We start from the raw sequence: 288,358 nt of genomic DNA, 5'->3' as shown, positions 1-288,358 counted from the left end.
GTATGACACCTCTGGCATCGAAAAAAACTATCAGCATCGTCTTTGTTTTGGTCTTCTGTCGCCGCGCCTTTCTCGACGCCGGAGAGCTTGTGGACCGCCATTCGGCGCTCTGCCTCTTTGTTTGAGGATCGTATTGAAAACACCATGTTTCGTCTTCAGCAATGATGCTGTCGACGAATGCAGCATCCTTCTCTGCCTCGGAGAGCAAATCAGTGCTCACTGATGCCCGCGTGTCCTTCTGGTCCTGTGTGAGAGAGTGCGGCACAAGTCTGGCATTCAGCTTTCGTTTCCCCAAGCTCTCGCGAAAAACTTGGGGGCATGTTGTCTAATGTCGAGAGCATCTGATAGCATGCGGGCTGTAATAATGCGGTCTTGCTGTACGATTTCCCTGATCCGAGCCACGTTATTTTCATTCGGTGAGGTTGAAGGACGCCCCTGCCTTGTGTCGTCTTCCACCGACGTTCTCCCCGAAACGAACCTCTTGCGCCGCTCGAAAACTCGCGTCCGTGATAATGTTGTAAAGAAACAAGGAAACAGAGAATCATTACAAATGTCTCGTTCTCGTAAGCATCGCGAAGGAATACGTCTGTGTGGCTGTCTTGCCAAGCTTCACACAGAATTTTATGTTTACACGCTGTTTGAGGTCGACGTCCATCTCTCCACATTCACTCACAGTAGAATGCGCGCACGAATGCGCGCACGCTCGTCCCTGTCTACTTCTATGTCCGTGTGTTTTTGTTGCGCCCCTGTGTCCTCCTGAAAAGATATGAACCAACACGCCCAAATACAAGTACTTCTGACTAGTGACAACGAACTTTTCTACATGTAGTGCCATCTAGCGGCTGCCACAGCAAATAACATAAATAGCTCCGGTTAGCCCGAAAAGATGGCTCTACACCTACACACCAACATTTGTTCTGGAGAATCATTTCTAGAGAAGAAAATAAATCAGTCTCGAAACTTTACGGACTAAGGAAGGTCGTGCAGTATATTGAACTCCAATTTCGCCGTTCATTCGACTAATGGTACTGCGTGGGGTGCCCCTGCAAGTGGCGCTTCCCCTAACGCCGCCCTTCGGTCACTTTTCGCTCGCGGAGACGGGTCGGCTGTAAGGCCTTGGATACCACCCGCTGGAAGCGCTAGCGCCAGGAAACCGCGTGGCGAGGGGTAGGCGCGGTTGGCTTGATGTGTCCTTCAATCTTTTCTACACATTTTCCACGCTACATTTCTGTCATGCGATGAAGCCAATCTAACTAAAGCCCAAAAGCGACTCTCGCCTGGCTTGCTTCAGTCGATTCGCTGCCGAAAGCTTTGCGGAAATCAACTGTACCTTTATTTTAATGGGCGATTATTTTATTTATAGCGTACTAGTTACAGGATTAGATACCTTATGGTCGGCAGTTGTTCTGGAGAACCGTTTGCGGCGGATTCGATCCGAAACAGTTTAGCCCTACCAGCGCCTAGCGAGCAGTTCACTGCCTGCATGCTGGCGGGCAGCCTGGCGTCACTAGCTTTGGTGCAATGCACTCCTGCTTCTAGGCTCGGGATATGGTTTTCTTTTGCCATTTTTATATATCGAATTATCGATATATCGAACTATTCGATCCCTTTCGAGTTCGAAATATCCGAGATCGACTGAATTCTTTTCGGAGCCATGATCACTCTGCTCCGGTGGCGCATCTTGGTGCTGAGGCTTGACTACATAACCAAAAAAAACAACAACAACAACAACAAGCTTCGAAAAAAGATGCGAACATCGTCATAACGCACACTTTAATAAAAAGAATTACTTATTGAACACTGACATGGCTTAGGTTGGGTGGTGCTTCATGGGCTTGCAACCTTGCGTTCCGAGCCTGGGGAACTACACTCCTCAATTTTAATGCCCATGCACACATTTTGCTCAAGTGATCGATTCACAACATTAGGGAGCTAGATGTTGTACTGAGTGATTTTAGAAAATCATTTGATCGTGTCGTAAGCTCTGTGCGATATCCGCATTACCTGTGAAGTAGTAAAATTAATGTGTTATCTTACAGGCTGTACGCCATACTTAGAAATGAACGGTTGGAAATCAAAATGACTAAACAAAGGGTACCATGCAGTAAAGCAGACGATGGTGTGTTGTACACTACAGCACGTGCACAGAGCGGCCAAATATAACTTAATACTTCTCTAAATAACATTGTCAGATGGTGCGAACCATGAAGAACTAAAATCAACGCCAAGAAAACTTCTTTTATCAGAGTTACACGTAAAAAGGTGCCTATCGATTTTTCTTGCAGTTTACCAGGCCCCTTACTTAATGATGGTAAAGTATTTAGGAGTCATATTTACCCATAAACTAAGCTTGGACATTCGTATAAAACGTTCGAACAGCTTGGATTTCTTCGCAAAAAACTGTCACCAACTCCTCCTCATGGAAACCTTAAAGCATATAACATCCTCGTTGGACCTATAGTTGAGTACGGCAGCATCTTTTAGACCCTCATAAATTGTACTTTATCATAAACTAGAGAAAAAATCAAAATAAGGCTCGGCGTTTCATTTTTTCTAGGTACTAACGCAATGACAGTGCAACTACTCTACGTGCTCAAGGGCATATTTCTAGATTTGCTTGCCGGCGATGGACGTCTTCCTTGAAATTTTTTTTTCTACTTTATAACAGCGTAATCGAAATTGATAAAAGGAGTAAATTAAGGCTCATTTTCATCGTTCAGGGCGTATTAATCACGAAAAGTACGTCAGGTCGATTTAAGCCCGATGCGACGCGTACAAGCTGTATTTTTTTTTCTTTTGTATTAGAAGTGTGGAACCGTCTGCCTCGTCAATTGATGGCCGACATCTCTCTCGAACTCTTCCTGGAAAACGTATAATCTTTTCTTGAAAAGACAAAATATCCAATAAAAAATTGCTGTGATGATTCAAGTTATTTTTAGAGTGCCTTTCGACTAACATGTTCAGTTTATTGCATCCCTTCTTGGTTTTTCTTCCTAGTGTTTTTGATGCGACAAATGAATTATATATCGCAGCGCGCATTTCCGTTGATATTAGACGCTTATGTTGTATTTTTGTGTTTTTACCCTCCTTGTTACCATCCACTGTGCGTATGTCCTTCCTTCTCCTATGTTAGACCCGATTTAATATTTATTCTGTAATTGCCCACTTTTCTTGCCCACCCCTGTAGGGGCCTGTTTCAGGCTTGCAGTAGCCTTAAGTAAAAATAAAATAAAGGAACTGAATTTCATTTTCCCCACTTCCAACTTCTCTCTTGGATATTCATGTGTTAAATGCGTCCACATGGCACTGTGAAGCAAAATGAATGGTTGTTTTGGAGGCTATTCGCGTCCGTTCCATCTCCCGCGAAGCTCTCGCACTTTTTTTTTATTTGCCCATCGAAAGTTGGGGAATAGAGGTAGTCACAAAAGCATTCACCATTCTCATGTTCAGCTGCTATTGATCCGCTGGGATTCTGAACCTAGAGTACACGTCGTAAATGTGGCCAAGAATGCCCAACCGTAGATTCTTTTTGAGCTTAAATGACCAGCGCACTGTGGTAATCTCGGAGTCGCCTGTTTATAGTTATGTCTGTATTACATTCACCGACACACTTTACGCACTGAAAGGAAATATTTTGTCACTACCGTGTAATTTTCACCTTTATTAACTGGGAGTGCACCCTGAATGAAAATAGCGAGAGGAAGTGATGCTCTTCGTCGTGTTTTTTCCGGGTCCCAGAATCGCCATCGTCGTGGGGTAGAGCACGGTTTTTTGTCTGCATTAATTTTTTTTTTTTCACTTTTCCTCGAGTGGAGTCCGCGCTTTTCCACGTTCTCACACGCTTTCTCAGTAAAGTGAGAGCACGAGCACACAGAGCTGCGACCCTACGCCCCTCTGCACGCACTGCCATTCATGCGCATCATCCTTCATCTCGGCGCAGCAGACGTGACGCCGACTAATCGCGTTCGGACGCTGCAAGACACGCCGGAGGGCAAGCAACACGCAAGCACTGTCGCTAACAACACGCGCCTCCGGCGGCACGTGAAGGAAAGCAGAAAGCGAAAGTAAAAGACAATAAGAAAGGGAGGAGAAGAGGAGACGCACGCCGACAGAGTCTACTCCCATACACCCACGGCCCGCGATGCTGACCCAGAATTCCGGCAGAGAGTTGCGGCGCTCGCGGACTCGCCTTGTCCCTGAGCCGCAAAGCGAGCGAGCGCACCCCTGCTCCTCCTCCCCCCACGACGAGCCACCGCACGAACCATAATGAACAAGCGAGGCCCTGCCTCCGGACTTGTATTCTTCGCTCGCAGCATCCTTTTCTCGCGTCCACCGAGCCCGTGTCCTTCACGCACGCAGGCGGCGAGACCAATTTTGCGCGGAGGATCACTACGGCGCGAGAAAGACGAGCCGTCTTCTCCTCGACTGCGCCGGGGTCCCCGCCGGCGTGGCCCGAAACGTCGCGCCTTTTCCGGACGGCGCTTGCGGATGCGCGCGCTCTGGGCGGCCGAGGTCGCGAGTCTACCGCGTCGCGCAGCCTCCCTCCCCCTGGGAGGATGCCAGCGTTGTCTCGTCTTGCCAGGAAGAAGGAAGGCGCGAAGTTGGAAGCCAGGGAGGGGGAGTGGGCAGGTATGCTTGACCTTTGAACCGACGCAGCAGCGCCGTTTTTTTTTTGTTTCTTTTAGGAGCGGAGACGTTGGTGCTGCGGTTGAGTCATGGCGCGATGCTCTGCGTGTGTCAGCTGTTTCCTAATTAAGTCACCTTATGCGTTGATGACAAAGTTGAGGCGGAAAGCGTCGCTTTCCCGCTTCTATCAAAGCCCTAAGTGGATGCACTTCACGAGCAAGTTGTGGCCGCTATGCCGTTTCAGTTGGTTTATGATTTATTGGATGTGCGAAATAAAGTAACGAAGCGACGAAAGAAGTTACATTGACGGTGATATTAATTTTGGCAAGGCGCAGACGCAGCATACCTGGACTACGTACGGAGAAGCGATGGAGAAAAAGCAAGCAGGGGGAAAACATGGGGCGACCTCCGTCTTGTCTGGCCGGCTGCTTGAAATGCGCTCAACGATGTAGCCTTCTTACCCGGGCAAAGCGCCGCGAGCCAGGTGTCATCGATAAGATGAAGAATGTGTTGCTCACCATGAACGTTGGCAGTACTTGGCTCGCGGCATGCGCAGCAGTTCTTTGGAGCAAAACAACCGCAGACCGTGAAGTATACCCGTTTTCTTTTTTTTTTTTTGCAGCGTTAGACTTATAAGAGACTTCTGGAGAATCTGTCATTGGCGTCGCCAGTGTTTCACGTCATACCAGGTTAGTCAAAAAAAATATTGTATTTTATGGCATGGCATATGGGGTTTGACGTCCTTAAGCATTACAGGGGCTATGAGGAGCGCCCTACCGGACGGCTGCAGATAAATTTCGGCCACCTTGAATTCTTAATTTGCACTGATATCGCACTGTACACGGACGCCTTGCATTTCGCCTCCACCGAAATGCGGCCGCAGCGGCCAGGATCGGACAACTGTCCTTCGGATCTGCATCCGAACGCTCTAACCAGTGAGCCACCGCTGTTGGTACAAGGGACGCATACAGCTGGGAAGTGGGACTAAAAGATGACGTGAGCGAAAATGCTGTAGCCATTCTGTCGTTCACATAATAAGTGGGGTGCTTTGGTATCTCCGAAATAAAAATCGAGATCTGCTCTAACATCAAAGCTTCGATACGTATTTCACCTCTCGTAACTTGGACGACTGGTTAGATTGCGCACCATGCCCCGTGCTCGACACACAACCGGTGCCTGTGCTCCATGCTGGTGTCAACCTTGAAGACCTCACCTGCGTGGAAAGCTAACCCTCATCCTTTTCTCTTCCTCGTGGTCATGCTACATCATCGCGTTCTGCTCACAGGTATTCGGAAGAGGCCCTTGAATTGAATTGGATGTTGGGGAAAGGAAATGGCGCAGTATCTGTCTCGCATATTGGCGGACACCTGAACCGCTCCGAAAGGAAAGGGATAAAGGAGGGACTGAGAGAAGAAAGGAAGAAAGAGGTGCCGTAGTGGAGGGTTCCGGAATAATTTCGACCACCTGGGGATCTTTTATGTGCACTGACATCGCACAGCACACGGGCGCCTTTGTGGTTCTCCCCCATCGAAACGCGGCCGCCGCGGTCGGGTTCGCACCCGGGTACTCCGGATCAGTAGCCGAGCGCACTAACCACTGAGCCACCGTGGCGGGTCCTGAAAGACTGAAATTGAAGACCGATGCAGGGCGGTGGCACGGCAGGTCGTAGGTAGCGTTTAATTTCTTGACTATCGCCCAAAATAGCCGTTGTGATTGGAGTAGTGCCCGTTTCTTCAGCCAACAATGCCGCGACCCCGGCGGGTGTGGTCCGACTCTACTTGAAAGAGAATGCCTGCTTACGCTGCAAGCCAGCGCATGGCATGTTGCAATTCGCGGGCATTGCAGACCGAGGAAGTGGTGTGCGGTAACGCTGCAGCGGGAAAGGCAAACGAGGGTAGAGACAGCGATGAGGCTGAGGAGGGTATAGGCTCACGAAGCAAAATAAAAGAAATGAGGTTCACCAAACAACTTTCATTGAGGCCTTTCGTGCAGGTCTTCTTTTTTATTTCTGTGGCATTTGGCTTCGTCCTCTTTTGTCTGTAGTTTCGGGGGCTTGTGTCCGAGCGACCGAGCGCGGCCCGGGTACCCGCTGACCCGTCTGGCTGCGGAGACGAATGAACGGGTTTGAGGAGCCGGCAGTGGCCCCGGAGCGCACCGCTTCCTCGTACGACGGTGCACCCTTCTCTGCCCTTTCCTCCTTTCCTTCTTCCGTTCTGACTTCGGGTCTGCGACTTGCGTTTTCTATCCTAGTTTTGCGGGGCATCGAAGGATTTGCAGGTTTGACGGCTGAAGAAAAATATTGTTAGTAAGGATTGCTTTGGCTGTATCTTTCGGCGGAGGATATAAGCGCGAAAGTGAAAGCAAGTGACAGAGATACTTGTGTGAAAATGTCATTCACACAATGTACATGCCCCACACAGGAATTCCTTATGAAAAATAACATTGTGTTCATTTATTTATTTATTTTCGCGTTGTAATCAGTCAATATATGTAACGCTAACTAATGCAGAAAAGCCCTCCCCCCCCACCCCCCCCCCCCCCGAATGGCTGTTTTAAGAGTAACACCGTCTTAATAAAAATTTCCGACGGCACTTAAGATTATTTACGCGCTTTCAATGCGAAAAAATTGTATTTATTCCTTTTTATTTTCTTTTTTTTTTGCTTTTCTCTTCTAATGGCACACCTACTCGTTAGCATACAGTTGTAAGGCAACACACATACTAGGATCACCTTTGTTCGCCCAGAAGCAACGCGGTTTTGCTGCGTATGGGTTGCGTGCTGCAGGCTTCGAAATCTGAAAGTCCTGGGTTTTATTACCAGCACATTCGGCAGAAATTTCATTTTTCTTCGACACCGCCGGGACGTCATCTTAGATTTTCGGGGCTACTGCTGATGGTCAACGCCGACAACGCCGTGTTTCGTTGCCGATGGGCCATATAGTGCTTTCGCATTAGGAATTTCTGGACGCCGACGCAATGCCCAGCCTGGTTTGGCGATAGCACAAGGATCTCGCCGGTCACGCCACGTACGACCTAGCGCTACCACGCATGTCTCACTCTCGAGTCGGAACTGATTAGCCGTGATGTTTCACGGCTCGTCGTTTGAATTTGGCGCGCGCGGATAGTTCGCAGTGCGCCCACGAGGCCCCCGAGGCCGCCACCACGCCTGATAAATTTCTTGGTGAGCCGAAGAACTCCTTGAGCTATCGTTCAAAATTGTTTAACTCGTGAATGAGGATGTGCTGCCTCTGTAATACAAGAAAGAAATGGCGGAAATTTGAACAGGCCATGCTTACATACCCGAAACATCGCAGAAATTAAAAAAAGGGACCTGCATAAGTGCATTGCTGGGTTATTGATTTTGTTCAGTCAGCTCACTTCAGTAGTGGGAGTTGTTTTTGAGAGTTTGTGAGAAGGCACAGTGGTAATCATTTGTTTCGATGAAGGTAGCTCGAGAAATCTGTTATGCATGCGAGTGCCCTCTCTCCGGCAGCTCAATTACAGGATCGTTCATAAATCCGCCCCTGTGCAGTGCAGGTGGATAGTGCAGCATAATCGCTACGCTACAGCCCACCCTCAGTGCGCGTCATAATGACCATGAACTAGTTTATTCCTAATTCAACGAAGGCCATCCGACAAGTCTCGTCGCGACATGGAACGTTCAGATAATTTTTTTTTATTGTCTAGGAAAGCGCATATTTCTATATTCAAAATACATTACCTTACCACAGCTTCTTACCTCCAATCAGCATCTGAAGTGTCAATTCCTCACCGCCGCTATCGGAGCAAAGCAAAGATGTTTTCCAAGGGCGACGCGTGCTGGCTGCATCTAACTGAAACAAAATTCAAATCTCTGCTCACGTGAGAATGAAATACGCCAGGTGCAAATGGTAATCCGTAAGCAGGATGTAAAAATATTCGCAGAATGTTCGGCGGAGTGCTCTTACACCGATCCTTACACGGAAGAGATGCCTTGCCGTGTCGCGTCCGAGGGAGATTACAGATTTTCAAGGATCCAAAGAGTCGCATCGTGCTGACACGCGTCCGCATGGCTGTGAGCTGATTCGGCCCCTGAATGCGTACGCAAGCACTCGAACTGCGCTCGGCCTCGCGGGGCCAAAATTACGGCGGCGCGTTAATCCCGCGGCCAGTGGAGCCGCAAGGACGGCTAATGGCGGCCGATTATCCTTATTATGAGCAGTGATCCCGTCCTGAAATGCGCGTGCCTCTACGGGACGACTGGAAGAGGGGGAGGGGGTTCTAGAAGTGATCCCCGCGTGCCCGGCGGACGCCCCTGCGCCGCGGACACTCGCTACACACGCGCCTTTCGCAACGTTTGCCGATGTAGATCGGCAGATGTGCAACGCACGGCACGCCGGCCCGGGCTTCTACTGCTAGTATGGCGGGAATTATGCATGGCTTCAAGTTCGGCCGAGCCAGCCTAAGACACGAGCTAGTCTATGTGTGTGTGTGCTTGTAAGTTTCGGGAACCATCTACTCCGCTTATCGAGCTCGATCTCATCGAGATATCGAAACCCACCAGCGGCCACTAGCAACTGCGAAGCGGCCATTGCATGCGCAGCCGCCGGACATGTTCTTGAACTGATCGATAAAAGTAAATAAAACAGGGTAAATAGATTAACGGCCGGAAAGGAGAAGGAGTGGGGTGAATGGTTAAATGAAAGGTGAGCGGAGAAACCCGTTCAACGACGGATTGAGATGCGACTCCGGTGCGGGAGTGTGGGGCGTTTATTCTTTATTTCGTGTTTTCAATTTTTTCGTAGCCGGCAGGGAGCCCCTCGGGCTTTAAGTGCGGTGCACGATGAGAGACCTTTACGCAGGGTCAATAGGCGAGCTGCCGCTGAAAACTGGAAGCGGCGCGAGAACGCGTGTAGAGAAGAAGAAAAATGAAATTGGGAATTTGTTGAGCTAGAAAGGTGGCATGTAGGCCAGGGTTTTGAGAATGAACGACTTCAACGGCGGTGGACACGTGTGCCGCGAATCGCCACAGGAAGCGGGAATCGCCGGCGCACCGGGCGCATAGAGTGAGCAAGAACCATGCATCTCTAAAATGCTGCAACCGAAAAGAGCATTTCTTTTTTTTTTCACGAACTACTGTAATATAACTTGTAGGGGATGTCGGTGAGGTCAGGTGGCGCTGACGATAGTGCTTCATCGCTTCTGTGTGGATTTGAAGTTGCACCACTATCAACGCCGTCGTCACCATGTTTGTACTCCAAGGGCATAAATTGAGAAAGTGCGTTGATAATGGGAGAGTTGGTCAGTCATTATCAAGAAATGAATCAACAACATGATCAACCCTTTGTTGAACAAGGTCGTAAACCTTATCGTAGTTCCTGCGCTACGATGTCACTGTAAACAAGCAAATAAAATAAAATATGCAATACTGGAAGCACGGAACAAAACACTGGTAACTGTGGCACTCCAATCGACAGAGCAATGCAAACATTGCATGGGATACACAGAGCATGCATGTACCGCGGAAAACGAGCCCCGAATGAAAATTCACCACGTACAAAGGCTTATTTATTCTCTCAAGTGTCCGGCAAAAAGAGAAACCTTCTATTGCGAATAGCACGCATTTATAACACATGTGCGTTTGCTACACTCCCAAACTCTTACTAAATGACAGCGGTATGCACTGTATACTGCGGGCAAGTTTTTCGATAGCGCTCCTGGAAGAGCTCAAAAGGGCTCTTGGCAGTGTAGAAAAAGCTCCCCCCGATGCCGTCCACCGAATCCTGCCATGCAAAAAAAATGCTTCATGTAACCCATGCCGGACACAGTGTACGTATTTCTACGTCAACTGAGCGGCTGTCCATCTTTTTATCGAAGCATTAAATGTTTATTGCTTAAATAATATTTAGCAAGAGCTCCGTAGGTACAAAAATGCATTCGGGACTTCTCACCGGGACGTTGACTGGTAAGACAAAGTGATTGTCTCGGTCAGCCTGATACAAACGAATTCTTTGATGCTATTATCGATCGGAATTTCTGATCAGATTCTGACGCAGAATTTAGATTAGGCGCCATATGGGGTTATTGCGAACAGATCCTCACCAGCACTTCGTAGATGCAGGGCCGAAGGTATCTTCGTTGCATGCATGAAATTGTACGAACTTCGTCCAATGTATGTTGAGTCTCAATTTAAAGAACTTTCGTGAGATGTAATAAGCAATTCACTGTGAAAACGCACCTTGCCAGTTGTGCATTTTTCTTCAACGCAAAATAAGCAAGTGCAAGTATATGCACCTGCAAAACTATTTGAAAAGTTGACCCCATTCTGACATGAGTAAGTATTCCTTCGCGGCCGAATGTGCGACGTTGTGAGAGGAATCACAACCACCATACGAGAAAATCGCAGAAGACGATGCGTGGAAAAGACGACCTCATTGTTTTCAGTTTACACCTGTGCACACAAATTAGAAGTCTGTATACATATTTAAGTAGCGAACGGAAATAAAATTTATGACCACGGAAGAACAAAAAAGGGCGCAGTCTTATCAGCTGAGATTAAAACAACTGTGACTGACAAGCTTTTATAGGGTTTTTTTCTTCGAAGCAGCATAACGTATTAACAATCGCTCTGGTCTTGCTGACCTAATTTTCCATTTTCGTCATTCACTCGTTGCACAAAGGCTTCCTTACCTAGTGTCATTGACTCTTAATTCCGTTCAAAGTGCGTCGACTGTCTACCGCTCGGTTTTACACACAGGCCGTTTTCACAACGCCAGACAGCGATTTCTTCCTCGTCTTATCTATTCCTTTAATCGGCCGCTGAAAGCAGAGATTTTGATATTTTTTCGAGATTTTAGAGTCGTGCAACGTAACTGCGGCGCGTAGTGACTCGCGCATAAGTTCGGCATCAGTTTTATTACTGGACAAAGAAAGCAGGTCATTAGGAATTCGTAGGCTGTGCCTTATCACGATCTATTCACGTTTTCACGAGCTATAATCACGTATCGCGGCTTCTCGCCTCTCCTCTTTTTTTTCATTTGTCTCAAGAATACATCCTCATCATATCATGTGTTGTCTCAACTTTTTTGACACATGCTGAATAGACGCCCACAGGCTCACCAACGAGAGGTGTACGTGTTTCGCAATATTCCTTTCTGGCTCAGATGAGGTTGCCACCATCGACGAACAAGCGCGAGCTTTGCGTGAAATTTCCAAAAGAAGAGCAATCCTACCGGGGCTGACCCCCGAAGCTGTCCACCCTAACGTCCCCATATTGGATGAAATGAGGCGCCTCATACAGGATGCGAAAATCGCCAACAGAGCTTTCAGAAAAACTTCGTACTTGAAGAAAAATTCAGCCTCGCCCGCACATTGAGCACGGGTACCCCTTGTGTAGGGGGTCCTCTGCCAACTAATGGATGGAAATTTTGCGCACATAACAAACATGGTCAAAAATGGGGACACGCGCCTGTGTGTCCCCTTTATTGTCCATGTTTGTAATGTGCGCGTAGTTTCCATCCGTAGTGAACAACCAGCTCGCCCAAAACGCAACGATGCTTTACCAACTAACCTGACCGGGTCGGCTAACAAATGGTAGGGCGTGGCCAGATTGAACTTAAACTCGGAGCGGAAACGGTGTTAGTGCAGTGTGTTTAGGCGAATCCCCAAAGATGGAGTAGAGTTGAAATAGGGGAGTAATAACTCATTAGCATCTACCCAAACGCACCATTATATATGGCTGGCTACAAAGTAAACTTCATAGCTTCCCTGTGTAGCCACAGGGCTGCGCTTGAGTGGATGCTAATAAATTTTAATTACCCCCTTATTTCAAACCTACATCGCTTTCGCGGAATTCCTTAAACGCATTGAACATAATCAACAGGTTTAAGCACACCGTTTTTTTTCTCCGAATCTCGAGCCATAGAATCGTGAGAAACGGTTGGGCAGGAGAGGGGAAGCAGAGGTTTAATTCTGCGCGTTTTTTTTTTTGTCGAATGCAGCTGTAAAACTATTGTAGGCGATTATAGGTAGGGATGAATTAAAGGCAGGATGCTTTGTTACTGCTTTGATAGGCTGTTAAATAAAGAAAAGCTAAGAAACACTTGGATAAAACTCTTCGTATACCACGCAGTCCATTTTTCTTCTCCTTCAATCGTCTTCCTCCTTAAAGTTGTCCAACAACTTCGTACTTTCCGCTGCGCGAGCTCGCCACGCTTCGCTAACACAATGGGGAAGGGCAAGGGAGCGTGCTGTTCCGTGATTTCCTTAAACGGACTTTAACGTGGTGAAGAGAAGACTACTGGATCCGAGGTCGCGTTAAAAACGCATTTAAAATGTCCAAAGCTTAAGGAGCGCTCCTTCTATGATAAATGCACTCTGCGTGCCGCCCTCCCGCAACAAACCCGTTGCTCCGCCGTTATGCGCACTTATCGCGTCACAAATCAATACAACGTCGGCGCGTTCTCGCACTTCGTTTGCTCGGATTTTTTTTATTTACTTTATGCTTGCCGTTAGCTTCTCTTAAGCCTTTAACAACGCGGCTAAGCCGCTCAGAGCTCGCGACCGAGGCGGAAAGTCAAAGTCGTGACGAAGGGATGCAACCCTGCTGCGCTGGCGAGCACAATGCGATATAAAGTGCGAGTGCGGGCAGTGGGCGATTAGAAACCGCGCAGACAGCGATCGCGCGGTGAGAAAAACTAATTGCTTCATGGCAGTGAAGTTTACAGCACCTTATCTATAAAACAAAATAATAAATCCACCACCGGAATATCAGGTTGCCTGATACGAAAGTCGATATCGAGCTCTTGGTTTCAACTGCTTCGTGTGTGGTCAGCCTTCTTTTCATAACGCTTAGGTTTTAAATGACCGAAGGTTTCGGCGACGAGGCAAATGTTTCAATGTTGCTCAAGGTTGTTCCTGCTCTCGTGCGTTACAGATAACGAGCGCAATGTGACACTGATCTCCGCCTGTGGTGTACGAGGTGTTCGCTAGGCTGCATGCTTATCGAAAACTGAGGCTTCTTCAGTAAAACAGATAGTTGAGCGAGTTGGTACATACTTGAACAAAAACAGCTCAGGAACAGGTCCCGTCTTCTTTCTTCCCTTACAAAAATTTCTTTAGACAGTCTAGAGGCTGTTCATTGAGTTCTGTCTATAAAGTCTGTAGATTCTCTATAGACTGACCTTAGAGAACTGTCTATAGGCAATACAAATCCTATAGAAAGTCTATAGATAATCTATAGGTTTATGGCCATACACTTTTAGTAGACTTTTGTCTATAGACTATGAGTAGACAAAACGAAATATCTATTGGAAGGCACTACAGTCTATAAGGAGTCTATAGACTGTCTATAGACCATTTTTGTGAGGGTTGTCCCTGTTCCTGCGCTGTTTTTGTTCAAGGTTCCTTCTTCCTTTATCTATGCTTCAATTAAAGGTAAGAAAGATGAGAAAAATTACCGGGGGCACTTAAAGAACTTAGGTGCGAGTAGTGCAGAATCGTTCCAATTCTGTTCCAATTCCAGGCTACAAACGGGAAGTTGGCGGAGGCTGCAAACGGGAATATTCTTTAACCTACATATACTTAGCAAGATGTATCCTACACAGTATAGGAATACATGCCCGTGGTGCGGGGCAACCCCCACGCTTTACCATATAACCTGGGAATGTAAGCGAAACTACACGTTCCGCCAACACATAACCCCGAGTGCGGGGCAGTGGGAGAGCCTGCTCACCAGCTGCGAGCTCGCCGCCCAAAGGGCAATGGTGCAGCACGCAAGCGAAGCAGCGCGACTCAGTGGAGCCCTGGACTAGGGGCCCAACCCTGCTTTGAAGGTCAACAGTCTGCAGCGATGCAGACGAAGACCGAACGCTAAACCCTTAATGGACCAAATAAAGTTTTTCTCTCTCTCTCTCCAATTCCATTCGAATTTCATTGCAATTCTCTTTTATTACAATTCTATTCTGTTTTTACTCTGTCTATGATATTCATTTTTAATTGGTGCAGTTGTAAGTACTAGTCACTTCGCATTTTCCAGCCTGTGATGACATCACATCCTTCCCACCAATGGTGAATTTTGTAACGCCGCCACTTCTTCGTGTCGACCAGGCAGCTAATGCTTTCGCATTCATAATTTATTCATTTATTCATCTGCCTACGTTTAACCCTGAGGGCATTACACTAGATAATTTTTTTTTACAAAAAAGTTACATATGATCATGCGAAACAAAGGTAGAATCGTCAAGGAAAAAAAAATGTCAGAGCATGGCAAATCGTTAAGGTAAAGGAGAAAAGAGTAAAATGAAACGCTGCAGCAAGAATATGCTATTGGAAGGTAAGAAAACAGATCAATATGAGTAAAAATTCAGCTAATATATAACGAAGGAATCTTGCCATTTATACTTGCACGATCAATGAGAGCTTGTGATTTCAGCGTAATAAAGTACAGCCTCATGACCGCAGAAATAGGGAGAAATAGTCCTCGTTCACATTCTGCACTGTGTTTCAGCTAGGCAGGCTTCTCTGCAGTAAGTACGGAACGCATTTAATTTGAGGGAAAGCATTATGGTGTGCACGAGCACGATGTCATCGCTTAAATAATCTCTATTAATCCTCAAATATAATGCGGTTTCTTGATCCAAGAAACAAGAACGAGTACGTAAAGCTGCGAGGACACCGTTTACAATCCTACACTAAGCAGTGGCAGCAGCCTCGATGTCGTGCTTAGCTTGATTCTCGCCCGTAATTATCGACTGTCTTCATCCTCAGTGCCAGTCATGAAACGTGACGACGTCACACAGAAGCACCGTTTTTCGATGGCTATTACGTGGGTTTTTACAGCTCTTCTGGCTTTTGTCATGGGTCCTGCCTTTTCTTGTTGCTGATGTGTTTGTCGTCGTCATAGTTGCTCGTTGCTGCCGATGCTGACATCGGTCATAGCTCTTCTATCGGGAGGGTGGTTTGGTTTAGGGGGGGGGGGGGGGGGAGGTATTAACGTCCTAAAGCGACTCAGGCTATGAAGGACGCCGTAGTGAAGGGCTCCGGGAATATCGACCACATGAGGTTCTTCAAAGTGCATTGACATCGCCCAATACACTGGCCTCTAGAATTTCGCCGCCATCGAAATTCGACCGCCGCGACCGAAATCTATCGGAAGGGCCGCGGGTCTCATAGCGCAGCTAAGCCAAAAAAAAAAAGCTTAACGAAGATAAAAAAATTGGCAGTGGCTTAACTCGGCTATGCCACGATATACGTAGCGAAAGCTAAGGCATAGCTTGGTTAGCCTTGGTTAATCTTGATTGCAAGTCCAGGTTAGTCTGGTTGTCTGGCTAGTTGTTTTCACGTGGTTCGTCAAGCGGTTGGTCACGTGACCAGTCACGTGGTTGGTCGCGTGGTGCGGTGCGACTACGGTGGGAATGCGAGCACGGCGAAACTGCGAGTTCGTAGCCAATGTAGCTTTCGCTACAAAAGAAAAAAAATGTTAAAAGCCACTCTCCATTCTTTTGATGGACCAGTATTCCACCAGCATTCCACGCCGGTACCAGACGGCGTTTTGTTGCTTCAAGCGTCTAACTGTCGTAGCCCTGTGCGAACCCAAGTGCATCCGGCAAGTAATCAGTGATGGCGTCAGGTGGGATTTTCCCACAACCTACCAAAATGTTCTGCAGCGCTTTGTCCGCTGCACCAAGCGCTAGCGACGATTTCTTCTTGGCCGCCTCTGCTCACTCCGATGCCTCAGCCCGCCGCACCAGGCCATGGACCTTTGCTGCTGACGGCCCGTTGGGGCACCGCTGGTCTGGCCCCGTAATTCAGACCGCAGGGGGGCGGCACGGGTCACAGAGGGGCCGCGTACATTTCGTCCATCGCGGTGCACAGATAGTGTGTAGATAGTGCATATACGAGTGGGCGCAGATACACATCATGCGCCCGCACCTGGCGGGCCGTATGGGCATCCGGAAAACGCGAGAAGCGCTGCTCGAAGAGGAATTTTGATACAGCCTCCTGCACCGCAAACATGGACCATCCTATTTCAACCTTAATGTCTTCCACAGCTACGTGCTTCAATGATGGTGATGCCGGTGATTATTATAATAATTATGATGATTTTATTGCGGCATTATAGGTCAGGATCTTTCTTTAAGCGTGTACCTTTTCTAGAAATTTTCTAAGCAACGTAATGGCGCAAGCAAAAAGACTTCACGACTCCAAGAATCCTCATGCAGCTAAATATCACGGATAACCCATAACGAAACTGGCAAAAAGCAATCTGATGCTGGCTGGGCGCCTCTTCTTTGGGGTCAAGAGGCTGTCGGTGATTGTATCCTTTTCTTGTTTTCTTATTTTTTGAAGTTTTCATTCGACTTCAGTGCTGTTCATTTATATTTCTAATTCGGCATCATGCGGTACTGAGGGTGTTATATTGAGTTCAGGTTAGTTTTTTCAACCCACTGTCGAGCTAAGACCGTCATTTTCTTCGGGTATCTAAATGTTTTCGGACGGGTGTCTACAGCTAGATTCATTTCCTCTTAGACAAACCCGCCTTAACCCGAAGTTGTTTGTGACAGGTGGGTCATGTGAAACGCATGGGCAGAACATCTTTACAGCATGCCCGATTCAAAAAGCGCCGTTAATACGACTGTTGAGTTATCATCCTTGAGAATCTTGCAGGCTCTAGCTCCATCAGATGCATGTCTTAAAAACAATCTCTGTTTTTTCTTCTAGTGCATGACGTGAAATCGGAAGAAGTTGCTTTCCGGTTTCGATGAATGGACTGGAAAGCAAAACGCTAGAGAAAAAGGAACAAGCCAAAGGTTTCGTAACGGGCACCACCGGTTTTCTCATTTGCCATCGAAAGCTGACGTCGGACGACTCCATTCACGGACCACAGATTTCGCTTCGCCGCTCCTCGGGTTTGCGGAAACCGCAGAGCGCCGCGGCGGGCGGCTTGTGAAAGACAAGGCGCAGACTCGCAAAGCGGAAGTTTCCCGGCGCGAGATGGATCCGTACTTAGCACGCGCACGTGCGGCCCGCCGCAGAAAGCGCGCGCACAGCTGAGCGCGTCGCGCGCGCGCTGGGATTGTCAGGAGGCAAAGTGGGACGGCGACCTTCTTCGACGCGTCATGCAGGGAGACGCCGACGCAAGACGGTTCCGCCGCAGAAGACTTCACAGAAGAGTTGCGTGCAGGCCGAACGAAGCGGGCGGGAGCGTTGCAACTCGAAGAGGGAATTAGAAGCGGTGCTCGCTTCAACGTCCATCCGACCATGGAACCCTCGTTGTCCAAAGACAAGATCTTTTTTTGGTTCCTCTGGCATGCGAGGGCACATCCTTGTTGATACACATGCCTCTTTCTTAAGAACCAAGTGTTACGTTTAGCAAACAAACCCTGTTGCGTGAAACTTCCTTCGCATTCCACCAGAAGTTCCATGAGCGAACTGAGTCGCAGCTGAGGCTAGGAAATTCTGTAAACGTCATCCTGAGGAGGAAATAGTTTGAAGACTAGAGCAGTGCTTTTGATGGCCCTGACTGAAGACACTTGCAAAACACAGAGGAATTACAATAGGTAACGTAAGGATGTCATGCAGCATTCACGCTCTCAACAGAGGGAGTTAATAGTGAGAGTTACTTTTATTTTTCACTCAGTTGGTAATACTGCAGTCTAACTTGCCTTTATGCACTTTCATCACAAGCATTCTTTTGTGCTCACAAACATTTTCATATGCGTCGTTACCATGCACTTTTCATGTCATCTACGCTTTACAGTAAAGTCTCCTATATTTCGTCCTTTATCCCTATTCATCTAGTTGTTTCAAAAGAGAAGCACTCAGTAATTTTGCCGGAGAAGCCGGCCTACTCCCAGCCGGGTTACCGCGAATATGAACTGCAAGATATGATCAATTAGTTAGACAGGGAGAGCAGAACGGTGGGTCTAAAATTAACATGCAGAAAACCAAAGTAATGTTCAACAGTCTAGCAAGTGTACTACAGTTAACAATTGGTAGCGAAGTACTGGAAGTGGTAAGGAAATACGTCTACTTAAGGCATGTAGTGGCCGCTGATCCGGATCATGAGAGGGAAATAACTAGAAGAATAAGAATTGTGTGGAGGGCATATGGCAGGTTCTCTCAGATCATGAATGGCAATCTACCAATATCCTTCAAGAGAAAATTATACAACACTTGTATCTTATGGGTACTCACATATGGAGCAGGAACGTGGAAGCTAGCGAGAACTGTTCAGCTAAGTAAAGGACAACGCAGCGAGCCGTGGAAAGAAAAGTGTTAGGTATAACGTTAAGAGACCGGAAGCGGGTAGAGTGGGTGAGGGGAATAATGCGGGTTAGTGACATCCTAGACGAAATCAAGAGGAAGAAATGGGCTTGGGCAGGGCATGTACTTCGAAGGCAAAATAACCGCTGGTCCTTAAGGGTAACGGAGTGGATTCCAAGAGAAGGCAAGCGTATCAGGGATTGGCAGAAAGTTAGGTGGGTGTATGACATTAAGAAGTTTGCGGGGATACGGTGCGGACAGCGGGCAAAGGACAGGGTTAATTGGAGAGACATGGGAGAGGCCTTTGCCCTGCAGTGGACGTAGTCAGGTTGATGGTGATGATGAATGTTTTTCCGACGGAAGCTATGTCCTTGGTGTCTTGATTAGGCACGGCTTGTTACTAAGGCGGCTCTTCGAACTGTATTGTATTAAATAACTTACGCGTAGCAATAAAAAACTCTACAGCACGTTGTGGCCAAGCCACTTTTCTTCTTTATTTTATTGGGGGACAAGAAGCAGCAATTATATATGATAGTGGGACCACTGAATGCTTCGGCGAGCAAATCAGTGGCTGTCGTCAGCTCCCGAGTGGCAACAAGGAAAAGTTATGTTCCTTTGGTAACCACAACTTCAGTGGCCTTTCTAAACTGAATATTAAAAACGAGACACCGTGGCGTGGCTCCACCGAGAGGAGCATGAGTCTCGATAGTGCAACGCCTGCCTTCTTGCTTGTGAAGTACCGACAAACTCATTAGGAGGTCCGCTGAGATCGTCAATTCCCCACAGCGCACACTACAGACACGAACAGAAAGATACACACCACTAAGCGCTGTGGTGTGTTTCTTTGTGCCCGTGCCTTTTGTGCGCGCCGTGGGGAATTGAAGCATGTACAGCCAACTAGCCCAGCAGTTCGTCACTGAGAGCGCTTTCGCTGCATCAAAAATGTGCGCGAGCAGCGACTGTTGAATCGTGCTGGAAGGTTCTCGCTATATCGCATAGGCAAAATTATAACATTACGTTGAGCAAAGCGAAATCTGTAACAAGATGGAAACCTGGCAATACAAAGTGTACAGCACTCTTCTCGCGACGCGTACTGAACGGAGCGTCTGCTCCGTTGCACGGAATTGCGAGGCACTCAGCCGCAGGGCACGGGGCGAAAGGGTGATGCGGAACTCGCGGGTCCGAGGTTCAACTCGATTACTCAAAGGTCGCCCCTCGTGCCACTGGTTACTGAGCACGCAGTTTCGCTTTCTACGTGTACTGTTTGCTCTGTTATTTTCGCTCTCTCGCTCACGCGGCACGACATCCGTGACACACAAATACGATACCCAAAAGTCCCCCTCCTTCCACCCTTTGCCTGTTCTTGCAGACCCCCCGCGTCTCACATCACCGAGAGTTCATCCGAGGCTCGCTGGCGCTGACAGTCGAAGAACCGGAGTGCCGATTCGCAAAAGCAGGGTTACGACGGCCGTGCGAGCCTATCTTTCCTCGCGTCTACAACCCTCGGCACAGACATGCATGACTCACATGCTGCTAACAGAAGCAAAAACTGAAACACGCCAATGGGAGTCAGGTTTTCAGTCAAGCTGCATATATGTCTGGAGCCCGGATTTGATAGCGCTTGTATTTCAAGAGACCTTGCACCGCTCGAGGGCGTGTGGTCATTACGCCATCTGTCAAAGTGCAATTACGCGAAGCAACAGCGCCCTTTCCCGGAGGCGCCAACGAGCGCCCTACTCGAGCGCTAGGCTGCAGCGGAAACGCCGCGGAATATTCAGAGGAAATAAGCCGTCGTATTAACTTCGTGTGGCATCCGCCTTTTAACGCTTTCACCCGGACCACGGGTTGGCATTTGCTTAATTCTACGCACATGAAATATTTTCAACGTTTCCGCGTGTAATGTCTTCGAGGTGAATCTGAGGCTAATTTTCAACGTTGGAAGAAGCACATATGAGCCGCTATGAAGAAACAGCAGCGCTTCTGAAGCGATAGGCACACTAGCGCGTGCCATGAAAGCGCATATTGCGTTGCCAATCCGCGCTCAGGAAGGTTGATGCTGACAAATCACCGCGATCCCTGCGGTCAGCATGATGCGCACGTGCGCCATCTCTTTAGCAGGCTGACGACGATTGCGCCTCGAGCCACGCGCATGAACCAGCAACGCGCGCGAGGCTGGTCGCCTGCTGGGCGCACGCGACAATTAAAGCGCACATTGGTGCACGTGCGCTCTCGTAATCGACGTGCCTGCATCGGAGATGCGCAATCGTCGCCCCCCGGTAATCGACGTGCGACGCGGCGGAGCTTCTCACGCATTCCTGCGGTTGACCTCCCCCTTCCTTCCACCTCGATTCCGTGACTCCTTGCCCTGCTGCAACTTCCCCGCCAATGATGCGATAATTACTTTGGCGTACACTCGCAACTGTACGGTCCGAGGTGGAGGAAGCGCGGCTCGGAACGAGCGTAGCGGTTATTCAATTCCCTCGCTTCGGGTGAACGTTTGGCCGTGGGGTTCGAAATCTCGGCCGTAGAAGAAGCGGCGTTCTTTGCTAAAGGAGGTGCGCACGCGTGAATCGTAATCGACGTTTGCCGTGATCGCAGTCTTCTTTGAAATGTGCACTTAAAAGCTTGCTTGAGTCTTGAATCTTATGTAATTAGAACTTTTACGAGTAAAGTGCAATCGTTCAGGTTCACTAGTGTACTCAAGTGGTATCGATTTTTCAGGTTAAAACGCATAGCGCTCACTTTGCTCTTCAACAGTGTCCATGCGGTGAAAGGCTGCCATTTGGTTCCTAGGCTGTGTTATGTTCAGCGTCTCGCTGTCAGATTTACTTTTCCCGATTATCGTAAGCCCTCCTGCACCACTAACATGCTTAACAAGCTAAAATTCGAACCCCTGCATGTGTGACGACCGATCATCAGACTAAACAGAAGCGTACTAGTCTTTAGTCGGCATCCTTCCTTGTCCTATTATAACATCAACCATTTCAGGAATTTTAGTCACCTCATCTTTAGGACGATATCTACACGGATCCGACATGGAGTGCCCTCTATATGTATAGGATTTTATTACCAGCAGTAAAGGAGAGACTTTTTTCCTTACAGTCTTAGCAGCCTCTTTTATACCCTCATGTACTAAAGATTCTTTATTGAATATATCAACACAATAGATTTACTACGTGATAATTGCTTTTTTTTTCAAAATCACTTAGGTGCACGAGGCTAAAGTATTTCATAACAGTACGACCCTACTTTACCCTACAACAGTTTTTTCAAAAATCGTTTTTTTTCCTCACACGACTGAGCAGTAGATTCTGTATTGTTGAATGCTGAAATATGAACAAATTTCAAGGCTTGTTGTTGATACATGGTATTGCTCTCCTGCTTGATCAGCGCTACCTGCATGCAGTACTTTAAAATGAATAAAAAGGTAAACGTGGAGAAAAGGCCCTCCTTTTCGGTGCATCCCAATGATTACGCACCGAGAACACCTTCCAATACGACAGGGTAGATTATGAGCTTGACGGCGCAGAAATACGTAGACCTCACAACATTAGGCAACTTCATGGCCCGGAAATACTATACCGCCCTACACGTAGTAGCTTGCGATGTAACCTGGTGGTATGAACGGTTCATTATTGGTTCAAAATAACTGTGTGCGTTTCATTCTAATTACAACCGCACTCCAAGCATAGCTACACTGAAATCTAGACTTTCTCTTCCTTTGCTGTCACTTCGTCGCGAAGTGTCTCGTATCGCTTTGCTTCACAAATTGCACCATCTCCCCATACTGCGCCGTATCCCACAGCCATTTTTTGTCTCCCATCGTACTTATCAGCCTCATAGAGTCAGCTTTGATTCTTGCAATACCAAATATTTTTCTCATTCATTTTTGCCGCGTACCTCACGAGACTGGAATCACCTTTCCGCCGATATTGCCGACCTTAATAATTACGAGATGTTCCGCAAAGCCATAGCTAACATTGTATACTCAGGTGTAATTTAAATTTGTCTCTCTGCTGTATTTATTTCAAATTTTATTCTTGTTTTTTCCACTCCCCCTCTGTAATTCCTCTGGCCCTGAGGGGTACAACAAAGAAACAAATAAATAAATAAATAAATAAATAAATCAACAAACAAATCTTCATACAAATAAATGTTCAAATCAATCTTCAAATAAATAAATAAATAAATAAACAAACAAACCAATTAATAAATAAACAAACAAATGAATAAAAAAATAAATAAATATATAAATAAATAAATAAATAAATAAATAAATAAATAAATAAATAAATAAATAAATTATGCATACTGCGTAGAATTTCGCGTTAGGCTCTTGTTAGTCGCGCCTCGCACGAAACGTGGGGGTTGAGAATAGCATATGAAATCGCCAGTTATTAAAGCAACATGTGCGTGTTCATTTTATTTACAGTTACATTTAGGCAAACAGGAACCAACAGTTTACGATGCATCGAACTCGTACCAGGCATAACGTTCATTTGAAACTTGCAGCCTTCGGATAGAGTGGAGCCTCCCGAGTTGCTTCTCATAGGCATCCCAAGAAAGTAGGTTGCATTTTCATATTCATGTAATGATTCTGTTATTAACATATGACACTCTGTATACCATCCTGATGCTGCTGTCAAGTCATTGTAGGGTGCGTCGACCCCTGTCAAGCCTTCTCTCTGGCTTTTTGTCGACGCACCCTACATCCTCAAGATGTTGAATAAATTGAAAATTGAATTGAATTGAATTACAATAAACATTTAACTCTGGCGCCTCCTTTACCTCACGTGGTGGTTACATTGGTTTCAGTCGAGTGTTTTCGAGAGATGGCTCTATGTCAGGCACGCCGTCTTCGGTCGACCACGCTAGGCGCCGCTTTCGTGAGCTGCACGTAGGTGCTCATGAGCGCGTCCTTAACCCGCGATCGCCCTCTTTTCTTAGGTGGCAAGCACCGTTTGTGTTATGCAGTCACACGGCTGGAACCTAATGAAAGCCAAATAGCGATGCATTAAATTCGTGAGGGCCAGCTGCACTCCTGCTTCTTTTTGCTTTCTCCTTTGTGTTTACGCAGCCCATGCAAGCGGTCCCTCCAGCCACGCCGTTCATCAGCGGAACGCAATTAATGAAACACCCTTGGAGGATCCACTGTAACGCACGAGCTGTACTTGAATGCAGTCGCGTCGTTATATGCCTCCAGGGCCAGGAGAGCAGCGCCTTGGCTGTGTTCGCATCCAATTCCAAAGGGGTTATTTACACCTTCTGCCATGAGCCGAGCATATGGGCCGTATTTTACGGTCCTGCAAGCGCAGGGGTGCTCACCCTTCATTTCTTGTTGCTCATGCTATTTAATCGTTCGCATCAATTATGATAATCTCTCAGATCACAGCCGGCAAAATGGAATTATTTGTTCCTTTTATTTCTTTTTGGCAAGAACGAAACTAACGGATGCCGAGTGTCTGCTGAGTACCTTGTGCACCTCCCCCCCAGGCGCTAACATATGCTTTGAATTTTGGACAGCTGCTCATTTATTAGAGCTCACTGTTAGCGGACGTTAGGCTGCTTCCCTTTGGATGTAATAGCGGACATGAAGGACACAGGAGAACCCGTGCTCTCCCGATCGCTTCTTCTTTTTTCCATCTTTCAGCGGAAAAAGAACAGGTTCTGCGGAATTTACCGCTGTTCTCTCTTTTCTCCGAGAAAGCGTGGGCAGAAGAAAAATTTGGTCACGAGTGGGATTCGAACCCCCGACTGCGTGAACAGATCGGTATCGCTTGCCGCTACTGTAGGCCAGAGCCATTCGCCTCGCATGTTAAACTGCCAGCCTCATGCACTGTATTTTGGATATCGTCGACTTTTCATAAACTTTCATCCGCTTCCAAGCGCAAGGGAACGCGAGTAGTTGCCCCCCCCCCCCCCCTTGATTTTGATTTTGTGTCCCTCTTTATGCAAACGTTCTTATCAGTACCATAGTGGCACCGCAAGAGTTAGCATAACTTCCTTCGTGTTTTAACCCCCTCTCCTTCCCCCCTCTAACGGCTTGTTTCCCTTGCACTCATAATCAGCCTACTCTTTATTCAGTCATTACCAGTGCGCTAGGATGCGCTGGAGACCCTAAATGCGTCTTGTTTCATTTTCAGCTTGTGTTAGATGTTTGCTTTCTCTTGAGTTTGCTATAATTCGCCGCGGAAAGGTGAATTCTATAATCCGAGTTACTGCTTTAAAATGCAATAGCCACCATCAATGAAGTTAAAACTAACACCGAATTAACCCCTTATGTAATACCCCCTAATTATTGATATTTAAGGTAATAAAGTGATGTGATGTGATGCTACCATTAGGCTGCGGTGCCATAATTACGGCAAGGTGGCGGCAATAAGCAGCGCTAAAAAAATATGCTTCTGTCCTTCAAAAGCCAGCTCTTCAATTAGGCAAGAGTAAATTGCTCAAGAGCTTTTTGATGCTTATGAAATCTTAGAGTGAGCGGCACAAAAACGACGTCACAATGATGGGGCAATAGAATATTGCTAATAAGGAACAAGTACAGGTGGAAAAGAAGGAGCAAATTACAGATAACAATGCGTATCATTCTATTGTATTGCAGAGTATTAGTATTTATAAGCATTGTATTGCTTTCTTTGTATTGTGTTTATCTTGTTCTCCCCTCCTCCTCCCTATCTTGGTGTAATGTCACTATAGAGGCACTGAATGGGCAAATAAATTACGGTGAGGTATGCACAGTGCTGTAGTAACGAGATACAAGAGCAAGGGCGCATGACGAGCTTCAAGCTTGTTGGGCTAGCTATTGAAACATAATAAGGCTCATTACGTTTCACCAGCTAGCCAACATCGCTACCACAGAACGCGCTGTTGCCCGGATGCAAGACGGTTCTCCGGCTCTCGCTGTGGATAACGAGCTGTCGGACGGCACAGAAACTTCCCTTGAGTGCGCATACAACGTGTTGGTACTGGAAAATGTTTCGTTCAATCACCTCACTTACTCGTCTCCTTCAGACTGCCCGCATCGGCTCGGATTTGTCAACAAACCGCGGTCAGCTACCTGCGTGTTCATATTTATTCAACGTCTAACGCTATTTTCGGACCCCATAACTTGTTGTCGAACTGCAGATTAAAAGCGGGGCAATGCCTGAAAGCTTGCTTTTTAGGGCTCGATATATATAGTTTTGCTGAATGGAGGATTATTTGTTCACAGCTATTAAGAACGTTCACCGCTCGGCACTGTGCACGAGACTAACAACCGAATGTGCGCATGCGTGCTATCGCCGGCCGATTGCCCAGATATTTACTTTATCATCCGTTAACATTCCGGCTTCCAAAGGAGGAATATCGATATTGCTCAAAGGCCCCTTAAGAAGATCGGCGACGTTCGACTGTGCTCGCTTGATAAGTGAAACTGAGAACAGCTCCGGAGTTCAGCACCCGCAGATGTAACCAGCCGGAATAAGCTGAAATATGCGAAGTCCCTGTCATGATAAATTTCATCGCTGCCCCTACATTCCTTATCGTACTTTTGTAGACCTTTGCATCGGGCGAGAGAATTGTCGAAACGCCTCCTCTGAGCACTGTTGCAAACGCTTCGTTGCCGCTTCCAACGTGCTAGCGCCAAGTACGCAAGACAGATTAGTGAGCACTATGCCGACGCCCAGGAAGCACTTATTGCAACGGTTTAAAAATGCACCCTTTATTCGACGTATTGCATCAGTGTTTGTCGAAGGTGAGAAAGGTCACAGGCTTGTACACACTGACCTTCTCACAATGAAATATGAACGTGTCCGCACTAATTAATATAGACAAGGTGCTATTAATACAAGTACTCCGAAAATAACGCGGCAACATTAAAATGGCGCAATATATTACTGCTGCGAAAATATCACCAGCTCCTTCTGGAATTCCAGGCGCCGTGGTGGCTCAGTGGTTATGGCACTCAGCTGCTGACTCAAAAGACGCGGGTTCGATCCCGGGCGCGGCGGTCGATTTTCGATGGAGGCGAAATTCTAGAGGCCCGTGTACAGTGCGATGTCAGTGCACGTTAAAGAGCCCCAGGTGGTCGAAATTTCCGGAGCCCTTCACTACAGGGTCCTTCATGGCCTGAGTCGCTTTTGGACGTTAAACCCCCTAATAATCAAATAATCAGACCTTCTGGAATTCCAGCAGGCACTGCTGGCGCTGAAATAAACTGGCGCGTGGGATTTGTGATATGCTTATTTTTTTTCGTACAACACATTAACCTTGTGTTCTCCCTGAAAGTAGCTTGAACTCGCAAGACAGCTCCTCGAAAAACGGCCGCTTGTGTTGCGAAGTGTCGCGACACAAGCCGCCATTAGCGCGGCTATTTTTCCGACACCAGGAATATTATGGTTTATGATTTATGGGGGTTTAACTTGCGACTCAGGCTATGAGGGACGCCAGTGTGAAGGGCTCCGGTAATTTCGACCACCTGCGGTCGTGCACTGACATCACACAATACATAGGCCTCTAGAATTTCGTATCCATCAAAATGCGACCGCCGCGGTCGGGATCGAACCCGCGTCTTTCGGGTCAGCAACCGAGCGCCATAACCACTGAGCCACCGCGGCGGCTACAGGAATGTTAGCTTCACATTTTAATTCCACAATAATCATGACATCCATATTTCAGCCGGGTTGTTTACGAATCACTTGACGTTCGTACACAAGTTGCGCAGCAGCGTTTAGCACTGAGCGCCGATACTGCTAACGACGGCTCCGAAGGCCAGAAGTGGCGGCCGTCCTAGTGGCGCCACCGGTCGTGGGCTTAAATCTGCCCAGAAAGCCATATCCGCTGGTGTACAGTCGGGGACAAAAGTCTCAGGACCGCGCGTTCCTCAAACGAAGCCGATAGCTCTACTATTAGCCGGCGGCTAGAGGCCACATTTGTGAAGATGAAAGAACAAAATTTTGACTTTTACCTCCAGAAGTGTCTTCTCCAGAAACCGGCTAACAGCAGAGTTATCGGCTTCGTTTGAGGAACACGTGGTCCAGAGACCTTTGTCCTTGACTGTACATGCTTAATGATGCGACGCTGACACACTGGGTGGGGCCTTTTTATCCGGATGTGCAACACTTCTCTCAATCCACGCACTACAGCGTCACTGCTCTTCCAAATTACTCACACCTCTGTTACAAAGAAGCGCAGTGCGCATGTATAGGCCTTTCAACCGACTGAAAAGTTTCTATCCAGTGCCATAGCTCAAAATTAGACAGTTTTCTGACCGGCCAATATGCACCTTCCCACAAGGAATTCGGAATATATAAGCTTTCCTGCAAGAAAGGGCATATTTGAGTTCTCGTAATTCGCTTCAAAACGGCGTGCCTAGCACCGCTGCTTATCCGAAACAAGAATGTTAACCTCCCTGTTTTCTCGGTCTTCTCAAGGGCTGCTGACGGCAGCTATCCATGCAGTTTCATATTTAAAATTTCCTCCATCTGACAGTGCAGTAAGACAACGTAAGACATATGATACATGATGTAGAGATAAAACACGTAAGGCTGCTCTACAGTTGGTTACAAAATTTTCTGAACCGCGTGCTCCTTAAACGAAACCAAGCATTCTATTAGCCTCCAGCTGGAGACTGCACTTGTGGAGCTGGAAGAACAGGAGTTTGACTTTCACCTCCACCGTGTGGTCTCCAGCCGGCGGTTGATAATAGAGCTATCGCTTCGTTTACGGTGCACGCGGTCCCGAAACTTTTGGTCCCCGACTGTACCAACCGGCTACAGTGACAATCCAATTTATGCGTACAGTCACCGACCACTTACACGGGGTCCGTTGACGTAAGGTGAGCATGGGGCCATGGGTACACAGTCATGAATATGCGTTTAAAGCGGACACCACTGACTGTCAACCAAGTGAAACAATCTTCATCTTCTTTTTTTTCAGGTCTGCGAATATGCGAATGATATGAGGTGCAACTGCAACAAGATCAAGTCGGTCATGTGGAGCTTGGCAGATATGCGACTTTTCTATGCTAAGGCGAGACTGACGCAGTAGCTATTCAGAATTCGCCTATCTCATCTGCACCGAACCAGCTGCATGGTTTACATTCTTACAGTTCGTTATTGTTTTCTGCGTAGATTTCGAGATAAAGAAAACGACGAAGGTTATACTACACCCAGTTGATAGCGAATGACATCTTTCTTCGTCAGCATTCATTTTATTTTCGTCCACAAAAAGATTTATCTGAAAAACTCTCTGTGCTCCCCAATTCTTGGCCAATCCCTCTGTGTGGGCATGCGTCATTGTGTGAGGGTAACAACAACGTCCAAAGCGGTTTCTGTGTTCAATTATAGTCTTCATATGGGTTCTTCCTATATCAAACTGGCCTCGCGTGAGTAGACATAAGCAAACTAGCTCTGTTGAAACGCCTCTCCCAGACACGAACATCTGTCTGTTAGCGCACATCGGTAAATATTGCTTTAAATTCGTCTGCTCCTGTAAATCTTTGTGTCGCGTCTAAAATTTCTGTTCTCCTGCAGCACAGTGGCAATCTTGGGCTACTTAAACCACAGTGACGCATTTGGTATCTTATGTACTTTGCCTTCGGTGGGCGAAGGTCTCATTTTTACAAGACTCCGCACATTCCAGCGTTAACCGGTGTTAGAGGGATGCAGACTGTCAACGAAGAGTTCTGTTACTGCTGAGTACTGCCGATACCACGTTCACTGCGTGCCTGCGTGTCCGGTAACAAGAATCGATTCTTACTGTAAAGAATGAGGCGCATTCTAATTCCTGCGCTCTCAAGCGACAAAATCAGCGCTGTGAGTAACCGTCTCGACGCAAGGGCAAAAACACCTTGCAGTGATTTCGACTGGTACTCTTCGCGCCTCGGGGAACAAAAACGCCGCTCGCGGTAGTACACGCCAGTGAAAACTGCTCTACCCTTAGCGCCATCTGCACTCCCATCACAGAACTGTTGCGTTCTTGGGATGATTACGGAAAGAATTTCTCTAGCCTACGTCTTCAGGGCACCAATAACAGTGACAGCAGGTAGTGCAAGCCCTGATACCAGTAGAGTCAGTGACTCCAGTTTACACTTTTGAAGAGTGTACTCCCGAGTCTAATTGAAGTAAGCACAAGCACCACTGTAAAATGAGTTTATTACGTACACGCAGCGACTGGCACCGTAACAGCGACACGCAATGCGCGCCACCTGGTTTGCGCGGCGCCAAGTGCATCTTACGCACTTCTTGGCTCGTGCGCGTGGTGGGTCTCCGTTGTTGGCGGAACAGGACTGGAATTCTCGCGGCAAGTTACAAATATAACGGCGCGACAGCTTTTCATTCCCTGTACTGAGGTAAACGTTGGCCGCATGAAAGTACAAATGTTATTCTGGGCGGGAACGATAGCGGTCATTAGACAAACTCTCAAGGGGTTATTATACCTTCTAAGAGAATCGCGATTTCTCCATGCTTCCAGTATGCTTCACACGAATGACAACTTTTACATCAAGCTGTTTTGAACACCGTGGTCTTCATAAAGGAATGAGAAGCAAGGTCCTGAGTGCAGACGAAAATATTTCCTGGCTCTTGCCATACCTTCCAAAGGTTGTTAAATAATCCGCCTTTGTGCAACTCCATTCCAATCTTTCCGGTCGCAATATTTATATTCATTGATTTATTTACGTACCCCGACATAATTAAGCGGGCAGTACGTAGCGGGAGGCGGAAACGAAATCTTGCGAGCTGTAACACGCACTATCTGTACACGCGGAATTCACCGCAGTCAATAACCAGCCCAGATGTAAAAAAAAAATGCTTTGAAAATAAATATGCTACCATGACGGAAAGAAACTGCTCCTCAATCTACAGCTCACGTGTAAAAGCACTCCGAGAATAAATATTGCATCACAACGACAAAACAGTTGTTAATATGGCAACGTTTGAGTGGCGTTAAGAAAGGATGAGTGGTCAGTGATCGAAGCTACCTCTCTGGGCAAGTTGTTCAGACCTGAAATGGCAAGGAGTGGTGAATATTTAACCAACTAGCCGAAGAAAAGACGATTCTGAATATTTAAATTTCGTGCGTGCAAAGGTCGCGTTAGTCTTGAAAGTATGATCCAAATGTAATGATATATAGAATGCCGAACTAAAAAAAAGTTTCCCGGGAGGAAGAGGACCCAATTTACAGTTTATGCATAAAAAACAGGCGCGCATTCCGTCGTCTGGTGTGAAGGGTAATAAATTTAAACGGCGTTTCAAGCTTGCGACGCTAGACAGGTATGAGTAGCCGCATGCGACGAATTTGACTGCTTTGTTTTATCGTGATTCAACTTAATCCGTCAAATATTGTTGATTGGGATGCCGAATGATGATGCGTACTCCAGTTGAGATCGTACTAGCGTACGTGGTGTCACCAAGAAGTTTAGTTTCGGTGTTAGCTTGGTGGAGAGTTTTTTTTTTTTCTTAAGGAGACCAAGGGCCCTATAGGGTTTATTGATAATATAATGAATGTGGGTGTTCCTTTCTAGGTCCGACGTTTCTCACACTCCGATTTATAGTGTAGATATAGTATTTATAGTGCAGGATATGTTTTCAGTGGTGTTAATATTGGTTTAACAAAAAAACAGTACCATTACCGAAATTGCTAGATAACAAATTGCTAGATAAGTCTAAACCAGTAGGCTCACACAATGGAGAAAATTGCAGCCTGCCACAGGGATTACGGTGGACAAATTCTTCGTGATATATTCCCACGTTTGTTAAATAACTATATAAATAGGGGTATCGCATTACTAACCGGAACCTTTCTGATTTCATTCCCATGTTCATCAGCTGACTCTTTTATTTCACATGGTGTTTTATCCGTTGGATTAAGGCAGAGTGATAAAGTGCATTTTAAGTTGAATGTGTGTATCACCTGATACGTTCCCATCTTTGTTTTTTGTTTTTTTTTTTTGCCACCTGGTGGAGCTAGTCTTAACACATTGTTTCTTATGCTATTCTTAGCTGCTATCAGTGCAAGCTAAATGGGGCCAAGGACACCTCAAGCTGTCTTTCGAAGGCCTGTTCTTTGGCTCCTTTTTCACTGTATAGTGAGAAAAAATGAATGAATGAATGAATGAATGAATGAATGAATGAATGAATGAATGAATGAATGAATGAATGAATGAATGAATGAATCGGATATGTCGACCTGGCGTTTTCAGGTGAATGTTAGTGCTTTTGCTTTGCTAGCATTCGTATTCTTTATCCACTTGGTGCACCAGCCTGAAGCATTATTTATATCTTCATGCAACACGTCGTAGTCATGGGAATCTTTAATGCAACGGTAAATAACACGGTCGTGTGCGAATAGCTTGATGCGATTTTAAAGGTTTTATTAGTGCACGGAAGGAAAGAACCGGCCCAGTTACAGAGACCTGCGCTACGCCAGACTTGACAGGTACTGGAGTGGAGATGCACTTATCAGTCACTACAGATTGAACACGGATAGATAAAAAAAAATTATCCAGGTATTGACTGCGGTTGAAAAATTAGTACATTTCAGCATGTAGGTTCTTCTATTGTGTGAGACGCGATCAAATGATTTGGTAAAATCATTGAAAGTGTCAACGAGAGGCAAATGTGAGTGAACGGTCTCATTTAGATACGTTAAGTCAAATAGCTGTGTCTCACATGAGCGCCCAGGCTGAAAACCGTGCTGATTAAGAAAAATGAGGTGCAAGGTGACAATATATGTCATGATATTGAATGAAAGAATGAATGAATGAATGAATGAATGAATGAATGAATGAATGAATGAATGAATGAATGAATGAATGAATGAAACCTTTATTAGACGGGAGGGATGGCTCTCAATATTCCAGAGAATTACCTGTCGATTAAGGCTGTTGAAACAGCTCATTCATAAGTGATGCTGATATTGTTTTGGTTAGTTTCAGTAGGTCTAATGAGATTCTATCGGGTCCAGGGCATTAATTCATAGGCAGACAGTCACTAGCCCACTGAACCTCATGGCATGAAATTGTTATATCGTTTATGAAATGTTCATATGTGCAGTGCGATGAACCAGTTCCTCATATAGAATCTTTGTGAGTGAAAACCGGGCTCAAAAAAGGTTTTGAATTGATCCGCCATCACAGATACAGCAAGCGGTGTGTCATCCGAAGCAAGAAACGAAAGAACATCGGTGATATGGGGATTTAAATTCTTCCAAAACTCCTCCAGATGTGATCGAACTGTATTTGAAATGTAATCATTGTAAAAAAAATTCCTTTATTTCTTTTTTCAAGCATAGAGAGCATGCATGGTCAGAGATCCCTCAAATCGTTGTGTGTTTTTGCAGATGTCACGTCTGTATAATATTTATTTCTACAGATACTGCATTTTATTTTGGTCTTAAACAACAGGGAACGATCACAAGGCGCAATATTTAGCACAGGAACTCATACGGTTTTCTATTTAGTTGGTCTACTAGTTTTGTTTGACTGTCGTTTATTAAACCGATGCAAGTATAGGAAGACGAAAAATCACTCAGCATTGACATTAGCTTTTCCACGTCTGCTCTGTTGTAAACAAATATTTGTTTGCCCAAGCGGTAACATTTTTTAACTTCAAGGGCGAAGATGTAACGCACAGCTCGGTGATAACTAATATGTGTAATAACGTTGTACATCACGTATTCAGGATGGGTCGTCTAACACAACCTTATCAAGAAATTTCCTTGTACCTACGCAGACTGTTGTGGCGGAAAGAAAAGTGCTTGAATAGAAAAGGCGAGCAGTGTCAGAAAGGGCTGCCAGTCGAAGACCCACGTGCTCAGCGGCGCGACGTAGAAAAAAAGAAGGCAAACAGCCGCCGATTTTTTTTTTCAACCGAGGAGACAGACACCTCGTTAAATGTAGCAGCTGAATTCACTGTGCGAGGCGTGCGGTTCCGGGGCAAGCCACGTGGGTGCCCGCACATTTTCACCTAGCGCTTCCTGTACAGTGAAGTGCATTCCTCAAGTAACCGAACCTTTATTTTTTGTTAAATACCAGCATGATTTCGCATCGAGCAGGCGATGCAGACGTGAGTAGCTCATCAATAGGAGCGTGGCTAGCATACTGATCATCCGGATTCCATCCAGTCCTCGACAATTTGAGAACCAGGCGGAGGTGGCTTTGATGCACGGAAAAGAAAGATTCTTCACGCATGTGGGGAGTGAGAAACAACGTAGCCACAAATGCCCGAATGCAGAGAGAAAAGTGTGCCTTTTCTCTCAGCTCGGTTGTACTAATACTTAAATAAAAACTATGCATGCCCTCTGAAAGCCGGAATTCCTCTCTTGAGTGGCTGAGGAGAGCTGCTTGTCTTCAGAAACGTCAAACAGTCGGCTGTATGCCTCATCTGAAGGATCGGGGAAGTTTAGTTGAAGGACACCTATTGCACTACTCGAGGACCACCTCTTATTGCTTAAACGGGCGTCAAATAGATTACACTGCTATAGCGCTCAACTTACCCGCCAGCCAAAGCTTAGGTCTTCGCGCCACAAGTCCGAGAGCCGTCATTTCTAAAGTCATATAACTGTGTGAACATCAAAATGGCCGGAAGACTCCGCTAAGAGCTGCCAGTGACTGGCACACAGTTATTTCTGGGGAATATCTTCTGGGCGCGTCACTGCTGCGTTATTGTCGCCGTAGAGCTATCCATTCACGTTGTCTTCCGCACTAGATACTGCGGGAATTAATACACTCAATAATAAGAGTGAGGCTCTTTTTCAACTGTGACATGAGCGGTAACAATGATATCCGCAAGAGGAAAACAAGGGACACGTACAACTTATGTATAAGCTTGTGTTTCGCTTCTGCTGCACATTTTTTTTTTTTGTCACTGGCGTCTGCACGAAAAGAGATAGAATGGGAAATACGGCGACAGGCGTCCGCTGAAGAACACCAGTGTTGCGAATGGCAGTGTCTCCCTGTTCTAAAGGTGGGCGAGCGATGTGGGCAAGGATTCGGTGAGCGCAAGTGCGACACGTCTCTTCCGAAAGGAAGGCGATGTGAGTTATCAGGAACGTTTCCTCCAAGCAAAGCCCTGTTCGCAGCTGGCTGGTACGCATGCTCGTTTCGGAAAGATTGGGCTTCAGAGACTTTGCAATACCTGTTCGAAGATCTGCCAATATCGCGTTTTCCCCGTCAGAGTTCTCCAACAGCTCTTGCGTGCAGCTTGTCCTTCATGACGCCTACAAAAAAGCACGCTAGTGGATGTATTGGCCGCACTGTCGCAGGCGTCCCTTACTTTAAACAGCTCCTTTCATGATAGCTGTGTTGCACTGGGCGACAAGGCACCGTTATTAATCCCTCCTTTATTTTTCTTCCATGTAGGAACAAATGAAAGGAGAGGGATAGGCGAATGGTTGTACGTGAAAACCGAGGTCTGAATTTACTTCATTTCTTTTTTCAACTTATTGCTGTTCAGAGAGAGAGAGGGTTAATATAAATGAATAAATTCACACTTTACCTGTAACAGCAGTATGCTATAGTCAGATACAACTCAAGAAAGAAGCGGCAGATGCACTTCAAAGGGGGCCCTCTAGCCATGGCGTCGATTGATTTTTGTGACACGGCGGTTAACCCGATTAAGCCAAGGTTAACCCCCTTCCATCTGCCTTCCATTCAGCAGGTGAAAGGGGATTTACCGCGATGCCATGAGAATAGGCCGACGCCATTGGCTGGAGGGCTTTCTTCGAGGGGCATTTGCCGCTTTGTTCCTGAGTTGTATGCGACTATAGTGCTGTCATGAACATGACCCGTAGCATCAAGCTGTGGTGAAGAACACAAGCAGATAATTAATTGAAAAATGACCTTTTTATTCTGCGGCTTGGTGACAGAATGGGTCGTTGTAAAAACCTTAAAAACCGCACATATGGCAAAGTTTTATGATGGCAGAAGAGGCTTGAAATAATCGCTTAAATAACGCAACAAGCTCATTTCTTCGTATCTGAAGAGAACACAGATGAGAGGGCCCTGAACTTATTTGATGAATGACTATACACAACAGTCGCCAATATGATGCTGAAGCTCACACAGAAAGCAGTATTTATAAATTACGAACTCGTGAATTTACAGCTTTTTTTTTCTAAGTGACTGAAGCAATGGAAGCTGTTTCTCATTTTGTCACATCTATAAATACAATAACGAAAAGAGCACAGACTTAGTAGCGAAGTATGACTTGAGCTTGGCGAGAAGACATGACATTTGCGTGAAAATGTGAAAGTGTTTGCAGACACCGTAAGCTATTATCGAACACCACATGCCTAATACTGCTTGCGTTATGTATGCATGAGTGGTTACGAAGAGCAATAATAAAACCTGTATGCTTGTTTCATACACGCAAACAAAACTCAGCCGCAGCAACATCTTTACATATCATACACACCCTCATTTGAACTCCTGCTTGCTCATTTCACTACGTGCGGTTTGATGTGTGATGGAGCTGCACAGTTCTTTATAGCACCGACATCATCATCCGGGGGCTGAGCGAAACGAAAATGTCAAGCGTATCGCATCCAGTAAATTGAACTGCCACTGTTAAAGTAAATGCCCTGTAAGTGTTTACTTGCGTGGGGTGGTTGAAGCCGTGCATCCAGAGCTCCTGTGCAATGTGAGCGGTGCAAAACAGTCGCAGAACTATAAACGCGGACTAACTGCCGTCTTTTTACGCAAGGGTGTATTGAAATCATCAGAAATAAGGTCCCAGCAGCTTGTCAGACAGCTGCAGATTGTTGAATGTCAGGGAGTTGTAGCAAATTTCGCATTATTTAGGTGTTAAAACGTTCCTGCCCATCATCATCATCATCAGCCTGACTTTGTCCTGCAGTAGGCGTGTCAGGCTGATGATGATGATGATGATGATGATGGTGGGTAGGAAATTTCTAACCTCTAAATAATGCGAAATTTGCTACAACTTCCTGACATTCAACAATCTGCAGCTGTCTAACAAGCTGTTGGGGAAGGCTCTTTGTTTTTCCAGTATGAGAACGCCCAGAATATGAACCTTCAAATTATATGACAGCCTATGAACTAAAGTATTCACTAACAACCTTGCTCTGTGAACAGCCCGTGACGCATTGAACCATTCATGCAAATGCTCAGATATATACTACTTTTTAATCTTGAGCCTTGCAATCGCGCATCGTGCTGTCATAACTCAGGTTAACGTGCCTTAAAGATCAATTTATGTAAAGGCATCAGGACAACATGCTAAACTGACATGTAGAGTCAGTTCACCGCTGCGCATCACAGAAACGCCAGGCGCATATCTCGTATCAAGATGGCGATCTGAATCCATGCGGCAAACCTTGCGGGCCGTTACGCTAACTGCAAAGCACTGTCACAAGTGGGCGCCTCTTGAATGGCAGTGGCTACTTAACCAATAACAAGAGTTCCTACACGCAAGCGGTCGTGAACTAAGTGAACTCTAAGGGCAAGGCCACGGCGAACACCATTAGCTCTTCTTGACGCTCTGGTCCACAGTGTCCAGAACAGGCACGTCTACGCCGTCGCCTAACCCTGGCGACGGCGACGTCTTCACTGGTGATCCTTGAGACGGAGTCCTTGGAGTGGGCGGAGGGTGAGGCATCCTGTTCTCGACGCGCATCTTGACGCTTGCCGGGTCCAAGTTGTCCGTGCCCTGCTCGTTCGTGTGCACGGTGGCCCGAAAGCCGTCCTTGTCGGCCACGTAATGGACCGTGCGCTTGCGGCCGTCCACGTCTTCGACGACGTAGTAGCCGGTGACGCGGCCCGTGTCGTCTTTGCTCTCGTGCCGCGTCACGTGGCTGCCCAGGCCGTCGTATGATGAGTAACCGAACGAGTACGGGTTCACCCGCTGCGGCTCGCCGTCCTGCGAGTAAGGCAACGAAAGTTGCGAGGCACTGACACAAACAGATTATGTTCTGAATAGGGGCCTGCCACAGGCAGGACGGAATTAAGAGTGATCGGAGGCCACGCAACCGGTTGCAAGAGCCACCAACTTTAAGTATCTCTCCGCAAACATATGAAAAACAAAAACGCTATACTTCAACCAGCGCATAAATGTGAGAAATAATTCACAGCAGAGCAATTTGCAGGAAAACATGGATTACACTGTCGGCAGCATTTACACAAAGTAGTAAGCTGAGGAGAGTACTGCGCTGTAAATGCCCTCTTGTAGCAAACCATTTTGATTGGTTTTATTGTCTACATGTACGTCTCTGCGCTGACATGTACGTCTGCGCTGACTCTGCGCTGACAGTGTAGCAGAGCCCTCTTTTGCTGGTCCATGTGGATTTGGGTAAATGGAGAAAAACCGCGCCGCTGAGTGACGGTAAGTTTGTCGGGAAAACTAGTGGCACACACTGATCATGTTTATGTAGGGTAGGTCACATCACACAGTTCTTGTTCGTACCTCTTCCCTGTCACCTTCTTCGGCAGATCCTGCTGAATTCGCACCTCGGCGCAACAGCTCCTGACCAGAGATGGCCTTGTCGGCCTTCGTCTGAGAATCTTGAACGAAAGCCTGCAATGTGTGGGGAGGGTAAAACCATCACTAGCACCTACTTTACAAGAAATGTCACACAAACAGAACCAAAAGGGGGAGGGGTGCAAAAAAAACAGCAGTGACAGCGGTACCGCCCTGCACACAATGCCATTTCAGAAGCCATTATTTTGATTTTTCATTTTATTTCATTATCACAAGATTAAAGAGGGCGCAATAACGCATGCGCCCGCATTGATTGCGTCTGCATTTATACCAGCTTCAGATCGCCAAAATCGGGCAGACAAAGCAATAATGCTTTGTTTCTAACGGCGTTCGCCTTTTCTTTAGCGCATAAAGTACTGAAATCCTGCCGGAACGAACTTCAATAGAGTCACAGATAACCCGCAACAGACAAGGCCGCTATGTGGAGTCAAGTGTACGGTTGAGTGCAAAACAAAAACGATGAATTTAAGACCTCCGCTGCCACAACAACATTCTCTTCTGTACCTCAAGTTGCATTTTGTCTCTTTTTAGCCCCTTTTCCGGGAAACTTATTGCAATCGTCGTCTTCTCTTTCTCTCAGGCGCCTTTGATTTCCTTCTTTTGAGCCCTTAAAGATTCGCACTGTCAATATTAAGTGCGCTCGCTGTTTCAGTTTCGGCTACAGCTTTTTGTGACTTCCGTCTGCGCGGCAGCTTCATTAGTTAGCATCTGGAGAAAGAACCACGGTTCTTGGGCCACGCGCGCACCCCTTAGGAGGTGGAAGAAGTGCGGGTTGGCTGCTGCGGCGAGCGGGGGCTCGCGCCACGCGGAGCAGACGTTCGATCACGGGCAGCGGCTCGCACGGTTCCTGGTCAGCGTCTCCCGCCGCCCGATCCGCCCAGCTTCCACCTCCGGCCGCCCCGGGGCCCGCCAGCCGTCACCATGCCCGAGGAGGAGGACGACGGAAAGAAGGACGACAAGAAGGGCGGCAAGGACGACAAGAAGGGCGCAAAGGAGGACAAGAAGGGCGGCAAGGACGACAAGAAGGGCGGCAAGGACGACAAGAAGGGCAAGGGAAAGGACTCCAAGAGCCCCAAAAGCCCCAGCAAGGGATCCAAGCAAGGGTCACCCAAGGCTGAAGCGGCTCCCGAGGAAAAATCCGAGAAGTCCAGGAAGAGTGAGGCCTCCGAGAAGACCGACGCCTCCGAGGCGTCCGTAGAGTCCAAGAAGAGCGTCACGTCTTGCCAGAAGAAAGGCAAGAAGGTTCCCTACAAGGCGCCGGAGCCGTCGGAGACTATGCTCAAGGCCATGGCCGAAACCGGACCCGTGTACGCCGAGAGGTACTTCAACGACGAGTACGAAGACGATGACGAGGCTCGGAACTACGTCGAAGTGCAGGTGTACGAGCGACGCCCATCCGAGATGAACTTGCCGCCACCGCCGCCGCCGCCGCGACCCAGCAGCCGAGGCCAGGTGCGCCAGCGAACTCACACCTACTATGCGAGCCCCCCGCCTCGTCCGCCTCCTCCGCCGGCGGTGCGCCGGATCGAACGGCAGCTCAGCCAGACCCAGACGCAGGAAATGTACTACGAAGGCGGCAGTCTGTCGCAGAGCCAGGAGCAGCTTTACTACGAGTACGAAGACCAAGGGCCGCCCCCGGGCCCGTCACATGCTTCCAGGCGTAGTTCTCATCGAATGACTGGCATGGGCGGAATGGGAGGAATGGGCGGAATGTGTGGCATGGGTGGAATGAGTGGCAGCATGTCTCATCTGACCACACGACAATCGAGCATGCCACACGCGAACAACCAGCAGCCGCAAGTCACTGCTGTGATCCTCGACCTGCGCGGCAACACGGGATCACCACCACCGCAACAGCTCGACAACACGCAGGCCTACGCCTGCGCTCGCATGCGCTCGAGAGACCGACTGTGAACTGGAGCGGCAGCTGTAACGGCGGTCCCGGGTGCCGTAACACTTGCGGCAGGACACGTGTCCGGCGGTCCCACCCCTGGCGCAGCAGCAGCTGGAGACCACGGAGTACAAGCGGGCGTTCATGAAAAAGCTGATCTTTCAGGATCCGCACGGCGCCTCGGTCGCTGTCTCGATCCACTTCCTTCCCGCAACAGCTGATGTGCGGATGCAAACATTCCTATAATGACATGCTGCGCATTAAAATTGTCTGTGGTCCTCCATGAACATGTGTGTTGTTCAATTGCTCCTTCGATGCTGCGCTGAATGGGGCAGCGTCAGGTGCCGCAGAGGGGAAGTAAGAGTGGGTTGCACAGCTGCACCAGTTTGTTACGGTTCATACTGATTTAATTTTAGAACAGCGCAAAGGACGAACGGAAAGTAGAAGCAACATACTGGACAAGAGCTTCTGAGATTGTTAATATAGGAAAAGCAACAGTCATGCACCAGTGAATGTGGTCATCAGGACATTTGTCTGCAGGGCAAAGGCCTCTCCCGTATCTTTCCATCTTAAGGAACGAAACGGCGCAACTAAAACGAAGGACAAGAAAAATAGATGCAGGGAGACGCGCTGTCCTTCGTTTCTTGTCCGTTTTAGTTGCGCTGTTTCGTTCCTTAAGATGCAATACCAACTCGCCCACTATGCTATGTTGCTACATATCTTTCCAGTCAAACTAATTAATCTCATCCGCCCACATAAATTTCTGCCGCCCCCTGCTACGCTTGCCTCACCTTGGAATGCAATCCATTAAATTTAACGAATGCTGTTCCGGAAATAATTTTCCATTAAATGCGCCATGCTTCAGAGTGTGAATGCTACTTGTTTGGACATAACATGGCTATGCGGCACAGCGGCAAGACGGGAGGAAGCATTTGCAGTCGCCTCTACACTGACAGCCAGGCCAGCTATAAAATGCTTAGCTGCGTGCGATGACTCCGGAACACCTCATAGATAGTAGCACACTCCATCTACTATGCAATATTCATTTCCCTTTTATTAGCTGTTGTCCCTGTTAGATTGGCACATTTGCACAGTAGGGGATTGGACAGGATGCCTTGCACAGTCAAATAGTTGTGAAAAATTGACTCATTTAAGGCAGTCAGTTTTCTTTAGTCACGATCGTTTCACCGTTGCACATCGGCACTTCTGACTCTCGTTATCGCTTCTTCTTTTTCTGTAGGCGATCTATTACATATGTTCTTCTTCCTCTTCATTCTCTTCTTTTGTGCTCGCTGCTTTCACGCCCGTCGCATGCACAGGACCGTTTGCAATCATTTAGTTGGGAGTGTGCACGCCTTTCATTTTTTCGAAGGGAGAAAAAAAAATTAATTCAGAGGAGCGGCGCGGTCTACTTCACGTGTTGAGTGCAGTCTGAGTGAACGTTTGTACGATTACTAAAGGTGATTGTGCTTATTCGCGACGATGAGAACAACAAAGACAGGACGTTTTGTAGAACCTGAGGCCAACAACAACAAAACGACAGATGCAAGGCTGGTTCGCGACACTGTCCATGTTTCGTCGACAATTTTTTACCTGCCCAGGTACGATTTGCTCGCTGTCACCTCTGCTGATATGTAACCAGAAACAAGCGGCCGTTTCTCTAACCTCCGCCACTTCTCCTTTTTCAGCAGAGGTGTTCTTCATAGGTCATAGCGCCAGCTTGGGCTAAGCTAGCATAGTTCTGTACTCCTAACGTACGGAAGCATCACTCTTCGCGCAGCCTCAGGAATGCTTCCTCGAACAAAAGTTTACTTTGGAATGGTATCGCCGCTAATGCTGCAGCTTTTGTTCATTTAGCGCTTTTTTCTTGTAGTTCAAGTCTTCCCTTTTGTCACTGTTGTGCCTGCTGGGCATGTGTTTGTAACAATCTCTCGTCTGTTCTTTGTGAACTCCTTGGCCAGCTGGCTCTTTTCATCTGCCTTCCAATTCTTGGCCTTTCCTCCAGTTTTTGTTGGTGCCTTTGCCATGAACGACAACAACGATAAACAACAACAAAAGGAGCAACAGCAGCAACGATACAGGGCAAGTTGTCAAGGAATGAAATACGCAATGAGGCGCTTTGCAAGGTGTTTAATCAATAGCCGCATGTAACACGGTACTATGGTTAAGTCACGGTAGCAGATGCATTTCATCAGTAACCATGCAGGTTTTCAGTAGCTAAGATATAGCAAGACTTCTCATCACAAACCATGTATGCTTAGTTCTGCTTTCGTCGTTGCGATGTAATATCATTTATTTTTGCGTTGGAACCGAGCTTCGCCTTAATTATGTATATACCTGGCAAAAATAACACCTTAATGTTGTCGATAATTACGTGGAAGGCATCCGAAGTGTAATACCTGGATATTCCTTGGGTCCTGGTCAGCTACTGCGCCGCCCGTGACTGCAGTTCCTCGGACCGGTACCCTCTTAACACTCAGAAGAACAGGCCGTGGCGCCTGAAAAAATGCAGCGTTATTAGCATTTAAAGCAGCATGAGTTGGTCACATGTGAACACAAGGCATAATTCTGCATCTGCGACTGCACAGGACGCTGCGTGTGATCGCGTGATTACTGCATGTTCAATGCACGCGCCTGGAATTGAAAGTGAGGGTGAAATAGTGTGCAGTATTCGGAAAAGAAATGTCTAGATCTGACAGCGCGTATTGTAGGAATTTCGGAGGTTATGCTCTGTCAGCAAAGTTATAAATCCCTAAGTGTCTTCTTGCAGTAGTTCTATCGACTTGTGTTCACGTTCTTTTGAGGTAGAGAAATGTGTTTTATGGCACGCTACACTAAGCATGCATGCCCCTATTTGCCTGACTTCCTTCAGTACTCCTTACGAAGCTTTGATCAGTCGTGCCACAAACACGATTATAATTGAGTCTTTTCTTTTCCAGAGGGCGGTGACGGACATGTGCGGTATAACGCCATGTTCTGGTGCCCCGCCGACCCCGCACGCTTGTCCGCAGTTTGCAGGACCCAAGTAAGCGTAAGTTGCACCCACCATTCGCGCACTAGACCGCGTGTGGTGTCTTCCTGCACGTTACTCCATTCGCCCTCTCTTTACGCGCCACCTCCATCCTTCCCTCATGGCGTGGTTGAAGTGCACACTGTAATGAGCGAAAGCTGCCACGTCTGCCATCTGCGCTTAACCTCTAAGTCCTCCCGCTCCTTTTGTTATTGGTTCCTTAAGACTCAATGGTACTCGGGCACTTTCAAGATCGAAGCGCACCTTTAGATTAGAGCGCTGGATGTATTTGGAAGAGGAATATGTCCTACATATTTCAATATGTATATAGTGCTGGTACTTCTACACCTACAAAATGCACTAGGTGCAGCGGAATGGTACAGACGCTGTCTCTAGTGTTACTGTGCCAACCGTGGTTTTATTTTGGGTATTTCTGACAAAGGCAAGTCGTGTATTGTAGCTCAGAGACAGTTTTCTCTCGCGCACGTTAGCTGCGTTAAGAAAGCAGTTTTTTTTAAGGGGGGGTGTGGGGCGAGTTTAGGGAACGCGGCGGAGAAAAAAAAACACCAGGTTACTTGGCGGGCGGACGTCGAAATGCGCGAGATAACAGGGTCAATATTGCAAAGTAAAGCGGAACAGCACCCGAAAAGTTTCGTAGACACTTTTCCTTTTATTCGATTCCTGCCACGCTGAAGCACGTTAGCTTAAATTAATACAAAGTCCTCTGCTGCGGAGTGCCTCGCAGAATAAAACATCGCTTTGGCAGGTAAAAGCTCTAACAACATTGTCCTTTGAAGCGCGTGAAAAATCGCCGATTTCCTTTTTTCTTGTCAATAACTGGCGGGGGCTCAGTGGGCTTACTAAACGTTAGATGTCTTGAGTGGACAAAAAAGAAAAGACGGCTTTTAAGTCGAAAGCCCAGGACTTCACTTTTATCAGCCGACAAGACAGCAGCGAGAAAGAACGTATCAAGATATATCATCTGCTCACCTGTACTGGCTGACGCACGGGCCCAGTCTGAGGGATCAAGGCTGCTGGGAATTCCGCAACGCCATCGATAGCTCCACTAGGCCCATTCTCTTGTGGCTGCTGCCTTCTAAGCTCTTCCGGCGCACCAGCAAAGCCACCTTGTCGGCCACTGTCCAAGTTGCCGTCAAAAGGAGCACTTGTTACGGTCAAGATACCCGGTCGCAGAGGTTGCGCCCCTGACTGACGAGCTGAATCGAAACCCTGCGGCCTCCTTTGTGCGACCCTTTGTCTGGCAATCTCCAATGGCTTGCGTGAGTCCACGAAATTGAAAGGACCCGATACGCCAATGGGTGCCCCCCTGTCAAGTTCATCACCTATTTGTCCGTTGCCTGCAAGAAGTGGCTTTCGCAGTAGGCTACCGGGTTCCAGCCCTTGAACGCTTTGCGGCGCTTCCGGTGCGAGCCGGGCCTCAACACTCTTCCCAGTCACGTCAGATGGGCTTTTAAACGGTTTCCTTCTGACGACGTTAAGAGGAGGACGATTGGGCACTAACGTCGGCTTCTTTGTGTCAAAGAACGTGAATGGGGCCGGTGGCGCTATGTTCTCGTCTGGGAACTTCACTTTACCCGCAGGCGAGGTGGGTGTGAGAGACCCAGGAGCCAATGCGTCGGGCCCTTGCGATACAATTTGCCCCTGGAGGTCTTGCGTTCCATCTTCTCTTCCAGTGGTTAAACCTTGTACTGGTGTCTTCACAGCCCCTTGCCCAAGCCTCCTAGAGTCGACAAAAGCAAATCTTGGTGGTGCGCCTCCAACGTCGCCAAATGTTCCGGCGCCAGTATCTTTTCGCTGACCAGGTTGGCCAAATCCGCCCGCAGGATGTTCCAGCCGAGACGCATCTTGGCTTTGAGGGGAAGTAAACGACAGGGGATCGCCGAAGCCGCTTGTGGGGCTATCTGGGCCGTCAGGAGGAGAAAGCACGGCTTTTCTGTGCAGTGGTGGCGGAGGGAACACGACGTGGCCTTGCGGCTGTGGCTGAATTCGAGTTTGTGTTCTAAATGGACGTTGAGAAGGCACCAGAGGGTTTTGATTCCTCACTCCGCTCAATCTCTGACCAAAGCGAATGGTCTGCTGTGGTGGCGCGAAGGCTGGCTGCCCAAAAGGTTGGAAGTTTCTCCTGAACGGGTCTTGGATGCCTCTGAGATCGTTCACACCACGTTGGGGAATATTTTGAAAGGTTAATAAGTTTCCGTCTTGAGGCGGTGGCACGGGAGATGGAAACGTACCAGCCTTGCCTGTACTTGGTCCTCCAATGCCTTGTGCCAGACCGGGACCTGGAAACACTCCGAAGTTCCTTGGAGACACACCGTTGTTGCCAAATGCTCGTCGACCTTCAATCGGGCTTTCGGCACCAAGTTCAGGAGTGGATGACCTACCTGGAACGCCAGCTTCGTCAGCGCCAGGGGAAAGTTTGTTTCGTGTCACTTCAACGGTTCCTTCCAGTGTGCCTGGATTAGGTTGGTTTCGGTCAATGAGCACCGGGATCACTTTCCTGTCTCCGTCGAGGAACGGGCGCTGGAAGTTCTTGCCATCCCGATCCACTTTTTCTGCTGCACCAGGGGATGGAAGAACACCAGAAAACGGATTTCTGTAATTCAAGAATTCTTCATCAGCGTCGATGGGTGCTTCGTTATTCTTGCCGTCAGGTTCCGCAGCGCCACCTGCATCCCCTCCGAGTGGTTTCGGCTTCTTTATGCAACCAGGCTTTCTCGGATCCGAGAACCTGGGATCGTCGTCATCGCAGAGCAAGTCGCGGTGTTCTGGAACTATTGGCTCGTGGACCACTGGTTTCCTCTCGTTTTCCCCGGCAGCTTCATTGCCCTTCTTATTGATGTCTGAATCCTTTTCGTAAAACGGCAAAAGCTCTTCCAGGAAATCAAGGCCGCCACCAGCCTTTCCAGACACTGCTCCTGACGGCTTCTGTTTTGGTCTCAGCTCGAGCAGGTCGGGCCGTTCGTCTCTAATCAGGCCTTCGAACGCACCCCCGAAGTCCTCTTCGGGGCCTTTGGGTTCACCCAGACGTCTGGGAAACGTCGGCTGCGGGGGCGCTTCACTGAACAGGACCCGATTCACGTTACCTCTGATAGGCAACGGAGGCCTAGGCACGAGCCTGTTGGCAGACAGCGGTGTTCTCTGAACGCTGCCGGGGAACCTCGACGGCTGCAACGGGCCACGAAACTCGAGATTTTCTGGCGGCGCCAATGACCCAGGCCCAGCGCTACCGTTGAACCTGTGGACTTGCGGACCGTGCGGACCGTAGCGGATAATTTCCATGCCAATCAAGGAAGGAGGGTGAAGGGGAGGCTGGCCCACAGGTCTGCCAAGCGTGTCGGCAGGGGTGCGGTCAAAGACACGATTGGCGAAGTGGTTTCGCGGGTTCGGGACGCTGCCCACGTTCGCTATTGCGGGTACCGGTGGCGTGCCGGGTAGGTATGGCGTGAGAGACTGCTGAGGTGTTCTGTCGAACTGGTCCTGCTGTCCGGTCGCTGGGTACGGACCGCCGGAAGGAAACCTGTTCCGGTAGGGGCGGCCCGTCGAGAAACCGCCCGGTCTCTGTCCTCCGAAGCTAGAAGGCTGCTGGGGAAATCCCGAACCACCGATTCGCTGTGGGTCCGCCGTGTCAAACGGTGTGGTGCGGCTGCCTGGTCCAGAAAGGTCTTGCGGCACGAAGACGGGTTCTGGGTGACCACTCTGCATCAGGGAAAGCAACCAAGAAAACAAAATAATTTTGAGGTTTAGTTTCGACTGTGCCTGTTTTTAAGCGCCAGCATTAAAATACTTGTGTATATAATTGTTTAGATGCATGAAACGAAACAGTGCGAGAATCTTCACTGAAGTGCAACAGTTTCCGCTGACAAATTCAGAACTACCGGCTCACTGTTCCGCATGGAACTACCGTCCTAAGAAGAGAAGGCAGAGCAAGGGAGAAAAAGAAAATAAGGACAGGCAGGGAGGATAACGTGATGAGTATCTGCCATACTCAAGCTTGAAGGCCCTCAGGTTGCGCTTCGTTTACCGTGCGTGTAAATATAAACACAATGTTTTTGTTTATTTCCAACCGATCGAAATTTGTACTCAGTGGTTAGAAAAAATTAATGGGTCCATATCTCCGCATACAACGAGCAATAATGTAGTTGTAAATATCACCGAAGCTATATTAAATATATACTGTCTTCTTTTAGTGCCATTAATGTCGTTTCGAAGAAAGCAAGATGTTTAACAAAAAAAAAATGCCTGCTACTGTGTGTGTGTGTCAGTATGGCTATATATAGAAACCGCCAGTCGCTCGACCACAAACGTAGCCAGGGAGATGCAGCTTCCGTTTCGGGGAATAATAATAATAATAATAATAATAATAATAATAATAATAATAATAATAATAATAATAATAATAATAATAATATTGGTTTGGGGGAAAGGGAATGGCGCAGTATCTGTCTCATATATATCGTTGGACACCTGAACCGCGCCGTAAGGGAAGGGATAAATGAGGGAGTGAAAGAAGAAAGGAAGAGAGGGGCGCCGTAGTGGAGGGCTCCGGAATAATTTCGACCACCTGGGGATCTTTAACGTGCACTGACGTCGCACAGCACACGGGCGCCTATTTTCAGTTTTCAATTTTTTAAACTGTGCCGTGTCACGAACAGAATGCCTCTTTTAATTAGATTCGGGAATATCAATTAAAAATGTTGAAAAAGTAAGCGTACCTCGATGGGGCGGGGCTTGTACGGCCTGAACGGATCGTCGCGTCGGGTGCCTCCGAACGCAGGGCGTCGGAAAGGTCCTCGCGGCACGTTGCCACGGTTGCCCTGGAAACGCCTGTCCGGACCCTGGAACCGCTGGGTGCCCGGCTGGAAGGAGACCGATTCAATTTTCCCGTTGTCCGCCCGTATGGCGTAAGTTCCCGGCTGCTGGCCGCCAGAGGGACTCACGGGAGCGGGCGGCCTTTGGTCCTCGTTTCTGAAGAGGAACGGCCGCCGAGGATCGTTCGGAGCGAAGCCGTCCTCGTTGCTGGAGTCCTGAGGAGTAAAGAAAAAGGTGCGTCCAACTAAATTGAGCCGTTAGGCTTTGGCAGTGATCTAGCGATTTAGTATTTTAATCCGGAGTTCATCTTGCTGATTCTGTTGCTTTTCGCCCCGGCTGCGATCGAGATACGGAAGCTGTGTTTCAGTAAGAGACCGAGAGCGGGAATAAGGCACAGAAGCACGTGAGGGAGAGTGCGGTTAACCAGAACTCTCTATGGCCTACCGTATGGTATAGCGGCAGGTCAAAGAGAAAGCAGAAGCAGGAAAGTAACAAAAAAAAGATGCCGCCACCATCTGGAAGACGGTGAAGTAACGAGCGTTATCTGCCGACATCTTAGATTAATTAGCGATGTCATCAGTTAATTGCCATTATTGGCCGACATCTTGGATTTATAAGTAACGTCACCAATCAATCACCAACTTGATATATCGGTGACGTCACCAATCAATATACCAATTCGATATACTAATGACGTCACCAATGAATCACCAGTTCGGTTGCTATATCGCTTTACTATGGAGGCCGCCGTCTTTAATTCCTCGGACTTAAAAAATTTCAAGCCGAAGGGAGGTGGTAGCAGACCCTAAGAAATCGAGAAACGTGATGAGTAAGTGCTAACGCTCTAAAAAGGTATAATTACTATTAACATGCCCCTGAGCGCAGCCGACCACTACTGCGGGCCGCTTAGTTAAGCGGAACTATCACTAGTAATCATTCACTAATTTTATCAGTGCTCCGTTTTGGAATATTAATTTCAACGCGCTGGTCAAAACCGTGAAAACCACGATGAACACGCAGCGCACCCATAGCATTGTGGTGAAACACCGGCATCAGCGTCCAAGATGATGAACTCTACTTGGTCTCAGTTTCGCTCGACTAGAAAAATGCTTTGTCCTTTTATCCACGGCAACACTTGGTGTGTAGTTCTCCTATCACTGCTTCCACGCGTTCATTTCAGACATATCTTTGCAGTTAAAGCAATCTTGACAGCGCCTTGATGTTTGTTGGTAGCACACATCATGCTGCAAATTGTAAGCATCGATCGAGAAACTCTTACGAAAATTAGAAAGCGCTGTTCTTAAATTCATCAACGTTTCAATTGAATGCCGTCCTCAATTAGGTTTGACAGTTGTAAATCAGTGGTTACTTTACTATCCAACAGGCAACACATTTCGTTCGGCATGCCACAAGTTGTTCAAGGCTTCCTTGCTAGTTGTCTAGGTGTAGCTCTAGTTCATTGCCCCGTGGCCTTGTCGTTGCACGCCTGTTCTGCGCTTGCGCGTCTCAGGACAATATTGCGCTCGCATTTGTAGTGAGGCAATCCAAGCAGCTCACATTTATATATCTTTTGATGCAGTATATTGCGCTGAACTCAGGTCACGTTTTTTGGCCGAATAAAGTAGATGTACTCATATACTTACGCCACTGTCTCCGCCGTCAATAGCTGCTCCAGTGCCGCCCTGTGCCCCCGGTGGCGGGCCTTGGCTTCCAACAAAGCCACCTGGGTTGAAAATGACACGCAAATGGCACCTTCAGCAAAAGGAACGATAGAATAATTTTTTTTCAAAGCTATACAGCCATAGCTCACTAACAAAATGTTATACATCTACGTGTGCTACAACGCTAAATGTTTGTAATGTGTAAGAGGTATCGCACTCCGTTCACCGCTTACAGAGAATTCTGCTATTTCAAAATTCAAATGTCATAAACTTAACTGTTGTACTCTATGGGCTTCACCGCAATAAACTTAAAAAATTCCATCAGGGAAGAATATGAATCAATGTTGTTGAAGTTTTGGAATATTCACGGTCCATTGAGATACCTCTGCACACAAATATTTAATAGCCGCACTCGCTCGTACAGAGAACTGGAAGACATACCGGGAATTCTATATCTCAGGGAGCTGACTTTTCGTTACCCTTCAAGAGAAATGTGCAGATGTCTGTTCTGATTACGTGCTAGGCCGTTTGATGTTTACTCTATATAACACCCGTCTTTGAAAGTCAGGATGGCCTTTTGTTAAAACACTAGTGCCGTCGGTCCAAATAAGTTTAATTGAATATTTTAACGCGATAACGCGAAGGGTTCCGTTCAGCGGAAAACCTGACGGCGTCGGCGGCGACGGCGGCGTACGCGAAAAATCCCCGGAGCAACCTTGGTCTCACAAGCCCCACCGGTGGTTGCCACCTCCTGGGGCAGTGGCGAATCACTGAACCGCCGCACCACAGCGCCAGGAGTGATATGAGGACACCCAGCTATCTATCAATGTAAAGTAGAGAATGACAAGTTCAGCATATATGAAACCCATTAACGCTATCGCGTGATGCCCTGAACGCGGAGCTTTTAAATACCTCCTTCAGTTTTAACGCCACAGTGTTAAGGATCCCGTGTCGCAGAAAGAAGGCGTCTTTGGCCGTGAGCGAAAATTGCGCGAAAAATCCCCAGAGAAGAAACCTAAGAGGCAGGTGGGCCAACTAGGTCACGCCACCTCGTGACGCCATCACAACCAGCCGCCGGATTGTGTGCAAACTGGCCACCGTGGCAGGCGGCAGTTAGATTAATGACTGGTCGCGAGAGGTTGCTCGGGAAGAACAACTTGGGTCTTATAAGCCCCACCGGTGGCAGCACCCGCCATCGCAGCTAGAGCAGTGGCGCGTCGCTTAGCCGCTGCACCGCTGCGCCCGGAATTATGAGCACGCTGATTAGGAATTTGGTCAGAAATCAAAATAATATAGCGCGGAATACGGGAACAAAATACCGTAGGCTGACAAAGAACCAGCAAAGAACTGAAAATCTATAAAAATGTGCGAAATAAATTAAGCATCCGCTTTAGATTGCTAGGCAAAGTGGCTCTAGGCATCGCCCCGATTAAACGTGGATGACAGTAAAATCCATCCGTTCATTTTTCTCGTGTCTTAGGTCTGACTGGGTAACATTCTCAACGGACAGGAGGAGAATGCGACAGTTTCCGCTCTCGATATAGTACGCATTTAGCGCCCCAGAAAGCCCCCCTTGACGAATGTCCCTGTAAACGGTGGCGCCTTCATTCAACGCATTCTGGACGTCTTCCGCTGCACTGAGGCATTATCACACGCTGCTTCCTTCGCAGCACTCACGCACTCCATCCGCTTTAGCTCCCATCTGTGAGTGATTTAGAGTGTCGAAAATGTCGGTCGACGCCTGAAATCATTGCTGCGTTTTTTTATCGCCGGCTTGGTTGTGTTTCCGACTCCTGTATCGACGCACATCCGGAGCGAACGCAGCGTGAACAACAAAAGCCGCTGACTGAGTTCTGCGATAACCGACGTCAAGGACATCCTCCTCACTGCGTCTCCTGCATACGGGGGCTCGTACGCTGAGAAAACTGCCTTTCGTCGCATAGCTCTAGGAATATAAACCCATTCCGAGACAGCAGAAGACCCAGAGCAAACCGTGTATTGGCATTCGACGCGTTATTAAGTCGCTGCCATGTAACAACAGCAGGTGTAGACTGGAAGCCCAACGGCAGCAGCATTGATAAATGTTACGAGAACTGGACGTTGCTCTCTTGTGCACATATGCGCATTAATGTGCTCGCACAGCGAACGCTACACCCGAAGGTATCGATGTTTATAACTTTTAATAAACATGAGTGAACAGCCGTTCCGGCCATAACACTCGCTTTCACAACCCATGTTGAAATAGCACTAACCTCCCGTAACATGTTTGGCATATGTCACAGTGGAGGGGGGGGGGGGGGGGGGTGGATTGTACGCGGTATTATACGCGCTACTTTTGTGATAAGAAGGCTTACGGTCGCAATACATGTGGTATAATACATCTAACAAAGAGCAATCTATACGCTTATAGGCACTGCGATCAAGGGGAGGTAAATCCTCACCTGGGACAAATGGTTGTCCAGGTGTATCGTAGCGATTTCCCGCGGGTCCACCGCCTCCGAATTGATCCAGAGGTGCTCCAGCGGGACTGCCACCGGGTCCGAAGCGCGGACCTCCGAAGGGGCCTCTGCTGCCAAATGATGGTCTAGTTCCCCCAGAGACTCCACTAGGGACTCCTGGCGTACCGGGAAACGCTGGCCGACTCGCTCCGGGGAAGCCTGGCCGGGAGCCGTAGTCAACTCGTCCAGGGAACTTTGAAGAACCTTGAGTGACGCGTGTGAACAGCGGTGCTCCGAGGCCGGGAGGCTGATACTGTGGCCCACGATGCCCTACCCCGTACTCATCCCGGAAGGCACCTGTGCCTTCGGGGCCATATTTGTGTGGACCGTATGGCTGTGATCCTAAACCTTGCCCGCGTGGAGCAGCTGGCGACCCGGGAAAGGTAGTCTTTAAACCAGGACCTGGTATTCCAGAGCCACGATCCGCTGAGAATGAGTATCCATCGCCATGTCCAGTCTGATCAAGCGCTTGAGGACCTCCAGCGTTCCCTTTAGACGCCAGCTGGGAGGGTGAAAAGATGCCTCCGGACGAACCTGCGGGTATCCTAAATGACCCGTCGTACGAAGGGCGGGAGGGCCCGTATGTGTCTTTAGACGGAACGTAGTTGACGTGGGGACGAGGTCTCGACGCCGGAGCGCTTCCAGGACGCCCTGGAACACGGGTCACCTGGACGGGGCCCACGGGCACGATGCCGGCGGGTGGAAGACCCGTGTGGATGCCCACCGGCGGGCTCGGGACGTCGGTGTCCGACTCGAAACCTGGACGTCCCGGATAGACCTGATTCCCGTCGACCGGCTTGTCCAGAGTCAAAATCCGTGATGTGAGCAGCTCAGATCCTGGGGGTCGTCTGGACGCATTTGGCCGGTAGCGGTCAGGGAGCACGTACCCAGGAGGCAGGTCGGTCGTCGTTTCGGGAGTTTGGTTCTGAGCGCACAAAAAAAAGGGGGGGGGGGGGGGTGTTGAAGATGAATCTTCGCGCACTACTGGTCCTCTCTTAGAGGTTTCGTCGTGACCTTTTTTAAACAGCTGTTAGATCTATGCGACTTAGCTGCACTAATCGCTCCTGACTTTCCATAGAGCCGCTTTTTTTATTACAAATTAGCAATGTGCTGTTGACTAACGTATTTGTATCGTCAAATATTGTCGAGATCGAAATGCTTAAAAATGTCTCGTGCATGTTTCTTTATTACTTATGTATATAACTGTCTTTAGAAGAACGTCAGTTTGGGCTAGATGGTGCATTATTTGAGACAGAAATGGTAATAGCGCTGCAATTAGACGTACACAAGAAAGACTGACACAGGACATGCGCTAACTTCATCTGATTTTATTCACTGCAAAGCCAGCAAATATATGGAAAATTCAAGGCATGCGCAAACAACATCTACAAACAGGCATCAACAAAACCGTTCAAGATATGATATCTCATTCTTGAAAAGGCGAACCGAGGTATCACTCACGCAATCTACTCCCCTCTTTCTAATGTGGAATGCTTCCAGAAGCTCCCTCGCCTTCGTATCTCCACTCCTGCCCAGAATCTTTATCTCCCGAAGCCGTGGCTCACACTTCTTGCATTGCTGGCATCTTTTTTGCCCCGGCCCATGTTCTGCCGCACGATTACAAACGAAGCACTCCGCGCAATGCTGTGAAAGATGCGCACCTCCTAGATTTGTAAGCGATCTTGCGTGCTCAGCCGCGCGGTCATTAACGCACCGCCCCGTTTGGCCCACGTAGGCTTTTCCGCAGGTCAGTGGTATTTCATACACTACACCTGTGCAGCACTTCACGTACTGCTTGCCATGCTTTTTGTTGCAGGAGCTCTTTTTATCGCTCCCAATGCGCGCGCATAGCTGGCCAAGCTTTCGTGGGGCAGAAAACACGACCGGCACGCCATGTCGCTTTGCCACTTTTTTCACATTGTGCGCGACCCTGTGCACATAAGGCATAACTTCTGGTCTCACCGACTGTTTGTTCGGCTCAGTCGCCTTGTGAAACAACGCACACTTGACTTTTCTTAGGAGGGCTTCAGCAACTGCTGTGATAACAGTGATAACCCCTGCTGTGATAACCCCTCGAGCCCAGAAGGAGCTTTTGCCTTACACATCAGCACACTCAAAAACTGTAAAACGCGCCATTGCTCGCCTCTGCCTTGAGTCGGCTCTCGTGAAGTCGTGTCACCATGCTATGCAGATGAGTTTTGACACTTAAGTTGATCGGTTGGTTTCGGCGGGGTTCCCATGCACGGTTATCACAGCAGTTGCTGAAGCCCTCCTAAGAAAAGTCAAGTGTGCGTTGTTTCACAAGGCGACTGAGCCGAACAAACAGTCGGTGAGACCAGAAGTTGTGCCTTATGTGCACAGGGTCGCGCACAATGTGAAAAAAAGTGGCAAAGCGACATGGCGTGCCGGTCGTGTTTTCTGCCCCACGAAAGCTTGGCCAGCTATGCGCGCGCATTGGGAGCGATAAAAAGAGCTCCTGCAACAAAAAGCATGGCAAGCAGTACGTGAAGTGCCGCACAGGTGTGGTGTATGAAATACCACTGACCTGCGGAAAAGCCTACGTGGGCCAAACGGGGCGGTGCGTTAATGACCGCGCGGCTGAGCACGCAAGATCGCTTACAAATCTAGGAGGTGCGCATCTTTCACAGCATTGCGCGGAGTGCTTCGTTTGTAATCGTGCGGCAGAACATGGGCCGGGGCAAAAAAAGATGCCAGCAATGCAAGAAGTGTGAGCCACGGCTTCGGGAGATAAAGATTCTGGGCAGGAGTGGAGATACGAAGGCGAGGGAGCTTCTGGAAGCATTCCACATTAGGAAGAGGGGAGTAGATTGCGTGAGTGATACCTCGGTTCGCCTTTTCAAGAATGAGATATATCTTGAACGGTTTTGTTGATGCCTGTTGTGTAGATGTTGTTTGCGCATGCCTTGAATTTTCTATATATTTGCTGGCTTTGCAGTGAATAAAATCAGATGAAGTTAGCGCATGTCCTGTGTCAGTCTTTCTTGTGTACGTCTAATTGCAGCGCTATTACCATTTCTGTCTCAAATATATAACTGTCGCTCTCTTCAAAGTTCCTGAACAAAGCTAAAAGGAACGCCGGTCCGTTATGCTGATGGAAACTAACATTTATGACTGGATTACCATGCACGTGCCATGTACATCTTCACCCTAAAGCTTTGTGGTGAGGTTATCCATAGCACGCGCGTGATAATCTGGTCATGAATCATACACACACGGCCTGTGCGTGTTTCGCAATGCCTCTATAACGGCGTCGTACATGTGCGGAGTGGACTATGTGTGTGCATGACTACACGCGTTTCATGTTTGACGTTTGCACTAGTAAGCGAAGGCATTTGTATCGCACATATCAATTCGTCAAGCTTCGCTCTGCCGATCTGGTATTCATGCGCAAGGCGACAGCAAAACTGCACTTGTCACCTGAGAAGTGAGGAATGCACATGCATAAAGCTGAAGTGTGGCACAGAGGGGATTGCTGCTGTCAAGTGCGACTTTTAAAAGTTTGATGCGGAACTCTCTCGGGTTGCACTTTCTTCCGCCCCATTCACTAACGGCATGACTCGCTGATCCCAAGGTAAGTAAAATATAATACCAGCAGCACACAATCTCTCATCTGCATAGCAACCTAAATATCAGTTCGACAAAAGCGTGGTTAAACAACCAACCATGAAGCACAGAGTAGAAGGGGAGAAGTGGTCGTAAATGTTCAAGCTCTTAAAAAGGGAAGCATGGTCATTTGTGCAAGCGTGCAAAAAAAAATAGATAAGAAACATGCAATAGCCCACAAGAAACAAACCGTATGACATCAAAAAAGTGTAATTTCAGTCACCAGAAACTCGTTTAGCAGAAACCTGCGGGGAGCATCATTCGATATTTACTCCCCAGGACACGGCCTGAAAGCATGCTTGCATCACGGAGTTGTTGCGCTTGCTTAGTTATGTTTCTCACCAGGGGGCAACAGAGTTTCGCCACTCAAGCAGACGCGAAAGCGCAGAGCCCGTACGACTGAACGGTGGCTGACCTCACGCGCGTTGACACTCCCCAAGCAAACAAAGTACTAAAGCCCATCGCGATAAGTGAGTTGTCTCCGAAACCCGGAGAGGAGTGGCGCTTCACGGCGCCAGACACACACTCCAGCCATGAACTACTTCTCCAGAATCCAGGATTTACCCCGATACCGCGCGCACAGAACCGCCGACTGACGGACAACCTGCAGCGCGCCACGCCGAAGAGGCATAATCACCTTTCAAAGCGCGGCGTATGCGTTTAACATACGCTCACATATCCTTCAAGGCGCGTCGTGCCGCAGCGAAATGCTCGCGTGTGCGCGCGAAGACACACAAACATACTCAGGCATGCATATTAAGCGAGAAGAAAGCCCACTCACGGTCGTGCCGCCGGCAGCCGGTGACGTGGTCTTGACGGGCCTCGTGGTGGCAGCGTTGGGCAAGGGTGCGTCCGCCGTGCCCCCTCCGCCCTCCGAGGCCGTGGACACGATGGTGACGTCGGCCGGGTTGGACGTCTTGGTGCCCGGCTCGTTGGTCTCGATGTGGGCGCGGAAGCCGTTGTGGTCGGCCTCGTAGAAGACCCGCCTCAGCAGCCCTTCCCGGGTGAAGATGGTGTACGAGCCGACGACGCGGCCGCTGCCGTCGGCCGACTCCTGGCGCGTGTGGCCTCCGCCGTCCTCGCCGTACGCCTCGTACTTGAAGCCGTACGGCATGGGCGAGTTGATGCTCTCGCGGAGGTCCTCATGCGTGGGCTGCCCGCGGGTGACACAGTTCGTTCTGTTATAGTTAGTCATACCTTCACTCCTGATTAGGAGCTAGTACAGGAATAGATAGTTAGAAAAACAGTGAAAAAAAAGCATTGACACTAACTCAGGAATTTGTACAGCCGGAGTCCGCCATTTAAGCCGGTTATGACACTGATATGTATTCGAGTAGAAGATAAAGAACCTTGTAGTTTATCTGAAAATTTGCTAAGTGGCTGCTATGCAATGATATAGTCAGGTAACAGGAAAGAACTAAAGCTTACACTCTCATTTCGAACAGGCGCCATTATGTGCACACCCCCGTCATGTCCTTCCCAGCCGCGTAGTAGAGCTTTCAAGGCATCCATCACGCTGTAAACTTCAGTAAGGCGTCGACTCTTGTCCTAGCCTTTCAGGGTCCATTGCTCTTCAAGAGTGTCGTGAGAGCTCCGCTATGCGGCCTAAAAGCAGACCATGTGGCCAGAAGAATTTTGAACAAGACTACATGCTGTGATGACGCCGTGACATTTCTTTGGTTCTAATTTCAAAGTATATTGAGGTAGCAATTTTCACCTTGAGGCTAATGATTTAGAGACAATTATTAATTAGTTGCATGACGTTGACCGTTCCTGACAGTGCGAAGAGAAAATGGCCGAACCGCGCTTGTCGCGATTGGCGATACGTTCCGGAAGGACGGCTAATGGAAACTGCGGAATTGTGAACGACATCGGGCAACCTGGCATTCGTAAATAATTTCGTGCATTCCTGTAGGTAGGTACCCCAGTATTGCAGTTTCATGTATCTCTGTTCATGTATTCATGTACTCAGTGACTACGGCCAGCTAAAAGGCTTAGCCATGCCCTGCTTTCCTGGACATGCTAGATATCAACTATTGGCGTCATCTGTCGGCTGCCAGCAGCGAATACCGCGTAACTCTGAGGGGGCATTTTAAACTTGTAATTTTTAGAAAACTTGAGAGTCCCTATAGATTCTGTCTGTGCAAACGTGGTAATTGTCGTGGCCGACTCTTCCTCCTCGCTGCAAAATATAACCTATAATGTGCCGCCTGCGCTCACAGCAACTATTTCCGGCCGCCATAGAAAATAAATGGGAAGTACCGAACAATCGAAATTCCCGCGGTGAGTCTGAGTGTTCAGCGCCACGCTGCACGTGGTGGCAGCCATGCAAACTAGAAGCGTTTGTCCAGAAAACGTTCACGCGGCGTACTTCCTGCTGTTGGCCGTACTGGGCCAACAAAAAAATAAAGCACTATGCTTTGCCGTCATTGGAAACGCAGAACAAACGGAATGTAATGCGTTACGTATAGGAAAACGAACGGATGGCAACAATAATGAAGCTACATCATCAATGAGCCCGATGCCCCCGTTTTTAAGCGCAACGCTATGCGTTTCCAAGAAGCAAGGATGTGACGGATCTTTTACCTACAACATATGAAGTGTCCAAGAAATTAAATAGAACGGTATACAGACGTGTCCGCACACACGCACAAATGAAGTAGTAGCTGACCTTGGAATTCCAGAGTTCTCGCACCATTCCAGTCCTCGAAACTAAGACGTGCACCGACGTTTCCTCGGCCCGATTATAAATGTGCTCTCAGTTTTAAATCTTTGGCGGACGTAGAAAATCGCGCACGGAAGGCAGCTTGGCGCAACATCGTGTTTGTGATTTGTTTTCTTTCTAAACATGGAACTGCGCGAACGCAGCGTTTTCGCCTTTCACCCTTTCAGTGCGCCGCTTATACCGTGTCATTGAAAACCGTGATAACAAGATAATTAACCAATAATCATAGCACAGTGAGCGGCAACCCCGGTGATTACCGGGACAGAAACTACAGAGCCCCCAAACACACTTTCCTCCTCTATTGCACGCCGCGTAATCACGCAGACAGGAAGCACATTTTTCTCTGGACTCAGGGGATGTCCCAAATCTCGGAATCGGCTTTTACTATCCACTGTAGCCGACGGCGCATCGTTCTCGCCGGCGCACTCGTAGTTCAGCGCAGAGTTTCAGAGTGGGAAGCGAGATAGGAGAGGCCAGGAAAGCATTCGGTTAATCGCTGCAATGCCCGCGAGAAACACCACGCTCGAAGCGCTTCGACGGCGAACCGGAATGAAGCCAACTGCAGCCACATTTAGTCCAGGCCTTCCCTTGCGAGTCTGTTTTCACTCCGCTTCTTCCAGAGTACTCGCCGTCTTCAAATAAACGCGCAAAACTGGGTCTCGCCTCACCTGCGCCCTGCTATTCACGGCTGGGACACAAGGTAGCAAGTTAACTGCGCCTCAGAAGTTCCCCGTCACGAGAGAGATTGCGTGCGGGGATTAATTTTGCACTAATTAGGGAATAATCAAAGCGCCTGCTGACCCTTTCGCTCGTCGCCTTACCACGCTTATACACATGCTCCGTAGATAGTGTAAACCGTACGTGTGAGCGTGTGCTTGACTTTTACGATGTGCCGGTTGACTGTATTCAGGCCTCTATGCAGACAAGCCGGTGAGTAATGTTGATCCGGGTCATTCAGGGAAAACACCAGACGGAGCGGGTCACGGGAGGTGATGAGAGCGAGACCGACAATGTCGAGAGCGCACCTGGGCGTGAAACTGAGGAAATCAGGTGTGGCATGGCTGTTTATAGTTTCCTGCGCCGCACTCGTTCGCTATTGTCACGCCATACAGTCCTCTGTCTCCGCACCCCTTCTCCCAGGTAGACAAGCAGGGCTTCCTCATTAATCAACCGTGAGGCGCTTCTGCACACACGTCCCAGCGGCCCGCCAACTGCGCTGCCTGCCGTATTCTCGCCGCATTAATTGAATGTCACCGTATAGACGCACGGGTGTCGATCAAGTCGCTCGGCGCCAATGTCAAGAGGTCGGAACAGAAACTCTCGGAGCGAGACAGCGTGCACGGGCACAGATGCGAGCGTGAAAAAAGAAAGAAAGTGACTGCGGCGCCGGTGCTTTGACCCGAGCGACGACGCCGTCTCCCGCGACCTCGACCGAGCGGCAGCGCTAGCAGAACGCGCGAAAAAGAAAATGAAAGAGGGAGACAGAAAGGAAAGAAAAAAGGAAGGAAAACGTGGGAGCGCGAGAAAAGTGGCTCTCATGGCGGGAACACCGAACGCGGAACGGGAACGGCCGCGAATTAGCCTCGCTGGCAGGCGTGTGTGTATGTATACATATACAGGGTCGTGCAGGGCGCGCTCCGGAGTGGTGTGCCTGGCGGAAGCGAGGTGTACGCGGGAACAAGGACGGCAGCGCCCCCTAGGTGGAACTAGGAGCAAGGCCTCTCTTGCCAGTGCACAGAACAGGAAGAAGAAACGAGACTCGCGAAGCGACCTGCAAATAAAGCCCCCTCCGGCATGCCAGCAACGCGCAGGGCGACGCGCCTCGAGACAAAAGGACGACAATGAGCCGATGTGTGTCGTCCTGTACGCTGCATCCGTCCGCGGAACGGCTCGAAAGTGCTGCGAGTCTGGGAGAATATGACGCCGGCGCTCCGGGGGTCCGCCACTTGGCGAAAGATAATGAGCCGCCGTGGCTCGCTTTTTTAAGCATGCCATATGTTAATTCTAGCCTGCCTCGTTTTATTCGCCAGTGCAATGAAGGCAGTACGAGCGCTGGGTGTCATACATACGCAGAAGCCACTCTGATAAAGAAATTACGCTTCATGATTCAGTTGTACGGCATGCTTACAACCAATCTGCCGTCGTCACCACAGCCTGCTGTAGAAACGTCCTCGTCAGTTTTGTACGCGTTTCCCATGGGTTCCGGAGTCAAGCTTCGACTGGGTGGAGGCAGGAGTTTAGCGAATAAGTTCATGAGTCCTGACCTACAATTGAAGGCTAATGTCGAATAAATCTGCCAGCGCAAGATAATTTGCTGACGCAGAATGGCGTCACATTCGGACACGCCGTCAAAATGTCGATGCACACCGAGGCGTTTGCTCTTTCGCTTTGAGCTCGCCGCATACGCGATAATCTTTATGAAAGTTTCGCCCTAGTTCACAGGCTAGCTCGTCTCCGTCGCCGGATTTCACTTTCATCACCTCTGATCGACGTTTAACATGCGCCGTGAAGCTCAGACCGGCTAAGGGATCCGGAAGGAATATGGCCCGTTCGATTGATTTACCCTCCCCAAACAACCGCCTGAAGTATTGAATGCTTCACGCAGGCCGACCCTTCGATCGGGGGCTCGGCACGAATAGAGGCAGATGAGTACGGGTTCACCCGACCCGTCCTCTTCAATAAGTATGCGCGTCGTGTATGGACGCGTGTATGAACCCTTGCCGACGCTGAAGGCAGACGCCGCAGACCGCCTCTAATAACTGGGACGCGCAGTGCGGCGAACGTCCAAAGCGCCACAGCACGCCCTTCTCTTCTCCATCGGCCTCCTCCCAACCGATTCCCTGAGGGCGCCGAAGAAGCGACATTGACCTGCCGCGTGTTGCACACAGCGGAGAAGCGCGTTGCTCACGATGTTGCCTTGGGAGACGAGTTTTTGCGACTGGCGCGCACCACAGCGGCAGAGCCGCGCACTTCCCGTGGGAAGATCATTGTTCGCTCGATGAAGATTGCACACTCGGCGAAGAGCGGAGTGTGAGAGCTTCTCCAGCTGCCGGACATCGCAGTGCGGTATTCCAGTTCTATAATCGATTAACTTTTAACGGCTGCACAGCGAACGCTTCGGGGCTAGCTAGCAGAACGCGATAGCCATCGGCCATCAATTAGACGAACATATACGTCGCCGAACAATTACGCTGCGCGAAGGCTCGGTAATAAAGTGCTTGTCCGTTCGCTCATTGTGGTAGCAAATCGCGGTCGTTTCTGTTTGACTTCAACTGCTGTTCGTAGGGCGAACAGCGCGACTGACTTCACTTCTGTTGAGGCCCCTGCGATGTGGCTGTGGCTCGTCTGCGCAGATCAAGCGAAGTGGAAGTCTCGACCTCCGTGCACACGACGTCTCGTGTGGGCGGCCTGCGGTCGCGGCCGTTACATTTCACCTTCGCATAGTCTTTTTGAAGCCATTCTTCTTAGTGCGATGTGAGCACTTAAATGAACGTAATTACAATTCCTGACCGGTACAAACAATTTCAAAATGATTAACCATTCAATGGGCACTGCTGCTCAGCATTGTTACCAGTATATTCACCGTCAGTCTCATAAGGAGTCTTATTTGTCTTACCTTTCCAGTTTCTTATCAGGCACACCAACTGTGTAGGGCTCTAAAAGATTTTTTGCAGCTAAATTGAAGCGTCTTTTATTCTGGTATGAATAATATATTGCCAATTACTGCCATGTAAGCACATTTGACAACCATAAGAGCGCACCTATGCTTTCTAGGAACTTTCATCATTAAGCGTCATTCTCGGCAAGAAGCTCCCCTGTGTTCAACTCGAATATTGTTGCTGTTTTGAAAGCACTGCAGTCAGTAAGAGAGGTAATTTCCCGGCGTCATCTCTGCAACTACCCTTCGGCGAGTTTCGGTCTTGAGAAACGCCGCCGAAGTCCGCGCGAGGCAGTGACTCACCCTGAACGAAAACGAAATGACGCGTAGCATCCAGCCGCCCGTACGGAGGCGCTCGCTGCAGTGAGTGAAATGCAGCGAGACCGAAGGCAGTCAGACGCGCCGGCGAAATCTACTCGCGACCGGGTGAGTGGCCGGTACATCAAGCCGTTCGTCCTGATGGCGCCCGCCGGCAAACAGCGCGGAATTGCATCCGAGAGGCGCAGCCTGCCCCAACAGTCCCTTAATTGAGCCCTCGCGTGAGATGCGCGTTGCGCGTTTCGTTCCGGTGCGGCGGCGTCTGCAGTCACGGGCGTGCGGGTGGGGGTCAGTCACACCTGCTAAGTGTAGTGCCTCCGAAGTTTACGAGCAGACAGAGAACCTGTTGCTTTCAACGGGCGAAATCCGCTCAAGGCGGTGACAGGGATCACTTTAGCCGCCGGTGCTATGAAAGTCACCGCCCATTATATCCAAAGGCAATGACCTGTACTGTTTTTCTTCGGATATATAACCCCCCCCCCCTCTTCTTATTAAAGACATGAAAGTGAACTGATGACATACCCTGAATATGAAACTCGTTCCCAACCAGCAGTACTTTAATAACCTAGATTCTTTTAGAGAGAAGACCAAGAAGAAAAAGAAAGTATGACAAAAGCGTTCCTGTGGTATAGAAGCGACATGTTCGACTATAGAGAGCGGGACATGGTTTGGTGTACCTTAATCTTCTAACGCTTATTAAAGCAGGGCGCCGTTGCAGTATATCGGTGCCTAGGATGCGTTCGAACCCATATTGTCCAGCTCATCAACAAGCCACCGCAAAACGCCGAAAAAAAAAAGTCTGCACACTATCCCCACCTGCCGCGGCTGCTCAATAGTTCAGAAGCGCTCGTCTACTGATCCGGAGTTACCCGGGTTCGAAGCCGACCGCGACGGCCGCGTTTCGATGGAGGCGAAACGCAAAAGGCGACCGTGTGCTGCGCGATGTCAGTGCACGTTGAAGATCCCCAGGTGGTCGAAATTATTCCGGAGCCCTCCACTACGGCACCTCTTTAAATCGTTCTTCTTTCACTCTTTCCTTCCTATCTTCTCTTAAGGCGCGGTTCAGGTGTCCGCCGATATGTGAGACAGATACTGCGCCATTTCGCTTACTCAAAAAAAGAAAAAACCACACTATCCCCCTCAAGGCGGAATGTTGTAGTGCTCATAAATGACGCCAAGTGTATACCTGGGCATCATGTGTGTTATGACGCGAATGGAGGCCTCGTGATATCAAGAACTCACCTGCGTGACGGGTTCCGAGAATCCAACCGAGAGCAGAGCCGCCAGCATGAGGAGCTGCGGCGCTCGAGCCGCCTGTGAAGATAGAAAAAGCGCACGTGTGTAAACTTTCCATGCGAATGTTACGCAGCTCTGCCACCGTTCCCCCAAAAAACGAAGTGCGCTCACGTGATTACACGTATTAGAACACAATGACAGGCACTAGTGGGGCTCTGTAAACCAGCGAAACCATGATGCGCGAAGCATTTGACAGTGTTACGCTCTGGCACATGTTACGAGGTCGTGCAGCGTCGCGTAAAAGTGGACGTTCCACTTCATGACCTAGACCCCACAATATTTGGAATGACCTAATAAAGACGCGAGCAAGAGCTTTTAGATCCCCTACTTTTATTCCAAGTCCCTTGCCGGAGACTTTGGGCCTTTCTTTACTAGAATTAATTCACTCCTTCACATGAAATCCCGTTCAGCTGTTTTCATCTCTCTTTTCCCGCGAGGCTTGCTCTGTAATATCCGACAGTCGACCTTCTTTTTTTTAACTCCATATCAACTCAGGATGCGAGCAAGTGAAACAAAGGTATTCGCAAGACTGGCGATAGTGTGCTGTGTGTGTACAAAAGACAAACTGTCTTCTGTGAACAGTTTTTGAGCTCAAGGAGGCGTAAACTAAGAAGGCGATCAGGCTGGCTTAGTAACGTGAAACAATTTAATTATATCGCTTATTATTTCAGCGGAAGATGTTGCACAAGATTTACTCGAAGGAGGGCAGTTCCGACCACATACTAAAAACCCCAAATGAGCAACTAACCAAGAATTAGGAAGCAATATTGCAAAGTGAAATGATCCGGGATTAACCCAACTAAAACTCTGTGCGGCGCGTAAGTCATCCCTGTGGGGTTTCGTGCGTAGCCTTACCATGTTATTCTTCGCTATAAGAAACAAAAGAAAAAATGCACCTGTTATACGCACAGAGCTCTTCTTTACAGTGAGCGAAGGTGACCGCAAGGTATCTCGTTCGTATCTTAACACATCATTGTTTGCTATCAGTAGCACCACTTCCAACATGCCTAGTTTTTACGCTTACCCAAGAATTGCCATCGTTATCGAAGGTGACCGCAAAGAAAAACAATTTAGTGAGAATTTTAATCGTAGCTACCATAATCGTGTCAATCCCAGTATCCGCGAACGCGTCCAGATGCGCTATAGATGAGCGCAACCATTTCCCTCCTCCAACAGGGGGATAAATTGCCTCAAGTTGCGCACCCCTATATCCGGCGCATCGCACGCCCACGTCATTGAGGCGCGGTTTTTGAAGCGCCTACTGACTACGACGACGTGAAGGGCTTGGGAGAACACGCGGCGTGTGTGTGACGGGCAAACAGTGCCCCACTCCTTCGACGCATGCGCACGTCAGAACCTCTCCGTCCAATTCGGGGCGCGGCGACGCATATCGTGCCGCGAGAGGCGTCGGTCTGGCAGCGATTGGCAACCGCTGCGCGCCGCGCCAACAAATTTAGACTGGCACGCGTGTAGCTGTCCGCCCGCGTCTCGGCGCGAAGATAGGTCTGGGATGACCGCATCGCCCGTTTCACTCGTCGATGTGGAGTGAGGCGCGTGCCAGCGTGGGATCGAAGGGGACAAGAAAAACCAAGCAAATCGGGCAGGGCCGATTCTGGCTCGAGCGTTGCTACCGACGGGAAGTTATGTAGCGGGTTGAAAATTAACCGGTTTGACTTTACGTTAGTTGCACGTAACACACAACTTAAACACACACGCTAACGCACGCACGCACAGCTGCACACAAAAACGTGTGTGTATGTGTCGTCTTCCTCGTGGCATGTGTCTGTTTCCGCTAAATTTTTTTGCAGGGTCGATATGCACCCTTCCGTAAGTGTTGCGAATGCGCGTGAAGGGCAGTTTAGTCTGTCACACTCGCGTATATTCTGCTGCGCTGGGCGAAATATCCAGCAACTACGCATGAAACGTGCAACTACTGCAACGTTCCCATCTGCCGTTAAGTACAACCACTGCGGACAAAAATATATTCGCAAAACTCTGCGGTCAGGAAAATGAGTCGCACAAGTTAACTGAAATCTGGGCTGATTAGTGCTCGCCACACACGATTGTGATCGCAAGAGGACAATGACAGAGAACGGAAGACGGCAAACGTGCTTTTGTAGCCCTTGTGCTGCCTTTCTTTCTTCGTCGTCGTCCTTTTGCGCTAACAATCATGTTTGGCGACAAATCAGCTGTCAAATGTGCACCTGCCGTGAAAACGTTCATTCTTAGTGCTCCCTAAGCCAATGCACATCGTACTCACTGCTGCTCAGATATGCATTGATGCGAATAAGAGCCCCGCTAACAAAAAAAAAAAAAGGAACGGTGGCTTCTGAGTGTCAGGTAGTGGAGGTTGCGTTAAGAAGCAAGCGGGGTTAGCCTCACATTGATGACGTCGGCAACTGCTGCGCCTGCGTCGCGTAGCCGCGTCAGAAACAAAAACTTCCCAGCTCTGATTACGCTGGAATGGCAACGTCGCCCGCGCGACTTTGAGCCCTTCATCGACCGGCGACGACCTCCCAACTGGACAGCTTTCAAGTTGCACAGTAAATGAGCTCCGCGGTCCGTAAGAAGAAGCAATTAGAACTCGTTTATGACTTCCCATACATACAACCGCTACGCAAGAAAAGAGCAGGAAGAATTCGCTGGCAGCTCTTCGGGAAATGACGGCTGCGTGCATGTACACGGCCATCTGTCGGCCCAGCCCAAAAGCTGGTTTGCGGCGTTAATACACGCCGCTCTTTTTTTTTCCCCTCCGTGTTACAACAGCGACGGCTTCAGAAAGCGCCGTGCGGAGAGCTGCTTGTATGCAGGAAATGCGAGAATGTCGCTTTGCTGGACCAACTAAAGCCGCAGCTCGGAAACCGTCGGCTCGCTCGGTATTTACAGTGCGGCAGACTACGGTCCCTGTTATTTCGTTGCCTCTACGGCGCGTGCCTGCGCGGTGTGCAGAGATAAGACCGTTCCCGGTGACAAGACAAATCGATTACAAAGACGGCGGCCAGCGGAAAGCGATCAGATTAGCTGTCCTTCTGGTCGCTGTTAAAAATACGACCGGCTGGTATGCGAACCAGTTTGCATCGGACGCCGAAGTTGTCGTACGCATTAAGGTAGGGTGCAAGGACGCTAGAAGCATTTAATGCATGCAAAACAAAAACGAATAGCGCGAATTGCACTAAGGAAAAAAGGAGGAAGGAAAAGCAGGACGTCTGGTCAGCGCCGCGCTCGGTAGCAAAGCTAGAAAACGTTTCGGCAGTGCCTGAGGTATAACCGATTGAGGTGAGATTCAAGAACGCTCCCGTATGCCGATATCTCTGTGCTCGTCAAAAGCAGCCTGGAAGGTCGAAATCATTCCGCAACCTTTCACTACGGCGTGTCTGATGCCCCGGGTATAGCTCTGCCATAAAATCTATAAATTAATGATATTATTATCACTACCGGTATTAACGCGATAGCGTTGAGGTTTTTGCTCTGCAGAAACTCCAGTGTCGCCGGCGGTGGCGTTGTGAGCAAAAAAGCAGGTGGTCCACCTCCCACCTGAGTCACGTGACCATATGACGACATTATAACCTGCCTATACCGTGGCTGGTGGCAGTGAAGTTAATGATTGGTCGCGATAGATTGCTCTGGAATAGCAACCTGGGTCTCACAAGCCACACCAGTCGCTATGTTCTAAACAGCCCCCGGCCGGGGCTGTGGCGCTTCTCTTAACTGATGCACCACTGCGCCAGGAGTGGTATGAGGCCTCCCAACGATGTATGAATGTAGAGAAAGACTGATTCCGCATGTACTCACATTGACCCATTAACGCTATCGCGTCATACCCTTAAGGCGGAGCTTAAGTGTCCCGCCCAGTTTTTATTATCCCTGTTTTTAGAAATGTCTTCTTCAAATGTAATTCAGCCGCACCACTTCACCCCTCAGCGGGCAACCCCATGTTTTTAAATTAGCTCGATTTTAACTTGCAATAAGGAGCCGTATAGGAATAGGATCGATTTCGACAAGTTGCTAACGCGCCTTAACTTGAATTCTGCGCTATATGCTTTTTCTACAGCATTGTCGTGTGGCTACTGCCATCCGTCGTTACTCCGTCGTTATTATCCGTCGTTAATCAATTAACAGCGTCAGTAGCGATGTGAATTAAGCCGGGCTTGAAGAGATAAGAGTGGCAGCACACTCCCTGTTACAAAGATGCTGCTCATATTCACTGGAGAAACGATATGCTGTGCAAAAACATTGTCATCAAAAATGTTTCAAAGCTGTTGAACGACGCGTTTCAAACATGAGACGACCGCCATTTGGCTTAAACGCGGCGTGTTGTATCGCGAGGTGGACTGATATGCCACGCCGCTGACCTGAGGCCTCGGACTTCACTGAATGTTAGTCAACAAAGCGCTGAAACACGAGGCAAACAACACTGGCACTGAACAACAACTAGTAATGCATTGCGCGCATAAGAGGTTACGCACTGACTACGTAGAAGTAGAAAGTTAGATGAAAAAAAAAAACGGAATGAATACGAAAACACGCGAAAGAAAAAGAAAAAGCTCCGAGCTCCTTCAGGTTCCAGATAATAAGTTAAAAAAAGTTTATTGAAAAGCCTTCTCTGGCTTTTAGGAGGAACCCTAGTCCAGGACCCCTACGGAGATAATTCAGATAACAATGCGCGCGTGCTCGCAGCTGGCCATTCGAACGGACTCCCTTATCCATAAGGTATACGGACGAAACGCTGACGCTTATATCGCCTGCGGCATGCACGGCATGCACTTCATATATTTCGTGATTGCACTGCACCCTGTTATTTGGAGGAGTTTCCACTTATGTCAGATGTTTTCTCGGTTGTACGTCAGCTGCGGCACTGTCCGATTTGCGTTCCTGCGTGAAGTTTGATTAGTGCTGTTAACGTGCGTCAATACATCTTGGGCAATCTTCAGATACCTCTCCTGTCAACCCCTCTGATGGGATCAACAGACGCTGTTCTATATTTTTCTCACATGTTTGCTGATTTGCACGCTCAGGATGCCCACAGACGACGGCCAGGCGTTTTAAGCCGTTGCCTGCTTCGCCGCAAAAAGAATGTAATGGAGCACTGTGATCGACTCATGCTGAAAGTGACGGCTGAAGCGGAATGCTTAACCATTCACTCCATCTAACCTGTGTTTTGTGCATTGTTCTCACAGCCAATTCATCCGCATCAAACAGCACTTCAAGAGCCAAGTTGCGATTTGACGGAGATCAAAGAGAAAAAGGAGAGGTACAGGTATATCATGCTGCAGTTATACATTTCACTAATAAAAAAGATCGACTCCACAGCTTCCTTTTAATGGATGCTCAGCTGGGGTTGAATTTTTTCGCCTTCCGTCGCACACGTCTGCCACTCAACACATTGCAGCTTTTATCTGCAGGCCTCAAAGGGGAGTCTTTGTGCCGAAACGCGCTTTCACGAGGGCGACGAAGTTCTGAGACATTGCGCGAGGGAGGCGATTATTCTGCTGCCACCGCGAATGCACTGGAGTTCTCTTGCCGCGTACACCCCTCCTCCTAGGTCGCGCGCACCTTGTCAGAGATGTGTCGTAATTTGTCCGGAAGCATGCTCACGAGGCCGAATAACGGCTCTCTGAATGCGAGGCCGCATCGCGAGAAAGGGGCGCGCTCTCTCCGTGTAACAGGTCAACCCAGTGCGCGGTTTGATCGCGGTACTTCCGACATAAGTCCGGGTGGCCCGCTTATGCACGCGCGTGCGTCCCGGTGGACCCAAAGGGCGCATTTGAAGCCGTGACCCTTGCGCGTGGGGTGAACCGAGAACCATCATCCACCATGGGCGCCACCGATGCCATGGCTGCCGTTAGTGGCCTGCGAGCTGAAGTACCGAGCTTTCTGTGGAGGAGGATATCAGTCCTTGGCGTCTTTGAGAACGTCCGGCAAGAAAAAAAGTAAGCAAAAAGTAAGCAGAAGCAGGTTAGGCTCTGCACGCCACGTGGGCGCGCGTGCCGAGACTGTAAATTCTCGTCGAGATGACGTCGGCAAGTGCGCATATACTCCGCGTCGCGAACTACCGCGCAGCGCCGTGGAAGCTATGGGCTGGCGTCAGCTGCTCAGCGGCCGGATGCATACTGCTCAAGGGCAGTTTATGACTGCGCGGCTCCTTCGCTTGTGTTTCTATCGCTGTCTACCTTGATTGGCCAGCGCGTGGAAAACCGTCAATCGCGAGTCATTCTTGCATGTATGACTTGAGCTACGCACAAACGTTAGTGCAAAATAAGAGGCATTCACAAGAAAGGGGGACAGTTGTGAATGTCTCTTATTTTGCTTGCGCTAACGTTTGTACGTAGAGCTACGCCCAGCAACAAGTGTTACATGAATTGAGCCGCTGCCTGTTAACTCATCCTGTATGAGTTCCAAAAGGCTGCATGCTTTTACCGGCGCGGAGTCGTTCTGTCTCCGCCGGAGGAGTCATTTACGCAGATACAGTTTTATTCCGCTCGTTGAATACCTTTCACGGATGACTTAATGGCTCCTTTTCCCGGGGAGTCGCAAGGCGACGCCACAACTTTCAAGCATGCCGAGCTGGACGACGCCGGTTTTCCAGTCATTATTTATTTATTTATTTATTTATTTATTTATTTATTTATTTATTTATTTATTTATTTCAGAATACTGTCAATCCCGATTGGGTTTGACAGTATGATGGCTTTCGTACTGCCACGCGCTCCTGTTCCCTCAAGGCCCGATAAATCCATGCTCAATAACGAAGGTTATGATTAAGAAGTTGAGGACAAGGATCGCTAATAAAACAATAGTGGCAGACGTTACTTTCTATTAGGTTCGAAACATACAATGTAGGCACAAGGGGAAAAGGCCTGAACAGGTTTGGAACTCTCCGCTGTGACTCGGGCGTTATGGCGTTCGGTCGCGAGATCTAATTGAGACAGCGGCGACCGCATTTCGATGAAGGCTATATGCAAAACCACCTGTGCGCTGTGCGGTGATAAAGCAGCTAAACCCTTTGTTGCCCAAATTATGAAAGAATAAAAAAAATAACTTCACATTGTGCTAGCTAATGTACCAGCATTAAAAACCCAATATTTAGCGCCGCTGAAATGTGAGAAATTTTCACGTCGCCAATTAGCAACAACTAGCATTTGTTCCACTTTGCGCGGTTTGTCCGAGTTGCTTGAAGGACCAAAACGAAGGTGTCTCATCGACTCGAAGGTCCAGGGACACTAAACAATTTTTATCCAACAAATGTCATCCTATTTTTCTCCGCAGCACATCTCAAAAAATGAGATGACTGACTGTCGGACGCTGGCTGGAAAAACACATTCACAACTGTTTTTTTTTTTCACGCACCCTGCTCACACTGGCGCGAAGCATTTTGACAGCAGCGTGCTGATGTGAAATCAATAAATGTGTGAGAGCTCCATGTAGCAATTAGTGCACGACGTGCAAACGGTATGTCGCCATTTCACTATAGTGAGCTGCAAGGAGTTCAAAAGAGCCGCAGGTGGTCAAATTTAATCCGGATCCCTCCACTGCGGCGTCCCTCACAGTCGACGCGCAGCATCAATTCATTAAACCCCCAACCATACCTTGCCATGAACAGGCTCACACCAGCCATCGAATAGAGCACAGGACAAACTACAGCAGCTACAGACAATCGCAGTCCTTCAAGCACAGCTACACTGACAACGCAGGGGATTACCCGAGCTATTCAAGTGCATAATTTATGCGGCCATTTATTCGGTGAGCTCACCAAACGACCATCTTGCTTTGTTTCGCGCACATTACTCTCCGAAAACTAGCGCCACGAGCAGCAGAATGCTGGGAACGCAAAATTGCTAATGAGCGACAATTGTGAATACATTCTTGCGCCGACGCCCGACCTCCAGACATCCTGCGCGCCGTGACCTCCCAACGTTGGAAGTATGGGAACTAGAATCTATCGCATTCGCAAGCTTGTACCGACTTGTGTGCTACTCTTAGGACAGTCGTCGGCTTGTTACTATACTGTAATCATTGACAAACGATATTTTTCTCCGCGGTCGTATATGGGATAGCTCCGACGACGCGAAAGACGGCGCTGGCGTGCGTTCTCAGCGCCGAACGGACGCAAGAACCATGCTGAGAAGAGGCGATTGGGAAATCCTCTGCGCGCCTTATCTAATTCCGGTCTTGCATCGCGCGCCGTTAGCCGCTCGCCCTTGCCACCAAGGTCGCGCAAGGCAAACCGGACATCGGCTTTGCAGTGAGCCGTCAGTGCCAACTTTTTCTTGAAGTATATGCGATTCTTCTGCGTTGTGCTTTGAATTATTGAATTAACAAACGCACGAAGCCAGGATTGCTTCGTCGTGGGGCCAAATTTGGTATTCACAAGATATTTCTTTGCTTGCTTTTTGTTTTCATGATGAGTTTGATGGTTTTGGCAGAGCCCTCATTTTATTATTTGGTTCCTGTGGCGCAGGAGTGTTTAAAACCCAAGATTTCTGCAAAATATCGGCGATAAAGGCAAATGCATTCCAGAACACGAAGCTCTAAACGAAAGTTTGAGCGGCAAGCTGGGGCTAAAAGAACGCTCCATTGCGTTTCGGCGAAGTTTAGCGCAGTACTAAAAGTCTTTTTATAACCTATTAGAGTTCGATCCCGGCCGCTGCGGTCCAACTTCGATTGAGGCAAAATTCTAAAGGCCCGTGTGCTTTTGTGGTATTATGGTGTATGGGCGGGTTATGTTCTATGGATGTTTAACGACCCAAAGTGACTCAGGCTATGAGGTACGCCGTAGTGGAGGGCTGCGGGAATTTCGAGTATATGGGGTTCTTAAACGTGCATTGACATCGCACAGTACACGAGCCTTTAGAATTTCGCCTCCATCGAAATTCGACCGCCGCGGAAAGACCATATATGTATCATTGATGTTCGCTGCAGTGTTTGAACGAAAAGCGAAGGAAACTAAACAAAGTTATCCGATGAAAAGTAGCCTCAGGCTTAAAGACCGCCAGCAGCACTTGCAGCTGTATACCCGTTGGTGCAACCTACGATTCGCACGAACTAAAGAAACCGGAACGGATTGGTGCGCGCAATAAATGTAAGTATAGGGGTTCATTCTGACATTCGCCCATCCCAGAGAATCAGGCACTGATATAGGAGTTGGACGACCGCGCCATCTATTTCACAACACATACGCATAGACGCATTAAAAAAAAAAAAGGCAGCGCTACGGCTACGTTGCTTGCTTGCTGTTGTTTACAGGAAGAATGAAAGGGAAAGTGCACGGGCCTGCCCACTGGCTCAAACCGAACCACTATCGCTGCCACGTGCTGAAAGTAAGCAGGAGAGTTGAAAGATAGGAGTGCAAAGATTGAAAGAAAAGACGCACTGAAAGACACAGCTGAATTCACACTAGATACGCTCAGATATACAGCGGCTACACGACGCAAGCAACCACTGGTTGCACACACAAAATCAAGGAGGCCGTATCTGTAAGATACGCAGTCGGTGCCGGGTTCGACGAAGCGTACAAATACGCGGCGACTCCGTGTCACGGGCGACCGCCGGCGTGTACTGCTACGTGCTACGCTCAGCCAAGCCGGACAACCTTGAGAGTTGGCCGCGAAAGAGAGAAGGAACAAAAACGTAATACTGTATATACGACGTTCCCCGCGAGCTTGTCTTCTTCGTCGGCGGCGGCCCCCAACCTTGGCAGGGTTATTCTTTTCCTTGGCTTCGCAGGAGCCTACGTAAGCCATCCAGAGAAGCAGCCATCTACCCCCATCGCGCACATTTATATACCCGCACAATAACAAGCACTCCTCCATTCGCCTCCGCTCAAGTTTGGTTTCGTTTGCGCCAGGGTGGCGATTGCGTGTCGCGATGGGCACCGAGTCATCGAGGATGCTGGTGGGAGGAATCCGCTTCGAGAGTGGGAGACAAAAACAAGCAAAGGAGAAACACAGGCGTAGGCCGCGAGCATCCGCCCGTCTAGACGCCGCGACGCGAAGGATTCGCCCGCCAAAGCGGAGCAGTATAGTGGCCGCCTATAAAGAGTGGGGCAGTAGAAGCAGAGGCGTCAGCAGCATGCACGCTCTGAGCCGGGCTGCCTATGCGCGGTTATAGTTATGATTGATGAGAACCAATCGAACGCGCCGGAGCCCCGCGATGCGAACACCTGCGCCCGCGAGCGGCAAGGGACGGAAAATGAGTTGCGCAAGATGCGGGTGGGGAAAGTCCCGCAGTTCCACTCGGCGCCGCAAATTCAACGAGGGATCGAAGCGTGAGAGTTGCTCAGGCGGTGCCGTCGCAGATGTGCGACGAGGCGCTCGAGAACGGGCGCGAAGGCGTCAGGTGAGATTAGACTAAGCTGTGAACGCGCACGCCTACCGCGCACGCTCCGCATCAAAGTAGCTGACAAGAGGAGGAGAGAAAGAATTCCAGGGGGTAATTACGGTCTGCCGGTGATAGTGATGGAAGAGTTCAGAGCTCGGACTCGAGAATGCAGAAGAAACGAATGGCGATCCTTAGCGATTTTTTTTCTATCAACCCGTTCACGCTGGTGCGAAGGGGTCTTGTCGGATGTGGCCACAGGTGAGGCATTAAAGAGCTCTTAAGCCTTTCCCGCTGAAGTTGCGAAGTTATCTGAGTATACGAGTGGCAGAGCCACAGTTCACGGACTAGCTTGTGCATAAGAAAGTTTCGTGATCTTCACCTTTGGATTTTTACATTGGCCAACGCAAGTTATTTCGGCTTTGTGAATGCTGCCTTGAAGTCAGTCCTATTACCCTCGAATTCTGACCACTTCAGCGTCATACATAGGTTGCTTGTTGCGCAGACCATGTCTCCAGCATATAATGCAAGTGGCGCCGGCAACAAAACTGGCAAGACCCTCTCTTCTCTATCGCGCATGCGTGCGAAAAATTTCCTGTCGTTCTCGTTTCCACACCGCCGCTATACTGTCGGATGACGCGCGTATACGTGCATGCATTTCTTAGTAAACAGGACGGAATGAAAAGCCGGAACTTCCTCCGCGAAAGATGCACCGAGCGTGTGCGACAGTGACTTCGCACTCAAGCCAAGCGTTAAAGCACGTGCGGCTACGTTTACACGCTTGGCTGGGGAGCGCCAGACGCTTAGCCTTGACGCGTGAAGAAACGATCAGCAACCCTCGCTCTCGAAACGTCGCGCCGAGAACGCTGCCTTATTTTTTCTTCGCTAGAGGCGGCGTGAAAGCGACTCCATTCCCTGCCGTCTCGAATCTCTTACGACAAAAAAGAGCGCGAACGCGGGTCCCCCATCGCGGGACACGTAATTCGGACGCTGCATTTTTTACTGTTTCTCGAATTTCCGCCCCGGAACGTCGCTCGCTGCGCTGAGTGGAATGGTAATCGTGTGATGGTAGAAGCGGCTCAGTGTTCTCGCCGCTTTTAAAATTACTCACGTTCCTGCGTCGGGAAAAACAACAACACGTAAGCGGCGCACAGGATTAGCTTTCGCCTCCGTCGCATTACGCGAGGATTCTTCCGCGCCAATTCGCGCTTCTTCTCGGGTGCTTCTTTTCTTTTTTTATCAATGCGTCGCTTTCCGCTTGCCTCGAAACTAGGTTAGCGTAACGCTGCCACACGTGACGATGCAAGGCCGCTTTGTACGGGCGCACACAGAAGGACATTATGCGCCCCCCGTCGATCCCCTGCCAGCCGTCCGATGTTCGCTGTCGATCTGCTGTACATTCTAACCTATTTTGTTGTTGTTTTTCAGCATTAACATTTAATCGTTCCTTAATACGCGAACAATAATCACTTTATGATAATAATTTCTGTTAGGACCGAGAATTTCATTTTTCTCTAAACGGGCCAAGTTTGGCCGAACTGATCTTAACTGCTACTCGATCCCGTGCTGCTCACCGAGAAACTTCCGGGCTCCTAGCTTGCCCTACTCCGGACCCCTCCTCATTTCACCTCGACTTCTCTCTGTGAGCCCACTTTCCAGTTCACATGAGCCACATAGCTCGCATGGTCCACATAACTAATAGGGCAGGACAGCCCGTATTCCGCCACACGGCCCACAAGGTCCAAGTGCTACACGTAGCCCGCATGGTCCGTGTAGGCAAATGGCCGACATACTGTGCATGGTCCATGCCCACTTCGATCACCATATCAATTACGGCAAATTCTCGATAACCAAGATTCTTAGTGAACAGACAGCGGACTTGGATCATATTCATTGGTTATAAGGTGGATTCACACGACGGATCAAGTCGCGGACTAACAGATGACGTCACATCACGGGACCATCTGCGTGCTTAAAGCATTCACACGACGGATGAAAACAGCAGATTTGAAAGCGATAAAGCGTCCTCCTTTTACCGTCCTCGTTGTCCGCGGACACGAGTTGGTCGGTCTCAATCCGTGGCATCAAGCCACGTGATGCTCGGTTCAACCTCGATATCTGCGATTCTGTCCCTTGTTTGGATCCACCTTTAGGGCGGGCAATGCGTAGTACGGGTTATGAGTGGCGCTCACGTCTTACGACAAGCCATAAACACCGCAAAGTGGCCCCTCATGAGACTGTCACTGTGAAACGAGTTTTCACCTTTGTATGTTTCTACATTGATATGGGCACTGTGGGGTATGAGGGACGGCGTAGAAACCCGCGCGGCACTGAATTTTTAGAACCCCTCGCGCCATGTGATGAAGTGTACGAACGCCGCAGCGGGAGTAATTCAGCGGCTATACATGGCTTTCCTCTGCAAACCACGAACCCAACCATTCACGTCAGAACCTAGGGGCTGCATTTCTGTACTTGCCAAATGCACGAAAGAAAGGCCGCGTGCTCAGATTTTATTGCCGATTAAAAAACGTCCTAGATCACTGAAATCAGTCGCGATCCTTCCAGCGCCTCACAGCCCGGATGTCAAGTTCGGCGCGTAAAGTTACGTGTTTAAAAGCGTATCTAAGTATACTGGGTCTCGTCTGCGTTTCGCCTCGCCCAAGGGCGTCCCGTGTCGGGACCCAGAATCGAACCTGCAGCCACGCTCTGGGCAGAAAATACCGCGAACAGCATCAAGCGAAGGCGTGCACAAGAAACGTGTTCCAGAGAACGAGCCTCCGTCGCGGGAGGCAGTATACGCGAGATCGTATCACTTTGACGGGGCGTCTAAATAAACAGCTCGCGGTTGGTGGCAAGTGCGCCGGGGTTCAGAGGAAGGCGGCGCCTCTTGAAGCCTCTAAATCAACGGGACCGCGGAGAGACGACGAGCGACCTATTTGACATTTTGACAAGACGGCGCTACAGGCAAAGCAACCCCCCGCCCTCACTCATTCCCTGGGATAGACTGGACACCGACGATCGCTGCCACCACAGGGCATAGACTCATGGCAGGGGAGAAGACGAAGTGCGGGTCTTCCTGTCGGAACAGGTTTGTGCAACACTTCGGAGCCGAAGACCTCCCCCAGTGATCGCGCGGTGTTTCTTGCACCCCTGTCCGTACAGCTTTCTCTTGACTTTCTCTTCGAAGTTCGACCCATAGCGCCGCGAAGCAGCGGGAACCGGTGGAGACGATATGCGGACAGTGACGCATATTTGCGGCGAGGGCCCTTATTTTTAGTTTCTTTTTCCCCCACTTGATGGCATCCAAGGTCGCGAGCGTAAAGCCGATGCGATGGGAAAAGCGAATGCCGAGTTGAGCGATGAGCTGCGCAGAAGCGGCGGCGGACCTTGGCTTCAGCGGCGAAGACTGCTCGCCAATGTGGACGCACAGAGATTATGCACGGCTGCGAGAGACAAAACGAGCAGTAGAGTTAGTTACGTATTGGTCTTTAATAGAGACGTAAATATTCATAAATAACTTGCAAGCGTATTCGGCCTACTCTTCTGCTGGTAGGTGTCCTACTCTTCTCTCTCTCTCTCTCTCTCTCTCTCTCTCTCTCTCTTTGCGTGCGCGGTCTCTCTTTTTTTCTTGCTTGCATCGGAAGTGACCGAATAGACTCGCGGTGCATTTTTTGTGGACGAGATTAAAATGAAATGACCATGATAACTAAATCAAGCACCAGCTTCCTGTTCCATCCTAAGTGGTGGAACTAGCGATAAAGAGGGGAAAGCATATTTACTTCTTCTAACATTAGTATCTCAATAAAGGCCTAAATGCCGTCAGCTGCTACAGGATCGCCTAGAAGAATTATATGGGTGCGGTTTTCAATCTGAGAGTGGCGCGCCCTGTAACATGTGTGTCTCCTGTGTGTCAACCTAGCTGTGTCCTTTCTTCGTAGTCACTGCAAAGCGCAATCGAACCTAATGAGCATAATATGCCGACTGTTCTCGTTTACAGACTTAGTAAAAGTAGCGCCTTCGGCAGTGAGGGAAGCCACAGCGCAAGACTTCGCCCCGCTGGGCCTTTCAAACGTGCATTGACTTTCCAGGCATGGAGGTGGCAACATTTTGCTTCCAATGAAGTGTGACCGCTTCGACCGGGTATGGGGTAGCCGTTAGGGTGTCCTTCTTTGCAGTTTACGAAGTACCTTGTATATAGCTAGCTACCCCGTTCGTTTTAGTAAACGATACTAACGCGTCAGCGGAGGCGGCAGCCTATTACGTCGCCTTGTGTTTTCTGTTGTCGTTTTGCCGAGCGTAAAAACAAACCCTGCCGAAAAAGGAAAGATTCCTGCTGATGAGTTGGCGCAAATTTTGTGGCGCAAAATATCGAAACGCTAACATGAAGGAAAAAAAAAGCGACGAAGCAATAACTGAAAAGAATGCAAAAAATGTTCTTTTTTTCTTGCTATGTAAACAGCACTAGTGACACAGTGCGAAAACGGCGGCGTCTCTCTGCTTCTTCGGCCACCCTCCTGAAGGCACCCACCTTTGTCCACCCTACCGAATAATTGTATCTGTGTGAAGCTTCGGTTTAAAGTGAAAGCATTCTCTAGAGTAAAAGCATCAAAGTAATCATCGTGGGTATATACAAATGTTATAGCACAATTGTGGCGTCAAATGTCTGATCGTCCGGTATTTTTTTCTTTCTCCTGGGAGACATTATCACTCAACCACGAAGCAGAAGAAGAACGCAATGTCATCGGTCTCGCCCTGACCGCCGCCGAGTCCCAAGGGATTCCGGCCGACGGTTAGGGGAATGAAGGGGGGTTTAGGCTAAAGCGTTCTCCCCCGTCATTTTTGGCGGGTGCGAATTAAAGTTATCTCTCTGTCTCTCTCCCTCTCTTCTGGTTCGCGCTCCCACATTTTTCTCTAGTGGGACTTACCAAACAGCCCAAAAGTGTGCTTTGCCAGTTCTTCCCAAACGGAGAGCAGTATGTCAGTGCTGTTTCAACGCCGACTAAATTCCGTCCTTCAATAAAGAGCTTCTCCCCCATTCTCTTGCTGCCACTAAACTTTGGCGATGATGGAAAAAGATTCGTGCTCTGAGAAAGCTTCAGGACACTTCAGTATTGCCAAAGGAAATCTGCTGCGAGGCGTTCACGCGGAAAAAGAATTATTGCACTCGTGCGGGTAACGGAAAATTCGTAGAAGCAGCCCAGAAAACTGGACACGGAGGAAAACACAAAATTCTGCCGACGCTAACTGCAAGTTAATTTGGTTTCAAGGCGCGTGAAACATTGTCAAGCCAGACATAGCGGAAACGTGTAACCCTTGGCAACGTGTGGAAGAGGTAAATCTCGGATAACGCCACTGCAAGGAAGAACGAGTATTGAATTTTGATAGGGTAAAAGAAGAATTGTAGAGAGGCATGACACAATGTTGGCTGCGGGATGAGCACACGCTCTTCGCTAAACTGACAGAGTGGAAGGCAGGGTCACTAATGAGTATAGGCTCACGGATGCCACGAAGGAAGCTCGATTGCCTGGTGTTAAAAAGTATTCTCATTACAGTGAAACGCAAACTATGACTGCTAAACAGGATGCAATTTTCCCACGCGTCCTTCTTTCGTTTAGCAAAGCCATAGCGCGTGAATGCGCAAACGTAAAAATCATTGCTCCAGGTGAGAAAACAAGGTTACACAATACTGCGTGCGGAGCTATAACAGGTCCTTCTCTATGACCGTGAATTAAAGTGGGTAAAGTAAGAACAGAGTCAGAGAAATAACACTGGGAAGCTGGATCATCCGAGTCAACTTTGTGCCCAAAACTTTCTTTTTTACTCTGAGTTCATCTTGTGCCCAGATTATGCATTCTGTATACCTCAGCCTTGAAACCACAAAACATCCCGATAGACGTACACAGCTTGTATACGAGTATAGAGTACGAAGGCGATTGTAAGCTATCGTCGAGCCCAACTGTAAGTTTGAAATCTCCGAAATTTACCATCCTTAGCCCACATCTTTATGTCGCATCTGAAACATCCCTAGGACACAAAGGTAAGGTTGAGCAACGCCCCTTTTTTGTACACATTTTGTGAAGCAATTTGTTCGCAAAGCTATCATTTTTACGCCGAACAAATTTATTTATCTATTTATTTATTGAGCACACCCCTAATGGCCTTCCTTCGAGGGTATTACATGGGGACGGGGGGGGGGGGGGGGGGGGTCAGTGTAAAAACGTGTACAAGGAACATCATTAACAAGCAAAAAAACTATAATCTTGCTAGGTATAACGTGGAAAAATAATTAAGCACCAGAGAGTAGGTAAAAGAGCAGGCGATAAAAAGAATCTGATACAAATTATAGGTTTAACGAAAAAGATTAGGCATACCGGAAATGAAAAATACTGCTGTGTACGTATTAGGCACGAAAAGAACAGAAGTAATCGCAAAAGTAGAGCAACTGGAAAAAGAGGAAACATTCAAAAATTTCGAACATTTCAAACAAGTCAAATGCCAACGTATACAGCTGCGGATGAGAGCGAGAAATGTGGAGGCGTTAGATTCAATGGCTATGTGCGCTGCTAAACTGTTCCATTCTCAGATAGTGCGTGGTATGAATAACTTCGCAAATGCAGATTAACGACACGCGATGCGTTTAACTTTGTGCGGATGGTCGAGCCGCGGAAAGAAGGCTGATGGTGATTGGAAAAAATCGTGGTGAAGCGAAGGATGGTGATACAGTTTATGGAAAAGTGCTAGTCGTGATAGTTTATGGCGGTAAGATTGGTTGGTTTTTGGCCGAGAGCCAACTTTGACCACATTTTGTATCTCTGTCGAGAATTCCAACCACCATCTCGCTGGAACCTCACGGACAAAGAGGGTTGGGAGATCGCGGTCTCCATCTCCGAACCAGCCTCACAAAGGCGGCTGGTAGAGTGGGCTGGACAGGTCGCCGCACGTCATGGACTGTTGGCCACCCCCCGGGATCAAGAGCCAGACCAACCCTAGGCAGTGACTCATTCATTAGGCTCATCAATAAAGTTTTCACCTACCTACCTTGTGGGAAGGAAATGGCGCGGTATCTGTCTCGTATATCGTTGGACACCTGAACCGCGCCGTAAGGGAATGGTATAAAGGAGGGAGTGAAAAAAAGATGCCGTAGTGGAGGGCTACGGAACAATTTCGACCACCTGGGTATCTTTAACGTGCACTGACATCGCACAGCACACGGGCGACTTAGCGTTTTACCTCCATAAAAACGCAGCCGCCGCGGTCGGGTTCTAACCCGGGAACTCCGGATCAGTAGCCGAGCGCTGTAACCACTGAGCCACCGCGGCGGGTAAAAGACAAGTCTTCTAATTAGGAGCGATTTTTTAAGGCATTGACGCTGGTAGTATATGAGTAGTCTGAAAAAATGAAAACGCGCAGCACGGCTCTGCAAGGACTCAATGTTAGCTATGAGATAGGCTTGATCAGGATCCCAGATGGCTGATGCATATTCAGTCTTAGGACGAATGAGAGTGATTAATGCGAGTGTTTTCAGGTGCGCGGGAGCCAGTCTGAGGTTATGCTTTAGTATGCCGAGGAAGCGGTTGGCGGTTGCTAAAGTTAGATTAATGTGCTTATAAGCCATGTTCAGTCTGATTGCAGGTGAACTCCGAGGTACTTGTAAGTGGTTGAAAGTTGGACAGATATGTTATTTACGAAATAAGTTGTGGAACTGCGAGTAAAAGACAAAACCTCAGTTTTAGAAGTATTAAGTAGCATAAGCCAAAATGTGCACCATGCGGTTACCGCATCCAGGTCAGTTTGCAAATATTGTTGGCCAGTGATAGAAACAATATTACGGTATATTACGCGGTCATCGGCAAAGAGCATAACTCGAGAAGACACAGTGTTAGGTAAATTATTAATATATTGTTACGTGACGGCTGCCCACTTTGTCGTCTTCTAGTCCGTGACAATATATTAAAAAATACGAATTTCGAAGAGTGAGAAACTTATTTTCTTCCGAAAGCTAAAAGCAGCGGCTTGAAAACCAACAATCACGATCACTGTCACCGAGATGATCTGATAGATAGATATTATGGCATCCCCTTCAAATCGCATTGGTGGCGAGTGCAACCTTGCCTAGTAAATTGAAGTAGCTATTTTATTGATTTCGTACTTTTGATTTTCAAAAGAGCCACCCAGCTTAAGGCTTCGAAAGCCTGTTTGTAGCACGCGGGTTCAACACCCGAAAGCTTCGCGGGCTGTGAGAAAGGCCGCGGTGGAAGGCTCTGGATTAATTTCGATTCCCTGGGGTTCTTTAACGTGCGGGAGTCTGTTCGCGTAAAGTCCGAAGACGCCTGCAGAAATTAGCCTGAACGCTCGAGGTGGAAAACCGGTGTCACAAGTACGAGCCACTGCCTTCGCTGCGTGGTTGCGCCGGAAGTTGCGATAACCCTTTCCCCGCCATAGTTTAGCCCGAAAACACCCACTACAAGAAACGGTCATTCGCCAGCAACGCGTTCTTGCTATCCTCTTTCTTTGCTCCCAAAACCACAATGGGCACGTTTCCAAAAAGAGAAAAGACCGCCGTCACGCTTCCTTTCGCGTTATAATAGCTGCAAATCTACAGGACGCATGAGAGATTTAGGCGTTGTTTTTTTTTTTTTTTGCGGGCGCTTTTGCTCGCAAACTGGTTTAGGCCATTCCTCTGCCTGTACAGGTGGAAACAAAAGGAATTGCATGGCCATCGGACGGAAGGTGTGAGACAATTTAGAAAGGTTTAATTTATACTTTTATAACCTGTCCCCTACTTTAGTGTGAAGATCGACGGGATTGACTCAGGGCGAGAACGACCGGAATCCCTGTAAACCCCACCCTGTGTGCGATAGTTCCCTTGATGCAGCAATCACAGGCTGAGAAAGGGAAGGGTTTGCGTCTGTGAAAAAAACCCAGCTGATTTAAGTTACAGCCTTCGACATCTGTGGCTGAAAAAAGACACGGTGTGTGCTTGTCTCGAATGAGTCACAATTTATATAAACATGTGCGGCCGTTTCATTGCATGAATAGGCTAATGTTTAATCCTGTTACAACAAAAGAGAAAGGCGAAAGTCAGAAAGCTTAAAGACCATAACGGAGCGTGTTGCGCGCGCTTTAACGAGAAGAAAAGAGCCCTTGCAAATTTCAGCTGGCACTATAATGCAGTAACCTCAGCGTTAAATATTGGCATGTAATGTCATGAACACCTCCTTTTGACATTAGAGGCAAGCATCGCTTTTGGGTCTTTTGAATTTTGTGCCAATGAGTAATTTAATGTGTCGAGACTCTGCAATTTAAGAAATGTACTGCTTTATGCGAAGTGGCAGTAGGGCTACTCCAACCTGTTCTCTTTCAACAGGCATAGACGAGCAGAAATTCAAGGCAGCGGTTTTAGGCAAGCAGAAACACAAGTTTCTGCCAAGGCTTGGAGACCACGTTTTGCACTGAAATAAATGTTCCCGGTAGTTTTTAATTGGTGGTTTGTCCCAGAAACTGTAGGCGAAATGTGTGCACCCTTTCGTCACTGACAATATATATTAAACTGCGGCTGGACTACAAAGAAAGGTGGATGCTATGAAATTCAATAAAGGAGAGATGGACTTTAATCACTTGGTAACGCCTACTTTGTCGTAATTTACACCTGAAGTCCTCAATAACTTTGAACAGGGCATCGTACTCGTAAGTTTACACTGGAGGCGACGTAGTGTCTTCTTGGACTATGGTAATCTCTAAATCTGACGATTTTTTCTCATTTCGCGTAGTAGCCGCCGCGGTGGCTTAGTGGTTATGGCGCTCGGCTGCTGGCCCGAAAGACGCGGGTTCGATCCCAGCCGCGGCGGTCGAATTTCGATGGAGGCGAAATTCTAGAGGCCCGTGTGCTGTGCGATGTCAGTGCACGTTAAAGAGCCCCAGGTGGCCGAAATTTCCGGAGCCCTTCACTACGGCGTCCCTCATAGCCGCAGTCGCTTTGGGACGTTAAACCCCCATAAACCACGCTTTGGGACGTTAAACCCCCATAAACCAAACTAAACTAAACCATTTCGCGTAGTCAACTTAGCTGACTCCTCCACCTCTCTCCTTTAAAGGAGCGGTGTTGTTTAATCCAATTTCCACCTGTGTGCAACCACGTACACGATATTTCTGCAGTCATGGAATACTCACCCTTGACGGCAATGCTAGACTGGGCGTCGAGGACATGGCGAGCCTCCTGGTATCCGTGAAACTTCTCGCCTGACACCACAGGCTGCCTTCGACGCAGAACGGTAGACAACTAACGCCGAACCCCGGTCCGAAGCATAGAGCAGGAGCGCGTTGTGCTTGCCGTAGTCGTCGGCGCCGAAATGCCTTCTCGTCGGAGAGGCGAAGTCAATAAACAACGAGCTCTGAGAGCGCGCACACGCGCGTGCCTGATGTCCGGGAGCAAGGGAGCAACGAAGAAGCGACCACGCGCGTCGACTCACACACGCGATGAGCGCGCGCGCCTGCCCGCACCACCACCAACCACTCTCACTACTACCGGCGACGGCAACACGCTCGGCGGCAGCGCCTGCTCCCGGATGACCAAAGGCAGCGGCAACGCCGAGGAAGTTCCTCCCCGCACTGCCCTTTATACACGTACCGCAGACGACTCTCGTCTTCGCTAGCCGAGGAGCGGGAACGGGGGAGGGGGACGTGCGCTTCTGCGCCACCCTCTCTCTTTTCTCCTGCGTCACACGCGCGCACACCTCGCCTTAGCAGCGGCGTCTTCTGTTCAATAGGCGAGGCTCACCTCAAACCCCAAGCGCGTGTCTTCGTCCACGGCGAGGGCCGCGAAGTTGTGTCGAAGAGAAAGCCGTAGGCGCGTCTCTCCCTCACGCCATCTCCTTCCTCCTCTTCCTCTACAGGTTCGATCAGGCACAATCTGGTCCTTCTTGCAAGAAGCCATCCCGCTGCCACTACCGACCATCAATCTAAAGCGACAAATAGACCCGCCAGACCGGTGCATCCAATACCATATCGGGACACACGGCGGGGTAAACAAAGACGACGCGCCTCACTCTCGCTCTGCAGTCTATAGGATCGGCTTCGCCGAATCACCACGTGCCCCGCCGTGCCCCGAACTCGGCCTGAGGCGGCGGCGGCGGCTGCAGCGTTGGCTGCTACGCGGTAGCCGGCGGACATCCTTTAAAAGCATCCGCTGGAAACGCCGCTCGCCTGCTTCGTTTGATGAGGGCAGTGGCGTCGCGAGCGCAAGGAGGGAGACGGCGTTGCCGTTCGTGTGACTGGGACGCGGACGGCATGCGCAGGTCAAAGGGCGGCCGTCTAGACTCTAGAAGGGTTAGCACTTCGTGGTGCGTTCAGCAACGCCGCATCATCATCCGCGCTGTTTGTGCAAAGACAGGCACGTCGGCAGCCGGTGCTGGATCTTCAATCATGTCGGTGGCGGCGAAGGATTTTGCTGCAGGAAGCGTTAATGCAAACTACTGTACGAACACACTGCGCGAGACCGTGGTGGTGACATTGAGCTGTTGAGGTGTCTGTCACTGCACGCTTATGCCGCGCTGGTCATCCTTGATGAGGTGAGAAGCTGAGAAGCTCTCTCGGGTGTCCGGTGGAACGAGGAGACGTCAGCTGGCCGTCTCCGGAAGGCCGCCGGCTTTCGTACGCCGACCAGTCGCAACGAATAAACCGAAAGGAAAACCGGTGGCTGTCGCTAAGACAACGGCTAAAAGCGCGCTGAGTTGAAGATAGTAACTTAGGACATCAGTAAACTGTCATCTTTGTTTTCTTGTATTTATCGGGCACCAAGAAACCGTGTAAGCACATGCAATAAGTGAACTTTCAGACAAGATCGTGCCACAGAAATGCAACGCACAGGCAACACATTCGACTTGATTGATTTAAAATACCTTAAAAGCAGTTCCGCCATTTGACCACACCCTTAAGTCATTCATACTAATGGCTCAACTATAGTGATTAGAATTAAGGTATCTTCGCTACGTTTTATTTCACGGGGTGTTTGTAAGAGTAAAATAATAATCCTGAAATCACTTCGCCAGTAGGATCTCCAAACAGAATGCAACCCACAAGCAACAGACGCGTCATATGTGAATGACAAACCTCTGTAAGAGTATCGCGCAAACGCTCTTTGACGGACATTGTATCGTCATTCGCGGCACACCTCCAACAACGGAACCGAGCAGGATCAAGAAGTCGTGACGCGGGACAACATCCTGCAGCCAGGAATGTTCGCCTTATTCACCGTTTATCTTACGTCAGCTGTCATTCTTCGACGGTATCCTCTTCGGAGAAAGTTCTCCGCTCAGAGAACAGGTTTATTTACATTTAGTTCGGCTTTGTGTTGCAGGCTGTAGATGATCCTGAGAGGCACCAAACTCTTCCCACCCCGTGCAAAGGGCTGGGGAAGGCCAACGAGCGGGTACTCCTGCGCCTGCTCACTAACACGATGCTGTGCCCGGCAACTCTAAAGCATTTCGATCCTCAATTCGACGGGCGGTGCTCACACTGTGGGGAGGTGTCTGACACGCTACCACATGGTGTGGGCCTGCCAGCAGAAGCCATCTCTACCCCCCTATCCCAAACCCCACCCGAGAGGACCGGGAGGCGACCCTGTCCGGCTGCTGCACCCTCGAGGCCCAAAGGGCCTTAACGCAGCGCGTCCGGGCTGCGGCAACCGCCAATGGGGTGCCTGACTAGGCATCCCACCTAGTGGTTGTAAGGGCGTGACCCTTCAGGTCACGACCTCCGACACCTTTCTCTATCATTAATAAAGGTTTTCATCACCCCCACCACCTGAAGACGCATAAAGTCAACAGGGACAAAGAAGGCTTATGTAAGCGAAGAAACCGATGTCTCTTGCCCTCTTTTGGGCTGTTTTCAGAATCACAATTATGAGCCGACCAGCCTAAATCGAAGGTATTAACTGTGTTACAGGGCCACAGCCGAGGGCGCTGCTCAAGGATCAGAGCAATCCCCCGAATTTTTAATTCCTGCTATTTTTTTTTTAAATCTGCTCTACATATAGAAAGAAAATCTAATGGTCGATGAACGTAACAGGTTTGAGCCTATAGGTTTCATGTGTCAAAATTCGGCCGTCATCCTTTGTGTCATGTAATCACTTATTGCATGTATGCATTACCCACTTTCCCATTTTGATCCACTCGTGTCCGCTCATTTTTGTCTGTCTATCTGAGCTGGCTAACAGAGGGAGTGAACAACAATTAATACTCTAACCGGGACAGCAACAACAAAAGCAGCATCCACGTCTTTAAAGCACACCCTGCGTACGCGGCCTCAAAGGTAGGAGGAAAGATTACCCATGCTACCTAAGTGAGCTTGGGAAAAAGAGGAACATAGTAAGCTTGGCTGATAGAATGCATAAACCTGTATAAACTTCTGTGAGAGAAACACATCGAAAAGCTTCCCTACTGCCTAATCTCCTGCATAATCCGGCACAATCTTTCACGATTATCGTATGAAAAGTAATGTGCTGGAAGTTACTAAGCATTTAGCTGTAAGCGAACGCGTTACACTTACAAGGTACTTCGAAGAGTATGGTACTGGTGGCCATGATAAACTGGTTGCTGCCATGTATTATTCTGGGTGGTGCGACAAAACGAAAACGTGTGGAGGGCTTTGATTCTTTCACATCTTGAGTAGGTCAGGATGTTTACCACAGTGCTAATTGGTATCACGGCGTTTATTGGTTAATTGCAATTACTATTTGTTAGAAGAGAGCTTGTGTAGACGTCACTTTTCAGATTAACACAAATTATGGTACGTCCTATTAGTGGAGTCTCTTTTTTGTAAAACAAACTTCGACTGCGTGATTACAGGCACAGCAGTAAAATCTACCAAAGCTAGTCACACTCTTACATCGAGTTTGTGAGTCAAAACCACTATCAAAATGTACGACGTTATACTACACCCTCCAAATAAAGTTTACGCATTCATTGAGCCTTTCAACTCCCGTGCTATGTTCAGCACTTCATTTGACGAAAACTTTGTCCACTTTCTTATCAGTCATGAAGTATATGTGTTAAAAAACACGTAATATGTGGTGTCTCCAGTAAAGTTTGCTTTATTAGGATCACGGCGAAGAGAAGCTGTGTGGCTTTGAGATCACAAGGACACTAAACAAATTCCATAGTTATTTTCGTACACCCCACCCTTCTTCATGATCCCCCCAACCACACCAGCAAGGCAAAACAGTACCCTGAACGAAATTCCTGGCAACGCCACCACCCCGTTACAACTGGTTTAGGTACAAACGGCTCAAAGGCCAGCCAACGTAAGGGAAGCGAAGAAGGCTACGCGGCATCTTTCCTGGCTCCTTATCGAGAGCGGAGAATTGTAATTCGCTGCCGCGATACCGACGACGTGCGCAGTGAGACGGCGGCCGGCTGTGTTGGGGCGCGGAAACGATTCTATTAGTGGATCCTACCACCGGTGGGCCGTTTTTTCCTCCCAAATTGTTGCGGCCTGCTCACGACCATTGACCCCCCAGTCGGGGCTGCTATTCTGAAGAGGCCAGCCCCGAAGGGTTCCTCGCTTTTTACCCTCTTTCTCTCTCCCTATCCCTTGTCTTGCGCCAGCGTATACAAGTTCAAGCGCACGCGAGCTCTCCGATTGCTTTTCTAGCACTCCCAGCAGCGCAATAAGGAGATGGCTGCGCAGACGTTCCGCGAAGGCGGTTGCACATTCGACTGTGTCCCATGGAAGCCGTGTCAGTCCGTTCTGCGGCGAAAAGCGGGGTATCCCGGCGAATCTGCATGCGCCTACGCCTTTTCACTCTCGGGAACAAGCAAAGTATATACACAATGCGCACATGGCTATCTCCCTGAACTCCATTCAGACTGGATTTTTTCCATTTCTAGGAAGATCAAGACACTTGGAGCGTGGGAAGCTTTTACTGTTGTGGCGACTTTATTATGCGGCTGGTGAGCAATACTGTGTTTCATTATTCCGTACCAGGGGTACCAAAGAATATATTTTTTATTCTCAGACAGAACGACAGGGTAGTGACGCATATGGAACATTTTTTCTTTTCTTTTTTCTTCCAACGTGTAGTTGATAACGCCGATTTTAAAACATGCCAGTTCTAGTTCAGTGCTGACAAGAAGATATGTAGCTTATCACGCAGACCTGAGGTTCAGTGGTGATTTCGTTGCACGCTAGGGGATTCCAGGTGTGAGATGAGGTTCCGAGTTTAGCCAAACATGAAAAAAAATCTTCAGGCAAACAGACGTATAACTTCATCATCCGCATAGAAGACTGCATGTGAATGAGATTTGAACCCTCTGCGAATTACTCGACACGCCCAACGTCACCGTCTGCAGCGAAGCGTAGATGCAGTGAATACGCGAACAGCAAACGCTAACAACGCGGAGATTAATTTGAGCAAAGAAACAAACTGAAACCATTCACATTATCAGAGACGCATCTGTCGCAGGTTTTAGCCACTTTTTTTTTGTAACACATTTCGTTAAACCTCCAGTACCAAGCTGGCTCCTCCCCACGCCGGAAGTTTGAGTGTCTTAGCCACGTCAGCCTTTTGCTATGGCGGCGGAAGTGGCGCTGACAACTCTGCACATCAAGTCAGATTTAGTCATAAGAGTTGTGTTTTTAAACAAGACGGCAAGGAAGGAAATGCGTATAGGCCCAACAGACACAAACAAGCTAAACAGGTCACAATCTAACCAAGGCAGCTAGCTGCTGGTTAACCGCTCATCTGACGACGCGTTCCAAGTCATGCGTGTTCGCTGTATACGTTCCCGCTATCTTCAGCTCTTCTTCTACAACCATTTAAATACGCTATCTCGCTGTAAAAACCTAATGCAAAGGACGACTGCTATACGGCGAGAAAGCAGCCCCGCTGAGCCCCGTAGCGTTTCTATATATACGTTCGGTCAGCCTCGGAGACACTTTAGCGGCAGTGGGCGAGGCATGAAGGGAATCCCGTTCACGTCGCCAGCGACACCCTCGCAAGGCCCGCTCGCCCGCGCCGTTTCGTCACGCGCATCTCGTATTCCGGTCAGAGGCATGTCAACAAGGCGCGGTCGGACCGTCGGTCGGTCGTTCGCGTTTCGTCATCTATACTCACGCTGTATTTGTTTTCGACCGGTGAAGTCACGTTTGAGGGCGCGCCGCTCTGACGCTGATAGCGCTTGCGCCTAACCAAGAAAGAAAAAACAGCAGGGGTGGGGTTGTCTCCAACCGCCAGTTCTCGAGAGCTCTTTGGAAAAGATCGCGATTTCTGCGGGACGAGATTTGAAGCTGGAGCCCGTGTCCATAAACTCCCGTCACTCAGGATTTCGCAGAAACTTCTTGCTCGACCGCGCGGTACCCTTATTATAGACTCTTGGCACGGCAGTTTTCGTGGGATTATTTGAGCCCTACAATATATTCTTGCGTTTTCTCGGAGCAAGATTTTAGACCTTTCGGGATGTTATTTATGGCTGGTGAAAGTGCTACTTGGAAAGATACCTTGATAGGTCGTCCTGCTATGAATGGATGTAACAATCTTCTTATTTGCGCTCGTTTGAAAGAAAAACAAGCTTTTGCGACTTGGCGTCTAATCAAGACTTCGGCCACACCCTGCAGCCTATGAGCACACTAAAAAGGCGCTACCCATAAAAACTCCAAGAGCAGATGAAGGACGGTGTGATTTCCCCAACAATAAATTGTGCAGGTTCGCGCTGTCTTCCAATAAAATATATTAAACTGGGTATACAAAATTGACCTGCTCGTAATTTTTATTGATATGATATGCTTTGGGCCACTTTTGCGCAAGAATAAGTTAAGCCTGTTATTGCTTGTTAACGTCAAGCTGGCGCCGTGCGGCATTCTCGAAGCGTGTAGTTAGCTAAAAAAATTGGTGAAAATCACGCTTCCCCTCTTCGGCGTACCTTACGTACCTTCGGCATACCTTCAGTTAGCTAAAAAAAAAAAAGTTGGAGCACCTTCGGAGTACCTTCAGTGAGTGCCTTTCATATTCCGCTCGTAGCATGATTATGTAAGCGCTATGAGATTTTACTCTGGCTTTCTGTCAACTACACATTCATTGAAAAAAAAAAAAGTCTGGCACCAAGCCCATTTCATTGGACGCGGAGGAAAAGAAAAAAAGCCCTTTCCTCTGCCTCTACAACTCGAAAGCCAAACCAGTTCGTACTTTCCTTGTTTATTTCATCAAACTGCTACAGCGCAAACCACTGCTCATGCGTAGAATAGGCAGCGTAAACCTGCTAAATTTATTCCCCACTCTCCCGTGGGCGCTGGCGTCGTGGGTCATGCCCGATGAGGCAAACCAATGTCGAGATCGATTGCGTTGTCTGTGTTACTGGTTTGGCAACTAACGAATGGCCAGCAGTGCCGGATCGCAGTCTGCGTTCAGCCCTCTGCGAGCGTTGTCGGCTCAAGATAATGTAAACGAGTACTCGGAGCTGATGCTGGCTGGCACAGCGATGACGGTGCGTCGATGAATAATCGCCACTCTGCTGCCAGCTGTATCGTATTAAGCGAGTAAATGTGCCCAGTACACGTAATGTACGTTCATTAACGAAGGTGATAGTTGTAGTCTGTAAGACGTTCTTTTAAATTCAGCGATGACGGTCGCACAGAGTCTTCGGGTACTAACTTCATATAAAAGAAAACACCAACTTCTCGTTTGGAGCTAAATTTAGCTCAGCTTCGCATTGAACTCGAAAACTCATTAACGGGGTCATGCGTTAGAGGAGAACTGCTATTCTTCCCTCCTATGCTTGAGAACGAATTGGCGATTGCATGCTGATACAATTTCCCACACTGGAGACTTTTAGCGCAGCGGACACGTATACTAGCGTATACCGGTTTACCGAGTGCGCCGGCTGCACATGCGCAGTGGATATTGCCTCGGCCTGTACGCAATACACGTATATACTTATATATAAGGTCATACTTTATTTACGGTATTCATGGAATATGAGACAGTCGTGAAGGTGTCGCCTCGGCTGGGGTTTAAAAATTATGGGACAGCAAATGCAAACAGAAAAGAAATCACCGCCACATTTACGGACCACTGACTCAGGAAGATCGTAAACCAGGACTCAGGAAGGTCATAAAAAAATAGAAAGCATCTGACTAAGAAGATCCTCGAGGCAAAGACGCGTGTTTTACGTGACTCGCTTAGTTTCCGTGTTTTCACGAGCTTTTTCCAGCAGTATTCACACTAGAAGCATTAATGACAGCCTCCCAGCGTAGGAGGCATTTGGGCGAGGAAGGAAACCGCGATAGGCGTGGGCTATAGATGAACGGACACTGTGCTGGCAGACAGAGACATTCCTTCCTCCTACGGCGTTATGATCGCTTTCCTCCGGGGACGCTCTTCACGAACGCCCGTGCCTATTCAATGTGTCTAGTCCCGGCTCGAACAAAACGCGTCGCTAGCGCCACCTGGTCCAGCTATACCTGGTGTATGATGAAAATCGTACGCGTTACGCGTGTTAGAATAGTCTTTTCAAACGTCGGTTACGGTGGCTCCAGGGCATTGCGTGTGCCATGAACGGCAGGCGGAAGCGATGAACAGGAAAAGTGTTGCTCAGCATTCGCAACTCCCCCCCCCCCCCCCTCCCTCTCTGTTTCGCTGCCCAAATTTTAGCTCCTTTTTTTCTTTTCCTTTCCAAATATAACGCGTGTGTCGTCGAAAGTCGAAAGGAGAGCTGCACCTTTATGTGCATGACTGGCATTACTCTTCCAGCGTCTCATAAAGCAAAACAAAATGTGAGGACACGTCTATTTCAGAACTGCCGGGCCGAACGCTGTGGCCATGGAGAGTTGGCATGAGACAAGTAGACAAAGGTAACGCACTCAAACCGCGCACTTTAGCTAAAGGTTAACGAGGCAGTAAAACGTGTCCTAACGCCGCTCGGAGCCTCCTCCGCCGAAGGTTCTTTAACTCATCCTAGTTCACTTCAATGACGTCTCCTTGCTTCAAGCCGTCAGAAAGTGCAGACGTGTTCCGTCCGATGTGACGACTTGTATTCGCCACGTGAGGGCGCGAGGCTCTTCGCAAACTGCCGTATAAAACAGCAGGTTACGTTTTTGCGGGTTAAGCCTCCAAACCAGTTCGGAATGAAACGGTACACAAGAGGCAACAAGGATGCAAGATCAATCACCCCCTGTCGTCCTTCGCTGTTCGCCTTAGAAAGCGAAAGGACGGTTTATTGCAGCGAGCTGCAGCATGCCGGATGGCGGAACGACCGCGAATTAGCGGTTGGTATTGAATGCAACGCGGGTCAGGGGGCAGCAATTAACGGAGGACGCCGCATGAAAAGCACTTCCGCGTATAGTGTTACGACTTTCCCACAGTGTGCACGTAACGGTATAATCCACGTGCAAATACGAGAATGCAAGGCCCGCCGGACAATCGGCGAGGTCCCGATCGAACCTTGTTGTGAGCAGCTCGAGTTAGAGCAGAACGTGTCTGTCGGAACGTGTAACCCGTAGTTTACTGCGGCTAGTATGATAGTATGAGGCGCAGTCAGTCTCGAGACGCCCCTCGAAGCTAGTCTGGGATGTTCTTATCTATGCTTTTATCTCGTGACGCTATGGGGCGGTCCTGCAAGCAAGATGAACTGCGGTTGCCAAAGGGAAATCAAAGAAAGAAGCGCAATCTTCTGCATGTCGGCACCGAAAGGCTCTCCGGGTAGTTTCAAGTGCACTATTACAAACGCTAGTCACTCCGACGGCAACAAAAAGGGACGAAGTCTAAAGCACGTGGCTCAAGGTTCAAGGTAAAGCTCTCGGCTTAGTTGCGTGCCAATCAGACGATCTCTAAAGAGTACCTTAATGCACATCACGTTCTCTGGTGCGGCTTTTTATTTTTTATTTTGCAGGAAAAAAGCGGGAGGGGTGAGAGAGAGAAAACAGCCATGGGAGGAAGATTGTGTAGCTCAGCTCTCGACGGTATTTTTCTTTAAAAGCCTGTCAGACTCGCGAGACTTGACAATAAAAAGAAAAAGGAAGCAGCCATACACTACAGGCTAATCAAGTTCGACTTTGGCCGCGTTAACGGAAACCCTACGTCTTCAGCTAGACTAGATAGCACAGCAGTCTGTCTTCTATAGCTTCGTGCTTTCAGTAAGCCCGTGGACGGTAGTGTAGCCTTCGTAGGTTGCCTTCATTTTCGGAAGAACATTAATTAAAAAAAATAACATACATGACTGAGATGTGGTTACCGTCTACCAGCTGGCAGGCTAACAATGTAATGTCAGGCAAGAGTGCCGCTCCAGTGGACCATCCATGCCAAAATTGCATCCGTCTGCCGGACTATAACCGGCGTACACGCAACTTGGCACCGACTGCACCTTCGGATGGTTTCGTAACCCTTCGGATTCCTCTCGTACCTTGAAAAGACGAATCACGTTAGAAACTGCCGCCACTTTCAGCGCCGACCTTCCTTGACTGGCGGCACTCTTCGTGCCGTCGTTAGGGCGTCAAGCGTCAGCCGCCGCGCAAGGTAATAAGCCTCATCCTCGGAGAGAAACGCACGCCAGTCTCGCGCTCTCGGACGAAAAGGGGAGAAAGCACGTGGTTTCCGAGCTTCCGCGACTCTCGTCTCCGCAGCCAGCAGCCGCTCACAATGGCCTGTCCTTGCTAATCGGCACCAGCGCAGGGGGCGCTTCTTACGGCGAAGCCTTTGTATGGCTTGCGTCAGCAAAAAGTAATAGCGCGCAGTGACAGCAGCCACAACATTAAGCGTAACGTGAGGGCATGCTTACCTGAGCGGCTCTTGAGCAGCCCATCACTTGTTTCTCCGCAACGGAAGCAGCTGTAGCCGGCACCAGATGCGGCGCCCCCAGAGAGTCTCGATCTAAGCGACGTCGGCGAATCGACTAACGTCCGCAGGCCGCCGGTTGCAGCACACAGCAGCCGCGGTCATCCGCAGTCGACACTCCCCCTTCGGAACTCCTATCGCGCAGACTGGCTACGGCAGCAGAGAACTCGTATCAAGCAGTAGCAGGCAGTAGTCTTGCGGGCAGCAACGAAAACGACGGCGCCGTCTGAGCGCGCGTGCAGCCGCCGCTCGTTGAGCATCGGGAATTCCCAAACCTGCTTTCTCTCGCTGCCTGCTGCTTCTGCTTCGTGATGCTTGCCGGAATACATCAAAAGGCAAAGGGCTGCCTGCTGCTGCTCGCTCCCGGCGGTCGGTGGCTCCCCCCTCGAGCATCGCTTTCCTTTTGCTCTTCATTTGTGTTTCATCCGGTGGGATGTGTAAGGGGGGGGGGGGGGGGGGGGGGGGGTGAAGGTGTTTTGTTTATGCTCTGCTTCCCTCAGTTCCCGACTGTTCACCCTTCTGGGAAGAGGAACGGCGACTCACGGTGTGCGGCCGCTGTTCAGCCTACCGCGTCACCCCCCCTTCCCTCTATTTTATTTTTCCTGCTGGCTGTGTCGTGTCTCGGGGAGGGACGTAGCGGGGGATGCTACGGAGTCATTCGCTCAATTGATCCTACATGCTCATTAGACGTGCTTACGTGAGCGTGCGCCTCGTACGCACCTCCTTCCAAGTGGAACGAAGACAAAGGGGAGGGAGAGGTACATACATTCATGGGTGTGGAAGTGGAAGCGCCTTGCAGCCGTCTCGTGCAAGTGCTGACTTTTGCACTCTCTATAGGCCCGTCGGCCTGCGCTTGTTCTCTCCTCTTCCTTCGTCCCCGTGCTCGCAGTCTCCGTTGGCGGGGTTGTTTACATCCACCCGGCTATTATAGAAGGGGAGCGCATTCTTCGACGCTGATTTGTCTGACGTCGCCTAACCCGCTATTACAGTTTTAAGGGTCAAAGGGTTTTCCTTCCTCTGCCTTCGAGTGGAACTTGTTGCGAAGGTGTGAAGGGTCTACTGGAAGCATCTTTCCGCTATTACTCTTTTGCGGCGCGTTACGAAAGGGTTTCTCCGTTCCCACCCGCTACAGCAGCCCCCTCTACTCAATGCAACCGCTAAAAATCTGCGAGCAATGTCGGAAAACACGCGGAGGAATGCCAGGGAATCTGAGAGGCTAACATGGGGGCGTCACTGTAGAACTATGCATCTGACCCTTAGCCTCGGCATGTGCTGCGCTGTCAGAAAGAGGAACGTGCAATGAAGCTCGCGTGACTTCCGAGACGATGTTTCCTCCCGCTTAGCAGGAATGCTGTTCGCCATTCACCGGATGAAGTATGTTGGCAGCGGCGATGCAATAAGGCCAGCGAAGCACAGAAACCAAACCTGGCTGTTGCAAAAAAAAAAAAAATCTTCTAAAGAAATAAAAAGTTAGTACGCTCGCGAATCAAATTCATTTTATTGTTTTGCACTGAAGGTCATTAAAGGGCGTTGTCAGCCACTCTATAACTTTGTATGAGAGCCATGTACGACATAAGTAATCAAAACAAGCAATTATAAGAAAGTATTCTCGAAGCCTTCATCTGCAGTTTACGTTAGGTAAATCAGCTTCTTCATCTGACTCACGCCAATGGCATACGGAGGCTGGAGAACGCGGAAAACACAGAGGGAAAGGCATGGTCAAAGGCATGGTCATCTTTCTTCGCAGTTCGCGGTAAAAAAAAAAAAAAAAGCACACACATGCCTTTTGTTTTTCTTCTGCTAATGCACTTAGTCGTCGACAACAATTGAAGTTTCGCGGTCCCATCAGCGTCAGGAAAGGCGATAATCCGCAGAAAATACGCTAAAAATAAATAAATAAAGACGACATAAAGACTGCCTACACTCTGTCGGGCTCTTTTCACTACAGGCACCCGGATGAAACGATGAGATGTGGCAATTTTCCAATGACCAAATGCATTCGCTTTGCATAATCTGATTGTGTGCATCTTGACTCAAGGATGCGCCCCTGTGGAGAGAGAGTCGCCATTCAGCGATGCCAAATGTCTCGGTGACCTTGATCATGTGGCCACACCCCTAAGGCGACTGGCGACTCAAGTCCCCCAACAAACACTGCCCCAAACACGTGCATATGTCCCATTAGGGATTCGTGCTTCTGACAGCCACTCGTGGCATATACCATTGCGCTCAAGTTATCACGTTGCAGTCGCTCATTCAAGCTGGGCAGTGATCTCATAGTGAGACGTGCGATGCAAGCATCACGAGTTAAAGTAAGACGCTGTATGGCCACAGGGCGAAGCAATTTGGCCGAACGTAGAAACATTGTCTATTGGCTGTTTTTGCTTCTTTTTCTCTGAAAATGGCAATATTGAAGTTAAACAAACAGAAGCGCTCTTCATCATTTCATATGTTACATCAGTACTCGCCGATGCACCTTAGTACGCACTTAATAGCGGCATTTTATATTCTCGCCTTTTTTTTTTTTACCTTTTCCGTACCGCTCTCCTTCCGTCTTTATCTCCTAAAATTACTTTTCCCACGCAGAGTAGCATGCCCACGATTTTTAAACGCTGGCTAAATTCTCTGTTTTTCATTAAAGGGTTTCTCTCTCTCTCTCTCTCTCTCTCTCTCTCATCTCTTCTCTCTCTCTCTCTCTCTCTCTCTCTCTCTCTCTCTCTCTCTCTCTCTCTCTCTCTCTCTCTCGGATTATTTGCGCAAGTTTGTCATCTCCGATTTGCAGCCATCATACTGATATCTATCTGAAACATTCGTTCGACTGAGCAATAATAATAATAATAATTGGTTTTTTTGGGGGGTATGGAAATGACGCAGTATCTGTCTCATATATCGTTGGACACCTGAACCGCGCCGTAAGGGAAGGGATCAAGGAGGGAGTGAAAGAAGAAAGGAAGAGAGAAGCGCCGTAAGTGGAGGGCTCTGGAATAATTTCGACCACCTGGGGATCTTTAACGTGCACTGACATCGCAAAGCACATGGGCGCCTTAGCGTTTTGCCTCCATAAAAACGCAGCCGTCGCGGTCGGGTTCGAACCCGGGAACTCCGGATCAGTAGTCCAGCGCCCTAACCACTGAGCCACCGCGGCGGGTAATGTAATGACTGAGCAAAAACCAGGAAAGCGTGCTAGATCGAGCAGCTATGTTAACATATCTGTAGCACCGCGGTAACCCACTAGACACCATGCCAGCGCTATGCCAGCCTGTCGATTAATCAGTTGCGCTACGGAGCCCGACGCAATGAGCTCAGTTTTATTCGTGAGAGCCGTACAATATGTTCGGGTAGAGAAACGAACCGTTGGGTTAGTGGGTAACTCTTCCTTACATTCACACAGCGCGACAGCGTGCGCGGACAACAGGGAGACACCACAAAGTGTTTTGTGGACAGGGGTCAGACACCCTCTTAAAGTGCTTCGTGGTGTCATCCTGCTGTTCGTGCGCATTGCCGCGCTGTGTGAATGTTAGGGTAGTACACATTACCTACAATAAATTCGATAGTGTACACGAAAGGTGATCAAATAATATTCCATTAAAGGCTGAAATGATACAAGAGGGGTTAGAGTACTATCGGATGCACTCTAACAAGCTCTTAGTAAAGCAGCAGTTTGAGGAAATCAACGTCATTATAAGGACTTTCTTTGCGTACTCATAATACTGAGGCCTCAAGTACCATTATATATGCATTGTGGCGTGCCGTAGGAACATAGCTTACATTACAATTTTTTTAAAAGCCGCCGGCTCTGGAGCACAGCTGATACGTTATTTTCAAGTTCGGGCGTGATGCGTAATTATTATCACGTTTGTTTGTCAATGTTATTGTTTTCATTTAATAAAAGTTACTACAATGCCAAATTATTGAACAATAAAGAATAAACTTACGGGCACTAACAAAAGGATGGGCACTTGAAACAGCATTCCATATCTTGCCTTCCTACCGTGCCTCGTTATAGTCCAAGAGCTGCGGGTGTCCGGGGGGTTGAACAAAGATACTTATGGTGTGAAGCTAATGATGGCCTTGAACATCATTAGGCGAACGAGTACAGCAGATTCTGTGAAGTAGACCGCCTTCAGAATTCTGAGAAGCACTAGCATCATCTCAAGGGGCGCCTCGCCCTAGGAATTTTCCCGGCCCTTCTGTGTCGTCATTATCATTACCTTGTTGCTAGGCCGAAATATAGTTACGCACCTGGCTTGCGTGTACAGGCCAGAATGTCCTGAGCCATGTACCTCGTACGCAGCCACATAGTTTATCGTCGAAATTATGTTGATAAATTATGCTTACTGATAACAAGATGAGAAAATCGTCTAATCGTCGGTGTTACCTTGGTAGCCTGTGATAAATGTGTGTGCACCGCGCGCTAACACGTCATAGCGTCAGGAGGCTTGACCTTTCGCTGGTCGGGGATGGCTGTACCCGTTGAGACAGAGTACAAAATAGTGGTAAGAAGGGTGCTGTGCTTGGTGTTATTTGACGTAACATGCCGCTGCTCAGCCGTTAAAAACTATCACACGCGTCAGTTTAGTCTCTTGATGTGCTCATTATTGGGCTTAGGTTGCCCATCCCACCTTTTCGCTCTGTTGCTGTTAGTGCGCACTGAATGACATAACAGCTTACACAAAAGGCTAAGAATTAGCAGAACAAGAAAGAGATAAGGAAAAAAAAAGCATCCAGGAAAGAGAAAAATAAATGAAGAAGGAAGGAAGAGAAAGCAAGAGAGAGAAGGAAAGAATGAGAGATGCAAAGAAAGAGAGAGAAAAGGAAAGAGAAGGAAAGAAAGGGGGGGGGGGGAAAAAAAGAAAGAGAAGGAAAGATGGTTTGATTTATGGGGGGTTAAACGTCCCAAAGTGACTCAGGCTATGAGGGACATCGTAGTGAAGGGCTCCGGAAATTTCGACCACCTGGGGTTCTTTTACGTGCACTGACATCGCATAGTACACGGGCCTCTGGCATTTCACCTCCATCGAAATTCGACCGCCGCGGCCGGGATAATAATAATAATAATAATAATAATAATTGGTTTTTTGGGGGAAAGGAAATGGCGCAGTATCTGTCTCATATATCGTTGGACACCTGAACCGCGCCGTAAGGGAGGGATAAAGGAGGGAGTGAAAGAAGAAAGGAAGAAGGAGGTGCCGTAGTGGAGGGCTCCGGAATAATTTCGACCACCTAGGGATCTTTAACGTGCACTGACATCGCACAGCACACGGGCGCCTTAGCGTTTTTCCTCCATAAAAACGCAGCCGCCACGGTCGGGTTCGAACCCGGGAACTCCGGATCAGTAGTCGAGCGCCCTAACCACTGAGCCACCGCGGCGGGGCACGGCGGGATCGAACCCGCGTCTTTCGGGACTTCAGCCGAGCGCCATAACCACTGAGCGACCGCGACGGCAGAGAAGGAAAGAGAAAGAAGTATTTGAAAAAAAAAGAGAAGGAAATAGAGGAAAAAGGAAGGAAGGAAGGAAGGAAGGAAGGAAGGAAGGAAGGAAGGAAGGAGAGAAGGAAAGTAAAAAAGGAAGAAAGGAAGAAAGAAGGAAGGGAGGGAATAAAGAGAGAGAGAAAGGCAGAAAAAGAGAAAGGAAGAGAGACAGAAAAAGAAAAAGGGAAAGAAGAAAGGAAGAAGAACGAAGGAACGAAAGAAAAAGAAGGCAAGAAACAAAAATAGCAGGAAAGATGGAAGGAAAGAAAGGAAGAAAGAGAGAGAAAAAGTAAGAAAGGAAGAAGGAAAGAAAGAAAGAAAAAGGAAATAAAAAGAAAGGAAGGTGTTCAATCACATGGAGGCATTTTCTTTGTGGGGCCGGAGCACCAAGCGCCGATCATGAAAGTCGCCTCCGACCAGAAATTACGGCGCATCTGATAAAGCTGACCGCGTTTCACTCACTCGTCTGAGGCACGAGACAAAAAATCTTGACAGCAACAGTCGTGGTGTTTTTTTATTCCAAACGTGCCACTGTTGCGCGAACAAAGAGAGAAAGGTTCCGAGATGAAAACGACGGGCCGGATAACACGCGTGACTTTGCAATTGTTATCAGCATTCTGTCGGAGAGACGTCGCATGGACGGCCCGGCCACGTCGAGTTGGCGGCTCCGACGATGCGTCGAAGATGCGTTTGCGTGCAACTCGGCGGCTGGGGGCGAAAGCAGCGCGGCCTCCAGTGTGTCTGACCCCACCCTTGCGAAACCATAATGCGTCCTGTTGCTGCCCTGGCTCGGAGGGAGCAATTATGGGGCTTTCTCGGCGCGAACAACGTTGGAGACAAAGGAAAAGAAAAAAATCAACAATAAGCAATAAAACCCATCGCCCACCTACATTTTACATTTCTGGGTATAATTTTCGAAAACAAACTTGTGTAAGAGCAGCCTGACCACCTTTTGTGTTCTTTTATTTTGCTGGAAGAAGCAGAAAAGCTCATCGCCATCGTGACTTCCATAGTGATCTCCACGCTAGCACAATGGGAAAGGTCGGAGACCCTGCTGTGCTGGCCAGATTGGAAGAAAAGAGAAAAGAAAATACGCTAGGCCGGGGAAGTTGTGTCACGACCAACAGATAGGCCATCGTTATGCAAAGCATGAACTAACGCGATGAGAAAACTAGCATTCCGGAGCACTGCACGCACACAGTGCTTTGCTGTGGCGATCTCTGTGGCGAGATAACAAGCGATACTAAACTCGGTGCGGTCTGGCAACCCTGTTGCTAGGGGGTGCATGTACCAGAAAAACGCAGGGGCTCATTGCTGCACCAGCGACGACGGTGCGGTGCCGAGCGGCATTACGTCATTGGCTCATTAGCTCTTTTTGTTTTGTTTACTATTTTCACCATTAACACGAGACACATTAAGTTAACAAAAGAGAGTGCTGCAAATGACGTAGAATTGTACGATGCAAGAGGTATATATTTTTATGAGCGCAAAGTAATAAGTAAAAACATTTTAACCTTCTCGGTTTTTCTGTTCTGAATTAGTGTGCGAGTAAAAGGCGCCTTCCGAGGAGCATCGGGGGAGGACGAAAAGACTGGAAGTATACATTTTCGGCCTTAAGTAAATATGAATATTAACAAGATAAATAACGAAAACGAATTTTTATGCCAAGAACAAAGCCATCTCATGGCCATGGATCACCAAGGAAAAGGTTGAATATATACGCAGTACTTTTACTTAAAAATAAATAAATAAAAAAATACCAAAGTGAAAACGAGCACTTGCTTGCAGTGGTCGGCATCAAAGTGCTCAAGCGCTTGAAGTCTCTCCTCGGATTCCTTAGACAGCTACAAACAGCCCAGAAGGCCGAAAGGCTCACAGAACCCGAGAAGGAACGCCAGAGTATGCGGATGTGGTACAGACCTCCCTAGTTGATGTACACGCTTGAGTGAACGAGCGAGGAAAGCCGCACAAAGGCACCCATTGACCGAGACAAGGCAAAACCCGCGCCGGAAGCGGCCCTCGCTCAGTGCGAGCATACCAGTAAAAACTTCGCAGCGCCGTCAAGAAGTCGACGGCCGCGTGCTTGCCTGAATCCCCCAGACCTTGGATGTGGTGAAGCGACTCGCATATTGTCTGTACCACCATCCGCTCCCTTGACACGGCTGCGTAAGCCATGAGAAAGCCTGTGGCGCTTACAGCGTGGGAGCCGAGAACAGCAGCCAGCGTTTCTTGGTCAAGACCAAGAAGCGAAGATGAGTCAGCGTAGGCAAAGACATAGCAAACAATGACTAGATTCCTTAAATAGTTTTTGCTTGTTCGAAAAGGAGAACAAACAAAGAACTTAAACCCCTCATTTCAGTTGCCTTCAAGGAGCGTCGGTCGCTGGACGATTAGCATAATATTTATGTTGATGAAGGTTGAAAACGTAAATTACAAATAGCAGTCAGTGCGAGCCATTCTCACAAATCAAAGGCAGAGAACGGAAGGAACGAAGGAAGAAAAGGAAAATGTGTTTAACCAGACTGAGTGTTGCGAAACAATGAACGGTGCTTTTTTGTCTCGAGCACCCATTTGGCACATCCCATGAGCGCCAAATAAGTTTCTGATGCGTGCGGAGAAAGCAAATGGTGACTGAGTAATGTTCTAACGCCAAAAACACTTGGATAGTACTCACAAGTACGTCCGGTTAAACGGACGTTGTTTCGCTTTAGATTGTAATAGGAAAGAATACATGTTGATCAAACCGCCTTACAGCACATTTTGGCGGTTAGTTACGCGGCAGTCACGCCAAATCAACTTTCAGAAGGCAAAATCAAGTCCCAAGTGGCCTGTCCCCTGGACAACCATCCGCACATTCATGCAATTGTGCGCATGTAGTCGAAGATGATCTGGTTGCTCTTTCTTGTCCTAGTGCACGGAAGGTGTAAGCACAATGAGAACAGCGTGGAATAAATGACCGCCTCGTCCCCTTCGTGAAGTGAATATAGGAAAGCGCTTGCTTTCCGCTCCCCTATGCCGCGCGTACGCCGGCGCAACCGCGCGGCGCTCTTGCGTGCCAGTTCGACGGCATCGTAAACGTATCGTAAACTTCGCAACGAGTACTCGTACGCCCGCCTCTGTGAATCGCCTCCGGCTGAATGAAAGTGAAACAGTAAAAAAAAATCTAACGGAAAGCGGTGACAAAGGCGTATAACTGGCAGCATTCTTGTCTTGGGTCGTGAAGCTTGTGGGTTTGGGCTAGTTGGGAATCTATGTGTCACACAAAGCGCGCAGAAAATGCAAAGATGAGTGAAGAGACAAGCGGTAGCTTGTACGCCTTTGCCGATTCTGCGTTTATTCATCAGCTCAGTCTTCAGTCCTCGGATGCCTAAGCAAACAAACTGTTGTTAGTTTCGCATAACTTAAAGCTACGTTATTGCTAAACAAAGAGTCCACCGGCGCTGTCTGCCTTTTTTGCACCATAAACCCCGTTGAACGTTGTCGTACGAATGCACTGGGTATTTGGTTTTTACAACCACGCCCTTCTGCCTGTTTTCTTTGGGCTGGCTGTCAATCAAGTGAAACTCTCCCTCACAATACAAACCTCCGCCCTCAGCATAACAGCGTTAGGCGAGTTCGACTCCAACTTTTTTATGCATATATACATATCTTCCTTTTGGATAAATGCCGTCCCTGCCCAAGTCACGACAATCGCCCAGGATCCTCAGCACTGCCAAGGGCTCGGCCGCATTGCACTGGGTTCTCGCTTTCGAACGACGAAAGGGCACTCGCAGGCGCTTTAAGGGCGCCATCCCGTCTCGCAAGGGAGTGTCCACCCAGGGGGGCGCCCGAACATTCAGCCGAACCTCCATCTTTTTCGCATAAAAAGAACCAGCCGGCGCTTCAGGCCCATCCGTCCACAACAGTCCCTCCCCGTGCATGGGCGGCCCCGCTTGCTGACTCGCGGGCTCACTTGCTGGCTGGCATGTGTTCAGGTTCGGGAAGCGCCGCCAGCGCTCGTTCGAAACGAGACGGCGGGAGTGGCGGCTGCGAGATACATGCGGGACGAACCGTCGAAAGGCCGCGCATGTTCCCCGGCCGCGTCACTGCATCGAAAAAGCGCGCGCTGGCGGCAGACGCACGCGCACGGATTCCTGGAGCGCCGGCCGGTCGCTCGTTGCGAGCACGCCGACGCACCGGTAGCTGGAGACGTCCCCCACCGTCCAGCGATTGACAGCGGTAGTAGCGGCTGCTTCAGTGGCATGGTTCGCCGTCGTTTATCGGGCCGTGACTGCACACGCGAGTTACGCAAACGGCAAGGCCGGCCGCTCGGACGTGTAACTGTAACGAGACGCGCGTGCGAACCGTGTTGCTCTCCGGTAGCAGCCGCCCACTGCACTCGTTGTTCTTTTTCCCGTTTATTGCTTCCTGCAGCTCACTTGTCAGCCCGGAACGCGGGACGTCGGACGGGCGGCTAAAAATGCCTCGGACAAGACACCGGCCTGGCGCGGACGAAAGCGGGTGACCTCCTGCGCCTCGCGTATAGGCCGCATTCCCGCTGTAACGATTGCGTCGATTGCGTTCCGATGACGTGGACACACACGGACGGCCGTTCAGACGCGGACAATGGCAGCGAGCAATTATTTGAGGAGGACATGCAACGCGAAGATTCCGAGTTCTTTGTTCTCATCGCCTTTGTTCTTTGTGTGTTGTTGGCATGTGAGATTACGTGCGATTCTGAACTGGTCACGATGGAGTTCGCATTGCGAACCGCACAGCTTGTCAAGGAAACGCGGACTTGATCGAAGCAGCGATCTCGGTTGTTGTGATAGGTTTATTGGCCGCATTGAGAAAGAGGGGGTGATTTATTTCGAGCGCACTGGGAGGCGAGGGAAAAGTGGCAGAGTGCGTGCACACGTGAGCGGTTCGCCCGGAAGGCAAGAGTAAGATTGCAGCCCCATGGCGGGCTTTTGCCTCGTAAGCGATGCGGCAAGGACATTAAGAACCGGGTTCCAGGTACAGTCGGGGACAAAAGTATCTCGACTGCGTGCTCTTTAAAAGAAACCGATAACTCTATTATTAGGCGATCCCACTGGCGATCCCACTTGTGGAGATAAAAGAAAAGAATTTTCACTTTCATTTCCACAAGCGCGGCTTCCAGCCACCGGCTAGGGACAGTGCAATCGGCTTCGTTTACCGAGCATGTGGTCCAGAGACTTTTGTTACTGACTGTACATTTGTGTTGCAAGTTTATGGAATATGATTCTGAGATAGAAATTTAACTCCTTTTCATTCCAGGTACATTGCTCGAGATTTAATTGTGCACAGTGTAATCCACCCGCTCAGATTTGAGCTGCATGCATCTATTGTAAAGTGCATGCAAAGGTGCCGATGAAATTAATCCAAAAGCTTTTGAATGCAGGGGTACACGCAAAGACCCTTTTTCAGTTTCTTTTATGCTCCTTTACTATCGTACTTTCGTTACTGTGTAATTCTGGTAAATGATCTCATTGCCTGAAAATCTCAGGATGATTTAGAACGCCCGTATTCGAAGAGTCTGCGGGAGAACGGGCTTTACCCGATCGTTTAAAATAGTGTACCCGATTGTTCGGCAAGTGAGCCAGAATTCGTAAGCTTAATGGTCACTCGAGATTAATCATGAGCGTCTGCATACAATTACGGGATACAGACGAGCTTCTGAATATCAGAGAAGCTTATCTGCTCGCCCCAAGAACTCCCGCATGAGTAAACCGAGCTTCCAGAATTCAAGCGCAACGAAGACAGCACACAGAAAGGAGAACGACGGTACATGGTCTCGGGAGTCCCGAGCGTGTATTCTAATCGAACACAAGGCCAAGATGCAGTCAAGACCGAGACCGGAAAGTGACCTGACCATCACTACCGAAGCACTGCGCGCCCTCATGAAGGAACAGGTGCCGCGCAACCAATGTCCTGAGACTACTGCTGATTCAGCACTAGACCTGCACGATCCGGTCCCCGTCCAGACGAGCGAGGTATTGCAATACTGAAACACTCTTACAGACACCATTCTTGTGCAGCCCTTGCACACGCCAGCTGCATGAAATGCACTGCAGGTTCTAGATGTGTTCAATCTGGTCCTCTCTGCTCTTCAGTAGTGGGCAGAAGAGGGACATTGGGTGTGCAGTACCTGCTTTGTCGCTGCGGGTGTGCGTAGCTTCGGTGGAGATAGCCGAGGCGCGCCTGTGGCAACCGTCCCAGCTTAGCCAGCCATATGACTCCCGTCCTTTTGGGTGGCACGTAGAGATGGAGGGCGAGTTTCAGAATCATCTGGACTATTTTTCCCAATGGCCAATGCACCCTTATATGACCTTCGGCGAGGCTGACGACGTCGTCGCACCTTAGCGGCGGCCTCTCTCTGTGTGGAATTGTCTCGTAATTTTTTTAACCACCATTCGTTCCCTAATCAGGCGGGGACAGTCCTTCGAGGCAGCATCACGAGGACCGGGCAGTTGGTGGAGTTTAGGACTGATGGTTTATGGTTTATGGGGGTTTAACGTCCCAAAACGACTCAGGCGATGAGGGACGCCGTAGTGAAGGGCTCCGGAAATTTCGACCACCTGGGGTTCTTTTACGTGCACTGACATCGCATAGCGCACGGGCCTCTAGAACTTCGCCTCCATCGAAATTCGACCGCCGCGGCCGGGATCGAACCCGCATCTTTCGGGCCGGCCGCCGAGCGCCCATAACCACTCAGCCTCTGCGGCGGCGACTTTAGGACTGTTGGCCCTTCAAATGTCACCGCTGTGTGACTCAGAACGCCGAGGGTACATGATGTAGAAATTATACACTACTCAGGCGCCTGATCTTTAACCATTTCCGTCACTGGAGAGGTTTTGGGACGAAGGGGCCAATTGTGTGCCGGAAGTGCCCACCTTCACGTACACTGGAATGCAGTCCTCTTGAAAAGTCAGCTTAATGCGCTTTGTCCTACCAAGGCGCCGAGCTTGCAGCATTGCAACGCCGTTATTAGCTAGTCGGATAAAAAGAAAATCATAGGACGATCAGACATCTGATGTGACAATGCTCCGAAAGCAGTTGTATTTAGCCTTGATGGTTACTTTGATGCATTTACACTAATGAATGCTATTACATCGATTTGCCAGATAAGGTGACGTCCGTGCTTCAAAAAGGACCCAAGTTCGGCATTGAGCCAAAAGTGCCGCCGCATGAACTGGTAGCCGTAAATTGGCGTATCGCAAGGAAGGTCAATCCAGAAGAGCAAGAAATGTGCCTTCTGGAGGGCGTTGACTGTCTTCATAAATCTTGTTACCCGAGGCCTGCGCAACGCATGGAAATGTCAGTTGGAGCCATTGTGTCATACTTTAGCAATAATTCACTGACATTCCTTCAAGCAGATAAGGAGGGCGGTTTTGTAGCTATGACTGATTACTTCTCGATAAGAGCATGCTGACGTAATTAAGAATTGTTCACTTATCCCTGTGAAGTCTACACAAGTAAAAAGCCGCGCAGCGGCAATGTGTGAACGTCTGGGTTTGGTCAGCCTTGCTAAAGAAATTGACAAAAGCAAAAATAAAGCGGTGAGCGTGTTCTTTGCGGTTAAAGCGCAAACAGCAAGGCTTCCCATTCAGAACGATAGTTACAGAAAGGGTTCGTGGCGGAAGCAGATTAGTCTTTTCTTGTTGAAGCATTTGAACAAACTAGAAATAGGAGATCCGGTTCTAATAAAAAGATCCGAAGAAGTTTGTGAATTTCTGAAATCTGAAGTTGAGGCTAGGTGTGCCTTTTCTGTGGATGTTGTTGTTTTATATTATTCTGTACCCCACGCTGCCTTCTTCACTGCAGTCAGGGAATGTATTGAAAGAAATGATCCTGTTTCTTTCCAGAACTCTGCCGGTATTTCTATTGATGATTTTTTAACTGTTTTAAAGTTTTACCTGGAGTCCACTTTTATAACATTTGACCGGCGGTATTTTCTGCAGAAAGCGGGCATTTGTATTGGATCGTGTGTCGCGCCGGTATTATGTAACACCTTTCTTTCACAAATGTACCAAGTCCTTCATCAGGTTTTGCCAGCTAACAAAGTTTTTGAAGTTTTTAGATACGTGGACGATTTTTTGATTATTTTAACCAAGGACGCAAGCTTGAATTTTGCTGAAGCTGCAGACGATGTTTTATATCTTTTTAGACAACATGAAAACGGCTTATATTTGACATGTTAACTGCCTGTGGACAATTTTTTTTACAGTTTTTAGATCTTACGATTGAGCTCTGTACGGATCATGTGTGTTGGGCTTACGCTCTGCGAGCAAGAAAAGGGCTTCTGCCATTTTACTCCTCGCATTCCAAGTTTGTGAAAAGAAGCATTGCTTCACTGTGTCTTGAGTCTGCACTAAGGAAGTCATGCGTTCAGATGATGCGACCAGGTTTTGACAACCAACTGGCCAGGCTGGCTTCAGCCGGTTTCCCTGGTTCGCTCGTGACAGGGGTCGCCGAAAGCCTGTTGCAGAAGATGAAGTCGAGGGCAGTGAGACCTGGGGCAGAAATCCCTCGAGAAGAAGTAAGACCTGTGGCGGTGCCGTATGAACACAAGTTGGCCTACGACCTGAAATAGTTTGTGAGCAGGCATTGGGTCCCGCTCGTCTTCACAGCCCACCTGAAGCTCGGAAGTGTTTGCTCTCGAGTGGAAAAAAGAAAGCAAAAAGAAAAAGAAAGGGGAGGGGTGGAGTTGGGAGGTGGCTGGAGGATGGTGCTTCTGGAAGGTAGCGGGCTTCCCACTGCGCCTTTGAATTCGATTTCGCCGTAGCAGCATCAGACAATCATGAGTGGAATAAGTGCCGGTGTCCGGTGTTTTCTGAGGCCTCCGAGAACCACCTTCCGCAGTTAGTAGGTGGCAAAGTGGAGAGAGAAAAATCCAGGGAGAGGCCAGAAGCTGGCGGCCACGGAAAGAACTCAGAGGGTGGCTACCGTGGGCGGAGGAGGTTGTGACGCTGGCGGAGGTTGGCTTGGGAACAACCCGGCTGATGGTATCGTGGAAGGTGGAGGGAGGAGGAAAGTGAGCTTAGAAGAGGAACAGAGACAGCAGAGCGGCAGGCGCGCGCCGGGTGCCATATTCAAGTGAAGTGGTTGCACGCCAGCCACCTCCAGATCAGCGTGTCGATGGATAAAGGAGGTCAGACATGGAATAGAGGACCAAGTGTGCTAGTAAAGTGTGAAGGGATAGGAGAAGACTAATTGTGCAATTCAGGTAGATGTAAAAAAAGTGTGCGATGTGTCGTGTCACACAAATGCGAATTAAGGGCTACTGCTACGCATTTCGGTCGGACAGGCGCACAGATCGCCTGTAGTTTTTTTTTCATTTCGGTACTGCCCTGTGCTTAAAGTGGGTGGAGGCCGTGTGAAGGGTGGACGTAGGTGGGTTGGTTTAGGGCGACGCAGAGCTGGTTGAGGGGATCGATAGCGCTCCTAGAGGGTGAGGTGAGCGGGGGTTGGATGGGGCGGTGGATCGTGGGTAGAGGTGGGTGGGGTCTAGGGGAGGGCGATGGGGAGGTGACTGGTGGGTGGTGCTTCTGGACTACGGTGTAGGTGGAGGATGGAGACTCCTCGCTTTGGCTGGTGGCTTTACTTCAACAGACACCTGATTTTCGGGGGGGGGGGGGGGGGAGAGTAGCACTGCTTTCGCAGTAAATGCGACCAGGTCGGAATCGCACGTGGCTATGCCGACGTCGTAAATGACGCCAGTCGTAATGCAGGGAGCGAACGCTCATTCCGCCGAGCTTTTTGATGCTGCTCAAACTTCCAAGCGCGTTCCGCACCTTGACATAACGGCGACGACATTCCCATAGCGATTCAACCTCATTCACTCTCTTCCCTTTCCCTCAGTGCAGGGCAGCCAAGCGGAACGCCTGTCTTGTTGGCCTCTCTACCTTTCCTCTACCCCCCTGTCCATCGTTTGAGGAAGAGTGTTGTGTGCGTGCTTAGTGAGATCGCCAGTTCGTGCCTTTTTCTTCGCGAAAACGAACCAATTTGCAATTCACTCAATCTACGAAAAGAAGTCCACAGGGACACTTAATTTCATTTTGTGTTGGCAATGAGGTAGCCTTAGCAGCTGATGATGCATTTGCCGGAAGTGATGTCAGTTTCCTCCAGCCCATGGAAGTGACGTCATCTGCATTCAGCCAGTTGAAAGGCTCCGCTCCGAGGACGTCGCTTCCCTCCAGCCAATGGGCGAATTTTATGACCGGTCAGGCATTTTGGTGTCATGGTGCCAAAACACTCTGGTTTGGGTCGACCCGTGCTTAGACTGAGTTCCGTGAGCTTTCATATTCTGCTACAATCTCGGGACACATTTGAAATGGCCCCATTTCACGCAGTAACTCATGCCCAAGAGGCACGGTAGAGGTGCTGAACTCGCTAGCGATGTCCTCTAAGGACACCATGAATGGCAGAAGCACTCGAAAGGTTCGGCAGAAACACTCGAAAGCGTCACATTCAGACGAACATAACTTGAATTTGTATATTCTTTCAAAATAACAATTTTTAACAGCAATCCTCTGCACATTGCGGACGCACCTCGTATACTAGGTAGGCGTTCACCGCAGATACCTGTGGTTAACGACGTCATTAACTTCCTACTTCGAGGAAACACGTTCTCGGCTGTGCGTGTTGCGGCCCTTGCGTGACGAAGCGCATGTCTTTTGGACGCTCTTCGTCGTTAGCATTCGCGGTCCATTTGTTATAGCCACGTTCATGACTATTTCATCAGCGCTTTTCTCTGTGTTCTGTTTCCTCCATACCATTAACACGATACCCATTTTTTCTTTTGTTGTTTTAAACCGCTAGAGGGTCCGAACTATCCTCGATCACAGGGGTGTATCTACGGGATCGCCACATTCCAAGCTCAACACTTCAGTGTGCATTACCTCTCGCTGCACACGTCGTGAATGTCGAAAAAGGGACGGAAGGGGGTGGGGGGGGGGGGGAGGTGAAAATGTGAAAATGCCTTTACTGCGGCGACAGCCGTTACTGGGACCCCACACCGAATGGTCGTGTAACTCAAGCCCATTGTAGTAGTTGTTGTGGGAAGCCGCAAATCAAGGCAAGCCCAGCCAAGAAGGAGAGACGAAACACAAGACAGAATTCAAACCGAGAGAGAGAGAGAGAGAGAGAGGAAGCAGAAGGTGAATAAAAGAAGAGATCGAATGAAGGAAAGAACAGAAAGAAGAGAAGAGAAGAAGCGGGAGGAAATGAAGGGACACCCCGGTTCTCGTCGAATGTTTCAAAAAAGCCGTACCCTTGTTTATCCAGTGTTTTTGCGTCATGAATGCTTGGCTGCTTCCTATTAAGATGTCCAGGTATTGCACATGACGTCTGGAGACCGAAGGGTGATGTATTTTCCTGGCGCAAGGGCAGATCCATCCAAAAACGCCAAAAGCAAGACCTAAGCACGAAAAGCAGGCGCCAGGTCAACAACTACTAATTGGTAACAGTTCGCAAGAGTTGGCTACATTAATAGGTAGCATTACGAACATTTTATACACTTTGGCATCAAGCATCGAAGCAACGTGAACCGCACTGTGTAAACAAGACGGGAGGGATCCAGTAAGCTCACACCTAAAAGCGCGGCATATGTAACGCACATCTCGAAAGCTATCTGCCTCACAAACACTGCCGAGAGCACATGAAAGGGCTGCCAACGTTCCGTGCGTTTCAAGATTCAGCTCGAAAAGCACACACAACCCTACGCCGGTAAGAAATGCGACGCGGATGAGGTGCTTTGCACGCACGATACTGAGTCCCCGTCTGCGCACAAATGCGGAGAAATTCTTGCACAACGCCCGCAGCGGAGGCAGCCACGGCGGTGAGTCCGCCTTAAATTGCAAATAATGGCCAACAGACGCAGACTCCCGGAGGAAGAGAAGAAAAAGAAAATGTTGCGAAACCTACACTTTCGATAAGCGCTGCGTGCACGACGTGACGAGGTCGAACCTCATCTCTACCTAGCGCCTGCATGCGCGATTGAGCATAGGCGGCTTCGGGTCAACGGTCACCTCGCCGCGAAGAAAAGACGAGGCGGCAACGAAGGCGCAGCCAAGCACACCCCAGGCGCCGCCACTTCTCTGTACGCGCAGATGGTTATCCAACGAACGTGGATACGACTACGTCATTCTCTATGCAAACCACGCTTATTTTATTTTTCTGTTTTTTTTTCCTAGTTAATTCTACGCTCCTGACTGCACTTAGTTCCCCGCAGTTCGTTATTGCAAATGGCGACAACGAAAACCACAGGTGTGCTGTATGGAATTGGCATCAACGTAAAAATACAAACTTTAGCGCTATTTCATCGAAGCGACATTGACCGAATTCGACGCGGGAAGCTTGCTCTCGTGAGGAGCGAAACCTTAAAAAAAATTTCGGTGGCACCGTCACGGATCGCGCAGTTCATGCCGTGACAAGAAGGGCACTCGACAACAGGTGCTGAAGGACGTTCGAAACCGGAATAAATGGAACGAATAACCTGCACCCACGAAGTCACAGGTGCTACGTTCTATACGCCTGCCCATAGCGTGTCGTACATATTAACACACACGTGTAATCGTGTATGCGTACTCCCGTGGCTTTGCCAGCCCCGCCTCCGCAATCTAAAAATCTGCGACGACGTCATAGCGACGCACCTAAGTAGAAAATATGCACACTTTCCGGGCCAAGAGGGCAGAAGACGCGCCTCTGTTTGTTGTTTACTTTTCTACTTTCACGTTTAGAGATGTTGAATTTTTTTCCCCCTCTCGTTCTTCGTAACAGCGCGCCGCAGGAAGCGACCGCAGAAATCGGTCAGGCACGGCCGTCCCTCACTTTCGGAATCAACTCCGCGGGTGCGGCGCGTTTTCTCTTCCTTCCCGGACGAGGAGGAGGTGCGGAGAAGAGCGCCAAGTCGCGAAATAGAGACAAGTGGCACGAACACGGCTTTGTCGACCGACTCCCACGGGAAACGACAAGTTCACGACCCTGCACGGGCGAACCCGCCTTCGCGCTCTGCAAGCGAGAGGTACGCGAGCCCTCGGAGGGCATGGATGCCAGGAGAAGGGAGAAAATATAGACAAACATGGAAGAGGGCGGATTCCTGCCGGTTCGACTTCGAACAACACGTAGTATTTACAGACGTGACCGATCGGCCCCGAAGGCAACACGAACACCAAACACTATACGGTGTGCTATGGATCTCCTAGAGCCTTATAGCGAGGAGTGTGGCCTCAGCTTCGGAGCGTCAAAGGCTACGCGGTACATTCATCACAGCCAGGTCACCTGACCGACCAACTAGGTGCGCTGCAGAGGGCGTCTTTGTCTGCGTGGCGTTACCGGAAGGTTCGTCTGGCGCAGGCCGTAGCGGGCGGCTATCAGGTCGAGCGGCTTTTCATCGACAGGGCCTCGACAACCGTGCACACACGCAGACACGCGTCGGTACAAGGCGGCGGGGCTCAATCCTGCAAATGGGCCACGAATTGCCGGCTGCCTGTCTCTCCCGGCTTCGACAGGGCGAGGCGCGTTTCCGGAATCAATCGCAGTGCGCCGCCTGCGCCGCCAGCCTCCATAGATTCTGCCGCTGGTCGTAGCAGCGAAGCTTTAGTTGCCAGTGGCACAGCCGTGTCTCCGACAAGAAGAAGCGTTGCCTGCTAAACAGAATACGCGCGGCCGGTGCCCGGGCCAGCCGCAAATAAGTGCTCGTTCCCGTAAGGGCAAGTATCTTCCCAGCTGGCAGGGCATCGTGACCTCTGGTGACCTTCTCTCGTCGTCGACGGCGCAGCGAGCGATCCGAAGGCGGAAGACTCGGCCCGGTTCTCTCTCCACATACGTTCGAATAAGGCGACCCGTACCACTTTAGCAGCGAGCTTCTTCTATCCAGAGGTTTCTGCCCGCCATCTTTCTTCTGGCGCGCCGAGGGAATTCATCAGCGGCACGGGCCTCCCTTCACCGCCGCCGTCTCTCGTACAGGCGCCACAAGGGTGCCTGGAATGGGGTGAAACCTTCAGCGAGGGTTGTGACGGCCTTGGCCGATTTCCGCGTTTTAGGGTCTCCTCCTGAGCGCATTTCTCTGTCTGTATGGGAGCCATGTGTCAGTGGGGAGGATCGTTGAGCGTAAATAACGGAGCCAGCCGCCGGCTATGGCTCGTAACCGGAAGCTACTGTGCCCGGGCGCAGTGACCATAAGCGCCTCTTCCATCATTTTCAAGGCTGGGATCATCGCGATGCCCTTTATAATTCCGCTCGGGCGCCCGGCACGGGCGGTCGTGACGTGCCAGGTTTTTGTTGGTGATCTTTATTTCTTTCTGTCCTCTCACGAGTCCGCTTTCTCTAAGCAATCATACTGACCGTGTGAACTCCTGTCGGATACGGCAGGGGCACCTGCTGTGAATTCGTGACACTTGTGTTACTGTGGCTTTTACAGAGCACAAAGAACACTCAATTGAAAAACAAAAAACAAAAACGGAGGCGTTGTCAGGGACGCTAGGTGCAGAGTCTTTGTTGACGGTGAAAGATCTTGATTAGAGCTCAAGGAAAGTATTTGAAGTGGAACCTAGCCGATTACCATTGTCCTAGTGACGTTATTGGCAGCTCCCACGCATTTAGTAGGCACGCGGAGAAATAATTCAATGGACCAGCGTTTATCCAGGGGCATTTAAGCACTTCATTTCTTAGGCCTTGTTGAAATGAAAAAAAATTGTCCTTCACGTGTTTCTTCCATGCAACCGGAAGAGCGGCGTCAGCTACAGTTTAGCCCCTCAGAAAAAAAAAAATAAAGGTCCAGTCTATGACTAGCCTTACGTTAATATCCTTCTTTCTCTTAGATAAAACAAGGAAGCTGGGCTCCGGCCGCTAGTCGCAAGGCTGTCAGTACAAGAAGCAACGTCTAGTTAAATCATCTACCGACGGAACTTCCAAAACATCAGTATCTGGTCCTGCGTAAAGAAATGCGTGGGCTACTTGAGCGGACCACACTGAAGAGCTAATTTACGTCAGGAGCGCATAGGCCCGTCTTCTAGTTTTCCTTCCCACCATGGCCAAAGCATACGAGAGCGAACAGTTTTCAATCGTGCCGTGCAAATGTACATGGTAGCCACTGGTTGCAGAGAGTTTCAACGCGATAGCGTCAAGGACCCCTTGTCGCAGAAAAGCCAGCGTCGGAATCGTTGGCTGTGAGCGCAAAATACAGGAAAAATCCCCAGAGAAGCAACCTAGATGGCAGGCGGACCACCTAGGTGTCGTGACCTTGTGACACTGTAGCGCCACCACATGGACTGGCGCTTTGAAAAGGGAAGACGTGCCAGGCACGCACCGGTTAGAACGTTGAAGGCGGAGTGGCAGACCGGACGTGTTGCTCGCTGACCGTCGCCGCTCATAGGGACTCGAGCCATCGGCAATAAATGTAGGGCCGCATCTAGCGCCCACAACACAACCACAACCAGCCCACCGGATTTTGAGCAAACTGCCCACCGTGGTAGGTGGCAATTAATGATTAGCCGCGAGAGGTTGCTTGGAAAGAGCAATCTGGACCTCGCAAGCCCCACCGGTGGCAGCACGCCATGACAGGGCAGTGGCGCATCGCTAAACCGCTGCACCACTGCGCCAGGAGTGGTGTGAGGACTGTCAAGGATATATGCATATAGAGAATGACAAATTTCGCATATATGGGCATTCACAGTGTTGCTCTGGCGGGAGACCCATTCACCAAGATTGTTTGTGCCGATATACGACATTCCGGACTCACCAAGCTTCTCTCATGTCACCCTGCTTTTTGCAGTCACTAGAAGGAACAAAAATAATTTACGGGCGTTCACACGACCTGATGTGACAAATTTGAGTTAGCAGTACTGTTTTCACATCCCGCTTCTACACTGATCTCCATCCCATTGCGCCTTTGAATCGGGTGGGTGGGTGAGGGGTGGAGGCGTCAGACACACGGACAACGGACATACTGCCAACGCAGTAAAAAAAAAGGGAGAGGGGGAGAGTATAAATCCACCAGGCACACATCCTTACGCACTATAGTGTAAAGCGCGTGCAGCGAACTATACGTCTACCTACGGGCTCAACCAGATAGTACGGCGGTCCAATGTTAAAGGAACGGTGTTAGTCCAATGTTTTCTCTAAACATGGGACCAACACCATTTTCACTTCGAGTTGTAGATCAGTACGCTCTCACCTAACCATATGCTAGCTGTCTCGGTTAGCTGAGTTGGTAGAGCGACTTCTTCGGTGAGGCGGTGGCCCCGGGTTCGAGCCCCGTACCAAGACGAATTTTTCTTAAGCTGCGAAGTTTCTGTCAGAGTTGTACTGCTTACCTTTGTAGCTGTATGGCTGCGCTTGGGTGGATGCTAATGAGTAACTATACTCCCTTATTAGGTAGTACGGTCTAACCGTAAAGTGAAGGAGAGATCTTCTTTGTAAGCGGCTACCTCCAGTTCCTTTAATTGTACATTCCCTTTCACCAAGCTCCTCACGTGAGCGCCCGCCTGCGGTTCCTCTGAAAACGAAATCTTCGTTTAAGCTTATTCTTTCGCGCTCATGCACCCGTGGCGTCCTGATAGCGCCGCATAGCTTCGCTAACCTTGAGTACAGCGCCGCCTTACAGGAAAACTAAAGTCAATGTCACAGCAGCTGCAAAGCAAAAACGTTGTCTTTTTCTTCTTTACCACCGAGCGAAGCGACGGTCACTCTCAAACTCGCGCGTGACGCGTGGGTCGCGCACGTTTTACGAGCGAAGCCCGTTGACTGACTGAAAGCAAAAGTGTCCGTGGCGGTCGAAGGACATGCCCCGTTCATCTGATAGCGGGCTCCCGATGACTTCCGTGTCGTGTACGCGTGCTAATCACCGTGAGCATGCACACGAGCGGCCAGAACGCGCGGTTTCCCACTGCGCTGTCCAGTGCCGCCGGAACGTGAGTGGCTGTCCCGAGCGGCGAAGACCACTGAGGCGATCGGTGACATTGAGGGCCCAAGGTACCGATCACGAACGCGCCTGTATGCCCACGGGGGTCCCATAAAAAGAAGCATCCGTATTAGGACTATTAGAGGGGTATTAGAGCAGTGTTTGGCGAAGGGACTGACCCTGAATGACTGCGTGAGGCCACGCGAGGGGAAAACGAGTTATTCCAACGGGTCTAGGAACTCGTTGAAAGCCGGGGAAACAATAGAAGCTCTTTCAGTGAACAACGCATTGGCAATCCCTTCGCAGTGCGTATTCACGTAATGGATTTCTCGTTTAACTGGGTTCATCTTTGAAGTCGCCAAGTGCGTTTCTCGTGACTCGTTGCTTTTTTTAACCTCATCAAATAACAATGATAAAAAACAGTAATTTAGTTTGATTTGCGCAACAAAGCTGTCACTATATTTTCACGCTAAGATGACTGCCAGTTTGAGCTATTGCCTGGCGGACACTAGGCGTCCACCTGATTTGGTAGCCCTAAATTAAAATGCCTTGTGTGCCATCGGTGCCTATGATTTCCTGTCAAGGTTAAATATAGGCGAGGTTACGGCACGGTTCGTCGCATAGCATGTTCGTTAATGGATCAGAATGGTCGCTGATGGAAAACAGCAGCTGCATACGTTTGTTCGGATCGAAGAGGCTCACCACTGTCATCATTCTACCAAGACTACTTGTGGGAAAAATTTTAGCCTTGACCCAGCCAAGGTCGGAGTAAGCGCCCGACCTCAGATAGACAGCGAACACTATAATCTCAATTGCAGACTGTGGGAGTTTAGATAGGGTGTTGAAGTGGTAGCGGAGAAGGCACGAGGCTGTCATATTTCTTTAGGTTTATTTGCTACAGCACTCTAGTAACCACGACAAGCTGTTTGCATACGATAAGTTCGCAAAGACGCTTGTAATAAAGTACATGCTGCAGCAACGTTTCTATAGCAGTCGTGTTTGGTTCGTTTGCTTCCATTGATAAACATTGTTCAGGGCTTCAGTAGGCCAGGGGCTGATTGCAAGCTGGATTATGCTGACCTGAGGCGCGCAGATCATTCCTGTCGTTACGAGCGGGCAACGAGTGTTCGATTTGCTGTGACGAGCCGTCGCGCTATTCATTAGCTTCGAGCTCCACTTGTAAGCGCGGGATTATTTCTGTAATATTTACTGCTTCTTTGATATCGGCGCTTTCCGTTCGCGTAGTACATATTCATGTTGAGTGACGACCTGCACATGCATTTCACCAAGCAGCATAAATAACATCGAAAAATGTCCGGTCGGTGATCACCCAAGACGCATACTACGAGCAGGCAGGCATGCAGGTAGGCGGCATAGACTCAGCGAGCGCCCCCCTCGTTTCCCGCATTAGTCATGCGCGTGTGTGCGCCGAGCTTGAAGACATGGCCGCCCGCCCACTCGGAAAAGAGCGCCGCTCTTGGGGCAGAGAGAATGGGCCTTGCACTAATGGCGTCCGTGTCAGCGAGATGCTCACTTCCGGTTAAGGCAGGTGACGTACTTACGCCGAGATCCGCCTGAGCAGAGCGCGCTTTGTGGATGCCTCTCGCCGCGCTTTAAGGCCGTTCGTCTGCTTGGCCGAGACCCAACTCGTGCGTGAGGGCGTTCCTCGTCAGGCCGCGCGCACGAGGAACAAAAAAATAGGGACGAAATAAAGGAAACGTCGAAGCGTAGAGCAGCGGGCAATTAGTTTCATGCTTCCGTAACCGCGTTACACGCGGCCCATCATCGCGCAGTTTGCGTTCGTGTATACGTGGGCGAGATTGACGCCTTTGGTTCCTTTTTTTTTTCCTTTTATGACGCGCTGATTGCCGATTTTCGCTACGCGAGAGAGCCGATCGAAGGCCCCACTTAGATTCCTGCCACTGGTATTTACTCGCGAACATTAATCACCTGTCACCACCGCACCGCGAGTTGTGGTCGGTGCTGGCGCGTGGTTATCGATGTTTAGATAGTAAAGGAGCGTGCCAGAAACGCCCGCGGGAGGTATTCAAACTTGGTGCATTGCAAGAAAGTTCGGTTGTCTAAAGCTGACACGAGCCAGCCATTTCGGCATGTTCACAAATTGCCGCGTGTTCTAGCGAAGTCAAACGCGGAGCGCAATTAAGTTCGTAGGACGCGCTTGCATGCTACGTTGGATCCTTAGATCAAAGAGCACTGTTGTGTCCGCGTACATGATTGCGGCTACCTGTCTGCAGCTGCTGTAGTTTCCCTGCAAGCTTACTTTTGCTGTCGCCTATATTTAAGGCTTAACGTCTCTTATTACATGTAGATTCCAAGTAGCAAACACCATAAGGAGATCCAAGAAGGCCAAGAAAACATCAGACATTTGCGAAACTAGGAACTTTAGCTAGGGTTTCATACCAGCCAGATACGATATAGTGTTAAGCAATCATGCCGGAGGCGCTGTCCTTTGAAAGCGGTAGAGCAAAAACTAGTATTTGCAGTGTAGTAGCTCCAGCATCGGTAGACATATCATTTCGCCATTTGCAGGTTGCATGGTTCTTTCCCGTTTTTTTTCTCGTTTGAGGAATACGCACTTTGCACCGAGTGTGCCCTATAGAGCAAAGGACTATCGAGCCTTGCCGCGCAGATGACTGAGTTCAATCAGTTTTAAATTGTGTGCTGCGCGGACAGATTGAGGCGTTGCGCATCTCGGGAGCTCTGCGATTCCTGTAGTATTGTGCTGCCTGACATTCGATCGTACGTCACATCAGAGCTCTCAATTTGCCGCACTCTCGGCGCTCGTTTCTGAAAGCCAGCATCGGCGATTCGCGCCTGTCGCAGAGGGCTTCGCCGCCTAGCGGCGTATGCGCTCACCATTTCGAAGCCATTAAAGTTTCACTGACTCTTTTCCCACAGCCGCTGTCACCGCAGCGATAGCGTACGCTGTGCAATCACCGGCAATTGAACGGTGCACCCAAATGAGAAGGTCACGCCTACAACTTTGCCCACAGCGCTTCGAGCGACCGCATCGGCAGTCAGCGGTGGTCCAGACAGCGGCGGCGGCAGGAGCAGACGACCCCGCAACGTGTGTTTTTTCCTGGGGATGTTGCGCCGTCAACATTAATTGAACGTAAACGCAGCCATGACTTAGAAAACGCGGGCCGGCTGCCTGAAAAGCAATTAGGCCTGCGCGCGCCGACGACGCGAAGACCGCTGGTCCCCCTGCCATCAGCTCCCAGCGCTCTTCGCCGTCCGGCTGAGCGGAAAGGACTTGTCTGACCTCAAAGACCTCCGCAGCCGCAGCGGTCGAAAGCGCGGTCATCAAAAGGTTCTGCGCGTCTCCACACACTGGCAGGCCATTGTGCGCGAGCGGCCGTGTGTCCCTCTGCGGTTTGTATGCTGCTTGAGAAAACGCCTGGACAAACATTGCGCTTCTGCCGTTGTGCCCGCGACGGCGTGAAGTTTCTTTAATTTCTATCTCAAGGTGACGATGCGTTCACGACAAAAAAGATGACGGCAGGGGAAGGGTATGTAGAGCTCGTCTCTGCATGTGTACCTTTGCGGCCGTAACCGCGGAAGAGAAACGTCTTTCCTGCGATGTTTAGTGAGGGGACAATAATCGGTCGTTGCATTGACCTGAATACTGAAACCCGGTAATTCGAGAACCAAACCTACGAATCCCGTCACGATTAAAAAAGAACGGACTCGCTTTCCAAGCTAACGTAATGGATTGTTTTAGGATTTTGCAGCAAGATCTGCTCCAAGCGGGTCAAAATGCGTGCAGTGCGGTGGACATGACTGCAGTGCGCTGTGCCATGCCAGCGCACATTAAATTAACGAAGGCAGTCGAAATTAATCCGGAGCACTCACTGCAGAAACGGCCGTAGCGATGAGTCGACAAGATGGGGCGTTTCCTCACGTTTGCTGTCGCCACTCTGATAAGGCTTTGACAACCAATATTTATTTTTTCAATTTTGCCAGCAGCTCGCTGCGTGCGAGATTGTTGCTTAGCGCATCAAGCCCAAGAATGGGAACACCATTCCGGGGACATTCTCGGACAACCTTCCCTTCTAGCAAGAATAGGCACGGTGAAAGCAAAATATATCGCCGCCAGCGACACACTGTTTGCGGGTGCTCCCACGTCCTGGACACTTTTGACCCCGATAGTGCCGCCGCGCCCGCACTTACCACGAACGCTCCAACGCGAGGCTTGCTCTGACGTCAGAGCCTCTGAGCGCTGGCCGCTGGTTCTGGCATAGTTTCTTACTATTAACTATAGGCAAAGCTGGCGGCGCTGTACCTGAACCTCCATGGACGCGCAAAGCATCATGGGGCGATGAGCTACTTCGTGTGGGACAGTAGGTTTTTTTCAGGAACACAGAGTGGCGTTACTCAGTTATGCCATTCCGTATCTACGGCGCGCTCCGCGCGCAGACGACCTCGGCGTAAAAGTAGTGTGCAAAAGCCATAGTAGCGAAAACGCAACAGCACACGACGCCAATAAAAGGTTTTTGTTTTCCGATACGGTGTGGAAAAACCTTTTAAAATGTTGAAGCGACAACAGTTTTTTCAAAAACATATATATTTTTTTTAAATGCGCCTGTTAAGCGCGAAATATTGGCATTTGTGGTCTGCAATGCTTGGCCAATAGGAGAGCAAGCCTCGCTTATTTTGAGCAAACGTTGCGTTTACATGCTTTTCTGCTCGTTTGCTACGATTTGTAGACAGAATATTGAATGATGCATTCTTAATTATCGAACAACGTTTGTTTTTTCATTATTTTTGGGGCAAAAGTTGTTGTGCAGTCGGTAGCTCTCCGCCCCATGATGCTTAGAGCGCCCATGGTGGTACAGGTGGTCTCTAGGAAGCTCCATGCAAACTCCCATAGGCGGGGCGCCAGCTTTCCCTCTGGTTAATAGTAAGAAACTCTATGGGTTCTGGTTAATAGTAAGAAACTCTATGGGTTCTGAGGTCATGCTAGTGTGGCTGCCGGGTACCCGCTGTCATCAGCCGTCGCAAACGCAATGGGCAGCACGGTATCGGACTCAGCGGCCGGAGCGCGGCAGCTGTGACGTCAGTGCCAGCCACGTGCTAGAGCGTTCGTGCTCAGTCTGCGGGCGGCATTCCATCATTTTCTATAAGTCTTTTCAGTTTTCAGTTAGTCTCAGCAGATGGAATCTGTACTGCAACAGAATTCGGAGGGCTTGGAAAAAAGGGTGAGTTACTCAGTGCTCGTGTTCATCAGGAAAAGCTAGACGGGAACAACCCGTTAAGTAGCTCTTGCCCAAGTAGTGCTTGCCCAAGAGCTATATTCCTACCTGGCTGTATTAATCTGCAGAGTAGAGAAGGCCAAACAAAAAATGTAAAAATAAAAGAGCTTCTCCGGTAAAGTGGAATTGGTGCGCAACGATGGAAACAGTACATCACGTCATGTCGAACTTTTCTTTTACTCCATACCCCTTGCTTTTATAGGAAATGCGAGGATGACGGGCAGCTAAGTTCTGACAAAAGCAAGTGAACGAGAATTGGGTAAATCGCGGGTCAATAAACTTTACGTAATTGCAATAGCCCAGGTTGTTCGCTAACTGTACACCCCGTCGTTTTTATAATTATGATTCACCCAACATAGCGGTACATTAAAATAGGAGACGATACATGCACAGAAAATCTTACTATGGATGAGAATAAAGGCACAAATTTTAAACCCAGTACACAATAACGTCGCAGCTGCATATTATGTTTTGTATATGAAAAATCCATGCTTCCAGATCCCGTACAAACTATGACTCCTGAGTACTGCAGCGAATAATCTCCAACACACTAAACACTTGCCTAAATTGCTTGATTTAAAACTGCGAAATACATCAGCTGCTAAGTGGCATAAAGATCAGTACAGTGTGGTTTGCTATCTGTCCTATGCTGAGTGTGTTCCTCGCACCTTTATAATTTTTGGGCTGCGTACACACTGTAACTTTATACGCTCAGCCACCATTCCGCTCTAATAATAATAATAATAATAATAATAATAATAATAATAATAATAATAATAATAATAATAATAATAATAATAATAATAATAATAATAATAATAATAATAATAATAATAATAACAATAATAATAATAATAATAATAATAATAATAATAATAATAATAATAATAATAATAATAATAATAATTGTTTTTTGGGGGAAGGAATGCAGCCGCCGCGGTCAGGTTCTAACCCGGGAAAGCGTAATTTATAACGCACATTTCTGTCTACACTAAACTACTGCCATCTAATCTGGTCAACTACATCTAAGGAAAACATAGGGAAACTTAAAATCTGCCAGAAACCTGCCTTGCGTGCAATGTGTAATATTTCATTTCATGCGCATACTTCTGATTACTTTCATCACTTTAAACTTCTTCCCATAGAATCCATCTATCTTTTTCGTCTCGCGTCTACATATCGCTCGTCCGTATTGGCGTGTAATCGCAGCTTCCTGGACTTAATAAATCTTAGACCCCACATTTTCTTCTACAATGCTCCTCGAAATGACTCATGGGTTGTGCCTTTCTGTCGTACAGATTATGGTCGCCAGTCCATTTCTTATCACGCAGCTGTTCTTTTAAATAACCTTGCGGCCATCGATGTCTGCCGGGAAAAGATGTCCAAACGAGCAGTTTATGCACATTTTCTTACAGCTAACGCCTGATAAAATTTTGTATGCTTGTGTTTGTACTTTTCGGTGTTCTTGATGTTTGTTACTTGTTGCTTATTTTATTGTATCCTGTGTTTTTGACTGCCATGAAGTGCTCTGTACTGCTGCAGATTCTTTTTCTGATTGGTGTTGAAAGGTTCTTTTATAGGCATTCTGTTTAAGCTGAAGTGTATTTAACGAAATCTGTTTCTAACTAACTTTTTGAAGCTAAATGTGTATTTTTTTTCAAACTGCTGCCGAATTGTGCATGAGGGTGCCGTGCTTCGTCAAGCCGCAATCATGCGGCTTTTACCCGCCACCCCCTCTTTCTCCTTGAGAGAGAAAATAAAGATTTGAATTGAACTCCGGATCAGTAGCCGAGCGCCCTAACCACTGAGCCACCGAGGCGGGTCCATTAATACCGCTCTACATATGTCTATTTTTTCTCTGCTAGTTCTGTAGATTTACAGGATTGCTTTTGTCATGGACGCCTTTTTGTGCTTCTTTAAGGGAGGGCAGGCTTTCGTCAAGCATTGAATAACACTCTTACCCTTCCCTTCCTCTGCCTACGGTGTAAGGTGCTTTAAACCGAACTCAATACAGCAAAGAAGCTGCACGATACCGTATAGAGGCAACTTTGCTTATTCGTTGCTTTTATTTGTCAGTTTGCGAGTAAAACACTGTGTTGAAAAATGACCCTCGCTAAACAATAGAGTTACGCGAGGTGAAAACAATTTCTCGCGACCTTACAACACGCCGCAAAGCCTTTACCCAATTTTTTTGTTGTTGTTGTTTCTATTGAGCTTTTCCGCTGCCTTTCAAAGCAGGCTGTGCAAGCCTAATCTACGTCGGGCGGCATGAGCTCACAGTTAGGCAAGGCTGCGAAGAGAGAAGCCGGAGATAAGCTGTACGTCGTCCGGTCAGGCCGGATTCCACCTCGCACTGGTCCGATACTCGCGCTGCAAGCCTTGCGAAGGGTGCTGCTGAGGTTGCTTCCGTTTCTGCTGGCGGTGCGGTCTGGCGTCGATTCAGCCGCGGCGGTTGCCGTCTGGTTTCAGGGTGTCAGACTGAGACTGGTTGATGGTTTTTGTGAACAATAACAAGGTGCCTTAGCGCGATTAACGAGCTGCAAAGAAAGCAGGAAAAGTTCGTTTCTTTTTCGCTCGCTTCGACACGTGCTGCCCCGCACGCTGCTTCCTTGCGTCTTTCGCTGCTAAAACCACAGAAAGGAAGCGCACGGTTAACGAAAACACGCGCGTAGTGCTTACTGTAGTTGGAGTTGCTGTAGTTGTGTTTCGTGCACTTCGCTTCCGGTGCACGCGTAGGCGCAGTATTTTGATGTCACTGAAAAAAAATACAGAAAAGAAGAGCAATGCACGAAGCGGAACCTAAGAAAACACAAGCTCAGAAAACACTGGAGCCCGGAATTGAGAGGGAAAGAGACGATAATGGCGCCCAAGTTTTCAGAAAAACAGTAGAAGTAAGTTTGTTCCTGCAGTTTTTCTACTTCTCGCTCCGTGCAGGGTCCAATCTTACTGAGTGTTATAGAAGTAATTCTAATTAATTTGTTAATTGGCACCAGTTCCGGCAAAGGTCGTGGAGCACCGTAAGAACTGGTAATATGTTCGTCCTTCTGTGTTACGCGCCCGGACGTTTCTCTTATATGGTCAAGAATCAGTCTTTGGCATCAACTAGAATTCTGATATATACCAGGGAATACTCATGGACTGGAGTAATTAGCCATGCACGTTCAGACGAGTAGTAGCTGCCGTTGAGACTCCACTTCGTAAATGTTCCATTTGTACAAGGAATCACGATATTCCTTTCAGAGACGTCATGTAGTGTTTAAATAGGCCTCCAAACGGGCTTCTTCGCCTGCTGCATGGTGCTGCTTGGGAGACGCATGTTTGTGTGTACTGTTACAAGTTCAACGAACTGAGCCATGAGTCATTAAAAAGCTAATGTGTTAACGACCTGCGAATCTTCTTGGAATATCCCGCCGAAAAAGATTTTTTAATTGCAATAACTTGCCGCATATTCTGCTAGCATTTGAAATGATGACGTGATAGCCGAATGAAGCCGCGTAGGCATTCAGCTTCTCCGCAGTGCACAGCTGCAGGCTGCGGGGGCCGCAGGGATGACGTCATGTTTGGCGGCGCTACTTTTGCAGCCAGGAAACGGTTGCTTGAAGGCAGAGAGCCAGCGCCACCGAAGTCAAAGCCCACGAAGCGTTGTTTGGCGGCGTCGGATGACGCGCAGCACCTTGTGGATGTAAGCCAGTGGACACCTGAAATTTCGGCAATAAGGACGTCAACACAAGTTTCTCCGCACTTCTCTGACGAAGTGAGGAGAAACCTGAATATAATCGTTGTTTTAATAGGCGACTGCTTCACCATTCCAAATGCCAGCGCAAAACTACTTGGCATGCCTCACCTAGAAGCTCCATACATTCAAATTCTTAAACCTTCTAGGATTCTCGAAAAACCATTCCAGCTTCCCTTAATATCGGTAGCGGGGTATTGAAAGGAGTAAAGGAGAACTGCTTTATCGCGTTGTGGGAGTTATTAGTGTGTATCACGTTGCTGTACTTCTGATGCTTGTGATGAGAATGTAAATATTTTGTTCTTGACACTTATTCTTTGGGTGCACTGGATGCGAATTTGTAAAAACGCGAGAATCCTGTCACGCTGTATTCTGTCAATCTTTTTGCCCTGTGCCCTGGATTTCCTTGTATGAAATGCAGAAATATATGTTTTATTTTATATATATCTAACCAAGAAGTGACCATGCACCCGGATAATGATAAATTACTAGGAGAATAATGGCGAATTCCACTGATGGATCCGAAGCGAGGCGCTTGAATCGTAAAAAAGCGCCCCAAACCGCCTCGGAGAACAACGACCGTTGTCGACCAGCGCTCCGTATGGATCGGAGTTGCGCCAAACGACCAGCGGAATTCGCGCGGTCGGTCCAGGTCGACCAGTGAAACTCAAATTCGTCGTCGAGGAGCAAGAAAAGCTGCTCCAGCACGACCAGTGGAAATCACCGTAAGATTAATTTAGAGCTTATCTATCAGGCGCTCTTAAGATGAGAACAAACAACACCTTGCCGATAAAGGAAATGTACACAGCAGCTTTTTCCTGCGAGCACTCATTTATGGATCTGAACCATGGCACGAAATTAAACTGAGGATAGCACTGCGTGTTGTTTTAAGAAAAATAACAAGCAACTATGAGAGGGAAAAGATAACAGCACAGATTAGATAACAAACTCGAGTTGTTGGACATCAAAGCAGGGAAATCAGGAGCAACTGAAGGGGGTCGTGGGCATGACATTAAATGTGGCGAAAGGACAAACATTGGTATGTTGGGGTAACAAAGTGAATTCCTTGGGAATAAAAATTTAGAGGCGATCGATCGTATTGATACGAAGGAAATGCGCTAGCATTCTTCTTTTACTGTTCCAATTCTGGCTATATTATCTTTCACTCCTCAATCTGTTCCAATTCTGATTCTACTCTAATTCCGACTACGCAAGCGCGCAAAATGTGTCACACTGTTAGACTGCGGCGAGTCCTCATACCACTGGCGACGCAGTAGCGCAGCGGTTAGGCGAGGTGCCAGTTAATGCAGGCACGTATCCAAGGGGTTGCCCGGGGCCCCCTCGCCCCCTGAAATTGAGCTTATACCCCCTTCTCCTTTCGGCCATGCACCACCTACAACGCCCCCTCCCACCCTCTACCTATACGAGAAATCACCGTACCCCTCCCCTCAAAAAAAAATTCTGGCCACGTGCCTGGTGCACTGGCAAGTGGCTGTTTCAAACATGTCTTTCTTCACCGTCCGCGTCTGGCTGTGCCCTTATACTTTCACGTCGTTTCAAGCATAGCCGCCGCTGGAGCTTATGAGACGCAACTTGCTCTTCCTTAGCAATGCGGGAATGAATATAGAAGAGTGTAGAATAAAGAGGATGGGAATTATTTGTTGCTGAAGCCAAGAACTGGTTCCAACCTGATTTCCAGGTCAAAATTTTCTTGCTTCTCTTTATTCCGCGGGCAGGTTTTGACGACGTCACCAGGTCGCGCGACCTCTCTTTACCAATTGTTAATACCCATGGGTATTAACAATTGGTACTGTGGCAAGTGCACTTGCCACGGTGGGCAGGTTGCTCACAATCCTATGGCCAGGTTGCCGTATGCCACAAGGTCACGTGACCTCTCTTGACCAATCAGCGAATTTCGTTACACAGGCCGCCATTTCTGCTGAATGTAGACTCTGATGCTATAACACTAAACAAGTAGCAGGCAGTAGCAGATGCCTCAGGTGATTGGACGAGATTAGGAAGATTGTGGGGATCGGAGGGCCGCAGCAGGCGGAGGACAGGGTGAACGGGGCTATGGGAAAGGCCTGTATGCCGCAGTGGACGAGATCCTGCTGCTTGTGATGATGATAACAATGCTATTTTAATGCATTTAACAGAAGCCCCGAGAGTGGTGTAAGCTTGTAATAAGAGCAGAGAATCCACTCAAGTGCCGCCAGGCGGCTACAAAGGAAAATTATACAGCAGCTTTCCCAGAAGCGTTGTATAGCTGAAAAAAAATTCTCCCTGGTCTGGGAATCGAACCCAAAAAGCGATGGTCCCGGATTCGATTTCTGGACCAAGACGAATTTTTCTTCAAGTGCGAAGCTTCTGTGAAAGCTTTATAGATTACCTCTGCAGCCCTGTCTGTTCTGGGATTGGTTCTAATTAATTATTAGTTGATAATGACGACAGGTGTCCTTGTCACCCCCATCAATTTGTGCTGTAAACATTGCACCACAGAACCAAGCGTTGCTAACGCCCTCAGGATTAGGCCTTCGCATCCCGTGTTGAATTCCAGCACTGTGACACCGCGGAGAGGGACGTGCGTCAAGTACGGAGAGAGAAGGCGCCCTTGCTTAGCAGTACAATGTCCGTCTGCGGAACAGTCCGTGTACAAGTCGTTACGTCGCCGGCGCTAATGGGACGTCGACCGCTATGCCGCACAAGGCGGCGCACCGAAATAAACCGCTCATCGGCAACGGAGCCGAGGAGCTGCGGGCGCGGATCGGCCCGCTGTTGCTCGCAGCGGGCGTGTCTGCAGGGGACGACGACGTTTCCGGCGGAAGCTTCCGGCAGGAGGGCGCGCTCGCCGCGTGCCGAGTCCTTCCTGTCCGGCGATGCGGAACCGAGGGGACGCGTCGGCTTCAAAAGCCATCGGCCGGGCATGCCGCGCACGTTTGCGCCGAACGCGTTGTTAACGCCGGCGCGGGTTGCGTCGCTCGATGGGGCACCTGACCGCGCTCCGGATGAGCCGTGTGCCACGTGAACCGCGCAGCCCCGCGCGTTGACACGCTTGGGCTCTCAGATGCCGTTGCCCCGGCCCGCACTTGGATGGCTTAGACGCGTATTCACCCCGTTTGAAAAAAGTTCACCTTCCCGCATAACAGATGCACGCAGGCGTGAAGTAAGTACAATGAAATTTGAAAGGAAACGCCAATTTTACAATTGTCCGCTGCGGTGGCTAAGTGGCTACGGCGTTCGGTCATTGAGTCCGAAAGAAATCGCGGGTTTGGCGTTGCAGCCTTGGCGGCTGCATTTCGATGGAGGCGAAATGCAAAAGGCTTTCTTTGAACCAGGTTGGCGCCAAAAAAGACGAACACAACCTGTTTCAAAGAATGTCTAACCAACTAGCCCAGCACCAAGTTTTAATGCAAAAAGGCTCGCTCTGATCGTGGTCCGTGTTAAAGAACCGCAGGAAGCCGAAATCAACCAGGAACCCTCCACTCATGAGCGCCTTATGAAGCCCACGCTGTTTCTTCGCCAAGTGAAAGCCGTGCAGTTAGTTTCAATTCCCGGCCCCCGACTAGTAATCCGGCCGGTGATTTCTGTGTGCTGTAAACGCGGGGGCTTTTTATACTGAGTGTGTAAAGCTCGGTCGTTTAATTTTGAATGCGACAGCATTAGGAGGGAAAGGAGAGCGAAAACTGTCCGAGGGCTTCGGTGTGTGTGTGAAGCCTCCACCTGCAAGACGGTGCTTAGGGAAATTTGCCTTTCTCCAACCGCCACCTGTCAACCGTCCCCATCTCCACTTGTAGGAAAGAGCATAGAGACGCCTTACGCAGAATGACACAGCAAAAACGAAAATTACTAAGAAAATTACTCAGACAACGGCAAGCCTATGCGCAAAATATATAGCCTCCCGAAGAACTCTCCGTGCAAAATGAGGCTTGCGGGTGCTATGCCTTCTCATATTGCTCAGGAAGAGCAATCTGGGTCCCACAATCCTTACCGGAGGCTGTGATAGAAACAGCCACCTGCCAGGGCAGTGGCGCATGGCTTAAACACTGCGCCCCTGCGCCGCTAGTACATGGTAGGAGGACTTGCAGCGATCTAACAGTGACACATTTTATTGATGGCCCTAAAACTTCGTTTTAATTTTGGTGCATCTGTATTACTCTCTGGTTATGGGGAAAATTCTGAGCTGCAACGACTGGGACAATGGCGAGTCAAGAAGAAATGTTCGTACCAGTGCGCGCAACCAGCCTGCAGCGTCCCCCTTATCACTTCCACTCGATTTCTCTCCTATACTTTAGTAGGAAGGAGTAACATGACCGCTGAACACTGCTTTAACTATTCAAACCTTCTCTGGCGCCATCCCTTTCACTGATTGACTCTCTCGGCTCACAAAGGGCAGGGAGAGTTATTCAAAAGTTTATACTGCGCCGCTGCGGCTCCCGGCATGCTTGCAGTCTGACCTTCCAATAAATGCACCCCTAACGTCCTCTTGGGGAACGTACGAAACGGCCCCGGAAAAGTAATGCGCATAAGGTCAGCGTCCTCCCGAACATGCGTTCAGAATTTAAGCAGGAGTATATATGGAGTGGTTCGCTGTGGCAACGCATCAGTCGCAATTTTAGCCGCAAACATTGATTTTTTTTTATTCCTTAGCATAACTGCGGCTGCCGTTTGGGAAAACTTGAGTTGGGAGCATTATGCTGCCTTTTTAGTGAAAACAATCGCGAATAATAATAATAATAATAATAATAATAATAATAATAATAATAATAATAATAATAATAATAATAATTGGTTTTTTGGGGAAAGGAAATGGCGCAGTATCTGTCTCATATATCGTTGGACACCTGAACCGCGCCGTAATGGAAGGGATAAAAGAGGGAGTGAAAGAAGAAAGGAAGAAAGGGGGTGCCGTAGTGGAGGGCTCTGGAATAATTTCGACCACCTGGGGATACTTGACGTGCACTGACATCGCGCAGCACACGAGCGCCTTAGCGTTTTGCCTCCATAAAAACGCAGTCGCCGCGGTAGGGTTCGAACCCGGGAACTCCGGATCAGTAGCCGAGCGCCTTAACCACTGAGCCACCGCGGCGGGTCACTCGCGAAGGACGCAGCAAAATTAGGGACACAACACGACGCTGACTAACAACGCTTTGTTACACGGTCGTGATTTAATACAACTCGGTAGCACAAGAGATGTATTTAAGCCAAGACCGTGTAATAAAACGTGGTCGTTAGTCCACCTCGAGCTTTCTATACTTCTGATCCACCCTATATAAGCTCTGTTTTCACCAAAAAGTGAGCATGGTTTCCAACTCAAGTTGTCCCAAATGACCCCAATTGAATTAATTTTTTGACTCCTGCCACGGTGGGCAGGTTGTGAGGACGTCACGAGATAACGTGATCTGTCCCGACGAATCAGTGATTTCTGTGACAGACGATCGGAACGCGAAATCGCATGAAGTCAAGTGTAGTGCTGTCCCATTAAAAGGTCATGCACCAACCGCACCCACAGGTCACCTCGTTAAAGCTTCTTGCTCACTTCGCGCAAGGCTTACACCATTTTTTACGTCCGCTGGGTCTCTCTAGACTCAGGGACATCAGTATTTACTGCTAGTTGGCGGAAGTGAAGATATACAGTCGCAGAGCGGAGAGAGTCGCAGGCGAGCGTGGACAGGACTGCTCAGCCACGCGCCTACGCGACCAGTCCGTCTTGACATTTGGATCATCCGCCTCGTCAACGCCGGCTCGGTCCGCTTATATTCGGACGCCGACAATCCGACACGGTCAGAGGAGCGACGCGTGTGACAACAGCCCTCGGCGCTCCGAAATGGCTGCGGTCGCCGCGGGGGCCACTTGTAACAGGACCGGCTCTTGTCACCTCCCGGCAGGCGGAAGGATCAGCGGTGGACAAAGTGGAGGCCTCTCCTTTGTCTTTGAGCGGAGGCGCCGCGTTTGCGGAATGCGACCGGAGACGAGAGCTTGAAAGAGATGAAAGAGATACGGTCGATGTCTCAGTCGGCGCTGCTTTCACGCGCGGGACAAGAAGATACAAGATACGAAAGAGAAGAAGTGAGGAGTTGATGTCCGCACAACCTAGCTTGTTTTAATTCTTTTCTTGCCTTTTTGAAGCCTGTCATTGAAGGAGCGCTGTGCACTAGGATGAGCGGGACAGCAGTACGCGGCAAAGCACAGCTGAGAAGGACTTCTTATTGGGTATTTGGTGCTTGCTTAGGAAAAGGGTTGTGACGAAAAGATGAGCAGAGCGTTCGGTACAGCTGTGCGCAGCTTAGTATGCAGCTCGGTGGCGCTTGCGTTCTTTGTAGGAAGTGTGCGTTGCTCGCTAAAGCGTAGGTGTGTTCCTAATGCAAAATCTACTGTTTCTGTACTCGATTTGTGTACTAAAGAGAAAGCACTGCACTCCTGCTCAAAAAACATTAGACACAAAGACGTACAGTCAGGGACGAAAGTCTGTGGACCACGTGTTCTTCAAACGAACCCAGTAGCTCTATTATTAGCCGGCGGCTGGAGACCACATTTGCGCAGATGAAAAACAAAATTTTGACTTTCACCTCCGCAAGTGCAGTCTCCAGCCGCCGGATAATAGCAGAGCTGTCGGCTTCGTTTGCGGAACACGTGGTCCACAGAATTTTGTCCCCGATTGCACTGCACGATGCCACTTGCAGAAATTTGTATTTTGGTACAAGAAAATGCTTTAGCAGGCATTCGCGACCTCTCTCATCATCTGTTCGCAATGAGTCTACTTCGAAGCCATTTCAACTAAAATTTCATTTGTGTGTACCCTATTCGTACAGGCAGCGCCTGCAGTTCCCATGTGAACCCACCGCGGTGGCTAAGCGGTTGTGACGTTCGGCTGCTCATCCCAATTTCGTGGTTTCGATCACAGTCGCGGAGGCCTTAATTCACTGGAGGTGAAATACAAAAATGCCGTGTGCTGTGCGAAGTCAGTTCACGCTAAATAACCACAGGTTGTCTAAATTAATCCAGAGCCCTCCACTACGGCACAGCGTCCCTCAGCCCATTTGTGGCTTGGGGGCGTTTTCTGACCCGTCCTATTGTTTTTTGTCGTTTTTATTGCGGTTCCCAAAGTTTTATTCCATGCATATCACAAGACTGGAACCGCCTTTGGTAAGGACTATTGGAAAGTACTATTTACTTTTCCTGAAGGCTGTAGATGACTTGTAATTAATGCTTGCATGCCTAGAGGTAAGAATTAAACGTTAAAAAACGAGGTAATGAAACAAAACAAAACAGCATGCCCATTAATGAAAGAACGAACTCGTGAACCGGCAAACTTGCGGATTATGATGCTCACCGTGCTTTCACAACATGCACTTTGCTTATCTCGATCAACCATTGATGCGAAAATAAAAAGGTTACGTTTTCTTACACACCGCCTGCGCTCGCACTTGTTTCTATTGGTGATTTTTCTCCGAGACGATCGCATTTCGAGTCGTCCCTTTCTGTGATGGATCGCTTTCCACGCGGGCCACGCTCACCGCTACTGGGTGAGGCATCACGTCAACCACAATGGACGTACTGCGAATGCGAGTGGCGCCTGCTGAGAGTGATCGATCCTCGGAGGACACAGCTGCCTCGAGTAAGGCGCTATACCACACCGTCTTCTCCTTGAACCTGCTCGTTTGTAGCAGTAAGGACGCGACTAGTGCTGAACGCGTGATGTGAGTCATCACTGGGCTCGTTGACGAGCTCAGCGAGGTCGTTAACGAGGCAAGTCTCGTGGTATTGCTCATAGATGTAGCTCACGGTACCAGAGACACAAAGCGAACGAACGAGGCCACATATAGTCTTCGTTGCTAACTCTCCGCTAGCCAATTTCACCAGCGGGACAGGTCTGAGTCGCCGAGAGGAGGTGCCACTCAGGATACGCAGTCATCATAAGCATCCTCATCTGTGCCGTCATGGACGTCACTGGTCACGCACGCACACTGGTGGCCTTCGGAGCTGCACTGCCGTTCTGTGACGCTTCCCTCATTTAGTCCGCTTGCTGTCCCCGCAGGGAGCTCCCGAATAACTTGTGAAACTTCTCCGGATTTCGCTCCTTGAGACCTCGACCGGACAGGTGCACCTTCCAGGCAGTAACGCCACTGAATTCATCGACGGCACCATTGCTCCGTTCTAGGATTAGTAATGACACTTTGTTATAAAAAAGATTCGCGGGACACGCGAGCTGCCACTGAAATGCGTCACTGTGTCATCTGATAGCCCAGCAGCCAGTTGTCGATAACGCAGTGGCGCGTCCATTTTTTGTTATCAGGGGTTTGCGACAGTGTCGACGCGACGAGCGGCTATCATGCACGCACACACGCATGCACAAGGAGAACGTTGCGTCGCTATAAATGCAGAGGCGAGCTCGAGAACCTTACCAGGGGACTGGTGCACGCTAGCTGCTCCTTAATTCATCGTAATAGCAGTGCTTACATTACAAAATCGCAGGGAATGAAGAGTTTATTTTAAGGTGCTCTCACGCGGACGCTATGGGGGCCTAGTCCTCCTGTGAGAACGGAGTGGACACGTCCAGTCGTGGTTTTACAACGGAGGGCCCCGGGTCACTCTTCGTGTGGATGACGCTCGCGATGGCTTGAAAACTATTTCCCGAAGCAGTGGTATATTTGCTACATAGCAGAACAAGCTTCCGAACTGAGACTGAATAGTAAATCGCCGCTGCGTTTAAGTAGAAAGGCCACCACGGTTTGTAATACACTTTTTTTTTTCAGGCACATAAGGTTCAAGAAAAGGACTGAAACCAACGTTCTAATGCATGTGTCTTAAATAAAAATGACAAGTTTGTCCACTGAGGAGACACTGGAAACGAGGTTCACGCCTTTGTGATTGCAGAGTAACTTCACAGTGGAGTTATTTAGCAGTGGTTGCTAATTCTCCTTTGTTGCTCGCTTTCTATGGTGATGAAAAGACGGCAGACGAAAGGAATCGAAAATAAATCTGATGACGCAATGTCGGAAGCCTTCGCTCTTGACCTAAACGCGTCTGCTGCGCCTCGTCTTAAGGTGACCGACGTTCCAAAGAAGTTCGCTGCGAAGAAGCTAAAATGTACAACTTGCGCCCGAAAGAACTCTTCCCATGTTTTCCTTTCGCTGGCTATGCTGAGTCAGATTGAACCTCAGGGGTAGCGCCATATCATCAAATGGGCCCCAGGACACGCCGGCCTGGGTGGAAACCAAGTAGCCGACGATGACTCGCGGACGTATCGAACAGTTGACAGCGAACGGGAATTCCTTCTGGCCTGGATGATGATGGTTATGGATTTTTATGGCGCAAGGGCACCTATGGCCAAAGAACGCCATGGCACAAGGCGCTTTTCGACTACTCAAGGTGGGGTCAAAGACCCCACTTTGGTCCCTTCTGGTCTTACAGGCGTACGGTGCAAACCTGGAGCATTTCCGAAGAGCATGCCACGCAGGGAGCAGTCGCTTTGATGGAGACAATTACAAAGAAACACATTTACAAACCTCTTTATTTTACACAAAATTCATCCCACCCAGAACCGGGACATCTGCCCTTGGAGCGGGTTCGTGGTGGTCGGTGGTGGTGGTGTCAATGTACAGGCGGCATTAGCCTCACTGTGACCTGTCGGCAATTGCTCCACCTGCATCACTGATTTGAATCCCTCTGTCTCTACCACTGTTCAGTAAGGGGCTGCAAGCACATAACGGTAGTCCCTCACATACCAAACGCCACAAAGGGCGGCGGGAAAAAGAGCGCTGTCCAGCGATCACCCGGAAGATCAACGTAGACTGATCAACCGGGCGTGTATCGCCGCTGCAGCCGCCGGAGTTCTGAACTAGGGGCTCTGCTCACCAAGCTCTCCAAGACGTCTGTTGAGCAATATGTTTATTTCATTCATTCATTCATTCATTCATTCATTCATTCATTCATTCATTCATTCATTCATTCATTCATTCATTCATAATCCTCATAGAGGCTTCTCTTCACTCTTTCCCGCGAAAGCACGCCGCGCTCCTGAGACAAGCACGAGCACATTCGTTGCCCGTTGACTTCACCACACTATGTACAAAAAGTATGGTGGGGCAGCCAGAAAAAGAATGTAAACCAATAGGCCCCTGCCTGTGCCACCACACTATGTACAGTATGGTCCACTGTTAAAGGGAACATGCGGTCGCGTGTCATTGGCTTTCCGCGAGGCGCTGCTGCGGAAAGCCGGACAGAATGCCGCGCTGATTAAGGAGCGGAGTTTTTTTTTTTTAATTCTGTCCCCTTGCATGGATCTCATTTTTCACATCCACAACGCATCGATTACCTCTTCTCGCTGCTGAATTGGCTTTTTTCATTCTGTGGTCGCGTTTCATTCGAAATAAGCCAACGGACACGCAATCGCATGTTCCCTTTAACAGTGGATCATACTTTACAGAGGGCGAAACACATGTCTAGAACGACCGAACTGTAAGTTCTGCAGCTCCCAAAGCCGCTGCGACAAGGGAGGCAAAGAATGGCGATGAAAACCTATGAGTTTAACTGCACATGCTAGCATCCAGGCCATTTTTATGCAAATATTATGGCTGGATATCACTCAGAACGTGTTCTAGGCAAGCGTTTTGCCCTCTGTACAAAACTTACTTCATACAAGCCATAGTAAAGTGCGCGGCTTCGAGTACCCACGCTAGAACACACAGAATGCGACTGCCTCAAAGGTGTCCGACACAGCGCAATGCCACTCACTTCGCAACACACCCACACAGGGGGAGGGGATTGGGACTGAGTTGTACCTGGGCAGAATGGCGTCCTCTGGGGACACCCTCATACACCTCCTCCTTACCGCCGTGGGGACGGACCCTCAACCCACCAAGATGAGCACGGACCCGGACGCCCACAGGATATGGTTTGGCAATGGGCGACCAGGACATGCGTCATGTGAATAATCCCTTACTTGCGTGCACTCAGAAAACGAGTGTGCGATAATGCGCGTCTCTCACAGGGATCTCTTTGAGACATAATATTTCAGCAATGGCAGAGCTCTTGACTGAAAGTAAAAGTGGTAAATTACATGATGCATTGCACAAATGTAGGTCGAATTGCCCCCGTATTCTGTTACAAAAGAAAATACGAGGAGGATGGAGCGTGGTAAGAACTGCTTTCAACAAAGTTTAATTTTTGGATCACCGCTGACGACAGACAGAGGGAACTTCAGACAGTGGTGAGCATATAGGACCTCACGTCATTTCTAAACTCTAGCTGCGCAATTCTTGCATGAATAAAAAACATTCAAAATTCATTAATGCATGTCTTTATTTAAATGTACAGCAATGTATACATACTCGGAATTGATGTTTTAATAATGGCAATAATTATGGGCGTTTTTGTAAGCTGACGCACTGCTCTTCAGTAACCTATATAGACCTCATTTGCAGAATGCATGCTAGTGAGCTTGTTGCCTCACGAGCTAAAAGCGAACATAGAAAAAACGATGCATTTAATGGTTGTCAACAAAATGAATCAAGTATATCGAGATGTACGAGTTGAGAGAATACCTCCCTGGCCAGTCAAATATTCGTGTAATGGTGGACGAAAACGCCGTACATCCACAGCATCTCGAACTGCAAAAGGAAATAAACAGGAGTTGGAGCGCTGATACGTCCGATTCTTGATATTGTTCAGCTGCCTCTTGCGCCCTCATTTGTATTTCACTCGGTACTATTTTACTTATTTAGACCATTTGATTATTTATTTCTGTTTCGTGCCGTCGAGGAGAGAATAATACGGACCACGATTCGGCGTTACAAATTTTCCCTCGCATTGCGTAACAGAAACAAATGTTTGCTGACTTTATGCAATAACGTAGACTGATGGGCGAGTTGATATTACATAATACTGCTAAAACAGCGCACCCCCACAAGGACGAGGGAAGATTAGACAAGACACAGCGCCAAACTACAACTGAAGAGTTTATTTAGGGCGCCACCGTTTAAGTAACAAACCCGGTTACCAAAAACGGTAAAACAAAGATGACCATGTTCCATTCACAGATTCATCTTTCCTCGTCCTTGTGCAGGAGCGCTGTTTTAGCCTTACTGTGTCTCTATGCCTAAGTTCACAGGCAGCATTTGCATGCATAAGTATCAAACACTGATAATTTTCGCTAAATTAATGTGTCATGCAAATTTGAGCACCCAAACGTCATCCTTGTTATTGCGTCCACGATTATACGCGCATCACACCTCTACAATCTGCAATGTCCTACACTGCGTGCATGTAAGAAAAATTGAGCATAAATATGCTACAACCGAAACATACCGATGGTATACTTATAAGAGTCGGATACAACTCAATAACGAAGCGGCAAATGTCCCTCAAATGAGGCCCTTCAGCCAATGGCGTCGATCGGTTGTCGTGACGTCGTGGTTAATCCGGATTAACCGCGGATTCATGACAGTCGGTTATAATTTGCTCCTGAGTGCCTAGCAAGAATGCCTAAACTGCGCAAGATGGTGTACTTAAGCTGTAGCCTTCCCCTTATCTACTGCAGCTCGAGAAACAGTTCGGGAAGCGTGGTGTGAACGGAAGGCGCTCCAGTGGCATTTTGTGCTCACACACACTGACGTGTTTGTAACCGGCGACGTCAGAGCGACGTCAGTGAGCCAAAGCCTCGCCTGTGTGACGTCAGGCGGCTTCGAAGTCGGGGCTGCCTCACGCGCCACACGGTGGAAGACTCGTAGTAAGTTTTTTTTTGTTTATTAAGAATGACAGAAAGGAAAATAAAGGCTGTTAGCCAGCAGGGGAAATTTCCGCTCTCTTCTCGGATACCTGATCTACAGCTGGAAAAATGAAAGCGATAAAAAACTTCCAGGCACGACGAAATAGAGACACCGTCACTCTACCTATTGCGCACGCCATTTGGCTTACCTTCGTCCAAGCCCGAATGGAAACATAGACGAAGTGTAGAAGTTGACGCACCGTCTGCGCCACCCAACAGAAGAGAGAGAGAAATGAGTTCCCCGTCTAGGTCACCGGCAGGGTAATGCGTGCCGTCAGCGAGACTACATACGGGCGAAATGTCTAAAGACTGCGTATGTACGGTGGAATTTTGATCTTTCACTAATTCAGAGCTTGTCTTACTAATGACTGAGGTACAATTCAAGGTAAAGCAAGACTATGCCGGTTTATCGGTATTTGAAGTCTTGTAGCGTTGACGATTAATAGGCTTAGAAGTTGATGCTCTTTGGTGTCGTCTAGCGGAAAGGTGAAAAGGAAAAACCTAATCATTGCTGCTGTACGCACCTCCTTAAAGATAAGCATAATTTGGGTAATTTGTCAGCAGGCTAACAACCACCCATCATCAGAGGTGGCGTAAGTGCCCACGAAAACGTGACTGACAAACGTGAGACTAAAAGATTGCCTGTCAATTCTTAGCATGTTGATTAGGATGAGCCCCCTCTCAGCATCCATGTAACGTGAGGCGGCATTCTTTCGGCGACATGTGCGTACTGCATGCTTCTAACAGGCCTATATTGAATGCAGATACTCACAGGTGGTTCTAAAAGAACCTTGTAGGGATTGCCCTGCGAACGATAAACGATAAAAGAACATTATGCAGTGGTCATTTGGATAGGAGGTAGCCAAAGCGTGACATCTTTCGAACAGTTCTTTATACAATGCATCATCCCTATCGCTCCCGCGACATCCAGCTCTGCTGAACTCTCTCAAGTCGCTAAGTTACTGCCAGTTTTCCTCTTTCCAGTGAGTATTACACATTTTCTCACACACAGGAACGCTGCCTACGATCACGGCTACCCAGCTAATCACTACACATACAGACATACACCTACTACAGTTCACGCACACTACTGCGAAATCAACACCAGTGTCGCATTGTGCAATTGCCGGTGTCTCTGTAGCTTCGGAAATTGAAGCTTCCACCGTCCCGAAGCGCCAGCACTACCCCACCGCAACCCCTATAGCTACGGGGCTGCCCTGCCACCCATAGCCACCCTCGATTCCCTCCACACCACCCTCTACTTGCAGATGCGCCATTCACCACCCACCCACCCAACTCTACTCGCCAGAAGCGCTGTCTACCACACGAGTAACCTACCTCCCCTTCTACAAGGCCTCTTGACAGTAGTACCCCACACCGCAGCGGAACGAAAAGGCGAGAAAGTGACGGCGAAATCGAATTCAAGTCAAGCACTTAATCTTCTTCGGTCCATGCTCGCATATATATATATTTTCTATGCTGCTGGAGACACTGCAGTGAAGGGTTCACGATGGCAATTGCAACCGTATGTCGGCACGTGGGCGTCTTCGCAATTCGCTGTCGTTCAAATACGAACGCCACAGATGGTCATTGCACCCGTGACACTGAACCCTGCAGAAGAACCCTTACCACAGCATGTAGTATTTGGGATTGATGGAGAACGTTAATGGACAATTCACAAAAAGAGAAGTACTAAAAGACCAACGCAAATGATGGACGCGCCGCGTCCTGCCATCAGTTATGTCTTTTTGTGCCCTTCCTTTTGCGCTTCGGACGCTTCAGAATTCTTGAGCCGCTTAGTCACGGCAATGGATGGGTTTCTTTCGACCGGTGAGTCTTTCTCGTTATTTTACGTAACATGCAGCTTTTTTTGATAAGATAGCATTTAGGTTGACGTCTCACAAAAAATTTTCTGGCATTCTCAATCACGAAATTCCCCGATTGGTCGAGTGATGTCACGTGATCTAGTGACGTCATCACAACTTGCCCACCGTGCAACCTGCCCACCGGATTGCCAGCGAACTGCCAACTGCTGCAAAACTCAATGTAATTGCCACGTTCCCACCATGGCGCTGCACATGAGCCCTACGGGAGCTCGGTAAGAGCAATCTGTGTCTCGCAAGCCGCACCGATGGCCGTGTTTGAAACACCCGCTTGTCAGGGCAGTGGCGCGAGCAGCGGTATGAAAACTTCCCGCGGTGTACGAATCAGGTTGAGAGGGTCGTGACGTCGTCAACATCACGTGGTCACCAATGAACAAATCATAGGGCACCGCCACGTTTGAAAATTGAGGACCCCCAAACTTTGAAAGTCGGCCTGTCCCCAAATATTCAAAAGGACCTCCAAAATCTTGGAAGTAGGCCCACCCCAAAAATGTATTCAGGTGGATTATGAGGTCGGATTAGTATAATCTCGCATGATAATTCAATGCAAAGTACTCGAACATTCTAGAAGTTGATGACTCATGCATACCCTGTAAGGACAGTGGAACCGGTACCAACAGGAGGTTTGGCGGGAAAATCACATTAAACACTCATTGTAAGCACCACAGCAGGCAACCTAAATGCTATCTATTTTCTACTTTGGAGATGTGGTTCAGAAGGCCCCCAAGTTTGTTTTTTTGCGCTCCAGCCGCGGTATCACAGGAGTTCAGTTTTCACGAGTAAGCACTGTCACCTAATTCACCTTTGTGGGAGTGGGAATATCTGCAGGTTTTTGCTGATACTGCATTGCCTCTTGCCCCGACTCGCCGGGAGCGGTCACTTGCTTGCTGACAGATCCCTGCGTGGCACAAAGAGGCATTAAAAATGAGTGCTCGTGGTCACCCCTACAAAGTGACTATAAAAAAACTCGGGGACAGCTTTCTGTGGCTATGGAGTGGAAGCTACGAGCGCGCACCGCCAGCTTACATCCCTGTGTAAGCTGGCACTCGTAAGCGCATGCGAAGAGTGCGTTTATGGGAGCGGGTGTCTCGCGCTCGTATATTCCACTGCATAGCCACAAAAAGCTGATGTTGGCGCTGTGAAACGCTACAAAAAAGAACAAAATGGGAAGCAACTGACCACGTCGCCTAGCGTCCCCTCAGACAGCCGACTGCTATTGACGTTTGCAGACCTCTCCTCGGCCTCGTAGCTCCGGCCCGCATCGGGAGCTGCAGCAGCGTCGGAGCGTAGTGTCACATCCGAGCAAGCGACTGGCTGCGCAAGGGGAGACTGCAGGGCTGACTTCGGTGGCTGCTTTGCGACTACCGCTTGACTTCGCAACTGGAACGCAAAAGCGAAGACACGTCTGTGAGGCACATGCCAGAATATGCATCTGCACAACTGCATGAACGCTTACGCAAAGAAGCCAGCGTGGAACACTGCCTTTTCCTTTGTCCCCCTGCCATTCAGTTATCCTATTACCCAAAGACCCTCCCCCTGTTTCTTGGAGCGCCTGGCTTGTGTCCTCCGCACTGGAAGATCAAATGGCGCTGGTCCGACAAGCCGCCGACCTCATTGGCGCTTAATAATGCGGCCAAATGAAGTTTATTGCTACTAGGCCTACTACTAACACTCTTCAAAACAAGAAAGAAATCGAAGAGGAGCTGTAAGGTGTTTTGCGGGAATCAAACACGAACTCTCCTACCTGTCGTGGTAGTTCAGTTGCTATGGCATTAAGTTGTTGAGCCATATAGGTCGCGGGATCGAATTTCGGCCGCTGCGGCCACATTTCTGTGGGGTGAAATGAAAGATCGGCTAAGCCAAGCTTATCACGTAGCTCGATTTAATTCGGCGAGGACAGACGTGCAACTGGTCGGTCGCCTGTGAGACGGCACTGCCAACCCGGCTGGCGGTGCGCTCGGCAAAACAGCAGAGGAGCGACTTTGCCCCCAAGCCATTGAAAATAGGCACAAGTCCTGCGCATAACTCGCGTTTAAATACTGAGCCCAATTCGATGAGAACAGCGCGAAAACAGGTTCCTTTATTAAACGTCCACAATTAGTCAAACCCCTTTATTCGCATTGCATGAGTAAGCAACGTGAAGACAAAACCACCGGCCGATGGTTGGAGCCTCGCGCCGGCTGTGTCGTCGGGTTACACTGAAGCTTGGCTCGGGGGAAGGGGGGGGGGGGGAGGGGGGTTGAGGTGTTCCGTAAATTAGCTCTCGCCGTAAAAGTGATCGTATTCTGCGCTGTGTCAACATGTCAAAGGACCGCAGGCGGTAGCAATTAGTCGGAATTACTCTTGAACGTCGCCTATCTATACCACGTGGTGCTTCTGGACGTTCAGCCCCACGTACCAACATACCATACGTACACCCACTACATAATCGTATTCGGGCTATGTACTCAATTGGCTCGTATGAGCGAGTACTGCTTTCCACGACATGTGATGGGAGACAAACACATGTTTGCTATTCCATGCGCCTAAACGTGCGTATCGGAAAGCTGCATGCAGGTTTGTACAGCGTCAGTTGTATACCACATCGTATGCCAATTATTTTAGCGCGTTGAAATGTTTAATTCTATTTCTCCTATCTCACCGCTGAGGTCAGTTTCTAGACCGGTTTAGGTTAACGGTTAGAGAGCATATGCAATGTGGTGAGAAACTGGACAGGATACTGCGAAGCACGTGAACTTACGATAATCGTCGGTCGCGTGTAATTGGCCGACGCCAAACCGACCAGGACGTCAGCGCCAAGGTCCAAGTAATGCCATAGGCGTCCGAAATCTAGTAGGTTTGGACTCTTCTGTGGACAGGCATGCAAACAAACATCGACATTAAGACGCTGATGCTAAGCCCTAAAGGAGTTGGGTTCACCCGAACCTCAATCGGCCATTTTTGTCAGACAGCGGATGAGGACAAATCTGGACTCTGATTTTGAGGATGACTGCAAGGACGGTCGCATATCCCAGCTGCTCCTGCTTCTGCTCCTGTTTCTTGACTCGACGGGACGTTCTGCGGTCTTGGTACTCTAAAACTGCCCTTCGTCCTGCTTCTGCCCCCATCAAACTCAACACCCAATCCTATAATCTGGACACTGCTGGCCATTATGTGGATGCAAAAAAAAATAGCATCTATATTCGCCTCCGCAGTGACGTCATTATAACTACCATGATTACAGCTACCATCACCATCAACATGACACAAATAATGGCTACCTTGTCGGCAGGCTTCAATGATTTGCGAATCGTCGCACATACTTAGTCTTTTCATGTCCGATACATTACATACCCTAGTTTTGATGACCCACTTGTCCATATATTCAAGGAAGCTGTCATATGTCCTATTCTTCTCAGCACTCCGAAATACCTAAGGACACTTCTTTCCTTCACACTTTCAGCGTCCACCACAGTACAACAGTATACTCTGATGCATATTCCTTGAAGCATATTCGTTTACTGAACAGCTCACAAATAGAGAAGGACCTGAAGACAAGACACTGCAAAAGCTTGAGGTGTCATGTATTCGGTCTCCGTCGTTCTATGGGCCGTTCTTATCCTATGAATTAGCAACAAACCCATCCTATTACCTTAACTGACGTTACTTCAGCTATCATGAAAACCACTCGTCAAGTGCAAACTAGTCCGACAGAGAGAGAAAGAGAATAAACATTTATTTTTTATCCAAGCAAACGCGTACTCCAGATGCCCGAAATACTGTTACGTACAGTCATGCGCAAAAGTGCAGAAACTACTGGTATGGCGGTGATTGCGATTTTTTGTGAAAAAACGCGTTTCTGGCAGAAATGGGGAACTTATTCGGCCAGGCAACCTACGCATACCTTGAAAGCAGGCGCTGCACCGGGAGAAAGCTCTGGCACGCAGTTCTGTCAGCTCGCGTGGTCTCTCCGCTTTTGCGCAGGGGTGTAGTTACATAATCAGTAACCGTCATTGGGCTTATCAGGGGGGGGGGGGGAAGCAACCGCAACTAAAGATGTGTCCTACAGGCACTGTGGACGTTACCAGTTTTCGTGGTCTCAGCTCAAAGTATTGCGAAAGTGCTCAGGAATACGGATCCAAACAAAAGACCACGACGAATTTCAGCTTCTGCCTTCAAGACGGCTGCGCTGCCGGACAGAACGGCATTGCGCTGCCCATGTAGACGTTCCTCCGTGAATTTGAAAGTTGCCTTGTAGAAATAGGATGTTCCTTTTACATTGGTGCTGCGGTATACTCACAATACAGCAAGCGACGAACATGACCGCGTCGAAGAAGATGCTTCCCCCAGCCAGGCCAAGCATGATGTTTTTCGACCCCTCCGCACCCACTGCAAGCAAGCGCATAGTGAGGTCGTATAAATATGATTACCACATCATTGCGTTTCTGGCGATCATTATAGAGAAAGACAGTTTTCCGTTTTCGTAATCTTGAATTACCAGTGATAAGTTCGCGGGTAATCGATTATCAAATCTCACTGTCGACAGACGGACGAACGCACCGACCGACCGACAGACCGGCAAAGGGACATGCAGACTGACTGACCTTGATTGATTGATTGATTGATTGATTGTTTGTTTTTTTGTTTGTTTTTTGTTGGTTTGGTTAATTTGTATCTTCTTGAAGATCATTTACCTTCATTCTATATACAAGAATTGATTTTTTTTTTAATGCGTTTACAACTTTTCCCGTGCTCTTTTTGTATGTAATTTTGTTATGGCCAAGCATGATGTTATGTTATGATGTTATGTTATGTTACGTGTAAATATGTATTTGTAGTTTTGTCTATGTCTAGAGCCATGTGAATACGTCCATATCTTCAATAGCACTACAATTATATCAGTATGTACAAATAGGCCTCACTGTTGATACTACGTTGTTTCTTTTGTTTCATGATAACTTGTTTTATTACGTGTTATTTTCATTTCTCATGCTCGTTATGACTGCGCTTAATTTTTAAACGTTGTGCTCTGACGTCCCCTTAACTCTGCTTTTGTGGAAGCAATTATGAATTTTATATTGGGGGGGGGGGGGGGGGGAGGGGCGGGAACCAGTCAAGCTGTCCAGCTTTTTTTCCCCAGCTCCCCCGTAACGTTGATGGAAATAAAGGCTGTCATTATTATTATGGTTCGTTTTGTTTGGTTTGGTTTGGTTTGGTTTGGGTTTGTTTGGTTTGGTTTGTGTTTGTTTGGTTTGTGTTTGTTTGGTTCGGTTTGGTTTGGTTCGGGTCGGGTCGGGTCGGGTCGGGTCGGGTCAGGTCGGGTCGGGTCAGGTCGGGTCGGGTAGGGTTGGGGTTGGGTTGGGTTGGGTTGGTCGGTTGGTTCGAACAGGAAAACGAGAGAGAAAAAAATTGCAGTGGTGCCTGCCATCAACCTACTGACGCTATAGCTTACACGCCTCATGTAGGTTTTGTCTAGCGCATAAAAGTCCTTACGCATGCGTCAGCCATTTGCGTAAAAAATACGTTTTCTTTGTTCCTTTCTAGCGCTATTCTCGTGGCTTTGCGTTTTTGTGTGCACCTTCTTGGTTTTAACACCTTCTACCTCATCTGGAGGAGCCTGGCAGGTAGGTTACCAGGCTGTCATCAAACAGTGCCTCCCTGGGGTCGAGCGCGGTCACACAATTCCTGCACTCACTACGGTTACGAGCACAATGCGCTGTGTATGGCGACTTCAGGGGATCAACAGTGAATTGACCATACCCACTGTCATCCCTTGCTGTTGTCCGGGCCCGCGTTGATTGCCCAGCGGCAATTAATTAATTAAAATCAATCAACCAACCAATCATTCAATCAATTAATAATTAATTAGCCTACTGTCCTGCCATTTGTCGTCGACTCGCAAGCGCAGTGCGCATTCACACCGACCTCAGGAAGAGCCACTTCGCTTAGCCTCTAGCCAGGCACGTAGCCGGAATTTTTTTTTTCCTGAAGTGTCCGAGGTAATATTATTCTTTGGGGAGGGGTGGGGGCTGCAGGGCGGTGCATGCCCAGCATGAGTTCTGCTCAGAAAATTTTGGGAGGGGGGTCAGGTCACCTCAAGTTACGGGGAGGGGAGCGAGAGCAGAAACAGGCTGATTTAAGAAACAGGAAGAAAACATGGAAAAAGACCGCTACAAAACGTTTAGCTGATCGTCATTTCATTGCAAAAACTTAAAGAGCCCTTTGGAGCATTGACGACAAAAGTTGGAAGCACAGGGATGCCTATAATCTATGAACCACCGTGAGTCAACGCCTTCTCCTCCGATATGAAGAAACGAATCGAAATTTCAGATGTTGCATTCCAAATCAGCGCATGTCGGGGCGTGTGTTATGAGTGAGCGATAAAGCATGGTTGTTTAACAGCGCAGCTGTGCCCGCTGAATATGCACCCACGCCGGTGCGCAGGAGCGTTTCTGCAATCGACCCCTGTCGAACTGGGGCCGTCGCCTAGAAATCCGGGACGGAAATCCGGCGCCGATGAGCAGGATCCTTCGGCATCGATTCTGTGGCCGTCCTTGTTCCGTATAGTGCAATACCTCGCTCCGCGCAGGTAGAAACCCAATTCCGCACCGAAGCTCACACAAGCATTTCTCGCCACGCATGCGTTCAGGTGCAAGATGAACGAACGCACCGAACTTGGTCACGTTGTGCACGTCCGGGATGTAGACGAACCACGGCTGGCTCAGCAAGAAGCGCCTGACCTCGGGAACAAGCACGTAGGCCAAGTTGTAGCCGTTCAGGGCCTGAAATGGAACAGTTGTCGCAGGCTGGCCTAGTGCGCCCTTCTCGACAGCAGGAGGGATTCGTTAGGTGGCGCCCCGTGCCGGAAAACGAGGGAAAACCTTTTCACACTACTGTACCACTGTAGGGCGGGTCATTATCACCACGATAACTTTATTTCAACAGGTGTACAAGTACACGGAAGCAATTGTTGGGCCACTAAATTGGAATATAATGATAATAATTGGTTTTTGGGGAAAGAAAATGGCGCAGTATCTGTCTCATATCGTTGGACACCTGAACCGCGCCGTAAGGGAAGGCATAAAGGAGGGAGTGAAGGAAGAAAGGAAGAGGGGCCGCAGTGGAGGGCTCCGGAATAATTTTGACCACTTGCTTCTTTCACTCCCTTCTTTATCACTTCCCTTACGGCGCGGTTCAGATGTCCAACGATATATGAGACAGATACTTCGCCATTTCCTTTCCCCAAAAACCAATAATTGTATTTAACGTGCACTGACATCACACAGCACATGGGCGCCTTAGCGTGTTTTCCTCCGTAAAAACGCAGCCACCGCAACCGAACCCGACCGCGGCGGCTGCGTTTTTATGGAGGAAAAACGCTAAAGCGCCCGTGTGCTGTGCGATGTCAGTGCACGTTAAAGATCCCCAGGTGGTCGAAATTATTCCGGAGCCCTCCACTACGGCACCTATTCTTCCTTTCTTCTTTCACTCCCTCCTTTATCCCTTCCCTTACGGCGCGGTTCAGGTGTCCAACGATATATGAGACAGATACTGCGCCATTTCCTTTCCCCCCAAACCAATTATTATTATTATTATTATTATTATTATTATTAATTGAAAATTTGTTTTTGGAGAAAGGAAATGGCGCAGTATCTCTCGACAGACACCTGAACCGCCCCGTAAGGGAAAGCATAAAGAAGAAACAGAAAAGAAAGGGAGAAAGGGGTGTCATAGCGGAGGGCTCCGGAATAATTTCGACCACCTGGGGGGATCTTTAACATGCCCTGGAGATCTTTAACATGCACTGTCATCGCACAGCACTCGGGCGCCTTTGAGTTTCGCCTCCACCTAAACGCGGCTGCTGCGGTCGGATCAGTAGCCGAGCACTCTAACCACTGAGCCACCGCAGCGGGAATTTGGGTCACTAGCCGAGAGCAGTTTCAGTCCATTTTAAAGATATAATCAACAGCGAAAAAAAAAGCATCAAAAAGTACCATGGACTTCATCACATAAATGGCGAAATTCCCTTTATAATAGCACAAACCAAGCGAGAAGGAAAATAAATATTACGTTCAGAAATTTAAGAATTACGAATAAGCGCGCGAAGAAGGTAATTGTAAAAAAAAGTAAAACCCGTACAGATACAAAATATCCTTTAATTATAGAGTTCGAAAAAGAGAGAACAGTAATGCCTATCTGAATCAGCAAGGAAGAAGACGTGCAGGCGCATCCTCTGAATCACTCTCCCGATTCTGCCTCCCGATTCAGGGCCGATCCCCCCAGTGTGTGTATTTGCCATCTTTTGAAATTCTAACAACACTCTCAATTAGTTCATATACTGTTTAGGGCGGCGTTCACCCGTTTTCTTTCTTCTGCCTTAGCGACGCGTTCGGCCGCCTTCTCCCCTTCGCGTACTGACGCTTAGGGCTGCCGTTGCCAACCAGTCCAGCGCCGTTCGGCTCCAGCGGCAAACTCGCGTAGCGTTCCAGAACTTGAAGGTACTTTCAGTCTTTCAAATCACACGCACTTACAATTAATTATGGCCAATACAGAAAAGTGCCGCGCTCAATATAAGTCGTAACAAAGCTCACCCCCCTTTTGTGCGAAATTTGAGCTGGATAACGTCCTCGGTGTGGTCGACAACAATACCTGCCGTTACGAGGGACGCAGCATAGTTGGCATTCGCACAAACATACTAAAGGGCTGATGTGGCATCTTACCATGCAGAGGATGGTAAAAATGGCGCTCTGCCTTAGAGTGACAGTGCACATGTCATGGAGACCCTGAAAGTCAAATGCAAATAAAGAAATTCTAACGTAGGCTTATTTCACCGCTGAAGGCATGTCAAAGGGCACATTGAAAACATTTCCATAGCGTACATTGTTCATTCCATCAAGACCTAATTAAAGCAGGCCGAAATTCTGAAGTAAGCATTACGTTATAACTGTCTGGTCCTCGTATTTCTCATGTCAGTTCGTGCACGGTGTAACATGGTAGAAAAGCGCTTTCAGACCAACGATACCGAGTCCTGGGGCGAAGGTGCACATAATAATGTCGACAGAAATTTCACAAGGTGTAAAAATGTGCTTCCGATCCCAGTGAAGCCTGGAGTGCGACATTTCCTGGTCTGAGCATCAGTGGGGAAAGCTTTTTCTGTGGTTTATGAACTCGACAGAATTCTTCGGATACATGCTGCTTTGAAACGATGATAAAGTGACCTACCGAAACGTTTCCTGGTGGGCAAAGTTCAGCGGCGAAATACGACGATAAAGTGTTGTTGTTGCCTTCGTGACATGGCACATGCGTTCAGCCTTGCGATTTTGACTTTGTCTTCCTCTTGATCAAACTACGAGCTCGTAGCACGTGATGGTTCGGCTAATGCAGCGTAGATAAGCCAGAATACGTTATCAAGAACAATGGCTCCGCAGAGACAGCTGATAATTTCGAGTCGTTAAAGGGACACTGAGGACAAGTTGAGGTTGGCCTGCATACCGCGTTGTAATCACGAACAGACCACTCTCGCCGAAGAGGGGTTGCAAGTGTCGCCATCGCCGGCCGATTTCGAAAGTAAACAGCGTGAGTCGGGCAGCGAACTTCTAGTGTCCACCCGAGAGGCTAGGCTACACCGTCGTTCACTTCAAAATGGTAGAAAGCAGTCCTTTTCGGCGAGGACGTCACGGGTTTGAGTCTAGTGGCGCAAATATTTTTTTTGTTTAATTTCATCAGCCATAAATGCAAAGACGAATTTATGGCTGAGATACCCATACATACCCAGAAAGAGAAGAGGAATCATGTTTTACTGATAGAAATAATTTGTTGACGTTATTCTCAGTGTCTCTTTAAGACATGGTTCAGCGGCGTAATACAACGAGAAAAGGTGTTCAGCTTTGAGAAGGCAAGCGTAGCAGGGGGCGGCAGAAAGGTGGGCGGATGAGACTAAGAAGTTTGCAGGCATACGGTGGGCGCAGCTGGCAAAGGACAAGGTTAAGAGGAGAGACATGGCAGAGGCCTTTGCCCTGCAGTGGGCGTAGTCAGGTTGGTGATGATGATAAGGATCACGTATTGTATAGTGCGCGTTTGAAAAAGCATGACATCTATGATTACCATATTGTCTCAATTCATATGATGCATCTCTTAGTAGAAAGCTAAGCCTTGCCCGTAATGATAATACGAAAGCGCACAATAGCGTCTGACATACCGGCGCATGCAGATATATTCAGCGCACCGCCTAGCGAATCCCTGCTTTGTATGTTAGCAGGCGTGACCAGCACTAAACTTTAGCCATTTTTGCTAGCGAAAAAAAAAAATGCAAGGACGTGCGCAGTCAGCAGTGAGAAGAGGAAGAGGGTAATCTTGGGCCAGAACAGCGCGCGCATTCTGGAGAGAAGCAGAAGAAGCAGCGACAGCTGGCCAAGATCTCTGTCTCTTGCGACGCATCACCGCCGAAGGTCTTCTGCGTGCGAGCGTTTTAGTAAGTCGACGCCATACTCTTTCGACCTAGTACGCTGAGGGGTCGCTCAGTAACGTCCCGAGTACGAAAGAATTCCTCGCTTTCTCTCTGAAAAGGCGCCGCGTGGTTAATCCGCTTGCACCCTCCAGTCCCCTATAGACCGTTTACAGCACGCAGTTCTTCCGTTTGAGACCAGATGGCGCCACAGACGCGCTCGGAACACGGCGCCATTACGGACCTCGTAAGTCGCCGGAGTGTACGCCTCGATGCAGTAATGGAAATATCGCGGGTGGCTGCCGAAGTGTTCTTTGTGCGAAGATGGGGAAAGGCAGAGGAAATACGTGCTTTATTGTGGATTGCAAGAATTGCGACAAAGAGTTAAAGGTGCAGGATGCGATCGTTTGCGAGCCTCACGGAACCGAACTGCACAAGGAAGTACTGCCCCTGTTCGCGCCCATTTGCCATGCATCATTTCCGAACGGGCGAACGCGACAAACACGTCCGCCAGTGCTAGATGGCCAATATAGAAAGAACGGTTACGATCTTGGAAAATCTGCGAGGGTAAGTGCGCAACATTGCTTCATGATCAAAGTGTTCCGCCACCGAAACCGTCACTTCGTGCTTTCAGTTGCTGTGCAGTTGCGCCTACGTGTGTAGTGAGGCCCCATTGCTCGTAAGTTAAGGTGTTCGGCAATTGTAGTAACAGCAGCGCCGGAGGCCAGATCAGGTACGGAAAAGAAGGACGACTTATGGTCCTACATGCCGCTACTGTAGATCGTGCGCTGCACAGCCGTACGAACGGACAACGCTTACCGTCCGTGTATTGTATGCCGTCTTGGTGCTACTCTTGAACTTCGCTCCAAGTAGAGCGCTTTTCGTGGACCAGATTCGGAATACAGCATTTGCGTTACGGCTGCTGGGCTGGATGATTGCCACTTCCTCGCGGTCCATGCGAGACAGCCACTAAAAGTTACCCCCAGGCCAGCGCTCAGAGAGAAGCTGATTACTTACCACCAACGAGACCTCGAGCATTTTCATGTCCGCATATCGAGAGTGGAGCGTACCGCAATTTCATATGTGAGACTGACATAATTATGAACTTCGTGTAGTGTGAATGCGTTGCTGTGCGCGTTATAACTATTATATCGCGGAATCCTTCGAAACGATTGCGCGCCAGATTGTGAAGGCTGCTTGATGAATGGTACTGCTATACATGGTAGTTAACATTTGTGTGTCTATTTATTTTTGTCACCTTTGTGTGCTTAACAAACCAATAGAAAATATTTTCGGTTTCCTAAGCACCGTTAACAGGCTGCAAACAAATGCGTACGATGTGCATGCGAGCGTTTTAGAGCGGTGTCTGCGTGCATGTACAGAATACTACAACGACCTGCGCTGCCGCAGAAGCATTAAACCTTGCCGTTTAAGATAATAACAATAAAAAACATTCAGCAAAGCCTTCTGCGGACGCAAAGACAAGTATCAGGAAATCCATCCATCGGCTGGCTATGAAACCGGACACCGTTTTTAAGGCCACAAGAGATCAAATTAGAGTTCTCACGTGTCCTTCGAATCTTTGGACAAACCATACTGTCTCCTTCCCACTATTTTACAACCGTATCAGCCGAAACACAGCCTGTTGGAACCGAACCATCAGACGCGGCAGCCGTCGCGACGAGGCGCGCTCGGGGCAGTCAGGAGGCGTGCAATGGCGGCGTGCTCACGTGACCAAAGATGGCAGCCCCCATGATACGGCGCTGTAAAGCGTCTATACTGCGATGTCGGTCGACGTCACTGGCAGAAGGCGTCCTTTAAGGGGCACTGCGTTCTTGACGTATACGACTACAGACGTTCTTTCCAAGCTGCGATTTGGGTGCAGAATTCTTCGCAAGGTAACAGAGGATGACTGGACAAGATATGTATGAAATAATATATGAGGGTACATAGCCACAGTGCCAATAACCGCTGTGAGGGCTCAGTGGCTGTGGCATTATAAGCTGCTGAGCCCAAAGACGCGGGATCGAATCCCGGCCAAGGCGGCCGTATTTTGATATAGGGGAAATGCAAAACGCGCCTGTGTTGTGTGATGCTGTTATGTAGGCAACCATGGACATAACCGGGGGCGTGTGCCAGCGGTGGTGTGTGCGGTGTGCGGGCATGTGTGACCCGAGCTAGCGTTCTCAATACGATGTGTGGATTAGTTGCGCGTCTTACTGTAATACTTGTCTTTAATAAAGACTTAACAGAGGTCAGCACACGTTAAACAACCCCAGGCGGTACAAATGGATGCGGAGTCCTTCGCTACGGAGTCTCTCAAAGCCTCCACTATGCCGTTTCTGGATGCTAAGTCTCAACAGATCTCGCATACCATTATATAGTACCAAGGCGTGTACTGTGCGATGTCAGTGCACGTTAAAGAACCCCAGATGGTCGAAGTTTCCGGAGCCCTTCACTACGTTGTCCCTTGCAGCCTGAGTCGCTTTGGGACGTTAAACCCCCGTAAATCAAACCAAACCAGACCAAGGCGGAGCTACATACCTACGCTTGCCTAAATTTAGCATATCTATGTAATAGGCAATATATCTAAAAATACCTAATATGTAGCCTCTTTGAAGCTATGACAGGTATATATATGGCTTTTACTTGCAGGTGCATCCTGACATGTGCGTGATCTCCTCTAGGGAGACTGTAGTGATTGCCATCATTTGCGTGGTAAGTTATGCCTAGCAACACTTTGTGGGGAACGCGCGTGCGACACAAATCTGTACTTCGGTTGGCTAAGGAAGACGTTTGGGCGCATTTTTCCTGTAACACGAAGACTAGTTGTAACGCAACATGCAGGAGGCTTTCTACCTTATTGTCCGTTCTCTGTTGTACTGCAATCAGACTTCTGTTGATAACGCTGGTGTGTCCGCTCTACATTTGTGAAAAGAAGAGACATATAATTATTATTTTTTTTTTTCATTCGGACGTCCTTAGTACAATGAATTTATTGCTCGAATGACGAAGGACAGTGCTGTTACTTCCGGTACAAATCCGCTATGTTCGTAAGTACGCGCGAAAATTCTTGCAGCAACGGCGCCGCAGCCATCATAGTTGGTTACGTGGTGCCAAAAGAAAATTGTCGTAGCAAAGAGTGGGTTTTAATCGAAACGGGACACAGCCGGGCAGAACGTTGCGTGGTTTTGACAGTGCATAATGCAGTCGAGGAGTGGGCCGGCCTGACACCGTGCCGAACAGGTACTTATGCTTTGCATGCGAACTGCAGTTCGCTTTATTTTTAAAGGCTATGTACTGTAACGTCATTAGCGTATTTATTGAAGGCTACATTCATCTTATAATAAACTGGACATCTCTAACTAAAACTTCAATTTGAAACCCAACGTTTCGAAGCCGGCTCGGCTCCTTCATCAGGGGTGACGGGGGGCAGTAGCTAGCGTCTTCAAATATGAAGGGGAGGAGGAGGTCGAAAGAAAGCTGTGATGCGAAAGGCGTGCGCAACATGACTCACAGCCTTAACCACCCCCTCCTCCCCCTCCCCCACGCCTTCATTGTCAGCGTTAAACTGAGCACGGCTAAAGTGTACTAGAAGAGGGCAGTGGGCTCACTGCCCGTCGTTCCCCGATGCCGTTCATGTCAAGCACGAAAGGTGGCGCCACCAGCAACTTCACTGTAGCTTCGTGCTGGTCGGCGCTGCTCGGTCGCTCACATATATGTACGCGCTGCTTTAATTCCTGAACCTACTTTTATGGGGGAAACGGCTGACGGACGCTTCGTACATGATCTGCAAAGGAATTCATTAGTTAGCGTTTGTATGCCTAAAGGCCGCGGCGCGGCGCTGATGTCAACTTCACTGTAGCGGGCCGTGTCGACCGTGTTGGAGCACGTGCGTGAAGCAAAAATCGTTGACATTTCCGGCGCGCCCGCCAGTGGGAGCTTGGCTGGAGAGTAAGCCCACTGCCCCCTTCTAGTACACTTTAGCACGGCCGATGATCGCCAAGCATGTTCGTTCTTTCACTCCCTCCTTTATCCCTTCCCTTACGGCGCGGTTTAGGTGTCCGCCGATATATGAGACAGATACTGCGCCATTTCCTTTCCTCAAAAACCAATTATTGTTATTATTGCTATCGCCGCCGCCGAGCTTCTTTGTGGGCCCAAGTCAGCCCAATAAAGAGCTCGTTTCAGTGACGCCTGTCTGCTCTTCTGTTGTCCCTGGCGTTGTCACTACCGTGTGACAATACCGAGGGAAGGGGTCCGACTGGGTATGATTGGTACGATAATCGTTCCTTGTACGCTCTCGTCCAGCGGTGCTAGTGAATGCTAGACCTCCCGAGTTCAGCGCAAGCGTAGTAAAAGTAAAGAAAAATTCGCGGACACTCAATCTCTGCCTTAAGGGTATGACGCGATAACGTTAATGGGTCCCTTCAGTGGCCTGGTGTCCTCTTCGCATATCACTTAGCTGACACGACAGCGTTATTTATTATTTCTCATTTTATATTTTTATTTCGAAACATTTCATTCTTGCTATTTTTCATAATTTTTCTTTTCCACAAAATACATACGGATTCCCTTTAACCACTCAGCCGCTGCGGTGGCTCAGGGCTTATAGCGCTCGGCTGCTGAACCGAAAGACGCGGGTTCGATCTTGCGGCCCCGGCGGTCGCATTCCGATGGCGGCGAAATGCTAGAGGCTCGCGTACTGTGCGATGTTGGTGCACGTCACAGAACCCCAGGTGGTCGAAATTATCCGGAGCTCTCCACTACGGCATTCTCCACAACCTGTTTCGCTTTTATGCCCCGTAAAACCAAATCAACCCATTTTCTTTTTCTCCAACTTTTGGCGCACATTGTTGTCAGCAGAATGCTGTCACGCACAGCAAATCTTAGAACACAACCGCGTAATGACTGCAACGCCTTCTAAGCAGAAGGTAAATGTGTGTACTACATCGGGAACGGCATGCTTCTCTTCTACGTCGCAGTTCATCAACGCGTTCAACGTGGTCTACGTGCTGAGACCCGAGATCAAGGAGGTGTTGATGGAGCAGGAGTGGTTCGACTATATTCCGGACGTGCACAACGTGAGCAAATTTGGTCAGTGTACGCCTTTCCTGCACTCCGCTTTTCATTTTACACATTTCCCTAGAAATAAAGGAAATCGGTGCAAGTACAATGTGTGTGCTGGTACGCAGGCGCCAAAAATGCTCTGAGATCGCACGGCGAAGTCTAATTATCCCGCTTCGAACAAAAAATGTTACATTTTAAAAGCTACGCATCGGTAGTACTACTTAGGTAGTTTGTCAAAAACGAACCTCTCATTTCCTTTACGTTGTCTCTCTCTCTCTCTCTCTCTCTGTGTGTGTGTGTGTGTGTGTGTGTGTGCGTGCGTGCGTGTGTGTGTGTGTGTGTGTGTGTGTGTGTGTGTGTGTGTGTGTGTGTGTGTGTGTGTGTGTGTGTGTGTGTGTGTGTGTGTGTGTGTGTGTGTGTGTGTGTGTGTGTGTGTGTGTGTCCCCATAGTAGACAGCCGCTCACTTCTACGTGACTCCATGGCCCCAATCATAGCCATGAGGGTGTTCCACCCCGGTCAAGGATGAAAATTTGTGATAACGATAAGCTCAATATTTTTTTTTTTGCGCCAGATAAAAGTCAATAAATGGATGTCCCCTCTCTCCCAACTACCTTCTCTAAGAGTGGACCGTAAACCGCCCCTGATCCATCTTTATCGTTTCCAGCCACTGTACACTTTCTCGTAATTTGCCGGCAGCGAAGAGAAATTTAGAGAAATTTTGCGTGCTGGAAATGTACTCAACCATAAGAGTTAGCTGGGCTATACATCGGTACGTTGACGAAGCTGCAGATAGCGCCTCCAAATTAGAGGCATAATGCGCAAAGCAAGTAGTGCGTACGCTATGTTTTGTAATTTATTGGCAGTGAATTTTTGATTGCAAACCCTATGGCTTAGTATAGACAGAAACAATGTGCGAGACACAGGAGACCACTGCGCAAATTAACATCTTATACGAAGAGACAAACGTCAAGAACTCAAGGCAAGATATATTACAAACAAAAAAAAGTTAAATCAAGCAGCACATTCGCAAAAAAATCCGGTTGCATCAGAACAATGCGTAAATAATATACATCGCTAGATCGAACTTTTTATTACGCCTTATTTAAAGTTCGAAATAAAACAGTGCGCAAAGGAGAAACATCAAAACGATGCTTAAACATTGCTATTTTTTGTGTGCAGTGACCGCTAAGACGTCGGACTACATCTGGCTCGGCCTGGCCGGGATAAGCATCTTCTTCGACGTGTTGATCTTGGCCGGGACCACCCAAGTAAGTGTCGTGAAGAGAGGATGGCGCATGCATTCTGGCTTAGATTGCAATGGGGACGCGTACTTTGACGAGACGTGTAACACTCCGGGGAATACACAACCAGTGGTCTTTTAGGGTGACAGGGATAAGCGCGGTCACGCAGTTTACCCAGAATAAGGCTGAAGAACGAGAAGAAGTTCTCTGTTTATAACTGAGCGGGCGAGTACGCGGCTAAAGTAAATTTATCCTTGGCTTTGATTCGACTTCGGCAAGCTGAGGTGAAGTTTCCGGCATTTATTTAAAATGTAGAGGCGCCCGTGGTATCAGTGAGCACACTGACTTCCAACGTGTTCGGTGTTAGCATTTGTTACAACTTCCTCAACTAATAGAATTTTCTAATGAGTAGAAAACCGGGTGACGCGTTGTACCCCGGGACACCTGCGTCGTGGCGCGGGAGGTCCGACGGTGTGCAAAGAAGTTTCAAAAGAAGGACAATGAGGTACCTAATGCTAGAGTACACTTATTAAAAGAACGCTAGCTACATTGCGAGTTGCTCCATCAGCCGCCACCAGCCCGCACAAGAGTTACCATTAAAAATAGAGAGTCAGAACAGTTCTGGTTTCTTTCTACATTCAAGGAGTGGCTGCAGCACAGCGATAGCCTCGCGGCGAGACCAGCGAGTGGTGTGTGTTGCTTTCGCGAAGCACCGGAATAAACGGCATAAGACTTACATAACCCACGTGGACTGTTGCAGACTATATAGTCAGTGCTCCTGCCAATACTTTTCTCAGATTCCTGGCCGAATCTGGCGCAGCGTAAGAGGCAGTGAATACGCCTAAGTCAAAAATAAATAAAATGTCTGCACTTTAATTGTTATTCTCTCATTGACCGAGTGCATCGCCACGAACATTAGGGGAGCATTAAGAGAGCAGTTATTACTCCCTTAGAGAGTATCGGAAAGGGACATCGGCCACAGTCTCCTCCCAAACTAACTGCAGTTCGTTCCATTTTACCTTTTTTTTTTTCTGGGGTGAAATATTGCTGACTGCTCAGTGTGCCGTCGTTCGCAGTACGTCCCCGAACTAGTTGACGCCGGCATCACGTGGCACTACTTCGACCTTGGCGCCGATGCTGTCGTCGGCTTGGCGTCGGCCAATTACACTCGACCCCGGATCGTCACCGTAAGCTTCACGCGTACTGGTCAGACTTCTCATTCGTTGCATAGCAAACGCAGAAGATGGACAAAGGGAGGGACAGATGTGCATCTAACACGCCAGAGAAGTTTGGATGGCTGAACAACCAGCTGCCTGCTCCCGGCCACAGAAACCTCCCCCGGAGAGCCTGTGCGGTGCGACTATAGCCGTCTCTAATCCACCTGCAAGGCCACGTGCTGCTTTGGTTATTACACGGGCGCATAGCCGCATTAGGTGTATGTGCGAATACCGGCGACAGCAGAAATGAAAACAACTGCCTTAAGCACGTGACACACGCAGTTCTCGGTACCGTTACCCACAGGTGTTGTTTCCTATTGTCTAACGATTTTCTTTCTGCTTGTCCGAAAACATAGGTGAGGACAGTCGCGGTCCCAACAGCATACAAAACGCCGCAACCTTTTATACTTTCCTTGTCGTCAATTAATATCGGCTTCATTTTTCTCGAAAACCCTGTGCGGTGGGTTAGCGGCTATGACGGCTAATTAGCTGCTGAGCCCAATGTCGAGGGAACGATCCCCGCCGCAGTGACTGCATTTCGGCGGAGGCGATATGCACGAAAAAGCCCAAAACACTCGTGTATTGACGTTTCGGTCCCCACTGGAACAAAAAAGAAACGTTTTTTAAAAAATTAAATCGGAGCCCTCTGCTAAGGCTTGCCACATAGCATTTTTAAATATTTATTAAAAATAATTTTTGTTAAATGGCTAAAATGCCTTAAGGTTAGCTTGACAATAAAAATATTGCCGCCTTACTCATGCAAACATCGCTGAGCATGCATCTCGATGACGAGCCTGTCCGACAAACCGAGTTCATGATTCAGGCACTGTGTCTTACGAAAGGAAAATGTTACAGATGTTTCGCATTCAGCGGCTCTGGAGTGTTTCATGTCCACGGCGTGCAACCAACTTATTCAGAGAGTTAGCCGTTGTCAGCTAAATTTTAAAGTTGGCTTTAAATGCATCTTTTTTTCTGTACGAAGTTGCTTAGAATCAGACATCTAGCTATCCTCGCACCATGCAAGGTTAGGCGTTCGTATGGCTAACATGCAATTCCACGCAGAATAGTGTCGACAAGCCAATATCTCTAGTACGCTGCTAATTAAAGCGAACTGTGCATCAACCATGTACGTTTATTGGCGCATGACTGGTGTGTCTATCAAAGAAGTGTACAGCACAGGAAGTAGCTGGAAGGGACATTCTTGACCAGTAATTGAAAACTGGTTTTTGGGGAAAGGAAATGGCGCAGTATCTGTCTCACATCTCGGCCGACACCTGAACCGCGCCATAAGGGAAGGAATAAAGAGGGGTCAGAGAAGAAAGGGAGAAAGAGGTGCCGTAGTGGAGGGCTCCGGAATAGTTTCTACCACCTGGGGATGTTTTATGTGCGCTGACATCGCAAAGCACACGGGCGCATTTTACTTTTCGTCTCCATCGAAACGCGGCCGCCGCGGTTGGGTTCGAACCCGGGTACTCCGGATCAGTAGCCGAGCGCTTTTTGACCAGTGCCATTGTATTTTTCTGATATATGGTCTTCATAGATTACGAAAAAGCATTTGACTTAGTAACAGAAGAGAGTAAAGTGGGTCAGGGAACAAACGGGGGTAATGACATTCTATTATAAATCGAGAAGAAGAAATAGGCTTGGGCGGGGCATATAATAGGAAGGAAAGATAACCGACGGTCGTTATGCGTTACGCACGGGATGATTCGAAGAGAAGGCAAGCGTAGCAGGGGGCTGCAGAAAGCTAGGTGGGCGGATGAGACTAAGAAATCTGCGGGGATAAGGTGGTCGCAGCTGGCACTGTACAAGGTTTATTGGAGAGAAATGAAAGAGGCATTTGTCATGTGAGGGCGTAGTCTGGTTGATGATGATTGCATTTTAAGTCGAAGAAAACGATTGGGATTCCAAGATAAGTTTACGAACTGTGCGTTTCGGACTCGTACCTGAAGCCACACCTAAATGGGTGTGCTAGGCATTTGATCTCGTTTTAAAAATTGCTAAGCACTATACTGATCAACTCATAGCACTTCTGTTTCTCAGACTGAATGCGCTTTCATGAACTGTATAACGACACATTAGACTGATATTAATGCGGTAGCATTTGAGCTGTCGCCACACCAAAACCGCTCCGTCAGATGTCACGAAATTTCCTGATTGGTTGAGACAGTGATGACGTCACAAGTTTCACGTGACCGCCAAGTACCAGAAACAGCGCGCCGCCAAATTTGAAAATCCATCACCACCGCACCGCAGCCGCCGCAGTGGCCCAGTGGTTATGGCGCTCGGCTGCTGACCCAAAGACGTGGGTTCGATGCCGGCCGCGGCGGTCGAGTTTCGATGGAGGCGAAGTGCTAGAGGCCCGTGTACTGTGCGATGTCAGTGCACGATAAAGAACGTCAGGTGGTCGAAATTTCCGGAACCCTTCACTACGGCGTCCCTCATAGCCTGAGTCGCTTTGGGACGTTAGCCACCCATAAACCATCACCACCGCAGTAGCTGGAAGGCTACGACATACTGAACTCGCTACCGGATGACGCGTTAAAAAAATGTATAAATACGTACATCACCTATGATTGCGAGTGGGACTCGAAACCGCGGCAGCCACAGATGAGCTTGGCTGGTCACTGCATTAGACCGCTATATGCGCCATCGTCGCAGCCGAACATCCGCGTGTTTGCTAATCTCCCGCGCTGTGGTCTAAAAGTCGTCGTATTCATCAGCTTCCATGCGTGCGCAGTGGATGCAGAACACATTGTTATCGCATTGCTCTGTTAAGGTGACTGAAGCGGCCCTATTATTATTAGCCTTATTAGCCCCATTAATAGAAAAGCCGGCGGCGTGTTTTAGTGCGTGTGTGCGCTACAGGTGGTACTGAAAATCCCAGCTATGGCAAGAGAAAAGTCGGCAGAGACACTTAATGTTTGAGAAGGCGTAATTTCGCCCGCTCACTTTGTGAACGCAGTCATCGAGCGCTGCGTCGTGATGTAACCCGATCCCACGCAGCTGGTAATTCTGCCTCTGCTTGGCTCTAAGCAGCCGTCGCCGCACCCCATCTGATCTGCGCGCTAACTTCGTGAAAGCGTCGCCGCTCTACCGCGACCCGCAATCCGCCTTAAGGGTATGATGCAATAGGTAGTGGAATGCCCATATATGCAGAATTGGTCTTTCTCTATTTAACATTCAAACATCCTTGGGAGTCATCACAACGCAGTGGTGCAGGCCAGTGCCATGGGATGGCAGGTGCTGCCGCCGGTGGGGCTTGTGCGATCCAGGTTGCCTCGAGCAACCTCGCGCGACCAATTTTTAATTTAACCGCCACCTGCCAGTGCGCTTGGATGGCAAGTGCTGCCACCGGCGCGACTTGTGCTATCCAACTTTGGGCGACCAATCATTAATTTAACTGCCAGTGCCCCGGGGTGGCAGGTGCTGCCACCGGTGGGACATGTGCGATCCAGGTTGCTCTCACTGAGCAACCTCTTGCCACCATGTCATTAATTTAACCGCCACCTGACAGGTTGCATGAGGACGCCATATTTTATGAATACCATCGAGTGACAACGCGCACACACACGCACGCACAGAAGGGTTTTCGCTTAATGGGGGCAAGTAAGGCTTGCGCCTTAAAATAGCGCGCAAGCCTTACTTCAAGCAGCCGTCATCAAGCGGCCGTAGGACGCACCGTCACGGTAAGCCGAGCACCGCCAATTCAGGCAATCATGATGTTGCGATTGAAGGAAAGATGAAAAGGAAAGCGAACGGGGCCTGCCCACTGGCTCAAGCTGAGGCACAATCGCTGCCACGTGCAGACAGAGGAGAGTGGAAAGAGATGTGAAATAATAATAATAATAATTGGTTTTGGGGAAAAGGAAATGGTCTCATATATCGTTGGACACCTGAACCGCGCCGTAAGGGAAGGGATAAAGGAGGGAGTGAAAGAAGAAAGAAGTGCCGTAGTGCAGGGCTCCGGAATAATTGAACAGACGCGCTGAGAAGTGAGAGGAAAGATTGAACGAACAGAGTGAGTGATTGAGTGAGTTTGAGTGAGTGCATAAGCTTTATTGTCATAATTGGAATCAGTGAGGCATAGTGGAGGCGCGCGTCGGCTATAAGATACCCCCCCGCCCCCCCCCCCCCCCCTCCCCCCCAACATGCTCATTCGCCTATATATACCATTCATTGGCTAACCTCAATGTGGCACCAGTTTTTCCGACTACAATCGTACCAAAACTGTGAGCAACCGTTATCGTACAGCGTCCCGGGTGGTGTCACACGACTTCTCGTTGCATATACTTATATATGGCCTAGCTTGTGACAGGGATTCGAACCGATGACATATACACCTTCATATGTATGGCTTTCCAGAATGCCTCCCCTTAAGGGACGGTTGCGGCGTCCACCGAGATATGAGACAGCTACTGCGCCATTCTTTTCCTCAAAAATCTTCGTGTTAAAAGTTTGACGCAACCGTCAGTCGTCCACCGTCGCGGGTGCTTTCATTCGGCTTCTTCTTGCACATACCATACGCTTTCTAGTCAGGTTGGAGGCTAGCTCGCGACAGGTTTTCGAACCGAATGTCCCAGTGTTTCACTCGTATCTCTGTGGATTAAGATTTTTGCTATGGGAGGGGGGGGGGGGGGGTGGCACAGTATCTGTCTCAGATTTCGTTGGACACCTGAACCGCGCCGTAAGGGAAGGGGTAAATGAGGCACTGAGAGAATTGAGCGTTTGTGGAATCAGGGTTCGGAGGCATGTCGTCGTTTCATTTCTCGGTGCACAACCTGCGTCGAGGTCGAACCTCACGATGACACATAATGCTTTCGCCTTTACAGCACGTAAGCAGTCTTAAGTTACCTCTAAATTTTTTTGCTCATCGTCTGTGGTACGCTTAGAATCAGTGCCTGCAATTCTACTACACTGGCACTGCGATGTGCGAAAAATATGTACATGCATTCCCGCGAATGTGCTTACTTGAACCAGGCTTGTACCGATCTGTGCTGGTGCAGGAGAAGACCGAGGTGAGCAAGAATCCGTCCCATAGAAGATTCGGCTGCGGGGAGGGTGCATCGTCGTGTCCGCCGTTCCACGCTGCTCGCGACAACGCAACGGACGCTGCTGCTGCGGACAACGCGACGACGACGCCCTTTTCCAGCGAAAGCAGCCGCCGGGTCTTCGCGGTCGACGACGACGACGAACCGGTTCGTTTATTCCGTCTTAAAGTTGACATGCTTTCCAGTTGGACGGCGGCAGTCTCACGGTGCGCTCACACCAGGACATTCGACGTCAAGAACGAGCATGATTCGCCGTTGCGACTCGCATTCCGGCGGAAAACCCGGCGGAAAGCGGGGTCGGTAATAATAATAATAATAATGACAATAATAATTGGTTTTGGGGAAAGGAAATGGCATCTGTCTCTGGACACCTGAACCGCGCCATGAGGGAAGGGATAAAGGGGGGAGTGAAAGAAGAAAGAGGTGCTTGCATTCTTATTGTACCGGTTTTTCCGAGTGCGATCGGTAATAATAATAATAATTGGTTTCTGTGGAAAGGAAATGGCGCAGTGTCTGTCTCATATATCGTTGGACACCTGAACTGCGCCGTGAGGGAAGGGATAAAGGAGGGAATGAAAGAAGAAAGGAAGAAAGAGGTGCCGTAGTGGAGGGCTCCGGAATAATTTCGACCACCTGGTGATCTTTAACGCGCACTGACATCGCACAGCACACGGGCGCCTTAGCGTTTTGCCTCCATAAAAACGCAGCCGCCGCGGTCGGGTTCGAACCCGGGAACTCCGGATCAGTAGCCGAGCGCCTAACCACTGAGCCACCGCGGCGGGTACGCGCGATCGGTACGGAACTGATTTCTGCATGCGGAAAAACCGGTACAATAAGAATGCAAGGAGCAGGTCGTACTTGCCCCTCGTGTGTTGACTTCGCCCGCAACCCTGTTACAGTGCACCATAGTTGGTAAGGTGCACTGAAACCCCTCGAAAAGTCACGAAAAAGCTTCATTACAATGCGGATGGAAAAATTCCTCGAGGTAGCGGAGTATATGCGCAGATTTTAAACAAACTTTACTCGATTCTCGTTATCTTTGCGAATGGCCTGTGAAGATATCTATCCCGTGGACGATTGCCCCATTGGGTAAATAATTTTCTTAAAATCTTGACTGATTGCGCAAGGAAAAAAGTCCCAACCCTTTCGCGGGTCTCCAGAGGGGCCAAAAGCAGGGAGTCATTTGTGGCTAATGAACTGTGTTGCTTGTTTTACACTCCATTTATTTGTTATGTGCATGCCCTCGTGTGCAGACCAGGGTCTAGCCAATATGTAATGCCTTCACTCCCAGAGCAGTCGCCCGCCCCGTTCTCTTTTTCCAATGAACGTCTTCACGAGCTGGTGAAACTCATTGATCGCTTCGGCTTGTTCCGGCAAGCCGCGACCAGTGATCAGCTTGCAGGCCTTTTTAGCGTTGATCCGAACATGTGCCTACACTGTGATGAATACCCTTCCCTGTACTACACCACCTGGGCGTGCAAAAAGATTGGAGGACGCTTAAGCTTCGCCTTTAAGAGTGGAACGCGACAGCGTATTGCAGCACTGCTAGGGAGTCCACGGAACGCCATCTTCGGCGCGACGCCTTGTCCGCTAGACAAATCGCTCTGCTACGTGCGGTGAAACGGACGCGCTGAGCGGCAAACCACGTAGAAGCGCTGCCAGGCGCTTTGCCGAAACGCGCGGGACTCAAGTAGCAGTCGTAGTTCGTCGGCACATCGTTCTCGACAAACCCACCAACATAGCTTCCGCGCCGAACGAACGGGCAGCGAGCAGCAAGCTTCGTGGTGAACGCGCGGCCCCACGCGCCCGAACGAGACGAGCGGGGGGCGCAGTTAAAATTATAGAGCGACCTTAGGAGGCGCTGAACACACTGGAAGGCGCTAAAGTCACTGGAACGGGAAAAGTACCGCATTCGTTTTCTCTCGGCGCTGCGCCGGCCGGCCAGCGCGCGCGCGCTCCCGAATCGTTCTTCGCGGTCACGCGGTCATTCCTGGCCATAAATGGTCCGCTCGCTTCTTTCTCGCGTCCGCCGGCACAGATAATCCGGAGCATTACGTAGCACTTGCTCTTATGGGCCGAGATAAGCGTGCACAGCAAGCGGCGCTGGACCAAATATGGCGGCTAGTTGCGGTACTTTTCCCGTTCCAGTGACTTAGAAGGCGCTGCCGTCGCGCGCCATCTTTTGGGCCAGTGGCGTACATTGCGAGGAGGACGAGGAATAGGAGGAGATATTTTTCGCTCACGCACGACGCCGACGACACCGGCTTTTCTGCGACACGAGCTCCTTAACGCTGTCGCGTTAAAATCCACCCGGCAGTACCCCCTGTCCCTAACCCCATCCCCACCGCCGCCGGATGGGAAGCCATGCTATCTAGGTAGGACCTGGATGACCAGCGCAAAGTGGTGGACTGGACCAGGTTAACGGTAGCTGCTGCAGAATCTCTGGACTGCATGTCCCTCCATCATGGGGCAAACTTCTTTATTGGACCCTATAAATGTTTTCCATGAGCTTCATCACCATCAAGCACAACACGCATGCCACACTCGCTAGATGGGCAAGAGCTACCACACGCAATGTGTCGGAGGGCACGCTGTTTATATGCTGTTCTAAAAGTGAGCCAGTCTCAACATCTGGAATTAAGAGTCACCACTATTTGTTGCGAATTGCATTGAGAGCGAAAGCAGAATTTTTACACCATGGCGCAGCACTGCCACTCGTCAATTTGTCATTGTTTAAGATTCCTTTCATTCCAGTGGCAGAACACGTTCCGAGGTACTCAGTGTGGGTTCGTCCGTGGGGTCTGCTGAAATTTTCCTCCACTTTGACGTTGTTCATAGCCTATGTGCAGGTTCGGAAAGTTGAAAACCACATACCATACTAATCCTCTGAAGTCGCCCACTTCTACGGGGCTGTCACGGAACTAATTAGTTCGTGAGGAGAGTGTTAACACTCTCCTCACGTCCACTAATGCTCTACATTATCGGATGGCGTGACACAGCTCACTGTCCCAACTATTTAGAGATCAAGGCACATACTCAACTCATGTAACGCTACCATGACCTCTCTATTTTCCTTATCCTCCCCTTCCTTCCTAGAGTGCTTGGGGCTTGGCAGGTCATCAGCAGGCCTTGGGGGAGCAAGTGCTCTTCTTCACCGGGCCTTAGTGTTGGCCCAAAATAGTTTTTCCTCCTCCTCCTTCGTTCTTCACCTTTTCACTTGCCGCGCGGCTGAAAACATTTATTAGAAATCACAAAAGTATACATTGGAGAACAAGGTTGGGTCCTTTGTCCAAAACTTCACTGTCGCTTACAGCCTTCTGCGTCGTTCCCTTTACTCAAAACCAATTCTTTCTCTATAACCAAACTGCCGCGGTGGCTCAGTGGTTAGGGCGCTCAGCTACTGATCCGGGTTCCCAGTTTCAAACCCGACCGCGGCGGCTGCCTATGGAGGCAAAACGTGCGATGTCAGTGCATGTTAAAGATCCCCAGGTGGTCGAAATTATTCTGAGCCCTCCACTACCGCACCTCTTTCTTCTTTCACTCCCTTCTTTATTTGGCATGGTTCAGGTGTCCAATGATATATGCGACAGGTACTGCACCATTTCCTTTCCCCAAAAACCAATTATTAATTATTATTCTCTACATTTTAATTTCATTCACTTCTTGTCAAGTACAACACACAAATCACTGCGATAGTGTAGAACTTGCCTCTAAAAACGCCTTTTTGTTTTAAATGAGTTTAGTCAATCCCTTCACAGAACCTTATTATTTAAAGGAAATTTCTTTTTAACGCATCATTCTCTCTTCATGTGCAAGTATTCTTTCACTGCAGAATGAGAGACCTCTAACCGACACTGGTGCCTCATGTAGTAGCTGTTTATGTCTGAAAGCGACACATACCTGCTGCAAAAGTATGCAGTGATGCAGGGCTTCAGATTATTTTAGGATACCTGGCCTACGCTATCGCAGCGCACGGGCGTTTTTGTATTTTTTTTCCATCGTATAATACGGCGTCGCAGCTGGTCACCCGCGACCTTGGTATCAGCAGGCGAACGACAAAGGGACTGATCCAACCATGGCGAGTAAAGTTATTAAAGGAATAGACACCCATTCGTAAAAGTCTCTTCGAAAATGCTGCAGGGAATGTATGCTTCAAACATGCTTATGAGGGCAACTAGGTAAATGCTAACAGCCCTAGTTTGGGTTTTTAATATTGAAGATACACTACTCACGTTTGAAGTTCTGGTTAAAGTCACGCGAAATGCCTTGTGTAGTTGTAAACACTGTACACACTGTGTATAATTAAGCGTTCGCTATTTTATGCCGATAATCGTGAGAGCCCTCAATAGAGGCTGTAATACAACATTGTAGTCGTGTCCACGGAGCAATCGTGGAACTCCCGTTCTCAGTAGACCGCTATGGTTAGGTAATGTTTGTGCTTTGAAAGAAAATCGGCTTCTACCTGGCTGTGTGGTGCGAGGTCATTGAGAGCAGTGCATGCCACTGTGGATTCTATATGAACTTGGTTTTAGAGTGCAGCTCATAAACGTTGACGTAACAGGGTGCGCAGGCCATCTATAGATTGCTGCAACTTGTTCAGAGATGCCGCTCAGAGAAGTAAATCACACGTCGTAGTGTGCCGAAAGCTGGCGCGGTGCGAAAGGAATCGCCTGTGCGTGCCGCAGAAATGCCCAGAAGCTTGGAGAAACAACCGCTGTTTACACATATACATAGAGAGTGCGTAACCTTGTGTGTGCTGTGTGATGCTTTCTCTCCACTTCGCTCACGCGCGGCGGCAACGGGTTGGAGAGAAGAAACTCGAAATCTCTGGAAACCTCACTCCTCGCCTGTCCAATGGTGACGCGAGCCTTGGAGGAAGGGTGAAAGAGCGTTTCTACAATGGACATTGTGTGTGTGTGTACCTGCTTTAGTTCAGTCAGTCAGCATGTGCCGTAGTTCCAGATTTGAAGAAGCGTGCGCAAAGTCAACACCTAAAGAGCTACGCTCCAATTTCGCATTAGAAAGTATGGTAATCGTAGGTGATTTTTTTTCATGTGACAGTTTGTTTCGTGCTTGCTCGCCTTTATCGCAAATAACGGTAACCTGCAGCTTTTATTTGCAGGGCCCCTACGATGTTCTATTTCTACCGCCTGTAAGCATACTCTTTAATATTCCACCTACCATTGAAGCGCTTCCGAAGTCTCCCTGCGGGAAATCAGTAGTCTAAATTATGCCAAAGATTGGACAATTAGACAGTTATCAATATTTAAGCCCTCGGTGTACTTTGTTATTCAGTAATGTCTTCTGTTCGCTTATAAGAATGGTCAGTAGACTTCTTAAGGATTCTATTGCCTTCCTATAGATATTTTTGTTCATAGTCTACAGACTGTGTACAGACAAAAGTCTGCTAAAAGTGTAGGCCGTATATCTATAGATTGACTAGAGAATGTCTGTAGGATTTCTATAAACCAGCCTAGGATTTGTCCATAGAAACTTTATAGACTTCTATAAAAGTATATTGGCAGCCTATAGACTGTCTAAAGCAGCTTTTGTAAAGGTTGTACAAGAGTACTTTACGTTACATTGTATTGATGCTTTCCCTGTATACGAGTATTATCAGGAACATATTCATCTTGCTTTTGTATCTTGTTACACTACTTGCTGTATGTTATAAGTGTTACTGTACTGGCTCCTGCACCTCTCAGTAATGGTTTAGCCCGACAGCACCAATAAAAATAAAAATAAATAATTATGGAACTAGGCATAAGAGGGACGTAGGTATATTTGCCTTAACTACCCCTACTTGCAAATTGAATCACCCCCCAGGTAGCATTGAAATATAACAGAACTCTACCGTTAATACGGTGCTTTTCCTTGTTTGTGAAAGGTTCTAAATTCCAAATAAATGTTTGAATAACCTTTTCCTAACCTATAAGCATTTAAACGACTTATATGATATATACAACTTTTGATAAAATGGTAAAGTAACCTTGCAAGACCAGATATCCTTGAATGTGAGATTACTAAAATTCATTAAACACTTTGCGAGGAGCAAGGGGCAATGAGGGAGACATGTACTAAAATACAGCATAACTGATACATGTAACTTATACACTTGCCTTCTAATGGATAGCATGGCCTTAAGCTTATATAGCCAGCTGTGAAGGGAGTCCCATAAGTAATGGCGGTAAACGGATAGTATGCAGTTTTCTAATGAAATTCCGCCACTGCATGCAATCTACAGCAGGCACCATCTGAGATGAGTAACTGCAAAATACTGTTAGCAGGAAAACGTCCAACAGTGCGAACAGTGAGAAAAGTTTAGAAACTCAATGATTGAGATATATTACGTTGTTTTATAGTTATGATATGAACATTATAATATTTAGTACAGCAATTTTGTTTTATAGTTATGATTTTAAAACCAAAATAACATTTTGAATACAAATTTAGCATAATATTTGAAATACCACATAGAATGTTATTCATTAATTTTATATAATAGCATAATGTTCGAAAGTACTATGTAACATTGCTGCTACTTACACAACATTTAGCATTTTTATAATGTTGTTTAAGTGTACGGTGCTAACTGGGCAGTGCCTATTCACGAATAGCAGCTCTAGCCGTTTCAAGACAGACATTGCAGCATAAATTTGTCACTACGGCTGAAAGTCATCAAAGGTGTGCCATGCTTCTGATGCACGCTTGGGCCCTGTGAGCAGATGGGCACCTGTGTTCTTGATCTAGGAAAGGACTTGACCTGAACAGTACTAAAATACACCTCTCCCCCCAACCCAGTGAAGCACTTGGTACTCACTCATGACATCTCAGTGACAGCCCCCCCCCCCCCCCCCCCCCCCCCCCCCCCCCCCCCCCCCCCCCCCACCTCTCTGAGCTCCTTATTCCACTTGAAACTGCCCACATAGCCTCCATATTTCAAAATACGGCACATTGATTATTTTCAGTTTCGTACATCTGCTTGTGTAGTTTATTACGCTGCTCCTCACGTGTGCATGCAAGCTATCGCCAACAGGGCGTTGCAGTCCATAGATGGTGCCTCCCTTTAGTAGCGTCTGAGAGGACAGGATGCAGATGATGCACGGATTATAAACCGGGGTTTTCAGCTGTTCTGTATACCTTTTCACAATGCAGACGGTGCGGCAGTTTTTTCACTTCAGCTACGTCTTTTGTCGTGCCACTTGCAAGGTGAGTCGTTATGCGCGCGCATGGCGTTGTTTCAAGAGGTTAAAGGGCTGTTGGAGATAACCCCATCCAGTCATACAGCGACGGCAGATAAGGGCATGTTCCCCGGTTGTGCTGCATTGGCATGACTGCTTCCCGCTGATTGTTCAGCATGCGATGATATCATGCATAATGTTGCTGCAACTCTATATGGAAACATGCCATTTGCGTAGCCTGAATAGTGACGTCACGAGTATCGACACTGTGACGTCATGCGAACTCTATCTGGGGAGGCAAATAATTATGAAGAAACAGTATTATAACCAAACAGCTGTTGATCAATATTGCATTACGCGAAGGTAACCATCCCGTTTTTTTTTCTTCGATTTGTTCTTAGTAAATATCAGTTCTATACAGGTCTCTCTAGGTATATTGGCAGTTTGCCCGTCACTTGATTTAAATTCATGATGCCAAGACTGGAAAAGACTCCGTGATTGGCGTTCGAAAGTGAATTAGCTGGTGGTGGCGATGCCTGTATTTCATTTTTTAAACCCTTTCTAGCTTAGCTCTGTTATCAGTAAACATAGCCCTTTGTCATTAGAACGAGGTAATCTGTGGATCCACGCTAACTTCAAGTTATCTTCGGACCTCACATCGAAGGGGGTCTCTAGTGATTCGAGAACAGGCAGAGAAGGAAAAAGGGGAGAGAGAGAAAGCGGCTGGCAGCCTGTTTTACACACTGTTTTATGCAAATGGGAGCTATAACTTTTAAAGGCTCTTGTTTGCTCAGTTCAGGACGTTAACCTGAAGCAAATGATCCCCACGTTCTGCCAGTGTGCTTGATGTTGCTGTTGAGCCCTGGAGCTGAGCAGATAGCTTGGACTGTCTCGTCGTGTGAGGACATGGGTTTCCCGTTTTCTTAACATTGTGTGGCTGACAAGTTTGTATTTTTCTCTGTCTCTGGTTTTAGGAAATGCGTCAGTAATTCTTATTAGAAATCACAGCAAAATTTTAGAAATGACAGGGAAGAAATGTTCTGACCGCCTGTGACAATAAAAAATGATTGCGTGCTTCGGATTCATGCAGTCCCTACATTCTAGTACGGTGGGTATCAGATGCTCCAATCGTCAATATTGGTGGGGGTAAGACCCCCCCTCACTTTAAGTAGTGACCAAAGCTAAGCACTTGAGTGTGTCACCACGTGCAAAGTGCCACGCATGCTGCTGTGAATAGCACTTAACTGTATGCGAGAGTCGCGACTCCACCAACAGGGTACGTGACATATCACACGGCATGTGTGTTTACAAGCATATGCCAGTCAACAAGTTAGAGCAGCTTAGGTGTAGTACCAGCAGTGTCTGCACAATAATATTTTTGCTGCATTTTTTGCAAAAAAATAAATAAAATAAAGGAACGAAGGACTGCAGTGAAATCCTGAATTCTAGGAATTCTATGTTTCTCTAACACCCCAATGTTCATTCTTTTCTCTTCCAGTTTGAGACTCTCGGAGCCTTTGCTAGCTACAGCAGGCGTATGATAAGGAGGGAGTACGTCTTTTGAAATACAATTTGATGCTCGTGAAGTTATATGCCATACAGTTGTGTTCCTCATTGTCTCATTCACTTATTTTACATGCAGAACCAGTTCAGAAACAAAAGTGGACGATTTTGCCCATGGGGCCATGCCCACTTGACATCACGTTGTTTGGGCCAGGGAGACGTCTATTCTTTTTGGAGTTTCAGCTTACCAGCTTGCTGGTTTCCGCAATATTGCTTGAAACACGCATGCAGTGCATATTTCCGAGCATAAATGTCCAGGGATTACCAGGAGCCATTTGCGCTCCTCCACCAAAAGTCACACGGGCAGAATACCGGTTGCGAAGGCCGGGTAGAGCAAGCAATTGAGCACAGGTCCAGGCTCGAATAGTTGGCGCTTTTTCTGCCTTGCACCACTTGTCAGCTCTGCTGCTGCAGGGTGCAGCAACGTTTATGCGGACTCTAAGTAAACATGAAGTAGACATTACATCACCGGTGTCATGTGTTTGCTCGCTGACAGCCTATAAAAATACTTTAGCAAGGTGAAAAGTTGGGCTGGTTGGTGCATGATCTTGTGGCAGGAACAGCGCAGCATGAGACAAAGAAGCGTCGTGTCCCGCCTGTCCCTTTTTTGTCTCGTGCTGCGCTGTTCCTGCCACAAGATATAAAAATACCTTTTCTGATGCACAACACGCCTCTGCGCCCACCTCACCTCAGTGCATTTGTATGTCCTTGAGTTATCTAACAAGGCCAAAACACAACCGTTGCGAAACTTGCACGTTTCAAAAGCTTTAGGTGTGGAGGGTGCTAGGCTACGATAGTGAACCACATGGTGGCGGGTGGGGGACGGGTGTACGAATTCCTGACTCGCTAATTATTTCGCGGCTATACAGCCTGAAGCCGTTTGTACACATACGTGGAGTTGTGCATTCATTGTACAGTCGAAACACGCTGCTGGCCTCGACAACAAGTGGGCCTCAAGCAAAGCGGCAAGCTTTGGAACACGAGGAGGGGGCTCCTACTTTTGCCCATGGCTGTACAGTTAGTGAGCCTACATGCTGTCTGGAGCACAGTGCACGAGTCAATTGCAATGGCCGATTAGCAATGGTATGGCGTACCAAGAACTTAGTGAGTAGGCTCACACACATTTTGCATGTTTCCTATTCAGGCGGCATTGGTGTCGACGTAACACACCAGGCGCAACTCTGATTGGTCTAAATAGAGTCGTCATGACAGTGGGCACACTGAATGATCAGACTGGAGTGATGTTATGCATGATAACGTGCTACGCTGATTGGCCAGAAAGCCAGTCACTGTCCCCAACACAATGACATCACTCATTACGTCACGAGGCATTCACTGAAGTTTACCCCTGGCACTAATGCAAGTGTAACGACATAAACACAACAGGCTTCCTACACCTGTACCTAGAGTTATTAAATATTCCGATGGCATTGGCATTTCGCTCCACCTCAGCTGTAGCTGCCGTTCCCATTACCAGAAAAGCAAATGACTGGCAATAATTTATTGACGTACCAAGTGGGAAAAAATAGTCCATACAGGACAAGGGGAAGACCCGTGACACTGGTCTGTACCTCAGAAAAATATGCATTTCTTTATTGTAGCTCTCAGGAAGCAGGTCACACAATGATTTGTACATGTGTCAGACGAGAAACTCAAAGCGAGAAAAAGCCTAGGGCGATATGGCTACCTCTTTCCTTTTTTTGCCCGTGCTCCAGCCATACACTGCATCTTGCACCAAAACTGATCACACACACATTCCCGCACATCGACGCACGCTGTACATTATTTGTTCGAATCGTACACCAAAGATTGTCCATTCACAACCACCACCAAAGCCATACTATTCGATGTTGCCTGGGGTACTGCAATGTGCTGCTCGCTCAGATCGCGCCTGACGTGATGTGCACGCCAACTGGTACCTACTCACTTTGAGCACCAAATGGTGAATATGGCATTGTGAATTCGCTTAGATAAACAAGAGAGGCAATAAAAAGTTTTCTTCTAGCAGGGGGCCCTGAGAAGTTGCTGCTGAGACCTGCGCATGCGCATAGGAACCGAACCTCAGCAACACCTTCATTGAATCTTTCTCTGTCTCTGTTCTTCTAAAACTCCATGAAAAATGAATTACGTCAGGGGAAGCGAAAAAGAAAAGGGGGTGACTTGAACAATCATTTTTTCACCCTCATGCAAAACAATTCACAATATTTCAGCCCTGTATTGCAACTAGAAGGACTTGTACAGAACGCTTTATCAATGGTGCATTTAAAGACAATCCACAAGCAGCAAATTGCACCACATACATTCAAATGATGCCCGCAACCACAATCGCTCCGACTGCTTCTCAATGTATATCAACATAAATATAGTATCTATCATTACATAAAAAAAAGTAATGAAGAAAGGATGGCAGTGTCCCAAGTGTAGCACTCACAGAGGACTGTGAAAATAAAAGACAAGTAATGACTGCCCCACCACACAAACAAGACAATTTGTTCAGGAATGCTCAGGGTCTGCTCTGAGCAGCAAGGACTAGAGTGCACAGTGGCATATGCACAAGTGAATGACACAGACATCTCCAAACAGTTTGATAGCTTCAGAAGAGTGAAAAAATCCTCTGTTAAAACAGCATATCAAGAAATTACCGGTAGGATTTGATGGGCATTGAAGATTTGACATAAAATATAAAGGCGGCTTATAATGCCATGAATGCCAACAAAACGAGCAGAACAACTTAAGCTGTCCATGGAGAAAAAAAAAATAAAACATATCGTGCGCTACTTATCATGCAGCCTTAATAGAAGACACCAAGTAACAAATGTTCCCTGCAAAGACACCAGGAGTACAAATTTCTTCACAAAGTTAAAAGCATGCTGCAACTGCATAGCAATGCCACACAGGCATAGGTTTAGCTAAACAAAAGTTTCAAACAAGTTTTGGCTTACATATGGGATGCGCAAAGAGAACAAGCATAATCAGCAACTACATGGAATACAGCGAGAAATGCAAGCTTCCTATATGCATACGTGAAGTCATTAACTACTGATATACAGCTCACCCACTACAAAATGTAAAATTGTGCACCTTGCAAGGCGATTGCAGTAATCATTAGTAGTACGCATTCTCTACTAACACTGAATCTGTAGGCGCAGCAAGGAAGAATCATCCTTCCCCTGCAGGCCCTGGAGTCTGCCACATAAGTGTTGTTTCTCAAAGCACCTTGGCAGGCAGTTTATGTTATATCTCCCCTCCAGAAGCACCTGGCAGAAGTTACATGACAACAGAATGTAATTATCATCGTTGACTTGGCTAGGTTTGTACTTCGCTCTTTGAGACTGCAGACATGCACACAATCACCACAGCACAAAGCAATTAGGTTGATTCTTGGCGCCCTAGTTACGACGCAGTCACATTCTTGCTATGACTATGTAAGATTTCTGGCAGGAACACCTTTAATAGACAAGTTACAATATTGTTATTTGGCTATGAAATGATGACGGGCAAATGGTACTTGATGCAGAAATGCTTTCTATATCGTATGCAGTTCAGCTTTTTCAGCAACTGCTCCCGTGTTGACATCAGCAGCAGGAGGAATAGGCTGGTCTTAACACATTCACAGCGACGTGGGTCACCGGTGGGTCATGTCATGTATCCCTGTTGTGTGGCACAAAAACTGGGTGGCACTATAAGAGGCCATGGGATAGCTAAGGGCTTTCAAAGAGCCTGCGAAAAACGCACGTGCCAGGTTGCTATTGCCATCTGTTGTCAGTTCCAATAAGTCAATTTCTCCGGAGGTTCACTGGTAGGTGATACCACAACGAAGAAAATCTAAGGGTGGTCCACGATGGGCCACGACGCACAGGAATTAGGGGCCCCGAAAATCACTGTCGCAGTGAAAGTGTTAATGTGTTGGTTGTCAAGTTACTATCAAGTGTGATGCAGCTGCAAGCTTGACATCTGGTTATACTTGCTAATATATGGGAAGACTACGATGAGGATGTTGGCTATATAAGCAAACCTAGTTTATGCAGCTCAAAGGCTGCTTTGGATGAAATGGCTTGTAGGTATATAAGAAAGCCATTAACCAAACAAGAGGCAAACTACATACAGTAGCTGCGCTAGCACACAATGCCTCACATACATTTCTGAGCATGAAAATTAAAATCTTTATGTACACAACAACCTGGTTGCACATTTCCATGAACAACAAAAAAGAAAGAGCATTTATGATGAGGTGCTATTAGTAGCGTGCATGAAAGCTTACACTAGCATCACCACCGTGACAGAGCCACTATTCTACACAGCTTGACATAACCACGGTATGGTTTACCCTCAATCTAAGATATGACTTGCACAAAGCTGCTGCTATTCTCTTGTCCGTTGAAGCCCGAAGACAAGACACTCAGATTGCCATCTTTGCTGCAGAAGAAATTAAGGTGTCCACATACAGCAGCTGGCACTTACATTAATAGACCCAGCCACTTTGCAACGTTACAAAACCATACATAAGTTTCTTGCATGAAACAATGGTTTGGTGCATCAGACACGCATTGCAGTCCTTGACGTTATGCCGATAAAACTTGTCTCGACAATGTCCGGCCATAATGCACAGGGGGAGGATGTTGAAATTCAAGTCATTGGGTCAATGCTCTTATGCATAATCCCGTATGCATTCCAGCCTGTACTGTAATGAACCTCGTCACAGGGGCCCAACTTACAACTCTGATTCACATTTCTACACAATGGCTTAGCAACAAAATGCACACAGGATACCAAGTATGAACTCCTGACAGCAAGAAATATTCAACAGGTTGTTAAGGAATAAACTGGCTCAGACAAAAGTCAAGCTTTAAAAAAAAAAGGCTTGGAATGTTCAAAAACGAAGGCAGAACACGCAGCTGTTCCTTCTGCTTCAACACATTAATGCGGGTACATGTGCACCTTAGCTCATCCTTTTCGAAAAGCTAAACTAGTCTGTACACTTCACAAAAATATGATAGCAGACTTGGAAGCAAACAAGTACTCTAGGGCTGGCAGTATATGTGCATGTAAGCATATATCATGTACGCATTTAATCACTGCTGATAAATCGGTATCACCTCAAGTATAAAGAACTAACCTAGCATTCCATATTACCTGGCGTCGCTTGCCACTTCATGCATATTATAGTACATCTTGGAGAATCATGTCCAAAAGTGCAAAAGTGCCCAAATCTTTTAAGCTTAAATGAAGACCTGAACATTCACAAGACATCAATTTAAAATCTTCATCACATTCGTTTTTCCTGCAGTGCACTTCTAATATAAGAACTCCTCTAAATTTACATAACACATGTGATCCTGTTTGGCTGTACATAGGCCAAAGGTAACAATAGTACACAGTTAACGTGTTGGTTAGTTTTAGCAGTGATTTAGAGAATGCAACTCTGTTATAGCTACAGTGCATTATTTGATGAAGAGTACCAGTCCTGCTAAATTCAGTGCACATCACTAAGAATGTGTCGTTAGTTTTTCTTCCAACTGTCTAAATGTAGCCTAAGCAGCTGCATGCTTACATTGCCCCCAACCCTTGAATAAAGCAGCAGCATAGCTTGCAGAAACATCTTCTCATTACAATTCTGTAATTTGGCACTTCTGACATTGACATGGCCTAGAGGAACTGTATAGAAGAGGTAACATGAGTGGAAGACCAGTGTTGCTGTATTTACCTGTCTTCAGAGCACTGATAGGACATGCAGCAAATGTTGATGCTAGCCAGAAATTCAAATATACAAGATAAGCTGATCAAGCACTACAGCAAATGGAATACATTGCCCAAGCATGAATAAACGAGTTCTCTCCCAGATACACGACCAGCGCAAGGTAAAGGGTTGAAGGGCTGCCAAGTGTTCTCAGACAGACCAAGATAAAAGAAATGATAGCTACTAGCCTTTGATCAGTGCTAAAAAGCGCCCCTCTCTACACAGTTTCTTAATGCCTACTTAGAACATATCTAGAAATACTGCCAGGCCTGCAGCCTATTAACAAAATGTGCCTGGATTTGGCTTTTTGGTGACATATCGCTGAATTACAGTAGCAACAGTAAAAGCATGTAATTCCCTTCAGAAGCACTGACAAACAATTTTTTCATTTGATTACAAATTTTCACTTGTGCTTTCAATTAAGAGCAATGGTTTAACAATGCCCATTGAGCATAGCTCAAAACGAAATGGAAAGCTCCTGAGCAAATATGTAAAAGAAAATATTAACAAAATAGCAAAAGAAATATGTTATAGAGCATAGCTAACATTAATAATATATTGAAATTTGTATGACACAGAGCAAGTGTCTTAACTAATGTCCATGAATTAAACAAAAGGTATAAAACAGCTGCCCCTAAGGTTGCACATGCCTTGAATCATACTGCAATAAATAGCACCTGCTACTATTTGCACTAGGCCAACTACCCAGACAATGCAAAGACAGCTTGTGCTTTTTGACTACTTTTTCAAGTCTAGATGCTCAAAAAAAGCTACAAAAACAACCTGAAATGCGACTACACAATCAGCATTAGTCTGAGCAAATAGAAAGGAATTCTTGCAATCTTGTCCTTCTATTGCGTTCAAATTGCCTCTCTAGCCACAAAATATTAGGCACAACATGCAAAAACATGACAAAAAATAAGATAAAAACAATACAGCAAATTCATCTTGCATCAGCCATAGGGCAGCAAATGAAAACTCCATGGCATTCCACGCTATTTAGCTTCACTAGCAGTCCCCTAGGTCTATGCTTAGGTACACATTAATTGCGATTAGTTTCCTTGATTGGAAATTCTCCACCATACGGTGCTTCTCACAACACTTAAAAAAAAATAACACTGCTATAATGCAATCCAAGCGATAAAATAACCCAAGAGCTGTAAAATGTTCCCAAAAGTCAGTAGATATAAGTGTACCAACGGAAAATGTAAAACTGAGCTAAAATCTGTTAGTCCAATTTTGAGAGATGTTGTCTGCAATACTAAATGAACTCAATTGCTTCTCCTTTCAATGAACAGAAATGGGATGCTACAATTGATAAAAACTGTCAAATATAACGCATATGTACCCACCACGGTGTCTTTGTAAAAATTTGACAAGACCTCCCTTACATAGTCTGAATGCTCCAAAATATGGCAGCACAATTCAAGATACACGTTCGGACTATCAGTAGACTATACGATGACAATAGCAGACAAGCACACATATCTGACAGGCCAAACAATGGACTCCCACTCTCAAGCCAAGTTGTGCCACTGTGTAAAAGGCATTAAAGGGGAAAGCCTGCCACACATTTTCGATCAGGCACGCTTTTTGACACACAATGAATGAAACTGCTTGGAAATAATAATGCTGTTCTTATTGCACAAGTATCAAGGGGTGCCTTAGAAACTCTCTTGCACCACGCAGAGCAGGGATTGCACCGCGGATCAATAACTTTTGAGAACGTCCCCTTCAGTGTGTGGTTAGCGAATGAAGCTGAAGAATTGGTTGACCATAAATTTGCCAGTCTGTGCTGCTCTTGTGTCACATATAGGGTTCATGGTTCACGTGCTCAGAGCAATTAGTCTTTTGCAGGTTTGTTCAGATACATGCAAACTTTCACAGTACTGAAAACAAACATTCCTATGTTGGCCTTGACAAACAGAATTTTGTCCTTATCTCTATGTTCATGCATTTGACATGTTGACAGATGAGTTCTGACAATGTATCTGTGGATGAATGCATGCCCGTGTGTATGCAGTCAAACATGTTGAACCCATTGCTCTCAGTGTAACATGACAGGAAAGAAAAAAAGCAACTGCTGCCCCCCCCCCCCCCTCCCCCCCACAAAAAAAAAAAAAAAAACTGCCCGAACCTGAAGCCAAATGCGGTGTTGCATCATGACACTCAAGGTGCCACAAAAAAATTGTAGCAACTGTATGAAAATGTGGCCCAACTGCAACTAGAGAGGAACTTGGAGATATATGACATTGGGAGCAAATGGAATGATATAATGAACCCTGTTTTGACTTTAATGAGAAGATAAACTTAAAGCATATAAACACTGACAAATATCGGCAAGGTAACTAATAAAAGTTTTTGACGGCAGGTTTCACACCACTCGTATAAAAGCAATAACAATGCAGAGTAATAAACAAACATCGAAGTATCATACATAAGATCACCCTGTTTCATGCTGAACACGACATAAAGCATTCTTCTAAAACATTTCTTGCAAGCAGAACAAGCTAAATGACCTTGTCAACTATTTGCAGTTACCTTCACAAAACTACACAATACAAGCTGACATGATGATGACAGAAAAGGTTTCTGTATGAAAAAACTGAAAAACATCAAGCAAAATTCTCACCGGCAGCGACATTTGGTGCTAACACGCACTCTGTTGCAACAAGCGCACAAAACCAGCCAGATCTCATTGCACTGAAGTGAAAGACCCCTTACACTTGGCAAGCTTCTTAGAAGATGTACTCCCTTTCCTTGTGCTCTGATGAACGGCCAGTTGAGTGGCGCGCCCAAGTGATGGGCACAGGTTCGTTGTCTGTCACAAGCTCGAGGGCAGCCGCAACATCTGTGGATGAACCTCTGACAACTTCGTATAGCACAGCTTCACCACTCGTGTTGTTCACGGGCTCACTGCCACCATCGTCGAGGTTAGCATTGAGGCTGTATGTACTTGTTGCGCGCTCCGCTGTCTCAACGCCAGAGGTCAGGTTGCTGTCACTGCACCTCCAAATTCTAGCCTGCACGCCGAGGCACCTGCCGGTGGAAGATGACGGCCTACCGACAGACATGTCATCAGCGTCGTCGTCCCTGTGCCGCACTCTCTCGTAGCCAGGCTCCTCCGAGCTGCTGTCTTCAGCACCCCTGTCCGATGCGGAACTGCTGTCTGACACCTGCTTCCAAACAGGGCTGGGTGTCGGAGATTCCGTGCTGCTTCCCGTGCCTTTCATGAGACTGTAGCCAAGCTTCCTCACTACGTCGTCCCGTACACTCTCGTATGTTTCATCACTTGACCCATTGTTGTCCTGCTTCACAGTGCCAACAGCGGCAGCAGCGGCGGCTGCAGCTAGACGCGCCCCTGCCGTTTTCCGGTAGCCAAAGTCTCCACTACTCTTGCCCCGATTGTGCCATGCTCGTCCTGCAGCACCACTCCGGTCTCTTATCCTCTCGTATCCTGGGTCACTATCAGCTTGGCTGCATGCGTCGCTGTGGCTTCTGTGGATCCGCTCATACCCAGGGTCACTTGTGTCGTCCTCTCCGCGCCGGCAAATCTGTTCATAACCAGGATCGCTCCCTTCATCTTCGGGCTGACTCCGGCGACCCTTGATCCTCTCATAGCCATAGTCTGCTGTAGAGCCGCTGTCTTGCTGAGTTAATCCGCAGGCTGCTCCAGTTGCCTTATCATCGTCTTCATGGGCGGCTGACGCCTTGTCGCTCTTCCGGATCTGTTCGTAGTGTGGATCGGAGCCTCCCTCGGAATACTCTGTCGCAGCATCTTTGCGAAGTGTTTCATAATCGGGCTCTCTGTCAAACCTCTTAGCAACCTTCTCATAGCCGGGGTCAGAGACTCCGTCACTTCCGTGCCCACTTGCAACTCTCTCGTAGCACGGATCTGTGTCACTCGAGTCCTGGTGGTACACCCTCTCATATGCAGGGTCTGCATATTCCTCAGGTGGTGGGGGGAGTGCTTCAACTAGCTCCTTCTTCTCTTCATATTCCCGCACCAGCGTGACGTTGGTGCAGGAAACAACAGACTCAATATTTGGAGGCATTGACCGCGGTCGGTCATGCACCAGAAATGCCTCATGCAGAGGTGCTGCTGGAGGAGGAGGGGGAGGAGGCTTCTTACCATCAGCACCTTCATCCTGTGCTGCTGCTGCTGCTGCTGCTGCTGCCACTGCGACTGGTTGGCGGTGGGGTTTGTGAACTTTGGCATACAGCTCGTCAAGATTGGTCGGAACTTCCGTGGCAGATGCCAGGCCTTCCGATATGTGGATTGTCTGCCTCTGCTTGCTGCACTTGTCGACGGCAGTGTACAAGTTTCCAATGTCGACGTCGGGGCTAGGCGCACCCAGCGATGACGCAGACGTGACGGATGCTGTACAAAGTAAAAATAAAAAGCAGCGAATGCAGCTTAGCATGACCAGCAAACGGAAGCTGCCAACTTATTTTCAAAAGTCGTTTTGACCCCATAGCTGGGAAAAGCATCTTTAGACTTTTTCATCAGCCATTTTTGCCTTGGGAATGTGTGCAAAGTCACAACTAGCTTTGTTTGGGTGCGCAGGGTGCACCCTTTTTCTCAAAAGCTGCCACGTATCAAACTAACAAAAACTACATCTAAATTAATCCTATCTATGATTATTTGCAATTGGCAGTGCAAAATGAATTGATCTGTGCAAGAAATGCTAAGGTTCCTGCATGGGGTGCTCAAAAGTGGTGCAAGTTTTTGGCACATGGACAAATCGGAGCCTTGCTCCAATAAAACGATGATGACTGCGATACCAACATGCAATATTCATTGGAGGATAGTAAACCTTCCTCAGATGACAATGATGAAGAGAACAGAAATGCAACGCTCTGTTCTGTGAATGCGACTGCGCATACGAGTATGGCAGTTGCGTCCATCCTACATACTAGATGGCACCACCTTCCCAAGATGGCGGCATCCGTGATAAAATGGCCTATAGAGCGGGTGCCTGAAAACCAACCGAAACCTCAATTTCAATTACAACAATGAAAAAACAGCTCAGGCTTGAGTGGAGTAGGAAAAAGAATCTACAGGCTGCAGTACTGGCGGTTTTCACAAAATCAATGCCACTGATATGGCAGTGCAGCGAACTATACGAAGGATTGGTGTACGCGGAGCCACGTAGCTTGCTCCGTTGCGTAAGTGGTTTGCCAACACATCCTGTCATTGTCAAAGACGTTTCCACGATCATGACACAGAAGAAAAGCTAAGGGTCACTGCGGGAATTTTCTGTTGCTGGCAATATGCAAAGACCAAGAGAAGATGAATGTTCCAAACTGTTGTAGAATGCTTGCAGGACCATGGCTAGCGCCATTTTTCTCAGGCACCGAGCCTATTCTAAATAGTTGATTTTTCTGGTCTAGAATGGCTTATGTAAACATGAGGCACTATTTATTAACAAACATCGCTGAGCATGACTAAGGGTACATTTCAAGTGCAAAGAGTTTAGCACATTAGCACATGACTGTCTTATTATAATGGCACGCTTTAATACAGCATGTATGTACAGGTGATATGATACTTTGTCGTTCATGGAAAGCAGGGGTAGTATGACCTCATTTGAAGTTGCATGTGGTTTACGAAATTTATGAGCATGAAACCGCCAAAAGCATGGAGGTTAATGACTTAAATCTCAAGCAACAGTATTGCAAGCTTTTATTAGTTTGCTTACTACTCAAGCAGCATTACAGTCACTGGGCTGTGCTCACCTGCAGTGCTAAAAAATTGCTTTTCTAGTTTTGTCATCTACTTGCTGTACAAAAAAGTATTCATTGTCGATGTCAGATTTTATATTCTTTCTAAAGCGTGTGTCGACCGTCTACTGCAAATGCTTTCATGCCAACAGTTTTCAAGTGCCAGAGAGCGACTTCATTCTTTTATTCCTTTCCACCTTCAAGAAATGAGACTGCTTTGCTCTCATGAGAATGCCACCACCCATGAACAAGTGCAAGTTGATTGTGAGATTTTATAAAAAATGCAATTCTACCTAGGCTAGCCCCAGAAGGAGTCATTTGTAGTGCCGCCATGTTGGATCATTGAGCAACACCCTCTAGGTCATGAAAATCGCCAATACTGCAAGCAAAGCCACTCTTGACAACGTGCCACCTGTCCTCTCATTCTAAGCCCATTATACCCGGTAGCACAGGCTGGGACTCTTTTTATCTTTAATTTTCTTTTTAGTCCCCAAATTATGTTTGTCCCCTCAGTCTGGTTAAAAGAATTTCTGGTACTCTGAGATGGTTTTTTGTTTTCTAACAAGCTTGCAGGATACTGTACAAGAACAAAACAGCCACCAAAATGCAGCTGTGTTGTCCAGTTACCAAGCACTACTTCAGAGCGCTTTGGAGGCTGCATCTTCTAGGCACATATTTAAACCCCTGAATTAAATATAGGTAATAGCAAAGTTATGCAGCACAGACAGTAACTGCCAGCAAATTTGTCTCCAGCTTTGCGGCTCTGAGCTATGGTCTTGCGTACTGTGAGCACGGCAGTTAGGGACAAAGCCAAGTAAAATTACTTTTGACCCCTGTCACTCTGGAAGAGTTAGCATCACTCAAAGCAAAGAAATATTAGAACCAACAATGCTATTTGCCTTATTCCAGTCCTGTATGGTATAATAATGAAACTCGTGGACGATAACAATGACAAAAAGAGAATAGAAACATGACAGGAAGAACAGGATACAAGCAGACTGCTGTTTAATTAAAAACAGTAATGCACTCTTCAAGGCTTTTCAAGGCTAACAGAGTTCAAGGCTTTTTTTATGCTCACTTAAAAGAAACCATTCAATTTTTTAATGCTACTTCAGCAGTACCTGTTCGTAAAACGTCAAGACGACGTTAAGAAAGAATCTGATGAAAGTAAACAGATATGGTAGAGCAGAGGGGCAGTGCAAAGTCTGTTCAGGATTGACATTCATAAGGCGAAGAAATATGCCTAACAGGCAAAGCAACTGTGATTGTGTCAGAGATAGTGTGAGCACGACAGCTGTGTCCAAGCAGCTAGTGTGAGTGAAGTGAATGCAGGAGTGGCGCCAGTGCGTTAACTTAGAGTAGCAGCGCTCTTAGACAGTCTGCATTACAGATAACTTTTTGCTAAAGCTAACTTCAGTATTGTGAAACACAAGAAATAATTTTTTCTTGAACAATGTTCAGATTAATATATTGCGTAGCACCTGTTTTCACTGCTGACCTAAAGTGAAGAATCAGCCTTCGACTGAAAATGCCATTCAAAGCTAATGATTAAAAAGTCGTATCCAGTAGCTGGTTAATGACATTACAAAATAATGTCATTCATTTCAAACCACATTAATCTTTCAGTGTAAGAGGCATGTAAATATGCTTTCTCGAGAACAAAATCTTGTTCATTACTTGTGTGTCCTACAAAACTAGCCTGCAGTCCCTCATCCTCCCCCTACACGACACCAAGCAGTGCTGTACTAAGTGCAAGACAACTATAGCTTGAGAGAGTGCCTACCCAAACTACTCAGGAAGCTTCAGAGACTCTTCAAACAAGGCTAGCTGGAGGAAGAATGGCAAGCTGGGCGAGCTGGTTTGACATACTAATGGTGGTGAACAGTGCGAAGGACAGGGACAAGAGAGACGCAACAGGACAGGTGTTGGAACCCCCTGGAACCAATCCTAACTTTGAAAGCGCTATAAAATGAACAGTTTCTACCGATAGCAACAGACATTTCATCTCGCATCACATCCAAACACTGAAACCAAGCCAACCTTAGTGAATTTTAGAAAGCACACACATGAAGTGACAGCAGAAGTACTAATTAATAACTAGCAGCTTTTAAAGCCAAACATGCAAAGTGATAAGGTGAGAGTTAATGCCAAGTCTGCCTATTTTTTCATGTGTTTTTTTTTCTTTTGTTTGAAATTATGCCACAAATCTGAGCCAACCGGCCTTACAATGCACCTTGCTACACTAACCTTGTCTGGAATGAGCTTGGGCCACAGACTTCAGGCTCTCCACAGTAGGTGGAGCCGGAGGATGTGACTCTGCTGTTCTTGGCTCAATGCGGGCATATGTGACAGACGAGCCAGCTGAGTTATGGCCAGATTCAATCTCTGCATACATTTGTTCTTCTTCCGGGACCTCCGTGTAGTATGCCTCTTGGGTTGCAGTTGCAGTCTGTCAGGGAGAAAGAATGGTGTCACGTTAAGTGTGCGGACAACGGCAGCACTGCCAGCTGAACTGCACTGCGACATAACCGAAATTCCATGGCTCTTAAAAAACAAACTACCGCAAGTTCTTGAAAACTGCAAGGAATCCACAAGCACAAGTCAAAATTAGAGCTCAACTTTTAGTGCTGTGATATCCATACAAAAGTCCCAATAATCAGCGACCTTAAGGAGGGAAGTGAGGATCGGAAGATAATTTTTTTTATTTTTAGGGGTAGAGAAATGAAATCTGGCAGTCCACTGCATGCTTAAATATAAGTAGTTTTGACATTATAAATTTTTACATGCTTCACTGCTATATCAAACTTAAAGAAAGCCTGGCATGACAACTAAACTTGGCAGGCATCTGCAGTTGCTCTTAAGTTTCACCCAAACGAATGATTAATGCAGTGACATTCTTCATATATTTTCAGCAGCTTGATTTTTTTTTTTTTTACACAGTATGTTATATCCATGCTTGCATGATGCACTGAATATCTTCATTTTAAATTAGTGACAGAGTGAAAAAAATTATAACGTTGATTCAGAAATATAGGAACGTCACTGCATAAAAAAATCTGAAGATAGAATTCAGAAGAAAGAATCTGTGAAGTCATTATCATGCTATGCTTTCTGCAAAGCAAGGCAGTCAGCTCATAATCACTTTTGAGAAAACTGGCATTGTCATGGAGATTTTAGCAAGTTTTTTGCCACCTACGGTCACAAAAGCATTCTTTAAAGTCACTTGTGGGCTGTTTTGGGTGAAAATTTCTTGACTGCATTTGTTATGAGCCGAGTTAACTGTAGTAAAAATTTGAATTTCAGCACTTTTGCGTCTTTCCATCTCCTCTCGTAATTTTTTGCACACAGAAAGGCCAGCGCTTCTCCGCTGGCTGCATCACCGGCTGCGGACATGCATGCCGATTCGCTGAGGGGCGGTGCTTCTTGACCTGCTGGAGCTATGTGGCTGACTGGCCGCGGCCATGGTAGTTGCGTGGCATGCGAAAGAATCTAACTGATATCAATCTCTTAACGACATACGCAGGAGCATGAAACAGAGGAGGACACAAATATGAAAAAGGGGTAAAAAAGGGCTCAAAAACTTTTTTGTGCAATTGTGGGTTCAGGGCCTCTTTAAAGCATTAGGTGTTTCAGGGCACACAGTTGCCATACACACTAGTAATTCATCTCAACAGGTACAAACGTCTGGGAGAAATACGCATGGCAAGCTGAAATGACTTAAGCATATCCTCCTGCAATCAAGCCTCACTGTTTACTCAAGTAGTTTCAACCTATGCTACTTCCAATATTCTCGCAGCCATGGGCCCATTAGTTGTACCAATGTTTGCTGGCATAATTGCAATTTGACAGAATAACACTGATACAGACCTGTGCAGGCTTTTGCCTCATTGTCTCCTCGCGAACTTTCGCCAGAGGTTCACGGACAGATATCACCGTGTATGAAAGGTCCGACTTCCCTGCAGTTGAAACACATAAATTGGCAGCTTCAGGTTTGGAATGCATGTGTAAGAATAATGAAACCAAGATGACGGTAAACACTGCATTTGTCTACCCAAAATCACTGCTAATAGCCCAGCAGTGTGACCTTTTCGAGTAAACTGTAAGGATTACTTCTGAACCTGGTCTTAAAGGGGCCCCGAAACACAGTTTCAGTGCATTGTTTTGCCTGTTGGTTGCATAGAATGAGTTATAGTGATGCTATTAGCATCGATCGTACCGCGTATACTGTGGTTTTTAATATTTTAATTAGCTCGCAAAAACAAATTCGTGGCGCTGACGGTGTCACCATACAGTGGCGGTTTTTAGCAGCGGATATGACATCACTTTGCGCTAGCTTGATGATTGGACAAAGAGTAAATATACTGCGAACTGGGTTAATAACATGAGATACGATTTGTCAAGTTTTTGTGTTTTATATTACATTAACAAAACCAGCTTGTTTGCCCTAGATAAAAGCACTGTAAATCAAGTAAAACAAAAACACGCCACCAGAGGCACTGGCTACTTTTTGCATCGAAGGACTTTGCGCGCCTCTGTAAACATCCTACGACCTAGCACTAAACACTTATGGCTACTCTCTATGTATCTGAGAGCGGCTTTGCGGAATCGATCCGATCGAGCCATTGCACTCTACAAACGTTCGTTTCGGTCCCATGGAAGGATGCGTTCGTTTCACATTTAGCAGGCAGTGCGCATCATCAGTTTGTGAAGAATCACCGGGCGGTGGCGCCAGATGGCGGCATGTTCCCGTCAACAGCACGCGCTCCTTGCTCGCCGTTGCCAACCTGCGTGCTAGGAGCGACTATAGAGCGACGGGCGATGGTTGGCGGTAAGCGGTAGCGGTACGCGTTACACTAAATGTGTCTGATATCTTGCGTAGACTGTCACACCGTCGCAGTACCTCGCACTCGAGTTCGGATCCATAAGTAAGGGAACGCCACTGATCAGTGTTCCCTTCGGCGCCGTCGACGTGACGGTGAAGCATCGCCGGGTCAGCTGGGCATTCACATGGTTGTTGTAACCATGCAAACGGCGCTGCCAGCCTTGGCATGAACGAGTTACAGACAACAGGCAACCATGGAGTGCAAACTTCCGTCACGTGCTAAGATAGGCTGTCTTGATTGGTCACCCTTGGCGTCGTCATTGGGAGAGTAAAATGGGAATGGGAAGCTGCGCGAAAACCGAGTTGAGGGCAGCATTTTGTTTGCTTGTATTTTGAAATTTCTTCATTGAATAACTCTTGTTCCTACGCATCGATTCTCGTAATTCTTTTTGAGTCAGCATCTGTGTGACAAAGAATCCATCTGAAGCGTAACCGGCATCCGTTCAAGAGGTGTTTCGCAGCCCCTTTAAAGCATGGTATTCGTAGAAACACCATGCCTTTTTGGACTGAATCTTATGCATCCGTAACAAGGATCATGCTAAAGCTAAAAGGATATATCCATCTTAAAGACCATCCACAGGAACGCATCCCAGTATTCAAACCAAAGACCTACCAAATAAAAATGCAGTGGTTTAGATGGCTGGCCCCAAAGAAATGTATAAAGAGAGCATTGCCTAATTTCAAGGAAAGTCTTTGTTAAAATGACAAGTAACAAAAGCACCCAAACACTAACTGAGATACACAATCGACATGAAAGGGGACCTGTGTGGTTGATTTAGCCTACTAATACGAGCAATTTTTCATCCTTTATTACAGCTGCATCACACTCTAAATCAAACAACATGCTCACTCCTATGGCATTACACAATGAGATGCAGTAGGCACTTATGCGCCATTAACATGTAGTGCTGGTGCCAACCTTCTGCCCTTGCATAATTCTCTGGCATCCCAGAGCTCCCTGCTACATAGGAAAATAAAATTTTTTATTTTTACTTTAGCTAGACTTACGACTGTAGTAATCGGTGATCTGGAATGCAAAGCACAGCAATGAAGTCCTGCGATATTTGAGACACAAACGTTTGCTTGTTTTTTTCTTCCTCCCTTTAATTGGATATGGCGCTTACCTGCAGCCTGCGTAGAGCTGCCGGGCAACTCGGTCATGGTTGGCACAGGAAACGAAATCTCAGCAGTATGAGCAGATGTCCCAGGTCCCGGGGGAACCAATGAGTTGGCTTGCCCTAGAAACAGCAGTCCCAAGGGTGTGAAATGCTGTTACCGAAAATGCACTCTATACCATGAAATACTTTCTCCCTGCAACCCCCCCTTCCCCGCCCCCTCCCCCCCAAAAAGTCTGCCATATGAACTTTTCCAAGTACCTTGCATATGTAAGCATCAAGGTCAAGGTCAATCATTCATCTCAAGTGTTTGTCATCACTGGACTTCAAAACATAGCAGTCAGTTATTCTGCATACCAAGATGCGTAAGTACTGGAGGCTATCATACTCCAAACGTAGAATTAAGAAGTTATGTGCTTTCTAGTTAGAAGATGCTCAATGTTTTAAATTATAATGATGTTTTCAGTGCTTCAAAATGAGTGAGAAGGTTCTTACTGAATGCTCTCTAAGGTGCAAGCAAGAGTGAAATGGTGTGTTTTTTGGTGACGCTGTAAGAAATAATTTTGTCTCAAATTCCAATTTTTTTTTCACCCAACAATGAAAATAAGTTCACTGAGACAAGTTCCATACAACCTGAAGTTTTTCTTCTTTCACAGGTATAAAGCTGTGAGTGAGATCTTTGAGGACAATATGAAGGTGGCACAAACTCACTTGAAAGAAATGCTCCTAGTGTTTACATAATTTCCACTATCCGAGAGAAGGTGTTATGGCTGTTTAGTATGCGGTGTAGTCACTTAAGTCTTGAAAAGATATGCTTTTCTATTTTGATTACAGAGTCATGAGCTTGTCCTGAACATCTGCTTGCTATTTCGTTTCCTGATATTCCCACATGAGTCAGAACAGCACAGAGTTTTATTTTCCATTATATTATTTATGATCTTCTTTAGAGATTAAAATGTTCCTTTCAAATCTTGTTCTAGAAACACACCAAAACAGACTGTGTCGATAACACTGCTGTTAAAGTGACTAGGAAATTATATTTACTGACATTAAGTAAAGAAGGTGAGCGATAGATATTTCATCACACATCACCTCACCGCAAGAATTTTTGAGCTAGCTTCAGTAACACTGAACCTCCGGTGTGCCCGAAAAAATAAAGAAAACAGGTTGGTACTGCACTCCACGCGTGAAAACATCACGCGTCGCCCGCCTGTCAGTGCATTCGCTTGTGCATGTTTCGCCGCTGACATTGCAAGCCCATCATACACCCAGATCTCAAGGCGCGGCTTCTGCAAGTGACCACAACAATAGGCTACGAATTGTGCAAGTATGCTGTGCATAAAAACCGGTTGTTAAGCGCCAGCAACGGCAGCAATAACTCTTCACCAAATGCACGAACCGACTACAGACGGCGGTGCAGGGGCGTCATTCCCCTTGTTCCCTTCCCTTACAGTCCGCCCGTGCCTGGTGGCAGCGGCACCGACTTCAGAGCTACCGGTGATCGAGCTGTCATTGCAGAGCAGACTGTACCCCTACCGAAAGTGTAGCCATGACGTAGCGCTAGCAGCAAATGACAACACTGGATTACCTGTCGCTCACCATGACATCACCATACTAGCGATGTAGCGCTCTTAGAAAAATAGTTCTAAAAGCCACCACTATGTGCACATCAATTAGCCTGTGAATGCGGTTTTAACAATTAATAATAAATCGCCGGCTCTGTTTCAACGTCTCATACTCAGCGTGAATACTGAAATGCATTTGTTCTACACAATGAACGCATTTACCAGCAACTTTGAATCCATTTCATAGCCCCTTTAATGCTATCCTAAAATATTTAACCTATACCCAGACAGTGTTGTAATCCGCAGCAAAAATGGATGAAAAATGATATCAGTTTAAAAATTATACTTATATGCTCTAAGCGACATTGTGTCTAAACTTGTTATAAATGGAACCTTTCACCACTTGATGAGAATCAGATTCCTCACACTAAATATAGTAATGATGTATAACAGACTACCTGTTTATTATCCAAACTGAAGACAATTTCACAGGTAATGGCAAGCACACAGAATATTTTTTGCTGTGCCAAATGTGGTGATTTGTGGGGTGTAATGTAGACGCACAGCCCATCAAAAAATGCCCGAATGCCATTAACAACTGTCTGTATGGTGAAACAGTCTGCTACAAGCAATTGCAGTATGATCAATCACAAAAAAGAGTGGGTAAATGAAAGGAGGCGGCTGGGCATGCGTATATTTAGGTGCTTGGGCATCCCAAAATGCACTTGGTCCTCCAGTTTGAAACATTGCACAAAGCAGACTTACGGAATGGAGCAGGCGCCTCTTCCAACACTGGTGGCTGTGCACTCTCATCCACTGTGTCAATGATATCAAACCTCTTTTCGGGCACTGGTGGTGGAGCGCCATCGTCCAAAGCACTGGGCGCACGCACGTTTGCCACCGAGTACAGAGGATCCGACTCTGAACTCTCACTTGGAGTGTCCCCTCCAGCTGCCCCTGCTTCTTTGCCATTAGACACTGTGGCAACGACATGAGGGGTCGCAGAGGTCAATGGTGTGGTCATCGGTGGCGGTGGAGCGTGAGCCTTGTTCCTTCGGTGCGGACGCACGAGGGTTGCGGTAGTCGTGTGCCCATCCGGTGCAGCTGCGGCAATGCCATTGTTGTTGTTGCTGCTACTGCTGCCGCTATTGTCCCAGGCCACGGCGGGGTTTGGAAGGACAGTGGGCAGTGACTGGGGCCTACCGGGGGGAGTCGGCAATGCCCGCTCTGTCACTGGCCTGCTGCGTGAAAAGCAGAATGGTAAAAATGAGTTTACAAGTAAGCGGATCTGTGCGGTTCACCTTTTACTCCTAAACTAGTTCAAGAGGCACTGCAAAGTGCTCCTTGTTTCACACACTGAAGCTTTCATGCAGGTCCGCAACACTCTATGTACTAGTGCAGCATGTAGTATTAGATTCATGAAGGCAGGGTAAAGTTGCTCCAGCAGAAACATGGAACTGGCACCAAATTAGTGCCCCAACTGCAGATAGGCTCAGTGAATGTGTGAAACACACCTTATGACTCAAGCCAAGGGGGCTGGACCATAGACTTTTTTGCAGAAGAAAATATTATGCTAGGGGAAAAAATTGACACTGTAAGTAGCCTGTTGCCTACGGCACTAAACATATGCTGCTAAGGTGCAATCCATAAAGCTATTTTCAAAGCAGAGTGGCTCATCGAAAACATGACCTCTGTACTGCTAAAGAATCGCAGCCTCGCAAGCAAAACAAGGTGCATCTTATTTGAATAAGGCAGCCCAAAAATGCAATCATCACGCAACTCGATTGAAAATCATAACTATAGTGGTAAAAAAAAGGGCATTACTATCATCACCCTGTTAAAGCAAATTATGTTCCTTGATGAAAACTTTTCAAAATACAAATTTTTCTAAGTGCGTAAGTGAGTTGAATTACCTGGGATGAAGAGAGACTTTTTCAAGCGGTGAGTCTGTACGCAAGTCACCATTCTGGTGGTCTTCGGTGCTCTGCAAATGATATTACTGTGAATTGACCTTACAATCCTGTAGTGCAATTTTAGAAAACTTTTTAACATCCTGCTGCTGGCCCTTATGAGCTAAGAAAACTGACCAATAAGAGATAGAAAAAAGCTGAAAATTATCATACTATAGATGCTAATAAGAATAATGAAGTAGCAAAAGAACAAACAGTATACCTGAACTTTATAAGCGACGGGGGAGCTTTTACTCAATACTTGATTGTTTTCTCCCAAGAAGTTGAGTGACCTGTAGACATAACAAGACCAAATTATAATTAGGCTGCAAAGCAAGGATGTATAAAGAACAGATAAGTGTTACAAAACCACCACAACCACGACCAGAATCAAATAAAGTGTGCACATAAAATTTGAAACGTCACAGTAAATGACGAAAACAAAAAAATATACACTGACACTTTAAAGGATATGAATTATTTGTTTTCATAAAGGATAAAAACAGTAAAGGATAGGTGTTATTTTTCGGATAGGCACAGGAAAGGCTGGCTATTTTTTTTTTCCATTCAAAGTTGTAAGACAGAACTGCACTGTTTATAAACCTCATTACTTAACAAAACTTTACATTTTAGCAAAACATCACAGCATAGGGGTGTCATTTTTGTAAGCGACAGAGCCAAGGAATTGTGGAAGCTACCATAGCCAAAATGCATGAGCAATAAACAACTCATCAAATGCATTACAGCCTCAGAAAAACTGCCTACAAAAGTGGAAGTCCTTCGGCTGATCTACGTCCTTCAAAGTGTCTTGTAGTGAAGTTACTGCAGGCTTTAACGTAGTTGGAGGTGGGGAAGATAAGAAAAAGAACAAAAAATGCAAACTTTCCAACTTTTCCAAAACAATGTTGTCACGCGCTGCAAGACTCGTCGCTCACGCAAAGAGGTGGGAGACTGCATTCCTCGTTAGCCCACAAGCACCGATCGTCAAAACACGTCGGCTGGCGAGTGCACAACCGGAGGAGTACGCTTGTTTTCAAGCGCTATCGCGCGACAGAGCGGAAATCCCAATCATAACACTCATTTCCACTCTGCGTTCAGTTCCCCGGCGGTCCCCCACACAGGCGTGCGGTCTTCCGCCCACATTATTCTGGCCTGTACACACAATCACTATATTTAGCGAGATGACGCACCGTACACTCTCCACACTGGGAAGCGCATATCGTACAGGTCAGGTGGCAATCAAAGCAGCCCAGCGGCAAGTGCACGGAGGTTTCACTTACTTGTCCGCCCCTTGCTTGCAAAGACACAGAGCGAGAGCGACGATCAAAACCACTGACGTCGGGATGGCGACAAGAGCCCATGCCACCGGAGCTAGCTCGGCCGTGAGCATTTTTCACATCAGACCTTTAAAACCTACACGAGTCGATGAAGTACACAATGCAGTCACTTTCCGAGGCAAGTTGGACGTACTTGATGTGAGGATTTAAAGGGCAGGAGGGCTTGTGAGGAAACGAATTAAGTCGCATAATTGATTTGGTGCGCTTTCAGGGCTTCAAGGGGGAAAAAAAAGGAAGAGACGAAAAGCAACAACCTGCGATTGATATGAACAAATGCATGCTGTTCGCTAGTTTGATGGGGCAAAGTACTCACTCATAGCGAATGAATGCAGAACTTTGTGAGAAGTAAACATAGGCGACCAACTGCTTTCGCAAAGTCTCATCGGCAGCGAAAATGTGGGGCAAAGGGGACGAAGGCAGCGACGGCAGTGGCCTCAAGTGACGGATTTCTGCGCTCGACTGGAGGAGAGATGCACTGATCCTTCTACATTATTGAAACCACATTAGAATTAATTAAACGCTACTAAAAGCGCAGAACTGCACACAAGTTATTGAATTTATTCTCAATATCTTGCTTGAAGATCAGCTGTTCAGGTAAAAGAAGCACGAATTGATACAGTGGCTTCGGCACTGCTTCAAGGTTATTTGTCCATGCTCTCTAGTCGTGTAAATTTTGTCACACATACCTGAGAACTAATATTTCTTATTTTTATAAAAAGTTAAAGATCTTTATTTACTTTTAATTTTTCAACAAATATGGTCGAATATGCAAGAGAGTTGCATATTTCAGGCAACAAGTGGGCCATGGGAAAACGGCGAAACTTCCAATATTGAATGAATGAATAATACGTATTATATAAATATAGAAAGTTGTGCTCATGGTCGCTAGTGGCTAAGCGTGGTCAGTGCGCGGCACTGTACGGAATACAGCCGCGCAACCCGACCTTGCACTTCGCGTCAAGTGCGGGACCAACGTTGTGCGGGACTACAAATCGGGCACCGTGGTTGTTGTCATTCGCAGGGTTTGCCGATGTGGCAGAAGTTGCCCGCCGGCGCAGCAAATCCTGACAGGTGATAAGCTTGTTTTCCTTTTCTCATTTGCTTCTCCGAGTACCGCAACATGGAACGACTGTACCACGCCTCGAACAGCATCGTGGAAGATATCCACCAGTGCTTCAAGAAGTATGAAGTCTCTGTCGGCGAGGAAGCGCAACGAATCGAAGGTATAATTCAGGAAAGAATCAACGAGCTCTCTTCAAACTGCGAGCGACTTGCCATCTTGGCCAGCAAGGAGCCAGTGTCGCGTCGACAGAACGCCAAGATGAGGGTGGACGAACTGAGGTACGAGCAAAAGCACCTTCAGGCGGCTCTGGCCAACCTACAGCGCCGCCGCTTCGAACGCGAAGAAGCCCTACAAAGCCGAGAGGAGCTGCTTTCAAAGAAATTTGCCACGAACGACAGCCGCGACACGGCAATCTACATTGACGAGTCGTTACAGTTCCATTCCAGGGCGCAGTCCGCCAACCGCAACGTGGATGATTTGATTGGTAGCGGCAGCAGCATACTCACCAGCCTCAGGGAGCAAAGGACTACGCTCAAGGGTGCGCACCGCAAAATTCTGGATGTGGCAAACACACTGGGCATGTCCAACACTGTGATGAGGATGATCGAGAGGAGAACGTACCAGGACAAATTTATCCTCTTTGGTGGAATGTTTGTGACATGTGTTGTGATGTTCCTTGTCGTGAAGTATTTAGCGTGAGACTATGTGACTGAGACGGTGGTGCTACCGCGGGTGACCAAATTAACTGGAAGCCGAAGAATAAAGCCTTTGTTTCATATCAAATCTTTATTGCAAAATGACTGTGCCAAAGTACTCTGCAACTCCTTAAATTTATGCATATGACTGCATCAGTTGTTCAGCTTCTTTTTGAGGTTCTCAGTGACTGCTTCAAGGAAGTCCATGGTGTTCAGGTAGTCGCCCTCTTTGACACTGGAAAAGAAAAAAAACAACGACCAGTGATCAGTTAGTGTACCGACTGCATCATGCTATTTGACTTAGTTCCGTGAGCAAACATATTTATTCCTTCTGCAGAGCAAAGTTTTGTTTACACTTCACTATGCAATTTAGCACACTCATTGCATTGCACTGTCAGAGCTCTAGTGAAGAACTGAGTAGCTGTACATAACCTAGTTTATTCATCTCTCATTTGGAGTAAACATATGCACTCAATCAAGTCAGGTACTGTTCTCACTTTTTTAATCCATGGATGCAGCCAGCGAGGTCTTTGGTCATCTTGCCTGACTCTACTGTCTCAATGCAAGCTTTCTCCAGGGCTTCACAGAACCTAAAATTGGTAGAAAAGTTTGGGATCAACTCAATACCATGCAAAATGTGCTGTGTATACATATATAATACCACAGTTGAGGCAGTCGTAAAGCTCTGATGTAATGCAAATGCTCCTTGTTAAAGTAGTATTGACACTCAATTTTGCTTTCATTTTTCTTCTTTGCAATGATGCATAAGATGTAACTAATATGGACCACCACGTGTTACTCGCCTACGATGGCTTGTCCCAAGACCCTCTTTCCAAGCATTTCACCTCAGAAAAGCCATGCACCAGGCCGGGGAAATCTTGTACCCGTTATAAAACCGGAGAGTATCTGGCAGCACTTGGGATTGAACCCAGCACCTCCATAATGTGAAGTGGATGCTCTACGACAAGGCCACTGCTTATAATTGATTTACAGCCGAATTTTTCTCGTGTTGCTTCGGTTTCAACTGCACTGCTACTTTAAAATGTTGGTATAGGTCACATGAGACATGAAAATGCCTCATAATCACTGCTTCCTCATTCATTGTCATTCCAGCTCTTGAAGCAAGCTAGCTTTAGCGGTGCAATGAATTAAAACGATGAAGAAGTGATTATATGGCAGTTTTTTCATGTCTCGCATGGGTTGTGCTGACCTCTGACACCACAGCTATCATTTTGCTGTTCAAACGAAAACAGTATGAGAAATTCACTCAAATTCACTCAAATTCAATAAAATTATTTAGTGGTTGTAGGCAAATACCACGTTGTGATCCATGTATACTAATGTCTTGCGCATTGTTACAAAGAAGAGAACATGCAACCAAAAATTGGGTGTCTATGGTCTTTTAACAAGGATTCTTCGTGGCACATCAGAGTTGTAGGGTTGTTGCTGCAAAACTCCTAAAGCGAGGAGGCTGCAAGACATTGTTACAAGCACCTCTTTAGACAGTGGGCCTTACGAAACTAGCCAAGTAATGCTTTACACTTCAATTACAAGTGTTTTCACAAAACCCAAGCTTAGGTTAGATTGAGTTTTAATGCTAAATGTTTTGACTGTACCACAGAAGCATTAAGAAGGTTGGCTGCATCAGTCATTCCTCTCTTTCTTGTGGCATGTTGTTAGCTTCCTTTCATAGAAGGGAGCAGGCAGAGAAAAAGGCCTGGAAAAATAAAAATTCCAACGTTCCAAATCTGGACCACACTGCATGATGCCTAGTGTAACATTAGCACATGTTTTACATTTATAGCGTTTATTTAAACAGCAACATTGGGGGCTCTTAATCTTTTGAAATTTCTTAATCAATGACACTTCTTTAATCCCTGAACGCCTCTCTGCTTGTTACAACAAGCCTGTTATTCAAAACACCGAGTAAAACAGTTTTCAAACAAAACTTTGCTACATAGTCAGAGGCAGTGCTTCACGGGATGCAGTGACCCCGCTGGCAAGTTGTATGTTACGCTGCTAGCTACCCTTCGGGTTCTTCCTGTGGCAGCCGTGGCAATTCGATCTGGTACTTGGACAACTGGTTACACTGATGCAGAATGCAGGAACAGGCGCCTAAGAGCTGTGCTCTAAACACTCGTACGAATGTTGAATGGCTGCGAAACTGACTGCTGATGACAAAATGCAAGTCTGAAATGCTTGTTCAGCAAACAGGTAGAAGGTACCAATGTGCGAGTAACATCTGTAATGTTACAAACACAGTGTTCTTCACAGAAATCGCCTAAGCTGAGGTCACAAAAATGGCACACTAATTAATTTCCACATAAATGAGGTGTTCAAACACCGCCAAAGTTTGCGAAAATTATCAGGAGAGAGAGAGAGAGGAAAAACCTACAGTAAAAGATTAAGTAAAGTACTTGGAACTTGGAAAAACACCAGATATGATCTTTTACTGAATCACAGGATTAAGTCTTGATCCAAAAGTTTTGTCATAACTTGTGCTTACTTGTGTAGGTCAGGGTTTTTGTCTAGCTTGGCCCTGTGATCCAAACCACGGGTCCATGCAAAGATACTTGCGATGGGATTTGTGCTAGTCTTATTGCCCTGCAAGCAAAAAATAAGAAAATCAAAATTTTGCACACCTGCATGGAATCATGCCATCCCTTTATGAAGATCATCACTATTTCAGTGTAGAAAGTACAAATAACAGCTGTTAATTGTACAGTGTTAAAGCAGCCTAAGCACGTTCGAAAATTTTAAATGAGCCAGCTCAATCAGCGAGTCAAGCACAAAGTCATGAGCATACACACCAAATGTGCATCATGGAAATCCTACATATACAATAGCTGACAAAGGCAATATTGCAACACCATGCCCAGCTAATTCTACGGTGCCAAATGCAAATGGCAACACTACGAAATGCACTTGCACTGAGCAGACCCTAGTTTTAACACTTGAGGTTGGAGCTACACAATCTGCTGTGCCTAGCCAACGTGTCTACATCAGCACACTGTCAAACATGCCCCCATTGCTAGCAAAGAAAAGTTGCCTAGAGAACGAAACCAGTGATTCCTTGCCCAACCTGCAAATTATCCTCACAGAGTGTTCATCAAAGTGAGCACACTGAGCGTGCAGGCGCTTTATATGACACTCAGTGAGAGCCACATTTTACCCAGAATATGTCTTCCACTACCAAATGGGCTCCTCCAACCAGTTCCCAAAGCACTTGTGCACTCATTTATGCTTTCATTAGGACATGCCCTTCCACGATTAGTTTAAATGGCATTATAAAAAGTGTTGCATGTGCTCACGAAAATGAAAGTTCAGTAAGTATGCAACCCCCTAGGCAAGTTGAAAATAATGCATGAGTGTGTATAGGTGTAATATAGAAACTAGGTAAAATCGGTACTTTGAGAAAAAGGGTGAATACACTTACGTGGAAGAGGGCATGAAACAAAAGAGAAAAAGAGGGCAGCGCGATTATCTGACAATACTTAATGTGCCTTGCGGTGAATAATAGCTTACGTCAGCGTCCGGCAAAGGCCTACCACCAGTTCGGGTCTCCTGAAACTGCACATTATTTGGCTATGTGAAACCAACATGCATATCAATGATGTTGCTTAGTGACTGCTGTTAAAGCAGCGCAAGATCACATAATGCATGCTGCAAACCACGTGTATCTCCTTTTTTTTCACGCAACTTTGATCTGAATATCACGAAAACTAAGCGAACCTTTTGGTGTTCTCTGTAATGCCTGGTGACAGTTCCGTGTGCCGCCTCAGCCTCGACAGTCTTCCCATCAGGACAGACCAAAACACTCGTCATCAGACCAAGTGAACCGTAGCCTGTCAAAAATTCAAGCAAAACAAAATGCACATCAGCTGATGCAAAAATGGGGAGTTTCAACAAGCACAGCACATGACAAGCCATGCACTTAATTAGAAGTAAGAGGAACTATGCAAACTTGAAAAAAGCATAGCCACTGGCAAGCACATAACAATAATAGAAAAACTGTCTGATATCAAAAGAGTTCCTATCTTTATGTCAGGTGGTTTGAAACATATACGAGGTAAAGATGGAAGGATGAAAGAGCTCCTGTCAAACTAAAGCACCTGCACATAAACATATGGGAGGAGATTGCAAGGTCGCCAAACTCAAACTTATTCCAAGGGGCTTTGTAGGTGCCATCTGCCTCTTGTTTCTTCAGCCACTAAATTGTCTGTGGCCACCCACTGCACCTGTTTGCCAAAGAAGGCACCTATGCCCTGGCATGTATGCCTGAGCACCTACTGGTGCACGCTGCAAAAAAGAGAATGCAGTGCCGTGTTGTTTACTCTGGGCTGTGGCCATTAATTGATTTCCTTCCAGTTTGAATTCCATGAGGGATGACCAAGCAGGTGCAGTGGTGCAAGGTTGACCCAGAAAACATTGGTGGATCAAGAATCAAACACTACGAACCTTCAATTATTTCTACAGCCTCAACCCTACCTGCACAAATTATGTAAATACTGTATAATGATATCCTTTCTCGTATTTTAGAAGTTTGTAGCTCCTAACTTTGCTACCGATTGTACTATGCAGCAGAGTCTGAAAGCCACCGGTCATTGGGTTTGGAGCTGCAGTCATAAGCATTACAAAGCAGGGCATAAGTATAGAAATAACCTGTTGCAATGTATTTCATGCTTTTGCCTACTCCTGGTGATGAAATATGTAGGACTGTTTTTGTCCTGCAGCTTCTAAATTGGTTATAGCTATTTGTCTTGCATTCATTTTGGGACTTTGCCTTATTCACAAAAGAAAAACACTGCAAATGACCTTGAGCAATGATATCGGACTGCACATCGCCGTCGTAGTTCTTGCAGGCCCAGACAAAACCACCAGAGGACTTGAGCACTTGAGCAACCATATCGTCGATGAGCCTGTGCTCGTACCACATTTTCCTTGCTTCAAACTTTTCCTTGTAGTCCCTGCAAAATAGAATGAGCAAGATATTTTTTGACAGATCATAGCTACTTACTTTGTTAATTTTAGAAGCAATGGCAAGTTATAATAATCAGAGGAGAGAAAACACAGTCAGTCACAGTTGAGGAACTTACTGAACTGCAGAAAAGTAAAAAAACAGGGATGAATGAATCTGAGACCATGAAAAGAGTACCCAGTTTACACTGGCAACCAGATAGGCAGTGCGAGCACAGCAGAGAACATTCATAAATAAAGTACAGGCAACAGTCTCATATTCCGATATTTTTTTTTCAATGATGATGATGATGATGAACTCACTGAATCTTAGACCACCAATGTTTTTTGCTAGCTCACCTGCTGCACTGTCGTGCTTTTGCTGACTTGAATCAATTGTGCTTGTAACAATATATAGCCCCAGTATGTTAGCCACTGCATTTACAGTAAAATCTTAATGATAAGATTCCAGCTGATCTAAATTTCGGGACATTAGAAACATTTAAGAAGTCCTGATGTACAATGTACCTTTCACATCAAACTGCTTGCCCATGACCGAACTCTTTACAGCAAACTCCTGTTAAGACGAACTCAGTTAAGACGAATTCTCAGACGAGATGAACAGTTGAGACATAAGAATATCTGCTTAAGATGAACTGTTTCACGCGTAATTTGGTTAAGACAAACTTTCGCAGCGACTGCGAACCCCAGCGACTTCGCGCAATGGCACTCACGGGGTGTCTACGCGGCATTGTCGAGCAAAGGAAAAATATAGTATAAATGCTTCCAGGCAAGAAAGTGCACCCTGACAAGATGGCTTTCGTGCAACTTTGCATCGTTGTGCAGAAAACCTGCCTTGCGGGTACGCGCTCTCTTGCAGGGAAGCTTCCTTGCCGATGTGGAAAAGGCAGGGCACCTTCGCTTCAGTCTGTGCATGGTGCAGAGATGACAGATATTGGAATCATGCATGCGTCACATGTCATGCATTGCCACCGGTGGACTAAAAGGCGCATAGGCGCGGAGTAGACCTGCTTTCTGACTTGGGGTTTAAACAGTTGGGAGCCAAATTTTTAACTGATATGTATTGTGACGCCATCAGTTATCGTGGCGGATGGTCAGATATAGGTGCCGCATGGGCCTGCCTGTGGCAGACTGAAAGGCACATGCTGCACCTACTCGTAGAGTTAATAACAGCTAAGCTGCATAAGAAGCAAGATGACAGATATGCATAGTTATTCAGATGGGAAATTTCAATGCACTGGGAGTCTCAAAAATCAATTCAGGAGCAAAAAAACAAACAGCAGTGGCTGCGGAAGTGAGAGACCAAAAAAAGAGATGCTGAAAAGAAGAAAATTACACCAATGCTGTTTTCAAGTAGGACAATATGACTGTTTTTTGCCCTAAATGTTCGGCTCACCTCATAGATAGTGCTATATACGTTCCATCTGCAATTATCCTCTCATTGCAAGGTTATTTTATTCATTGTCTTCATGTAACACATGTTTGGACATGCATGATGTGCAAATTTTCTGGTCCTTTCAAGTTTGTCTTATACCCCTGTCACACAAGCACCGCAAAGGCCTTTGAGGATCAGGTCCTTATATTCAAAGGCGCAAGGAGTGCAGCTACACGGCACAAATGTTGCGCCTTTGCCGCTAAGAGCCTTGTAGGAAAAGGGCATGTCCGAGACCTTTGGAACCCAAAGGTGTGGCCTTCGAGAACCTGCGAACGCAGTGCTGTTCAACGTCAAAAAGTAAAAGCGCTGAAAAAAAAAAAAGATAGATGCAGCCAGCAATGTTTTCAAGCATCCTTAAAAACACGAAAGGTGTGTCTGATTTGTTTTTATAAGGGTGTTTATATTTTATGCCCAGATTTTAAGACAGTAAAAGTGTTGCAGCAACACTGACTGCCCCTGGTGGCTAAAGCAATATACAACAGCTGCTGCTGCTGATGAGCGTAGCTGTTGCAGTTCTTTTAAGGAAGCAATTAGAATAAAAATTGGGCTGAATGAATGAACAGAATTCCCCATTTTAACTTTAAAATACTCACTTCAGCTGCCTCAAGCACAACAGTGAGTGCTAAGCTTCAACGGCTGTTCCACCTTTGTGCTGCACCGTGTAGCTGCATCGCTGTTCCTTTGAGATTTCGCTCCTTTGGTGAAAAGAGGTGCCTTTGCTAGAAAGGCCTTAGGGGAATGCCGTGTGACAGGGGTATCAAAGGGAGTCTACTATACTTTGCACCAAGGCCAGAACAGTTGTGGGCTTTGCTCAGTACCAGAACACCATCGCTATATGTATTGCAAACTTACTTCAATTAAATGGCTTTGACAGATAACATCAACTGTTCTTCTGTGCATAAGTAATGGATTCAGCAAGTCTTTTCATTAATTAAATATTCTGAGGAAGATAGCACACCAAAGGTAACATATAGAGCAAGCTCAGGCAAAACCAATGTGAACCCTATTACACTGCTTGTGTATTGTGCCTGCAATTACCAGTACAGTAAAACCTCTTTCAAGAGCATCCACTTAAACAGCAATTTCGGTTTATGAGTAGTAATGTTAAATCCCCGACATGGCATCCATTGAACATAATGCATTTTGTATCCGCAGAAACAACACCAGCTTACCGCGTACGTGTCAGTTAACATGTACTGTTTGCATCAATGAGTCAACTTATATTTGAAGTCAACTTTGTTTACTATACATATTGCCTGTTACGACCTTTGTGGAGTTTTTTTAGGATGTGTTGGCAAAATTCGTTCACCTACTTCTTGAAGACTTAGTTTGAAGAAAACAAGTGCACAAGTTACGCGAGTGAAATCTGTAAGTGAGCAATCTTATGACATTTTGGTTAGGCTGTACTTCCATTTAGTATGTAATTTTTCTGAGTTCCAGCCAACTACGATTTAACAGCGTTTTACTGTGCCAGCAATGTAGGTGTCTCTTTTCAGCTTGTTTGCAGGCTTTAAAAGTCATGCAATGCCAAAGTTTTCAGATTCAAAAGAATCTTGCACACAGAAAATAGCAACAAAATGATGCTTTAAATAAAAATAAATAAGTAAAACGTGATACAATGCTATACATGGTGCTAACAAGTTCTGTGAATGTTGCAGACATGGCACCACCTGTTCTAGCACCATGCACGCATTCCATTTCCTGAATAAATCGGACTATCACTATTCACAGTACATCTCCACCATATCTCCACACCATTCCTGCCTCTTGGAGCATATCATCACACTAACTAAATAAACGCTGTTATCACTTATTAGAAAGAAGTAACAAGTAAGCACCTCTCGTAGATACTCTGGAAGATGTCCTTGAAACGGCCGTCGTACTGCTTGAGGATAGTGTTCTTGGTGCTCAGGTAGAGTGGCCACTCCTTCATGAGGGCATACTGGAAGCAGGAGTGGGCAAAGCCTTCTATCGACTCGTCCGTGTTGTACATGGCCATGGTGACACCACCCGACTTTTTGAAGTCAAACACCACGTGCCGTTGCTTATCGCCGCCATCGGCGGGCGTAAACACTAGCTCCACCTTGCCCATGTTGGACACCACCCTGTCCATGGCTTTGTACTGAAATGAGAGAGACGAATGCGTGTATTTAGGCAACGAATGGACACATGGTAGGCCTATGCACAATTGGGTTTGCATTCACAGCCTGCTAAATGCAATAAAGATTTTTCTCTGGCATACAATGTTTGCAACGGGTTTAGTTAAGAGACAACAGATGCACAGGCAAAAGGGGAAAAGAAAAATAAGTCTCAATGCAATAATGCTGTTACCTAGAAGGCTGGCACAATGTCCATAGCAGATGTTCTTGCAAGATACGGTGATCTTAGAATTTCACCTATGTTGTATTCTTCAGCATTAGAAGCAAGCATAAAGATAGGGGAATGAAACAATTCCCATCATCCAATTAATTGTGCTTCAAGGATATCATTTTTTATGTTCAGTTCATTTACACAATGTGACACACTAGCTGTACCCACACCCAAGTCAGCACTCCCATATTTGTTTTCCTTTGCACTGTCACACACATGGAGATGAACAATCCTTTAAGAGCTTTACAAAAATGTGTTCACAATTATAATACAAATCATACCTGGTCACCGAAAGCATGCCTTCCAATGACGATGGGCTGGGTCCATCCGGGCACAAGGCGGGGGATGTTTTTGCAAAGGATGGGTTCTCGGAACACTGTGCCTCCGAGGATGTTACGGATGGTACCATTGGGGCTGGGGTACATCTTCTTCAGGTTGAACTCTGAAGCAAGCAAGGAGAGCGTGCAGATGAACAAGGAGCAAAAGTAGCTTATGTTGCTCAGAAAGGATGAAAAACAAACTGGTTCCTTTTCTAGATGCGAAAAAAAAAAAAGCTGGAAAAGCTGGACTGTTTCAGTTACCAGGACGTGCACTATTAGTACACTATGGCAAGATCTTTAATAATAATAATAGTCATGTTTATTTTCGCCACTGAAATACAGAGGAGCGAAAATAGGTGGCTGGAGAAAAAGCTGCTCTATCGACAGCTTGACGGCGCTCCAGCCACCTTTACATCAGGAGCAATGGCGAGACATACAGTGCACATCTGAAACACCATTGTTATTTTTTTGCTTTTTTTTCAAAGGCCTACCTTGCAGTACAACTGCACTTGCAAAACGAAATGGAAAACGAAAATAAAGGATTAATTTTTATACATGTGCACAACACAGAGATGATGAAATAACACTGAAAGGCAAACAGAAGGGGAAAACGGACCAAAAACACCATCAACATGGTTCACCCGACAAAGAGGTTGGCGATGTGTCTACGCGGGATTGAAATGACATCCACGCTCTGGAAGTCGAAATCATTTAAAATGGATGGTAATGAATGTCTAATTCTTTCGGTGCCGTAGCCAGTACGCGAAAAGGGAACAAACCATGGTGGCTGGTACCGAAAAGTGTAGGTTTTTGGATTTTTTGTAAGGTGTGCTAAATTTTGTAAGGTGCACTTCAGCAAAAGCTGTGACACTTGCCAGTACGACATGCCTCATAAACAAACAGTCCACTTGACCAGAAATATTAAGGAATTAATAGTGAATTAATATAAATTATAACAAAATTTTGGCAAAGCAACACAGCAGCTGCAAATAACTACCCGCATAGTACTAAAACAAATCAAAATATTCTCTTGATTGACGTGGGACACCAATACTTGTTTAAACTGCTTTGGCCAACCAATGTTTCCTTTGAAGAAATCTATATGACATATCTCCCGACAAAACTAGATTTGTTTTGTGAGGTTTAATGCCCCAAAGTGACTCAGGCTATGAGGGACGCCGTAGTGGAGGGCTATGGAAAATTTCGACCACCTGGTGTTTTTAGTGTGCACTGACATTGCACAGTACATGGGCCTCAATCACTTTGCCTCCGTCGAAATGCGACTGCCGTGGTCAGGATTGAGCGTGCCTCTTTCAGGTTAGCAGCCGAGCACCATAACCATTCAGCCACCGCGGCAGCCCAACAAAACTAGAAGTAACAGGCTATAAACGGCGCAACTACCTTGTGCTTTCACAGCATGTATTTCATGTGAAACAAATATGCTTGGTCATTAGCCATGTAGGATTTCCAACTCGAAATGTCAGCCACTAACATAACACTCTGCTTTCAGCCAACTAAAAGGGACATTAAGGACAAATTGAAGTTTGTCTACGTCTATTGATTACCATGTTTTAATAGCAAAGTGGCTACTAACACTGAAAATAGAGCTGTTATAAGCTAGAAAACACCAATGAAAATACAGGTGTTGCTGCCATAGGCCATCTTCACAAGAAAACTGTGCCAACAGCAAGTACTTCTCTGTTGTCAGGTCTCCGAAAATAAACCACACGATCCATTCCTGGTCAGTAATCAAGAAGCCCATAATTTCCTAGCATCTTCAACATTGAGAGTAGCAATCGAACAATGGGAAAAAGTATTCCAATCACAACTCCAGATTTCTCAGCAATCTATAGGTACATCTTTCGCAGCCCAGCCAACATCAACAAAGCAACTAACAGCCAAACAATTGAATTTTACTAAGAACATACATTGGTAGAGCTGCATTAAGTGTCCATATAAAAGGTTACTGTCGTGCACTAACCTTCAACCCTGGCCTCATCGGGCGTAATGGTGGCACACTTGATTCCCACATTGTACTTCTTGATGGCATGTGCGGCGTCGTACGTCACCTGGTCATCGGTCTTGTCGCGGCTTGGCAGACCAAGGTCATAGTATTTACAGTCCAGCTTTAGGAAAGGGAAGATCAACTGAAAAAAATATGAAAAAGGAAAGAAAAACATTTGTCACCAAGAAAAACAAAAAAAAATTATGTAGGGCTAGTTGGTGGTCTCTGACAACTTGTGAGGTGCAACACAGGCAAAGACGAAGAAAACGCATGCAACAGGGCAGCTCAAGTCCAGTCTGCATGTTTTCTTTGTACTCGTTTGTGCAGTGCTTCAGAAATCATAGATTCCCACAGATGAGCTTGTGCGTGGCACCTGCTGCAGCACCTGCTGTAAAAGCTGCCATGATAACAATAGAACTAAGGCAAGGCACTTCCAAAGGCATGGGACCGAACGCTTAATTTGTACGCACAGTGCTCAGTTTTGTGTTGTGGAGGCACATGAAAGCGAACATGTGTAATGGCAATTGGGACAGGAAAGGACATGATAAAGCTGATATTAAATTTGAGTGCACTGCTTTGAAAACTAACACTTCAGATATGGAATGCTTGAAGTGGCATTCAGTTATCTAGAACTATGCAAACAAGCTGTGTTGTATCCGATGTTGTCGCTACTTTCATTACACGTTCTGTGGCTTGCTTCTTTCTTAGATATTGTCTAACGTGTCGAGTCAACACTCTGAAGACTATCAGTTTCCAAACTACTGAAACTTTATTTGATGCAACAGTTACAGCTTTGCTGAAATCTGCTTTTAGACATTTTTGTTAAATTTGTGGACAACAGAACTTTCACAAACCACTGGGCCAATTTCATTAACCTACTGCACGCACACCTAATGGCAGAACAGCCAACTTCTAAACCAAAGAAAAAATACACATGCATTCTGTGCATTCCTTAATGTAGCAGATGCTGATGCTACTCTCAAGTGCGTTTATAAACCATTAGCATGCACATTCAGCATCTGTTAATTATTCAGGTTGGTATTTGCCATAGCAATCACTGGCTTAGCAGGCACACAATGATCTATATTTTCAAAACTGCCACCAGTGGGCAACAACAGGTTGTGACACCTTGCTGCCTTCTAACTGTGGTTCATTCTATCCACAGAGGAGAATGAATTACACTCAATCCCCATTATAATGAACACAGATATATTACAAATTATTGGCTATACAAAACGCTCCCTAAATAATTTAACAACGTGCAATTTTTGTTTTACATACCGAAGTGGTTGGCCATATACAGATACTATATCGAACTCCTTGGTGCCTAGTAGTGCTCGCTCGGATGGCAAACGGTAGGTTTTGCTGCACTACAGAAATGACTAGTGGTGGTGCAGCAAGCATTTATGCTTTGTCTTGCACTCACCAACAGCGCCACGGAAGCTACAGTGGTGATTAGGGTTGGTAGCCGAATGGTCAGCATGCGTTCACGCCTCTCAAGGTAGAGTCACTGGAATTTTTCCAATGAATCTACTCACGAACCCGTTGACAGCGTCCTGGAAGCAGCAGCGTGAACAGTTGTCTTGCAATAACCATCCTGCACTTATATCAGCTGCCGCGGAGGCGGCGCAAACGGCGACAGCTTTTGCTCTGACATACCATTTTCCACGTGACACAGCTGTAATGCAGGAAAGCTGCCCTCGCTGGCGCTTGGCCTGCCGCCGCCGTTGCATGGCGGCAGTGCTGTGCGAGGAAGCCAACCTAACTGGCGCTCGGGTTTTCGCAGCCACCAGAGTTGCAACAAGCGCTACAGAAACGACACTAAAACTGCAGAAAATGTCTCCCCATGTCTCTAGCAAGGGTTGCTCGAGTTGCCGTCCAGTCACCAACTAAACTTCGCTGCTCTTGCGTGCGTTTCTGACGAAATTCTATATTACGAATCTCGGCTACCAGTTCACTATAACGAGTTTCGACTGCATAGGAGTGAGCACTGCAACCAGCACATAGCAGAGAAGCTGGCACAAAACATACCTCCTCTTTAATCTTTTCCCATATGATACGTGTCATCTCATCCCCATCAAGCTCCACCACAGGGTTCTGCACCTCAATCCTTTTGTCTGTTCCATCTGAAAAAAGGAAGAAAACGAGGGGTCATTCTAGAAACCGTTACCATGATAATATGGAAGGACCACTGAAAAAATACACTAGACAATTTAGTAAATTAATGCAATATTAATATGTTTCAAGATTTAATAAAAACCAAGCAATACTGCCCATACATGCACACTAACTGTGAATGGATATGAAAGCTAGCACTATGAAAAGTATCTTTCTTAGTTCAATGGAGACAAATAAAACAAAGCAACATATATCAGATGCAAGCAAGTCAACTTCCCTTTATTTTCTGTCGGGGCTTTTTTTTAAACAAAAATAGACTTTGCCGCAAGGGCACAGCTTCACAAATATCCTCCAGCAAGAATTTTTTTTTTAATGCGTTTTGTGGAAGATGAGTTATATGCCGTCAAAATTTGAACTTCCGCATCTTCGCGCCTTTCCCTCTCTCGTCAATTTCGCATGCCGAAATGTTGGAGCTCCATCGCCGGCCCTACACATTCGACCCCTCCCCTACCTCCGCCGGCTGCGGCGCGCGCGGAGTGGCCGCGGCCGTGGTAGCGCGTGACGTCCGAAAGAATTTGGCGCGGTCAACCAATGATAAACCCCGACTGCTGACATCACTTACGACGCGGCGTCGTATGCCAGTATTTTTTTAAATGTATTGTGAATTTCCTGCCTGTTTTTGAGGTCTCGTACGCGGCATGGACGTTCGGTAGTCTGTACTCTACACAGTGCAAGCATTTTAAACCCAAGCTCAAACACCCTTTTCTGTAGCCCTTTAACGTAGTTAAAGCGAGCAGGACGAGCCAAAGCACTTCAGGCAACACCGCCTCAAGGGCAATCCGAATGCAAGACCTTATCGTCAGCCGCTATCGGCAGCCGGCCGCAACACCGCCTCAAGGGCAGTCCGACCTTATCGTCAGCCGGCCGCGGGGAGGGAGAGCGCTTCCACGCATTCACAAAGCAGCTGCGCAAGGGCTCCGCCGCTGGCTTTCCGTCAAAGGTTGAGGCTTCACACATACACCCTGGGTTTTTCAACTCAAGAACGCAGCGGCTTTTCGCCGTCAAACGACCCACTTCCAGCCAATGGCGTGGCCGATTCTCATGACCCTGATACTGTGACAAAGCAGGGAGCAGTAGACGAACGGGGACAATCCCTTCCCTCTGTGGTCTGGGGTAGGGACTTTAGTCTAGGACCGCCCCTCTCTACATTATGGCGCTCCCTGCACTGTCAGGCTAACAGGGTCATGAGAATCGGCCGACGCCATTGGCTTGAATGCGGTCCTTTGACGGGGAAAAGCCGCTGCGCTCTTGAGTTGTACCCGACTATAGCTAAGTAGTGCTTTTCGAGCTAAAAAACTGCATATAACTGTTCGCGCCCACAAGCATCCGATGTCAGGACTCAGGAGCAGTGCGTTCACTTGCGGGAGCACGAGGCAAAACCAAGTTCCACAATCTTCACTGGAATGTATGCGCCACGGGGATGGGTGTTTTCGACAACCAGAGCCCAAGCCCGTGACAACAAAAGGAAAAGAGCGGCATCGATTCGGGGGCCAGCTACTCAATACGGCGTGTGTTTCAAGAGAAGGCTGTGAGGAATGCTCAATTGTGCGAAGTTCACGCCGAGAAGGGGGAGTCGTGCATAATGAAGTCCTTGAAGAGAGTCGTTCGTTACGGACGCCACAACCAATCGTCTTTTTCGGTGAGATCTAGGTGAAGCCAAAAGCACAAGGTAAAAGGAAAACACGGAAATTCGACGTTCGTTCGGAAGCCAACTGGGTGAACGAAATTTTTCATATTTTTCGCGGTCCAATTAGAAAAATTGAAAATTGGTTGTTGGGGAAAGGAAATGGCGCAGTATCTGTCTCGCATCTCGGCAGACACCTCAACCGCGCCCCGTAAGAGAAGGGATATAAAGGAGGGACTGAGAGAAGAAAGGAAGAAAGAGGTGCCGTAGTGGAGGGCTCCGGAATAATTTTGACCACCTGGGGATCTTTAACGTGCACTGACATCGCACAGCACACGCCTCCATAAAAACGCAGCCGCCGCGGTCGGTTTCGGACCCGGGTACTCCGGATCAGTAGCCGAGCGACCTAACCACTGAGCCGTCGCGGCGGGTTAAATCAGAACCAAAATCGCCCATTGGCACAGACCATTAGAAAGTGACTCAGACTTGAGTTGACAACAAAGTTGACACGCTCTCTCTCTTTCTACTCCTATGGTTTTACGCAAGGCCGATCGCGGTTCCAGTGCCACCTAGCGCGCGCGCTCTCCGCCGGAGAAAAATGCACAGCTGTCCGCTTTTCAGAGCCGCGCTTTGCAGCAGCGGCAGCCCCTCCTCCATGCAAGTGTGTTGGCGAAAACACACAGGCCCTTCTTCAGCTCAGCGTGTGGTTCTCAGCTAGTGTTTGTTGTCGCACGGACTCTCTCGGCGGGGGTTCCGTAACTCAATTACCCGCGTGCTCAGCCTCCTCCGGCGTCGCGCGCATGCCACCGTTGCTTTGAGCGCGTAGTCTCTCCCCCTCGCCCAAGGCGTACGTGAGACGCGGCACGGAAGGAAGGAAGGTCGATCGGAACAATGTGCTCCCTTCGTGTCTGTTTCCGCGGTTCACTCCGTTCTATACTCTGCCAACGCCGAAAAGAGATGGCGAAGACAGGAACGCATTATCCGACGCGCAGACCGCAATAAAGGTGGCAGAACGTGGGATTTATGTGTACCGGTGCCATCGCGTGTCGTCCACATCCAGAGTGTGTGCATGGTTCGGCCGTTCTCGGCGGCCATCACTTCCACTGCATAGCTGCTCTCGGCATTATGTATGCTTTCTGTTGCGTAGTAAAAGCTGGAGCATTCTGTGGCCGCCATAAGTGGAACACCTGCGGCTGATGTTACGAAATTGTTGGAATTCGTTAAGTACCACAAAAGCCAAGCAGTCGTGAGGTCTTGATGGTGATAACACGTGCACCACGGGAATCGTGGCGCAACAGCTCAGCTGTCTCTAGAATGCGATTTAATCAAAGACGTGGGACGAATTATCGCAAGAATAATAAGCCGTGTTCACGCTAATGCTGCGATTAGTGATTAGTTTTCGATGTTGAGTACATATCTTTTTCACCGCAATTTTTCAAAGGCGTGCTAATAATTTTTTTTTTTGCTCGGCTCAGTTCCGCTATGCCTTTGGCCGTCAGTGTAATGATTAAGCCGGCCCTAGTCATCATGTGTTGCATTATGTCGATAACTGGAAGCGGACTACGCCACGTACAGATCGTCCATCGTTCGTACATGCCACAATGATACGGTGAGCCGACCAAGTGTTTCTGCTTGAAAGCCTGCTCTCGGTGCGGCGGAGTGGTGTCACGTGACCCCGCGCAACACGTCATAACGACGGCAGTGCCTCCATCGGTAAAACCGGAGCGCCATAACTGCGGCGGCGATTTCCGGAATATAATTGAAAGGAAAATGAAATGAATAAGAATGAAACAAAAGATCAGTCTAAGGCCGACGCAGCGGGCTGAAAGGATGGAGAGGGGGGGGGGTGTTGTAATGCTTGCTGAGGTACAGGAGAGCAGCTTAAACTAGAGGACAAACTTAGTTACTATCATAGCGGAAATCAAAACAAGAAAAGGTACTTGGGGGAGATGCCTAATGCGGGGGAAGCAGAAACTCAGCCTTTGAGGGTGAGAAGAGGCGATCACAAGATTAAAAAAAAAAACAATAGCGAAGGGTGGCAGAGAACAGTGTGATGCGATGAAATCAGTGAATATGTCGCGATAGAGAGGCCGCTGCTTGCGCTGGACAAGGTTAATTGAAGGGCAAGCTTGGGAGAGACATTTCCCTTGATAGCCCTGAAGTGAGCGGTGACCGCAACCTGGCCGATGATAATGATGATGAGCGAGAAGTTTCCGGTGAATTCTGAGTTTCGAGAGACTTGCAAAATCTCAGCGCATTGACTTTTTTTCTTTTTGCGGGCTTCTTTGGCCCCCATGTTATCTATCAGAACCAAGTGGCCCACAAGCAATCTTGTATCTAGAGAGCACTGAGCCGCCACGGCCACTGATTTTTCTCGGGCTGCGCTTGTGATACGGCTATCATTTGCGCAACGAACGAAGCGTTGATTGCAGAAGCCAGCTTCCAAGAATGACTTCCTGGTGACGCGTTCTGCTCGGTCGTCGCGTGCGGTACTATTAGGGTCCAAAGTGTGTGTGCGTGTGGACAACGCCAGATATAAAGTCCCTCAATAATTTAAATGTACAGAGGGACATTATGCCAGACTGCATGCGGGCGCCACTTGACGGTGCACTCCGGGTGTCAAAGCTGGCGCGGGGGGGGGGGGGGGGGGGGGGGTCAGTTACTTTTGTCCATGATACTACAGACGCCCGAGCTTATTTTCTGGTTTTGTTGGCAGGGCTTCAAGATTATGATGGATTTTTATGGCGCAAGGGCATCTATGGCCAAAGAGCGCCATGGCACAAGGTATTTTTCAAATTCTCAAGGTGGGGTCGAAGACCCATTTCCCAAGCATTTCACCCTAAAGAAGCCGAGCACCAGACCTGGGGAAAGCTTGTACCCATTGTATCATCGGTGGGTACCCGGCGGCACTGGGGATCGAACCCCGCACCTCCCGCATGCGAGGCGGATGCTCAACCACTTGGCCACCGCTGCGGTAGCAGGGCGTCGAGAAACGCATTATACAAATACACGTTCGAGGTCTGTATACAATGCCTTATTATAGCCCTCTTTGTATAACAGGTTTAGATTGTAGGAATAATACTATCTGCCGGGCTAGTTGGTTGCGATCAATATATATCAGCAGCGCGAACACAATCAGGAAGAAGATGTAGATAAAGCAGACGAGCGCTGATTGTAGGAGGGAGATGGGAGAGCTCCGGCCTCATGGAGGCATACGCAGCACCGAAGAAGGTCCGCATGGGACCACTACGTGGCGAACAGCATTGCAGGGCCCGTGAGCAATGCGCACGAAACTCCAGGAGAGAAGAAAAGCAGAATCGAGGCGTCCAGCACATACTCGTATCCTGTTGAGAATCAGTCAATCGTAATATAAGCGCTAGGAAAAGTTTTCGCATTACGCGATAGAAGAGAAGCTTCGTCTCGACAAGTGTTTAGCTTATCTACGCCAATTTACTCCAGGCCATTAGCACGCTTAATCTGTTCTTAATCACCGCGCACCACAACATTTTTTTCACCTTTTTCTTTCTCCCAGTATGGCGCGTTTCAAAGCCCCTCAATAAATTTCGAAGGGCTTTACCACGTTCCAGTGTACAGCGCCACGCTGGATGTATAATCAGGCATGGCATTGGGACGCTGGACCTCACTGGCAGTGCATGGGTTTTGCAGTGTGGAGGGCATCAATATGTGGCGGTCAACGTTTCATGCAACTTCGGCCGGAAATTCTATCTGACCTCTTCCCCTAAACACCCAAAACATTACAACTGCTCCGTTCGCGCGTCGTCAGAAATAATACGTATCAACATCGTCCGTAAAACTACCAGGATATAGTCGACTTTATAGAATCACGCGAGATAATAATAACACGCGATTTGAGTACGTTTTTGCAAAGTACAAAGTACACCGATTGCTAGAACGGAACCAAGAAAACAGAAAAGCAGACGGAAGACTTGAGCTCTGGAACGGGGACTCCTGTGGACATAGGTTCACGTTCAACGCGAGCGGCGCTTCACCGGGTCGATGTTGCTATTTCCGCGCCGCGGTCGACTTACGCGGGCACTAAGTCAGGGCCAAACGATCAAGGCGCACGCCTTCCATGCACTTTCCAGTTCAGATGCCGTCTTCCTCGGATCAACCCCTGCGCTGCACCTGACGATGACCGCGTCTACTCAAATCCCAAATCTACTTTCTTTCGCGCCTCTGCTTTTATAAATTCTGCTTGACATTAAGATATGCGCATAGGGAAGATGCAAGCGGAGCAGTAAAGTGCAATACTTATGTCGGGTTTAACGGCTCAAAGCGACGCACGGAGGGATGCCGCGGAGGAGGGCTCCGGAATAATTTCCACCGCCTGGGGATCTTTAATGTGCGCTAACGTCGCACAGAACCCAGGCGTTTTTGCATTCCGCCTCCGTCGCGGCTGGGATTCGATCTGGCGACCTTGGAATCAATAGCCGAACGCCTTTGAGAAAGAGCCACTGCGGCGGGTGCGAAGTGTGATGCGCCACATTAATTAACGCACTACGGCACATTTCTTGCGGTTCGCGAAACATTCCAGTCCATTTTTCTTTTGCCCTTTCTGTGCAATGCTGCGGGTCCCCCGGAAGAGTATACTGTTACGTTTGGAGACGCCAACATGCCAAGAATATTCAAGCCACTGGGAACCATCAATCGACAAGGCTTCAAAGGGCCGTCGACGTGGTTGCAGCGCCACGAGTGCAGGTGGTGGCGTCTACAAGGGACCTCCCCCCCTGCTGTTTACGGGGTGAAACGGCCCGCCGCTGTCCGAGAACGGCTTTGGTGAACCTGTCGTTTGTTCTCAACGCCGGACCTACCCGGAACATGACGTCTTTCTCCCGGAGGGGACGGCGGGGGGAGCCGGCGAGCGGCGGGGCTGCAAATGAGCCGTGGCAAATGCGGCCGTGTTTGACTAAGCCAACGACGCCGGAATCCTCGTGCTTTGAAAACAACCTCGTCTTAGACAAAGTGCTTTTCCCTATACGTGGAACCTTCTGCAAACTGCAGTGGCAACCTTTAGTTCCCACGCTACCGCTGTGGAGTGCAGGTGACTGACCTTGGACGCTGCCATGGGACCCCCCTTCGGGCTATTCATCACTGCTGCCTGGACAGCGCGGACCATAATCTGCCAGAAGTGGCAAGAGTGTGTTGTTGGGGGCGTCCTGGAAGGCGGACCCTAAAGACTGGACACGTGATCTACGTTACAGTGATTCGACGCATTTTTAATGAACTAAATTCCCCAACTAGGGACCTGGGGACAGCGGACCCTATTTAAGCAGCGATCTGGCGTGTGATCAGCCAGCTCCCGATTCACTCTTTCGAACTATGTTACATAAACCCTTTCAGTCTCTTCTTCACCTCGAAGACCCTCTCATCTCTTCGTCACCCCCACAACAGCAGTCTCCCGATCCGGAACCCGGGCACACCGACCTTGGCCAGAGACGGCACAGGCGAGCCAGGGGCCCGCACCAAACAACTGGTGGCAGCGGTGGGATCGAAGCGCAATCTCCCAACACCGGGGGCCTGCTACGGGACAGAAGCCCCACACCTAACAATACCCAGCCGTGGACGAGTTAAACAGAAAATAAAGCAGGGAGGAGGGGGAGGAAAAATGGTTCAGGGCAGGAAGATTTTTTTTTTTTTTCAGAAATACAGAAAAAGCGGGAAGAACATCGTGTTTACTTGCCGACTTGCTGGCCCGGTCTGTATGCGGATATATTTGGGATGGAGTATTTACGTGCGTGAAGATGAACGGCAACGCCATGCGTCAGAGGGCTATGTATACACACTTCCAACGTTACACACTTGGCAGACACACGGAGCAAGTATAGCTTCACCTATCCGACGGCTCCTCGCTAGCAGACTCGTGACAGCATGTCTGGCGCGCGCGCGCGAGGGATCAACTACTGTTGCTAGAAAGGAATGCTTTGTGATGAAAGGTAGCGATCTTTTTTTTTTGCTGTTCTTTAACAGGCGCAAAACTGAAAATTGGTTCTGAGGAAGGAGAAGGCGCAGTAACTGTCTCATTTATAAATGGACACCTCAACCGCGCCGTGAAGGAAGGGAGGCCGATGGAGTGAAAGAAAAAGGTACCACAGCGGAGGGCTCCGCAATAATTTCGACCATCTTGGGGTCTTTTGACGACGTTCTACTGTTTGCATAGGGGCGGGCGTACAAAGAAAGAAAGACGGCCTAAATCCAGAGGAGTAAGCTATTTTTGACACTTGATAATTGAAGTACAAACGGCGGCCTTGAAACTTCGAAGATAAACATTTTGTGCGGTTGCATGACAGGGCCTATAGAGTTTCCCAAGGACGCCAGTGTCCTGAATATTAGAAAACATAATGCAGAAATCTTGGCGCTGCTGCGAAGGGCAGGGCATGAGACCCAACACGATTGTCGAGACAGGAGAGGAGCCCATGACATGAGTGTTCCCCGGGAATGTTCAGTTGAGTACAGTCAATGGCGCTTGAGTGGGCTACCTTACAGCTTTAAGCCTTGTAACAGGCTCGTTTATCTGAGCATTCAGAAAAGCTGCAAGGAACAATGTACGTATAAAACGCCAACGTGAAAAAATAGAAAGGAAACTTATGCGCTGTTGAGTAGCGACGTGCCAGGCCAGCAGGACACTTGGCAGAGTTTGTATCCTACTGCATCCACAACCGACCAGTGGGAAAGGTACGGGATCTTCAAACGGGAGTGAAGGTGCGCTCGCACATGCCGAGTACGCTACGTGAACCGCGAGCATGAAATGCACCAAACGCAGCACGACCTTGGCTTGCCCTCGCCACAGTAGCACTGCCACACATCTTCCGGTTCCCTTCTCTTTCGAAGCACGTACGTCAGCGCGCGATTTCGTTTCATGTTGCGAGAAGAGCTTTCGCTCGCGCACTGTAAAGCCTTCCATTTAACACGGACCGTGCTATATACGGCAGCATATCGTGCAGCTGCTGGCTCCAAATGCTTGCGTAAATAAATCACTGCGTGAACTTCAGCGCTTTATCACAACGCTCATGCGGGCGCCCATGCCTATACTACATCTGTCGCCATGCAACATTTATTTCACGATGACAGACTCCTTTGGGAGTTCCGCGTTTCATATTTTCCGCAACGAAAGAAGCAATCAACTGCGCTGTCCATCAGCCTGTACTTTCGCATGGGATTTTACGCGACAGCGTATACAGATCGTTCAGTCGAAAAGCCGTCGGCGTTGAAGTAGTCGACACCGCGTGTCGGAAATAATCGAGGACTGCGCAAAAAAATCGTGTCATGGTAATTTGTGGTTCTAGCGATTGGTTGGTGTGTGGTAGTTAATGAGATCATTGTAATCAATTAATTAAAGAAATAAAAATTGGGAAAAAGGGGTTCAAAGGTGTCAAAATGCTAATTAGTAAATTTTGTGTGTAATTGATCACTTAATTGACACAATTAAAAATGCGTTCAAAGTTTTCACATTGCAGAGAATGGAAACCTAACCCCCTACGTGTTTAAGGCGGAACTTAAGTGTCCTCTCCAATTTTATTTGTTTTTCATTCGAGAACAGTTTTTTTTTTTAATAACGAAGCCCCGATAGGGGATGGCCCCACCCGCAACTCGATTTTTTTCCACCACCTTTTCATGCCTCTATCACGTTCACAGCGCGCGCGTCGTGCCCTGACTTTACAGAATTATACGCGAAGTAGCGTTGTGCGTGAGTTTCGGCCTTCCTGACATGCAAACGCGATTCTAAATGGCGCTCTCTACCAACGTTTCGTTCGTTCATCGTCAATTATCGCCTCAAGCCGTAGGGGAAAAAAAAAAAAACCCTGCAAATCCTGCGCACACTAGTGTGCCTTCCACAGCTGATAAGCGCCTTCCCCTCATGTAGAGCGAGTTGTCCGGAGTGCAGCTTGCGAGCGCCGCCCACTGCATTCGAGCACACCGCCATACGATGGTCCATAAAACGGCCGTTATAAGGGCAGACGCGAGAGGTGCTGACGTCACGCGAAGCCGGCAGCCAGACAGATGTTGCTGTGCGGCACTGTGTACATATATAGGTGCGACACGCAGGAATCAAAACCACAGAAGCCCGGGAATCGCACCCACTCAATTATTTCAGGCAGCTCTTCCAACTACACGACGGCGGCCTGCTTCCTGTCAGACTGCTTTTAACGGCGCCGATTGCGAAAGGTCGCTTCAATATCCGGCCGCCCTTCACGACGAGTTAGCTGGAAGCTAGAGAACGCACACGCCCGCCATGAGTCCAGGCACGTATGCCGCTCCGCGGACTGGCAACCAGCATGAAGACATCGTGCCCAGATTAGAACAAAGGCTTCCGCAGACTGGTACGACATTATGACGGACGGCGCGGACAGGACGGGACACTAGGAAGAGAAACATGCACGAGCGCTGACTTGTAACTGAAACTTTTTTTTCTCGGACGGCGGGAAACGATACCACCGACTCCAAAACGGTCAGGTATCCCAAAAGGAATGCAAAACAAAAACGCCTCAGCCGCATCGCTGGCGTAGACGGGCTTATGGAAATCGTAATAACAGTATGAATTGTATATCGGAATTTCCTTCCTTTCTTCCAAACAATAAAAATTCGATTGTAGTCAGCGCTCGTCCGCGTGCTTTATCGTTGCCCAGTATTACGTCCACAGGTGACACGACAACATGCAGACCGGCCCAATTTTCTCGTTGCTCTTCGAAACATGACACAGACGTGGACCTTCGCAAATGGTATGCTTAATATGCTCCGTACAGTTGCAGAAATAAACATATGCTCCGGCTTGCGACTACAGCAGGTACCAGAGCCGCTCAACAGGTGGCGCCACGGGAACAATCTGCGGTAATTGGTGCGTGTCTGCGCTCTCACTTCATCCGCTTGTCTTAGCACTTCCTTCCTCTCTGGTCGTCTGCAACGCCCGGCGCGGGACTTCCCGAATTCACGCTCCGGCTAAACCCGGATCGAACCGGTACACACGGACCGAAAAGCAAGAGGAGCATAGCGAAGATGAAAGGAAAGAGCACGGAAGGCAACGGACGGGAAGGAAGTAGACAAGGCAGGCCCTAAAAATGGGCACAGCAAGAGAGAAAGTCGCCCGCCAGGGCAGGCAGGGCCGTCGCGCACGAGCCGAACCGGCCCCTTGATCTCGGCACACGTGCACCGCGGAATTGATACAACGTGGCCGGCCCGGCCTGGGAAGGCAGTCCACGCGCGCAGGCAGCGAGGAGCGTTGGCAGCAGAAACCGCGCTCCCTCTCCGCCGTCCACGACAGTGGCAGGCGATGAGAAGGGCGAACATGTCAGAGAAAGAAGAAGAAAATAAAAGACGGGGGAGGCATGTCAGCGAAAAAGTGCAAAAAGAGAAAAACACTTGAGCAAGGCGGCAGTGGGGCGTCGTCGCCGACGCTGACGGAGCCGAGAGCAGGCGTAAAAAAACGCAGAAGCGCTCATTTTTTTTTCCGCGGTCGCGATAAAAGGAGAGAGTACGGCGTTCGCCGTTACTCGGTGCTCCACTTAGCCGCACGCCCGCTCTGGCGTTTATTTTTGCCGCGCCGAACGAGACTGGCAGCGAGCGCTACACGTCGGTAGTCGGGCGCGAAAAGCCAGCCTTCTTTTTAGTTTCCCCACTGGAAACAATGTAGAAGAGAGCGAAAACGAGCTTTTCCGGCTGCGGGGGAGCGGCTCTTGCGCCATGCGAAAGCAAGCACTAATCCGGTTACTGGCGTGAGCTGCCAAATCCGTTACTCGTGAAACAAACATCGACGCCGACCTATCGCTAAGGAAGCGACTCACGCGGCTCAATCCAGTGGCGCTGGAGTGCTAATCCCCTAATAACCAACGCGAGCAATTATACCTTCCCAACGATGCAACTAGGAACCTTTCTGACATCACGGACGCCAGTCTGTGGGTGCCGACCTCGAAACGAGCAAATATTGTTCGCAATCGCAGAGGCGAGTTCGTTTGCTTCCTTCCCCTTCAGAGACGAACATGTTTCACGTATTCCGCTAATCCCCCGTCCTGTAATGCCTGTGTGTCAAGCAAATAAAGGTCAATGTATTAAACGTTCTTCTAAAAAAGTAAGTAGCAGCAGTGAAACGTTTTCAATCCGTTCACACCGCGAGGGAGTAGTCGGCTGGCGCACGGGTGAGTGAAAGGCGGAGGATGCCGGGCGCGTCGATCAGGCGAGGACGGATCACCACAATAAAAAAAAAAAGCTTCAAAGAGGGTTGCTCCTTGGAGAGTCGCCACAGGTGACAAAGTTAGGTTACACGATGGTTTAGGCCCTGCATTTCTCCAGACACGTGCCAAAATGCTGCTGCATATTCTGGCCCGGCTGCGACGCTAAGCGGTCTGCTAAGCGCGACACAACTTGCTTGCCCTGCAGCTGCAGAGACGGAACAATCGAGCCACCAAAAGCACGGGGCTGTCAGCCGATCGCGCTGTTGTAACGTTCCGTCCCAGTTCCCAGAAGTGGCTCTCCCTCGGCGCAAACAACAGAACGAGCAGGGCTGTGTGTAGTATACGCATAGCAGCGGGCCGGGATAGCTGTCATGCTAGCATCGAAAGTGGAGCAAACGACGATAAGAACCGGTATTACATAGAAAGGGTGTCGCGCCCAGAGACTGCTAAAAGCAGCCACGCACGCCCGATGCACGTGGTTGACAGCCGCTTTCGTATTCACGTGTGCAGAAAACAGGTATAGTTCTTTGTTTTCTTTCTGCCTGTGGTCTTCTCATTTTCCGCCTACCTAATATATCCTTTCCACCGAAGCGAATGCGCAGTGCGACCGCGCAAACTGCCAGTATGCTGCTCATATGTCAGAGTTCCTGCTCTGCAATAAACAATAACAAATTTCTCAATGTCAGTGGATAAAGTGCGCTGTAAAAGAGAAAATGGATGGTAAGTATTTTTCTAATTTTTTTTTCGTGGGTGCTTTGTGTGCTGGAATCATGCCGCCGCAAAGAGTGCGCCAAGGAGAGACAGGAATGATGGGGAAGTCAGCTGTTTCCAGCACAAAAACGATCAACGTCAAGATCAAACCGTAAGCTCGCCTAGCTCCCAAGGAGGACCGCAGTAATATTAGCACATTATACGCCTCGATTTTGGCTATCAGTCGTGTGCGCGGGAAACGACAACTGCATTTTCCGCTGAAAATTACCTGCGCATGAAAGTCCTGAGGGCAAGAATTGGAAAAAGAAAATACAAGACAGGAAGGAGAAGTGGGCGTAGGCGTAAGTTTATTCTCAGGATGTAAAAAACGCGACGAGTCGTAACTTTTTTTTTTTTTCCCTGGCCATCTGTCTGCAAAGCAACTGTTGGCACCTTTAGAAGGGAACAATTTACTCGCCAGTCACGCCTTTCTGGAGAAGCAGTTTTTTTTTTGTTTTATATCCTTTTGAATGAAAAACGGCAATCTCTATACACTTCTTGACAGATTTGTTCCACAGGTCGCCTCGCCACTACGACGCGAAAGGCGCCCGCCGCCCATAACATCCGGAAATCCATCACGCCTCCTGTTCCGGCCACAGTGGGCAGATCAGTTTGACGAACTACTTGTAATTCTGTGCAGCGACACATACCTTCCAGACCGTGGATAAAGCGCCAATTAGCGCGCGGTCTTTTTTAACAAGCTGGCACGAGTTCCATTCGCCCCGTCGCGTCGAGAGGATGATCCCGCACATAAGACGTACACCAAACTGGACTTGCTGTCGGCAATAAATGCAGATCCCCGAGAGGTCAACCGGATGAAGTATGATCGCACATGCGGACCGGACACCCGCAGTGTCCCCAAAATGCCCACCATACGGTTTAGCTGCGATGTTCACTGCGCTCCGGCAGACAAGGAGGGTAAAAATGAAAAACCCACGCCCATGGCTGCAAAGAAAGAAAGAAACAAACAAACAAAACAACGGCAAAGAGGCAAAATGGGACACCAGCGCAAATGAACACGGAATGACAACGAGAAATGGATAGGAGAACAATCCAAGCAAAACAAAAACATCCGGCTGGGGAGTGGCTTCGCCTCCAAGCAACACGTCACGTGCTCTGCGCGCGCGGGCAACTTGGGAGGGTGATGAACAACTCCCGGCGCATTCTTGCCCAACCCTTCCCCCCTCTCACTTTTGACTACAAGAATAGTCCCGGTCACATGACATGTAACGAATTCAAAATCCCCCCGCCCCCTCCCTCTTCTTGAAGGAATGCAGAGGGAAGAAGTCAATACCCCGTTCACGTGTCCGCCAGGGCTGCTGCCCCCATGATCCGGTTCCAACCGTCGCCTTCCCCCTCTATGGCGAGAGCCAAGCAGAGCGCGCGAAATTCGCGAACCTTGACAGCGTCCGGAGGAGAAAGTCACGTTTCGAAGCGAAGTTCTCGTACGCGCAAAAAAGCTCCTACGGGGCTTGTGAAGGAATCTCGTTTTTGGAAAACAGTTGATAAGCGCGTGGAATGCATATGCACTCGAGGTATGGATACACGATCTCAATGTCGTGCAGACTGGCCTTGCCGTCAAGCGGGCGCCCCAACTACAGACGTCGTCACCGTCAAGAAAGAATCTGCCGCCGTATTTTCCCCAGCGGCTTTTAATCTTGTAGGCAGGGACAGTCGCATAGATGGTTCTGCTGGCCACGGATGACGCGCAGCACGAAATTATGTTGTCTAAGAGGTATTCTTTTGAGGCAGTCCGAGTGAAGAAGATTGAGGGTTTATGAAAAGCTGGCCACATAGAATATGCAAATCCGCTTTATTTTTTAACTGTACAGAAGATCAGCGACAAAACAGGTTTCAGTACGAGCACGCCCAAGGTCTTCAAGAAAAGGGGGAAAAATAGCATAGGCTGAAATCGCCAATGCAGAGTGCCTGCTGTGCTTCACTGCAACGCGCATTTCGAAAAGGCTCGATCATCAGCCAGTCTGTAACCCGCGGAAGGTTCTGAGGATACATAATGCGATCATCGCATTGCAGGGCCTTTCTCCATCGGCGATAAACCAACGAAGCCGCAAAATAAAAAAAAGCGCCGTCCATTTCACAATACACGTGGGAGCAATGCGTACTCCAGATCGCGGCAAAAAAAACCGGAAAGATGCTTGCAAAGCACTCTGATAGTGGGACAATTGCCCAAAGCGACGGCCGACCGACAAGGACAGTCACGTAGCACACAACCACTCCTGATACAGCAAAAAGACCTAACTTTCTTCTTCTTCCCTTTGTTTTCTCTTTTTATCTCCTCGCTTGATATTAAACACTTCAAAGGGCGCAAAATCACCGACTCCACCGCAATTCCACCTTATCGCGCTCTCTATGCACACTGCCGGGCATCAGCCACGGCCCGATAACCAGTTTGGCTACCACGCGAGATCGCTTGACCCCCCCCCCCCCCCCCCCCCCGCTCATTCTCCTAGTGTATCCAGTCTACTTACACTGCAAACAAAACTGGGACATTAAAGTGACTCAGAGTTGGGCGTGCATAGACCTTGACCCTGTTCTGCCCCTGTTCTGATAAAAGATGCAGTCTCTGCTAAATGTATATCTTTTTGTGATCACTGAAAAAAAAAAAGAGGCACTTATACGAGATGCCTGACTTTGCATTATGTAATTATGGCTGAAGCAGTAAAAAACACGCTCCTTTTTATTTTCGTTCTCTGGCCAGAGGTCATGAAAAGAGCTATATAGATATAGAAGACGAGGATACAACGCCCATAACCTCTCCGCTCTTGGACAACACCCACGGCAACTGCAGCCTGTGAAGCGTATGATTGACATTGGCCTTGTCGACTCGAACACTTACGCACAGCCGTCAGCGAGCCCACAGTCCTGGGCCCGCGCTCACACAACGCTACGGTACTAAAGTACGAGCTGACGTCCGCTGACACGACGCAAACAAGATGGTGACGCTGTTTGAAATGTCACTTTGAATGAACAGAGGGTACGTGTAATATGCAAGTGATGCCCTTTTTCTTGACCTGCTGCAAGGTCGACACCCAGTGGTGAATTTAAAGGGGGGAGAGAAACGTGCTAAGCCATTCACTTTTTAATGAATTTGTTGGTATCGCCGTTATTGTTCCGCTTTCAACGGCAAGAATAAGTCATAAAAATTATAACAAAGTAATAATAATAATATACACACCAAGAATCTAATGCTTATCTGCACAAATCTCGCCGTATACTATATATATCAACTTAAACGGAAGCTTCTCTGTTTGCCCGAAATCGACGTTGAACAATTTCCCGGGATTTATAAGCGAAGGCTCAATGTGAATACTTTGTCTTTTAGGTCGACTGACGAATGATATGCAACCGCGTATCCAACGTAGCTGGAGCGCCCGCTCCGCCATCGGCGACACAACAAAGGCGTGGAAGAAAAGTTAAAAGGAACGCTGAAGAATTTGGTTCCAAAGAGGGAAATTAAGACAAATAAACTAAATTACCACCGCTTGTCGCGGTATACGCACTACTTAATACTTTGCAAAGATGACCACATAGGCCCGACCTGCAAACTAGGCGTTTATTTGAAATGTCCAAACCTGTTGAGGCGCCCTGTACGAACTATATACGATGGGTAGAGGTGTGCACTAAAGTGAAAGAGCTTTAAGCCTACTCTACGGCCATTCGTGTCAGGAAAAAAACGAAAAAAAAAACCTAGGCGGCTTGTGGTTTCGCAGATTTTCTTCCACTTAATTCTATTTGAACATCTCGCAAATTCGCTATCTGACTCTGCGGCTCAAACCATAAAGAGACAAAAACGAAGCGAAAAAGAAACGCTAACGACGTGGACTATCCGCGTCGTTCGTGCCAGTGGGAGACCGCGCTGCGCAGTTCGGACCTGTAGCAGCAAAAGCTGCTCACAGACAGAGCTGACCAGGTCGCTGAGATCCAAGGCCACCAAGCAACAGTACGCTCCCTGCGCCAGAAGGGATCCTGTCTCTTCCAAACACTCAAATAAAGTTTATTCCCTCTGTATCTAACCAGACTTTTGTTCCACCGCCAGCTTCGATTCCATGCGTGGCAAAAAAAAAATAAAAAAATATTGCACACACATTAAGCTGAAGAAAGATGGAATTTAGGTGATGCCTCACCGCCCAATTCTTGAAAGTCTGGGCGCTCGTGAACGTGAGCCGCGCACTAGCGGAGGTGCTCTAGTACTACATTCATTTTCTCTGCGCTGTACATCAGCGCCAGGGTCAGCCGAGCGTCGCGACTGCACTACATTAGGTTTGGACTATGTGGAATGGTGGAGTGAGAATAATGTAAAAATAGGGTTAATTCTGTCGAGGTTGACGCCAACCGTGGTTTCGCTAAAGCGAAACTATACTACACCATGCGCTCTTATATCCAGATTAGGCCGTGTAGAGTATTAATTATAACGCGGCCCAACCTACGACAAAAAAGAAAAGAACTAATAATAACAATATACAGATCAGCAGGTGGTCGAAATTATTCCGGAGCCATCCACTACGGTACGTCTTCCTTCATTCACTCCCACCTTCCTTCCGTTCGGGTGTCCACCGAGATGTGAGACAATTTCTGCGTCTCAGAAACCAATTTTCTATTTTTCAAACATGGCTGCGTTTTTATGAAGGCAAAACGCTAAGGCGCCCGTGTGCTGTGCGATGTCAGTGCACCTTAAAGATCCCCAGATGGTCGAAATTATTTCGGAGCCGTCCACTACGGCAACTCTTCCTTCACTCCCTCCTTTATCCCTTCCCTTACGGCGCGGTTCAAATGTCCAACGATATATGAGACAGATACTGCGCCATTTACTTTCCCAAAAAACCAATTATTATTATTACTGCATGCCCCTTACAGTGTGAAGGAAAGGAGCCTGACAATCAGCGTTACCTCCCCTGAGCTCAGCGCCAAGCACTCACATGTGAGCCCTGCAGTGAAAACCGCGCCCACTTTGATGAATAATAATTGGTTTTTGGGGAAAGGAAATGGCGCACTATCTGTCTCATATATCGTTGGACACCTGAACCGCGCCGTAAGGGAAGGGATAAGGGAGGGAGTGAAAGAAGAAAGGAAGAAGGAGGTGCCGTAGTGGAGGGCTCCGGAATAATTTCGACCACCTGGGGATCTTTAACGTGCACTGACATCGCACAGCACACGGGCGCCTTAGCGTTTTTCCTCCATAAAAACGCAGCCGCCGCGGTCGGGTTCGAACCCGGGAACTCCGGATCAGTAGTCGAGCGCCCTAATCACTGAGCCACCGCGGCGGAAATTTGGAATTTAGGTGTGAAGCAAAAATATGAACTAGTTATATCACTGGATTCCAAGGGAAGACAGGCGTAGCTGGGAGCGGCAAGAAGTCAGGTGGGCGGATCAGATTAGCAAGTTTGAACGGACAAATTTGATGCATTAAGTGCTTACTGTCTTACGTTTTACTGGTACTCTCGCGGTGCACAAGCAAAAAAAAGAGCGTAAAACTGCATGAAAAATTGTTCTAAACAAGCACCTGTAAAGTAGAAAATGATTTCTAACTTCCAGTCAGATACATATAGTAAAATTTCGTTGCGAATTGAGTCATTTTATCCGTCACGACATATTCTTGGCTTGTGTGCTGACATGCGAGTTAACTTTCTATATCTGCTTTTTCGGCCTGTCAACAAAGAACAGCGGTATATGTTTTCTACAAGATAATTTTAAAACTACATTTGACAACATTGACAAGATGTGCTCTTGCGCATCGTTTACAATCGGAAAAATTTTTTGACTGGCTTCCAGGCGTTATCGTAATCGTCAAAACTCCGAAATAATGGCGGAAACAAACTTTCGGCTTATCATTTATTGTTTGGCATGTGAAAGGTCTGAATTTTCATTGGTGACGTCAATACTAACAGCATTTCACGTCTTAAAACTGCATGAGAAATGGCGTAGTGAAAGCAGAGGAAACATTTTCGATCGCCACCATAATCTGCACGAGCATACCGTCGAATCGAATTTCGCTGTTATCACAGAAAAGGAAAATATGGAGCGCAAAAAAAACGCATGAACGACAGAAGAAATACAAACACAGCGCTGACGTCCATGCGTTTTTTGCGCTGCATATTTTCCTTTTCTGTGATGAACCAACAGGCCCAAATTACCACCCTTCATCAGTTCGCTGTTATCAAAGCACCGTCAATGTAGATCTATCAAACCTATTACCAACAGAATGGCGGACATCAGGCAGCCGAACGTCACTTAGTACATACTCTTCTCATCACAATACAGCCACATGCTTATCGCTTTTCGGAACTTTGAATGATATGATGCCGCCCTAGAAACAGCTGATTTGAGATAGCAGTGCAATGACACCCAACCCAAAGTATGGCAACACTCAACGTGCACGTGCTCAAGAAAGGCTGTAAAACCAAACACGTCTCGCTGCGTGCGCAGATAAGCACTCGATAAGAAGAGCTGAGACAAGCCAGACCTTATTTCTTATCGGTGAAACAAATGCAAGTCATCCGCTCGCGGGCCCCCGATAAACTGCCGGGTCAAAATATGTGTACAGAAAGTCGGACAATACGCATGCTTAAAGCTGAATACTGTTTGTACCAAGAACGTAGCATTGTGACAGCACACAGAAAAGACGAGGATAGGACGGGTGCTACGCTTGCAACTCAATGAAATCGAATACGTCTCAACAATCAGCCTGTCCTGTCCTCGCCTTTTCTGTATGCTACCTCAACGCTACGTTCTCCATTCAAACAGAATGTCTGAACAACTGGCTGCTCGGTATACTTTGTTAAAAACTACATTTTGATATTTATTAGGAGCTAGAGCGTACAGCAGTACAATAGAGGTCGCCTGTGAACATTCGTTGTCTGTATTCTTCGTTTTTTTTTATTGCGCTAAGTTGTTCTAAGCAGGCACAAATAACTCGACCAGCAGCATGCTTTACAAAAAAATAAAGTTACATCACTTCTCGCATGTGCGAGGTCAATGACCGAACAGTACAAAAGACGGGAAAGAAGCCCGAGAACATAACCTAGTGACCCCGCCATGTGCACACGGGACAGTGAGGGGAAGAAAAAGAAAGAAAACGCGAGAGAAAAAAAAAAGGCGCGCTTTACAATTCACAAGCGATCTTGATGATGTGCGCGCATGCATGTCAGCATACATGTTCGCTAGTTTCGCCATTTTTCATTTACTTCATGACGAAGATGAAAAAGGGAGTGAATATTTGCGGAAGCAATGTTGGAGATAAGATACGAAGCTGTGCCACCAAAGTGTCAAATTTGCTGAACAGCATGCAGTATCCTCCACGTGGCTCCACTACTCGGAGAAAACGGATCACGCCGCAGGTCCTCGATTCGGAGCATCCTGCGCGGATGTGGACAACGGCGAGCGATGCACCCCGACCGAGCGGAAATCGGGCAGAGCTTGGCAAGGCGCGACGCACGAGCGTCAAAAGGCAACTTACGATGGGTGGCTACTTACAAGACCTGTTCTGAAGAACGTGAACAGCGGCGGGAGATGACAGGCCGCTTTCCCTCGTCAGTAGGCGCGAAAATTTGAACACCGCACGAGCCATTGTCTCTGCGTACCAGCGGCGATAGAACCTCCACTCCGTCCACGTTTTCTCCGGCCGACACAAATGCAGACAAAGTCCGCCCAGAAAAAAAAGGCGCTCCTCCGTCAGCGCAACCAATGGGACGCGATTTTCGCCGGGCGATAGCCGCGCCGCCATGGTCTATTCAATACATAGTCCATCAACCTTGTTTCACTTTTCTGTTGGCTCGATTTCTCGTTGGTAGAGGGCGCAAAACACGTTGTAGGTACAATGATACGTTTACAACGTTTGCAACTGCGAGCGCAGCAACTGCAAAAAGCCGGTTATCCGCCGCTGGCGTTCTCTAGCGGGGAGACAAAAAAAACTTATCTAGGTTGACCACCTACACTTTTTTGAGACATCGAGGCTTCGCCGGCTGTGGCGAATGAACTGGGCCGGTCCGATTAGAGTGATTTCTGCTCCAAGGCAAGTCGGTACCGTCGGCGCGTCAAATACAGTGCGGTGCCGACGAGCGCTTTTACCTGCTCACGGGTAGGGCTCCAGAAAAACAGCTCAAGTTGCAGTGTCATGGTAAGCGCAGCGTTATGCACTCTTGTCAAATTTCGCACGACAGCATGCTGCAGCTGCCCCGGGAAGCTTGCGTAGGCCAATTCATTGTGCGCGGTGACACGAGCGGGTTACTCCTTTAAATCTAAGTGCGGATATTAAAGGTACTGTACACGGGGATCAGTTTAGTTGATGAAGAACCGGTGTATTTCGACGTTTAGATTTAACTGCTTGCCTTGTGTTGTGCTTCCATGTGCATGTGACACGCGGCCGCATTTCGCAGCTTGTGCAGTCTATATTTAGCGTAAGCAGCAGCGCGCTGCAGGTTGGCCCAACCACTGCTCTGAGAATACAACAGGAAGAGTACAATTAACTAACTAGGTTGACTTTTTCTTTTCGTCGTATATCTGTTTGTTTCCATAAACTGAAGTCGGTCACGTAAAGCCGCCACTGTGGCTCAGTGGTTATTGTGCTCGGCTGCTGTCCATAAAGACGCGGGTTCGATCCCGGCCGCGGCGACCGCATTTCGATAGAGGCGAATTGCTAGAGGCTCGTGTACTGTGCGATGTCAGCGCACGTTAAAGACCCCAGATGATCGAAATTATCCGGAACCCTCCACTACGGTGTCCCTCATAGCCCGACAAGTCGCCTTGGGGCGTTAAACCCCATTAACCAAACCAAGTCGCTCATGTGCTGTTCATCTCTGAAGCGCCAGCTGCCTTGCAACTCGTCAGATTTTTAATAACTGCAATATTTGTTTCCATATATCTCTTAGAAAATGGGTGCAGTGCTTTCGTTTTGTGCACGCTTTTTTTTTCTTGACTTGTGACTTGAAGTTTTGAATTTGCCGCTGGCTTCCGAACGTCTTTGGTTATCAGATCTTGGATGTCGTCTACGGAAGCTTCCGAGTTGTAATCTGCATTTGTCACGTGGGCAGTGTTGACGCCGCTGGATCGAGAGCGCAATGAACTCGCGGCCTTGAAACTTCCTGGCCAGCTTTCTGAAAGAGCGTGCCAGCGCGTAGCGAAAGCTTGCCAACACGTCGCGCGTCCTCGAGGTTAGCGGGCACCGCCGCGCATGCAAGCGGTCAACCCGTCTTGGGGAAAGGAAGGTCACCAACTACCTTCCTGTCAATGAGGAATTGCTGCTGCAGGCGTCACCCACGAAACTTAAAGCAATAATAATTAATAATTGGTTTTTGGGGAAAGGAAATGGCGCAGTATCTGTCTCATATATCGTTGGACACCTGAACTGCGCCTTAAGGGAAGGAATAAAGGAGGGAGTGAAAGAAGAAAGGAAGAAGAGCGAAAAAAGAAAGCGGACTGTCGATGGTTTCGTACAACGGCGTGCCGTTTGCGGCCTGTTTTCGTTTCTTGTTTGCTTCTTTTTTTGTTTCTTCGGGTCTGGCACTATTCCAGCATTCTGGACATTATCGCAATCGCGTCACGTCTCATTGCTCACGCATGGGATCAGTGTGCCAAGATGTTGGCATAATAAGGATGTGCCGCAACGTTTGAATGTATTTGCCCCGTTTGGCATGCCGTTTTTCTGTTACATTTATTCACTGTGCACTTTGTTTTTTTTTTTGTAGGTGCATAAGCAATAAAATGGCTTTCACATTCATGGTTGAATTCGCAGTACAAAATTTTTTGAATATCATAAAGATAGCTTCCAGTGCAGAAAACCATTGCTGCCTTAATTTTAACCACGTGGTTAAAGTAATGCCAGCATGTACATGCTGGCATTGTTGAGTATGTACGTTTTCACTAAGCAGACAACTTCCTATAGTTGCAGAAGGGAAAAGCATAATTAACTTCTTTGCAGTTGTTTCATGCAGTTTAATGGGCTGTCAATGTGAAATTGCCTAGTGAAGACATCATACTATGGATATTTGTCAGATAACCTTGGTGTGTGAGGAAAAGGCAGTGTGTTATATATGTACTTCATATTTCATTTTATATTTTAGCAGGTACTGTGCCAGAATCTATACTAGCGTTGGTAGTATGTTCAACAGTCTAGCAAGGGAACAGCAGTTCACAATTGGCAATGAGGTGCTGGAAGTGGTAAAGGAATTTGTCTACTTAGGGTAAATAGTGACAGCTGATCCGGATCACGAGAGGGAAATAACTAGAAGGATAAGAATGGGGTGGAGCGCATATGGCAGGTTCTCTCAGGTCATGAATAGCAGGTCACCAATATTCCTCAAGAAAAAAGTGTACAACAGCTGTAAGCTGTATCTTACCAGTACTCGAAACGTGGAGGCTAACGAAAAGGGTTCAGCTTAAGTTAAAGGACAACACAGCGAGCCATGGAAAGGAAAATGATAGGTGTAACGTTAAGAGACTGGAAGTGGGCAGAGTGGGCGAGGGAACAAACGCATGTTAATGACATCCTAGTCGAAATCAAGAGGAAGAAATGGGCTTGGGCAGGCATGTACTGCGAAGGAAAGATAACCGCTGGTCCTTAAGGCTAACAAAATGGATTCCAAGAGAAGGCAAGCATTGCAGGGGCGGCAGAAGGTTAGGTGGGTGGATGAGATTAGGAAGTTTGCAGGCATAGGGTGGATGCAGCTGGCAAAGGACACGGTTAATTGGAGAGACATAGGAGAGGCCTTTGCCCTGCAGTGGGTGTAAGTCAGGCTGATGAAAGTTAGGAAGTTACTTTTACGTATTGTGATGCAGTTAATAGATTTCTGTTGTCAAAGCAACACAGTGGACTATGAGGCATGTGATAATGGAGAGCTTCAAAATAGTTTCAACCACCTGGTGTTCTGCAGAACGCACTGAAGTCTCAGTACATAGGGGGTTTTTGCATTTGGCCTCCATGGAAAATGCAGCCACCACACATGGAATTAAAGCCATGAACTTGTGCTCATCCTTTCAGGTGCTTGCATGCAGACATTGCTGTATGTATGTTGCAACAATTGAAAAATATGTTTTTGCAAGCACTTGCATGTAGGTCTAGATTCTGCTTATTTTTTTCTGGCGTTGTGTTTTTTGCTGCATATGAATCTTAGGCGATGCTTTCAACTTGTGCATTTTATATTATCTTTAGGCAATAACATTTTTCACTGCTCTCACTTTATTGCAGCCAAGATGCTTCTAGCACTTCAATATTCCAAGCTCTCATTGGAGCACACCTGTCTTGCCAAATCTGCAAAATGGCCTCGGCTCCGGCGAGCATTTAGCAGAAGTAGCGTTCGTCGGACAGATGGCTCAAGCACAGGCGAGGCACCGAAAGGAATTCCATACTCCAAACTTTCTGTCGGCGTCCCCAAAGAAATCTTCCAGAATGAAAATCGGGTTGCGCTTAGTCCCGTCGCTGCTGCCGCACTGGTCAAAAAGGGTTTCACAGTCAATGTGGAAGAGCAGGCTGGTGTTGCGGTGAGTGCTTATTTGAAAATCTGCTGGATCTAAGCCAGCTAAGCAGTGGATGTTAGCATTTACTCTATCTGATTTAAGAGAAGTTTAGTGAAACACGGGTGGACTTTATTGTAAAACTCAAAGGCCCTCCATTCCTATAAGGCTATGTAAGGTTTTCAGTGGTGTTGCTGAACTGTGGTGAGTGTGTTGGACTGTTCAGCCACGATAGAATTGAAATATGGTAGCTATGATATAAGGCCAAAGATGATTTCAATATCACTGAGCTTTTTTTTTTTTTTGGAGGGCCAGGTGTCTCCAAGCAACTTACTACACAAATTTTTTACTGATGTGGTGGCAGTGGCTGAGCCAACTGAGCTGTATTCATTGTCAGTTTTTCATGCCCAAGTTTTTTGTTTCGGTGTGTCCCGTGCACCGCCCATAGAGTCTCCACTGATAGCCGCCTAGCGGTTGCGTTCAGAAGTATGGTCGAGAGGGCGGTTGTCACCGTTCATTCATTACTACGAGAATAGCCATGTTGAGGGCTGCAATTTTTTTTCTTCCTTTTTTCTGATTCCCACCAATTTCTTCTACTGTGGTGTGCAGCAAAAAAGATGTGTCCTTGTGAAAAGTTGTCATGTTTATCTTGTTGCAGCTGTGTGGGTGCGCCTGGTGCCCCCCTCTGATGAGTGTAAAGTTACCAGCAACAATGTGGAGCGCTGGTCCTCTGGGCTAATTTGCTTCAATGATTTATTAACCACTCTGGCAGTTAATTTCAGTTAATTTCACTATTCCTTAATTCCTTTTTATTTATCTAACTTCGCTTCTGCATTCCAAGCACCTTTCATGTGCTCATTATATCGTGCCTTGACCAGATGTGAACTGTTGTGCTGCCTACCGCAATATTGTGCAGGGACCACTTCTTATTATTTTGCTTTATCAGTTGAATTCGTTAACCTTTTCACTTGGAATGAAAAACTACTGCAACGCTTGAAAAACTACTACAAGATCAGCCATTTTGGCACACAAGGTTCCTTGTGCCAATAACACATTGCGCAGCATATATAGTCATAAATGGATGGAACAAGACATTTCAAGCGCTTGCTCTTTGGCAAATTGAGCACTTGATCAAGCATCTTTAATAGACGGCCAACATATCAATTCGAAACTCTCAACAAGCATCACACAGCTCCAAAAACCAACTGCCGTTCACTTGGAGCGACGTGATTTATTCGTTGACCCCCGAATCCTTCGCCCATCCGTCACATTTAATTAGAGACCAGTGAAAAGGGCCTTGAAAGTGCCACAAAAATATGCAGAACTGTACTACACAAATAGTCTTAACAATGGTATCCAGTAATATACGCATTTCCTTACTGACTTAAACGTGAATTACTGCGAACGTCTCACAATTCATAGTGATTGCGATCATTATTTAATGCCTTTTGATGTCATAAAAATAAGATGGTAACTGAAAGTGACGGATTAAAGTGAAATGTGATCAAACTGCATTTGTGGATGTTGCACTTATCACAATACAAATGCTGAGGAAATGACTTCACAGCGAGACAACAGCATATATTAATGCATAGTGATTGGCCAGTGCGCCCTACTCTCCTCCCACTTTAGCAAACCCACCACCAATAGTGTGGCCATTGCTTTGCATGCAACCTATGGGGAAAAGCCTTGGGCTTTAGAAAAAGCGCACAGATAAGAAAATTGGTTGTGAAACTGTCTCTTTAGCATATTGTTACGAGCAATTCGAAGGAGAACCTCCGGAGACGAAACGTAAAACTGTGGCAGTCCCTAAGAGGTCCGAGCGCGCGAGCGGGAGAGCCACATCTTCTTTCTCCACGGATGCAGGCGCTTTTTCTTCTTCTTCCACAGTGGCATGTATCACTGCCCCCTCTTCTGCAGCATCGCCACGATGCGGCCACGAGGGAAATATCAGCAAAATACAGCTGCAGTGAACCGCTGTTCAGTCAGGGAGGCTGTCGTGGTAAGGCTTCATGCGAACAATGTGCACGACTTCAGTACGGTGCGACCAGCGCGATGAGCAAGCCGCTTGGATGGGAGTAACTGCATACGTCACATCACTGATGCGGCGCACTACTTCGTAAGGGCTGAAGTATCTGCACAGCAACTTTTCAGAAAGGCCGCGGCGACGAACAGGTGTCCACACCCACACCAAGTCACCAGGCACATAACTGACGAAGCGGCGTCTGAGGTTGTACCTAGCGGCATCAGTCTCCTGTTGGCGGTTAATTCGCAGGCGTGCCGATTGCCACGCTTCCTCGGCATGCTGAACGAAGGTGTTTGCGTCGAGGTCAGAGTCGCAGTAGGGGTCAACGGGCAACATAGCATCCAACGGAGTGGTCACTTGCCGACCAAAGACAAGCTGAAAGGGGGTCAGCTAGGTTGTCTCCTGCAGGGCGGTGTTCTAGGCAAACGTTACGTATGGAAGAATGGTATCCCAAGTTCGATGCTCGACGTCAATATACATAGAAAGCATGTCGGCTTGAGTGCGGTTGAGTCGCTCTACCAATCCGTTTGTCTGTGGGTGATAGGCCGTAGCACGTCGATGGCTGGTGTGTGTCTGAGTCATCACGGACTGGGTTAAGCGGGTAGTGAAAACAGTTCCCCGGTCAGTAACAATAACGGCGGGGGCTCCATGACGCAGGACAATGTTGTGTACGAAGAACTGCGCCACTTCAGCAGCAGTGCCTTTGACAAGAAACGTGGTCTCAGCGTACCGTGTCCGGTAGTCGGTGGCAACGACGATCCAACGCTTTCCAGATGAAGACTTCGGAAAAGGGCCAAGGAGGTCCATGCCCACTTGGCGAAAAGGGGTCTTTGGTGGTTCGACGGGGTGAAGAAATCCGGCTGGTTTCAACGGAGGAGTCTTACGATGTTGGCAGTCGCGGCATGTTTTTACGTAGGCTTGCACTGGTGAGAGTAACCTGGGCCAATAATACTTCTGCTTAATGCGCGCGAGTGTACTACTTACTCCGAGATGGCCGGCGGAGGGTGCATCATGACAGGCACTCAAAATCTCTGGCCGCAGCTGTGATGGTACGACAAGCAGGAACGCTTCTCTGTTGCTGGAAAAGTTGCGCTTGTAGAGAACACCAGACTGTAAAGTGAAGGTGTGGAGCCCGTGACGAAAAACATGCGGGATGCGAGCGTCGACGCCTTCGAGGTAATCGATGAGCGGCGCGAACTCCGAGTCCGCCCGCTGAAGCTGTGCCATTTGGGTGGTACTAATAGCACCCAGGAAAGGAAAATGATCGGCGGGTTCCTCGGGACCAATTGTGATAGGCGCACGCGACAAACAATCCGCATCCTGATGCTTACGGCCCGACTTGTAGATGACCGTTAAGTCGTATTCTTGCAAGCGTAAGCTCCATCTAGCCAAGCGTCCTGGGAGGTCTTTGAGGCTTGCCAGCCAGCATAAGGAGTGGTGGTCGCTTACCACATGGAAGAGTCGCCTGTAGAGGTACTGCCAGAACTTGCTGATGGCCCATATCTCTGCAAGGCACTCTTTCTCTGTCGTAGAATAATTGGTCTCGGCACGCGTAAGTGTTCGGCTGGCATAACTGATGACCCGTTCTGCACCGTCTTGCCACTGGATTAGTACCGCACCAAGGCCGACATTGCTGGCATCAGTGTGGATGTCCGTGGCAGCGTGTTCATCGAAATGGGCGAGTATCGGAGTACGTTGTAGATGGTTGCGAAGCTCGACAAATGCAGCCTCTTGGTCGCTTCTCCTCCCATCATCATCGTCCCCCATTGTGACCTTCTTTTATCTCCTCTTCCCATCCCCCAGAGCAGAGTAGCAGGCCAGATATTTATTTTTCAGGTCAACCTCTCTGCCTTTCCTATCAATAAACCCTCTCTCTCTCTCTCTCTCTCCCCACGAAGAGCATGTCGAAGAGGGTGTTGTCTCGAGTCGGTGAGTTTAAGGTTCGACGATTCGCGAGAAATCTTGAACAAAGCGCCGATAATACGAGCACAGGCCCAAAAACCGGCGAACGGCCTCCTTGTCACTTGGGCATGGAAAACTTGAGACGGCAGCGGTCTTGTCAGGGTCCGGGCTAACACCTTGTGCGCTGACAACGTGACCAAGAAAGCGAAGTTCTTCAAAGCCAAAATTGCATTTCTCGGCTTTGATGGTGAGTTGTGCGGATTTGAGTGCTTGTAGCACAATGCGCAACCGCTCCAAGTGTTGATCAAACGTGGTCGAAAATATAACGACATCGTTCAGGTACACCAGGCAGGACTGCCACTTCAAGCCAGAGAGAACAGTGTCCATCATGCGTTGGAACGTGGCCGGTGCTGAGCACAGACCAAATGGGAGCGCCTTAAACTCATAGAGGCCGTCGGGCGTCACGAAAGCTGTCTGCTCCTGGTCTCTTTCGTCCACTTCGATCTGCCAGTACCCACTTTTAAGATCTAAGGACGAGAAATATCGGGCGTCCCGCAATCGGTCGAGCGCGTCGTCTATCCTGGGTAGTGGGTAAACGTCCTTTTTGGTCACGTTATTAAGTTTTCGATAGTCAACACAGAAACACAGAGTGTTGTCCTTTTTTTATGACAAGAACCACAGGCGATGCCCATGGGCTGGTGGACGGCTGAATGACATCGTCCGCAAGCATTTCGGCAACCTGATTTTGAATGGCTTCTCGCTCCGTCGGCGAAACACTGTAGGGGCGCTGGCAGACGGGTCACGTAGTCGCATCAGTGACGATACGGTGCTTGGCGAGTGGAGTGCGGCTGACCTTCGAACATGTAGCGAAACAGTCCGCAAAGTCCACCAAGAGGTCCCACAGAAGATTCTTCTGAACACATGGCAAGGCCGGATTTATTTTGACTGACTGAAGAGCGTGGTGTGGGCCAGCATTCTCTGGAGTAGGTCCTTCCACGGTGCACAAACCTGGGACCTCAGCAACGTCGTGAAGCAAGGCAATAGCCGTGCCTCTGACGAGGTGCTGATATTCGGTGGAAAAGTTGGTCAGGAGGAAGTTGGTACGGCTGTCACGTAGTTGGACGAGACCTCGGGCAACAACAAGGCCCCGCTCAAGCAGCAGTGGAGTATGGCCATCTGCCAGGCCCTCGTAGTCGTGGAATAGGTTGGTCCTCACGAGCACCAGGACACTGCACCGCGGCGGCACCGTGATGTCATTCTGGACAATGCGCAGAGCGTTGCTGAAAATATCTCGGGAGTCAAAGCGGGCCACGGCCTGTTTGGTCGAGAACGTGACATGTGCGTCCGTAAGTCAATCACAGCACCATTCGCCTGCAGAAAGTCGATCCTCAGAATCAAGTCTCTGGAACACTTGGAGAGCACGACAAATTCACCAACGTACGTGTAACCACAAATTCCAACCCTAGCCGTGCACTTGCCAACGGGAAATTAAGTGGCCACCAGCGGTGCGCATGGGGGTCTCTCCGTCCACGGTGTCAGAACCTTTTTAAGGTCTCCAGCAAAGGCACGGCTCATAACGGAATAATAAGCACCGGTATCGAGCAGCGCGGTAACCTCAGTGCCATCAATTGTCATCCGCAAATCGGATGCAGCGTATCGGGTACTGTCGCTGCCTCTCTGTCCAGGTATCGTTGGCTCGATGGTTCCACGATGCAGTATCTTGACACATCTCGACGTCAGCGGCCTTGCCTGCAGAGGTCGCTGGTGTTAGTTTTCCCGACGAGGACTTGGCGAGCGACGGCCAGCTGAACTACTCTGGCGGCCGTGGCTGGACGCACGAAAGCGGAGAGGCAAAGGCAAACAAGATTCGCGCCTTCCAGAGTAAACACGGTTCTGGCGCGCCCAGAGATGCTCTGCAATCTCAGGCGGTCGTTCACTGTTCTGAGGACAAGGTGCGTCAGGATGGAAACCGTGAAGACCCACTTGGTGGTACGAACAGGCTCGGTAGAGATGACCGGGCTCTCCACAGTGGTAGCACAGAGGCCTGCGGTCCGGTGTACGCCACAAATCTGACTTCTGAGGACGTGGCTGAGCTGTAGCAGGGGAAGTTGCATAATATGGGGTGGTGCTATTGACAGCAGACGTCGAGGAAACAGCGGAGCCAGGTGCGGTTGTGTGACATGTGCCAATGCTGCTCATGGCAGGTGTCGGAGTAGCGGGACCGTAGCCAGCCGAGCGACGTACAACGGATGCATATGTGGGTCGGGCATCGAACTGGGGCGGCGCTTCAGGAACAGGAGGTGCCTGCGCAACCTGCCGCACTTCGTCCCTGACGACTTCTGTCAGCGCTGCCAGGGGCCCAGGCGCAACCTGGGGCAGACGGAACCGTTGGAGTTCCTCTCGGACAACTGACCGAATCTATTCGCGCAATGTGTCTGTACTGCCACCGAGGCACGACGAAAAGGTTTCGAGCACAATGCTGTTGATGTTCGGATTGTACTGGTAGGCCCGTTGTTGGAGCGTCGTCTCCATGGTGGTCGCCTCGGTGAGAAATTCCGCTACAGTGCGGGGTGGGCTGCGTACGAGGCCTGCGAAGAGCTCCTGCTTAACCCCTCGCATCAGATGGCGAAGCTTCTTCTCCTCATCATGTTGGGATCGGCACGCTTGAATAGACGGGCCATGTCCTCGATGTACATGCGCACACTTTCATTCGTGCGCTGGATTCTGGAGTGCAGAGCAGCTTCAGCCTTCTCCCGGCGGTCGGCGTTGGGGAATGTAGCCAGGAGATTCTGGCAAAACGTCTCCCAGGTGGGAAGGGTAGTCTCGTGGTTTTCAAACCACGTCCGGGCAGATTCTTCCAGAGCAAAATATACGTTGTGGAGCTTTCGCTCGTCGCTCCAGCCGTTGTAACGGGCGACCCGCTCGAAGGTCTCCAGCCAATCCCCAGCGTCTTCGAAAACGTCACCGTGAAAAGATGGCGGTGTTCGCAGTGGGTGGCAGAGGATCGGTGCCAGGAGCCGGGGGTCAGTGGCCATGGCAGTTGGACTCACCGGGCTAGGCTGGGTCAGCGCCGGGGACCCGGTGTCAGTGGCCATGTCAGTTAGATTTGGTGGCCGAGGCTGTGTCGTTATTTTAGGCGGGGGAAGGGGCCCAAATTCAGGCGACTCTCCGCGGATACGGCGGCTGGGTCGCTGGTGGACAGGTGTGAGGTCCGTTGTGATGCTGTGCGGAGTGCGGTAGTCGGGAAGTGTTACAATATAATTGTTATCAGCTGGTTTGGCAGAAAAGCAACTATGCTGTCGTTGTGTAGGACGACGACCGCAGCGAGGGCCAAGTGGTTGAGCATCTGCCTCTCATGTGGGAGATGCGGGCTTTGATCCCCAGTGCCGCAGGGTACCCACCGGTGATACAGTGGGTACAAGCTTTCCCCTGGTCTGGTGCTCGGCTTATTTAGGGTTAACTGCTTGGGAAATGGGTCTTTGACCCCACCCTGAGAAGCTGAAAATGCCTTGTGTCATGGCGCCCTTTGGCCATAGATGTCCTTGCGCCATAAAAATCCATCATCATCATGTAGAAAGATGTGTGTTTGGTACTAAACAAGGCTGGTTTGAAGGTACTTGAGCTTGATGGTATTTATATGGTTTATTTAGCAAACTGTGCACATTAATGGTCAATTTAAGGGATACCTGTTAAAATTCTCAGATGAATGCACTTTTCTTTTTTTTTTTTAGATAAAGGAAGTATGCCTTAAACTTCTAATCATGAATAATGTGCACAGGAGTGAGTTCAGGGTGCTATGAAATGATTTCGTGGTGAATAGCTCTTTTTATTTCTCTTTTTGTCTATAAAGCCCCCCTCTGACATTTTTTTTTTTTCTGTCTGCAACTGTGGCAATGCAGGCGAAGTTCAAGAATGAAACATATGAAGCTAGTGGAGCCCGCATCACAGATTGCAAGACCACGTTTCAGTCGGACATTGTGCTCAAAGTTCGTCCTCCGATAGAGCTCGACAAGGGTCACTTGCGAAATGGTAGCACACTCATCAGCTTTCTGTACCCTGCTCAAAACAAACAACTGGTGGACGAGCTCGCCAAGAAGCAGATGACCGTCTTTGCAATGGATGCCATTCCCCGCATAAGCAGAGCCCAGGTGTTCGACGCCCTTTCGTCTATGGCCAATATTGCTGGCTACAAAGCAGTGATCGAGGCAGCCAACCATTTTGGCCGTTTCTTCACCGGTTAGTATGGGCTTGTGTCTTCACATTGTGCAGCCGCTTTGCATTCAGCCAAGCTGTAATTTTTTTGCTGCATTCCCTCTTTTCTTGAAACACAGGTGCAGAAAACATGCACACTGAATTTAATTAAGCAGTTTGTTTAGTACTTTGTTTTCTGATGACTGTTATAAAGAGTATGCTCCATTTGCTTGTTTTTAGAAGCAGTCACACATTTAAGCTGGAATCGCGAGGAGGTGATATGGGTGGTAAAGTTTGTTCACTAGCTTTGCTGCATTGAGTCCATTTCCATAATGTATTGTTTGAAGGATCAGCCAGCTTGTGAGCATTTTATTTCTCAATTGAAGTCAAATTATAGAGTTAGTTGCAGTTGTATATCTATCTGTTGGGCATACAATGTTTCTTCCTTTTTAACAAGGGAAGCTATATATGAATGAACGAATTCACGTTTCATACCAGAGTGGTTGAATTTGTGCCGTTGAGGATGATGCTGCAAAAGCAGCCATGATTGGGTTATCATGGTACATTGTATAGGTATAAGTTTAGTGGCAGATCAGTTATGGAATGCAATTTATGTTCGTTTTTATACAGGCAGTTATGTCGGATATGTAATAGCATGTACTGTGCCTATAGTTTAGGTTTTTCATTTTATATTTTAGATTCTTATATTGCCAGAAACATGAATTTCTTTGTTTTTTATTTCTTTCCAGCCAACTGTGTGTAAGTATTGATGGTCTTCCTTTGTGGCAGACTATACTTTTGTCTGCAAGTCCTTTGTGGGCTCAAGTTTTTTTAATGGTTCATTTGCTTATCTTTAGTATGCATCCTACAGCTATGTTTATGTGTGCCTGTGAAGTTATTAGACTATTTAGGAAAACTGACTTCCTGCATCCCAATGTATGCTGTGTTTGAAGTTTCACTTGTTATCAGTTCACTAATTTCTTAAGCCCCCCTCGCACTCAGTAGTAGATGATGCTTCTGCAATAAATTTCGTAGAAGCAAGAAAAGTGCTTTCTTTGGGCATAACAGAGCTGCAAATTGGTTTATGAAAAAACATGAACTATAGTTCTTGTCGCATTGACAACTGCAGTTGTTTTAGTTGTGTTTTAACATACATGATAGTTATGCATGGTCTGGATAATGGCTGGCTTTGCTGCTTATTCCAGTCATCTGCTGCGAGCTGCTATTCATGGCTGGATGCATCACATAGGTGGCACTACTGGCAGATTTTTAAACTGAGAACAAGTGTAAGTGTAGCATTAACATGTAATGCCATCAGAATGAATCATTTCATAGGGTGGCCACATAAAGATGCGTGAATATGTTTGCTATTACTTTATCGAAGAAAATCGCTTGATATTGTGCATTTGAAGGTGCAAAGTATTGTACTGTTGCGTTGCAGGGCAAATCACTGCAGCAGGTAAAGTGCCTCCTGCCAAAGTTCTCGTCATCGGTGGCGGTGTGGCGGGCTTGGCTGCTGTTGGCTGCTGCAAGAACATGGGGGCCATTGTGCGGGCCTTTGACACCCGTGAAGCTGTCCGGGAGCAAGTGGAGTCCTTCGGTGCCGAGTTCCTCACCATTGATATGAAGGCAAGGTGCAGATAATGTGCTGTTCGGCATTCATTAGCACAGATAGGAGTTTTCTCACAAAGTTTGTATAAGAGAGGTGTGCCATTACTGACAATGGTAAAAACATGCTGGAATCAAGCAGTTAATGTGTCTGAGGTTTTATTTCAGTGATGCGAAGTTCTGCTTGTCAGATGTTATTGTTACAGTGAAAATTTCTAACAGATGCATTAGCAACAGACATTTGTGGTGTCAATGCTGCAGGTGGTGAAGCTGTGCTGAAAACTTGTGCTGGCTCACCAGTGCTATGTTTGCTGCCAGTTTAGAGTTCTGAGTTCGTGACATGTGGGCTGCAGTGACAACACCGCACATTCTTGAAAAGTCCTCTCATGATTGAATTCTTGGGTGGATGCATGCAAGGTGCTGAAGATAGGATGGTCCGTTGATACTGCAATCTAAACAATTTATTGAGGTTTGAGATAAACTGTGGGCAGTGCAGTGAGCTATGAAAAGGAAATGATGGCAGCAACATTAGGAATTTTAAAAACCCAGTGTCACCTATTCACGACTTACCATTTGCATGCCATTTATGCTTTTATTACTTGTAGCTTGCATACAATGTCTGTGGTCAACAAGTTCTCACTGGCTGTGCAAGGGAAAAGCGGCAGCGAATGTTTTACGTACAAGTGTTGTGGAAGAAAGACATTTGTTGGGTGAAAAACTGTCCACATACTTTTCCTGGACCCTGCGAGTTAGTTTTAGACTTTTGAGCTTGTCTTTCACAAAACTTCGGCTAGCTGCACAGAATGGAGCAAGTGCTAATTTTTTGCTAATAGGAGACAAATCAGTTCCCCTACTTTTATTGTGGACATGTCCTGTGTTTTTAGATTTTTAACAGAAGCTGGTTTTCTTAAAAATATTTAAATCATGACCCAGTACTTCGCCTGACACACCTCGGCCATTCCTCATTCCTGAGAAAAAGGGTGAGGTCTGTATTTGATTGGTTGGAAGCCTCGAGATCCTTACCCTGGTAAGGATGGCTGCTGAGGTGACCCGACCCCCTTTAAACGTTTTTAGTAGTACCCATTTCTAGCATCTTTTTCCTTCATCATCATGAGGTAATTTTAACTATTTAAGCACTCTGCACCAGCGACGATTTTCACATTTCCATAAAATCATCCAGAGATTTCTCCTATACCTCCAGCTTGGCACATGATGGCCTTAGTTGCCTATGCGCCATAAAACCCAACACAACACAACACAGTTCCCCTACTTTTAGTGCTGCCAACAAATTTTTGATATGGCTTCGAATGTAGGTACGTTAGCTAGTATAACGTGGAGGTAATGGTTTGTGTCATTGACTCCTTCATAGGTAATATGGTCATTGGAGGATTAAATTGACACTGAGGGCAGCACCATCAAATTATTGTTCTCAGAATAATTGATTCCTTGACTCTTCCTGGATATGTTAACGTTTGGCTGGCAGCAGAAGGCATGTTTATCGCCTAGAAAATTGGATTTAAAATCTGTATGTATTTCCTATGTCTTTTCTAGTCATAACAGCTCCATTTTCAGGGAGTGATCTCTATGCGATTAGTAGAACTCCGCTATAGTAAAGTCTGGTATAGTAAAACGTTGATATAGTAAAGTGAAACTGCAGTCTTATTTCGACTTCCATATATGACTGTACATTTTTTTTTTGTTTATAGTAAAGACATCTTTAATAAAGGCTCAGTTATGGCAAAGAGTGTCTGGCCGTGGCGACATATTTGCCACGGAATGATGACATTGCGGCGGGTACCAAAGACTGTAAAATGCCGCTCTTTGCTTAAGGTGTAGTTTCACCGTATTTCAGTGTTAGGATTTGGCCAGGCTGCCTCCATGAAAGGGTTTACTGGTAAATTGTGCTAACTAGAAGCAGTTGCTGCATCTCAGCTGTTTCCAAAATGCAAGAGCCTTCAAAGGATCAATGTGCTACTGTCGAAAAAGAGGAAGCTGAGAGTATTGACGAATTTTTAGCCTGCCAGCAAGTCTAAGCTTGTGCAGTTTTTTTCTCGCTGCTTGCACAGTAGTAATATTCCACACCATGGATTTTTTTTTTTTAAAGGGTTCAGCTGTACAGACAGCTCCAATATGAATGGGAATGCATTATCATTATTCAACCAATGGCTGCTCTGCAACACTGGGTGAAAAGTGCTCCTTTTTTTTTTAATCGAAGTAATGGCACAGGACAGGGTTACCGCAGAGATATGGAAGAGGCCTTTGTACTGCAGTGGGCATAGTCAGGCTGATGAAGATGTGATAATGATGGTGACTGTCTGTCACGGATCCCTGAACACTTGGGCTGAGAGAATGGACTAGGCAGCAGGTGTAACCACACAGACGCACATTTAATACACCCTATGTGACACAAACACTAGCACAAAACTAACAAACATAACACAAAACACAAAGGCTACCAATACACACTACCCGGGAACACCCAATCTACTAGCGTTCGGCGTTCGTGATCACGGTTCGGTGCTGATGAAGCGTTGCATGGGTTCAGTAGCCGGCATCTAGGTGGCGTTCAAAGTGCTCAGGCTGGCGTCACTGGTGGCGTCATTGGCAGCGTCGTACAAGCTTCTGGTCCAAGTGCCTGTGGAGGTGATTCTGGTGATGTTGGCATTGTGGGCACTACCCAGATGGGTGGCAACAGCTCTGGAGGCACCCCTGGCCATAGCAGGTGGTTGTGTCATCCATTGACTTCCCGGAACAGGCTCAGGAACGGCAGGATGTCCACGGTGCGGCGCCGTAAAACTCCAGATCACCGGAGCAGTAGCCGGCGTTGCTCTCTTCCATCCGAGGTGTTTTTGACCCGCTGGAACCTCCGCTGCTCTGTTCTTCCCCCCTGTGTTATGTTATCCCTCACACTTTTATTACCTTAGCGTTTGTACACATCATCCTTGTCGTCGTCGTCTTCCTCTTCTCTTCTCCACCAGTCATCTCTTGCCACCTCACCGAATACTTCTTCTTCATCTACTTTATTCTTGGGTTAATACAAGTCATGCTTATTGTCATCCTCGTCGTCTTCTCCAAACTTCTTTAGTCTATACTTCTATTTCAAACTTCCTATTATATGTGACACTGTCCAAGAGGCATTTTCAACTTCAGTGCACAGGTAACAGATTTCCTTCTTGTGTGCAAACAGACTTCTCCCTTTTGTGTTGGAGCTACCTAATCCCATGCAGGAATGGCAGGGGCAAGTGTAAGTCATTGCAAGTAATCTTAGACATCAGTAGATGGTGTCCTGCTGGTATTCTGCTGAATGCCATGGCCTCTGCACTGAGTGCAGGCGCCACGCTGTGGCTCATGCTTCGTAATCTTGTGGACAGCATGGAATGGTAATTGTGTTACTGAGCAAGCTTCTACCTCCTGTGCAAATGAAAAGTACACACAACTGGTGCTTTGCAAATTTTGGCCATCCTGGCTTGGCACATTTTATAGTTGCACTGGACCCTCTGGCACTGCCTTACCTTTCTTCTGTGTGGGTTATATATAGAGAAGGATTGCTAATGCTTGCTCAAAGTGCCTGAGCAGTGGGAACATTTTTTGGGTGGTTTTGATCCTAGGTTTTAAATATTTTGAGTGGTAAATCAGATCTTGCCACTTCTTTGCAGAGAAGTGGTCGAGGGTTCAGACAAATACTTTTATTTCTTCATTTTTCATGCAGGAATCTGGTGAAGGTGTTGGAGGCTATGCCAAGGAGATGTCCAAGGAATTCATCGAAGCCGAGATGGCATTGTTTGCGGAGCAGTGTAAAGATGTCGACATCGTAATCACGACAGCACTTATCCCAGGGAAGAAGGCACCCGTGCTCATCACTAAGGTAGGCAAAGGATTTTGTTTTTGGAAAAATGTTGTAGGAAGCAGTAGCAAGCATTTTAAAAAACTGCCTTAGATTTGATGAAGCCCAATTTTATTAATTTAGTTTTCATTTATTATGTAGGCTTTTGCCTTAGGAGCGAAGGAACGAGCAGCTGACTCGGACCTAAGCAAAAATAGAACAGCCTCTCATGGTCTCACTTGCCGCCGGGCCGTCTTTATTTTCTTTCTCACGCAGGCACGCTTTGGCCATGGTCTAGGCACAACAAAAGGAGGGCGCTACAATTATAATGACCTTAGTGTTGTTTGGCATTACAGTGAGGGAAGGGGTAGTTGTAGGGTAATGACAATACAAGAGATAACAAAATGCAGGCAAACCAAAGCATTTAGGTAGCCAGCAAGAATTTTTAACCATTGTACAAAACAGGGCCTTAATGCAAAGAGTGCTCTGCAAAGACAGCGAAAGTGCATCATTGAAGGAAGCCCACCCCGCTTATAATGATACCAGTTATAGCAATAAATCAGCTATAACAATGAACAACCATGGCATCATGAAATATGCTCTGCGTTGCCAGGTTAACGGTTATAACAGTTAAAAGTGGCTACAGTGAGCTTGCTTCAAAAGAAAAAAAAGCATGTGAGTCTGACGAAAACGCAAGCGCTTGCGAGTGTCCGTGACAGTCTGCACGCCAAACGCATTTCGTTTCATGTGAGACCCTTCCACCCCTCGAGGCAAATGGACCTCTCCCACCGATGTAAAGAGAGAGGAGAGCTCTCAGATTCTCCACCATCCCCCCTTCCATGCTCCATAGTATGTTTGCATCCTCGTACCCATGCTTCGTTGGTCAGGCTTGGTGTGGTGACAGACTGTTACGAGCTTCAGCGCGTCACATGTGCACGTGTGACATGCGCTGGTGCGACTACAGTGGTTGTGACGTTCAGTTTTTTTGTCAAAGAACAATGCCAGACCTGCCTACAGTGCATTCTCCACAAGAATGCATGACAACGTTGCCAGTGAAAACAAAGCGTACGCTGGTATCACTGGAGGTAAAGTGCTACATAGTGAAGGACCATAAGCACAGCCAGAAAGTGTCAGCCTTGGTGCTTAAGTATGGACTGCCTCAACAGACAATTTCGACAATCATCTGCTCCGCAAGTAAGCTGCTTGAGAAAGAGTGCACTAATTCAATAAACAACGGGCAGAAAAGGGTCTAGCAGAGCTCCTACAAGGAAATGGAAGAAACCTTCTATCTAGGCCTGTGCAGATAGTGTTTTTTTTTGGTTCAAACGCAATTTGGAGCAAATAGTAATTTTCTTCGAATAATTTCGAAGCCAATATTTCTACTACTTTTTCCTCACAAATAAAGGTTTAATGGGACACTAGTCATTTTCAAAGTAATGTATTTTTCGAACACACAAGGCCATTACATGGAAAACGGAGAGAATGCATTGAACATTTGTCCCAGTCTTGAAGCTCTATTGACTTTCTGCAAAAATGACCGTCGCAAACGGGGGGAGCCAACCTACATGTGGTGGACACATATGTGGGGGCCTTGCACTAATGCTCTTAATTGTGATTACGTCTTTGTTCAGCTGTAGCTTTTAAGTATTCACTCCATGACACCTGCTAGGCATATGCGCCACATGCCCTGCGCCACTCCGCGTCAGGCGTTAAAGACTGGCACCCATCTCAGTGTGTCTTGTGGTAGCTCCCCTTCGTGCTTGCGCCATTGTGCTTGTTTAGAAAATTTCATGTGGAGAAGGATGTCTTTGGCAGCTGCAGACAGCTAAGACGCACTCGTTCCGTGGAAGTCAAGGGAGTGGCTTTTCTCCTGATTAGAGAGATTTAGCATAGTGTGATCTGCTCCCACGGGTATCCACTGCATAAGCACAGATCACCTTGACGACACCACAAGGCAATGGCAAGCTGTTTGCAAGCCTGCCTTGTCTGGACCAGTCAGCGCATGCACACTGGCGGTGTGTGGATGCAGACTGCTCTATTCTCTCTCTATTGATGCATGCCATTGTGCCGGTTACGGCGCGTGCACATTACAGATAGAATGGCTGCAGACACTGTGAGGAATCAGTGTTCCCTCAGAGCAAGGCTCGCCGTGGTCGACGAGCGCTTGGTAGCGTACGCGATCACGGGGTGGGGTCTGGCGGTTTTGAACTGCGTCAGCCGTGATTAAGGGGGGAGAATGTATCTATCTCCCCCAATTCAACCCCACAACAGCTGGCAGGTACAGACCTGGGCATCGCACTTTCACCTGCTCACATCTGTTGCCGCGAGCATGCGCAGACCGGTTCTGGCATATGCGTAGGAGCGCAGGCATGCGGTGCAGAGTCAGGACTTGCTGCGTGCTCGCCTCCGTGTCATCCCAGACGAGGTATGCTGAACCAAAACCACACATAGCAGGAGTTCCAGAAATATTGTTGGCTCGAAACTTCGAAATTTCGAATACTAATCATTAGGATCGAATCGTATATCGAGTACTTTACCTTTCAACCAAATATTAAAAATGATCGAATTTGCACATGCCTACTTATACCAATGGTTTCTCGGCACCCATGCAGAGATTCTGCCTATTAGTGGGCTGATGCTGGCAGCGAAGGCGAGCCAGTTTGCCTTTCTTCTTCACAACATTGACTTCCATCCAAGTAATGGCTGGCTCCAATGCTTCAAGGATAGGTATGAGGTTGTATGCTAAGCCATCACCGGCAAGGGAGCTCCACTTGACAGGGAAGAGCGACAACAGTAGGAAAAAGAAACATTGGCACATATCTTCAGAAAGTATGTGGATGACGATATATACGGTGGTGATGAAACTGGGCTTTTTTTTTTAATGCTCCCTTCCGAAACCCATGCGCTGAAAGGGGACCCATGCAAGGGTGGCAAAACTAGTAAGTTGTGTGTATTTTCATGTGCAAATATGGACGGAAGCAATAAATGCACAGCATTTGTCATCAGGAAGTCAAAGCTTCCGAGGTGCTGCCAGAATCTTTGTACACTACTGCCACAATGGCAAGGCATGGATGACACGAGCGCTTTTCAGGAGTGGCTTGCAAAATTCAGTGAGCGCATGGGGCAACAAAAGAGGAAGGTCACGCTGGTCCTTGTTAACTGCAGTGAGCATCATTTCATGCCAGAGCTTGCAAGTGTGGAGGTCTTCCTTCCCTCTAACACCACATCAAATTTGCAGCCTATGGATGCTGGCGTAATTGCCAATTTCAAGGCATTGTACTGCCGCCTTGTCCTGAACAGGTTAGTGCTCTCCATGGATATATGCGGGGAAGTGATAAGCAACCTGATTTCAAGAAAACCCTGCTGATGGAAGTTCTATTGATAATTGGAGCAGCTTCGGACTTCTGTCCGAAGTAGTGCTTCCAGGGTGAACTGCTTCAGGGTAGCAGGCATCTTTCATGTGTGGCTGCTGTGAGTGATGCTTGCGAAGCTCCAACCGGTGAAGTGACACCGGAACTGTGGTCTGTGCTCAACAACACATTTGGACTGGATGAGTTTCTGCATGCAGATGATGCAGTGCAAGCATCCGAGCGCCTCACTGACAAGGCAATCATGGTGTACGTGGGAGCAGCGGGCGAGAACGATAGTGATGACTCTGACGATGACACTATAGGTCAGCCTCTCCAAGCTGTGTACTCACAGGAGGCACTGCGGATAGTTCAGTCCCTTTGGGACTTCGTTTTCTCTAGAATCTTTCCACTTGACCACGTGGAGCAACTAGGTGCTTTTGAGAAAAATATTGGTCAGCTTTGCTTGAAGCAAGAGAAGTTGACAGACTATGGTTCTTCCCTGAAGTAGTGAACAACTTCCAGTTGATTAATTGAGAACCTAATCAACAACGTTCTTAGCTGCCTTCACTTTTATTGGATACTGTATGTTTGATAAGGGGCCTTCCTTGGAGAACTTTTCACACTCTGCGGCAAGAAGAGAAAGTGTGGTAGTTTCACAGGCAGGCTTAGGCAGAACAAAGCAATGCTTCATTAGACAGAAGGAAAAACTTCATTTGTGCACGGACAACTTGAGCCTGCAAAACCGTTTCTAATGAGGGAAGATGTGCAGTGCTTGAGCTGTAAAGCTTGGAATTGCTTGGAACTTCTTGGAACTTTTTGCTTTTAGGCTGTGATGCACTATCTAAATTTGAGGTCATTCTCTAGGTCTTTAGCTGAACTGAGAACATGATTGTTCATACCTCTGTCTCATATTTCGAACAATGATATGCTGATTAATCGTACCCGTAACATTGGGGCAACTAGATTGTTGCTTTTTTTACACGTTTTTGTTCTCAAACAATGCTTGCTAAATTTTCATTAACCACTGCCTCTGTCTTCTCAGCAGCAGAATACCAATGGTGTTTAACGACCACTTGAGACAGTAATCCTTAAATTGCTTTCTGAAGGAAGGAAAAAATATTGAGTGGATTTGACGCTTTTTCTTTTTTTTATGGCCAGATGCATGGTAGTTCAGGAGTTTCCCAAGCAGTCACTGCCATTTTTTTCTGGGTGAGGTATTCCACGATGAATGCCGTTTGCCACTGATTCTAATCTATGAATGTGTTGGGTGACACTAAAATAGTGTGAATGGGACCAAGCGATCCAAGGAAATGAGAGTAAATCTACTTTTACAGCAACATAGATATGTCATGCAACTACTCAACCACGAATCAGGCTTGTTTCATAGGCAGACACACAAAAGAATAACAAGAAAATTTTGCACCAGTTCATTGTTCATACTGTTTCAACATGTGTTTACAGTGACATTGAGCACTGAACTTGCAAATAATTCCTCTTGACTTTCTCAAGTCATGAGTATGCAGGATTTTGTTCATGCATATTGGTACTTGAATAGGCACATGCAGTTTCATTGAGTCTTTCACCCATTCAGGAAATTTATGGCAGCTTCAAGGCCTCTTAAAGATCTTGAGGAATTTCTTTGCAAAACCACAAGGGTCTACGAATTCTCGTTTAAGAGCTGCTGCCATATGCTGCTGTTCTTCCTGATAACTAAACATGTCCTCTAGGAAATGGTGGAAACCATGAAACCTGGCTCAGTTATTGTGGACTTGGCGGCAGAAAGCGGCGGCAATGTTGAAACCACCAGGCCTGGAGAACTACATGTGCACAAAGGTGTCATCCACATTGGCTACACGGACCTTCCAAGCCGTATGCCAACACAATCCTCAACTTTGTATGCCAACAACATCTCCAAGTTTCTTCTGTCCATTGGTGAGTTCTCTTTCCCAGTTTTGCTTTGCAAGCATACATAGTCACTGAGCATGTGTTGGTTGTCAACTGACCCTGCTGATGAAAGCCAATGCTGACACCTGAAGGTAGAGCAAATGGCAGTTTACTGTATGTGTCTGTATGATTATAACATGGTCCTGATCCTTGTGTACGCCCCAGAAAGAAAAGAAATGGGTATTCGTATGGTTTTACTTTTGCACTTAAAGGAGTATAGACACCAAATTTTGGTGCCATGTTTTCTCCTTTTGCAGTGATGCTTAACTATAAATGGGTCACCAAGTGGTATTCACCTGCGACAGCTTAAAGGGACTATGCAATGAATAAAAAGCCGCTTGTAAATGTTTTCAATGCTTACAAATGATCCTAAGAAGCATTCACACCAAGTATGAGTCTTCGGAACTGAGCCAGCAGTTCATTATGAATTTTTAAAAACCGTGTTTTTTAAAATTCGTGGGCCGATTGGTGTGCTCGTAGTGACCGATTTTGAAACTAAAATTGTGAAAAAAGACGTCACTGTACCCATGACGTCACCAGGTCGCCACACGCTGTCATTTGTTGAAGCGATGGCAGCCACGACGTCACGGGCACACTTCCGGTAGCTGTGAAAATCGTCTGCTCGTGCCGCCGCGTGACCCTTTCGGTCAAGCGCGAGCCAGGGCATTGCCTTCGCGCATATGGTTTCAATTTTCCTCTCCCGCCTCCTTCTGTCGGGAGTTCCAGAGCCACTCGCAGTGGCTCGCCGAGTCGCTACTGTCGTCGCTGGCGTTCAGCCGGTACGGCGTGAACGCATAGAGCTCGATGCCCATCTCGGCCGTAAGAGCGAGCATTCGCGCCTCGAGGTCCAGGGCCATTACTACAACAACAACAGACGACAAGCAAAGAAACCCGACGCGCGCCGCAATCACGCCGCCAACGCTGCTGCTTGGGTACTAGGAGCGACAACCGGAAGTTGCAAAAGGAACATCAGTGGATGGCGTATTCATGGGCAGGACCCAGTCCCAGAGCTGTTTTCTTTATTTATTTTGTCTGGTGCCCCTCGTGTACGAGTTGAGGGGGGAGAGGAAGAGCGTAATTTTTAATTGTCTATATCTGCGTTGTTATTGATGCCAGCTTAAAAATTCTTGCGTTGGGGTGACGAGTGATGAAATGCCTATCTCTCATCTGCTTCACGTAATCTCAATTAATTTATTGCATAGTCCCTTTAATAATTCATAATCGAATTTTTCTCTCATGCTGCAGCATCAACAGCTCTGTGCCATCAAAGTTGTGTGTAGGCCACACAAGGCATGGAAAAATCTCAATATAATCGCTGCTTCTTCATTCATTGTCATTCCAACTATTAATGTGGGCCGGCTTTGGCATTGTAGCAAATTTAAACGATGAAGCCGTGATTATATTGCAGTTTTTACATGCCTCGCGTGACCTGTACGCAACTTTGACATCACAGCCACCGCTCTGCTGTTGAAACCGAAACCAAAACAGAGAAATTCGATTATTAATTTTTTAGCGGCTGTAAGTGAATACCACATGATAATCCATGCATACTAATGCCTTATGTATCACTACTCCTTGCCGCATCAGCAGCTTTTAGAATGCATGGAAGACTGTATTCATAAATCTGGTGCCGTATTGTTTCAAAATGAGGCTGGTATTTCAGTTGATGGTTTCTTGAATTTAGTGTCCTTGTACCTCTCGTCAACCTTTGTTAAGTGGAATGAGGAAGTCTATCTGCAAAAAAAACGGAGTGTGTATAGGGCCGTGCATAGCGCCTGCTCTTAGTGACTTGTTTCTTGCGAGCGCAGATAGGAAGATCCAGAGTAATCTAGACAGTAAAGTTGTGATAAAAAGTTCCGATTTGTAGATGATTACTTGGTTGTTCTTCGGAAGAGCAATGGAAGCCTTCTTAAGGTAGCAGAAAGTACAGTGTCTACCTTTGCGAAGTGTCTTGAGCCACTGTCAATTACTCACGAGCTTCCTGTTGAGGGTATGATCCGGTTTCTTGATTTAAAACTAGTTTCTTCGAGTCGTGTTTGTTGGATGTATGAGCCTAGAGGCAGTAAGGCTCTCTTACCGTTTACCTCGGCACATACCAAGTTGGTTAAGAGAGGAGTAGTAAAAACATGCCTGTCTAATGTAGTCAATAAGTCGTGCACCTGCCTAATGACAACAAGTTTCAGTAATCAGGTTGATCGCCTTTAGGAAGCGGGTTACCTGAGGTACCTTGTAGTATCAGTAATAGAAAGCATGCGCAGACAAAGAAAAAACGCAAGGTTGACAGATAAAGAAGGTACCTGCAAAATTGAAGTAATGCCTTATATTCACAGGATTTCCCACAGCCTCAAAAAGATTGCAGAGAAAATTGGTGTTAAAATTTGCATGTCAGCTCCAGAAAAATTATCCCGCATGTGTAAGAACACATGTCCAGACAAGCAGGATAGGAAGGCCTGTTCTGTACGTCATCGAAACCCCTTTGTAACTTGCACCGATAACGTTATATACAGGTTGCCGCTTTCATGTGGCAAGTTGTATATAGGGCAGACAGGCCGGTGCCTAAATAAGCGACTCAGCGAGCACCACACAAATGTTAGATATCAGGGGCCAGGTAATTTGGCTCGTCACTGCCGCAATCACAAGTGCACGCCTAACTTCCAGGAGTGTTCAGTATTAGGAAAAAATAGGGATCAGAAAACAAGGGAAATAATTGAAGCTGTAGCAATGGAAAAAGAGGGATTGGAAAATTGTATTCGTGATCCTTCGGTGGTATTACCAAGGAAAGGCATAGCTTTCTTAGACTCAAGGAGTGGGCGATAGTGTGAAACTTGCTCACTGATTGTGGTTTTTGTTTTTTATCTCTTCCTTTGACACATCATGACTTTGACAAGATAATCATTGTTGTAGGTTATACCTGTACCTTACGTGATCTTTATAAGGCTGTCAGCGCCAAATAAAGTTCATTCAGTGGAAGTTAGCGCTCGTATTGTGTCCCCTCAATTGTGTGTGCTATGGATCCTCATGTTGACTACCCACTAGCCCGAACCCTCACCCTTCTAAACTACAAAGAAGAAAATTTGCACCAAAAAATGAGGTGTCAGTACTTAACCCTTCTAAAAAAAAAAGCATGTGTGATGGCATTGAATGTGAGAAAACAGGGTGCTTGAGAGTCGGATTGGTCAGTTCACTAGTGGGGAGGCATCCTGGTGCTGTCACTTAAACAGGCATCTTGCTTTTATATTGCGTGGTGTGCTCGCACTCAAAGGGAACGTGTGACAGGTTTATCTTGCCAGTATTCGCCTACGGTGCAGGAACTTGAAGGCCGACGAAAAGGCTTGAGGTTAAATTGAGGCCACCGCAGCGGTGGCCTAGTGGTCTGAGCATCCGCCTCGCATGCAAGAGGTGTGGGGTTCGATCCCCAGTGCCACCGGGTACTCACCTGTGATACAATGGGTACAAGCTTCCCCTGGTCTGGTGCTCGGCTTATTTAGGGTGAAATGCTTGGGAAATTGGACCTTGACCCCACCTTGAGTAGAATGAAAATACCTTGTGTCATGGCACTCTTTGGCCACAGATGCCTTTGTGCCATAAAAATCCATCATCATATCATCATAGGAGAGTGCAGTGAGCTATGGAAAAGAAAGTGATCGGGGTACTGTTAAGAGGCAGGCAGAGAGCAGAGGTGATCCGGAAACAAATATGCGTAAGCTGATATCGTAGTGGAAAACTAGAAGAAATGGTCATGGGCAGGGCATGTAATATGTGAAGAGGTGATAAGTGGTCCCTTAGGGCAATGGAATGGATTCCAAGGGAAGGCACAAGTAGCATGGGGCAGCATATGGTCATATGGGTGGATCCGATTTGGAAGAAAGTGAGTGTTAGGCGGCCACAGCTGGCACAGCACACGCTTAATCGAAGATCAGTGTGAAAGGCCTTTGTCCTGCATTAGATGTAGCGGTGATGATGATAATGATAATTACAGTGATGGTGATATACTTGTGCCATCAGTCTAGACTCACTTCTGCACTTCTTTGTTGTTGTTACAACACGCAGGCTCAAAAGACCACTTCTATATCGACCTCAATGACGAAGTGGTCCGGGGTTCCATAGTGCTTCATGAGGGGAAACTTCTATGGCCCCCGCCTCCACCCAAGGTATCAGCAACACCTCCACCTCCTCCCAAGCCAGTCGTGACCGAAGCCAAACCGTCTGTTGCCACAAAACAAGAAGCCCAGGTTCCAGACTATTTCAAGGAGACGCTCAAGAAGTCACTTCTCTACACTGCAGGTCGGCCCAAATTTATTTTTGATTTGGTTTTTACTTTGCATATTTTGTTCCATAGCGTACTAAAAGTAGATGCAGCCATGATTAATGCCCCTCACTTCCTACGATTCCACAAAAATAGAGGATTTGAGCATTTTTCGCGGAACTGTGTATTAGCAGCCGCATTCCCTTCTTAATGTTATTTTTGGTGCGGACATCAGTAGGAATGGCAGAACTAAATGTGATCATTTTGCTGTATTTCCACGAATATAAAACGAACAGAAACTTTACGAGAACCATGGCCGAGGGATATGCGTGAAACACGCTGTCATCAACATTATTTGAAAGGCAACACTTCAGAAGTGCGTGCTATGAAATGAGCTCCGCAAAGCCTCTCAAGCGTTTAATGCATGCAGTCTTTCATGTAGCAGCAGCCACCGCACCTCTGCTTCTTGTTCATCCCTTTTTCTATCTCATCGATGTCCCAAGTTAGTGGAGAAGTTGTCTTCTCTCAGCTCACGAGCCTGGTGGTTGAGCTCGCTGTGGTTATCCGAAGAGCAGCAAAAACCGAATATAAAGTGCGAAGTGCATTCTGAAACAGACGATTTTAAACAACTCGGATTATATTCGTGCAAATGCGTATTCGTCTGAATTCACTTGAAAGCTAGGATCTCTAGCGAGCAAAGTTCTGCTATGTGCTCTAGCAATCAACCCTGTCAACTGTGGTGACTTTGGGGATGTGTCCACACCCTTCTCAGGGAAAAGTCGCAACACTGGTGCCTTTCAAAAGCAATGTTAATAATGGCAACAAAAGAAACATTTTGTTTCAAGTAACGCCCTGCATCCACTTTGGGGGTTTTCCTCTGGTTGTGGTATTGGGCCATTCAGGAATGAAAATGCATGAGCAACGGCGAGGTACCAAACTTTTGTACAACTGCGTCCCAGTTGCAGGCATGATTACCATAACAGGCGCCAGATTGTGCACTGGGTCTTCACCAAAAAGGTCGTTCAGTTTCTGTGGGGACATTCTTTTCTTGTAGTGAAGAGGATACCAAGCACTACCTTATCTGGAATTCTAACTGCCATTTTTGATTTTGGTCAAAGCATACTTTGAGTATATGAGGCATGTCCAGAGTAAACATGTATTTGTCATATATGTGTTCTCTTTCCACAGAGTATTGCAGATTCTCTGTTTGAATTCATTCGCAGAGTTTAAAATTTTCCATTGCAGAAAATTCAGGGCTTTAGGTGTAATTGAACAAAATAATACTACATGTTCATTTTAGTTTTCTAGCCTTGTCAGACCTAACTTTATGAATGAACTTTGCATTTTGTTGGATGTCACTTGTTTAGACTTAATCATTCATGGGGTGGACTGCTTAGCTCTGAATTTAGTACTACAGAATGTCATGATGTTTTGTTCTTATTTATTTTGCTGTGGCTGTTCAGGTTTAAACGGAATCATGTATTTTCCTTGTGCAAAGTTGTAACATTAGTGTGTACTTCACTTTCTCTGTTGTTGACAGGCCTTGGCAGCATCGTCGGCCTTGGGGTTGTCTCGCCAAACCCTGCCTTCACTACTATGACCACCATATTTGGCTTGTCAGGGATTGTTGGTAGGTCACCCGCCAATATTTCATTTCACTAGCTATACAGGAGTGCCTTAAGAGGTTAAGCTAAAGCTTAAGGGCTAAGAATTAAGAGCTTGCAGGTTAAGAATTTAAGCTTACGAGGTAACAGCTGTGTTATGTATGCATGCCACATCAGAGACAGGCATGTGTTGTTCATTTTGGTTCACACTGAATCTGTTAAGTTTGGCCCAAACAGTGTTACAAGTGTAGTGCTCAGGAAAACTGTGTTGAAAGTGACTGCAGGCTTAATGTAAGCTTGATGGTTTTTAGCCTGCATGTGCATCTCGGTGATTTCAGTGCATCAGTTTTGATTCCTTTATGTATGCCTTGTCCGAATGTACCCTGCTGGTTTCTTCTTGAGACATTAATAATAACAGACTTCACTGCTTCCTTTGAACAGCTGCACATGATAATAACAACCTTTTTGGTACTGAAGGGAAAGGCATGAAAGTGGAGTAGCTGCAAATATCATTCTGCCAAGCAGTTTGGCCTTTGGGACATCATGTTTAGTTTTAATTTCAGCTTCACATTGATTTTCATGGTACAGGCGCCAGCCGAAAATTGGGCCGCCAGATTTTCCAAACACACTTGATTAATATGACTTTCGTGCTACCAAGGCAGGCCCCATAGAGCCAGTGTGTAAAAGTGCCTGAAATTATGGGTGCATCACAACAGATTGCTTTATTTTTCGGACCTCATTTGCACCTGCAGCCAATAGCCAATGTGTCATATACAGTCGACGACCGAAAATTCGGACCCCTGATTTTTCAGACATGCTTGATCATTCAGACTTTTTCGCGACACCGCGACATGGCCCATAGAGTCAGTGTATAAGAGTGCCTGAAATCTCGGATGCACCGCATCTGATTGCTCGATTTTTCTAACCTCGTTTGCACTTGCCACCATTGCCCAAGCCGCCATACAATGTGTACAGTGGAACCGCGCTAATTAAAACTGCAAGGAAGATAGAAAGCTTGATCAAAGAAAACGAAATTCAGGTTAAAAGAAGCCTCATAAATGGCGGGGGCTGATATTCTTCATGAGTCAGCACGTTACGCCCGCGTGGTATTCAGTTCGGACGAGTCTTGGGCGTCGTACACCGCACAGACTTGAACACTTGTTATAGGTCACGGAACTCGATCTATCCCAAGTGTTTTGTCCGTGGCTGTTATTCTCCGCGGTTCGGCACATTGCGCATGCGTGGTTGCAAGCTTGTACCTTTCTCGGATGTCATTCACTGCGCAAACTTGAATAGTAATCGCAGTTTTTGGAATTCATCTGTGGAAGTTGAGTCCTTTCATCCTGAATACGCACATAGGCAGCAGCGAAGTTCGTGGGAGGTGTACAGCTCCATATAGGTTGCGAGCAGAAGAAAATTGTGGTGCTTTTCAAAGCGAGAAGCACTCAGCTTTAATGTGCTATCGCAGTACTGTCAAAACTGCCAATGTGATGGCAGGCAAAACGCCTTTCATTATACACAGGCCACCGCAGGGTACATACATTAGCCACCAGTTCTGAGACCAGCACTGGCTCTAGTTGCTAGGCCTAATTATGAAAGGCAACGCTGACTCAGCACTTTTTTCAGCCGTTTCTCAGTTGTTTGAGATAAAGGTCTACTTCACGACCAAACCTGCAAAAGGTGGGCCATCGCTGAAGCCTTGACCTTGATTGAGTCAACAAATAAATATTGCCACTACTGGGATTCGAACCCACGGCAGCGTGAACAGATCAGGTTCGCTGGCCATTGCACGAGAGCACTATGCTATCGCCGCAGCCGATCATGCCTCGTGTTGAACTGCAACACACTCCTGTCTGTGCTGTGCATTGTGCATCGTCATTTCATCAACTTTCATCTGCGGCGCAAACAGATCAGATCAGCTTAACTTCGATCAGGGCTTAATCTGAGCCTAATATCGTTGCCAGATGTGCAGACAACCCAGCAAAGCAAAACATGAGCCAGTCAGGCTAAGCATATGCTTTCGTACATCTACTTGGTTTAACTATGTTAAAACAATACTGTTTTTTAAATTTCTATCACCATCTTCACTTCTTCGTTCCGAGTCCTCCGTATGGTGGGCGCAGTGCAGTTCCCACAGCTGTGGGTTTGCCTTTGCATCTGGACATCGTTCTAACCTGTGTGTTCATCCGTGACGTGTGGATAGTAATACAGCATAGACTGCTTATAACACATACCGCGGGAGTCAGGAAGATCCGCATTATAAGCGGTACTGCACTGTAACCAAAACGTAGTTTTTCCATGCATTCGCATTTTCAGAATGGCCAGCCTACCTTTCAAAGTGCACCTGACAACGTATCAAATGCACAACACTGCAATCACTGGCAACATGAAGTTTATTTGATCTGTTTGTCGAAGCATCGTCTGGCGCTGCAACTGACCTGCGTTGCTAATGACTTCATCTTCAAAAACAGTGAAGCACTTGAGAGCTTGCTCGCTGAGGTTTCTCTGAGCGCAGTTTCTTGCAACAGTCAAGCGGGTCTTTGCACGAAACTTGTGCTGCACTTTCACTCACTTCATTCAGCTCATTCTCGAATAGAGGCTCATCGCGTCCGCGCACCGCTGCCACGATGTCTTCATCTGAGGCGGCTACTTCACACGCAACGCCGTCGAGGTCGGCGACGACAAGCTTATCTCATGTCGGTCCTTGAAACGGTGAATATAACCGTTCAATGAGTTAAACCATCATGCCCCAAAATGTTTGCAAGGCACCTGGCCTTGGCTTGCAATATCAAGCCACTCACAGGAACGCTCTGGGCCCGGACCTCGCGGAACCGTTCAAAGAAAGCGGCAACATCTTCGTACTTTGACCCATGAATCCGCTTCCTTGCAAGCGACGCGGAGTCTTCCTACAGCTGTTGTCGCAACTTGTCGCTGTTCTTCCAAATGGCGGATACAGTAACGTCGGCGACACCATACTTTTTTTCCACCACAGCCTTTTTCAAACCGCTCTCGACGTCCCTCATAATGCTCTGCTAGGTTTCGACAGCTTTCCATTTCCTGGCTTTTGGAGGAGCTGACGCCTTCGGAACTGAAGACGCTGCCACACGCGCGCGTGGTACGAGCAGCGCTTGCTGCGTCAGCCGCTCCAGCATGCTCGCCTGGCCGTGCCATCACGTGCTTTCAAGTTTTGTCCAATCAGTGTGCCCAAGGGAGGCACATTGGAGAGTGAGAGGAAAAACGCCCGCTTTGGGACTTCTATTTTTTTTTCTATCCTCTCCTTCTTTCTGCCTCGCTTTGAACCACGCTGACAACACTGCCTGCCTCGCTTGTTGCCCCCTTCTTGCGCAATCTGGGAAGCACACTCCTCACGCGCGCCGCCAGTCTTCTCAGAAGCCACACCATATTCGGTCTTCAGTTACGCGCTGCCGCGTATTAAGCAGTACGCCAATACATTGAACTCTATGAGAGGCAAAGCGATTGCCACAAAATGCCGCATACAATGCGGGGCCACATTATAAGCGGTTATGTTATAAATGGTCTGAGCTGTACAGCCATTGAATGCCGAGGTCACGAAATTGGTTGTTGCCCTTTGTTTGTGTGCACAACAGGTGGAAAGATATAGAGTCGTGAAATTTCAAAATGTGCCTAAATCTACTGAACCCTTCCTCCACCTTAGTGGCAATTAGAAGTTAAAGCAGTTTTTGCAAGAGTGGCAGTTTTTGTTGGAGGAACTTTTTTGCAGTTTTTGTTGGAGGAATTTCATTTTCTAGATATTTTTATGGTCCCTAGCTTTCTTGTCATGCGCTCATGGGGAATTGGAGAAAAATTGTGACGATGGGAGTGAAATGATAATCAGTGTGCATGAAAATTTCCCATTCCAGCGACATAATGGTGAGACATATTGGATAATGAGACTCCTCCGTATGTGTTGTGTCCTGAATATTTGGCTCTGCCTGTTACCATGCTCTTATTTTTATTTCGTTTAATAACCTTTCATTGGATAAAGCAAATAGTACTGAGCACTTCATCCTACTGCCTTCTGTCGATCTGCCCTGGTTGGGACAACCAGGGATGGAATTATGGGTCACTCCAGAAAGGGGTTGGTGAGGTGGGGCGGTCCTATGTGAGCCATGTATTTCTTGCACTTTTTCATTAAAAAAAATTGGGATCAGCATAGTTTTCCTAAGTAACATTTCTCGCCTGGGGGGTCACCACCATCCCTCCCCCTACCCTTCCATCTGTCCCTGGGTGCAATAGAGTGTTCATTCTGTTCTGTTAATTTACTGTTCTGATGGTCCTAAAATAGTTTTTGTCTACCATCCCTACCTTCACTGAATTGGGTGAACCAGAAAACGATGAAGAAGGTGAACAACTTGACTTAGCCGCTTCTTTTACTCTGCAGGTTACCACACTGTGTGGGGTGTGACCCCCGCTCTCCACTCGCCACTGATGTCTGTAACAAACGCCGTCTCCGGAATCACGGCGGTGGGCGGTCTGCTGCTTATGGGTGGTGGTGTCATGCCGGGCACAGTGCCACAATCGTTGGCTGCCGGTGCAGCCTTCATCTCAACCATCAACATCTTTGGCGGCTTCCTTGTTACGCAACGCATGCTGGACATGTTCCGTCTACCCACTGACCCCAAGGAACACAACTATTTGTATGCCATACCTGGTAAGCACCTGCTTTGGTCAAATGGGTCTGGTGTGGTTTTTGAACTCTGCTCCTAGAAATTGCTTGGTGGCAATGAAATGAAGAAAGTAGATGAATGTATCCTTTAAAGATTGCACGAACTTAATGCATCGTAAAGTAAGAAAAAAATGGCAGTCCGTATAGAACAATGAAGTAAGTAATTGCACTTGTTAAAAGCATTTTTAGGGGAATGCCAGGTATGGAAGTCTTGCACACACAAGGAACGTTTCAAGGAAGTGATTCTCTGCCATCTTCATATAGGGTACACACACCTTACACATAACTTCACACTGTGTATGGTTTTAATAGAGGGATAAATGCGTTCTTCCGTTTAATCGCGGCTGACACAGTTCAAAACCGCCAGACCCCACCCCGTGATCGCATACGCTACCGACCGCACGCAGACCACGGCGTGCCTTGCTCTGAGGAAAACGAAAGAACGACACTCTGGCTGACACAGACAGGTATTTATTGCTGCAACAGCAATAACACCAGTTAGCAACAAAATACACTAAGGAATCGAGATCATCCGACTCACCAGCAAAGTTATGAGCAAATGTTCGCCCGCACTAGGGCAAGGGGAAACTCCGAAGCCGGATGAGATGTGGGAGAACGTTCTCTGTGCCACTTCCTTACCCTACTGGCGAAGGGCGGTCCTGGGCCCTTCGTACTGCTGGTGCAGCGCAGTTCTCACAGTGACGGGTTCGCTTTCGTGTCTAGACTTTGCCTGAACCCGTGCATTCATCACCGATATGCTGAAGGCAGTACAGCCATCCTACGCTGAGCTCATTAAAGTGGTTGCCACCAATCACGTGTGTACATGGCACACATGTGCACATGACACGCAGTGAGATTTAGTCATGAGGAGCATCAAAACGTGCACAAAACTACTAGGCATATTGGTAGTAAGTTAGTAATCTTTTTAAACGTTTTCCAGAATAGGTCGTCGACGGAATATGATAGGGGTAACCTTGCGAAAAAAAATATGAGTGCGATTTTGAATAGAGACCAAGCATGAGTTGGTATTCTAGCATAAATCAAGAGAGGGGGGTGCAAAAACGGTGGGGGAAGCAAGTTTAGGAAGATTACCTGGATAGGGCAGCTGGCAGCTAACGTAGGATATGGTCATTTGGGGAATGTTGGGAGAAGTCTGAGCACTGCAGTGGGCGCATTCGAGCTGATGTTGATGGCAACAATTATGCGCTTGTTTTAGTGTGTATGCTGTCATTAGAAGCAGTACTCTAACAGTAATTCATGCATGCGGTAAACATTTCACTATTACCTTTATTGTTATTAACAGGCTTGTGCAAATAGTGGTCTTTTGGCTCTAAGCGAATTCGAAGCAAATAGCAATTTTCTTTGAATTATTTTGAAGCAGACATTTCGTATACTGCTGGGCACAATAGGCATTTTCAAAGTCTTGTATTATTCTCACACACAAAGCCGTTACATGAAGAGAGAGAGAGAGTGCACTGAAGATTTGGCAACTTTGTTGAACCTACGTTGACCTTTTGCAGAAATAGCCGTTGGAAAAGGGGAAGTCAGCTAACATACAGAGCCAACGTATTTGTGGGGTGTGGGAACTATTTGCGAGAGCTCTGAATGGCGGTCTTAATGCGACTGCATCGCTGCACGACTCTTACCGTATTTATTCGAATCTAGGCCGATAGTTTTTCCAAATAATCATATTTCAAACTCAAGGGTCGGCTTAGATTCGAGGATTTTAAAATACGCGCCAGTTTTTCATTGAAACTGCTAAATATGGTGCATAGCTAACGCCACCTAGAAAAGTCAGTATCGCAGCCGCTACTAGCCGTGCCGGTAGCCAACTGTACACAAGCGAGGTCGCCATTTTGACCTGCATCATGTCGGCCGTGTCGGTGTGCGGTGTGATGTTATCGTGATGGCACCAAGCAGGAGATGCCACTACAGTGCCGCTTTCTAGTGAAAAATTGTGATAGCCACAGAGGCATTGTCGAACCTTCAAGCCGGGCGGGACTTCGGCGTCGACGAGAAAAACGTCCGTCGTTGGTGGGGACAATGACAGCAGCTTTTTGCGTGCGCCGCAATGAGGATGGCATTTAGCGGACCAAAGAAAGGCCGTCACCACGAAGTGGAGACAGTTTGGCCGACTTTGTTCGGACGCAGAGAGCAGCTGCCCTTCCAGTGACAACAGAAGCGCTCCAAGCGAAAGCTAGGGAACTTTCGAGGGAGCGAGGCCTAACGCCAAAGGATTTCAAAGCCAGCTGGGGCTGGCTTCAGAAATTCATGAAGCACTTCGGCATCAGCCTCCGACGTCGCACTTCAATCACCCAGAAGCTGCCAAGCGATTTCGGAGAAAAGCTAATAGCTTTTCAGCACTACGTGCTGCGAAAGAGAGAAGTGGCAGGCTACAACCTTGGGCAAATCGGCAACGCCGACCATACGGCTGTGTATTTTGATATGCCAGTGGCGTACACCGTGAATGAAAAGGGTGCCAAGGAGGTGCAGGTGCACTATGCGGGCTACAAGAAGCAGCGCGCAACTGTGATGCTGTGCTTCACAGCTGATGGACATAAACTCCGTCCTTATATGATATTTAAAAGGAAGACACTGCCTGCTCGAGAAACTTTCCCAAGAAATGTCATTTTGCGGGCAAATGAGAACGGGTGGATGACGGGTGCGATGGTCGAAGAGTGGGTTAAGATTGTGTGAAACGACGTCCAGGAGCCCTTTTGACAAAGAACTCGCTCCTTGTCGTCGACCCTTACCGTGGGCACTTGACCGACAACGTGAAGGCTGCGCTCACCCAAGCGAACACGGACCTCGCTGTCATACCGGGTGGGATGACATTCCAGGTACTTTGATCGTGCGCGCCTTTAAAAAGTGCAGCATATTTAATGCGCTTGACGGTGCCCAAGATAGTGCACTGTTTGAAGGTGACAACTACAAGGAACACAGCGACAAGTCTAGCAGCGACGACGACGTTGAATGAGCTCTGCACGTTCAGGTTCAATAAATGCTGTTTGCATTTTGTGAACGCTGTCCTCGCTTTTTTTGTTTGGCCTACATTCAAGGTAACATTTTTTTTTTTTTTTTTGGTTACAGACTTTAGAAGGTCGGCTTAGAATTGGAATCGGCCTAGATTCGAGTAAATACGGTAGTTTTAAGTGCTAACTCTGTAGTCAGCTACAACTTGAGAATGCAGCGGCAAATGGCCCTCAGAGGGGGCCCTCCAGCCAGTGGCGTCATCCAAGACACAGGCCTTTGTGCTCAGCCTCTGCATGAAGGATCAGTGGGAGGCTGCTCTGTTCAGTTCTGACCTGACGATCCAGCGTAACCTAGTTTCCCAGGCAAGAGAAACAGCCATGGCCATTAGAGCCCTGAAATAAGGACACCACCCGCGCAGCAGAAGACTTCGTCTTTATTTTGAATAACCAAAAAATGTTTCTACTCTCTACTCGTCACTCGGCTTCTTTTTCAACTTCCCCCTTTAATGCCTCTGCTCCCCTAGCCCAAACAATGAACTGTCCATTCCCCACGGCTTTTGCTTTGTTCGGGCTAGAGGTGCAGAAGGGTTAAGGGGGAAGTTGAAAAGAGCCTGAGGACAAAGGCCCATGTCTTGGACGACACCATTAGCTAAAGAGCCTCTTTGAGGGGCATTTGCTGCTGTATTCTTGAGTTTTAACTGACCATTGTGTTGGGTGATGCTGGGCTCCTGCACGTCTAGAGCCGCCCAGTGTCACGCTTCAGAAATGGGGCCCATCGCCATGTGGCTTTGCTGGCTTCCTCTCGTGCTGACGCCGTCGCGCTTGATTAGGGAATTTCATGTGTAGAAGAGTGGCGGTGGCAGCTGCAGTCAACACCAGACACATTCAGCGGGAATCAAGGGAGCAGTGTATCATCAGATTGGTGTATTCTGTGGTGCTGGTCCTGGCGCATGTACAGACGCCTAGCAGGTACTGATCTGGGCGCCCCGCTTTTGCCCGCTCGTGTCTGCTACTGTACGCATGCGGAGACCAGTTCCAGTATATGCTCGGGCATGTGACGTGTACGCCTAGGAAGTGTCCGTAAGTTGAGCATCAGCCTGACTACACCCTCTGCAGGGCAAAGAAAGGCCTCTCCAATCTATCTCCAATTAACCCTGTTCTTTGCCAGCTGCGGTCACCCGTATCCCCGCAAACTTCTTTATCTCGTCCGCCCACCTAACCTTCTGCCGCCCCCTGCTACGCTTTCCTTCTCTTGGAATCTACTCCGTTACCCTTAAGGACCAGCGGTTATCTTGCCTTCACATTACATGCCCTGCCCAAGCTCATTTCTTCCTCTTGATTTCGACTAGGATGTCATTAACCGGCGTTTGTTCTCTCACGCACTCTGCCCGCTTCCGGTCTCTTAACGTTACAGCTATCATTTTTCTTTTTTTCTTTCCATAGCTCGCTGCGTTGCCCTTAACTTGAGCTGAAACCTTTTCGTTTGCCTCCACATTTCTGCCCCGTAGATGTGTACTGGTAAGAGACAGCTGTTGTATACTTTTCTCTTGGGGGAAGCAAGCATTCTGGAAATGTTATTTGCTTGAGGCCAATGCTTTGAGAGTTCGAACACCCAACATTTGGATTGACTCAAATATAAAGTACTTTACTATTTGACAGAATATTCTAAACTATCGGATATTTGCACAAGCCTAGTTATTAACTAAAAGGAGGTTGCTGATTGACTGCGTTGCATATCATTTTGCTCTGCCTCTTTACAGCGCTGGCATTCTTGGGTGCGTACGGTACGGCCCTCTCCCAGGGCTGCTCCGACCTGGAGCAGATGATGTACCTGGGCTCGTCGCTGTGCTGTGTGGGTGCCCTGGCTGGCCTTTCCTCGCAGAAGACCAGCCGACTGGGCAATGCTCTTGGGATGGTGGGGGTGTCGGGAGGAATTGCAGCAACCCTGGGTGCCATGGACCTCACGCCTGAGCTGGCCACACAGGTGGCCGCATGCATGGGAGCAGGTGGGTGTCCCAATTCCACAACACATGAGACTGTGGATTTCATCACTGCGCACCACAATAGTTAAATGGCCATGACTGGGCTCCTCAGACTGACTTCCACAGGACTCTTTGGAGTTGTGTTTTCTGTAGACATCACCCACTGCCCAAGGCTACTCAGCCCACAGCTGTGGGAATAAATCCCAGCTGCAGCTGTTGTATATTTTGGTGGAGGCGAAATGTGAAAACTACATGTGGAAATTAAACCGGAGCCCTCCACTACTGCACATCTCTTATAGGTCGAGTGCAGCTTTGGGGCATAAAGTTCAACATATCAATACTAGGCACGTGTGAATAGTGAATTTTCAGTTTGAAACGAATAAAAAGGGAATAGTTATCTTTTTCGAACAGTTTCGAAGCGAAACAAATATTTTCTACTAGAAGCGAATAGTTTGCGACTTGAAAGATAGTAGTGAAAAACAAGGAAATTCCTTAATAGTTCAGTAGAATATGGCAAAAGACGTTTGCGGAATTCACTACAGCAACTGAATAAATGATAAAACAAAATAAAGAAAATGGTTTCAAACTTGCTTTAGGCTGAGTACAAATAGCAGCAAGTCAAAGTGCACTAAGCATCAGTCTGAAGCCCTTGCCATGCAAATCTTTTCATGCTGCTGATTAAATATAAAAGTTGCTGACATATTTTTTTGGACGCTTAAATTTCAGACACAATTCATGTCCCAGACTTGCGCGGCACCAAGTCATGCTTCCCACAACTACGCTTGGGGTGCGAGTTCGATGTCTCGAAGCGGGTGATGCAGATGTGGTGGCTGCGGCGAGGCAAAATTTTCAGCTGTTCTGGGCAATGCCTTGCTGTGGTTGTCTGCAAAGTGGCTTATTTCACGAGACAACGGCTTGCTGTGGTTTTTACGAAGCGGGGGATTTTGCGGGGCAATGGCGTGCAGTGGTTGTTTTTGAAGTATGAGATTTCGCTGTACGACAACGTAAGAATGACGTGCTGTGGGACCACAGCAGTGATGACAACGGCAGCATTAGTGAGGATGATGGCCCAAGCATGGACGAGTAGTTCAGTGGCTAAGTCAAACCTCAGTATAAAGAATGAGGATGTTACAAATTATTGCCAATATTGAACTCTTCGTAAATATTTTTGACAAACGCATGCAATTTCTACTTTATATATCTACCTACCCAACGACATCGCTGCCATCACGTGCTCATCCAAATTTGCCAATAATGTTACCAATCATGTTTCGTTGTGTTAACACTTGCTTACCAAAATATATGTACCCATCCCTTATGTAATACCCCTCATGAGTCTTTAAGTTAATGAAATGAAATGAGCACGGTTGGCCATGAAATGAAAATATCGAACTCCCCACCATCAAACTGTGCCCGTTTAGATGGCAGGTGGCAGGCTTCACCGCGCTGCACCAGTGACTGGTGGTGATGCGGAAAGTGTTTGCACCAAGGTTTGCACTTTTATCTCGCACTCGCCAACAGTGGCATGTAGGATTGCAGTCAGCATGCATTCATGCCTGTGGCATGCGTTGAGAGCACCATGGAAGCAGCAGTGTAGGTTGTAAACTTGCAGTAACAATCCTGCTCGCATTTCAGTTGTCGCGGAGGTGTTGAAAACGGAGATAGCTTTCGCTCTGACTGACCGCTTTCCGCGTGACACGGCTGAGACATGCTGAGTTGTGCATTTTGCGGTATCACTCTACCTTATGCTCATCTACATACTCAGAGGCCTGTCTAATATAGTAGTGTTGTTCACTGTCTTCACCCAGCTAGGGCAGTACCTGGTCAGCATGTTTCTCCATTGCATGTAAGCACACTCGAAACCACGCTCAAGTGTCACGAAAAAATGTCATGTTTTAGCTACTGCACTGGTTAAGCGGCGGCAGTTGGATCATCGTCGTTAACTTGCAGACTGCATGATGTTCCACTCTTGCTCAGCAGCCCAGTGATAACATTGCAGCCCACCCTCTAGAACTTAACTTTCATTTGCATTTTTGTTCAACAGTTCTATCGTTCAATTTCAGCTACTTTTTTTTTTATTGGTGATACCATTTCTTCCTGCAATTATGCAGTGTCATAAGGGCTTTACCAGTAATTAACAGCCATTTGTGCAGTAATTGCTGCTAAATTGAATGTTCAGACTGACAAAAATGAGGAGCTCAACACTAAGTGACTTTGGCCGCACAGGAATACCACATAATATTTCTGAAAAATATCGTTAATTCATTCGTAAAAAAATAATAATCCCCCCCCCCTTTCGGAAATAAACACAAAAAAAAGTTAGCAGAGTTTTCAAAAAATAAAACTGAAAAGTCCAACCCCTATGGATAACCTTTTTTGTGTGCGTGTGCGTGCATGCATGTTTGTGTGTGTGAGTGAGTGTGAGAAGAGGGTATTATATATTGGTTGTGTCAGCTGTTTCTTTTCGTTGTTTTCAAGAATTGTGGCTGTTTGAACTAGTAACTTGTGCTAGCTGGCACCAGCCCCAACTTAACCATTACCTCTCCCTGTTGCCGACAACAGGTGCAGGCATTGGACTGCTTGTGGCCAAGAAAATTGAGATCACCGACCTCCCACAGCTGGTGGCGGCATTCCACAGCCTGGTCGGGCTGGCTGCCGTGCTGACGTGCTTGGCAACGTACATGGTGGACTACCCCACCTTTGCTACAGACGAGGCGGCAAACGTCATCAAGACTGCTCTCTTTCTAGGCACCTACATTGGTGGTGTCACCTTCAGTGGGTCGCTGGTTGCTTATGGCAAACTCCAGGGTATGTACCAAAATATGGTCGCTGGTTGCTTGCGGAAAACTCCTGTTCATCTTACACAGCTGTAATATAGATTGACTTCTGTGTTGTTATCTCATAAGAAAAGTAAAACTTGGCAAAACTGAGCAGGCAGTAGCTACAGATTTAGAAGGTACCATTCCAGAAGAAAACTCATATGCTTCATGATTTTTCGGGTCCCAAGGCCCATATCCCTTCTTGCTCCATAATTCCCACTGTTAAACATCCTTCCTTGTGACTCAACCATATGCAGGGCTCCTGAACTCAGCACCTCTTCTGCTACCCGGTCGTCATGCTCTCAACAGTGCTCTTCTGGCGGCCAACATTGGAGCTATGGCCTACTACTTCATGGATGACAGCCTCACTGCTGGCCTGGGGTGCCTCGGAACCACGGCCGCCCTCTCTACACTCATGGGGTTCACGCTCACCTCAGCTATCGGAGGTGCACTTCATCTCAGCAGAACTCGTCTTGTGCTCTCAGCACACTCAGCTCGATGCAGCCACTGCTTAGCGGCAGGCTGCTGATAGCTTGTTGTTCAGCTTTTGTGTATCTGTTAGGAAAGCATGGTGATTGGGAAGCGTAAAATCACTGACCAATTTTTCGAACTTGGCGGGACCCTGGAAAACTTTCCGAACAATCAAGCAGTCCAAGAAAAATCTGTGAACTTAGGAAGATCACTTTGCTGGGAAAAACCACCTTGAAAAATCGTGAACATCACTGTTTCTCATGTTTCATTGCTAGTGATATTAGATTGTAGTTCAACCAGAGTCGTGCCCCCCCCACACGTCCCCCCCACTTTCTCGCACCACAGACAACACCGCCTAAACCATAGTGGATGCTGCTACTGTCCCATTTTCAGTGGATTGTGCACTGTTCTTTGTAGGCCACCCCAGTGGCAACAAAGATCATGTCATTGACTAGAACGGCAACAGTGAACTGTTGCCATTCTAGTTAATGACAAATAGCCAAGTCTGTCCAAGCCAGTCCGTCCGATTGACTCCTGTTAAAGCCATGGTGGCACAGATGGCTGCTGGCATCTATGTTAGGTCGGAAAAACAATCTCTATGGCATCACCAGAGTCTTTCAATACTCTTAATGGTCATGAAACTCCCACCGAAGTTTGGTAATTAGCTGCCAGTAGCATCTTCGATGGACGGGTAGTTCAGGCACAAGTTGTGTGAAGCGTTTGCTGCTGCGCAGCCATTTGATGCAATACGGCGTCACATTGTTGGGGGCAGAGAATGTGGTTAGGGCTTAGGTAAGTATCGTGGGAGTGCTTCAAGTATAATAGGGACAGTATAATGCTTTAGCTTTTTTTTTTATTTCAAGTTCACGGATTTTTTGGACTGTTCGATTATTCGGACCATTTTCCAGGTCCCACCAAGTCCGAAAAATAGGTTGGGGGCTGTAATCAAAACATATTTCTTAGGTTTCGGTGTTCCCTATGAACGTACTGAGGAAATTTTGCAGGCGTAGGTCCAACATTTCTTTCTGATTTTTCTTCATGCTTTATTATTCTGTGGGTCTCCATGTCTTCAAAAACTGTCTGCGTCTTATGGCACATGTTCAGCTTAGCACTTACAGGGAAGAATAGGTACTTACCATATTTACTTGAATATTGAACCCACTTTTTTTCCAGAAAAGTTGACACCAATTTGGGGGGAGGGTTCATTACGCGGGGAAAAAAGTTTCAACGGGTGTTTTTTGCCAGTCGAAATTTCATATACTTCTGCTCGCCCACCCATCCATCCACCGTGAATAAAACACGCAGTCAGCCGTATTCATATCATCGGTGTTCATCACTGTTTGCTTCAAAATGTGTTTTGCCGTTTTCATGGCGCGGTCCAATGATTTTGTGATAGTGACAGCGATGGCCAGTCGCGGAAAGATAAAGCGAACTTACTGAACGCCGGTCCCTGTAGGTCAGGTGCATGTTCTTTACGCGAGGTTAAAGAAAAACTTGCAAAATGGTTATGATATGTAGTGCGAATGTTTAAGTGTTAGCTGTGGTGTGAGTTAGGGGTTAGACATTTTTGCTCCTGATCTTGAGCACACCAGATTGCTTGCAGGTCTGAAGGACCTGCTTTCTATATCATTTCAGTGTGAAGGATCTATGCTAGTGTTCTGGTTCAAACTGCTGCACTCCTTTCCGATGCTTGAATGCCAGTCAGCTTTGTAAGCATACACTAGAACTGCCTGGCGCGCTGCAGCACGCCGAGCAAGGCGCCGCCACCTGCGCTCCCATTAAGGGCGCACAGCATTTTGGTGCTCTGCCAAGTTGGTGCTCTGCCATGCATGCCAATCCCGCAGGAGCACCCGTCAAAAGATAAAGAGGCCATGATAAGTTATCAGTGGCATGCAGCATCTTGGCGCACTGCCAAGGTCTGCGATGCAGACACCACGATACCGAGGAACCTAACGGTTAAAAGAAAAAAAGTAATTCTCAGTGACATTAAGGGAAGGGGGGGGGTGTTATTATGCGAGTGGGTTCATTACGCGAGTAAATACAGTGAATCAAAATTAGAAATAATCTCGCAGTGAAGTACGGGGAACTATGGAGCTATTTGGCCTTCGGGAGCAGGAAGCCAACTTAAACAAAGCAACCAGCTTAGAAGGCTGCTTAGAGTACTCCTATTGCAATGCAATTTTTGAAAAGATGATGCCATGGGAGCACGGTCGCTATGACGTTTAGGCTGCAGACCTGCTGCATTTTTTTAAAAACACTGAAAAAGACAGATATGCATCATATTGTACGTAAGGTCTGGTGATGATATACAACAGTACTGTACGTCTGTCGCATCCTCTTATTAGCTCCACGTCCCTCATAGCCTGAGTCGCTTTGGGACGTTAAACCCCCATAAAACCACCTTATTAGCTCCTCTAGTTTGTGGACAGTTTGCAGAAATGTCTGGAGTGAACAATGTCTTTATTGCAAGGCTGATGTTACCTCACACCATAGCAGCACTTATGTATTTGCTCAGTTGTTCACACATGCTCATGTTTCTGCACTCACCTTGTGGCTGCTTCTCTTAGCGACACTGAGGACAAATTGAAGACGTCTGGTATCATGATTGCCACATTCTAACGACAGAGGCGATACTGTTGCTAAAAATGTGATTTTATAAGCCGGAAGAGGGCAAAAAATTAAATATAGGTGTCGCCATCATCTGCTGATTTCGCAAGTAAACTGTTGATGCGTCAAAACTGTTTTTGGGGCATGGATACCAGAGGCTAGGCTACACCGCTATTCCTTTTGAAAAGGGGATCATGGAGCCCTTTTCGGTTTTGATGTCACAGTTTTTAATTTAGTGAAGGGAAAATTTCTTAATGCAATTTTCTCAGAAATGAATGAGTTTTTTGCTACCATACAAACATCAACACGCCCAGAAAGATCCATAGAATTGATTTTTACGAAGAACAAAGATTGGATAAAGTTGTCCTCAGTGTCCCTTTAAATTGAGGGTTCCATGCCTCCATGCATTAGTAGTGGTAGTCACTATTAGGACCATTCAGCATCCACAATCACATGACCATCCCATGCACATAGCTGGTGCCTCGCACGTTGCCTTAATTTTATTGTTATTAGGTGAAGTGCATGGTCGCAACAATATTGTGGCAAATAACATCCTGAAATGACAGCATGGTGCAGCGTCCTGCACAGTAGCAGCTGCAGCAATTGTGGTCAAGCTGCCAGTTTTGACGTGGCATATCAGTTGCATCACTTTGCACGACGGTCATAAATGCAGCCGAGGTGGAGCATCATGATCTGAATCCTGCACATATGCGGGTAGGCCAGAGCTGCAAATGTGTGGCTGGTCAAACAGAGGACAGGCGTTCGCGGGCCACCACATGCAAACGTGCTGCTCGTTCGGATGCTGAAGCCCATGCACACATATTTCTTACACCATAAAGCACTCTTAACCCTCCCAAAACAAACACCATCGTCACACATTCATGTGTGGCAGCAGCATTGAAAGCAGATGCGACAATTGCAAAAGCACAGTGTGGACCAGCTAGCATTGATACTCCACATTACCAGGGATTTAATCGCCATTCAAAGCACTGCGGCAAGTGTGGCGTAAATAATTTACTGCGGCACTTCTCTGTTGCCTACAGTGTTGATTTCATTTGGTGAGCTGTGACACAGGAAGATAGTGCACAGAACCACCAAAAAGTCGCATTCATGCACTTGAGCAGGTGACTGACAAAGCAGATGACAAACGTGTCACTGTTTTTTGTGCACACATGACCTAGAGCAGCTCTTTGTGCTAACATTTTGTGTTAGAGGCCATGGGAAAATCGAAACTGCGGGTTAAACAAATTGCTGTAATAAATTTTTAAAGCGCACTGGGGCATTTCTTCTCACGTTCTGTCATTCCTAAGGCCGTGTGCAGTTTCAGAAAAAAAAAGCAGGCCCTAGAAATTTGCAGTTTCTGCTTCTGAATACCGTGGGCCCAAACCACGGTTAAAGTGCATGTATTGGCATGGCAGCAGTGTTTTTTATGAAGAGGTGCAACAACATTGTGCCATTTGCATGCTGCTCTTCAGGTGCCGACATGCCCGTGGTGATCACTGTGCTGAACAGCTACTCTGGCTGGGCGCTGTGTGCTGAAGGTTTCATGCTCAACAACAACCTCATGACCATCGTGGGCGCCCTCATTGGCTCGTCTGGTGCCATCCTCTCTTACATCATGTGCAAGGTGCTGGCCCATTAGTGTCACACTCTCTTCTCACAGGAAATTTTTTGTGTTATTCTGCTTGTTGCTTGTGGCAACTGCATGGTTCATATGTCCTGACTTATGCAAGTCCTCTACTGAGTCTTGTAATTTTTGTGTTGTGCTCCCATCAATACCTGTGTGCTTGAGTGGGGAACATGATATGGCAGTGCATGTGTACAGAATTTATGTATGTGTGTGCATGAATATCAGAAATTTTCGAAAAGTCAATCAGATATCTTCCTTATTGGTTTGATAACAAATCAGATAGTGCATGTACAAAATTAATTGAAACTATTCGAACATTTCGAATAGTTTTGAAATAATTGCCACTAAGAAAGGTGCCTTGGTTTCTTCATTTACTGTTTCGAAAACAGGTCGCACTCGATCGCTCATGCCATTGCTTCCACTATCAGTCTGCGCGGAAAAGTAGGTGCAGCGCTGTGACGTGGCTCATTCTTGTGGCAGTGTTCATAATACCGACGCATCACCTTAGACATTGAGTGATGTGACAGGGTTCAGGCAGTTTAGTAAACCCCGCTACGATGTCTGATCTTTGAGGCCATGGCTAATAGCTCGCACACCTCTTATCTTCTGAGATGTGACACTACTTTATTCACTGTCGTCGCCAGAAGCAAAAATTAATTTTCGAGCGCATATCACATGACAGTTGCATATCACATGACATATCACATGACATATCACATGAGTACAGTTAATCCCGAACATATAAAACTTGAATACATCGAATTATTGTAGATCACTCCCTTAAAAATCAGATGCAGCGGTATAGTGCTATTGTCTGAATTTAACGAATTCCTCTTCAGCAGAATATAATCTTTTCAGACATGCATTATGTTCTACTATCAAGAAAAATCTGTGCACATATATTTGGAACCCTCATTTCAGAAAAATAACACGAATTGCTCAATAACATTAAAAATTCACGCATGGCACACTCTTTCATGCTCACGAAATTGTAGCCCTATTCTTCAGGAAAACACATTTATGCCCAGTTATTTTCTTTATCATCCAAATCTGTTTACACAACGAAAACTCTGCTAGTTGCTGTTAGTAAAACATTCCACTCCATGAGAGAAGAAAAAGTTACAGCAGCAGACAGCACTTCCTAGGTGCACTGAACTTCACGACGTCCATCTTTATTTCTTGTTTTCGAAAAATGATCCTTTTCTTTCTCTAGGCACGAAAAGGCCCTACCATTCTGGCTCGTAGATTTCAAATGCAGCCAGTGTCGCTGACTTTCAAAACAGCTATAAGATGCTTCGAAAAATTGTAGCCCTATTCTTCAGGAAAACACATTTATGCCCAGTTATTTTCTTTATCATCCAAAGCTGTTTACACAACGAAAACTCTGCTAGTTTCTGTTAGTAAAACATTCCACTCCATGAGAGAAGGAAAAGTTACAGCAGCAGACAGCACTTCCTAGGTGCACTGAACTTCACGACGTCCATCTTTATTTCTTGTTTTCGAAAAATGATCCTTTTCTTTCTCTAGGCACGAAAAGGCCCTACCATTCTGGCTCGTAGATTTCAAATGCAGCCAGTGTCACTGACTTTAAAAACAGCTCTAAGATGCTTCGAAAAATTGTAGCCCTATTCTTCAGGAAAACACATTTATGCCCAGTTATTTTCTTTATCATCCAAAGCTGTTTACACAACGAAAACTCTGCTAGTTTCTGTTAGTAAAACATTCCACTCCATGAGAGAAGGAAAAGTTACAGCAGCAGATAGCACTTCCTAGGTGCACTGAACTTCACGACGTCCATCTTTATTTCTTGTTTTCGAAAAATGATCCTTTTCTTTCTCTAGGCACGAAAAGGCCCTACCATTCTGGCTCGTAGATTTCAAATGCAGCCAGTGTCACTGACTTTAAAAACAGCTCTAAGATGCTTCGAAGAAAAAAAAAAAAATCTCGAGAAGTGCCGCAGGGGAATACACTGCGAGTGGCTCTTCTCCTGGCACTCATGCGATCAGTTTTCATACATGGAGCTGGTTCGGCTGTGTTGCTAGCCATCCCAGTGAGGCCTTGGCCACCTACTAACAGCGCTAATCACGTGAAGGCCTTGTAAAGCTGTGTGACTAGGGGAGTGTGCTTGGGGGTAGCCTTCAATCTTGTGCACCCATTTTCTACGCGACACCGCTGCCTTGTGAGAAGCCGGTGTACGGTGTGCCGCTTGTCAAGCGTTGAGGCCACCTAGCTGACCTAAGGCAAGTGGTGTCTCTCGCCTGGCCTGCTTTACTAGCGAAGTCATTGGGGAAGCCAACTGCACCTTAATTTTTATGAGGTGATTGTGTTTGCTAGTGTACCGCTAATGAGATTAGACCTCTTATGATAAGCGATGGCTATTACAAAGCACTGTCCACTACTGCTTTAACGCAAAGCATGCTACCCTAATGACCTAGCCAGCAGTGCTCTGCCATTATATGTTGGTGGATGGCACTACACTTCAAGAAGTGCACAGCTAGTGTGGGTGCATCGTATTCTTGATTATATAGTTTGCAGATAAGCATATATGTTGGCATGTTTTGTATTGAATCATCGATACTATACTGAGCTGTTTTGTGGCACTTTTACTTCAGTATATACGGGGTCGACTATATGCTGACTCGCCATTTGACAATTATTACTCCACGAGTTATAGTGCATCTTGTAGTGCTGCCACCAGCCCTTCAGTGTATTTTCTCATGTCACAAGTATAACAAATATTCATACTGTAGCATGGCAGCCATGTTCAGTCACGGTGGTGAAAGAAGACTACAACCCAGAGGTGTGTAACTCAATCGCATACCGAACGCTAGGCCTGGACCGTTGTTGGACGTTGCAAGTGACGTATATTGAGCTGAGCCACAGCTCCTTCTTGCAACACGAATATTTGATTTGGCTTTTTCACTGTTTGATTTCTATTTGACTCAGTTTTAGCTGCACTATTCATATTTGTTTTCTTAGCAAAGCTGCATTATTCATATTTGATTATGTTTTGGAAAAATGCCATTAGCACACACTTTGATTTTCATTCTGCTAGAACAATATGTGTGTAATTTTATTTTGCTTTGCAGTGAATTGTGAAAACTTTGTTAAATAGCTTTAATAGCTGGCTGCACATCTGCACTATGGTTTTACTGAAGCAGCACTTGCATTTGTTTTGTATGTCTGCAAGGTAAGCCGACAAGGCATATTAACTTCAGTTGTTCATCATGTTTTGTGAAATTTGGCGAGGCATCACAAGAATCTGCTTGGATCTCCCCATTTTTCTGTGCAGGCCATGAACCGATCACTTCCCAATGTGATTCTCGGTGGCTACGGCACCTCAAGTACCGGTGGGGGCAAGCCGATGGCTATCACAGGCACGCACACTGAATGCAACGTTGATGAGGCTGTGTCCATGATTCGCGACGCCAAGGACATCATCATCACTCCAGGCTATGGCCTCTGTGTTGCCAAGGCACAGTACCCGCTGGCCGAGATGGTCAAGGCCCTGCGGGCTGCGGGCAAGAATGTGCGCTTTGGCATTCATCCCGTCGCTGGTGAGGCCCAGAAAGACTTCCTCCTGAAGTAGTCCTAAAACATTTAATGTCTGCTCTGAGCACAGAACTGGACATAAGCATTGCTGAAACTTGAGTGCATAGCCTAAGCTTACACGAATGGATCAATGCAATGGCTTAATACAAAACCTGGTGCTGTTCAGAAAAGTCTCTCTACAGGAAAAATGTCCCTAAGTCCTGAACACGTAGCACCCAGTCTGCTTGCTTGGATTCATTGCATGATCAGCATTAGTGTGGAAAGGTGTATGAGGCATTAAACATCTGTTTCTGACAGAGCGTTTTTCTTACTATTATGCATAACTTCTATTACTTCTATTACGCATAACTTTTATGTCACTTATAAAAATGACGTTGTGAAAGCAGATGCATGTAGAACAACTTATGTGATTGCAGTGCTTAGAACGTCAGTCAGAGTCAACAGTGAAGCTTTCAAAAGTTGCAGAACAGTGCCGTTAGGAAAAAGAGAAAGGAGGGAGTGAAAAAGAAGGGAAAAAGAGGTGCAGACCTTAGTGTGGGGTTCCACTTGTGCCTCAGCAAGCCGTGGCATCTCTTTCTTCTTTTACTGTCACCTGCCTGCCTGCAACCCCCCTGGCACTGTTCTGTGTCTTTCCTCCCTGTTCCCCCTCGCAAGCCAGCGGTGGCTGCAGTTAAGCTGTCCACCGAGACATGAGACAATTACTGCGCCATTTTCTTTACTCAAAAGTCACAGCTGCGGAGTTCAATGCTGCGTTGATGAGGTGTAAAGAGGAGTCCACGATGGATGTTGGCGAAAAGTTTGTGTAGTGGGATGCGTGTAGATTCACCATGCCTGTGGAAGTGGGTATCCTCTGTTCCGACGGGAATGTCGAAAGCGTGTTGACTGCTAGAGGTGGTGCTGGCTCATAAAGTGACGAAGCCCAGTGGCCCAGTGAGTTCGAAACAGAGAGGCTAAGTGAAACACCTAAATCTACTCGAAGCAAACAGGCCAAAGCCAAATAGCTAAACATGCTCGAAAAGAGAGGCGAAGCCAAGTAGCTAAACATGCGCAAATTAGAAAAGCAAAGCCAAGCAGCTATTTGTTTGTCAGGTTGGCTACCAGAAACACCACTAATTCTAACCAGCTTTTGCTGGTTGGTGTGCTAAGGTGGTATCTTAGCTCTACTATTTTTTATTTTTTTTCTGCCTTACTGACATGCTGTTTTCAGTAAATGACGTGTATCTCTAACTCTTTGTGGTGTATGTCAACTCCCCTGGTAGTCAGCTGGGTGAACAGCAATGCAGTCTGGAACCGTTTTATATTGCGGCCTTTTTCTCCGACTCTCCATGGTGGGTCAGTGGGTTTGGCGTTCACCCAGTGATCACAAGGCCGCGGGGGCGAGTCCCGTCCAAAGTGGCCACATTTCAGGAGGCTAAATGCAAAAATGCCCCTGTGCTGTATGATCTCGACACATATAAAACTCCAGATGGTCCAAGTAATAGTCTCTCATACATACCTAGAGGGGAAACCACTGGTACTGCACTTCGTCTACCAAGGGCATGCCGGAAAGGTGAGGTTTTGTATTTGGCTAATAATAATAATAATTGGTTTTTTCGGGAAAGGAAATGGTGCAGTATCTGTCTGGTATATCGTTGGACACCTGAACTGCGAAGGGATAAAGGAGGGAGTGAAAGAAGAAAGGACTAGAGAGGTGCCGTAGTGGAGGACTCTGGAATAATTTCGACCACCTGGGGATCTTTAATGTGCACTGACATCGCACAGCACACAAGCACCTTGGCGTTGTATTTGGCTACGCTAGCTGTGGGGCCAAAAAGCCACCGTCTGAAGGAAGGCGTTGAAGTAACGAGCTAGATTTAGTCATAACAATGCAACTTCTTCTCAGGCAAACTTCAAGGGAATGCTTTGCTAATTTTCATATGAGCATAATACCGAACATTCACTCACGTTAAATTCGTTAAATAAGTAAGAACACTATACTAAAAGAACTTAATCTGCACCAGGTGGAGACCACCGTGGCTGAAATCACTTGACTTAGCTACTGTATCATGGCACAGCCATGGCTCTGCGGTAGACTCTGGATTTTCAGCCCAACACTAGCCAAACCAAATACAAAACACATCTTCATGGCATGCCCGTGGAAGATGAAATGGTCTTGAGAAACTCGCTTGCCATTCTGCAGTCTTCCAGGCTAGTTGCAAAGTGCTCTGTGCAAGGTCTGTGTGTCTCCCTATGTCCCAATGTTCAAGCTGGGCCCCACAAATGGAATCGCAGAAACAATGACGCTGCTTTTCCCTCCGTCCCTCCAGGTCACTTTGAGGAACTCTGTGGTCCAAATAAATCCAGAGTTCTCCACTGCGGCATCCCCCATAGCCCATGCTTTGCTTCCAGACATGACGTTAAACCCCGCACACCACATACCACACCATGCCTATTTCTTGGCATATGATGTGGGAGACATCTCAAGATGTTGTGTCTACGGTGGAGTCCGCACTATTATAAATGTAGCTACAGTCAAACCTGGATATAACGAAATTGAAAAAAGTTCGCAATTTTTCGTTATATCCAGGTTTTCGTTACATGCAGTTTTGGGTTAAGACTGGTAAGGATTATGCCAAAACGAAATAAAAATTCGACAGATATCAATTCAAGTGAACTCGCCATTCAAAGAATTTATTTAATAGAGAAAAACTGCGTAATTTTCGCTTGCTGTTTTTGCCCGATCGAAGCCACTACTCGGCGCTCCAAGGAAACTAAGGCATCCATGGCTGCTTCATCGTCCTGCGAGCCGACGAAATGGCGCAGAACGTCCACCGCGTCCATCAGTTCCCTCGCGGTGGGAACAGCACAAAACGTATCAGGCTCTGACGAACCGTCACCTTCAAGGCTATCTTTAACGGTTTCGACAAGTGCCGCATCAGTCATCTCTTCCGTAGCCACGGCGCCGTTGTCCACGAACAAAAAGTTGCACAGCTCGACACCGTCGGGCACCCCACCGTTCATGCGTGCGTAGTTCATCCCACGCTTCTGCGACCTCGGGTGGGCTTGAAGGTTCGTCTTCAGTGACTGTAGCTTGAATGGCCTTATTTACCTGAGCCTTGGCGAAGCAATTGGTGATCACTTGTGATCCGACCTCTTGCCACGACGCAGCAAGCATTTCGATTGCTTGGTAGATATCCACTTTTGTTGGCCATTCAAGGCGGATGTCCAGGAGCATCTTCTGTATCAATCGACGCCGGTAACAGCATTTAAAGCTGTTAATAACCCATTTGTCTAAGGGCTGTACCAGAGAAGTGCAGTTAGGTGGCAAATGCTGCAGCTCGACCTTAGAAAGCTGTAGGCCTTCCACATGGTGCGCGGAGCAGTTGTCAAGCAGCAAACAAATGCTGCGAACTTGTCGCTTGACATCTTGGTTGAGCTCCTTCAGCCAGTCGTAAAAAATTGCCCGCGACATCCAAGCTTTGGAGTTTGCCACATATTTTACTGGCATCCGCCCTGTTCCTTTAAAACATCCGGATCGGGCATTGCGGAAAATAACAAACAGGATTCGCTTGTCGCTGGCATCAGTGTTGGCGCAAAGCAAAACCGTCACGCGGAGTTTAATTTGCTTTCCACCGCGGCAGTCTTCTCCTTTCAGTGAGAACGTGCGGCTCGGTAACATTTAAAAAAACAGGGCCGTCTCATCAGCATTATAAATGTCGGCAGCTTCATAGTGGCTGAAAATGCCGGGAAGCTTCTTGGCCACCCACGAGGCAGCAGCATCGCTGTCTGCGGAGGCAGACTCGCCAGATACCACTTTTCCGACGACACCGTGCCGGCTTTTAAATCCTTGTAGCCAGCTGTTACTCGCTTTGAAGTCGTCGTGGCCCAGGATACAAGCAAAATCTATGGCTTTCTGCTGCAAAATCGCGCCACTTATGGGCACGTTTTGTGCTCGTCTGTCCAAAAACCATGCAAACACGGCGTTGTCCACATCAGCATACGTCGACGTCTTCAGTCTTTTCTTCTGGGCGCTTGTGCCCGACTCCATCGCACTGCGGATGCTTTGTTCTGCAGCAAGAATGGTTGACAGGGAGCTCGCTGGTATATTGAAGCGGGCAGCGACATCCTTCTTTTTTTCGCCGGCGGTAACCACATTCAAAATCGAGAGCTTATCTTCAAGCAACAAAACTTTGCGTTTCCTCACAGCAGAACTCATCGTAACGAACCGACACCGTAAACACACACCAACACACACACGTCAACACGCTGACGAAGAAGGCTTACCATAACTGCGCCGCAACACCACGAAAAATTTGTCATAGTAGTGCCACCTAGTGTCAAGCTACAAAATGAAAGCTTAAAAGTTGCTACGCTTGCCACGGAGCGGCGATAGCGGCGCTCAACATCATCATCATCACTGAGGTCTGCTTGTTTGCTGCGATTGCAAGCGTTCTGCTCGCGGTCTACTTTACCTTTTAATATAAAAACTTACTTAAACAATATTCATTAAAGTTGCGCACTGCCCGGTCAAATTTCGGGCAAAACATTACAAGATACAGCTCGATGATCAGAGCCACGGATTCGTTACATCAAGGTCAACTGCCGCAACGAGTTCGTTACATGGAGGTCGCCTATACATGGGCTTCAATGGGGGATGTGCTGGGGAATTGAAAAATTTCGTAAAATCCAGGAATTCGTTACATAGAGGTTCGTTACATAGAGGTTCAACTGTAGTATCACTTGTTTATCCAAAACTATTACAAAAAATTGTTGTGCGTGGAGCAAAGCCATTTTTACTACAAATGTTTCACATTACATTCTGTTACCAAATTCAAAGCTAGGTATTAACATTGCAAGTGTGTCTGTTATTTTTTAACATAACATGTACTTGTAAAAGGGGAAATTCGGCAATTTCCACGTGTCTGCTCAGACGGATTTGCTTGCAGGGCATAGCTGTCTTTTTAGACCACGAAGTTCTTTCTTTGCTGTCTTTTCAGACAGCCATGTTAGAACAAATGAGAACAGACTGAGGACTGATTGCTGTCAATTGGTTTTTTAGTGGATTACGAATTGACTAATATGCTTGCTGTACGTCTGGGTATGAAGCATAATTAGTTTGTCAGGACACGTTTTATTGCAAAGCAGTTACCACGCACTTACTGCACTCTTCTGTACTCACCGTGGCCATGATGTACACATGCTCCGCACACACCACACACTCGCAACACACCCTCGTCAGCTTGTCGCACCCCTCACGCCACCCCGTGGTGTTCCGATGTCTGTTAGTGTTTGACTGTGACACGTGATGACGCCACCCATACTGGTCCTTACATGTTCTAGTGCAATATTATTGTGTTTGCAGTCATTGATGCTGACAATTCCTCTTTTTTATGCTGTATTTTACTATAGATTTAGTGGTAAAGAAATAAGGGTAGAAGAATTAAGATTTGTCACTGCTGGCCTGGTGAATATTTGATGATGTGTTTCTTGCTGGAAAGGGCTATCATCATATGTTTTGTTTTGTTCTAATCTCTAGTGCACCTGAGTAACTGAGCCTCTTTCAATGTTCTCCGTACTTGCTATCAACAAGAAGATCCTTTACTTGCCCAAAAAGAAAAAGTGCATTTAGAAGAGTGAGGCTTCACTTCACACTTCTGCAAATGTATCCATGACATATTAAGGTTGCATATAATTGTCTCACCAGCTGCCAAAAAAGGAGGAGGTTAAGAAACTGTCTAAGAGAAAATATAGGGGAGATAGAGAGAGAGGGGTTAATCTTTATCAAGGTATGTGTTGCAAATTTTCTGCACTATCAACGCTGTGTGGAAGGTGTATGCAGAAATCAGTCTACAAATATCTTGATGTTTATTACTAAAGTGCTCTCATTATTTATCTAAGTCTGTGTGGGCTTTGTTTTGCAGGCCGTATGCCTGGTCAGCTCAACGTTCTGCTGGCTGAAGCCGGTGTTCCTTATGATATCGTCTTGGAAATGGATGAGATCAACGACGATTTCCCCAAAACTGACCTAGTCTTGGTCATTGGGGCCAATGACACTGTCAACTCCTCAGCGGAAGAGGACCCCAACTCCATAATTGCTGGCATGCCTGTCCTGAAGGTCTGGAACTCTAAGAAGGTAATGTGCACAGAGTTCACCCTGAAGCAAGACCTCTTATACGTACTGCATGTACAGTGCAGTCCACTTATAATGATGTTGAGAAAACCAGAACAGCTGATCGTTATAACCAATTATTGTTAGGTATATCTGGACCGGCAAAAAAAAATGCGAAAAGAACACACACATATTCCGCCATGCATGTAGGTATTACCTCATACATAACCAACTCCACCCGCTCTCCTGGCAAGGGTGCTCATTCTTTGACCTCTATTAATTAAGAAATCCGAATAATTTGATCTGCTGACTCGCCCCAGGAAGCGCCTGTCTAAGTCAACTCACTAATTCGGGCTCTACGCGTTTCGTACCGGTTAATTCGAATGGGCTTCCAATGGGAGGCCATGTCCAGGTGCGACCAGCACAGCAAGAGATCATCAAAATAGCCCGACTCGAAACCTGAGTTTTATGCTGCAGAGTTGCCTACACACCTTTGACGTGAACACGACAGCAGGCATGACAGTGAACGAATGGCCCAGACTTCAAGAACAGCCGACTGCTGAGTTTCGGTTTCGCTTTTCTGAGCGTTGCACCAGCCCGCAGCATCAGCATCTCAACCGACCATCAGCAGCCCCGACCAAGCTAACCCAGCTGAGCATGTTTCAGACACTGATTTGTCGTCGCTGGTGTTTTCTTCTCCCCCTTTTATTTTCTTGCCGCTTTGGCGCTGTTTTCTGCATTTCCTTCTGTGCGGTTCCATTCTTCCAGTGCGCCGAAACTGCATTCTTGTCACGTGCCGTTCGCTGTTCGTGATGTGAAGCCTCACGAGCAGCTGTGCCGCTTATGATGGATGTGACGCAATAGGGGTGATGCTCCACCACATCGCACTGTGAAGGATGCAGGACACCATTATGATTTTGGAGGAGTTCTGCTTCAGTGCTCCCGACAGCATGCATGCAATGAAGCATTGATAGAAACATGAAAAATAGTCAATGCTGCGCTGTTCTTATCTCAAAATTAGGCAACCATTGCCCAGTCTTTCACCAAATAAATTTACTGTGGTGCAAGCAGTTCTTGATAAATGTTTTGGTGTCATTCAATAATTGGAGCTTTTGAATAATTCAACCATTTTTTCTGGTCTCTTGATCTTCAAATTAATGTGCTTTACTGTATTGTCACAAAAAAAATTATGAGGTAAATGGGGAAAATACGCAATGCCCATTGTGCAAAATGGAAAAATTTTGACTTTAGTGATATTTAGAGATATGCAAGTTCAGTGAGAAGGTTTACTGTATCCTTTTGTTGTTTTTTTCATCTGTGTTAGGATGTTTCCATCTGTCAAAATATGGAACTTTGATTTAAGGAGATCACAGGCATTACCTAAGTGGAGAAGGCTAACACGCCAAGCTGTGTGCCCCTCTTACACTTCGTGTACATAGTATCTGTATAGTATCTGAAAGCTGCTCAGTGAGGCAAATGAATGTAGTAGATTTCACACCTAAATAACTAAGGAGTATGTGATGTGGACAGTGGCTTGTGCTATGCTTTTGCAATCCTGATATAACAGTCACTTAATGCATAGGTTCATAGTATATCTTGTGGCTTTACACCATGTAATGCAATAATTGGTTCACTATATATAATTAGTAGAAGATGAATTGTTTATTATGCCTGTAAACGGCAGGGCCCATCAGCGCCTGTAAAAAGAATTTTGTCAAAACACCTCTTATTTTTTGTGTCTTTTTTAGGTCATTGTTATGAAGAGGAGTCTGGGAGTAGGCTATGCAGCTGTCGACAACCCAGTCTTCTACAAGAAGAACACCAACATGCTTCTGGGTGACGCAAAGAAGACATGCGATGCTCTCCTGCAAAAAGTTCAAGCATCCTTCCAGTCCTGATGTGGGCTTAGGCTATGTCAGTGCCTGTAAAAGCCAGAATTTCATCAGTCTTTTTTTTTTTTTTCATTTCTTTCCCTGAGGTGCCAGCTACGTGCTGTTAAAAGTTCAATCGTGCCATTGCAATATGCATACAACATACACTTAAAAAGCAAAATTGGGGTAGTGTACCTGACCACTGCATTTGTTAAGCTATTTTTGATGTCACCTTTTTTCCATGGATGCTTTTATACGTTATATATAGAATTTTTTTAATAAGAAACTTCCGTTTGGTTGTGGAAGTGTCAGTCAGAAACGAGCTTGGAGTTGTGATGTCGGTTGACTTCACAAGACTGGTCAGCACGGCAATTTGTCTGTTTTTCATGCATGTTGGATCTGCTCGCTATATGAGCAAGGAGTTCTGATGGATTTGCGATATTGAACGCAGCGATGGAATAAAGAATGAGATGATGTCTGTGCACTCCTGTGCCATTATCATTGTACTAGCTTACTTCTGGGACCATTCCCCAGCTCTACAATTTTAGTGGGAATGGCTTAAACCTTCCGTAATTGGGTTATCTTCTTCAGGGCACGAACAGCATGAACAATTCAACCAAGACTTGGGACAGAACTAGGCTCAGCCCATTGCTATGTGCTCAATGCATTAAAGAATATGTATAAAAAATATTTTCATAAACAGATCATCGGCCTTGCAGTGTTCTGCTGCTTTCTCTCGCCCAACACAGCTCGCATAGTCATTGGTTTCAAACTGTACTCGGAATAATTCGAGGATTAGTGTGCATATGGCAGGCACCATAGTTCATTAGTGATAGGTT

At 47.6% G+C, this 288,358-nt stretch overlaps 7 protein-coding genes and 1 non-coding gene across 12 annotated transcripts; 3 read left to right on the top strand and 5 right to left on the bottom strand.

The window, feature by feature from the left end:
* Positions 1-35,678: 35,678 nt before the first annotated feature.
* LOC144098339 (uncharacterized) lies at positions 35,679-95,297 on the bottom strand. Of its 4 annotated transcripts, none has more exons than XM_077630905.1 (11): positions 94,941-95,297; positions 63,808-63,879; positions 56,646-57,017; positions 52,184-53,165; positions 49,725-49,804; positions 48,210-48,296; positions 47,985-48,128; positions 44,242-46,968; positions 42,641-42,739; positions 38,276-38,386; positions 35,679-37,732 (listed from the first exon to the last, which is right to left on the bottom strand). In XM_077630905.1, exons 1-11 carry the CDS (start codon positions 94,962-94,964, stop codon positions 37,337-37,339), a joined length of 5,094 nt encoding a protein of 1,697 aa, XP_077487031.1. In that variant the 5' UTR covers positions 94,965-95,297; the 3' UTR covers positions 35,679-37,336. The 4 variants fall into 4 exon arrangements, with proteins under 4 accessions (XP_077487031.1, XP_077487030.1, XP_077487029.1 ...); XM_077630904.1 differs by lacking the exon at positions 94,941-95,297 and adding an exon at positions 84,346-85,315; XM_077630903.1 differs by having other exon boundaries at positions 47,985-48,296; positions 94,941-95,212.
* Positions 95,298-98,066: 2,769 nt separating this feature from the next.
* On the bottom strand, positions 98,067-98,138 carry TRNAS-ACU (transfer RNA serine (anticodon ACU)). The gene has a single exon. It is a non-coding gene; the product is annotated as a tRNA-Ser (tRNA).
* A 39,599-nt stretch (positions 98,139-137,737) lies between these two features.
* LOC144096918 (uncharacterized) lies at positions 137,738-150,287 on the bottom strand. Its single transcript, XM_077629731.1, has 10 exons — positions 150,225-150,287; positions 149,723-149,785; positions 147,673-147,784; positions 145,303-145,391; positions 143,764-143,871; positions 142,203-142,403; positions 141,826-141,921; positions 139,913-139,945; positions 139,290-139,343; positions 137,738-137,983 (listed from the first exon to the last, which is right to left on the bottom strand). The coding sequence occupies exons 2-10, from the start codon at positions 149,771-149,773 to the stop codon at positions 137,930-137,932; spliced, it is 798 nt and encodes a 265-aa protein (XP_077485857.1). The 5' UTR covers positions 149,774-149,785; positions 150,225-150,287; the 3' UTR covers positions 137,738-137,929.
* Positions 150,288-151,398: 1,111 nt separating this feature from the next.
* Positions 151,399-172,800, top strand: LOC144098340 (uncharacterized). The gene is made up of 9 exons (XM_077630906.1): positions 151,399-151,473; positions 154,102-154,164; positions 156,432-156,543; positions 157,697-157,785; positions 158,835-158,945; positions 163,982-164,173; positions 169,149-169,178; positions 171,182-171,235; positions 172,706-172,800. The coding sequence occupies exons 2-9, from the start codon at positions 154,114-154,116 to the stop codon at positions 172,769-172,771; spliced, it is 705 nt and encodes a 234-aa protein (XP_077487032.1). The 5' UTR covers positions 151,399-151,473; positions 154,102-154,113; the 3' UTR covers positions 172,772-172,800.
* A 1,536-nt stretch (positions 172,801-174,336) lies between these two features.
* LOC144098335 (uncharacterized) lies at positions 174,337-195,523 on the bottom strand. Of its 2 annotated transcripts, none has more exons than XM_077630898.1 (9): positions 195,393-195,523; positions 195,023-195,155; positions 193,966-194,035; positions 193,707-193,777; positions 192,559-193,034; positions 190,238-190,351; positions 188,099-188,187; positions 186,479-186,680; positions 174,337-182,888 (listed from the first exon to the last, which is right to left on the bottom strand). In XM_077630898.1, the coding sequence occupies exons 2-9, from the start codon at positions 195,130-195,132 to the stop codon at positions 181,246-181,248; spliced, it is 2,775 nt and encodes a 924-aa protein (XP_077487024.1). In that variant the 5' UTR covers positions 195,133-195,155; positions 195,393-195,523; the 3' UTR covers positions 174,337-181,245. The 2 variants fall into 2 exon arrangements, with proteins under 2 accessions (XP_077487024.1, XP_077487025.1); XM_077630899.1 differs by having other exon boundaries at positions 192,559-193,031.
* Positions 195,524-196,059: 536 nt separating this feature from the next.
* On the top strand, positions 196,060-196,925 carry Membrin (golgi SNAP receptor complex member 2). The gene has a single exon (XM_077630901.1). It carries the CDS (start codon positions 196,200-196,202, stop codon positions 196,839-196,841), a length of 642 nt encoding a protein of 213 aa, XP_077487027.1. The 5' UTR covers positions 196,060-196,199; the 3' UTR covers positions 196,842-196,925.
* On the bottom strand, positions 196,909-230,345 carry LOC144098337 (isocitrate dehydrogenase [NADP], mitochondrial-like). The gene is made up of 10 exons (XM_077630900.1): positions 230,172-230,345; positions 209,976-210,070; positions 207,921-208,086; positions 205,901-206,061; positions 205,088-205,371; positions 201,653-201,804; positions 200,570-200,682; positions 199,344-199,441; positions 197,335-197,427; positions 196,909-197,072 (listed from the first exon to the last, which is right to left on the bottom strand). Exons 1-10 carry the CDS (start codon positions 230,263-230,265, stop codon positions 196,991-196,993), a joined length of 1,338 nt encoding a protein of 445 aa, XP_077487026.1. The 5' UTR covers positions 230,266-230,345; the 3' UTR covers positions 196,909-196,990.
* Positions 230,346-230,521: 176 nt separating this feature from the next.
* LOC144098334 (NAD(P) transhydrogenase, mitochondrial-like) lies at positions 230,522-288,003 on the top strand. Its single transcript, XM_077630897.1, has 16 exons — positions 230,522-230,814; positions 233,881-234,173; positions 241,974-242,310; positions 243,707-243,894; positions 247,583-247,738; positions 252,774-252,978; positions 257,041-257,274; positions 258,777-258,866; positions 263,243-263,512; positions 268,260-268,505; positions 271,044-271,289; positions 271,558-271,746; positions 275,854-276,005; positions 279,301-279,565; positions 285,461-285,672; positions 287,397-288,003. Exons 2-16 carry the CDS (start codon positions 233,886-233,888, stop codon positions 287,544-287,546), a joined length of 3,228 nt encoding a protein of 1,075 aa, XP_077487023.1. The 5' UTR covers positions 230,522-230,814; positions 233,881-233,885; the 3' UTR covers positions 287,547-288,003.
* Positions 288,004-288,358: the final 355 nt, after the last annotated feature.

The sequence above is a fragment of the Amblyomma americanum genome, chromosome 7, assembly GCF_052857255.1.
Source record: "Amblyomma americanum isolate KBUSLIRL-KWMA chromosome 7, ASM5285725v1, whole genome shotgun sequence".
NCBI lineage: Eukaryota > Metazoa > Arthropoda > Arachnida > Ixodida > Ixodidae > Amblyomma > Amblyomma americanum.
Note: the sequence above shows the minus strand (reverse complement) of the source record. Positions and strands in the feature narration are given on the sequence as shown.

Coding starts and splice junctions, on each gene's coding strand:
- LOC144098339 (XM_077630902.1), bottom strand. CDS start 84,381: ATGTCCTCGACGCCCAGTCTAGCATTGCCGTCAAGG. Junction 53,166..56,645: donor CGGCTGCCGGCGGCACGACC/GTGAGTGGGCTT, acceptor TTGTGCGCTCAG/AACCAAACTCCCGAAACGAC. Junction 48,297..49,724: donor TTGACGGCGGAGACAGTGGC/GTAAGTATATGA, acceptor TTTACTCCTCAG/GACTCCAGCAACGAGGACGG.
- LOC144096918 (XM_077629731.1), bottom strand. CDS start 149,773: ATGTGCACTGTCACTCTAAGGCAGAGCGCCATTTTTACCATCCTCTGC. Junction 147,785..149,722: donor TTTTTACCATCCTCTGCATG/GTAAGATGCCAC, acceptor GTTCCATTTCAG/GCCCTGAACGGCTACAACTT. Junction 139,344..139,912: donor AGGTTCTTTTAGAACCACCT/GTGAGTATCTGC, acceptor TGGGTGGCGCAG/ACGGTGCGTCAACTTCTACA.
- LOC144098340 (XM_077630906.1), top strand. CDS start 154,114: ATGTGCGTGATCTCCTCTAGGGAGACTGTAGTGATTGCCATCATTTGC. Junction 164,174..169,148: donor TCGACGACGACGACGAACCG/GTTCGTTTATTC, acceptor TTTTATTTGCAG/GGCCCCTACGATGTTCTATT. Junction 171,236..172,705: donor TTTGTCGTGCCACTTGCAAG/GTGAGTCGTTAT, acceptor TTTCTCTTCCAG/TTTGAGACTCTCGGAGCCTT.
- LOC144098335 (XM_077630898.1), bottom strand. CDS start 195,132: ATGCTCACGGCCGAGCTAGCTCCGGTGGCATGGGCTCTTGTCGCCATC. Junction 193,035..193,706: donor AAAGTCTCTCTTCATCCCAG/GTAATTCAACTC, acceptor CTTTTCACGCAG/CAGGCCAGTGACAGAGCGGG. Junction 188,188..190,237: donor CAGCTCTACGCAGGCTGCAG/GTAAGCGCCATA, acceptor TTTCAACTGCAG/GGAAGTCGGACCTTTCATAC.
- Membrin (XM_077630901.1), top strand. CDS start 196,200: ATGGAACGACTGTACCACGCCTCGAACAGCATCGTGGAAGATATCCAC.
- LOC144098337 (XM_077630900.1), bottom strand. CDS start 230,265: ATGGCTCGTGCGGTGTTCAAATTTTCGCGCCTACTGACGAGGGAAAGC. Junction 210,071..230,171: donor CGTTCTTCAGAACAGGTCTT/GTAAGTAGCCAC, acceptor TCCTTTTTTCAG/ATGGAACAGACAAAAGGATT. Junction 197,073..197,334: donor TGCATCCATGGATTAAAAAA/GTGAGAACAGTA, acceptor TTTCTTTTCCAG/TGTCAAAGAGGGCGACTACC.
- LOC144098334 (XM_077630897.1), top strand. CDS start 233,886: ATGCTTCTAGCACTTCAATATTCCAAGCTCTCATTGGAGCACACCTGT. Junction 257,275..258,776: donor GTCACTTCTCTACACTGCAG/GTCGGCCCAAAT, acceptor TGTTGTTGACAG/GCCTTGGCAGCATCGTCGGC. Junction 268,506..271,043: donor GGCCGCATGCATGGGAGCAG/GTGGGTGTCCCA, acceptor TGCCGACAACAG/GTGCAGGCATTGGACTGCTT.